At 42.4% G+C, this 288,358-nt stretch overlaps 1 protein-coding gene and 1 non-coding gene across 7 annotated transcripts; one reads left to right on the top strand and one right to left on the bottom strand.

Moving 5' to 3' along the window:
- The first annotated feature begins 47,358 nt into the window (after positions 1 to 47,358).
- Positions 47,359 to 154,748, top strand: LOC130358833 (fidgetin-like). 6 transcript variants are annotated; one of them, XM_056562686.1, is made up of 4 exons: positions 47,359 to 47,438; positions 130,957 to 131,086; positions 149,028 to 149,129; positions 149,673 to 154,748. In XM_056562686.1, exons 3-4 carry the CDS (start codon positions 149,126 to 149,128, stop codon positions 151,856 to 151,858), a joined length of 2,190 nt encoding a protein of 729 aa, XP_056418661.1. In that variant the 5' UTR covers positions 47,359 to 47,438; positions 130,957 to 131,086; positions 149,028 to 149,125; the 3' UTR covers positions 151,859 to 154,748. The 6 variants fall into 6 exon arrangements, with proteins under 6 accessions (XP_056418661.1, XP_056418666.1, XP_056418663.1 ...); XM_056562688.1 differs by lacking the exon at positions 47,359 to 47,438 and adding an exon at positions 116,208 to 116,294; XM_056562687.1 differs by lacking the exon at positions 47,359 to 47,438 and adding an exon at positions 126,889 to 127,014.
- A 113,456-nt stretch (positions 154,749 to 268,204) lies between these two features.
- On the bottom strand, positions 268,205 to 268,307 carry LOC130359724 (U6 spliceosomal RNA). Its single transcript, XR_008890415.1, has one exon. It is a non-coding gene; the product is annotated as a U6 spliceosomal RNA (small nuclear RNA).
- Between the last annotated feature and the right edge of the window lie 20,051 nt (positions 268,308 to 288,358).

The raw sequence follows: 288,358 nt of genomic DNA, 5'->3' as shown, positions 1-288,358 counted from the left end.
TTAATAGAAGCAGCAGAAGGGAGGGATTAATATTCGCAAATATTTGCATATGCGAATATTCGCCCGGCGGTCTCACACAGTAGTATTACAGCCTTCTTTACACCACACAAGCTGGAAGCAGAGAGGGATGATCACTGTGATGTGTACTGTGAAAAAAAAAAAAAAAAAGCGAATATTCGTAATTTCGAATATATAGTGCTATATTCGCGAATATTCGCTAATTTGTGAATATGCGATATTCGTGAATAAAATTTGAATTGCGAATATTCGCGAGCAACACTAGTACTGAATACTGATACCAAATATTGATCATTTTTGTCCACAGCCAGTTTTGCTACCCAGGTCTGGGCTGGTGTAGATTTGCAACAAATTAAAATAGTTTAATTAACTTTCTGGCACCAGTTGATTGGAAAAAAATAAAATTCCACTGGAGTACCCCTTTAAAGGATAGCATTGTGTTTTATCACCTTGATTTATAAAATAAAAAATAAAAAAAAATTAAATACATGTAGAAGCTATAATTGTTTGGCTCTCTACACTTGTTCTAGGGATTATCCCAATAGATATTATTTAGTGATATATTGTATTATTATAGAAAGGTCATCTGTCTATATGTGTATGGAAAAAACTTTCCAATTGAAACTTACTGTATGATTGCATTTTATACAGTATCGTATATCAGCTAGCTCTCAGCAGTGTTCTTCATCCTGAGCTTGCCCTTATGCTGTTCATGCCTATCAGCACTTTGTGAAGGATATATTGCTCTTCATCCACTATGCAGTTTTATTAGTGTGCCAAGCTCACAGTGATATAAATAGGAATAACCTTTTCCAAATATAGTGCCTGTATTGTGTGACCTGTATTGTGTGAACACTAGCTTCCCTTTACTTCTAAGGGAGATTCTGCAACAAGTTTTCCTTGTTTACTGCTACAATGTGAAAGCTGGCCTCATACGCAGCCTTATTCAGTATAAAACCTCTTGGTTTATAAGGTTAAAGGGTTATCTATTTTATATATTTTTTTTATAATTTGCTGGATGTGTAAAAATAAAAATTAATTATACTCACCTACCCTGGTCCCCAGTAGCTCTTCTTCCAGTTCGCTTGTCACTGCTTGTTACTAATTCCCAGATAAGTCATCACAGCAGGACCCGCTGCTGAGGTGTCCCATCTTTGTCAGCAATTGGCTGATCAGGCAGGTCCTGCTAAGATGACTCACCTCAGGAGCAGGAACAAGCTGCTGAGAACCAGGGAAGGTATCACTTACGTTTTATTTAAACCATACCGCCAACAAAATAAGAAAAATATATTATAGCGGAAAAGCTCTTTCAGTATGGAAATATGTATCAATTGCCTGAAAGAAATCAGTTACAAGCAATAGTACAATGGGCTGAAGCAGTCATGGGTAATTCAGATTTCTGTAAACATGATCAGTTTTGGACTGGGGTTTCTTGGGCCCATCATTCCTCTATCTATAAAGAGCATGTTCATGTCAACAGTTCAATATAATCTTTGTTATTGCACACACAGGATATAACAAGAGGTTATCTGTGAACAAACCAACAAGAAGTCTAAAGAGGGTTGTCTTCTGCTCGACCTTCAGGTCTCATCATCGTATCAGAGTTGAATCCGCTGCAAGATTTTCATGTACTCTGGTGATGAATTTCCCCAATTTCCAGTTGTACAATTGGGCAATATCTCTGATTATTATATTCTATTACAGGTGATATAAAACCATGAATGTTTTGATAATTGGGAAAGCAACTATGGGAAAATGTTATTTTCTTTAGTCTTTTTGCCTAGCTATGGCCAGTTTCAAAGGAATGTAATATAGGTGTGAATCCATGCCCTGCTATGGGTCTGATCACCTCTCTTGCTTAAATTTTTTTTTCCATTATGTACATCATGTAGTTTAATGTGTAGAAATGAAAAAGTGTAAATCTTGATTCTTTAAGGTGATACCGGATATACTCGAGTATCAGCCGACCCGAATATAAGCCGAGGCCCCTAATTTCACCCCAAAAACCCAGGAAAAGTTATTGACTCGACTATAAGCCTAGGGTGGGAAATACATCATCCCCCCATGTCATCATCCAGACCTCCGTCATCATCCAGACCCCCATCATTAAAACCCCCATCATCATCACCCCCGTCATCATCCCCCTGTCATTATCACCCCCCCCGTCATCATCACCCTGACATTTTCACCCCCGTCATCATCACCCCATCATCATCCAGACCCCCGTCATCATCACCCCCGTCATCAACGCCTGTCAATCCCTTCATCAGTGGTCTTCAACCTGCGGACCACCAGATGTTGCAAAGCTACAACTCCCAGCATGCCCGGACAGCCGATGGCTGGGAGTTGTAGTTTTGAAACATCTGGAGGTCCGCAGGTTGAAGACCACTGTGGCCTTCGTCATCATTAAGACCCCCCCTTTAGTTTTCTACTCACCTTCCCTCGGTGGGAAGGAAGGGTGAGCTGGTCCGGGCCATCTATGCTGCAGGGACCGTCCAATGGGAGGGTTAGTTGTTCCGGGCTGTCCATTTTCACCAGGAGGACCTCTTCTCTACTCCGGGCCGGCCCCGGACTAGTGACGTTGCCTTGACAACGACGCACAGGGACGTTCATGCGCAGGTACGCCTGCTCCACACGGACATCCCTGTGCATCGTCGTCAAGGCAACGTCACTAGGCCGGGGCCTGCCCGGAGCGGAGAAGAGGGCCTCCCGGTGAAAATGGACAGTCCGGAACAACTAACCCTTCCCACCGGACGGTCCCTGCAGCATAGATGGCCCGGACCAGCTCACCCTTCCTTCCCACCGAGAGGAGGTGACTAGAAAACTAAAGGGGGGTCTGGATGATGATGAAGGCCACAGTAGTCTTCAACCTGCGGACCTCCAGATGTTTCAAAACTACAACTCCCAGCATGCCTGGACAGCCGTTGGCTGTCCGGGCATGCTGGGAGTTGTAATTTTGCAACATCTGGAGGTCCGCAGGTTGAAGACCACTGAGAAGGGTTTGATAGGCGGAGAGTTCACTCGATTATAAGCCGAGTGGGGGCGTTTTCAGCACGAAAAATTTATGCTGAAAAACTCGGCTTATACTCGAGTATATACGATAGATATGTCTTTTTACCTGTGGTCCAGAGGCTACACATCAGATTCCAGCATTATCCAGGGCTGTAACAGGAAGCTGATCACTGATAGTTCTGCTTCCTGTTCTGTCCATGTACTGATCATAAAAGTAAGAACAAGGATAAGACTGTGAAGCTGTAGAGTTTTCTAGGTACGCTGCTCGGCCTGATCTCTAAAGCAGGAAGGGTGTCAAAACTACATGGCCACACTAGCATTCTATTATGCAAGTTAAAGGGTACAGTGGTTATATGTGGAAAATAGTTTCCCTACAAAGGATACATCTAGAGTAGAAAGTCTTAATAATACAGCAAGTGATGGAATAATTTTTGTCGGATTTACGTGGTATCAAACAGGCAAATCTGTGTCTCTGTACACAATCAAAGGCATTCAGAGGTACAGTAAGGCCCCATGAACATATATGGGTGTGTAATTATTGCATCATACTGCACAACATAAAGCTATAATATGGCTGTGTGCATGAGGCATTATTGAAATGTTTAGTTCCAAATTAAAGGGATACTCCGGTGGAAATTTTTTTTTTTTTTAAATCAACTGGTGCCAGAAAGTTAAACAGATTTGTAAATTACTTCTATTAAAAAATCTTAATCCTTCCAGTACTTATTAGCTGCTGAATACTACAGAGGAAATTATTTTCTTTTTGGAACACAGAGCTCTCTGCTGACATCATGGCCACAGTGCTCTCTGCTGACATCTCTGTCCATTTTAAGAACTGTCCAGAGTAGGAGAAAAACCCCATAGCAAACATATGCCGCCCTGGACAGTTCCTAAAATGGACAGAGATGTCAGCAGAGAGCACTGTGGTCGTGATGTCAGCAGATAGCTCTGTGTTCCAAAAAGAAAATAATTTCCTCTGTAGTATTCAGCAGCTAATAAGTACTGGAGGGATTAAGATTTTTTAACAGAAGTAATTTACAAATGTGTTTAACTTCCTGGCACCAGCTGATTACCCCTTTAAGGACTATGGTTTAAAAACAAGCTAATGTAAGGATTCAGGCTAAGGAAGAAAAGTTCTGATGACAGAAAATGGCTCACATCTCCACTGACTTATTCCTATCTATTTTGTATCACTCTTCAGCAGCCACATTTCAAGTTATCCACCTGATAAGCTTGAGCAACTTATGACTGCAGACATATGCCAGACAGTAGTATCTTCCCAGGGTACAGGGAGGTCACATAAGTGGTGTGAGGATGACCGGATATTCTCTGGTAATCCATTCAAATACTAATATTTCTGTTATGCAAATGCTGAGTTTTTAGTTTTGGCTAAATAAATCATAGTTACCCAAATTCTTATTATGATGGGCATAATATAAGCTATATATATATATATATATATATATATATATATATATATATATATTCAATGTACTCTATGGAATAAAGATATGTAAAGTAATGGAGTAAAGATCATAGTGCTCCACAATAGAGTCGGTGAAGAGGATGTCCAGAGTATGCCGATGCTTTGCCAAGAAGGACAGCCATGTTATAAATCATCTACTGGAGCTGGGGATATGTGTGCAGCAGAATCAAGTCTGAAGCCACAAGCTTTATTTTACTCTGTGTTGTCTTAAAGGGGTACTCCGCTGCTCAGCGTTTGGAACAAACTGTTCCGAAACGCTGGAGCCGGCGCCAGGAGCTTGTGACGTCAGAGCCCCGCGCCCTCATGGCATCACGCCCCACCCCCTCAATGCAAGTCTATGGGAGGGGGTGTGGCAGCCTCTGTAGGAAGGCAAAGCCTTCCTCTGTAGTTTACAGCAGCTAAGTACTGTAAGGATTAAGATTTTAAAAAATAAGTCATTTACAAATCTATTTAACTTTCTGGCACCAGTTTATTTTATAAATTTTTTTTTTTTCCAGTGGAGTACCCCTTTAAGTTACTGTTTATATACAATTTTGTAAGCTAAACATGCATGTTATTTCAATAGAGTATTGGGCAATGGGGATAAGCGGCTGCCAGAAATGAATTTACTTGCAAAGCACACAAAACAGTATAAATGTATGTGCACACAATTATTTTAGTTCACATAGAGTCCAGCCTGGTTTCTGTGTTGTAATCCATGTTCAATTGTTGCATTGGATAGCCTGGCAAAATCCATAGTATGGAAACTGAAAATCTAGGACAGAAATCCAAGGCCAAATTTTTATTGAAAAAATGAAACACTGTGAACATGTTACTAAGGGTTAATCCTGGCAAAAATCCTAGGTTCCCATTATAACTTGTGATAAGGTATGTGCAGCATGGCTGTAATTCATGAGGCATGTTAATATTATGTCGTATGAGTGTCATATAATTAACATGCAGCAGAAGCCAAGATTTATGACTTTTACCTCCATGGGTATCATGCCCTTGTTAACACAAAGGAAGCCACAAAACAGTCTATTTTAAGAAGGATGCAAACTTAATCACTAGAAGACACGAGCCTTGTAAAACACAGCCAGGAAAGTCCATGGATCCCAGCCAAATGTGTTTTTAACAGAGGTAATGGTTATCTTGGACACAAGTAGGTGCCTGACCCCATTAGTGTTCAGGACGGTCTCACTTCCTACTGTAACATAACTGGCAGGATCATTTTTGTGTCTCCTAAGATAAGTTATTAGAATTCTTTACTGGTAAAGGAAACCTTAAATATTCACATTTAAAGCCGATCTGACCCTGGAGGATTTTAGATATGTAATCGTTGTAAGATCATCCATTGTTAGCAGTGTCCTAAGATGAATGCAAAGCTGAGTAATAGAATTCAGAGCAATGCATTGATCAGCTTAACATTAATGCCTTGTTCACACACTGGAAAATCAGCCATTTTTTTTTCTAGCCACATATGGCTAATGAACAACATTTTTTTTTACTGTGTGTAAAAATAGGCCTAAAGTCACATGCCTTGAATAGTGTAGCCTCACCTTATAAACAGCTCTGCCAATGAAGACCTCTCTGGTGCCCTGTTCTGTCTGGCACCAAGATATGAAAACAGATAAGAAAGGGGTACTCTGCCCCAAGACATCTTATCTAACCCCTCCCCCCCCCATAATCTCCAGCCCTGGCACCCTAATAATCCATCCCATGCTGGATTACGAGTGACCACAGCCATCACACCCCTCCATATATCTCCCATAGACATTAATGGAGGGGGCAGAGCATGACGACCACGGTTGCAAAAGCCTAGCACAGCCACTGGAGTTCAAGGCCGGAGATCATGGGGGGTCCCAGCCCAGCACCCGGCCTCCCCCCCCCCCCCCTCCCCTGGGACCAGACATCTTATCCCCTATCCTTTGGATGGAGGATAAGATATCTAAGGGTGAAGTACCCCTTTAAGGGTGGCTGGGCACATAATGAAGGTATACAATTGTTTCGGTAGGTTGTATATATCCAAATGAATTCCAGGACCCAAGATTTCCTGAAACAACATTGCCCAGAGCATCACACTGTCTCCACTGGCTTGTCTTCTTCTCATACAGCATCCTGGTGCCATGTCTTCCCCAGGTAAGTGATGCACACACCCCGATTGGTGTTAAAATGTGATTCAGTAAATCATGCCTCCTTTTTCCCTTTCTCTATGGTCCAGTTCTGATGCTCACATGCCCAATGTGAAGTTTGTGAACACTTTAACAAAAATAGAAAACTTGAAAAAAAAATCTGTTCATTGCTGTGTTCTGAGCCATTTAAAGTGTACCTGTCAGATCCCACAAATAAACATTATGTAACTAAGAACCTTATCCTGACCATGTATATCTCCTTTCTATGCCTCTATCACCTATATTTATTATAAGAATACCTCTTTTCATTAGCTCACATTGTTAGAAAGGGTGTGTCCCTCCCTTGTGGAGGTGGGAGGTGATTGGTGTCTGTTCATGCAGCCTTGTCCATCAGTCATCTCTTGTCCATGACTTATGGACAAGCCTGATGCTGCTGCAGGACTAGTTATTGTCCCAGTAGGTATGGGGACACCTAGTGGTGGAATTTTCAGGTGCCGTTTTCTTTATTAAATATAAAAAAAAATTAAAAACAATATTACTAAATGTTTTTCATTTTCATCAGTAATAACATGTGGTGAGATGCAGGGCAGATGGAATTACCCTAGGGGCAGATGGCATTAACCTCTTGTTTCCATGACACCAGGACGTGGTTTATCCTCTATACCACCCAAAGGTATACTGCTGGATCATAGGCTAGGCACGGGGGGGCAATAATGACTCTGACGCCAAGTTACGGACAACGGTAGCTTTACTGAGTGACAGATGGAACAGTCTATACAGCTTAGCCAGGCCCACGGAGGGGACCAGTGACTTCAGAGACCTCAGGGCTTGCTGGGACTTGAAGTGGACTGGGACAATATTGATGCAGTCCACCTGACTGAAGATAGATTACTTTGACTTGACTGACTTGAATGGGACTGAGTATACGCAATTGTAGCTTACTTGAAGACTTGTAGCTGCTGGACTGACTTGAGGCCTCCTATGGACTCCAGACACACTCTTGGACTTGACCTTTCTGCAACTCAGCATAAGCAGAAAGAGTGAGAGCAGAGGCTCCACCCAGGTCTTATATGGGGGAGACTCTGAGGGGTCCCATAGGTCACCCTAAGGTCACATGGTCACTGATACCTCACTGGGTTACACTCACATGACAACTGGCAATCACATGTTAACAATTCTTAAAGCTATAACACCTTTTATAAACATTATACAATATAATACAGGCAATAGATATATATACAAGGGGACAGGTGTAGACGGGGGCCCAGGGGTCACTGTAGGGAGGCTGCTGGACAGGGCAGCAGGGGTACGGGGGTACAACTCCCATACTGGGCCACCGCAAACATGTAAAAAAATTTTGGATCTGACAATTAAATATCTTTATTTTTCCACCTACAGAGCTGTGTTTGGGTTTAGTTTTTGCACCATGAGCTGTAGTTTTTAATGGTACCACTTTATGTAGTTTTGTCTTTTTTATTACTTGTTATTACATTTATTTTCCTGGAATGTGATGTGACCAGAAATTTGGAGTTTAAATTCGTTTGCGTTTACACCATTGACTAGGCAGGAACAGGAATGTCGTAATTCAATAGTTCAGATAACTGTGCATGTGGTGATTCCAAATGTGCAAATTTTTTTTTTACAGTGTTTTATTTAGAAAATGGGAAACGGTGGGGGGGGGGGGTGGGGGGGTGGCGATGTCAAATTTTACTTTAAAGGCAAACTCCGGTGGAAACAAGTGGAAAACAAATGTTTTCAAATCAATTGGTGCCAAAAAGTTAAAGAGGTATTCCAGGCCAAAACTTTTTTTTTATATATCAACTGGCTCCGGAAAGTTAAACAGATTTGTAAATTACTTCTATTAAAAAATCTTAATCCTTCCAATAGTTATTAGCTTCTGAAGTTGAGTTGTTTTCTGTCTAACTGCTCTCTGATTACTCACGTTCCGGGAGCTGTGCAGTTCCTATGGGGATATTCTCCCATCATGCACAGCTCCCGGGACGTGACATCATCATTGAGCAGTTAGACAGAAAACTTCAGAAGCTAATAACTATTGAAAGGATTAAGATTTTTTTTAATAGAAGTAATTTACAAATCTGTTTAACTTTCCGGAGCCAGTTGATATATATAAAAAAAAGGTTTTGCCTGGAATACCCCTTTAAACAGATTTGTAAATTACTTCTATTTCAAAATCTGAAGCCTTCCAGTACTTAGCAGCTGCTGTATACTACAGAGAAAATTGTGTTGTTTTTTTCAGTCTGACCGCAGTGCTCTCTGCTGACACCTCTGTCCGTGTCAGGAACTGTCCAGATTAGAAGCAAATCTCCATAGCAAACGGACAGAGGTGTCAGCAGAGAGCACTGTGGTCAGACTGGAAAGAACTTCACAAATGTATCTGTAGTATATCTGTAGTTTACAGCAGCTGAAAAGCACTGGAAGGGTTAAGATTTTTAAATGGAAGTAATTTACAAATCTGTTTAACTTTCTGGCACCAGTTGATTTGAAAACATATTTTTTCTACCAGAGTTCTCCTTTAACAATTGTCCAGCCATGGAAAGTGCCAAGGAACAGGTAAGGCCTTGGGCATTCTTAGCAACCTATTGCCACCATGTAATTACATCTCAGGGGGTTAGGTCGATGAAGCCACAAGACATGAGGGATTCCCGCAACTCATATTGATCGCAGTGTTAAAACAGTTAAATAATGGTCATCAGAGAGATCTCCAATGTCCGTCATTACTGCCAAATGTCAGCTGCTGATAGTAGGGGGCATCTGCTTGGTAATGGCACGGACCGGGAACCCACGCCGTATGCCCTCATACAGGTACGTCAAGGGTCGGGAAGAGGTTAATATCTTTTTAAATACTTGCCCTGACTAGTCTAGTACAGATAATTAGGTCTGTTTCAAGATCACTCAAATCACTTTATTTCTCTATTCTAAAATAGGTTTACATTGAAAATACAAGAAAACTTGCTTAGTTTATTTTATGCTGCACTCTGGGGTCATGGATCTAATGCCCTCCCTAATAGGGTGCCATCACATATGTTCGATAATCACCAGCCACAACTAATGGTGGGGTGTCCTAGTACCAGAGTGCGTCCTGTCAGGTAAACATTGCTTCCAGTGTCTGATGTAGGCCAGCTGCTCAGGTGATGCTGGGATATTTATTATAATGTTTGTTCTGTTAATTTATATTATGGGGTACTTCAGTGGAAAACAACTTTTTTTTAATCAACTGGTGCCAGAAACTTAAACAGATTTGTAAATTACTTCTATTTAAGAATCTTAATTCTTCCAGTACTTATCAGCTGCCGAATACTACAGAGAAAGTTCTTTTTGTTTTGAATTTCTCTGCAGAGGTGTCAGCAGAGAGCACTGTGGTCAGATAGAAAAGAAATTTAAAAAGAAAACAACTTCCTCTGGAGCATACAGCAGCTGATAAGTACTGGAAGGATTAAGGTTTTTAAATAGAAGTAATTTAAAAATCTGTTTAACTTCCTGGCACCAGTTGATTTAAAAAACCAGAATACCCCTTTAAGAAATGTTCCAGATATCTGTAAGGAGGTATGATGAGTACCCATGTGACCCTGATTGCCAAATTGCCCTATTTTTCCAAGGGAAGCCTAAAGAAAATCTCTTATCAAATCAACCCCGCCATTCTGCAAGTGTTCCCCACACAGGAAATAGTGAGTTCATACCCTTGCGGTGTCAGTAAATTGGACCTTAGCAGAACCCTAGTCAGCATGGGACATCTCCAAGTCTCAAGTCTGTCATTTCTAATAGCAAGTGAATTCAAGTGGGTGAAAAGCACCATAAGTCCCAGTAAGGCCACAGGGCTCCCAAGGTTACACTCCCTCCTACTCTGCTCTGTACTGGAAGTATTGTACCATTTGCTCTTGCCTCAGTAAAAAGACAGTTATCCATAACCTGGCATCGGTGTGCTTATTGCCCCGCACCTAACCCAGGAGATGTTGTCTCAACCTCGGACCTTTTGGTTAACGGTACTCTGGCGTCACAATTTGACAAGTACATATTGCACCCCCTTGTTGCCACAATGGCAAAGTGCATCAGTTTTGTAAGGTCCAGCTTTTCCTTCCAGCCCAGATGGGGGAAGGCTTTATGACTTGTTCCCCTGTTCGGCCTGTCCGATGATCTGGTGTTCTAATTGAGGCAACAGATAAATCCGAACCGTCCCGTTCAAATTAACAGGATCACTTTGATCATCAGTTTCCCTCTGATACTACAATGCCAGAGGGAAACGGAGCTGGATCGCCAGACAAATGTGACAGCACCTTGCTACATCTCATCACTGAATTGTTTATTCTAATAACGTCAGAGTTCATATATGAGGTTAAGATGCATTTACTGTAAAAATTGCAGAAAACCGATGCTGCTTAGGATAATAAGGCTGTTGCAAGAAAATGGGGCCCGGAGCATGGGAATGGTGTAAGGTAAAGCTCCTGGGCCAAACATAAAATCTGTAACAGGGCCCTCCTACTATAATTTAGAAGACATGTTTTTATGTGGCGGAGGGAAACTTTGGTCCCCTCCTGCACCAATGTCAGAAAACACAGGTATGCCCAAAGCAGGGGCCAAGACATGGATTCAGTTGAATACCACACCAGAGCAGTGTGCCATCTATTACCTGAACCACCATACTCTGATATGGGCCCCAGGCACTTTAGGCCTGCAGCCTACAAGGCACCAGAAACACAACACAGGCCAACAGAATTCAATGACATTATCACACCTGGCTGCATTGTGCGCTGACAGCGCAAACTATATGCTTGAAGAGACCCTGAGCCTGAGCTGCTCTGTCCATCAATGGAGTATGAGGGGAGTGTTCATTTTATCTTATGGAGATACTAGCAGGAATATATAACTTTGTGTAGGGCACTTTAACTGTGCAAGGGTACTGTATCTGTGTAGGTGTATTAAGGAGACACTATTACAGTGAAGATGGCACTGAAGGGACACTATTGATATGAAGTACCATTTTTGTGGCTCCCTTAGAGTAATTCTGATTTGGGTATAGACCTTATTTCTGGTGAAATCATTCCATTAGCCTTAGTTGCCCCAGTCTTCAGTAAAAGAAAGTAGTGCAGGCTAAGTAAACACAATTGGCATGAGTTGTTAGTTGTTATCCTAGATTGCTTACATCTTCAAGGCTTGGGGATTACTTAATAATAAAGATACCCAACAAGCCCTCCCTTAGCTACAAGCTTAACATAACCTTATAACGTATAGAAAAAAAGGAATTTGTAGTCCAATTTTTTTTTATTTGTTGTATCTCTATAGTGTCAGCTGAAGTGGAATATGTAATCTGTGTTTGTTTTTGTATATGTTATATAACCTACTGAAAAGAAATTTCAGTATCTTCCTACAGTTTTCCCTGTACTTACCTTGCCCCCAAACCTCCCCCTAGAGGACTCTCTTCAACTCTTTCTATTAAGCTGATTTAGATTAATTGCTGATCCATCCATATTTGTCCATGCCCCTTCTCCTTTTGATTACACTATGACAGAGATTAATTGAAGTTGCTGTAGTCAGGGGGTGGGGGGCCACATTACACAGGAAAAAGTGGGAGTGAAGAAATAAATACACAAATTAGCTTTTTTTTTTTTTCTTTTAAAGCCCTCTTCATTTTCTTTTAGCTATTGGCCTGGGAATTGAAGCATGTTACAGCCCTTTTTGCAGTTTCTTCATAGAAAGGAGGCTGTTTGTGCTCTGTCCTTTTGTCCTCTATTCAAACACTTAAATTATCAGAGCTGCTTGGATCTGTAGCACAAAGGCCAGATAATTAAGTAAATGTCTGAAATAAGCAAAGTAACTAATGAATAGATATAAAACAATGTAATAGAGAGATAGAAAGACAAATAGAGATGGAGAGATAGAAAGATATAATTAGATAGTCAGGTAGATAGATAGATAGATAGATAGGACAACATAAGTAGAACACCATCTACAGATCACACATTTTTTTTATTAATAGCGGGTAGACCCCCTTTTGCACACAATACAGTCAATATACATGGAATAGATTAATTTATATCACCAATAACATGCATGTCAATTTTGCTCTTCAAGTAATATAGATGCTAATGCCTTGTGGAAAGCAGCCAGTGAGAGTCTACTCCTAACCTTGTTTTCAAAAATGCACCATGCAGACTCGATAATATTTGAAGAGGTACTCTGCCCCTAGCCATGGAGTGACCACAGCCGCCATGCCCCCTCCAATAGATATGAATAAAGGGGGCATGGCGTGACGTCATGAACACGGCTGCCCGAAGCCGTCATTCTAAACCTAAATGTTGACAATGCTGGGTTCCTGCCCAGAGATCCGCGATCAGATAGGGTATAAGATGTCTAGGGGTGGAGTACCCTTTAAGTCTGGTGACTGGGCTAACCAGGGTGGATGCTTGACTTTATCCAATGTGGATAGGAGAATTGTCATTCAATGCATCACCATATAAAAACAAAGTCTGGACCATGGAATGGAGTCACTTAGAAATTACACATACCTTTGGGCTGTTACTTTACTTTTAGGGGTAACTTTCAAACCCAAAAAGTGCCATGCACACAGTTGCTCAGTGGTTAACTTTGTTGCCTAGCAGGGCGTGATTCCTCAGTTCAAATCCCAACAAATAGTAATATGTGTAAGAAGTTTGTTTGTTCCTGTGTGTTTCTGTGGGTAAGGGATCTATACAAGGGAATTTGCCAAATATTTACGATAAAATGGTTTTACTGTAGAGTTTCACTTTCAAAAATCAAAAATCACATATTGGTTTTTCACAAAAATAAAACAAAACTAAAAAATCCCCGAAATTGAAAAATAATAACTCCCAACTTTCTGCCCCGACTTGTCCTCACCACTCTGCTAGTTAGATCTGGTATAATAGCATGGTTGCTTTGACCAATTTTGTACATAGTGATGGGCCTCCTGTAGCAGCAAACCCCACGGTTTTATGCCATTATGGCTAATGTCATTGTGCAACAATCTAAAAAACAAATTGTAGCAAGCAGCAGACGTTGGAGGATTGGGACTGCGACAAAACTTAAAAGGTAAGCACATTACCAAATGTATTATATTATAAGTTATTATCTAAAAATCCCTTATATAGAATTATTTGTCATTAATATTAGAACACAAATGTAAGGTTAAAGGAGAAGTATCGTGGACAAAAACATATCCCCTATCTGCAGGATAGGGGATAAGTTTTAGATAGCGGGGGTCTGAGCGCTGGGGCCCCCCTGCGATCTCCTGTATGGAGCCCCGACTCTCTTCCACAGCGGTGCGTCACGACTCCTGCCCAAAGTGGGGGCCGCCACGCCCCCTTCATATAGCTCTATAGGAGAGCCATTCGGCAATCTTCAGCTCTCCCAAAGAGCTATATGAGGGGGCTTGGGGGCCCCCGCTTTGGACAGGGGTCGTGACGCGCCACTATGGAAGAGAACCGGGGCTCCAAACAGGAGATTGCGGGATGGGAGGCCCCAGCGCTCGGACCCCCACGGAATCCAATACTTATCCCCTAACCTGCGGATAGGAGATAAGTTTTTGTCCATGATACTTCTTCTTTAAAGTCTATGTTCACACACAGTTTTCCCCTTTTGTTGAGCTATTTGTACATACAAACATTAATTTTATGGCTGTAATTTTTACAACAGTAAAATTCAGTGCATGTCGACTTAATATTTCTGGTCAGTATTTGCAAACTTTAAAATAACGGGGGGGGGGAGGGGGGGGAAGCGCCCTGGAAATATGTCTGAAAAAAATAATTTTAGCTGTTTTTGCATGAAAATACAATATAAAAAAAAGACATGTGAGCATGGCTAAAGGCTTGTACAGTTACAATACCATACTGAACCCATGTACAAGCGTGGCTTCATATTAGGAAGGCATCCCTTAAAATATTCTTCAGAACCAGGTTGTGAAGCATCCAGGACCAAATGGGCACTTGTGGATTCCAGAAACTCTGATAAATGTCCCATATGTAGGAAAATACCACCAGTCTCTTGTGCCCAGTTTAAAGAGTATTTATTGTAAACATAAAACATGTAACGCATTTCGGTCTGTATAGCATGGACCTTCCCCAGGCATCTCTAGAAGGTTAGTACATATCTGGTTTGTGCGTACTTAGCCAGCCAGTCTATAGAATAATAAACCAGGGAGCGCTGTCACTTTCTTTTATTGTTGTAGATGTTTAACATCCATGGAAGTCCTAATATCATCCTATTACTGATCATTGTTTTATATTGTACTCTTTTGTTAAAAATAACAGAACTTTGAATTAATACATTACACTAATGTTAGCTTCCTTTCGTAGTTACCTCTAATATATTTCTAATTTACAGTTGGAAGAAAGTAACAGCCATTTCCTATTCAGTTTGTCTTAAAAATGTTACTTCCCACCTAATAACGGGTCATGTACAACCTTCATCACTTCAACTACACTTCTAGAAATGACTTCTATCTACTAATTTACATCTGTAGCATAAGAGCCTTTTCATGGATGAATGTACAGGATACATCTTTGCGGTTATTTTAATATATATCTATATTTTTAATTGGGTAAGTCAGCTCGGAGAAGCTCATTGAACTCTATATGACCTCCTAAATTGCAGGTCAAGGATTTAGCAGTGCAGCCTTTTCTCTTCCTTATCTAGTAAAATGGTGCATCTGAATAACCCTCTTGGAGAAGATTTGGCTCCCCTGAACTGTGCAGATGTCTGAATGATTTTCTATTACTTGAAGCTGGTAAAATATGATGGTTATTTCAGGGCCTGCACAGAAACAGAGACAATTTATGGGGTTTGTTGTCCGGACTGTATGTTCACAGGCTCTTTCTTTCATCGAGGCTCCGCTCTGCGTTTATTACATATTCTCTTCTATCAGTCTCCGGAGACAATTACATTAATGCTCCTTCTGCTAACCCCCAGGACTAGAGGTTTAAGGTTTTTTTCAAGATGCAATAAAGAAAACATAAAAAAGAACATAAATGCACACAAAAGGTTGGGTGTGAGGGAAACTTACAAATTTGGCCTTCTTGTATATTTATGGGGAGTTTATTGCACTGGAGATAAAAATTTTGAGCATTATCAAGAACCGACCAAATTATATTAAATACGTTTTAGTGAAATTGTGGTAACCATAGTGAATTATTCTATTAATACAACAGAGAACTATAAAATGCTACAATAAAGGAGCATTGTTTTAAATGTTTTGATCTGCATCTCCCATTTCTTACAGAAAATGTTAACATGTTTGAACTTACAATGAGATTTGGAAATGTTGGTGTTTGATTTTAAGATCTGTCAATTTCCTGCTAACTACACTATGGGCACTGTCACATTCAAAAATGTTTTATATGTTATACATCTTGGCAAAACATTACCCTTTCTAATATTCTTCAAGGCATTTTTTTTAATAGAAATCATAGCTTATAAAAAAAAATAAAAATAAAAAAAAGACATCTAGAACATAATACCGCCTAGCTGCAACAACATCTTTGTCCAAGCAGTAAGTGAGGGTGGGACTAGCACTCCTCTGTGCTCACTCTTGTCCTATCAGACTCATGTCTGAAAACAGAGAGGAAGGGGTTACAGAGCAGCCTGCAGTGATTGGATGAAAAGATTTAGGGAGAAAGATGAGTCATGCAGAGTGAAAAGTACACCCCCCTCTATAGCATAGGATCACAAACCAAGTGAGCAACAGTTAGAAGGTATTTCTCAGAGAAATATTGGTGCTAGACACATTGGCCCAGATTTATCCATCTGTGTGAGAGAAAAAATGGAGTGATTTTCCCACAGCAACCAATCACAGCTCAGCTTTCACTTTACCGTAGCTCGTTAGCTGAGCTGCGATTGGGAAAATCTCTCTACTTTTTCTCTCACACAGTTTGATAAATCTGGGCCATTAATATATTTACATGATCAGGATTAGGTACAAAGTAACATATAACATTTTGTGTGGGATATGACAGGTAATGTTACGGTATGTATAAGACTAGATTCTTACCACATTTGGAGGTGATTCAACAGTACTGAAAATTTTAGTGTGCTATGCTTGTGAATACAACTGTGTGCTCAAATAACCAAACTGCATAATGTGCATTTTCAAGTTCGAGTCAATGGCACATATTTAACTATACAGGAATACAGTAGAATATAGGTGGGGCATGTGTCAAATAGTACTATCTAAGGTAGGGCCAAAATATGGAGCTATTGGTCACAGACGAACCCACTAAATATCCAGATGTGTCAACGTAGAATTATTTAGAATGGGTAACCATTATATTTCTAGGGAATCTTACCAGTGTCTCAGTATAAAAAGATCTATCACGTTTGTACTTTTTTTTTTAATACTATTGCCTTCTTGACATTAGAAAAAATAAGATACTTTATACTATAACCTAAGTTATGGACAAAGAGGGGGATTATTTCACTTGTCTCTTAGAGGTTAGGTGTCTGCAAGGCTGAGACTGATAACATTTTGGTTTGGAAATTTTTGATTGATGTTTTTCCATCTTCTTTTTAACCTAAAAATCTGATCCAAACAGATGAAGGTATAAACATCTTTATTACAACAAAATATAGTTTTACTTACTTTGTTCTATATTTATCCATCCCCCAAATTTCTCAGTTTATTAAAAAAAATTAAATAAAAAAAAAACACCAGCCTTTGCTAAAGTGTGGAACTAAAGGGGCTAATCTGGAGAAAGATTGCAAATTACTCCTATTTAAACAAATCTTCCAATAGAAGAGGTGGACAGAGGGTGTAGCAGAAAGCAAACCCTCCATATTCTTAAAAGAATATAGGTACAAAAGTGGGTTACAATGATAGTAAATAGGAGAAAACTGATCAGCTGATCAGAATTGTTTACTTTGAAAAAAAGAAACCTTAGAGGATTCATTTGCATGTATTCTGATAAGGAATGCAGGAATAAAAAACTGAGCAGGAAGCGCTCCCTAGTGTGATACCGCAAGGTGTACAGGTAACGCAGAATGTGAATATGCGCTTACCAAGTGGGGTTGTACTGCGCCCAAGTACAACCATGGATAAGAATGCATACAGTGTAGAGTTCCAGCAGCCGCTCCACCTTTCACAGATACAGATCCAATCCAATTTCCTCCAATAAAGGCAGAGTCAAAGAGGCGCTTGAAACCAAGGTGAGAGTAAAACTTCTACTTTATTCCCATAATGCAACGCGTTTCGTGGAGGTTCCGCTTCATCAGGCCTGATGAAGCGGAATCTCTGCGAAACACGTTGCATTATGGGAATAAAGTAGAAGTTTTACTCTCACCTTGGTTTCAAGCGCCTCTTTGACTCTGCCTATATTGGAGGAAATTGGATTGGATCGATAAGGATGCAGGGCATACATTTATACCCTTGACGTCCGGGACTTAAGACACCAAGGTGTAAATGTACACCCTGGAGCTGTGCTCGCTCCATAGCGGTAAGTGTCGGCCACTATCAGTAGATGGACACTTACCACTAATGGCAAAAAAACATGTTTTCCACTAGAGTACCCCTTTAAGGAAGTGCCTAAAAAGTGGAACTACAGGGACACTATGGACCTCCATGTAGCTTCTGCATATATCTCTGCTGTGTGCTTGACGCTTCGGAGTTCTTGGACACATTCATATTATGTCACTGTTCATACACATCAATAAAGGGGTTTCCATGGAGGTGCCTGACTTCCTACTATACACCTGTATGTCTTTGTTTTCATATATGTGTATGGCTCTATATCAAGATGGGGAAGTAGAATTATTATAGGTTTGTTTTAAAGAAATAATCTGTGTGGACAATGAATATGTAACAAACTTATTCAGGAACTTCCATAAAAAGGACAACCTTCATATATATATGGCAGACATTCTTTTGTAGATCCTAGGTGTACATGTATTTATGTTCACTGACTATATAACTGTTCTACCTTGCATAATATTAACATATAAAAAATGGGCTTATAAAATACCTGATTTTATAAGTATCTTTTTTTTCTTTTCTTTTTTAATTAAGTCAAATATTTCAGAACTTTATTTCCCTGCTTAGTGATCAATGCCTGCTTTACGTGATGCAATAGTCAATAGCATTGATTCCTTTTTCAATTGCCTTGATTATATGCCCAGAATCCACCATAAATATATTGTATGGCAATTGTCAATTAACTAGAGTGTCAGAGTTTTAGTGTCTTTGGAGGGAACAATTCAGGTATTTAATGCAGTTTTTAAGCCAAAGCCAGAAGTGAAAATGAAAAGAATGTGATATATAATGAATGACTATACTCCCTTTATATGACTTGTGGTGGGGGTCATATATTCCTGAAATCAATAAACATTTATGTACACATTTACATTGAATTCTCTAGAAACTGTCTCTAAACATACTTGAGACCTGGTACTGAAGTTGAGAAGAAAGAGGAATGATTGTTTGAGAATTAGAGCCTCCCGGGGCCTTCAGGAAATGCCCAAACCGAGAGATTCCAAAATGCCTGTAGCAGATGACTAGTTTAGTCTGCAGACCTCTGAAAGACTAAGAGCTGGAAGTACCAGGGGTGCCTAAATATAGTAAAGGTTGGTAAGACTAGGAAGTTAGTATCTTGAAACTGGATGTATGATGTCATTCCCTCCTTGGCTTAACAGGTTGTGTGTTCTAACAGGTCCCTACTAGAGATGACCGAACTGAACGTGTAGAACCTTAGTTTGGTCAAAACATTACTAAAATAACATCAGTCACACAGCAAAAAGGAAAAAAAATAAGGATAACATGACGTCAGGGAGTCCCATAATGCCTTTCAAACAGTCCCCCCAACCAATCAGGAGGCAGTATATGGGTGAAAGTCACTATAAAAGCCTATGCACAAAGCTTCAGCAGCCATTTTAGGGGCAGAAGTTGTTAGGTGAAGATCTCTGTGAGGGACACTAAGCAGTTGGCTGTCTGGGCATGCTGGGTGTTGTAGTTTTGCAACATCTTGAGGTCCACAGGTTGTAGACCACTATCCTATACTTTACATTGCACGGATCCCTCAACATATGATGGTTTCAACAAACGATGGTCCATTTGGAACGGATTACCATCGTATGTTGTGGGACCACTGTATATGATTCTCTTACTAGTCACTGTGGCTATGGATTTTGGTTTTATGAGCATATTGCGTTAGTACCTCCAAATTACGTGTGCAGATACGGCATGAAATCCTCTACCGGACATGTTGATGTGAGGAATAGCTGTCCGGGCCTGCTGAGAGTTGTAGTTTTGCAACAGCTGGAGGTCCACAGATTGAAGATCAGTGAACTAAATGTACACTTCAAATCAACCTTCCTCAAGATTGCTTAAATAAAGTGATTGAAATTCAGGAGCTATGTCCTGCGTGGTGTCAGGGTCTACACTTATTACAGATACACCAACATACACACCTTATTCCATATAGGGTAACACAAAATCAATTAGAGAGTCAAAAGAGGTGGTCGGAATGCTGAATTCCAAAGTATAAATATCAAGCATTGTATTGCACAGGAATGCAGCATCTTGGAGTCTAAAATTAAAGTTAGGAACAGATTCTCAGATTACCAGAAACAAGACGCCATTGTGACTCCCATTGGGCATTGGAGTAATGGAAAGAAATGTTACTTTTTGGGATGGTAGATGTTGTGGACAGATGAATTTACTAAAGGCACATTTAATCTCTGTAATCTTTAGGCTAAGTTTCCACTTGGATTTTTTTTGGCTGTTTTTGGATATCTTCCACTGCAGTTTTTGAGCCAAAGCCAGGAGTGTATTAAAAAGGAATAGGACTTCTAAAGGAAGGATTTACACTTCTCCTCCCTTATGGATCCACTTCTGACTTTGGCTCAAAAACTGCAGTGGCAGATCTCCAAAAACTGCCAGAAAAAACCAAGTGGAAACTTAGCCTCAGTGATGTCTGTGGCTTACCATAATATCTCTGTAGATGTTCACACTACGTTTTATACAGTAACCACATAGAAGAGAGCTATCCTGTTATAAATAAATAAACACAAAAGTCATTATAACAGCACTGGGAAACAATGGGGGCATTTCACTTCATAGGGTACATTGGAGGCATTATGACTACATGGGGGCTCAGTGAGGGTATTATTACTGCATAGTGGGACATATTAATGTATGGGGGAAAGTCTGGGCATTATTACTGATTGGGGGCACAGGGAGGCAGTATTAATGTATGAGGCAAAGTGAAGACTTTAGTCATTTACGGGCAAAGTGGGGGCATAATCTGTAAAGAAGAGGCAGAAGGGGGGCCTTTGTTAGAGAGTGGGGGTATAATTGGGGTACTATTAGTGAATGGGGGCACATTGGGGCATTAATATAACTGGTGGACAAGTTAAGGCATTTTTGAGCGGGGGCACATTTGAAGACTAGCTTTCAGGACTCCTCCCTTTATCGAATCAAAAGCATTTCTGACCTCATACACAGAAAACACAGGTGCAAGGGTTAAAACAACAGATGTGGAGAATTCACACAAAGTTGGGCCATAAATGATCAAGCCATAGGACCATAGACTACATAGTAAGGATATGAAGGCCAAGAGGGTTGAGCGTATGGAGCTAAGGGGGAGGGGGGGGAGGATTCAAAGGCTAAGATGATGAGATCATACAGGTGAAGGGGTGTGAGAGCATAGATGCTGATGATGAGAGAGGATATGGAGACTTAGGCTAAGGCTGCATTCACATCACGATTTCTCCATCCGACCTAAGTACACGATTTTTATAACTTAAAATTGTATGAAATCATATATAAAGTCGGATCCATTGACCTCCATGAAAAAATTGGATCCATTACACACATCCGATTTGATCCGCATCCGATTTCCCATGATTTTTGTTCGGATCTGAAATCAGGGTTGACCACGATTTCAGACTTGAACAAAAATCGCTACGCTACACCCCCCCCCTCTTTCCCATAGGTATAGGCAGAGTTACACCCCCCCTCTTTCCCATAGGTATATGCAGAGCTACCCCCTCTTTCCCATAGGTATAGGTGTAAAGCAGACAATATATGTGGACACGCCCACTTTTACAAAACTGATGTGAACATTGTAAACCACGGCACAAAGCTGTTTGAAAATGTGGTTGATACCTTTTGCGACAAAATTTTGACATGAAATTGATTTTTAATGGCTCAAAATTCTTTGAGAATCTCCTCCAGTGTACATGAAATGGTGCGGAAGGATTTTTAGGACCTATAAGTCTATGAGAAAGTGAATTACTTTATTATGTAGAGATGTGGAAACTACAGATGTGGTACATGTAACTGGTGTTCTCTCCTTAGTATTAACAGAGATGTAACTGTTGGAGGGACCAGAATTACGTTTAGAGACACCATGTGCTGTAGAACGAACTACGTTGTTTATGCAGTAGTACATAACAACGTGCATTGAATATTAGATTCCGTGAACATGCCCATTCTATTAGAATTCGCTTAGACATGAGCATTAACTTTAAATTCCGTTTTCCTTTACTATAAAGAATCACATAAACTAGGGTAGTGTTAAAGTTGTATTTCGGGTATTTTTCTTGTTTTTAATGCTTTTAATTCACTTGTAGTTGTTAACCCCCACACCCAGTCACGTCAGGTGTCAGGAAGTATATACCTGACCCCTGCGTTTGGATAGGACGGATCTGGAGAAGAACTCTGTATAGTACAAAATAGCTGTTACCATGCCTACCTGAGTACGCTCGGGCGTCCTGCGTGTTTCTGAACCTAAGCACAGTGAATAAAGAAATCCTGGATTATTTCTACAGTCCCGAGAGTGCCTCTCATTTTCTTTTCTTTTTATCTGTTTGGTGGACATTATACAGAGATATACTGTTTTACAGTATTATAGTAAGTTATTCAGGCACAGGGCCGATGTATCTGTGGATACAGGTTTCATAATAAAGACCATGGGACAGTGTACTGAAAAGGGAGTGTATCTATTGCTTCGAACTACAACCTTACTCTATAATTTGTTACTGGTCCTCCTCTGGACTAGTGCACTATTAGGGGGCACCTTGCTCTGCGCATCGGCAACTCATCCCATGCCAATGCACTGTGCCGTGCCCAATAAAGTGCAGATCCATGACACAGGAATTATATTGTTGATGTTACTCTAAACCCTGTGTCATGCACAGCCCCCTTAGGCCATACATTAGGTATAACACGATTTAGGGAAGAATGCTTCCCATTAAAAGATTTTAAAAATGGAGCACTCCATTAACAAATTTTCAGCAGCAGAATTTATATTGTAGAATATCTGCCACTGCCAGGGAGCAGTTCTGAGCTTGTCTGTGTCCAGGCTGCAGTCTATGATTTAGGACTCCAGCATGAGTCTGAAATCTATTTAAAAAAAAGGCTTGCGGCCAGGACTGGTAGGGAGACCCCCTAGTGGTCATGTTTTCAAAGTGGAAAATTAAATAGAAAGAAGCATATTTTTTAATAACATGCTATTGGAAATTTATTCTGCATACATTAATCTATAATATATCAAAAGTTTTTTTTTTATGAAAGGTACCCTTTAAGTAAAAAATACATCAATATTTCATATATCTGATGCTCCAGATATGTGAAATCCCAGCCAAACTTGTATTTACCAAAGTCTTACTGATCCCCCACCACTGCAATGCAGACAGGGCATAGGTCCCTACTGGTCTTCACTTTCTGGTCCCAGAAAGTTAAAGGGGTATTCCAGGCCAAAACTTTTTTTTATATATCAACTGGCTCCGGAAAGTTAAACAGATTTGTAAATTACTTCTATTAAAAAATCTTAATCCTTCCAATAGTTATTAGCTTCTGAAGTTGAGTTGTTTTCTGTCTAACTGCTCTCTGATGACTCACGTCCCGGGAGCTGTGCAGTTCCTATGGGGATATTCTCCCATCATGCACAGCTCCCGGGACGTGACATCATCATTGAGCAGATAGACAGAAAACTTCAGAAGCTAATAACTATTGGAAGGATTAAGATTTTTTAATAGAAGTCATTTACAAATCTGTTTAACTTTCCGGAGCCAGTTGATATATATATATATATAAAAAAGTTTTTGCCTGGAATACCCCTTTAACGTAAGAAAATGGTCACTTGATGTAACCTGCCTTAACCCCTTATTGACTGAGGGGACATTTGCCTATATGAAGACAGGGAGTAGGAAATGGAGATGAAGAAGCTGCACACTGTCGGCCCAGCAATTATGGGGACTGGTGAGGTGAGTAGTGATTTTTTTCCCTTCAGCTCAGACTTCTTTTATTTGCATTTCATCCTACTAAAAAAATAACCTTTAAATGGGCACTGTGAGATCCAAAAACATTTTATATGTTGTTACTGATGGGAATTAAAATCCTTTTGTAATATGGTTGTTTAATTTGTTTTTTTTTTTATATTTAATGGGTTAAGGCAGGCTTTTTAAAATTTAATAAAGAAAACAGCTCCTGAAAAACCCACCACTAGGGGTCCCCATATCTACTGGGACACTAACCAGTCCTAAAGCAGCATCAGCTTGTCCATGAGTCATAGACAAGAGATGACTCATGGACAAGGCTACATGAGCAGACACAACAATCACCTCCCACCACCACAAGGGAGGGTCACGTCCCCTTCCCATAAGATGATTTATAACACTGTGAGCTAATGAAAAGAGGGAATTTATAGTAATTATAGGTAATAGAGGCATAAAGAATTACATGTACATGGTCAAGATTGAGTACTGAGTAATATATTCATTCTTTTTTTTCTATTTTTGTGGAATCTGACAGGTACGCCGCTTTAAGACTAAAAGTGCATTATTCCCCAGGTTTAAAAAGGACAGTTTTAATTAGTCAATTCATTTTCACCAATAAATATTAACTATAAAACTATTTTTTTAAATTGAAGAACAATAAAAATACTTAAAGGGTTTTTGCCACAAATTCTTACAGTTTTCATAGCTTTTTTGTATTTTTGTATTGCTAACTACAAATGATGTTTATGCATAATTTGAAAAGCTTTCTGTATATTTAGTATGTATGGTTATATACGTACATTACTGACCCGTAAATCACACAAGCTCCCTTTGTTATCTGTCTGCTTACCCCAGCATTATACTCCCTACATAAACAATGCTTCAATAAATGGAAAGCAATCGATAAAGCCTCAGAAACATAATACTTCTCAGTAGTTCCTCTGTAGTTAATTAGTACATAATAAAGTCCAGGAAAACGACAGGAAGCAGCTAAAATATCCTGTTGTGTGACACTCGATCATGCATCTTTATTATTATTTTTTTGAGTGTGTGGAGTGTGCGGGACTGATATTAAGTGATGATGTATTTGTGTAGAGGAACTGTGCATTGTTAAAGTGTGCCTTGTATTTCCATGCTGTTAGACTCCTTTCCTTTTCCTGTCTGCCTCAGTACAACTGTTTGAAATCTTTCCTTGTATCGTATGACAAGAGCTGGAAATATGACAGAGGTTGGACACTGGGCTTCAGATGGAAAGACACATTGTACTTAGAGGTTTTATATTCCTGCCACAACATTTTACATAGTACATTTTATTTCCTGTTATTTTTATAGCATCAATAAAATTCCACAATGTTGTACATAGATTGCATTTATTCCTATTAGTCCTTCTCAACAAGAGAAATAATAGGCAAATCCCTACCAAGACCCAAATCACATCATTAAATATACAGTAGTCCCTCAACTTACAATTGCCTCAGATTACAATATTTTCAACCTATAAGGTCTTTTCTGGACCATTGTAACTTGAAACCAGACTCAACATACAATACTACAGACAGTCCAGATCTGTGAAACGTGTCAATGGCTGGAAGATCTGACCAATCAGAATGGACATTTCACTGGTAAAACCCCTGTATTAGGGTGCTTTCACACTATGTTTGTAGTGTACGGTTGCTGGATCCGGTTGGGAGGGGCGAAAACCAGTCGCTCCCGTATCCCAGCCGGATCCAGCCCGAACCCCATTCATTTCAATGAGCTGACCGGAGCCAAACGCTGACTCCGGTTGTCCCATTTTTGCCCCGTATACGGTTTTCTGACCGGACCTAAAACCGCGGTATACCACGGTTCTAGGTCCGGTAAGAAAATTGTATACGGGGAAAAATGAGACAACCGGAGTCAGCATTTGACTCCGGTCGGCTCATTGAAATGAATGGGGTTTGGGCCGGATCCGGCTGGGATTCGGTTTTCGCCCCTCCCAACCGGATCTACCAATCGTACACTACAAACGTAGTGTGAAAGCACCCTTACTGAAGTGCATGCACTGATTGGTTGTCTGGTAGTGTCTCCCTACAGTACAGGGAGGTATTACATGTTCTGTACTCTTTACCTGTGCCAGGGTTAGCTGCTCCTTTGGACATCAGATGGGATCAGCTCCATTTTCTTTTTTTTGGGACATTGTGTGACTTGCTTTATCTATATTAGCTATCTATAAAGTGGGGGTACACTTACCTCAAGTCTGGGCTCAATTATCACCAATAAATGGGTGTATATAAAATATATGTAAAAAATGATGTAGATCCAGTGAATTAATTTAAAACAATGTATTATTACAATGATAGTGCTTGTGGTGTCCTTTGTAGGGCCCTTACATCGGACTCACCACGATAAGCAACTCACCAGGATTTGCTTATCGTGGTGAGTCTGATGTAAGGGCCCTACAAAGGATACCACAAGCACTATCATTGTAATAATACATTCTTTTAAATTAATTCACTGGATCTACATCATTTTTTACATATATTTTATATACACCCATTTATTGGTGATAATCAAGCCCAGACTTGAGGAAAGTGTACCCCCACGTTATAGATTGTTCGCAGGTTGTTTAGGCTACACAACCTTTTTCACATTAGTACTCATCTGGCAGTAATACTAATGTTCCTATTGTCGGGTTGCAGCTACCTTCAATTTTAACCCAGAAATCTCTTTTTTGGGCTTTGCCATAGCTTTTTTTGGTTGAATAAGTGATGTCATAGGTAAGTTAAAAAAAACACAAGAAAGAAATAAAATATTTAGAAAAATAAAAAATCGTTGCGTCCTTAACCTGTCCAGGACCAAGGGTGTACAGGTACACCCTTGGACCCTGGTACTTAAGGACCAAGGCGTACATGTACACCTTGGTCCTGTTAACGGGGTGCAAACTATTCTCACCAACAGATAATGGGTTAAAACCGGTGGGTCCCGGTTGCTACGGGCAGCCAGGACCCACGGCTAATGCCAGGCACCGCTGATCGGGCCGATGCCCCGCATTAACCCCTAAGACACCTTGATCAAAGTTGATCGCGGCATAAAATGAAAGCGAAACTATCCCGGCAGCTCAGTGGAGCTAATAGGGACTATCGCGGCTGATCGCAATGTCCCGATCAGCTTACTGGACGACAAGAGGGTCCTCACCTGCCTCTTCTTCGTTCCATTTAGTGATCTGCTGCACAGCAGGCTAGAGCAGCAGAGCGCCGAGAACACTGATCAATGCTATGCTATGGCATAGCATTGATCAGTATATGCAATCAGAAGATTGCATGTTACATGTGTAGGGGATAAAAAAAAATAAAAAAAAATGGTAATAAAAGTGAATTTACCCCTTCCTATTAAAAGTTTAAATCACCCCCCTTTTCCAATAAAAATAAATAAATAATGTAATAAAAAATAAAAATAATCATAGGTGGTAACGCTGCGTGCATAAATGTCCAAACTATTACAATATAAGGTTATCTAAACCGCATGGTCAATAGGTACATGTAAAAAAAATACCAAAGTCCAAAATTGTGCATTTTTGGTCACTTCATATACCATTAAAAACTAATAAAAAGCGATCAAAAAGTCCCATCAAAACAAAAAAGGTACCAATAAAAACTGCAGGCCACAGCACAAAAAATGGGCCCTCATATAGCACCATAAAAAAAAAAGTTATAGGGGTCAGAATATCACAATTTTAAACATACTAATTTTGGTGCATATAGTTAGGATTTTTTTTAAGTAGTAAAATAAAATAAAACCTACATAAATTGTAGGTAAATGTTTGTAACCGCATGGAAATGGAAGCCCCCAAAAGTTATAAAATGGCATTTTTTTCTAATATAAATTATTTGGTTTTGCGGTAGATTTTGTTATGAAATGATTGATGTCATTACAAAGTACAATTGGTGGCCCTTTTATGCATCTGTAGGTGCAAAATTGAAAGCGGTATTATTTTTAGAAGGAGAGGAGGAAAAAAATGAAAGTGCAAAAACTAAAATTGGCCTGGTCCTTAAGGTGAAAATGGGCTTGGTCCTTAACCCCTTAACAACGCAGGACGTATATTTACGTCCTGCGCCGGCTCCCGCCATATGAAGCCATACATCACATCGCGTCGGTCCCGGCGCTCATCAACGGCCGGGACCCGCGGCTAATACCACACATTGCCGATCGAGGGAATGTGCGGTATTAACCCTTTAGAAGCGGCGGTCAAAGCTGACCGCCGCTTCTAAAGCGAAAGTGAAAGTATCCCGGCTAGTCGGGCTGTTCGGGACCGCCGCGGTGAAATCGCGGAGTCCCGAACAGCTTGCAGGACACCGGGAGGGCCCTTACCTGCCTCCTCGTGTTCGATCGACGAATGACTGCTCCGTGTCTGAGATCCAGGCAAGAGCAGTCAAGCGCCGATAACACTGATCACAGGCGTGTTAATACACGCCAATGATCAGCATAGGAGATCAGTGTGTGCAGTGTTATAGGTCCCTATGGGACCAATAACACTGCAAAAAACATTTTTTTAAAAGTGTTAATAAAGGTCATTTAACCCCTTCCCTAATAAAAGTTTGAATCACCCCCCTTTTCCCATATAAAAAAATAAAAAAAATAAAACAGTGTAAATAAAAAAAAATATAAACATATGTGGTATCGCCGCGTGCATAAATGTCCAAACTATAAAAATATATCATTAATTAAACCGCACGGTCAATGGCGTACGCGCCAAAAAATTCCAAAGTCCAAAAAAAGCGTATTTTGGTCACTTTTTATACCATTAAAAAATGAATATAAAGTGATCAAAAAGTCCGATGAAAATAAAAATCATACCGTTAAAAACGTCAGATCACGGCGCAAAAAATGAGCCCTCATACCGCCCTGTATGTGGAAAAATAAAAAAGTTATAGGGGTCAGAAGATGAAATTTTTAAACATATAAATTTTCCTGCATGTAGTTATGATTTTTTCCAGAAGTACGACAATATCCAACCTATATAAGTAGGGTATCATTTTAACCGTATGGACCTACAGAATAATGATAAGGTGTCATTTTTACCGAAATATGCACTGCGTAGAAACGGAAGCCCCTAAAATTAACAAAATGGTGTTTTTTCTTCAATTTTGTCGCACAATTATTTTTTTTCCCGTTTCGCCATGAATTTTTGGGTAAAATTACTAATGTCACTAGAAATAGAATTGGTGACGCAAAAAATAAGCCATAATATGGATTTTTAGGTGGAAAATTGAGAGGGTTATGATTTTTAAAAGGTAAGGAGGAAAAAACGAAAGTGCAAAAACGGAAAAACCCTGAGCCCTTAAGGGGTTAAAGAGTTAAGGGGTAATGATTGCACAATAAAAAAAAATTATATTGGGATGATTTATTAAAGATCAGTATTTTACATGTTGGTCTTGAGGCTAAAGTGAGATGCCCAAATTTATTAGGAGGTACTATCTTGACTGTCTGTCTTCAAGAGTCCATGCCAATCCCCCCCACTTTTCTATTTTATGGGAGGCCACATCACTCCTCTAAGCCTTGTCCACTTTTTTTTTTAAATGTCATGATTGGTGCAAAATAAAAAATAAAAATAATGCAAATTGTTGCGCAAAATGAAGCTTGTTTTTTGATGTACAGGGCTTCTTAATTTCCCATGGTTGTGTTAAACTAAGTCAAGTGGTGGTTGAAGAGGGGCCAATGACCATTATACCCTAAAGCCCAGGTCACTATCAGTCCTCTCCTGTGTTAAAGAAATTAAAATCTGCCTCGACATTAATATAAATGATCAGGCATTTTTAATCCTTTGCCTTTTTCTGTGCATCTTGCTATTAGCGAAGGATTTCATTCTGATCTCGTGTCGCTCAGAAGCTCTTCCTATATTTCTTTCTGCTCTATGACATATAATGTTGAGTCCAGGCATAGAGAATATTTATGCCTCCTGAGATTTCTGCTGGGAAAAATAACTTTTTTCCCTCTTGCCCACAATGACAGTAGAGGTTGTATGATTTAGGGAACAGGCTAAATGACAAGGTGACCTCATCCTTGTTGCTCTCATCTTAATCAGGCTTGAACATTTTATCCATTGGAATTCTTTGCTCAGAGCTTCATTCCCATCAGATTGTTTCTACCTCTGCTCGCACACGCAGCACATTTCTCTATAGTCATACACATATTGTTGACAACGTTTAACTTAAATCACAATAGGAATATTTTTTTTCACTTCTGTATTTTGCGATGTATATTGGACCTGTATTCTGTCTGGTTGCCATATGGTATACATCTCTAATAAAGGGAAGAAATTCTGCTAGAAAAAAACTGGTTTTTTTTGTTTTCGTTTTTTGTTCTGTTATTTTTTTTTAATATATATATATATATATATATATATATATATATATATATATATTAGCTGTGTTATGAATCCATTATTATATGGCACTCAAGCCCATTCTAAGTTTTTATGGTTAAAAATGTCAATCTGGCATATTGGTAAATGGTGTCATCTTTCACCATAACTAACAATGAGAATAGGAGTTTTCACAACAATTGGCTGTCAACTATGTTCAAATAAACCCGAAATAGAGCATACCGATACAATTCGTATTATACACCTATAATAAGGGTATGTTTCCACTGTACAATTTTTTTTCTTGTATACATGGAAATGGCCTGTGGTGCCTTATGTAACTCTAATCACTGCCATCGCCATTGAAATTCATCTGTCATGATAAAAGTTTGGTCATTAGACAGCCTCTATTGGTGCACGTGAAAAGAGTTGTTTTAGGCTATCTGCATAACAATGAATGGCCTCTCTTTGACAAAACGTGATCAGTGCTTTAATGAAATCATTTGCATCAGAAAGAGGACATTTAGAGGTTTACTTCTAGTTGCACACTGACCAAATGGTGCAATAGTCCATCACATTAGTGTAGCAAGTGTCCTTATTCTTAGTATGGTGGATGCCTTGCTAAAAAAAATAATGGGGAAGGCCTAAAAGAATAACAGGCCCAATGAATGTTTATACGTGGTGCAATCTGAAGCCTCCCCTACTTTATGTAACACAGAAGGGCTTCATAATTCTAAGATAGTTTGATCCCCCCCTGATGAAGCGTGGGTGACAAATCTGTTGGGGCTTCCATTGGGTTGGTTGGTAATATGCCTGCTGTTACTTATAGTACCATACCTGTGATGTGCCTTAGGGCCCATTCCTCAGGAATTCGAGTCTGCTGCGGAAAATGCGCAACATTCACTATAAATTTGAAGTAATTTTATTCTATTTGTCAGGTAATTAGAAATATTCTTCACAAGTATGTTACTTGATACAGTATTCATTTTTATAATATAACGTATATGTTTTATGTGCATAAAATAAAGTCAGATGTCACATGTACAGTAGCTGCAGATTTGATGCTGCAGAGATCAGTGTAAACTAAATGATTGTGCACAGCTTCAAATAAGACCAGAAAGCCCTATGAATGTAAATGCTAGTGTTCTTTTAGTCTCTAGAGCAGGGTTCTCCAAACAGTGACCCTCAAGATGTTGCAGAACTATAACTCCCAGCCAGGCATGCTGGAAGTTGTATTTTTTGCAACATCTGCAGGGCCACTGTTTGGAGAACCCTGCTCTAGAGCATAGGTGTTCTCCCTCTATAATCTCTTAGTAATGTTCAGTAATATTTATGAGTCTTTTGTTACATGTATTGCTTCAATATATTTTCTTTTATCATAACCCTAAGCCCATACAGTGGGACAAAAAGTAGTCAGCCACCAATTGTGCAAGTTCTCCCACTTAAAAAGATAAGAGAGGCCTGTAATTTTCATCAAAGGTATACCTCAACTATGAGAAACATTATGAGAAAACAAAATCCATAAAATCCCATTGTCTGATTTTTAAAGAATTTTTTTGCAATTTATGATGGAAAATAAGTATTTGGTAAATAACAAAAGTTCATCTCAATACTTTGTTACATACCCTTTGTTGGTTTTCTGCAAGTCTTCAATCGGTTTTCACACACTGTTGCTGGTATTTTGGCACATTCCTCTATGCAGATCTCCTCTAGAGCAGTGATGTTTTGGGCCTGTCACTGGGCAACACGGACTTTCAACTCGCTCCAAAAGTTTTCTATGGGGTTGAGATCTGGAGACTGGCTGGCCACTCCAGGACCTTGAAATGCTTCTTACAAAGCCAATCCTTCGTTGCACGGGCGGTGTGTTTGGGATCATTGTCATGCTGAAAGACCCAGCCATGTTTAATCTTCTATTCCCTTGCTGATGGAAGGAGGTTTTCACTCAAAATCTCATGATACATGGCCCCATTCATTCTTTCCTTTACATGGATCAGTCATCCTGGTTCCTTGGTAGAAAAACAATCCCAAAGCATGATGTTTCCACCCCCGTGCTTCACAGTAGGTATGGTGTTCTTTGGATGCAACTCAGCATTCATTCTCCTCCAAACACGAGTTGAGTTTTTACCAAAAAGTTCTACCTTGGCTTCATCTGACCATATGACATTCTCCCAATACTCTTCTGGATCATCCAAATGTTCTCTAGGAAACTTCAGATGGACCCGGAAATGTACTGGCTTAAGCAGGGGGACACGTCTGGCACTGCATGATTTGAGTCCCTTGCGGCGTAGTGTGTTGCTGATGGTAGCCTTTGTTATTTTGGTCCCAGCTCTCTGCAAGTCATTCACTAGGTCCCCCCGTGTGGTTCTGGGATTTTTGCTCACCGTTTTTATGATAATTTTGACACCACAGGGTGAGATCTTGTGTAGAGCCCCAGATCGAGGGAGATTATCAGTGGTCTTGTATGTCTTCCATTTTCTAATAATTGTTCCCACAGTTGATTTCTTCACACTAAGCTGCTTGCCTATTGCAGATTCAGTCTTCTCAGCCTGGTGCAGGTCTACAATTTTGTTTCTGGTGTCCTTTGACAACTCTTTGGTCTTGGCCATAGTGGAGTTTAGAGTGTGACTGTTTGAGGTTGTTGACACACGTCTTTTATACTGATAACAAGTTCAAACAGGTGCCATTAACCCCTTAAGGACCAGGCCATTTTACACCTTAGGACCAGAGCGTTTTTTGCACATCTGACCACTGTCACTTTAAACATTAATAACTCTGGAATGCTTTTAGTTATCAATCTGATTCCGAGATTGTTTTTTCGTGACATATTCTACTTTAACATAGTGGTAAAATTTTGTGGTAACTTGCATCCTTTCTTGGTGAAAAATCCCCAAATTTGATGAAAAATTTGAAAATTTAGCATTTTTCTAACTTTGAAGCTCTCTGCTTGTAAGGAAAATGGATATTCAAAATATTTTTTTATTTTATTCACATTTCCAATATGTCTACTTTATGTTTGCATCATAAAATTGACGTGTTTTTACTTTTGGAAGACACCAGAGGGCTTCAAAGTTCAGCAGCAATTTTCCAATTTTTCACAAAATTTTGAACCTCGCTTTTTTTCAGAGACCAGTTCAGGTTTGAAGTGGATTTGAAGGGTCTCACCATTAGAAATACCCCACAAATGACCCCATTATAAAAACTACACCCCCCAAAGTATTCAAAATGACAATCAGTAAGTGTTTTAACCCTTTAGGTGTTTCACAGGAATAGCAGCAAAGTGAAGGAGAAAATTCACAATCTTTATTTTTTACACTCACATGTTCTTGTAAACCCAATTTTTGAATTTTTACAAGGGGTAAAAGGAGAAAATGTATACTTATATTTGTAGCCCAATTTCTCTCGAGTAAGCACATACCTCATATGTCTATGTAAATTGTTCGGCGGGCGCAGTAGAGGGTCAGAAGCGAAGGAGCGACAAGGGGATTTTGGAGAGTACGTTTTTCAGAAATGGTTTTTGGGGGGCATGTTGCATTTAGGAAGCCCCTATGGTGCCAGAACAGCAAAAATAACCCACATGGCATACCATTTTGGAAACTAGACCCCTTGGGGAACGTAACAAGGAATAAAGTGAGCCTTAATACCCCACAGGTGTTTCACGACTTTTGCATATGTAAAAAAAATATTTTTTTTTTCCACTAAAATGTGTGTTTCCCCCCAAATTTCACATTTTTGCAAGGGTTAATAGCAGAAAATACCCCCCAAAATTTGTAACCCCATCTCTTCTGAGTATGGAGGTACCCCATAAGTTGTCATGAAGTGCATTACGGGCAAACTACAATGCTCCGAAGAGAAGGAGTGATATTTGACTTTTTGAGAGCAAATTTTGCTCAAGGGGCATGTCGCATTTAGGAAGCCCCTATGGTGCCAGAACAGCAAAAAAAAAACACATGGCATACCATTTTGGAAACTAGACCCCTTGAGGAACGTAACAAGGAATAAAGTGAGCCTTAATACCCCACACGGGTTTCACGACTTTTGCATATGTAAAAAAATATATATATTTTTTTCACTAAAATATGTGTTTCCCCCAAATTTCAAATTTTTGCAAGGGTTAATAGCAGAAAATACCCCCCAAAATTTGTAACCCCATCTCTTCTGAGTATGGAGGTACCCCATAAGTGGACCTGAAGTGCACTACGTGCGAACTACAATGCTCAGAAGAGGAGGAGCACCATTGAGCTTTTGGAAAGAGAATTCGTTTGGAATGGTAGTCAGGGGCCATGTGCATTTACAAAGCCCCCCATGGTGCCAGAACAGTGGACCCCCCCCCACATGTGACCCCATTTTGGAAACTACACCCCTCACAGAATTTAATAAGTGGTGCAGTGAGCATTTACACCCCACTGGCGTTTGACAGATCTTTGGGACAGTGGGCTGTGCAAATGGAAAATTACATTTTTCATTTTCACGGATCACTGTTCCAAAAATCTGTCAGACACCTGTGGGGCGTAAATGCTCACTGCACCCCTTATTACATTACATGAGGGGTGTAGTTTCCAAAATGGGGTCACATATGGGGGGGTCCATTGTTCTGGTACCATGGGGGCTTTGTAAACACAAGTGGCCTTCAATTCCGGACAAATTTTCTCTTCAAAATCCCAATGGCGCTCCTTCTCTTCTGAGCATTGTAGTGCACCCGCAGAGCACTTTACATCCACATATGGGGTATGCTCTTACTCAGAAGAAATTGGGTTACAAATTTTGGGGGGCTTTTTTTTATTTTCCCTTGTGAAAATGAAAATTTTAGGGTGACACCAGCATTTTAGTGAAAAAAAAATTTTTTTCACTTTCCCATCCAACTTTAATGAAAATTTGTGGGGTGTTCAGGCTCACTATACCCCTTGTTACGTTCCGTGAGGGGTGTCGTTTCCAAAATGGGGTCACATGTCTGTATTTATTGTTTTGTGTTTATGTCAGAACCACTGTAAAATCAGCCACCCCTGTGCAAATCACCAATTTAGGCCTCAAATGTACATGGTGCGCTCTCACTCCTGAGCCTTGTTGTGCGTCCGCAGAGCATTTTACACCCACATATGGGGTATCTCCGTACTCAGGAGAAATTGCGTTACAAATTTTGGTGGTCTTTTTTTCCTTTTACCTCCCGTGAAAATAAAAAGTAAAGGACAACACCAGCATGTTAGTGTAAAAAAAAATTTTTTTTTACACTAACAGGCTGGTGTAGACCCCAACTTTTCTTTTTCATAAGGGGTAAAAGGAAAAAAAGCCCCCAAAATTAGTAACGCAATTTCTCCCGAGTACGGAGATACCCCATATGTGGCACTAAACTGTTTCCTTGAAATACGACAGGGCTCCAAAGTGAGAGAGCGCCATGCGCATTTGAGGACTAAATTAGGGATTGCACAGGGGTGGACATAGGGGTATTCTACGCCAGTGATTCCCAAACAGGGTGCCTCCAGCTGTTGCTAAACTCCCAGCATGCCTGGACAGTCAGTGGCTGTCCGGAAATGCTGGGAGTTGTTGTTTTGCAACAGCTGGAGGCTCTGTTTTGGAAACACTGCCGTACAATATGTTTTTTAGTTTTTATTAGGGGGACAGTGTAAGGGGGTGTATGTGTAGTGTTTTACCCTTTATTATGTGTAAGTGTAGTGTTTTTAGGGTACATTCACACTGGCGGGCGTTTACAGTGAATTTACGGCTAGGAGTTTGCGCTGCGGTGAAAAATTTGCCACAGCCCAAACTTGAAGCAGAAAACTTACTGTAAACCCGCCAGTGTGAATGTACCCTGTACGTTCACATGGGGGGGGGGGGGGGGGCAAACCTCCAGCTGTTTCAAAACTACAACTCCCAGCATGTACTGACAGACCGTGCATGCTGGGAGTTGTACTTTTGCAACAGCTGGAGGTACACTGGTTGGAAAACCTTCAGTTAGGTTCTGTTACCTAACTCAGTATTTTCCAACCAGTGTGCCTCCAGCTGTTGCAAAACTTCAACTCCCAGCATGTACTGATCGCCGAAAGGCATGCTGGGAGATGTAGTTAGGCAACAGCTGGAGGGATCGCAACTACAACTCCCAGCATGCAGAGACAGCTGTTTGCTGTTTAGGCTTGCTGGGAGTTGCAGTTTTGCAACATCTGTAGAGCTATAGTTTAGAGACCACTGCATAGTGGTCTCCAAACTGTGGACCTCCAGATGTTGCAAAACTACAACTCCCAGCATGCCCAGACAGCAAACTGCTGTCTGGGCATGCTGGGAGTTGTAGTTTTGCAAGATCTGGAGGTGCACAGTATAGAGATCACTTTGCAGTGGTCTCAGACTGTAGACCTCCAGCTGTTGCAAAACTGCAACTCCCAGCAAGCCTAAACAGCTCTCTGGGCATGCTGGGAGTTGTAGTTTTGCCACATCTGGAGGGTTACAGTTTAGAGACCACTATAGTGGTCTCAGACTGTAGCCCTCCAGATGTTGCTAAGTAACTCACCGGCTTCCGTTGGATCCAGGGAGCTGCGTCGCGGTCCTCTTCTTCCGCCGATCGTCGCCCGCTGCCGCCGCTGATCGTCGCCGCTGCCGTCGCCGATGGGTAAGTGGATCTTCGGCGCCGGTCCCTGTCGGTTTCCCCGTTCTGCCCCGCCTATTGTGGGTGGGCAGGACGGGGAAACCGAAAGTAAACCCCTCCGCCCCCGATCTGCTATTGGTGGTCGCGTCTAGACCACCAATAGCAGAGATAGGAGAGGTGGCAACCCTGCCACCTCACTCCTATCGCTACAGGGGGATCGTGGGTGTCTAGGACACCCGCGATCCCCCTTCTATTCCGGGTCACCGGGTCACCATAGACCCGTATGACCCGGAATCGGCGCAGATCGCAAGTGTGAATTCACTTGCGATTTGCGCCGATCGCCGACATGAGGGGGTCTAATGACCCCCCTGGGCATTTGCGCGGGGTGCCTGCTGATAGATATCAGCAGTCACCCCGGCGCGATCCCCGCCCGGCGCGCGGCGGGGACCGAAATTCCCACGGGCGTACAGGTACGCCCTTGGTCCTTAAGTACCAGGGAGCAAAGGCGTACCTGTACGCCCTTGGTCCTTAAGGGGTTAATACAGGTAACAAGTGGAGGACAGAGGAAACTCATAAAGAAGAAGTTACAGGTCTGTGAGAGTCAGAAATCTTTCTTGTTTGTAGATGACCAAATACTTATTTTCCACCATAATTTGCAAATACATTCTTTAAAAATGAGACCTTTTGATTTTATGGATTTTTTTCTCATTATGTCTCTCATAGTTGAGGTATACCTATGATGAAAATTACAGGCCTCTCTTAAGTGAGAGAACTTGCACAATTGGTGGCTGACTAAATACTGTTTTGCCCCACTGTGTGTATATATATATATATATATATATATATATATATATATATATATATATATATATATATATATATATAGGCTAAAGTAACTTTCCGCAGTCATTTCCAAATTTATGTCAAATTTCTTTCTACAAGAAGTTAAAGGCTAAGAATCCTTATCAAGCCCTGGAATTTGTGAAGAGAGAGAATTCTATCTATTTTAATGTTAGTCTAGACTGGACAATCCTGTTATACAGCCTGGACACTGAACAAGATCCATGCAAAGTTTATTTACTCACATACTTGTCCAAATAAGATCCTTTATAAGACGCTAGTCTTCTGTCAAGGTGACAACATTCAGGGGCCATGCAGCATAATCCAGATAAATATTATGGTCAGGTCGGGGGTATTCTTTTTTCATTGTCTATATTGAGGCTAAATTCTTTTCATTGATCTTTATCGCTGTTTATTTGGGAATTGCATGATCTGCATTTTCTTAATAGATTCTCAATAGCAATGTTACATAAAGCATGAACACTCTATGGGGAGATTTATCAAAACCTATTCAAAGGAAAAGTTGCCCAGTTGCCCATAGCAACCAATCAGATGGCTTCTTTCATTTTGCAGAGGCCTTGTTAAAATTAAAAGCAGTGATCTGATTGGCTGCTATGGGCAACTGGGCAACTTTTCCTCTGCACAGGTTTTGATAAATCTCCCTCACAGTATAAGTTGTAAAATGTTAGTTGTGTGTGTCGGGGGGGGGGGGGGGGGGGGGGGGATGCTTGGCCCTGAAGCCCCTTACAAGTTATAGTGACTGCACACCACATCTGTTGTCGCTGTTGGCAAATATACTGAGAAAATCTCCCAAATGTTTACACTGACGTGCACATAGACGTCAATAGCCAAATGTATGCCAAAAGAGTATCCTTTTGGCATACATTGGACTGATATACATTAAGCTTAGGTAGCCTCTTTTCAATATATATATATATATATATATATATATATATATAATAGAAAAGAGTCCAAGTTGAGCAGCACCTCAGTGTAAACGTGTAGTTTGGTGCAAAGCAGCAAAAAAAAAAAAATAACAAAGTCAAGGGCCCACAGCTATCCACAAAAAAGAAGGTTGGCTGAAGCACACAAAAAAATAAAGTTTCAAGTGGTTTTATTCCATTCCAAAGCTACATTTCAGCTGCCCATGCAGCGTTTTTCAAGCACGCTATAAACATATATATATATATATATATATATATATATATATATATATACATACACACACAACCTTCTTTATATATATATATATATATATATATATATATGTATATATATATATATATATATATATATATTTCCACACTGCATATATTTCTTTTTAATGGCAGTCAATGGTTATACAAATTATTTAGATGATTTACTCACATAAAGCTGACATATTCCACAGTGCTGTATACAGATTGTCTTTAAGTGCTCACTGTCAGATTTTAAAACATTTTATATGTTGTACATCTTGAGGAAACATTAACCTTTCTAATAAACTTCATGAGAATATTTGACCTCCTTTTTATAGAAACCATGGCTTATAAAAAATAAAAAAAGACCATCAGGGGTCCCAATACCGTCCAGAACATAATCTTGTCCAGCATCATCTTTGTCTCAGCTGAAGCACGGGCTAGGACAATGTTCACACTATGTTTGTAGTGTACAGTTGCTGTATCCGGTTGAGAGGGGCAAAAAACGGCCGCTCCTGTATCCCAGCGGATCTGGCCCTTACCCCATTCATTTCAATGAGCCGACCGGAGTCAAACGCTGACTCCGGTTGTCTCCTTTTTCCCCATATAGGGCTTTCTGACCGGACCAAAAACATACAATGGTTTTAGGTCCGGTCAGAAAACCGTATACGGGGCAAAAATGAGACAACTGGAGTCTGCACTTGATTCCGGTCGGCTCTTTGAAATGAATGGGGTAAGGGCCAGATCCGGTTGGGATACAGGAGCTCATCTGTGCTCACTCCTGTCCTATCAGACTGCAGCATGAAAACAGAGGGGAGAGGGTTACAGGGCAGGCTGCAGTGATTGGGTGAAGAGACCCAGTACTCATGAAGGAAGAGGACTAATACAGAGTGAGGACATAATGAGCTATGATTGGCTAAGGCTGCACACACACCCTCAGCACTCCAGACTGCATTTCCTGCTTTTGGACTTCTGCCAGGCCAGCAGGAGTCCAAAGTCTGTGCCAGAGATAGGGAGAAATGTGCTCTGGGCAAGTAGGGAGACACCTAGTGGCAGTTTTTTTTTTAAACACAAAACATAGAAAACTTCATTTTATTTTAACAAAGTACATTAGAAATTTTTTTTATTTACCATAAGGAGTGCAGTAGCAAAAAATTTTTTAATAACAGTGCCCATTTAAGACACTACTACTATAAAGCAGCCTGAGGTTTGCCGATGGGTGACAAAGATGTCAACAAGAATTCAATTTTCCCCACAACTTCCAGGATCTAGCTGTAGATCCCACCTGTCTACGGATCTACAGAAAATTGCAGATAATGCGATTACTTAATATAATATTCCGTCTTCCTCCATCTTGGAAAACACTACAAGAATTTCTCTTCTGGCTTTTCATCCATTATTCTGCCTGAACTAGGCACCACTGTAACCTCATTCACAATTCAGGACACGTGTTCTTTCCTTCAATACTGTGTACTACAATGTAGGAACCAGTCAGCTAGGAGGATAGTACCATAAGAACACAGTTCATTTCTAGTAATATTTTATCATTGTCGTTCCGAGATTTTGGCCAGTAGTAATCGCATGTATTTATTTTAGGGAAATTATGTGATAGATGTGTGCGGAAAAGAGAGAAATTCAAGCAAAAACCAATGTATTTAAATATAGTATTTATTCTAGTAAAAAACAATGGAATTACGTATTAGGGAATCTGTTTGAAATCATTATTTTTAATAAATTATTTTCTTAATATATCCTGGCTTGACCAGTTAGTAAGGCAGTGTTTCCCAACCAGTGTGCCTCTAGCTGTTGCAAACCTACAACACCCAGCATGCCCAGACAGCCTTTGGCTGTCTGGGCATGCTGGGTGTTGTAGGTTTGCAACAGCTGGAGGCACACCGGTTGGGAAACACTGCAGTAAGGCCTTCTACACCTTACTGTATTTGGGGCGTGTTTCACACATATACTGAATATGATGTTAATGCATTTAAATGGGTCCATGCATCCCACTGTATCAATGCACCATTACAATCCATATGTCAGTACATGTTAATCATTGATGCTATGGGAAAAACTCAGCCTATTATAAGGAATCTCACACAGGACTATGCAGCCCTCAATGTGTAGTATGGAAAAAATATTCCTAGTCGTCTGAATGAGTCCTAATGTATAGAGATCTCCAACGCTTCCTATGTAAAACCAGTGAGAGGGAGCCATATGGGAACATTTCTCCAGCTGCTATATAGGAAGAACCCCAACTTCGAAATTCCACTGCAGCAGAATCCCATTGCTGTCAATGGCGAAGAGAAAAAAGTTGACCCTTGCGATAGCACTGCTAGTTCCAAAATAACTTGGATGCCAAACCAGAGGTATTTGTAAAAACACCGGAGTGGTTTATTTAGACATAAAAAACAATAAAGTACAGGGATGACGCGTTTCGGGGGAGCCACCCCCTTCCTCACATCAGTGATCACACTGATGTGAGGAAGGGGGTGGCTCCCCCGAAACGCATCATCCCTGTATATATGTATATATATACCTCTTGAGAAAGGGATCCCACATGGGTAAGGTTACGCTAGTATTTTGATGTTACTGCTTATCGTCCTTGCAGAAAGTGCAGACTATGTCTGCATTTACCTGATACTTGCTACGTATGAGTAATGCACTAGCACTTTATGTTACATTTATATGATCCAGCTATTTGTGGGGTTAACCAATTGTTACCCTGACAGGCACTACGCATCGGTATATGATATAATTAGTTTATAGCACAACATTGTACTTTTTGGACAACATTATTCTGATGTAAACTATGTATACTATTATTGCTATTTGTGCATGTGTGAATCTATTATTTGTGCTTGGATGATTTGCTTCTTTTCATAAATTCTTAGCAACCATTTTAGCCCCTTTCTTTGTATTGGATGCCCATTTTGTCACTTCTCCATTGCTGCATAATACATGTTTTTAACCCAATATGTGTTCAACAAAAGATGTATACTTTTTCAATTTAGGTGTTGTTTGAACTCTTACTTTTTATGTTTCAAATCTATCTATCATCTATCTATCTATCTATCTATCTATATATATACAAACAAGAAAGTTGCAACAGCACTCTAGGTAAAAAAAATGGAGGCTCTTAGCGCACTTTTTGATCAAAATGTGTCCCCCCCAATCCACCACGCGGAGGTGGCCTCATATCGGATGTGACCCTAACATGATAACTCACCTCTGCTGTGCATATAGCCTCTGACTGTGTGACATGTTGGATCAGCCATTGACTAAACCACCTCCAGTCTGAGAGGGGTGGGGTGCACGGCTAAAGAGGGTGCCACCCCCCCTAATTTACAAAGTAAAAACAAAAGGAAAAATAGCCAGCACAACAACCTAATACACAGGTGCCCGCTGCTGTGGCAAATACAAAATGTACAAACAAGAAAGTTGCAACAGCACTCTAGGTCAAAAAATATATATCATGGTTTGTATATAAAACTATCCCATGTTTCGCATTTTCACTTTATGTTATCTAATATTACAATGGCCTAGAGCTTTTAAATACTGAATATGTTTTATATAACATAAAATCTTTGTATTCTCCACAGTCTGGTCCATCATTTAACTACCTCTCCAAATGGTTAAGTGTTCCTCCTATAATGCTCTTTCCTAAAACAGCACCTCAATCTGGTCTATTGTCCCACAATTCTCAGAGGCATCATTGAGTGCTAGGGCCCTGTTGGTAACCAAATTAGAAAGCCAAGGAGCTCATTTTGCCTACAGCATAAGGCAGCTCTTGGACAGTGGTGTAGGGTTACTCTCATTTTTGCAGCTTTGCCTCTTGCTGCCACCCCTCCTCCATTGCTATTTCACCCAGCTCGCGGCACAGCCCCTCCTAACAAAACATGTCCAGTTTTGGAAAATAGTTGCAGGAGGACAGTCCACTGGATTCCTGAATAGGCAGAATACATTAGGGCTCTGCTAATGCAGGAGAGCTGAACAATGTGCTTCATGTGCCTCCATCCATGAAGGTAAAACCACTGCAGGCCAACAATGGCTAAAATTACCAGGGATCTAAGGGTAATATTAAAATCACTGCTGTCCTTCAGATCCATTCCTTACCAGAGAAATTACTATAAATATATGGAGATATAGTAAGAGATACACTTAAGATTGTTACTCTGAATAAATGCATTTTGGGTCCATTCCATTCTTTCTTCCCATATTAATTTCCTTTTGCTTATCATTATTAGGATTATTTTCGTCGTACTTGGGTGGGATTTTTGTTACCTCTTCGGATAATATCAATATTGATTAGTCTACAACCAATAGTTTATGCTAATTAATCACTACAATTACCAATCTTTAAGGCTGTATTCACACATTTAGGTTTTTACTTGCAATTACTGAATACAAAGCCTGGAACAGACACAAATGTAAGACCTGTATAAATCCATTCCTGGCTTTGTATTTATTAATTGATACTAAAAACCTGAATATGCTCCAATATACAGTAGAATATCAGTAATACTAATATGTAGAACGATTGTATATTTTTTAATACACATAATGACATATTGTATATTTCTATGCATGCTCAGATGTCCACTATAACAAGTAGCCCCTAAAATTGAGCACAATAGTGAATCCCTGGTAAATTTCTAGGCTGGGTTCCCACTACGGAATTTCCGCCTGCAATTCCGCTTTGAAATTGCAGGCAGAAATTCCGCTTACTAAAATGTATAGCGTAGTGAATGGGTTTCCCGTTCAAAAATTCACACTTCAGAATTTGTGGTGGAATTTGTGAACGGAAAATCCGCTTGAAAATTTCCGCCTGAAGAATGGCGTTGCTCTTTCTTCAGGCGGAAATAGTCGTGGAACACATTGCAGTCTATTGGAGACTGCAGTGTCCTCTCGGTCCTGACGTCGGCACTGGCCGCACTCTGAATCTCCGGGGCGGAAATTTTCTGCCCAGAGATTCCGCAGTGTGAACCTAGCATTAGGTTTTAGGACAGGGTCTATTCACACGGCAGAATTTCTGCTTGCGGAATTCATCCTCAAATTAAAGCCCATTGATTTCTATGAAATTCCGCACTCCCATTCACACTTCTGAATTTCCGCTTGCGGAATTTCGCAAGCGGAAATTAAGAAGTGTGAATGGGAGTGCGGAATCCCATAAAAGTCTATGGGCTTTAATTTGAGGCGGAATTCCCCAAGCGGAAATTCTGCCGTGTGAGTAGTCCCGAAAGTGGTAATAGAACTGCATCAGGACAAAATATCCCTAATTTAATACATGGTAAATTAATTTGTGTCAGAATACCTGGCAAGCAGATCATTTCTATTCTTTTCTGTAGTTCTCTCTTTTAGGGTGGGTTCACACCACGATTTTGCTATATGGTTTCGGCATACGGTTTCATAAAAAAACGTATGCAACTGTACAGAAAAGCATGCCCATAGACTTCCCATTCAAAACTGTATGCACCATAGTGTATACGGTTGTCTCTGTTTTTCAAACCATACGGTTTTTAACTTTTTTTTTCCAGACAGAAAACCATGGCCTACCACAGTTTTTGGTCCTGAGGAAAAACAGAATTAAACCGTATACTTTTTTTTTTTTTTTTTTACATGGGAGTCAATGGGAGCCATACAGACACTGTACAGTTTTTTACTTTGCACAGTTTTTCTTGGAATTTCAATCAAACAAGTGAAACTTTATTCATAATGGAGTGAAAAGTTCAAAACGTATCCTTTTTTTTCTTAAAAAACGGATGCAACCGGACATAATTTTTAAAACCGTAAACGGTTTTTAACCGTATACAGATAAAAATTTGTACACACGTTTTGATACAGTTTAGTCAGGTTTGAGGGATCCATTTTTGTTGTTGTTTTTTTTTTTATCAAAAACCTGATCTGGGAACTGTATTGCAAAAACGTGGTGTGAACCCAGCCTTACTGTCATATTTTGAGAATATGTGTCAGTATTTTATGAGAGAGAGACTGAGAGAGAGAGAGAGAGAGACTGAGAGAGAGAGATAGAGAGACTGAAAGAGAGAGAGACTGAGAGAGAGAGAGAGAGAGAGAGAGAGACTGAGGGAGAGAGAGACTGAGGGAGAGAGAGAGACTGATGGAGAGAGAGAGACTGAAAGAGAGAGAGACTGAAAGAGAGAGACTGAGAGAGAGAGAGAGAGAGAGACTGAGAGAGAGAGAGAGACTGAAAGAGAGAGACAGAGAGAGAGAGAGAGAGAGAGAGAGACTGAGAGAGAGAGACTGAGGGAGAGAGAGAGAGACTGAGGGAGAGAGATAGAGAGACTGAGAGAGAGACTGAGAGACTAAGTGCCAGTTTAAAGCTAAGTTTCCAGCTAAGTTTCCACTTGGGTTTTTTCTAGGAGTTTTTGGATTTCTGCCACTGGAGTTTTTGAGCCAATGCCAGAAGAGCATTCAAAAGTAATAGGACATATAAAGTTAGGAATTCGGAATTTGTGAAGTGGAATTTGTGAACGGAAAATCTACTTAGAAGTTTCCGCCTGAAGAATGGCGTTGCTCATTCTTCCAGCCGAAATACTCGCGGAACACATTGCAGTCTATTGGAGACTGATTAAGTCGGCGCTGGCCACACTCAGACTCCATTTCCGACTCTGGCTCAAAAACTGCAGTGGTAGTTTTCCAAAAACTGCCAGAAAAAAAAAACAAGTGGAAACTTAGCCTAAAACTTGTGTAGTTGCAGCCAACCAAATATAATATATACTCCCGACTGCCATGACCTAGAATGTTTGTTATTAACACCCATGAGCGATGAAATACAAATATGACAATAAGGAAAACTTTCTCTGTAAATATTTTAATAACCGTGTTTTCCCTGCACCTATACTTGAAACACCAAATGTAATTAGACAATGCCCTGTGTGTGTAAGCAGTTAATACACTTAAGAAGAGAGGACATATTATCCACCTATATTCTCAGTGCTTAGCAACCCTAACAACTGTGCCCTGTGATCGATCACATAGTGTAGCTGGTCCCATAGAGGCCATCAGTTACACAAGAATGAGACTACCGGTCGTATCCCTCCTTCCATGGGTCACAATGGAACCCAAATTATATTTAGCTTTGACTTAATATGACACCTACACCATGCATGTGTTTTTAATGGTTTTACGCTACTTCTCCTTTTATTCTTCCATCCATTTTTATACTGGGCACCGTGAAAACGGCAGGAAAGAAATCCAAAAAATAAATAAATAAATAAAAACACAATGCCCTTTTTTTATTTTTTATTTTTTTGCTACTTAAGCCAGCCTAAATATTTCCTATATATAAAATTCATGAATTCGTAATTGGATGCAGTTTGCGATAAAAATAAAATCTCTGTACTGTTTAGGTGCTGTAGCCCTTTGGGGTCCATGCAGGGGAACATAACTATAGGGGGTGCAGAGGTCTAATGGGGCAGGCACATCTGCTCCATAATAAACCAGTATCATAAATGGCACGTGGGGCCCTGTCCTGTTGCAGATTTTGCATCCGGGTGCCCAGAAGCTGCTGCAAGTTAGGCATCTGCGTCCATGCAATGCTTTTTTTTTGGGATTGAAACAGTGTCTAGAATAAAGTTTTATCTATCATGGTGAACTTCATGGACCAAGGATAGGGGCTCATATTTTAGAACCTCGATTCAGTCGTGTGAATCCAACCTCACCGTGTCGATTTTCCAAAGCAATTCCCAGTTATGTACATTGCAAATGGGAAAAAATGAAATAATCAATTTACAGATGTATTATCCGATAGGCATTATGGCTTCTTAGCGTCAATGAAGCATGATCATGATCCGTGTCTATATATTGTTTATGCCAGTGTTTCCCTACCGGGGTGCCTCCGGCTGTTGCAAAACGACAACACCCAGCATGCCCGGACAGCCGGAGGCTGTCTGGGCATGCTGGGAGTTGTCGTTTTGCAATAGCTGTAGGTACCCTGGTTGGGAAACACTGGTTTATCCTGTATACACTTACAGTTAAGGAGCTTCACAAACATTTGAACCTTATGTGGACCTATCTTATTGAACTCCATGAAGTTTGGCGCAGGAAATGTTTTCTGAATGTTACTTCGACTTTAACAGCCAGTGAAACCCCCCCATTGATTCCTAGTGTTTAAGTAAAGCAGTTAAAAAAGAAAAAAAACACACACACACACACACAACTGACCACTGCAACTTGGGCATGCTCCAAGAGGCGGATTTCGCCTCCCTCCCATTCTTTTCACAACACTCTCCCCTCTAAGCTCTGCTATTCCTTTCCCAGTGCTCAATAGGACCCTCCAGATACATTCTTCTCCTCATGTGCTGCCTTTTCGGAGACCAAGAGGGAGGAAGATAACAGTGCTGTAGGGGGACAGGAGCCCTGAATGCATGATTGGTCACTTTTTCTCCCCTGCTGGCTAATATAGTTTTGGAAGGAGTCAAAAGCTGGAGGGATGTGGTAGGGGGAGGGGAGGCAGGGGGATGCCCTAGTGATTGCAGTCCAAGCAGCCTGCTGTCACACTCTCTCTCTGCACACACATTGTCACAGTAAGAATGGTGAGTCCCACACACGGCTTCGCTTTGGTCCTCTTGGCTTTGCACAGTGTGGATTACTAAGCAGCACATTTGAAGGAGCATGTTCTCAGAACCAGGAGGTAAGGAGAAGCTTCTATCTGGATACATAAATGGTCTATTTTTTTTAAAGTACTGGATGTTCCCTGTTGCTTTAATGTGGAAGAAGCAGCTGTCCTGCATCAGCATGATCCGCTTTCAAACCTTTTGTTGCCAATGGGGCAAGCAATGCTTTTGCCACACAATCCTACCACAGAGGTCAATAGGCATGATGGCAATTGTGCAAGCTCTGGGATTTATACGAATTAACAAAAGACTGGATTTCCAGCCATTAGTTTTCCATGCGTCGTGTACCAATATGGGACTGGGACTATCCTGCGTATTGGCTTTAAAAAAAAATTATTATTTATCACTAGTCTGTATGTTTGCGTTCATTTTGCACTTGAAAGTATATAAAGTTTCTTCAAGGAAGTCATTGTGGTGAGGTTTTCAATTTTTATGTCTACAACGTGAACATGTAAAACCTCCTCTTTGCATTATGTGTCCAATGGAAATGTAGCACTTTGTTGCAATTATATGGTAGGCTGGACTGTGATCATATATGTATGATTTTTGTGAATGAGGGGATGGCAGTGGTTTAGAGGAGTGGCATTGTGGGGCACATTGTAGCTGCAGTTCTTATCAACAGAATTCACTTTTCAGATGTCTACTAAGTTATATACATATATATGTGTGTGTGTATTAATACATATATATATATATATATATATATATATATATATATCAAGTGTGCATTAATATAAATATATATATATTTATTAATACAATATATATATATATATATCGTGTATATATATATATATATATATATATGTATATATGTGTGTGTATTAAGAAATATAAATATATATATTAATACACATATATTAATAAATATAAGTATATATATTAATACATATATATTTATATTAATAAATAAGTATATTATATATTAATACACACACACATATATTATATATATATATATATATATATATATGTGTGTGTGTGTGTATATTAATATATAATATATTAATACATATATATACATTTATATATACACACATCATATATATGTATATTAATACACATATATATGTGTGTGTATTAATAAATATATATATATATATATATATATATATATTAATACACACACATATAATATATATATATATATATATATATATATATATATATATTATATGTGTGTGTATTAATAAAAAAAATACATATCTATATATATAATATATATACAGATATATATGTATATTAACACAGACTTTCACATATGTATACACACACACACACACACAGATATATATGTATATAAACACACACACATACATTCATATATGTATATAAACACACATTCATATATGTATATAAACACACATTCATATATGTATATAAACACACTTTCATATATGTACACACATATATACACGTTGGTCATGTACCGCACCCCCTTTTGTGTCTGTACCTATTTTTTATATTGGTTTATCCAATTATTCAAGTATTTCTTCTGCGTTTGCAACTTATTTTACTTTGGTCATTGTGATCCCTTTTTTGGGTTGTATTATTCAGCCCTGGCCTCTCCACACTTCTTTATTTTGCCGGCCTGTTTTTCTATCATTCTCATTTATTTAGTGTATGAATTAGGGAAAGCTGACTGTGTGGTTTGCTTATAGAGGGACAATGCTTTCTGCCATGTCTGCAGGCTAGTGACTAGTGGCTACTCCGGGGCTGGACGGGGAATGAAACCCCCAGCAGGCTCATGCATACACAGTGGGAAAAGTTGTCATTCATATTCTCACATCATAATAGGCGTGAACGCAGGTTGTGCTTATTTCTGCTGTTACCTTCTACAAAAAGACATTCACACATTGCGGGATATATTTATACTTCTGTCATACAAACAATTTCGCACCATCTCAGACTGAGCCATACCATGTAATCTCCATCATAACATGGCTTTTCCCCCCTGAAGGAGAATTAGAAATGGTCCAATAGTATTTTTTTTCTACTTTATTTAGTAGATTTAGATGTTTAAATGTGCCATATGTAGTATATGTTATGAGAATTTAGCATTTTCAGACATTACAGATTTCTAAAGGTGTCTTAGGCCCATGTGTCCAGTAAAGTTTAAGACAAGGTTTTCCAAACAGTGTGTCTCCAGCTGTTGCAAAACTACAACTTCCAGCATGCCCGGACAGCCATTGGCTGTCCGGGCATGCTGGGAGTTGTAGTTTTGCAACAGCTGGAGACACACTGTTGGGAAAAACACTGATTTAAGAAGCTGGAATGGATATAGAAAGTACTATCTAAATCCTTCCATTTACTGGAATCCTACCGATGGGTGATTTTAATGATAGTAAGCAGTGTTGGGGTGAGCAGGGGCATAGGCATAGGCATATGTGAACGGCTGTCCGGGCATGATGGGAGTTGTAGTTTTGCAACAGCTGGAGACACACTGGTTGACAAAAAAAGGCGCACGCAGGGTTTATTTGCGCCTTTTGGGTTATACATTTCTGCTGATTTTGAGTTGCAATCCACTGATTTTGGCAATACACATGATATGGAAGGATTTTATCAACTGCGCCTTTTTGTGAAAAAGCGCAAAAAAGGCGCAAAGCCACTGAAAAGTCTCTAAAACTGCACCAGCCCAGACTCAGCTTAGCTTTTTGGTGTATGTGAAGAGAGAAATTTCAGAAAATGTGATCTGCACAAAATTTATGAAATGCTCTACGACCTTTTAATAAATTTGGTGCTCCTACACATTACCAGCACATACAAAATAAAGGTGTAAAAAAAATGCTTCACTTATACCTACAATGATGAATGCCCCCCCACTGTTTGGAAAAACCCTGGTTTAGGGTACGTTCACACATACGCAGATTTGATGCGCAGGATTTTCTGCTGCAGATTTCAATGTAAACTTAAATGAATGAGCACAGATTTCCTGCACATCAAATCTGCGCAGGATCCTGTACGTGTGAACGTTCCCTTAAGAAGTTTATATGGCTATAGGATAATACTGACTAAATCCTTCAATTCTCTTGAATGATAGTACGCAGTGTTGGGGTGAGCAGGGGCTTTGTTTTAGTGGGCATATATGAACGGCTATCCCGGCATATTGGGAGTTGTAGTTTTGCAACAGCTGGAGACACACTGTTTGAAAAAACACTGGTTTATAAAAGCTTGTGTGGATATAGGATAACACTGACTAAATCCTTCAATTCTCTGGAATGATAGTAAGCAGTGCTGGAGATAGCAGGGGCTTTGTTTTAGGCTAGGATTCTACTTGGTTTTTTTTTCCCGTGTTTCTTTTTTTCACTGAAAAAAACGCCAGAAAAAACGCCAGTTGAAATTGCATTTTTGGCTCCTTTGGCATTTTTTTTTTCAAAATGTGTTTGGTACCAAAAAAATGCAGTAGGGATGGGAAAATATTTATTTAAGGAATGTTTTATTTTTCATAATGAACTATGAATACATTTTTAATAAAGTTTGTGTTTTTTTTTACATTTTTTTAGGTAGTACTACTCCCAGCATGGAACAGACTGTTCCATGATGGGAGTAGTAGGACCTGTACAAATAGACATATCGCAATGGTTGTCAATCCTGACACCCGATGCGACCGTCCATAATATAGCAGAGATGCGGAGCGTCTCTATACAGCGCTCGCATATCTGCTCTGTACTCCGGCCAGTGATGTGAATAGAACACATTTTCCGCCCAGAGTGGGGATTGGCCGGATGGTTGTAGCCAATGACAGCTCTCAGTGGGAAATATGAATGAGTGATGTTATATTCACATTACTGGCCGGAGTATATTGCAGAGATGCGGAGTGCAGGAGAAAGCGGCTCCGCATCTCTGCAATAGATAGGACAATCACAGCGGGTGTCAGGAGGGACACTTGATGTGATCTTTCCTTAACTGCAGGTACTACTACTCCCATCATGGAGCACACTCTGCTCCATGCTGGGAGTTGTAGTACCTGCAGTTAAGGAAAGATCACAACAAGTGTCATTTCTCCTGACACCCGCTGTGATCCTCCTGTATAATGTATAGATGCAGACGGCTGCTCTTCTATGGTCCCCTGCACTGACGTATATATACACCTATTCATATTTACCACAGAGAGTTGTGATTGGCTGTAACCATCGTGCCAATCACAGCTCTCTGCAGGAAATATGAATAGGTTTATATATACGGCAGTGCAGGAGACCATAGAAGAGCGGCCAGCCGCATCTATACATTATGCAGGAGGATCAAAACGGACCTGGGTGATCTGTCAATTAGTACAGGTACTACTACTCCCATCATGGAACAGTGTGTGTTCCATGCTGGGAGTAGTAGTACCACCTAAAAAATAAAGAAAAAGTGAAAAACACACACACACTACATTTTTGGTATTGTCGGCTATATTTTTAGTGCCCTGCCCGCCCATATATAAATTGATCCCTGTTTAAAAATTAATATAAATTTTGTTATAAAAAAGATACATTTTGATAAATACTATTTTTTTCCATCACTACTGTATCTTTTTTATTATTTTTCTTTAATAGTACTCTATGAAATTTTATTAAAAAAGGTATCTCCATCACTTTTCTGGATCGCTAAAGACCAAAAAAAGAATTAAAACCACCTGCAAAAAGTGCCAAAGTTAAAACCCACTTGGCATTTTCTTGGCGTTTTTCTCTACTCCCATAGACTTCTATGGGAGAAAAACGCCACGATTTCAGGGGAAAAAAACGCCATAGGCTCAACATGCTGCTATTTTGCAAAACTGCAGAGGAGCTGAAAAACACCAAAAAGGAGTGAAAAATACACCAATAGGATTAAAAAACGCTAAACTGAAAAACACCAAGTGGAAAAAGAATTTTGCGATATCTCATTGATTTACAGCTAACATCTGGCCGCAGCTTTTTTGGCCGAAAAAGCGCTGTGCGGCAGAATTGGCGTTTTTCTTGCCGTTTTCCCCCCCCCCAAAAAAAACAAGTGGAATTCCAGCCTTAGTGGGCATATGTGAATGGTGCTCATGTACCCTCTTACCCATTCTTGGGCAACCACATCAGCTCCACATATCTAAGTGTCCACATGGTGCCTCCTAAACGCTTTGGCTGGCATACATCATGGCATGATACCGCAGAACAAGTTCACATTAAACAGTAGGAAACCCGATCCCTTTCATTTACGTTCTGCCAATGTCATTCACGACCCCATGAGCAAATGGCTTATATGATGTATATACACCATGTGCTGTGGCGTTACAGTACACACTCAGAAGTTAAAGTTTCAGCCTTGGCCATGGTGATGTTTGAGTGTGTGGTGTTACGTGAAGAAAACAAATATAACTTCATCCCTTTGGACATCGGGATCTGGAAGAAATCTCTTTATTCCCCCTGGGGGGATCTTGTGTTTCATATTAAGTCTCCAATTATTGCACACATGGTAAAATCTATTTATATCAACTCCTGTTAGTAAAGTCCTGCTGGAATTCTGAGACCCTGTGTCACTGAGATTACGCAGATTCCTCACCTCCTGCTGGATTATTTGATGTGGGAAAAGGCTCAGGGTGATCGTTTCCATTTCCATTACAGCCTGAGACTGCACAGCTTGCTGTCCCCCCATCTATGTTACCGCAAACCCTCTTGTTCACATTGATTTGTACTGTTCAACCCATGTAACTTAAACTATGATGGAGGGAGATAAGATTGTCCAGTGGGTGAAGTTGTGGAGTGGAGAAACCCTGTAAGACAGTGTTTTCTAACAGGGTGTCTCCAGCTGTTGCAAAACTACAACTCCCAGCATGCCCAGACAGCCGGAAGCTGGGCGTTGTAGTTTTGCAACAGCTAGAGACACTCCGTTTGGAAAACACTGCTGCAGGACAATTTTATTAAAGGGGTACTCCGGTGGAAAACTTTTTTTTTTTTTTTTTTAAATCAACTGGTGCAAGAAAGTTTTTAACTGATTTGTATATTACTTCTATTAAAAAATCTTTACCCTTCCAGTACTTATTAGCTGCTGAATACTACAGAGGAAATTCTTTTCTTTTTGGAACACAGAGCTCTCTGCTGACATCATGATCACAGTGCTCTCTGCTGACACCTCTGTCCATTTTAGGAACTGTCCAGAGCAGCATATGTTTGCTATGGGGATTTTCTCCTACTCTGGACAGTTCTTAAAATGGACAGAGATGTCAGTGGAGAGCACTGTGGTCATGATGTCAGCAGAGAGACTGTGTTCCAAAAAGAAAAGAATTTCCTCTGTAGTATTCAGCAGCTAATAAGTACTAGAAGGATTTAGATTTTTTAATAGAAGTAATTTACAAATCTGTTTAATTTTCAGGCACCAGTTGATTTAAAAAAAATAAGTTTTCCACCGGAGAGCTCTGCTAGAGGAACTCTGCCCCTGAATACAGAGTCAATGGCATGTAAGGCTGGGTTCACACTACGATTTGAACTACGGTTCCCGTATACGGCTGGGAGGAGGAGTGGGCGGGGCTTAATCGCGGCACCCTCACTCAGCCTCCGGTTGGCTGCATTTTCGGCCGTATGCAGTTTCCCGACCGCAGGCAAAAACGTGGTCAACCACGTTTTTGCCTGCGGTCGGGAAACCGCATACGGACGAAAAAGCAGCCGACCGGAGGCTGCGGTTCACTCAGGTCGGCTCATAGACATACATTAACTACGGTTCCCGAATACGGCTGAGTGCGGGTGCCACGATTAAGCCCCGCCCACCCCTCCTCCCAGCTGTATACGGGAACCGTAGTTACAAACCGTAGTGTGAACCCAGCCTAACATTTAAAGGTGTACTCCGGTGGAAACATTTTTTTTAAATCTACTGCTGCCAGAGAGTTAAAGGAGTAATCCAGGAAAAAACTTTTTTTTATATATCAACTGGCTCCAGAAAGTTGAACAGATTTGTAAATTACTTCTTTTAAAAAAACTTTATCCTTCCAGTACTTTTATTAATCAGACTTGCAACAGACTTTAGAGATTTGACTTCAGGCTTGACTATAGGCTGAACTTGGCTATTTGTAGTGACAGCAGACACAGACTTTTGACTTACTGGAATGACTGTAGCTTTGCGGCCTTCCAGATGCCGGTCACTAGCACTGAGATCTCTGGTGTTTGCTGTTCCTCAGCACGGAGCATAAGAGAGTGAATTGTAATGGTCGCCCCTTTTTCTAGTGGGGGGTTGGACTAAGGTCCATTGGTCAAGCTGTGCGTCATAGGTTAAGCTGGTGCTCTCTGGGTAACATCATGTGACAATATAACATGTGACATTCCACAGGTCCTTCAGACCTCTCACAGGTCCTTTAGACTATCTATACATTAGGACACAGACTATTATCCTATGACCGTAAAGGACACTTATAATAACAGCAGGGGAGACACTGCAGGAGAGCCCCCAGGTCACTGAGGGACTCAACCTGACGGGGCCTAAGTGTAGTACAGGACCATGTCCTGTACTGGGACATTACAACTGTAGCTTGCTTGCATTTGATGGTGGCTGCAGGACTTGACTTTGAGGCCTCCAAAACTCTGGACACACACACACTAGGCACGACTGAAGTGAGCAAAGACTTATCTCCAAAGAGAGCGAGATGGCTCCACCAAGGGCTTATATGGGGGAGACTAGAAGGGAGCCCATAGGGCACTCTTGGGGCCACCTGGTCACTGATACCTCCTTGGTAACAATCACATGGTACAACTCTTAAAGCAACATTACATTTTATAATACATTACAATGCAGAACTTATGTACGGGGGGGGGGGGGCCCAGGGGACACTGAAGGGAGGCTGTCGGACAGGGCAACAAGGGTACGGGGTAACACCTCCCGTACTGGGCCACCACAAATGCAGAGCATAGTCTACTAAGACTAAAGATGTAAAGCTATAAACTGACAATTTGTCCTTTCTGACTTTTCAGTAGAAGATGTTTTGCATGTCTGTCATCAATATCTTGTACAGAGTTTCAGAATAGACTGCGCGTTCTTTGGGGGGATTTATCATTCACTGTCAGTGTAAATCAAATCCCCCCCCTCGAACCCCAACCACCCCTCCCCCCATTTTCTTGGACGAATGTCGCAGGTACTTTCCCCACATTTATCACAGATGTACACGTTCATCATAAATAGCAAAGTAGCTGAGATATAAATGAATGCGTTTGGGCTAAAATGTTGCGACCATTAAAATAAAAGAAATGTTAAAAAGTGCCCCATTAAAGGAGTACTATAGGCAGCCATAGAACACTTATTCCCTATCTACAGGATAGGGGATAAGTGTCTGATCGCGCTCTCCTGTACGCCGCGGCTGACACCCCTTCCATGTATCTCTGTGGGAGAGGGAGATGCAGCGTTTTTGAATCCCCGCCTCTCCCATAGAGCTGATTGGAGGGGGGCATCGTGTCTATCGACCTTAGTGAGGTCGACGACATGAGCATTAGCCGCGCAAAGTCGCGGCAATGCCGGGTACAAGCGGTCGGCGCCCCACGATCAGACATTTATCCCCTATCCTGCTAATAGGGGATAAGTGTTCTATCTCTGCAGGTCTACTTTAATAAAACATCGGCCACTGCAGAAAGCTAACCATGACATACTATGTTCAAGTTGTGTTCTTGAATGTGTGTAAATGAATGTTGCGTCTTATTTACCCATTGCACAAATATAGTGACCATTTACCCCCCCCCCCCCCCAAAAAAAAAAAACTAGGTAAAACCAATGTTAAATCCCCCTCTATATACTTTAAATCACTGTGGAAAAGAAAAAACTAATTACTGTCAAAAATATATAATACTGGAGAAAGTTTTCTTTGGCCTGTTTTTTGCAAAACGTCCATAAACCTTAGGTAGTCAGGACTTTAACATTGTATACAGAAAATGGTTCATATGGTAGCTAATTTATTAGAGGGTTAATATAACTGCACTTACAGGTCTGTATCAGGGCCACACTAACCCCTCTTTGGCTTTACTTTACTGAACGTAGATCACCACAATGTTAAAGTCCTGGCTACCTCAGGTTTAAAGACCCCAGATTTGTTTAGTAGATCCACAGGGAGTCCTGTTCTTGCAGCTATACAATAGTTTATAAGAAGAAGTCTCGGGCACTCCAAAATGTATCATAGTTCCATACATATGCAACATGTTGGCATGGATACCCCCGGGATGTACTGGTTTCTTTCCAGCCCGTTATGGCGACCAGTGTTGGAGAGCGACCATGATGTCTATAATTGTTAACCACATAACCCATAGAACAGTGTTTCTCAACCAGGGTGCCTCTAGCTGTTGCAAAACTATGTGGTAGAGGGTGTGATGCAAAGGGCAGATGAATTACCCTAGGGGCGGATGGGATTAACCCTTGTATTCGTGACGCCAGGGCATGGTTTATCCTCAATGCCACCTGAAGGTATATAGCTGGATCCTGGGCTAGGCACGGAGGCAATAATGACTCCAACGACAAGTTACGGACAACGGTAGCTTTAGTGAGGTTAGACAGGTGGAAAAGTCTATACAGTTCAGCCAGGGCCCACAGAGGTGACCAGTGACTCAGAAACTTGCTGGGACTTGTAGTAGATGGTGTCAATTTATTGCAGGCCACATTGACTTGACAAATGATGACTGTGACTGACTTGACTGATGACTGACAATACTGAGACTGTGGCTTACTTGTAGCTGCTTGTGGCTACAGACTGGACTTGAGGCCTCCTATGTCCTCCTATGGACACTCACTTAGGCTCGACTGCACTGGACCTCAGCAAAGACTAAGAGAGTAAGGAAAGAGTGAGATAGCTCCACCCAGGGCTTATATGGGGGAGACCAGCAGGGAGCCCATAGGTCACCCCTGGGATCACCTGGTCACTGGTACCTCCTGGGTAACAATCACATGACAAGTCACCTGGTAAATAGTCTTAAAAAGACCACGCTTTCTGAACACATTACATGGTATAATACATTAGAAACATATTTACATGGGGGACAGATGCAAGAAGGTCCAGGGGACACTGTAGGGAGGCTGCCTGACACTGCAGCAAGGGTACGGGGTAACACCTCTGGGCCACCACAACTACAACTCTCAGCATGGCCGGACAGCCTTAGGCTGTATATTGTGTAACCTGTAGGCTGGTGTTTCCCAACCAGAGTGCCTCTAGCTGTTGCAAAACAACAACTTCTACAGCCTTTGGCTGTCTGGGCATGCTGGGAGTTGTAGTTTTGCAACAGCTGCAGAGCAGTGTTGATGACATGATGCATATATTTCTATACCTTGTAACCTGTAGACCACATATGAGTTGTAAACCCCATAACCCATAGGCCAGTGTTTCCCAACCAGGGTGCCTCTAGTTGTTGCAAAACCGCCTTAGGCTGTCCCGGCATGCTGGGAGTTGTAGTTTTGCAACAGCTGGAGAACAGTGTTGAGGACAAGATGCATATATCTGTTTATTGTGTAACCTGTAGACCAGTGTTTCCCAACCAGAGTGCCTACAGCTGTTGCAAAACTACAACTTCCAGCATGCCTGGATAGCCAAAGGCTGTCTGGGCATGCTGGGAGTTGTAGTTTTGCAACAGCTGGAGAGCAGTGTTCATGACATGATGCATATATTTGTATAGCATGTAACCTGTAGACCAGTCAAAGGCTTTGCTGGCATGCTGGGGGGTTGTAGTTTTGCAACAGCTGGAGGCACCCCGGTTGTGAAACACTGCTATAGAGAAAAGGACTAATAACGAGAATGTAAGTGGGGGGTCTGAATGCAACAGGTCTATGTATGTTGAGCACTTCAGGGGAGAGGCGCCACATGCTTTCTACCTCTTACAGCTTCACCCCATTTGTCAAGTGTTTCATAAACAGCAATTGCGCTATGGGAAACCAATGGGAAGCATGGTAGATTTAATATGCAGAGAGTTGAAGTGGAATTAACCTGCCCTAGACTACTGAGGGCATCTGATCTCTCAATTGCTTTGCTTATTGGTGTGTGTGCTCTATGATTACTATATCCTTTACATGCCATCCCCTGTGTTATGGCTAATTCATACATTGCTGTCATCGGGCTTGTGCACTAAGAGATTGTTAAGTAACATCTGCAGCCACGCTCTGCTATATATATTACATAGTGATGCCATAGGATTGATTGAATTTGGGCGTGAGCTTCCTAAATCCTCATGGACATCAATAGGAGTACTGATGTAGCAGAGCTGTATTTGTCAGATGATGATATGCAGATGTCTTATTTTTGGTTTAATAAGGGACTGTGGAAAAGCTGCCATGAAGCACATATAATACACCCTCAAAGAGTTTAGATACACATTTGGCTCTGTTGTATCTGTATGTAGCAAGAGGATCTCATCATTTACCAGGCTGATGGAAAAATAGTAGTATTAATTCACATCAGGTCATGACTGCCGTGACACAATTTGGGAAGGGGAACAGGGAAAAACATGAAGGAAAAACACTTGCATGACATTAAAGGGGTATTCCAGAAAAAAACTTTTATATATATGTCAACTGGCTCCAGAAAGTTAAACAGATTTGTAAATGACTTCTATTAAAAAATCTTAATCCTTTCAGTACTTATGAGCTTCTGAAGTTAAGGTTGTTCTTTTCTGTCTAAGTGCTCTCTGATGACACGTGTCTCGAGAAGCGCCAAGTTTAGAAGCAAATTCCCATAGCAAACCTCTTCTAAACTGGGCGGTTCCCGAGACACGTGTCATCAAAGATTACTTAGACAGAAAAGAACAACCTAAACTTCAAAAGCTCATAAGTACTGAAAGGATTAAGATTTTTTTAATAGAAGTCATTTACAAATCTGTTTTACTTTCTGGAGCCAGTTGATATATATATAAAAAGGTTTTTCCTGGATAACCCCTTTAAACTAATAAAAAACAACCAACAACAGTAATTCTTTTGTGGGTGGGGTAGGCTACGGTTTTATTTTAAATCACAAGAATAATTGTTACATCACAGCAGGACATGCATCATTATGTGACCCCAAGCCCGGGGTAAAAGTCAGCCTACGTGTCGGCGACAAATAATGTACAATATTTTCGCTGTTGCTCAACAGAAAACGGCCTTAAAACAGGGAGGGAGGGAAAACGATCTGAGAAGATGAAAAACCCGGGAAAAAGCAGGGATATATAATTTGGGGTGATTCCTTATTGGTTTAGAATCTCTATATTTTATAGGTTGAGGAACTTTCAAACTATAATTGGTAGGGATGTCTGTCACTTGAACTTGTGAACTGGTCATGCAAAATAGGTGATACCAAAAAATCCCAGAACACAGGGGGGCGGGGGGAAGAGTCAACATAGCAGTCAGAGGCACCTTCCCTATACAGTATGGTGCCTGCCAGTACTGTTAAAGGACTGGTTTCGACACCCATCTAGGTAGACAGCTGAGTAAGGCCGTGGTGCCAAAACCCGTCCTGTAACTGTACATGACCTGACATGAAAAATACTACGATTATTGCTTAAACCTGGTAAGTGATGAGAGCCTCTTGCTACATGCAGATACAACAGGGCCAAATGTGTATCTGTATGTAGTAAGAGGATATCATCACTTGCCGTGTTAATGAATAATTGTAGTTTTTATTTCAACATCAGGTCGTGTACAGTTACAGGACGGGTTTCAGCACCACGGCCTTACTCAGCGGTCTACCTAGATGGGTGCCGAAACCTTTAACTGTACATGAGCTGATGTGAATAAATACTATGATTATTGCATCAACCTGGTGAGTGATGGGATGTTATTAGTTTTGATACCATCTCCATTGCAGTTGTGCTGCTATTTATTTACCACTGTTGCATCTGCAGGCATATCTTCCAGTATAAAATTATCTTATTCATATCGATACAACCACGTGTTAATATTCATATTTTATTACTTTCTGCACTATGAAACCATTTTATAGCTAAATGTTCATTTATCAGAAAAATATGTCATGCACAAACCGATATATATAACAGCGCACTAGCTGGGAAACGTGAAAGAGTTGTTGCTCTGCCTCATGTTATTTATACGTACTGCATGTGAATTAGAACCTGGTTGCCTCAGTTCATTCCCAAATATTACATTTAGGTGTAACATTAGCACTAAACAGAGCAAGCAGTCAGATGTCGCTCTCATTGTGTACTGAATACTAAACACATTAGCTGGAATTGCAGATTGGTTACTGTAGTTAAGTGTAAACTTTGCATCTAAATGCAACTTTTCATAATGGAAAAGTATTTAGCTGCGAAAGTACTTTGTCAGTTTGTGCATTTGTGAGTGGGGGAAATGATGTCTTTTTACTGACGTGAATTGCCATGTTATAGAATTTTGAGTAAAATTTAGAGAGGTACATTAGTAACAAGTGCAACAGGAGGGGTAAGCTTAATGGTTTTTTTTACCACCATGAACACTCTCTTAAGGATAGGACATAGGTGGTGTATGATCACAGGGGACCTGGCGACTAGGACCTTCCACAGTTTTGAGAACAGGAATCATGAAGCTGCTGAATGGAGCAGAGGTGAAATATATGCACTGCCCCACCATTCATTGTCAAAGGACCATAACAGACTGCCACTGTATTCAGATGGTATCTTTGGGACTTCTGTTCTTAAGATGAAGAGGGTTCACAGTACTTGAACACCCTACAGCCATACACTTATTCCCTAAACAATGGATAGGAAATACTTTTCCATGGTGGCACAACCCCTTTAAGGTTTCATAAATTGTGCAATATATATAATATATATATATATATATATATATATGTAAACATTGTAGAATAAACAGCCCCCAAATAACTGTCTTGAGAAACTGTCTTGTTCCCAGATTAACACACCACACATATTATACATCATGTGACAAGTGAATCATAGCACTGGTACCAGGGTTGCACCAGCCACTCCTTATTAGTAGGTCTTGTGTCTTTGGAGGTCCTTCTGACTGCAAGGACAGCACTTGCTTTGGGATTTCTCCTATTTACTATTGGCTGTCTATTCTAATTCAAAACAAAAGTAACTCAGAACAATTAACTTCTTCAAGTCAATATCCACTACCCTCACAACATACCACAGATTTCACCTACCTTGGTACTGTAGTGTGCTAGTTGTACACTTACAGTACGCAGAAAGAGTTTTTCTTCTGTAACCCCAACTTTCTTGCCACAGACTACCATTTAGCTAGTCCCATACTGCATCACACTCAGGCCAATATACAAACACGGACTTTCCATAGTCCCTTGACTCGCGTCTTTTTGGACTTTCACAATCCACAAAGTTTATCCCAGAACCAGTTACCCCTAGAAATAATGTCTCTCCAAATCTATCTATCCCCAACTAGATCACTGACCAACTTTCCATGACTTTCCATGACTACTTGGCCTTGCTACACAGGACCACTTTGGCACATCCTAAATTCAGGGTGTCTGACAGGATCTTAGGCAGCTACTTGGGCACTTGTCACTTGCTACAACTTCTATTTCTCTGACCGTCCTTGATGGAAAAACTTAGAACATCTCTCAGGCCACAGCGGGGTCCTGAGAGACCTCATGTGGTTCCACCACACCCACTCCCCGTCCACTGCCAAAACACTATATAGTCTACCTTTAGCCGCTGCCTACACTTACACTTATGTCATGTAAGGCTCTTAGTTGGCCTAGCACCTCCTCCAAGCTGGCAACAAGGGAAACTACCATCTCTGCTGCCCAATGACTCTGCCAGGGAACCGCAGTTCACCAACCCACTGTTACTCTGTACTCAAGGTACTCAGGCAGTAGATACTTCAAGCCACAGCATATACACATTTAAATAACATACAAAAACAAAACATACTTAAAATGTCTTTACACAGTTCTCTTACACGGGACATCACCAGTCTTAAAGGGGTTATCCAGGAAAAAACTTTTTTATATATATCAACTGGCTCCAGAAAGTTAAACAGATTTGTAAATTACTTCTATAAAAAAAATCTTAATCCTTTCCGTACTTATGAGCTTCTGAAGTTAAGGTTGTTCTTTTGTCCAAGTGCTCTCTAATGACACCTGTCTCAGGTACCGCCCAGTTTAGAAGCAAATCCCCATAGAAAACCTCTTCTAAACTGGGTGTTTCCCGAGACAGGTGTCATCAGAGAACACTTAGACAGAAAAGATCAACCTTAACTTCAGAAGCTCATAAGTACTGAAAGGATTAAGATTTTTTTAATAGAAGTAATTTACAAGTCTGTTTAACTTTCTGGAGCCAGTTGATATATAAAAAAAAAATTTTTTTTCCTGGATAACCCCTTTAAGGGGGAGGAATAAGGTTTACCTTCCTTACACATCCACATTTTATCTCTATCTTAATTGGAGAGCAGTTTGTGTTCATCAGAATGTAGAGTCTTTATTGACTCCTGTCCAGTCCTGTATCTCCCATTACTTGTATAATCTTGTAGTAATGAAGTGGCAGGCACTGTGGTGACTAATGTAACTTATTTAACCTAGACATACAGAATCACTTTAATTTACCCTGGAAAAAAAGCTTCTAGCGGCTGATGGGTTGTTTGGGCTTTTCTCAGAGGAGCTACATGTTATGAGAACACACTGCAAGCTGCTGGTCCCGAGGGACAAACACAGAAAGCGAAATGACTGGTAAAGCCGAGTGTTCATTCTTTATACCTCAGTCATTCCTTAGAAAATCGAATGAATAGGATTTGTGGTCCTTCTCCAGATGAACAAGCAAAGATATTAATTAAAGAGAAATAAAAGAACATGATATGAATGTGTGAGGGAACATGGGGTTTCTTCGGATTTGATAAGGAGAAAGTTAGAAGTCTTGGATCCTTAAAGGGGGTTGTCCCTCGAGCAGAAGCTGATGAGAAAGTGTCCCCCTGCTGGGACCCACAACTATAAGCTGTATATGGGGAAACAAGTGTGGTGGCCCAGTACGGGAGGTGTTGCCCCATACCCTTGCTGCCCTGTCAGGCAGCCTCCTGCAGTTTTCCCTGCCCCCCACCCCCACCCCCCTGCATTTTGTTTATTGAAATTGTATATAATCCCTATGTTATATATGTAAGAGTGTTATACCTTTTAAGACTGTTTACCATGGGATTTGTCATGAGATTGTTACCCAGGAGGTATCAGTGACCAGGTTATCTAGGGTTTACCAATGGGACCCAACCAGAACCTCCCCCATATAAGCCTCGGGTGGAGCCTCTGCACACTCTCTTTGTCTTTGCTGAGGTCCAGTCAAGTCGTGCCTAAGTGTGTGTCCAAAGTCATAGGAGGCCTCAAGTCCAGTCTGCAGCCACAAGCTAGAAACCTTCAAGTAAGCCCCAGTCACAGCCTTGTCAGTCACAATTCAGTCAAGTCAAAGTCATCTGTCTAGTCAACGTGGCCTGCACTATATTGACCCCATCTACTACCAGTCCCAGCAAGCCATTAATGTCTCTGAAGTCACTGGTCACCTCCGTGGGTCCTGGCTGAACTGTATAGACTTTTCCACCTGTCTAACCTCAGTAAAGCTACCGTTGTCCGTAACTTGGTGTCTGAGTCATTATTGCCCCCCGTGCCTAGCCCAGGATCCAGCGGTATAGCTTCAGGTGGTATTGAGGATAAAACATGCCCTGGCATCACGAATACAAGGGGTGAATGCCATCTGCCCCTAGGGTAATTCCATCTGCCCTTTGCATCACAGATATAATCACGCCTGTGTACTATACGAATTTCATTAGGATTTTCGCATGGAAAAAAAAAGTGAACAAACATAGCGAATATGCGAATTTCGCAAACATAGGACCCATAGTTTACCCATAGTGTCTCATTCAGTTTAATTCACCAAACCAAGTTTACTAGCTCATACATTCAGCCCATTCAGTCATTAGTAGGCCCACCATGGATACGCAGCACTATGGGGGAGCTTTATGAAAACCTGTCCAGAGGAAAAGTTCAGATCGCTTCTTTCATTTTCCAGAGGACTTTTCAAATATGAGAGACTTGATTTGATTTGTTGCCATTTACAGTGTTTGATAAATCTCCCATGTCTACATAAGTTTGATGAAGGATATCAGCCCAAAACATTGCTAGAGAGACATGTACATTTCATAGCGGTGGTCCTTACCCCACCTATCAGGTAGTGATGGCCTCTCCAGAGGAAAACCACCAACAGTTATTGGCTGAAATCTGCACCTGGATTGTTGAGTTATTATTGAGGCTAGCATCATGTACTCCATTAACAAAACCAGAATATATCATAGTATTTTCTCATATCACATATAGCAAAAAGAGTTTATAAAACCATAGTCCCATTACCGCAACCTGTGTCTAGCCTATGTTTAGCTCCTTTTTAGGTTGTGTTCCGGGGTTTTATATTGCACTTAGACAAACTTCCCAGCTCTTAATGCGTCATTCCTGTCTTCCTGTTCCACGTGGCCTTTTATCTTTAAATCTGTTTCAGTTGTCCCTGGAGCTGGGAATGTGGGAGATTACAGAAATCCTCCTGTATTTTCTGGTTTGTTTGTGTGCCACATACCAGAAAAATAACAACGTGAAGGGTAATCTAGACGTGAGCCGCTCACTCTGCGCCAAATTAGATTATCCAGATCTCCAGCGCTGAAGTATTTAATACTGTAGTCGTATAGATTGAATTAAAGAGCCTTTTCCTCCATACATAAATAAGAAATGAATAGTTGTATCGGCTTTCGAGAGACATGGTGGATATCCAATATGGCTACCACTACAGTTAGCAACTTTCTCAGACTCCTCTATGACAAATCTGCCTAGACAGTGATACATCCCTTGTTCTAGTAACATTCTATACGTCTAAATATAAAAAAAAAAAATTTATGATGGAAAATATACATGAGGAAAATCTCCTGATGCATTCACTGAAGTGTCATACACTGTACAGGGCAAAAAGATGCCGAGAGGAATTCTGCTGCCCCAACTGAAAGTGAAGTCAACCCCATAGTTTTTTTACTCAATACAACCGGATAAAATTATTGTCTGCGCAGATTACCTTTGATCCATGGGGTTTTCTCATTTCTATATTTGGAGTCGGAAAATTGGTATCTACCTCCAGCTGTTGCAAAAGTACAACTCCCAGCATGTACGGTCTGTCAGTGCATGCTAGGAGTTGTAGTTTTGCAACAGCTGGAGGTATGCCCCCCAATGTGAATGTACAGGGACTAATTTAGTCCTCAAATGCGCATTGGTGCTCTCTCACTTTGGAGCCCTGTCGTATTTCAAGGAAACAGTTTAGGGCCACATATGGGGTATCTCCGTACTCAGTAGAAATCGCATTACAAATTTTTGGGGGCTTTTCTCCTTTTACCCCTTATGAAAAGGAAAAGTTGGGGTCTACACCAGCCTGTTAGTGTTAAAAAGAAAATTTTTTACACTAACATGCTGGTGTTGCCCCATACTTTTTATTTTCACAAGAGGTAAAAGGAGAAATTGCATTACAAATTTTGGGGGTCTTTTTTTCCTGAGTACGGAAATACCCCATATGTGGACATAAAATGCTCTGCGGATGCACAACAAGGCTCAGGAGTGAGAGCGCACTACGTACATTTGAGGCCAAAATTGGTGATTTGCACAGGGGTGGCTGATTTTACAGCCATTCTAACATAAACGCAAAAAATACCCACGTGTGACCCCATTTTGGAAACTACAACCCTCATGGAACCTAACAAGGTTAGCCTTAACACCCCACAGGTGTTTGACAAATTTTCGTTAAAGTTGGATGGGAAAATGAGATAATTTTTTTTTTTTTTTTACTAAAATGCTGGTGTTACCCTAAATTTTCCATTTTCACAAGGGAAAATAGGGGGGGAAAAAAGCCACTCAAAATTTCTAACCCCATTTCTTCTGAGTAAGAACATACCCCATATGTGGATGTAAAGTGCTCTGCGGGCGAACTACAATGCTCAGAAGAGAAGGAGCGGCATTGGGCTTTTGGAGAGAAAATTTGGCTGGAATTGAAGGCCATGTGCGTTTACAAAGCCCCCATGGTGCCAGAACAATGGATCCCCCCCCCCACATGTGACCCCATTTTGGAAACTACACCTCTCACGTCATGTAATAAGGGGTACAGTGAGCATTTACGCCCCACAGGTGTCTGACAGATTTTTGGAACAGTAGTCCGTGAAAATGAAAAATGGAATTTTTCATTTGCACAGCCCACTGTTCCAAAGATCTGTCAAACGCCAGTGGGGTGTAAATGCTCACTGCACCCCTTATTACATTCTTTGAGGGGTGTAGTTTCCAAAATGGGGTCACATATGGGGGGGTCCATTGTTTTGGCACCACAGGGGGCTTTGTAAACGCACATGACCCCGACTTTTATTCCAACCAAATTCTCTCTCCAAAAGCTCAATGGCGCTCCTCCTCTTCTGAGCATTGTAGTGTGCCATCAGAGCACTTGATGTCCACACATGGGGTATTTCCATACTCAGAAGAAATAGGGTTACAAATTTTAAGGGGCATTTTCTCCTATTACCCCTTGTAAAAATGTAAAATTTGGGGAAAAACTAGTATTTTAGTGAAAAAGTTTTTTGTGTTTTTTTTTCATTTTACACAACTGACTTTAACGAAAAGTCGTCAAACATCTGTGGGGTGTTAAGGCTCACTGTACCCCTTGTGACGTTCCTTAAGGGGTGTAGAAACCATTTCAGCAAAATTTGCTTTCCAAAAGCCAAATTTGACTCCTTCTCCTCTGAGCATTATAGTACGCATTGTAGTGTAGTAAGCATTGATGTCCACACATGGGGTATTTCCATACTCAGAAGAGATGGGGTTACACATTTAGGCGTAGATTTTATCCTATTACCCCTTGTAAAAATGTAAAATTTAGGGAAAAACCAGCATTTTAGTGAGAAATTTACACATCCAACTTTAACAAAAAGTCGTCAAATACCTGTGGGGGGTTAAGGCTCACTGGATCCCTTGTTATGTTCCTTGAGGACTGTAGTTTCCAAAATATTATGCCGTGTTTTTTTTTTTTTTTTTTTTTTTTGCTGTTCTGGCACCATAGGGGCTTCCTAATTGTGACATGCCCCCCAAACACCATTTCAGAAAAACTCACTCTTCAAAATCCCATTGTCGCTCCTTCCCTTCTTAGACCTCTACTGCACCCACAGAGCACTTGACATACACATTACTCAAGAGAAATTGTGTTAAAAATTTTTGGGTGAATTCTCTCTTTTACCCCTTGTAAAAATTCAAAAACTGGGTCTACAGGAACATGTGAGTGTAAAAAATGAAGATTCCAATTTTCTCCTTTACTTGGCTGCTATTCCTGTGAAACATCTAAAGGGTTACCACACACTTACTGAATGGCATTTTTGAATACATTGAGGGGTGCAGTTTTTTATAATGGGGTGATTTACTGGATGTTTCTAATATAAAGACTCAAATCCACTTCAATACTGAACTGAATTCTAATTTTGAAAATGTTGTAAAAAATTTGAAAATTGCTGCTGAACTTTGAAGCCCTCTGATGTCTTCCAAAAGTAAAAACATATCAACTTTATGATGCAAACATAAAGTAGACATATTGTATATGTGATTCAATATATCATTTATTTGGAATGTCTATTTTCCTTATAAGTGGAGAGTATCAAAGTAAAAAAAAAAAGTGACATTTTCAAATTTTTCATCACATTTTTGAATTTTTTACCAACAAAAATTTACCACTAACATAAAGTAGAATATGTCACGAAAAAACTTTCTCGGAATCAGAATGCAAAGTAAAAGCATCCCAGAGTTATTTAATGCTTAAAGTGACAGTGGTCAGATGTGCAAAAAATGCCTGGGTCCTTAGGGTGAAATTGGGCTGGGTCCTTAAAGGGAACCAATCATCAGATTTTACCCTATATAACGCTTGGCAAAGCGTTATATAGGGTAAAATCTTTATTTTCACCATTCCCGGGGGATGCTCCTGCCCCAGGGATGGTGAAGATATGAAGTTATAAACTAGTCACCGCTGCCGCTGTAAGTAGTCATCTGGGCGGGGAGCTCTTCTCCCCTACTCCCGTTCTTCGGCCGGCAGCGACACCCCCTCCGCTTGATTGATGGGCCGCGTCATCACTCTGCTCCGTCTGTTCAGTGCGCGGAACAATGACGTGGCCCATCAATCAAGCGGAGGGGGCGTCGCTCCCGGCCGAAGAACGGGAGTAGGTGAGAAGAGCTCCCCGCCCAGGTGACTACTTACAGCGGCGGCGGTGACTAGTTTATAACTTCATATCTTCACCATCCCTGGGGGCAGGAGCGTCCCCCGGGAATGGTGAAAATAAAGATTTTACCCTATATAACGCTTTGTCAAGCGTGATATAGGGTAAAATCTGATGATTGGTTCCCTTTAAGGGGTTAAGAAGTCCACTCAGTCAATCACATTGAAGAAAAAAAAAATTTAATAGTAACAAAAAAACACTCACTCTGCCTATAATGATAGCTTAAAAATCTCTCCCGCCAAATCCTGGTCTGGATATGGGGTTGGTCTTCTTAAAGAGGTGGACTTTAGGAGAGACGCTCTTTAACTTAGTGCTAGTCCAATAGTTAAGCTTTGAGGGTGCACCCTTCCACATCTCCGAGCTTTGGGTAATGAGGGTTAATGAGGCTTTATTGTTTTGTGGGCTGTAATTGTAAATCCACGCAGTCACCCCAGCGTTAAAAATAACCTGAGACAGCATCTGAAAGCAGCAGTCCAGCCTCATTTTCTTTTCATTTTTCCACATCAGCGGGTAAAAACTCTTCATCTAACCTCCCCCCGGGAACCGAGAGCAGAGTATACAGTTAATGCCATGTTTCTCAGCTTTGTATTACATGAGGTTGCGGAGTGCTGTCTCGGGGGTATGGCACCTCTCAGTGTCAGCATGTGACACAAAGTTCAGCTTTCAGTGACATGCTCGTGCTTGACATAGGCATCAGAGGGATTTCTGTAGCTGCTGTGCTGCAAATCCCCTAAATAGTGTGAAGCTTTCTATCAATTGTTCTGCCAGGCATTGCTTGGCTCTGTCCCCCGCATTGTTTGCCAGTGTGTGCAGTAGAGGCGCATTGTGAAATATTCGTCGAAGAAATTTTAAGTCCATAGAGCAACCAGTTGAAAGGACCAGAATCTGTTTTATTCAAGCCTTAAATTACATTGACAGTCTGTTTATGTGTCTGTGGCTTTGAGAATCTATTTGATGTCTTGTTTATTGTTTTAAGTGTCACTGGTGATAAAATAAGGCTTGTGCCAAGTCAATCCTCATTCCATGAACAGAAAAGCTGACACTACTGTCAGGAGGGATTTGGCAGATATTTACTATATATGTATATTTAGCACCCTAACATGTGCACTTTATCACTTAGACCCTCTATGGCGGCATACAGAATCCATATGATGAAGCAGACAAAGAAGACATGAAAGACGGCACTCACCATCCAAGAAGATGCTTTATACACAAACATGTGCAGGCGGGCAAGACTGTGTGAGGATGGGGGCAACCAAAACAGGCCATTTCGTGAGTATGATGAAACGGCCTGTTCCGGTTGCCCCCGTCCTCACACCATCTTGTTCGCCTTTACTTGCCCGGGGGCCAACTGGAACAGGCCGTTTTGTGCGTATGACACACTTCCTCAAGCCGGAACGGCTTGAGGAAGTGCGTCATATGCACAAAACGGCCTGTTCTGGTTGCCCCTGTCCTCACACCATCTTGCTCGCCTTTACTTGCCCGGGGGCATTCTGGAACAGGCCGTTTTGTGCGTATGACACACTTCCTCAAGCCGGAATGGCCTGAGGAAGTGAGTCATATGCACGAAACGGCCTGTTCCGGTTGCCCCTGTCCTCACACCGTCTTGCCTGCCTCTACAAATAAAGCATCTTCCTGGATGGTGAGTGCCATCTTTCATGTCTTCTTTGTCTACTTCATGTCACTGCTTCCCGAGGATGAGCACCACCACTACCAGTTAGCTACAGGTCAGTCTGGACCGTACCCAGAACTATGACAATTATACACTTAGTGACATCAGTGCCGGACTTATTGTTCTCTGCGGTCTAGAGTCCATATGATGTGTATTCTTCCCTAGAAAAGAGATACCGCATTCTGTAATACAGGATGTGATGCTGCATAACATGTATACAGTCAGAGATAAAAAAAATTTACCTGCGCTAAGCTATGTTTACCATTATGGATCCATACATCATGGATGGATTTCTGACTATAGTCTCTGTTTGGGGAATCACAAAGAAATCAGAATTCCTCTAGAACTACATGATATTATTGTATGGTCTTTTTCACACTTACTTATGCCAAGTACTAGGTAGGCGTACTCAGCTTCTTCAAGTTTACATGCAAATCGACTCCTGACTTGCTGCCCGGAAAACTGAAACATTGAGTTGGGACAACCCCTTTAAATGGAACCAGTCATGTTCATAGTATAATCCAATCTGCATCCTGCATGTTATAGAGAAGGAGGAGCTGAGTAGATTGATATATAATTTTGATAGAAAAATTCCAACATAACTTTGTCATTTATTCATTTAAGTTCGCCTCCTGGAATTAAGAGTCCAGTGGGTGGTCCCATTTAGTTATGTATGTGTATACTGTGTATGAGTGCTTATACAGGGAACACTGTCAATCAATAAATAACCCCTCCCACTAACCCCAAAATAAGCAGAGTTTAGGTAGGCAATTTCGCCTTGGTATTTTATTTTACAAGCACCTTTTTTATGGGTGTAATCAGGAAAAAAGCAGCTGTTAAAAAAAAAGCCCTTTTTTTCAATGGATGGATGGAAAAGCATGCGTTAAATTAAATACATTGGCAAATTTTACGCTTTGTGAAACCAACCTCATACTTTGCAAACAAAATTCAATCTGCTCAGCTCCTATTTAACATTTTGACTGTATTTAGAAATGAGTACGCCAGAAAAAAAAAAGAATGGAAAGAAAGAACAAAAAATGTTTCTCAAATCAACTGGTGCCAAAAAGTTAAACCGATTTGTAAATTACTTCTATTTAAAAATCCTAATCCTTCCTGTACTTATCAGCTGCTGTATGCTACAGATGAAGTTGTGTAGTTCTTTCCAGTCTGACCACAGTGCTCTCTGCTGACACCTCTGTCCATGTCAGGAAGTGTCTGAAGCAGAATAGGTTTGCTATGAGGATTCCTTCTGTTCTGGACAGTTCCTGACATGGACAGAGGTGTCAGCAGAGAGCACTGTGGTCAGACTGGAAAGAACTATACAACTTCCCTTTAGTATACAGCAGCTGATAAGTACTGGAAGGATTAGGAGTTTTAAATTGAAGTCATTTACAAATCTATTTAACTTTCTGGCATGAGTTGATCTGACCTCCACTCTGGAGTTCCCCTTTAACATTACTTATTCCCTTTAAGCAGGCAACTGCTACATTATAATAAAAAAGAAATACGCATCTGCCTAATTTTGAAAATAGTTGGCTGTCACTTTCTTCCATTATAAGAGCTGACATGCTTGTTACTTTATCGCCCTTGCCGTAAAAGCGTGCAGTGGTTTTTACGCGATTTCAGTGATGACAGACATTTGGTGGAAAAACAAACACAAGGTAAAGACTTCATTCTGAAAACCGCTGTAATAGGCGCTTGACCTGGTGATTGTCAGGACGACTTTTCAATCTCTTCTTCTTGGGCTGCCTGTTACGCAGGGTTAAAAGTGGACTTGTCCGACTGGGTGCTGAGTTGCCAGTCCTGGTTCTACTCACATACAGCCTATGAGCACTGACAAGAGACAGGGGAGGAGGTCGGCCCTATCATAGGGAGCGGAGACGCTGCTCCATGGGTGGATCCTATACCGCTCTTCACTTTCAGAAGAATGTTTGCCAAAAAAGAGTCAGATAATAGACGATTGACATAAGTAGGAAGTGTGTCATCATTTTGTAACAAAACAGTTACTGGTTTAGTTTCTATATTCGTAGCTCATTTCCTTTCACAGTTTCATAAATTGTTTTGCCAGCTTTTTAGGGGCGAGTTTCCTGTGTACAGTGATCCCTCAACTTACAATGGCCTCAACATACAATAGTTTCAACATGGTATTTTCTGGACCATTGGAAGTTGAAACCCGACTCAACATACAATGCTACGGACAGTCCAGATCTGTGATACCTGTCAGAACTGGAGGAACTGACCAATCAGAATGGGCCTTTTACTGGTTAATCACCTGTATTACTGAAGTGCATGCACTGACTGGTGTCTGGTAGCGCCCCCTACAGTACAGGGAGGAACTACAAGTTCTGTACTACTCCTTACCTGTGCCAGGGTTAGCTGCTCCTTTGGACACCAAGTAAGGGCGGCTCCATTTGGGACACTGTGTGTACTGTATAGGACCCTGAAGAAGCTCCTGTCCTCTACTTAAATCTTTGTTTCCCAACCAGGGTGCCTCCAGCTGTTGCAAAACTACAACTCCCAGCATGCCCGGACAGCCAACGGCTGTCCGGGCATGCTGGGAGTTGTAGTTTTGCAACAGCTGGAGGCACCCTGGTTGGGAAACACTGACATAGACAGTTATTTACAGCTCCCAGCAGATCTTTCTTACTTTTATATGTAAGGATTTGCTTTATCTGTATTAGTTATCTACTTATTTTTCTTTAAAGGGGTTATCCAGGAAAAAAACTTTTTTTTATATACTAACTGGCTCCAGAAAGTTAAACAGATTTGTAAATTACTTCTATAAAAAAATCTTAATCCTTTCAGTACTTATGAGCTTCTGAAGTTAAGGTTGTTCTTTTCTGTCTAAGTGCTCTCTGATGACACCTGTCTCGGGAACCGCCCAGTTAATAAGCAAATCCCCATAGCAAACCTCTTCTAAACTGGGCGTTTCCCAAGACAGGTGTCATCAGAGAGCACTTAGACAGAAAAGAACAACCTTAACTTCAGAAGCTCATAAGTACAGAAAGGATTAAGATTTTTTAATAGAAGTAATTTACAAATCTATTTAACTTTCTGGAGCAAGTTGATATATATAAAAAAGTTTTTCTTGGAATACCCCTTTAATCCTCGCTTTTTCCAATTTTTTGGATGACATTTTGGGGCTTCAGAACCAATTACCAGGTTTCCATAGAGTTATGGTCTCAACATACAATGGTTTCAACATACAATGGTTGTCCTGGAACCAATTAATATTGTAACTTGAGGGACACCTGTACATAAAAGGAATAATGAAAAATCCTCCCACGCCCCCCCCCCCCCCCCCCCCCCCCAATGATTTTTTCTCTATACTTGGCGGAAGGAAGTTGAGAATCATTTTAGATTACAGAAATATAATGTTTAGTTCCAAGCAGAAATGAATGTATATAATGGTCCCATGTACATATGTTGCACAATCTATTGCAGTTCTATGGACTGTGACCATTGGGTCACAGTTGATATTGAAGCGTGAAACTGATGTAACTTCAGATGTACTATTTGGGGAAGGGGGAACATAACGTTTCGCCATATAAATATTTGCTGAGTAATGCAATATGTTAAAGGGGTTACACCTAGGAATAGAAAAATGGAGCTAATTTCTTACGTCTATGGAAAACCGTCTACAAAGCTTGGTGTGTATTCTAAATACTGTGAAATCTCTTTGTGAAGACCATGCAAAACTTCATTGAAAAGTCGTCTTCCTAAAGAAAATGGCCACTATGCATTATAATGGCTTGAAAATCACGTACATTCTGTTCCTGGAAAAGGGGGTGGTCTTCTCAAAGGAGTGGTCTTTACTGTATATGACTGCTACACAGGGCCATATCTAACAGTATATGCAGTGATATACTATTTAGAGCTGGGCGGTATGACCAAATATGTGTATCACTGTATTTTTTTTAACTTACGGCGGTTCCACGGTATATAACGGCATTTTCACCCCCCCCCCAAAATCATGTGACCCGGGCGCGGTGTTCGGCTTCCCGCCCCCCCCCAAATCATGTTACCCGCCAGCACTGTTCTTCTCCCCCCAATTAATGATCAGCCCAGCGGGGTACTACTCACATATGTCACCTTCAAGCACAGCCCTCCTCCTCCTTGTTGGGGGCCGCCGGCGATGGAACTCACTGTAGGCCAGTGGTCTCCAACCTGCGGACCTCCAGTTGTTGCAAAACTACAACTCCCAGCATGCTGGGAGTTGTAGTTTTGCAACAGCTGGAAGTCCGCAGGTTGGAGACCACTTCTGTATGCTGTGTACCTATGCCCGGGCTGCAAAAGATACAGAAAATAAACTTTAACTTACCTACATCGGCCTCACGCTGTTCCTTGGGACTGGAACGTCGGACAGCTGTCAACCTATCACCGGCTGCAGCGATGTCCCGCCCCGGCCAGTGATAGGCTAAGCCCACTGTCATGTAAGAAGCCGGCCAGAGCTCCTTACATGACAGTGGGCTCTGCCTATCACTGGCCGGGGCGGGACATTGCTCCGGCCGGTGATAGGCTGACGGCTGTCCGACGTTCCAGTCCCCAGCGTGTGGCCGACGTAGGTAAGTTACAGTGTATTTTCTTTATCTTTTGCAACCCGGGCATAGGGATACAGCGTACAGCAGTGGTCTCAAACCTGTGGACATCCAGCTGTTGCAAAACTACAACTCCCAGCATGCCCGGACAGCCGTTGGCTGTCCGGGTATGCTGGGAGTTTTAGTTTTGAAACATCTGGAGGTCTGCATGTTGGAGACCACTGGCGTTCAGTATAGAGTTCCAGCGCCCGGCGGCCCCCAACAAAGAAGAGGAGGGCAGTGCTTGACATTTGTGGGTAGTACCCCGCTGGGCTGATCATTATTTGGGGGGTGGGGGGGGGCAGAACAGCGCTGGCGGGCAACATATGATTATTTCCCCGATGTGGGGACAGCGCTGCGCTGATAATACATTCCCGAGGGGGAGGGGCCCAACCGGTATTGCGGTATGGGGAAACATATCGTGCAGCCCAAAAAATTCGGTATTCGGTATGAACCGGTATACCGCCCAGCCCAGGGTTATCAAAGACAAATAACCCTTATTATTATTTTTATTTTTTTTATTTTGGAACTCTATTAGTGGAAGAACTGGTGTCAGGACGATTGGCTCTTCTAAATCGTAATAGTCTGTTCTTTATAGGATCTTGCGTACCAGAAAAGATGAATTTTATCTACACTGCATTCACAGAACATAACGTGCAGTGTAGAATGGTATTACATAATGCACGTATAATGTAGATGAGATGGATCGATGATGTATCTGGAAGCCTACTGGCGCACTCTGAAGCCAAGCTGGAACTGTTCCAGATGCATCTGGTGCTTGAGTGTATATTAAAGGCTCATTCATCACTGGTATCCATGATCTCTATGATAATGGGGCTTTAGCCGTGTTTACTGGGCAATGAGCATGACTCATTGAAGCACATGAAAAATGCTTCCGATGCAGCAGGGCTTAGGCTGGTATATAAGGGGGCTCTGCACTACAATATGCTTCTATATCACTACACACCAGCTGTAGAGAGCCTAATGTAATATATATTGAATGATGAAAAGGAGTCCTGGATGGTGGACACCAGCAAAGGCTATTGAAGGGAGAGTGGTGGGAGAGGGGTAAGGGGGAGTAATGTTTGTTTATTACATTCCATATACAGTCTGTATGGAAGTGGTATTTCATTGTTATTTATGTATGCACTGATTCTGCATACTGTGTATTTTGGTATACCAAAAAATTAGCATTGCCTACAGTTGCAGTCCCTGACATCCTTGCTCAAGGACCATACTACACATAAATGTGGTATCCCGGTACTGGACTTGGTCCCGTACCTTTGGTTTTAAGTCCCCATAGTCAGAGTTCCTCATGCTGATAGGGCTCTCCTGGTGGGATAACCCCTAGTCCTCTCCTAGTATTCTTAAAATTGTATATATTTAATGTATTATAATGTAGTGTAAGTAATGTACAGGACCTTAGGTCACGTAATCAATGATCTTTGTGTTATATTAGAGGTTAAGGACCTTCGGGTCATGTGATTAGGTCATGTGTTATATCCATAATCTTTTGTGCTAAGACTGACAGACTGACAGGTTTGGGGAACCAATAAGCTTTGAACCTGCCCCTTCAGATATAAGGGCGCTGTATCCAATGATCGCTCTCTTTCCTCCGGGATATGACAGCATGTATAATTGTAGCATGCGTAATTATACAAGCAAATTAGGCCTGAAGCCCACCTATTTCAGCTGCTTACTGAACCGTGAGTTTATCCAACTCCATCCTAAAATCCTACGTGACTTCTGAACCTAAAACATACCCCTAAATTCAGTGGAACAGCGTAAAGCAAGGATTCAAAGCTTATTCCCTACAAGGTCCCAGCCAACCTGTGAGGAGCCTAAATTCCGGTCCTCTTGTAAAGACATTTGTTAATTGCATCCTGCATAAAATCTGCAGTAAAGTTATTTCAAGTTCAATACAATTTCAGCTGTGGACAATCCTTTATTACTCCCTATCGTTCTTGGGACGGGTGGCGGTAGGACATATATATACATTGAGGAAGCCCGCACCATGGCATCACGACAATTACAGGTTAATCCTATACCCTGCAACACCATCCTGCAACACCCCTGTTCACCCCTCTTCCCAAGTTACCACATAAAGTATGTACATGATACAGGCAGGCATTATGATACAGTATAAAGAGTACACAGTCCCTTTAACATAGGACAAACTCATGTCAGCTACATCTTTATTGTTGCCATGCATTTGAAAGGCTAAAAAAAAAAGATACAAGGCTCTATATATGTAGGGAAAGAGATATGGTAGTGGGATCATCCATTATTCACAATCGCAGATCTATAGCATACAATGCTCATTGTACAATCACGGCCATAACTGACATATCTGGTCACAACACAGCAAAGAAATGAAGAACCCTGCAGATCTGCCACGCTGATATTCCACCATCTCTCTCCTGCAGGGACGGTTTCAATGTTATTGGGGGCAGCTTGGCTGGGTCAGCAGCTGCAATTACCCCAGAGCTCCACTAATGCAGATGAGTTATTGTTCATTAAGTAGATGAATTGGAATAACAAATGTATTCAGTTATATGGATGTCATCCAGCCCGGCTTGAAAGCATGCCTTACATTATTGTTTACGCTGGAAACTAGAGAGATCACAGTGTTGTGTGTTCATGTGTGTGTATATATATATATATATATATATATATATATATATATATATATATATATATATATATATATATATATATATATATGTATATGTAGCTGCTTATATGTGGTGACTAGGCAATGTGATATAGAATTACTTCAATGCATTTTGGAGTATTAAATAAAAGATGGTTTTTAATATGCAATTGAATTGGATGTGATCGAGAGCCAGGTGATGACAAGTAATAAGAATCCCGATAGAAACGGATATAAGGTTTTAAGAGATTAAACTGAGCTGACTACATCCTAAGGGTATGTTCACACTGAGGAATTGGAGAGGAATTTCCACGAGTAATTCTGCTCGCTTTTCTCTCTTCAAATCATTCAGCAGTGAAAACCCCCATAGAGTTGTACAGAATTTCTGCCCCTCAGTTCACACTGAGGAATTTCCTCAAGCAGAATTCTGACGAGGAATTATGTTCCACTTGAAGAAAGAACATGTTCTTTCTTTCAGGCGGAATCAGCGTCGTTCTCCCATAGAGATCAATGTTAATTTATTTTTTATTTTTTTCAGTCACAAGCATTTCTGCGCGGAATCCGAGCGGAATTTCCGCATGAAAAAATAAAAATTAAATACTTGATACTCCTCCTCTTCGCCTCCTCCACATGAAACCTTGATTTTCCGAGCGGAATTCCGCGCGATTTCCACGCGAAATCGCTGCTACTTCTGAGCGGGAAAAAAAACCTGTATTTTGGGGAGGAAATCTTCAGCGTGATTTCCCACCCAATTCCTCAGTGTGAACATACCCTAAGGCTTTGTTGATATCTGCATTATTTGCATTGTTAGATTTTGCATTCGTATATATAGGTAAGGCTGGGTTCACACTACGTTTTTGCCATACTGTTTTCAATCCGTTTTTCTAAAGAAAACCGTATGGCAAAAAAATGGATGGAACAGTATAGAAAAAAGTAAACCGTATGCGTTTTTAAACAGTATACTGTTTTTAAAAGTGCATACAGTTCCGTCATTTTTTATAGAAAAAAAACCCATAAGTTTTTGAAAATTTTGTCAATTTTTAATGGGAGGGGTCTTGGGTGGGGACTTTAGCATCCAAATGCGCATGTGCAAAGTAAAAATGTATAAGTTTTTCCCGTATAGAACCCTATACATGTGCGTTTCCCATTGACGTCCATGTTAAAAAAAAAACGTATGCGGTTGCAGTACGGTTTTTAAACCGGAGACAAAATTGTGGTCAACCACGGTTTTGACTCCGGTTTAAAACCGTACTGCAACCGCATACGTTTTTTTTTAACATGGACGTCAATGGAAATGCACATGTATACGGTTCCATACGGGAAAAACTTATACATTTTTACTTTGCACATGCGCATTTGAATCCTAAAGTTTTTTTTCTATAAAAAATGACGGAACTGTATGCACTTTTAAAAACAGTATACTGTTTAAAAACGCATACGGTTTACTTTTTTCCATACTGTTCCATCCGTTTTTTTGCCATACAGTTTTCTTTAGAAAAACGGATTGAAAACAGTATGGCAAAAACGTAGTGTGAACCCAGCCTTAGGCTGCTTTTTAATGTGTAGGTTAGAAAATAGCAGTGATATGACTGGTTGCTTTGGACCGTACCTCCATTTTTTGATTGAACAGTTTTTAAAGGGATTATCCAGGAAAAAAGATGTTTTTATAGATCAACTGGCTCCAGAAAGTTAAACAGATTTGTAAATTATTTCTATTAAAAAAAATCTTAATCCTTTCAATAATTATCAGCTGCTGAAGTTGGGTTTTTGTTTTCAGTCTGGCAACAGTGCTCTCTGCTGACATCTCTGCTTGTCTCGGGAACTGCACAGAGTAGAATAGGTTTGTTATGGGGATTTGCTTCAACTCTGGACAGTTCCCGAGACACGTGTCATCAGAGAGCACTTAGACAGAAAAGAACAGCTCAACTTCAGCAGCTCATAAGTACTGAAAGGATTAAGATTTTTTTAATAGAAGTAATTTACAAATCTGTTTAACTTTCTGAATCCAGTTCTTTCCTGAATAACCCCTTTAATGTGTAGGTTAGAAAAACGCAGTGATATGACTGGTTGCTTTGGTCCGCACCTCCATTTTTTGATTGAACAGTTTTTAATACATAAGGGCCACTGTACAGGATATTATTAAAGGGGTATTCCGGTGTTTTGCAAAAGATAATATAACAGTGATCGGCACTGACTTGACGGTAATAAACACTATATTGCCACAAAAGCCAACCTTCACGTGGAGGTGAGGAAACACAGGTGTATGCACTATATGGTGGTGCTCATTCTCTATAGCAGTGGTCTTCAACCTGCGGACCTCCAGATGTTGCAAAACTACAACTCCCAACATGCCCGGACAGCCAACGGCTGTCCGGGCATGCTGGGAGTTGTAGTTTTGCAACATCTGGAGGTCCGCAGGTTGAAGACCACTGCTCTATAGCATAGAGTACAATCCAATAGCAAGAAGGAGTAATAGAAGGCACTCATGGTTCAAATGGCGTGCAAGTTTCTTTATTCGAGGGTGCATAAAATCTCAAAAAGCAAAAGATAATGGCTCTCATTTACTATTGCAAACCCGACATGTTTTGTTGGGTTGTGCACCAGATTCTGTCACATTGCGACAGAAATTCTGTCTGCGCCAGATTGTGCGCCAGAATTGAGAAAACCCCGACTAACTCTCCATTTTGCTAAGAAAACCTGGAAAGGGGCGTGGTCGGCCTGGAAAGGGGGCGTGGTCTCAGAAAAGGGCCGTGTTCCCAACATTTTCACAAAAAAACAATATATTTACTAAGGTTTCCACATAAAATGTGGTGGATTTCAGCTGAGGAAAACCAGACAGATCAGAGCATGTGTAAAAAAAAAAAAAAAAAAAAAAAAAAAAAAAACAAAGTGTAGGGAAAGTGGAAAATGTAGGGAAACCTTAGTAAATACCGTGGAAAATAAATTGTAGGGAATTAAAACCCACAAAGAAACCTACACAACACTCTTAGTAAATGAGGGCCAATATGTTGTTGGGGCCATGACAAAAACTATACTTACCTACCCCAGATCCCCCCAGGTCTTGTTCTGCTCCTTCCAGCCCTTCAATCCTCTGTCTTCTGCTCTGCTTCTGAGATGAAAGCTCGGTACAGAATTTGCCCACTCAGCCAAGTGTCCTTTCTCAGGAGACCAGCAGTCCTGCTCCGAATGCACGAACAACATAGGCAGGCCGGGGGTAGGTTAGTGCAGATTCTTTATTCTCAATCAGGATTTGTCAGTGTCTGTTTGCCAATGGATCTGTCATAACAATCATAACTCCTTAATAAAAAAGATGTGAACAGAGACTAATGCCCAAAGCCATACAACTTCAGTAGCTGTGGGCTGAACATTTAGTGACCTCCCCGTTCACATGAATTTTTAGAACAGCTTAACTTAGCTGTGTTCTCAGTGGAGCAAGAAGGAGTAAGCCGCTGCCAGATTCCTTAGGGTTAGGTAGTTGAAATCCAGCATGTCCATCCTTTCTCTACCTTGACCTTAAAGGGGTGATCCAGGAAAAATGCTTTTATATATATATATATATGTCAGCATCGACATACAATGCTTTTATATGTCGGGGCCATCGCATTAACTGCTATCTGACAGCGCAAAATGCTTAAGCTGCTGTCGGATAGCAGTGTAATGTGCCCCAGCAGGTTCACTTACCTATTCCCGATGCTCCGGGTCCACTTCGCGATCCTCCGGTGTCTTGCGCATCTTCTCCAGGGTCCGGGCCTTGCTTTCTGGCATCGTTATTACGTCACTACGCACGCCGCGCCGGCGCAGCAGCGTAATAACGTCACCAGAAAGCGAGGCCCGGACCCTGCAGAAGATGCGCAAGACACCGGAGGATCGCGAAGAAGACACCGGAGCAGCGGGACAGCATCGGGAGCCCCTGGAACAGCAGCGGGAGCGGTGAGGACCTGGTGCAGAGCGGCGGGGACAGGTAAGTACAGCTTCCTATACTTTACAATGCAGGGATCCCTCAACATACGATGGATTCGACAAACGATGGGTCGTTTGGAACGAATTACCATCGTATGTTGAGGGACCACTGTATATATATCAACTGACTCCAGAAAGTTAAACAGATTTGTAAATTACTTCTATTAAAAAATCTTAATCCTTTCAGTACTTATTTGCTGCTGAAGTTGAGTTGCTCTTTTCTGTCTAAGTGCTCACTGATGACACGTGTCTCGGGAGCTGTCCAGAGTAGAATCAAATTCCCATAGCAAACCTATTCTGCTCTGTGCAGTTCCTGAGACAAGCAGAGATGTCAGCAGAGAGCACTGTTTCCAGACAGATAAGAACAACTCCACTTCAGCAGCTGATAATTATTGGAAGGATTAAGATTTTTTAATAGAAGTAATTTACAAATCCCAGTTGATCTAAAAAAAATAAAGTTTTTCCTGGAATACCCCTTTTAAAGTTTATTTTTTATTACTCATAATTTATCTGTGCAATGCACTACTCATAGGAAATGATTGCTATGATATGTAGTAAGTTATTTGTTTACAGCACTGTGACCTGTTCACATTTATATGCCAGCGTTCTCCAATAAATAGAGGCTGCTGTGATTCAGAGGAGTTGGCACAGAGCTGCAGGTTACAGGGCAGCATACAGGCTTCCTTCTGCAGCACTTAAGTATTGTGCAGCTCATGAACAATTTATGGTGGTAATATGTTATGGAGTGATGGGGTACGAATGAGCAACCCCCGTAATGAGCGCACACCAGCGGAAGGGAAGATGATGGGTTCATATCCTCCTTTTTGGTTCATTACGAGAAGTCATTTATCAGTTCCCATATAGTCCGTGACCGGTGATGTTCTGGCTGTGGACATATAGACCAGCACTGATAATTAAAGGAGTATTTTTGTTCCTTTATTTGTAATTACAGTGATCATTCTTGATTATGAAAACGCATGTTACTAAGTTCTAGAATCCCATCTATCTTCAGAATATGGGGGGAGATTTATCAAAACCTGTCCAGAGGAAAAGTTGCTGAGTTGTCCATAGCAACCAATCAGCTTGCTTCTTTCATTTTGCAGAGGCCTTGTTAAAAATGAAAGAAGCGACCTGATTGGTTGCTATGGGCAACTCAGCAACTTTTCCTCTAGACAGGTTTTGATAAATCTCCCTCATGGAGTAGTTTCTGTGTTGTTACTCAACACATTGTATTGCCATTAGTTTTAGGCTTGGGCTACATGGCGACTTGTGTCATTCAAAAATTGCAGTGTCGCACTGCAATGTCTCACGCAATGCCATTCGGCGGTGTCGCAATGCCACCGTAACTTAGTGTGACCATCTTTGGTGGCAAATAGGTCGCACCCAACTTTGCCACCATTGACCTCAATGCAAGTCGCGTACCACTGCAACTTGCTTGCAAGTCCTATGATTTTGTAAACCATCAATAAAGTCCTAATAAAGTCGGGTGACAACAAGTCACACACAATATTTTGGTCTTGTGACTTGGAGGAGACTTGCTGGCACTTGATCAAATTCGTCGTGTAGCCCCAGCCTTATGCGGAAATGCAAAAAATTCTACATTGTCCCAGATTTGGTTAAACTGCTTTATTTTTTAGACAGTGGGAACTTATACAATCTGAGACTTAAAGGATTAAAGGACTTTTCCTCCCACCCTCATATCTAGTGATTTTGGGGGAGATTTATCAAAACCTGTGCAGAGGAAAAGTTGCCCAGTTGCCCATAGCAACCAATCAGATCTCTTCTTTCATTTTTCACAAGGCCTCTGCAAAATGAAAGAAGCCATCTGATTGGTTGCTATGGGCAACTGGACAACTTTTCCTCTGCACAGGTTTTGATTAATCTCCCCCATACTGTATGGACCAGTGGTCTTCAACCTTCGGACCTCCAGATGTTGCAAAACTACAACTCCCAGCATGCCCGGACAGCCGTTGGCTGTCCGGGCATGCTGGGAGTTGTAGTTTTGCAACATCTGGAGGTCCGCAGGTTGAAGACCACTGGTATAGACTGTGCTGCATCCACTCGTTTCTTACTTCACGCTATCGTCAGAATACAACTTTTTACATGGCCGTGAATGAATTCAGTGAGAAGAATGTGACTCGGGGGTCTATCTATTAACCACATGTGCTGTTGCCTCTGTTTTATTGCTGTTTATTTTCTTACAGTGACAGTAAAGCTGACAAATAGCAGGCATCGGGCTGTGAGAAAGTGGAGGAGAATACCTTTAGACAGTGTGCAGCCATGTGGAAAGCAACTTTTGCTGTGTTTTTTCTTTTTTTTTTAGCCTTCTTCCTCCATCCCCCAGCTTGCCCTTCCCCCTATTTTAGTGCCCCCTCCCTCCCTCTCTCTTTCCCCCCATCTTTTTCTGCAGCTTCAGGGCATGCCTTTGCCACAAGGCTTTGTCCTTCCCTCCTGCGCAGAACACTCCCCGCTTTGTTTTATTTTTTTTTTCTCTGTATCATTGGAGCTAAATGGCAATTCAAGTGGCACGCCATATGGATCAACTTAGCATTTGCTTATCTTGTAGTATTTTTTTCCTTTTATGTGAAACATCTGAACTCATAAACAGGCAGGCAGCAGAGTGGGGGAGGGGTATTAGCTGTGGACATAATTGTGTACACAAGAAAATGCTTCCCTCAGGGTTACTACAGCCATACACACTACGGGGGCAGCGACTACTCATGAATGATGCAACAATGGAACCATATTAGTGTATCAAAATAGGAAATATTATTATTAGGAGATTTACACTATTATCGATTGTTATCATATGACTGTGATATGGATTCCCCAGTCAGCTGTCGATCTTTAGGTTGGTGCAATAAGGTCACTTTCACATGACAGTGTTTTGGTCAGTATTTGACATAGTGGGGGGGAATTTATCAAGGGTGGTGTAAGTGAACGATTTTTCTACAACTTTAGTTTGTATGGTGGAAACTGTGTACGTGCTCCAAATTTGTTAGATGGTCATATGGCATGTGATAAATTTGGGTAAAGTAGACATTTTACTAATGGAGAAGAGAGATGTAGTAAAGCACTCACCCGGTATAGATGCAACAAGGTCCTTTTATTTCATGTTCTTCAGGTAGAAGTACAAAGCGGAGAGGGGAGGTGGAAACCGCAGCTCTGGAGAGCTCGTGGGTGACAGTCCCGTTTTGCGGGTATTCCTGCTTGATCACGCCCTCTCGGTGTGCCCAAGTGCTTCACTACATCTTTACTACATCTCTCTTTTCTATGGTCCCCGAGAGGGCATGACCAAGCAGGTATACCCGCGAAACGGGACCATCACCCACTAGCTCTCCAGAGCTGCGGTTTCCTCCTCCCCTCTCTGCTTTGTGCTTTCCCTCAAGAACATGGATTAAAAGGACCTTCTTGCATCTTTTCCGGGTGAGTGCTTTACTACATCTCTCTTCTCCATTGTATTTACTGCTATTTGTCTAAGTAAGTGCCCCCTCCCCGAGACGCCAACTACACCTGCATCAGCACATCACCCCAACAGGCCCCCAGACGCAGTCCAGTTACTGTGCAGTGCCGAGACTGTATTTCTCTCTGTGTACACATTTTATTAAAATTACACTTCAGTGCACCACTTTTAACTCATTGGCCCAGATTTATCAAAGAATGTCTACAGTAGAGCTATTTTCTCACGTTTTTATGGGTGGTGGGTTTGACTAGCGCACATCTTATTTATCAAGAAGGTGAAGCAGGATGATGAATTTTGCGCAGCTCTGCTGTGGTGGGAAAAGCTCTACCACATACACTTTTTCTAGACGTTTTTGAGGGAGGGAAGTAGACAATTTCCTGAGTCCTGAATTTGGCAGGTTAGGTGTTTTTACTTACTTTCACAGAGCTGCCGGGACATTTTTACTTGCATGTTAGACGCTACAATCAAATTTGATTGCGGTGTCTAAGGGGTTAAAGCCAGGCATCACCGTGATCAGTGAGGTCTGGCATTAGAGATGGGGCCTGGTGGCAGATAGCCGCCCGGCCCACCCAGCTATGACCCGTGCTCAGCTCCTGAGCATGTGTCATAGAAGGGGAGTGGGACGCTGTCGTCCACGAGAGGTTAAAAGTTAAATTGTGGAAGGTAGAAGTGATTATCACGCCTACTGGTAGGTGGTGTAGCTTTGTGCCTGAAAAAGTACCTTTGCGCAGAAAATAGCAACTTTTGATAAAAGTCGCAAATGCTAAATACGTGACCACTGCATGGTCAAAAAGAAAAAGTTCTACCGGTAGGCAAAAAGTCTGTCTATACCTAAAGATGCATAAAAGTTGCTAAATATGCTGCCATGATGGCCGGAAGAAGCACTTTATTTAGTGCGAAACGGAGCTTGTTGCCGCTTGTACCCCACCGCTCCTTCCCTCTCCCCTATGTCTCTATGTGAGTATTTTATGCAATAAAGCAAGTAGATGAATACGGTGAGTGGCCGGTTTTTCTTTTCTTCATACAAATGTACCTTGCGTCTTTTTTGAAACCCGAGCACCACCATCATCACACCTGCAAAGCACTTTCCTAATCCAGGGACCGTTGTTCCAATCACTCGCAGTGCCATAGGAATATCTTTTCTATTTGGCCATAGGAATATCTTTTCTATCTTTTCTATCACTTAAAGGGGTTTTCACGAACTTTTAAATTGATAGTCTATTTACAGGATAGGCCACGATCAATAAATGATCACAGTGTGCAACACCCGGCACTCCTACGATCAGTTGTTCTAGTGTCATGTACTACATATATTGAATTGGGTCAGAAACCCTGCATTGTTCCTTGTATGGTGATGGTGCTGGGTAGCTGCAGCTGAGCCTTCATTTACTACTATACAATGAATGGCACAGGGCTTCGGCAGGGGATGCTGGGTGTTGGCACCCTGCCGGTTAATGATTGATGGCCTATCCTGTGAATAAGTCCTCAATCCAAAAGTCTAGGAAAACCCCTATAAATGGAAGTAAATTTAAGTAGCATAGATAACCCATAGACAACCGTAATACAGCTGTATAAAACTTCCAAGCTGTACAGAGCTGTAATAGTAGAGACAGGAAAAAAGAGAAAACCACCCAGGCGCCTAGTGCATTATCTCAGGGTAACAATCAAGTTAAAATACGGGATTATATTGTGCTCACCTTGAGCGCAATAAATATGCGCATATCACCCCAATAAATGGGGTACAGAAGAGTGATGGTATCCGGAGGGTGCTGCGAAGCCGTAGGGAGCTGGAAGCCAATGCAGGGCTATCCACAATGCATACAGGAGAATAGGTAGAAAATCCCTCTTTAGGCGCTGCTTCTCCCAATGGATACGCTTAAGTCTGTATTCAAATAACAGTAATTTTTATTTTGACCAATGACGCGTTTCGGGTATTAACCCTTCCTCAGATTGCCATGAGCTGTAATAGGGCACCCCCGATCTTCAATGAGGCTCTACAGGGACTCTGTATGCCTCTTATTTTATATGGAAATAATGTGGAGAAAAATCGTAGTGTACCAATCAGATGTTGTATTATGGAATTACTCTTCCCTAAATATAATGCTTCTAGTGGGGAATTTCTCTGACTGCATGAAGCACAATATAATGCTTGTAAATCGTTACCTCATTATAATGTAATTGAAATAATGAAAAAAATCAGTTGAGACTTTGAAAATATTCCTGTACCAAGAAACAAGTGATTATATGTCAAATATCTATATCTCTCCCCTTTTAATGCTTGTATAATACATATTATCTATTTGGCTGATGGTGAATATTATTATTATTATTATTGTGTTCAATTTACTTTAACTCTTACATCTTGCTGAAACTCTGACATACCTTCTCTTATTTGCACAGTTTTTGTGAACTCTTGCTTTGTGTTCTGCATTGCTTAGTCAAGTATTACTAACACGTGATTATTATGGCTACACTTGGAATGGCATTAGTGGGTCCAGTTCAGAGTCTTTCGTCTACTCCAAGGATTTAAAGGGGCACTCCGGTGGAAAAGTTTTTGTTTTTTTTTTCAAATCAACTGGTGTCAAAAAGTTAAACAGATTTGTAATTTTTTTCTATTTAAAAAATCTTAATCCTTCAGTACTTATCAGCTGCTGTATACTACAGAGGAAGTTGAGTTGTTCTTTTCTGTCTGACCACGGTGCTCTCTGCTGACACCTCTGTCCATGTCAGGAAGTGTCCAGAGAAGGAGCAAATCCCCATAGCTAACCTCTACTTCTCTACAGTTCATGACATGGACAGAGGTGTCAGCAGAGAGCACTGTGGTCAGACTGAAAGGAACTACACAACTTCCTCTAGAGCAGTGGTTTCCAACCTGTGGACATCCAGATGTTGCAAAACTACAACTCCCAGCATGCCCGGACAGCCGTCGGCTGTCCGGGCATGCTGGGAGTTGTAGTTTTGCAACATCTGGAGGTCCGCAGGTTGAAGACCACTGCTCTAGAGCAAACAGCAGCTGGTAAGTACAGGAAGAATTAAAGGGGTATTCCAGTCCAAAACTTTTTTTTTTTTTTATATATATATCAACTGGCTCCGGAAAGTTAAACAGATTTGTAAATTACTTCTATTAAAAAATCTTAATCCTTCCAATAGTTATTAGCTTCTGAAGTTGAGTTGTTGCTTTCTGTCTAACTGCTCTCTGATGACTCACGTCCCGGGAGCTGTGCAGTTCCTATGGGGATATTCTCCCATCATGCACAGCTCCCGGGACTTGACATCATCATTGAGCAGTTAGACAGAAAACTTCAGAAACTCATAACTATTGGAAGGATTAAGATTTTTTAATAGAAGTAATTTACAAATCTGTTTAACTTTCCGGAGCCATTTGAGATATATAATATATATATATATATATATATATATATATATATATGTATATATATATATGTGTGTATGTATATATATATATATATATATATATATATGTATATATATATATATGTGTGTATATATATATATATATATATATATATATATATATGTATATATGTATATATATATATATATATATATATATATATATATATATATATATATATATATATGTTTTGCCTGGAATACCCCTTTAAGATTGTTAAATAGAAAAAAAATACAAATCAGTTTAACTTTCTAGCACCAGTTAATTAAAATAAAAAAATGTGTTTATCACTTTAAGGTTTTAGGCATATTTTATAACTCACTTGAGGAATCAATTTAGATTCAGCAATAAATTATCTAAAGAGCTGAATGTGTCAGCAGCTTGGGTATCTCTGCTGTTACAGCCTAACAGTACTTCTCTTACACGCGATAACAGGTACTGGATCGGCCCCCTGCACTATTCTGGTGCACAAATCTAATCATGTTGTTGAGAGGTTTTCTGTTGTCCATCTGTTGACACATGTGTCAGATGTCATAACATGAATTCATATATGAAATGAAAGGAGTATTGGTCTGTACAAATTGAAAATACGTCCATGTATTTCTTTATTTCTTTATCGCTTTGCTTTTATAGCGCAAACATATTTCATAATGCAGTCCAAGGACTTTCATCATTTGCATTTGTCTCTGTTTCCAATATGGCTCATAATCTAATTTAGATCAGTTTAAGAGTTCTCCAATTTAGTGAAAAAAATTAATAAATAAAGAACATTCACCTTACCTGGTTGTCCCCCGACACCCTAGTCTTCCTTGGTGCCCCCCTGATGAAGCACTGTCCCAGCTTTCTCGCTTATGTTCCAGACATTCTGCAGCCAATCAAAGGGCGATCACTGGGGCAGGTTCGGAACACCACCAGCAGAACAGGGAGAGCACATTATTAAAGGAAACACAGACACCAGGGTGGATCAGAGCGCTACCACATTTTTTTTGTGTGTGGGAACAAACTGGAGTTAACAGCACACAGATGTTGTCATTGGTCTGATTCGAACCCAAACCCACTGATGCTCTCCGTATTTTGGTGTGGTCGACATGCTCAGGCTTTGCGATATACAGAGATTGCCCATCGATTGGCACAGAAGTGGACACATAAAGCCAAGAGGGCTCCTATTTATGACAGTATACAGTGATCCCTCAACATACGATGGTAATCCGTTCCAAATGGACCATTGTTTGTTGAAACCATCGCATGTTGAGGGATCCGTGCAATGTAAAGTATAGGACAGTGGTCTACAACCTGCGGACCTCCAGATATTGCAAAACCACAACACCCAGCATGCCCGGACAGCCAACGGCTGTCCGGGCATGCTGGGAGTGGTAGTTTTGCAACATCTGGAGGTCCACAGCTTGAAGACCACTGGTAGAGGCCCCGCCGCTCCGGACCGTCACCACTCGTCACCGCTGACCTGGATGTCGCCCTCCATCGCTGTCGCCTCGTCCCCGGGGTGTCCCCGGCGCTCCGGCAAGGCCTCTGCTTCCCCGGCATCTTCGCTCTCCATCGCCGACATCACGTCGTTACGCACGCCACTCCTATTGGATGACAGGACGGCGTGCGCAGCGACGTGATGACGATGATGGAGAGCGCCGACGATGCAGGGGATCCCGAAGAGGACGCACCGGAGCCCCGAAGAGAGGTAAGTGATCCGGTGGCAGCTGCAGCAGTCTGCGCTGCCGGATAGCCGTTTATGCGATGGCCCCGACATACAAAAGCATCGTATGTTGATGCTGCCTTCAACATGCATGTTGAAATTATCGTATGTAGGGGCCATCGTAGGTCGGGGGGTTACTGTATAGGCCCCTTGCTCTCCAATAGCTCATCATAGAACACCCCACATATGTCCCCCTAACAGTCCACCAGTAGGTCACAACAGGACAGACTGTTACCTTAGAACAGCTTCCAACAGAGTGACTGTGGTCGACTGCTTTTAAAGGAGTACTCCACTGGGCAGTTTAATTCAGAACGATGTTTTCGCGCTGGGGGGGGGGTCGACCACACCCCCCGTAATGTCATGGGCATGCCCCCTCAGTGCAAGTCTATGGGGCGGGGCTCCCTCCCGGGCGGGGCTCCCTCCCATAGACTTGCATTGAGGGGGCATGGTCGTGACATCAGGATGGCGTGGCTCTCCCCTGCAGCACGAAAACAGCGTTCAGAACACTTAGCTCTGAACGCTGGCCAGTGGAGTACCCCTTTAAAAAGCAGTCGAACACAGTCACTCTTTTGGAAGCTGTTCTAAGGTAACAGCGTGTCCTGTGGTTCTCAGGTCCTGTGCTGTTGCACAAGTGTTACATAAAATATATATACCCCATGCTTTAATCCTCCTCTACCCAGCACAGTTTTTTCTTTACTCATTTTCCAGATCAGTGTTAAACGGAGGTTATTTTACAATCTTGGTCTACAATAGGTTTTAAAAGCTGACAGGCAATGGAACGTAGTGTGGCGCAGTCATGATTTATAGATGTAATCAAGCACTTAAAAACCCTATTACTGTTGTGTTGCGCTTATCATGATAATAAGAAGCTGCAGCTAAGGCACTGACCTATGAAACAGTAGACCCAGCGTTACCATCAGCCCAAATCTGTGTAACCTGTTTTATCTGATGACCTAGCAACATGACATGGTGTCTTGTTTGCATTAGCAGCCACATTCCTACACAAAAGACACATAGAGAAGTAAGGACACTTACTGCCAAAACATTGAGATGAAAGTTGGCATATACACTAGATCAATGTTGGCCAAAACCCCTGATTTCAGCTGACCATCTAATATATATGGAGTTTCCTTACTCGGACACAATGAAATGTTCTCAGGGGAGATAAAACACCATCAGAAGTGTCTGGCAGCAGTTTACTTCCCTCTCCCCATTTAGAACATGAATATGTTGTAAATGGAGGGTTCATGAGAGATAACTGTTGGCTAAACAAGTTCAGGTCACAACTGTCTGAATTGTATGGCTACACTAGAATGTCCAAAAATTCTGCTGGTCAAGTTGCGTTAAAATGTAAATCATTTTTTTTTTTTTGCAAATTTAAATAGTCACTGTAATTTTAAACAACTTCCCTCTGTCAGCCAATGTGATTTACAACATATTTGTGAATTTGCCAAACATTACTCCTTAATCCAAAGAAAAAAGGCCCTAATGTCTAATGTCCACGAAGTGTCTTCTTTCTCTGCAATTTACTGTTCACTCCCCGTTGTTAAGCTCAGTCTGTCTCTAGTAACAGAGACAGAACTTAGGAAATGAGGGCATAGAATAGTGCTGTGTAACGGTGGGTTCACACCACTTTTTTGCAATACAGTTCCTGTATCAGGTTTTTGATGAAAAAAACGGATTCCTCAAAACCTGACTAAACTGTATCAAAATGAGTGTACAAAATTTTTACCTGTATACGGTTGAGAACCGTATATGGTTTGAAAAATGATGTCCGGTTGCATCTGTTTTTTAATTTAAAAAAATGTATACGTTTTGAACTTTTCACACATTATGAATAAAGTTTCACTTGTTTGATTGAAATTCCAAGAAAAAAAAACTGTGGAAAGTCAAAAACCGTATGGGGAAAACTGGATGGAACTGTACGCACATACGGTTCTGTATGGTTCCCATTGACTCCCATGTTAAAAAAAAAAAAAAAAGGTATACGGTTTAATACGGTTTTTCACCCGAACCAAAAAACGTGGTAGGCCCGGGTTTTCTGTCCGGAAAAAAATAAAGTTAAAAACCGTATGGCTTGAAAAACGGAGACAACCATATGCAATATGGTGCATACGGTTTTGAATGGGAAGTCTATGGGCACAGCTTTCTGTACAGTTGCATAAAATTTTTTTTATGAAACCGTATGCCGAAACCGTATAGAAAAAGTAAGCAAGCCTGTTCTGTGTGCATGCATGCTGTGCTCCAGGGGCTCCCCGTTGTGCCAGAAAGGAATATCAAGGCTTCCCTCCCATTTCTCACCACCCATAAAATTCTGACTTGTGCCTTGACTTTGTATACTGATATATGATCAACAAAATGCTAGACCTTGACACCTTCTTCAGCTTAGTAACTGGGGTTCTAGACACCACTACCAGGGATGTGATCAAGAAAACACTAGACCTTGACACCTCCCTCAATTTAGTAACTGGGATTATAGACCCCCCTACCAGGTTCTTGCCAACAATCCTCATTCCCCTCTGGACTGACCTACCACACCCCTAAAACAAATAAACAGATTTCTAGAACGGCACAAGTGCTAAAGTTTATCACCAGCGATATAGGTTGTTGTGATGACAGGGGTGTAAGGAAGAGGACATCTTTACTATGTAAATATAAGGGTGTTCTAGTTGTTTTGTCCAACCCTGTATATGGAATGGAGTTTAAACAAGTTCACACCAGCTTCTGTAGAGAGATTTTCTATTGACACTTATGTCATACGTCAAAAACACACAAGTATGTACACGCACTGGAAACCCTGAGATGCACAGACTAATCTATGTCAGGGATGTCGTGCACTATGCTATTGAACTTTCGTCAGAAAAGGGTTGTTCCGAGCCCAGGTGCACAAACCTGTTTGAAGCATTTCTAAAGTCATCAAGAAAGTGAGGAAAGTCCCAGAGGTCGTCATATCCATGTTCAGATGTCAACTGAGCACTACAGACCCAAACAACACATTAAAGGTGTACTCCGCTACTCAGCGTTTGGAACAAACTGTTCCGAATGCTGGAGCCGGCACCGGGAGCTCATGATGTCATAGCCCCGCCCCTCATGATGTGACTCCCCACCACCTCAATGCAAGTCTATGGGAGGGGGCGAGACAGCCGTCTCGCCCCCTCCCATAGACTTGCATTGAGGTGGTGGGGAGTGATGTCATGAGGGGGCGGGGCTATGACATCACAAGCTCCCAGCTCCAGCATTCGGAACAGTTTATTTCAAACGCTGAGCAGCAGAGTACCCCTTTAAATCCTTATATAAATGTCCAAGTTACATTCCAATGCATTCTATGTTCCTGCTGCGGTAATTTATTGCTAATACAATAATGACGCCAGGAAATATAGACAACTGTGTTCCAGATTGCATTGGCTGCTGTGCTAGGACTTGTGGAGGTTTCACGTTGGCATGCAGTTACTGCAGGTAACAATGAGGGAGCTGTAGGCACAGTAGGTGCCAATGAATGATGCCTCCACACAGTACCCACCCATAGAATGTTCTAGGGGACACTTCTTCTATAATATGGCAGGTTCATATACTTAAAAATCAGACACATGCACATATATATTATTATTATTTTATTTTTTATTTATTTATAAAAACAATTTTTAACATTTAACCTGGAATTTCTTCTTATAGGGTTGCTTATGCTAATAAAAGCGCATTGTTTCTAAGGACAGACAAAGGAATTCTTTACTCCGTTCACTAGTTGGTGACCTACAACACAAATCCTCATTGTTATCCAGGGTGGAAAGTGAAATGTATAGAGGCTATTTGAAAATGGCTGCTAAAAAAGGATTGTCAAGGGAGGTTATCAACAAGCAAGTTATAAAGTGGTTGTGGGAGACAAAAAAAAATAAAAAATTTAAAAAAGCATGGCCGCTTTCATCCAGCTTATCATCATTTTATTTTATTTTTCCATTGGGAAAGGGGGTGATTTTCATTTTTATTGTGGGAGGGGCTTATTCACATTTGTAAAAATATATGTTTTAACAGACTTTACATATTTTATATTCCTATAGGGGACTATTTATTTCAATCACTTAATTGCTAATACTGTTTAGTGCTATGCATTGGTATAGCACTGATCAGTACTATCTGCAGACTATTTGTATGGTCTGCCGGAAAGTAGATTATACCAATGGATCACAGTAGAGTGGAAGGAGGCAGGTGAGAAGACCTCCGGAGACCATCTTGACTCATCGGACCCCCATGCTCGCACTACTAGTGGTCCGATGTGTCTCACATAGCCCCAATAATGCTTTAGATGCCGTGATCAGTATTGATCACACTCATCTGAATGGTTAATGGGGGACATCAGCGTGATCACTGATGTCCTCCATTACTGTCGGTCCACAGCTACTGACAGCATGTAGTGACCACCCCCTATGTAGCAACCAAAGCTCCTGTGCCGCTTCATGTACAGGATGTGAATGTGCAGGATGTTAATTAAGTGCCAGGGCAACAGGATATACATTTATGTCCAATGTCGTAAATGGGTTAAAAAGACATATTTCATAAAGCCCTATTGTTCAGCTATTAGATAAACCTTGTTTAGTACGATATTATATTTGTATATTTGCTACAAAGTAAAATAGTTGGATGACCATCTTCTATGTTAGGAGACACCATCATTTTTGCCAAGGGTTGTAGGTCAGAATATACAATAAAGATTTGAGTCACTTAACTTTAGAGTCAAGTTGTGCTATAATGTGTGTCTTTTATTCTGCAGTTTATCCTGAACACGTAATTCAAGGAGAGAAGTTTGTACGCTTTTTTCAGAATGACGTCATTCTTCTTCATTTTAGGTATATCACAACATTTTTTTGAGCTTACATGGCACGCACCTTATCTCCATTCTGCACAACACATTTACATTAAGATGTTTACATTGAAAGCAATTGAGCCGCTTGATGCTTACGCATTATTGCTGACTTCATTTCTGGAAAAATTGGCTTATTTGAGTGTTTTCTGCTCCACTGCTGCCAATTTTGCTCAGCGCTCTGTCTTGGTCTCTGGAGCAGTGACAGGGTTGGACTGGTCAGACTTGTAGGCTGATTGAAATCTTTCCCTAGACTGCCTACATTCTTTCCCTCACCTGCATTACCTCTTACTTTTTTCTTTATACTTTAACCAGTTGTAGAATGATGGTGACTCGGAATTGGCTCGGAATGCACACCTATAACAGTGATTGAAGAGTAAGGGTCTATTCATACGGCAGAATTTCCGCATGCAGATTCTGCCTCAAATTAAAGGGGTACTCCGGTAAACATTTTTTTTTTAAATCCACTAATGCCAGAATGTTAAACAGGTTTGTAAATTACTTCTATTTAGAAATCTTAACCCTTCCCGTACTTCTTAGCTGCTGTATGCTCCACAGGAAGTTCTTTTCTTTTTAAGTTTCTTTTCTGTCTGACCACAGTACTCTCTGCTGACACCTTCAGGAACTGTAAAGAACAGGAGCAAATCACCATAGCAATCCTATCCTGCTCTGGACAGTTCCTGACATGGACAGCGGTGTCAGCAGAGAGCATTTGTGGTCAGACAGAAAAGAAATATATAAAGAAAAGAACCTCCTGTGGATCATACAGCAACTGATAAGTACTGAAAGAGTTAAGATTTTAAATAGAAGTAATTTACAAATCTGTTTAACTTTCTGGCACCAGTTGATTTAAAAAAAAATAATTCACTGGAATACCCCTTTAAGTCCAATAGACTTCTATGGGATTCTGCACTCCCATTCACACTTCTGAATTTCAGCTTGCGGATTCCGCATCAATTCTGCACAAAATCCGTACAAGCAAGAAACCACCCAAATGAATGCGGAAGCGGAATTGGTGTTGATGTGCAGAAATTCTGCCATGTGAATAGACCCTTAGGCTTGTTGTTGTCATGCTCACATTTTTCCTTACTATAAAATGTTTTCCTTTTTAGTGCTTTTTTGTTACACCATTATTTACGTTAGAACTATGCTTTTTATTTTTTTCTATTTTTTATTCTTTTTTCAAATTACAAAAAAAAGGACATAATATTACATCCAGCTTTAGCAATATATTTTTACCCTTACCCTCCACCCTACCCTCCCCAGTCCTAAATTTCTTAATCTCTTAGATGGTGGGGAGCCAGAAGGCCAAAAGGCAATTATATAACCTCACCTTTTCCTTAATTTACCCACCCTATACAAATTTTATTTATAAATATTAAAAATACTTCAGCATTTAATTATTTAATAATTACCCTTGCAGTTTTAAATTCTATTTAATCTCCTGTCCTCCTGATTCCCCGCCCCTTCACAATCATAACATCTCCCACAACAAGAAGAGAGAAAAAAAATTATAATTTTCAGAAAAATTTAACTAAACCTCTCTACCTCTCCTCTCTTTCCCCCTCCACAATATAACTTTCTATCTTCTGCATGCTGTTATACCATTCAATAGTACTAGGGCTCATATGGGATATCCAGTTTTTAATAATCAACAAGCGAGCATAAAAGAGCATTCTCAGACATTTTTTTTTGTTTGTTTTTTTATTAGCTTTTATATCTGAATCATCTTCCAAGACCACCAATAGAGGGGAAAATTCTATACGTTGTAAGAATTTCTCCCTGGGGATAGCTCTGGGATCGTCCTTGACACAGCCACAGGACACATTTCCACTTCAATCAGCAGGCAAATAACAGTACTTTATGTAAGTCCAGCCCATTGCCAGTTTATTAGGTTGCAGGATAAATAAAAACATAAGACAGGAACCCACAAAACCCTAGACAGTCTAGCCACTAACTAAACAATCCAGCGTGACCTGATAAACTGGTGGGCTTTTCCCGGCCACTTAAACTAATGCCTCCTGCAACCTTCTACTCATGGTTCACACACAGCGTTTGCAACGTTTGCAACCTCTTGCTGTGTATCCCGTCCACATCATTCTTGGGGCCACTCCCACTTTATTACTCCTATAGGACCAATCTCATCTTGCCATTGCTGAAAACTCCTGTGCGTTAATTTATTTTTAGGTAGTCTTACCAGTGCCATATATACACATGAAATATGTTTTTTTGTTATTTTGCCCATTATTTTTCCCATTTATATTGTTTACTATTTCAGGATACCTACATTGAATATTACCCCCTCTACCAATAAATTCACGCTTTTTTAAACTGATATATTCTAACCATCCACCCTCCTTTAAATTAAATTCTTCTTTCAATTCTAACCAATCCTTGAGGTTAGAACTATGCTTTGTTATGCACTGTGCTTTAGTGAAAACAAAGAAAAAGTGGTCGGCACTACTACTCTAACTGTGTCGGTGAACAGTCCCGCTATGGAGCATAAATCAGCAACAACAAAAAATGTTTATGGTGGTGCTCTGCTACTAGAAAACAGTCCTATAATTCCACAATAAAGAAATGATGTGCAGCAAATCACCATTTGGTAGAAAAACGTCTTTATTCTTTAAAATGCAGACGGTTTCACCGTCTGCATTTTTACGAATAAAGACGTTTTTCTACCGAATGGTGAGTTGCCGCACATCCTTTCTTTATTGTGGTATTGTGCTTGAGTACATGGCAGATGATGATCCTTGTGTCCACATATCAATGCATTGAATCTATATGATTCAATACTACTAGAAAAGGAAAAAGTGATCACAACAGTCCATTGAAATAACTGAAAATTGGTAGGTATACAAGTAAAGTAACTTCCGTCATCTTCCACGGTAGAAAATCAAAAGTTGGATACCTTGAATAACTTGTTTGACGCTTCTCAAATCCTCACTTATGTGTCCTTTAGGGTGCGTTCACACATCCAGAATTTGCTGCAGATTTAATGCTGCATTTAGTTACATTGATATCTACAGCATAAAATCGGCAGGAGATCTTGTATGAGTGTAGCCTGTGTTATAGAACTTTATTGCAATTATTGCAGTTGTTCTACCTACTACACATATTTTATATCATTAGTATTATGTTCTGTGGATTGCACAAAGAGTTTATAATTTCTGTGCAATACTTAAAGGGGTACTCCGCTGCCTCAGCGTTCAGAACATTTTGTTTCGAATGCTTGGAGCGGGCATGCGGGGGTCGTGATGCCAAGGCCATGCAAGTCTATGGGAGGGGGCATGATGGCCCCCTCTCACATGGACTTGCATTGAGGGGACGTGACATGACATCACGAGGGGGCGTGACTGTAACGTCACGACCTCCACTGCCCGAAACCAGCATTCTAAACAGATCGCAGGGATCCCAGCGGCGGGACACCCGCGATCAGACATCTTATCTGCTATCCTTTTAGGAGATGTCTAGGGGTGGAGTACCCCTTTAAAGGCGTACTTCGGTGGAAAACTTTTTTTTTTTAATCAACTGGTGCCAGAAAGTTAAACAGATTTGTAAATTACTTCTATATAAAAATTTTAATCCTTCTAGTACTAATCAGCTGCTGTATACTACAGAGGAAATTCTTTTCTTTTTGGATTTCTTTTCTGTCTGTCCACAGTGCTCTCTGCTGACACCTCTGTCCATGTCAGGAACTCCAGAGCTGCATTGGTTTGCTGATGGGATTTTCTCCTGCTCTGGACAGTTCCTGACATGGACAGAGGTGTCAACAGAGAGCAATGTGGTCAAACAGAAAAGAAATCCAAAAAGAAAAGAATGTCCTCTGAAGTATATTATAATATATACTACAGTATATCTGTAGCTAATAAGTACTGGAAGGATTAAGATGTTTAAATAGAAGTAATTTACACATTTGTTTGACTTTCTGGCACCAGTTCATGAAAAAAAAAAAATATGTTTTCCACCGGAGTACCCCTTTAACCCCTTAAGGAACCAGGGCGTATGGGTACTCCCTGGCTTCCTGGCAAGCCCTTTCCTGGCGCGTCGGGCGGGGACCGGACCAGGATGCCTGGCGGGGACCAGACCGGGGTGCCTGCTGAAATCATTCAGCAGTCATCCTGTGCAAATGCCCAAGGGGGTCCTGAGACTCCCCCATGTTGATGATCGCCGCAAATCGCTGGTCAATTCAAACCCCCGATTTGCGGTGATTCCAGGTCAATCGGGTCTCTGGTGACCCAGAAAAAAAGGGTGAATGGGGCTGTCAAAGACAGCCCCATTCACCTTTACCCAGCAGGAGTGGGGTGGCACGGGTGGCAGCTCACGATTATGTGATTGATTGGTCGGAACGCCCAATCAATTGCTGTCCTGCTGGGCAGCGATCAGGGCAGAGATCGGGGCCGGCGGGGGTCTCCTACCTTTCCCTGGTCCGGTGGCAGTCCCCTCAGGGGCGGCGGTCCCGGTAGCAGGAGCAGTGGCCGCAGCGGCGATGGTCCCGGCGGTGCAGGTGGCAGAAAACAGCAGGAGGCCTGTTCACTTCCTGCTGTTGCTTAGCATCAACTCTCAGCATGCACAGCCAAATTGCATGCTGGGAGTTTTAGTTTTGCAACAGCTGGAGTTACAACTACAACTCCTAGCATGACCTTTGGTAGCCTGTGCATGCTGGGGGTTGTAGTTATGCAACAGCTGGAGGCACACATTTTTTCAATGAAAAAGTGTGCATCCAGCTGTTGCATAACTACAACTCCCAGCGTGCACAGACTACCAAAGGGCATGATGGGAGTCGTAGCAGTGTACCTCCAGCTATTGCAAAACTACAACTCTCAGCATACCCTTCGACTGTCAATGCATGCTGAGTGCTGCAGTTTTGCAACAGCTGGAGGCACACTGGTTAGGAAACAGAGTTTGTGTCCTAACTCAGTGTTTCACAACCAGTATGCCTCCAGCTGTGTTAAAAATGCAACTCCCAGCATGCACTGAGAGACTGTACATGCTCGGAGTTCTAGTTTTGCAACAGCTGGAGGCACACTGGTTGCAAAACACTGAGTTAAGTAACAAACTCTCAGTGTTGCGCAACCAATGTGCCTCCAGCTGTTGCATAACTACAACTCCCAGCATGTATGGTCTGTCAGTGCATGCTGGGAGTTGTACTTTTGCAACAGCTGGAGGTTTGCCCCCCATGTCAATGTTCAGGGTACATTCACATGGGTGGGTTTACAGCAAGCTTTCTGTTGCAAGTTTGGGATTCGGCAGATTTTCCAACGCAGCTCAAACTCCCAACGAGAAACTCACTGTAAACCCGACTGTGTGAATGTACCCTAAAGACACTACACTACACAAAATAAAAAGTTAAAACACTACATATACATATACCCCTACACAGTTACCCCCTCCCCCCCAATAAAAAAAACGTCTTGTACGGCACTGTTTCCAAAACGGAGCCTCCAGCTGTTAAAAAACAACAACTCCCAGTATTGCGGGACAGCCACTGACTGTCATGGCATGCTGGGAGTTTTGCAACAGCTGGAGACACCCTCTTTGGGAAACCCTGCGGTTGGGTATTTTGGTGGCGGATGCAAATCCCCAAAATAGGCCTCAAATGCACAGGGTGCTCTCTTGCTTTGGAGCCCTGTCGTATTTCAAGGAAATAGTTTGGGTATTTCCATACTCAGGAGAAATTGCGTTACAAATTTTGGGGGCTTTTTTTCCTTCTACCCCTTATGAAAAGATAAAGTTGGGGTCTACACCAGCATGTTAGTGTAAAAAAATTCTATTTTTTACACTAACATGTTGGTGTTGCCCCATACTTTTAATTTTCACAAGCGGTAAAAGGAAAAAAAAAAAGACCCCCAAAATTTGTAACGCAATTTCTCCTGAGTACGGAAATACCCCGTTTGTGTGTGTAAAGTGATCTGCGGGTGCACAACAAGGCTCAGGAGTGAGAGCGCACCATGCATATTTGAGGTCTAAATTGGTGATTTGCACAGGGGTGGCTGATTTTACAGTGGTTTTGACATAAATGCAAAACAATAAATATCTACATGTGCCCCATTTTGGAAACTACACCCCACACGGAACGTGACAAGGGGCATAATGAGCCTTAACACCCCACAGGTGTTTGATGAATTTTTCCACTAAAATGCTGGTGTTACCCTAAATTTTTCATTTTCACAAGGGAGAATAGGAAAAAAGCCCCCCAAAATTTGTAACCCCATTTGTTCTGAGTAAGAACATACCCCATATAAGGATGTAAAGTGCTCTGTGGGTGCACTACAATGTTCAGAAGAGAAGGAGGGCCATTGGGATTTTGGAGAGAGAATGTGTCTGAACTTGAAGGCCACGTGTGTTTACAAAGCCCCCATAGTGCCAGAACAGTGCCCCCCCCCCAACGTGACCCCCCATTTTGGAAACGACACCCCTCACAGAATGTAATAAGGGGTACAGTGAGCATTTACACCCCACTGGTGTCTGACAGATTTTTGGAACAGTGGTCCGTGAAAATGAAAAATGTAATTTTTCATTTGCACAGCCCACTGCTCCAATGATCTATCAAACGCCAGTGGGGTGTAAATACTCACTGCACCCCTTATTACATTCTGTGTCTTCCAAAAGTAAAAGCATGTCAACTTTATGATGCAAACATAAAGTAGACATATTGTATATGTGAATCAATATATAATTTATTTGGAATATCCATTTTCCTTATAAGCAGAGAGTTTCAAAGATAAAAAAAATGCTAAATTTGAAATTTTTTCATCACATTTTTGAATTTTTCACCAAGAAATGATGCAAGTATCGTCAACAGTTTTACCACTAACATAAAGTAGAATATTTCAAGAAAAAACGATCTCGGAATCAGAATGAAAAAGCATCCCAGAGTTATTAATGCTTAAAGTGACAGTGGTCATATGTGCAAAAAATGGCCGGGTCCTTAAGGGGTTAAATGCAACAAAAAATGTATATCGCCTACCCTAAGGCTTGGGGATAAGTGCCAGCAGTTAGAATCCCCCCCGCGATCTCCTTTATGGTGCCCCAGGTCTCCTTCTAAATGGAGTGTGTTGGCCATTGCTTCATGCGCCCCCTCCATGCAGCTCTATGGGAGCGCGGGAGATTCCCCGAGTGCAGCGCTTCGGCTCTCCCATAGAGATGCATTGAGGGGGCCGGTCAGCCATCGGTTTGTGCATTGGTTGACACCCCATTCAGGAGGAGATGCGGGCCACTGGGCAGGAGATTGTGGGGCATCCCAGTGGTCGGATTCCTCATGATCTGACACTTATCCCCTAGATTTAGGATAGGGGATAAGTTTTTCAATCCCGGAGATCTTCTTTAATAAAAATGTAAATAGCATGCAGTATGATACGAATCTTCAGCCTTCCTGTTTTTCATGCTTTAGGGTGAGTGAGTATGTTATGACATGCTAGAGAATTGTGGCCGGCATTTACTATTCTGTTTGCGACTAGGCATTTCCTTAATCTTCATGGTGCAAATTGGCGCATTTTGTCTTATTCCAAATTCGCCATTGTTCTTTACATTTCTTATTTTTATCTTACTCAATTTGACTTCCATATTAAGATAACAGTGGGTGTGTGTTATGCTGATAAACTTTTTAGACAGGTTTATTATCATGTTTAGTTTGTTTTTCTCAGATTAAAGACAAATTAAAGACAAAGATAAAGTTGCCCTTTAAAAATAGGAATTTGGTCTTATTTTATAAATTATAAACTACTTATGCTAGTAACATTTTCTATTAATCTAAACAGTGTTTCTCATTTTCACAAGCACAATCTTCAATTGACATAACTTTATCAAATACTTTGCCGTGTTCTATTTAGCTAAAACATATATTTTTTTTTACCAAAAAGTGAAAGTGAAAGAGTGAAATTTTGTAGCAGAACGTGCTTTTATAAGGCCCTGTGTCATATACAGCAATTAGGGAGCCATATGACCTGATATAGGCTTTAAACAAATGAAAAACGATTGAGTTTAAAGTGTACCCGTCAGATGCAAGAAAAAAACATTTTTTTATATATATCACTCAGTACCTAATTCTGACCATATACATCTAATTTTTTATGTGTCTAGCACCTTTATTTTTTTTTTTTATTACACTTTTAATTTACCTCACTAGTCTGAATTCCTCTCAAAGGGAGGGGGGGTGGCCTCACTGTGCAGGTCTCCGCCCCCTCCCTCAGTATTCTGTCTGCTCACATCTCTCCTAGCATTAGCAAAACTACAACTCCCAGCTTGTCCTCACTGACAGTAGCGGGACACAAGCTGACAGTGGGAAGATTTTTCCTCCAGCTGTCAGTCAAGGAAGTGTGTCCATGATTTAGGTGATGACTCATGGACACAGCAGGACTAGTATGTGTCCAAGCAGACAGGGGGGCAGTTGTTTGACTGGCTTTTTCAGTATGAAATACTGGAAATTTTCTAATGAAAGCAATTGCAAAACCTGGTTTTGCATGCTTTACAACATATCAAAAGGTTTTGCATCTGACAGTGCTCATTTAAAGTCGATCCGTCAGCTGGGAGTTGTAGTTTTGCCTCATTAGGATCTATTGTGTATGAAAGCGAGGGGGGATTGTGGGAATGTGTGGTCAGCAGGGTCACAGTTTAGAGAGGAAACAAGGGAGTGATCAGATCCATCGGGAAGAAGAACAATACAGGGATGTAGGACTCCTTTCCATGTATGGATGTGGTTCATATCATCTAATTGTCCAAACTTTCCTTTGTGGCAATGAAGGCTACTTTGGGGCAACATTTCCATTTTTCATGGCAATTTTATAGAAGGTCTATTGTGTTCAGACATACTTGGTTATGCACAAATAGTTTTTAGATCAGTGTTTCCCAACCAGGATGCCCCCAGCTTTTGTAAAACTACATCTCCCAGCATGCCCGGACAGCCTTCGGCTGTCCGGGCATGCTGGGAGATGTAGTTTTGCAACAGCTGGAAGCACCCGGTTGGGAAGCACTGCTTTAGATAAACAGGAGCAGCCATTGCTTGCTTCAGGCTGAGTAAGAAAAGAGCATATAAAGAACGCATCTTATTAGGTATGATGGAGATTACGTGGATGAACTAGCCTCAGGCGGCATATAAGTGAAGATCTGATGGCTGGGAAGGAGAAGCTGGAGAAAGTCACTGTAAAAGTGTGATTAGGTCATTGTACCTGGAGTATAATAGACTGTACGGATACGGTATAGAAGAGTATGTTCTCTGTTTATTGAGTGCCTTTTGTATGTACTGACATAGATTATATTTGGAAGGATACATACTGTATATCTATATTATTTCCATTGTTACAAAAATTGAAAGTTGCAGTTTATTGAGGCATTGTACGTGACAGCTCTACAGCCCTACAATTAACCCTTCACTCCTCCTAGAAGGTAGACCTGTGCCGACATAATTACCCTCTTTCTCCCTTTGAAGGAGACGAGAGCACTTACAGCAGTTATGTGTTGGCGTACTGTCCGTTGCCGAAACAAAATGTTTTCTGCTTCATGATCGACAGTTCTTAAATCGTTTTTGTCAGGAACATCAGAACAGCATGAAAAACTTGAAAAACCTCTCAAAGTTGGCTAATACATAGGACACAAATACAATACTCATTCTGCAAGACTAAATTATGAGATTTGCCCAGAAACCCATTTTCAGCAGCCTGGTCTGCGTCTCACACAGAATGTTTTTGTTCTTATCAAGGTAAAAGTTTTATAAACACTTTCTAAAATATTTGGCCCAAGCTTCTGCCTTACCAAACCTGCTTGAGAGGGTTATGTGACTCAAGTTTCATGGTTTAATAGCGGAGAGTCTCTCATTTTTTGGCAGCCCTGAATTACCTGTGGCAGTCTTTGTCTTTTTTTTTATTTTTGTTTCTGTCTTGGTATTTTTGTGTTTTTGTTTTGTTGAGTAAGGTTTGTTATAAAGATAATTTTTTTAATAATAAAATGTAATAAATACATGATAACAAACTCTGTGAGGAGCCTCTTGTAGTCATGCAACATTGGGTTTCTAGGTTTAAATCCCACCAAAGACAACATCTACAAGGAGTTTGTATGTTCTCCCCATGTTTGCGGGGGTTTCCTCCAGGTTCTCCGGTTCCTTCCCAAACTCCAAAAGGCAATTTAGATTGTGAAAGCCAATGAGGACAGTGCCAATTTGAGTCTGCAGTGCTGCGGAATCTGTGTACACTACATAAAAAAATTATTATTAATATTTTTGTTATCATTTTTATATGAACACTGTCGAAAGTTTTGATCAGTCAGGGTCTGTGCCTCGTTACATCCTTACAGTCCAAGTCTATAAGATTGTCTCAGCTGCGGGCAGACAAGCACTCCACTGTACACTTCTGTCTGAACACCCAGACCCCTGACCTATCAAAACATTCAGCATTTTTTTAGGACATGTAAAAACTTTTTATTTATTTATTTGTTTAAGCGATGGGTACAGTTGAACTGATTTATAGTGAAACTCTTTAACATTATCCATTGACCTCCCAAGCTTTTAACCATATTGATAATATACAATGTACATGGAAGTAGGACACCTAGCACATGCATGGTCAAAATTAAAATCTGAGAATGGGGGGGGGGGGGGGGGTGTCACCTGTAGTCACCTGTATCCCCTGCTGCTGAGACACTTGTGCTTATAGGAGAAAAGTGGTTAAAGTAGACAGTACATACATCTAAAGAGGTGATCCCTTCATAACACCATCATAAAAATATGATTTTTGTCTTGTATTGTACATTTATCTATGTATTGTATTATTACATTCTTTTATTCAATCTGTTGCTGTCTGAGTATAACATTTTGCAGGTTCTAAAAGGCCGTACCTGCATTTGTTCCAGTGTTTCCATTGTTCGCAAGATTCAAGATGTTTTATTGTTGACAAGATGCACAATAAAAGTAATGCAGGTTGGCCTGTTTTGTCAGTGCCAGAGGCATAAACACGGATGGGTATAGTTACGTTTTAGATAATTGGCATTTTTGACATTCCACATAGAGTCTGAGCATGTGTCCTTCTTGTGTCTGGTGGTGGTTTGCATTTTTTCAGGTTTAGGGATTTTCACATATGGTCAGTTGTGTGCTGGTTGGTGCATTAATATTTGACTTTGTGCCCTTTCATTGCCATCTACCAGTCAATGTCTGGCAGTGATTCATTTGACCACCTCATAACCATTGGTGACTTAGTGTCCAGATGAAGAGTAAATTGCAACAGAGAAAAAATTTTTGTCTCCGCAGTTATTTCACTTTGTATATTTAGATTAATTACAAATATGTATTAAAGGAAATCTGTCATCAGTATCACCCGCACTAACCTGATATACAGGCTTGTAGTGCAGGTGATACTGATCAAAATGATACTTACAATGTCCTGAATGGCCCAGCCATTGCGCAGTTATCACTGTTTTTCTTTTTATGTAAACGAGGTCCCTCGGGCACAGGCAGAGTGATTTTCTGCCGGGCAGGCGCTCCACCTGGCTCATCAATATGCATTGCCTCCCTCCTCTTGCAGCAGATTTTCGCCACGGCGCATGCGCCGCTTCCAGAGTACACCCGGAAGTGGTGTCAGTTTGAGTCTTATTCACCCTCATGCCTTCGTGCATCCTCACACTTCACTGCTGGCCGCGGGAATGAGGCTGAAACTGACACCGCTTCCGGGTGTACTCTGGAAGCGGCGCATGCGCTGTGGCGAAAACTTGCTGCGAGAGCAGGGAGGGAGTCCAGGCACATTGATGAGCTGGGCGGAGCGCCCGCCTGGCAGAAGATCACGTGGGGTGCCCTGAGCTCTGGTCCTATCTCCGCCCATGCTATAACGGCGCAACGGCTGGGCCATTCAGGACATTGTAAGTATCATTTTGATCAGTATCACCCGCACTACAAGCCTGTATGACAGGTTAGTGCAGGTGATACTGATGACAGATTTCCTTTAACAAACATCGAATGTAGCTTCAGTAGCGGAGATCAGTTTTCTGTTTTGCTGCATCTTTCTCTCTCTAAAGTTGGCAATACATGTTAGATCGGCATTTCCCCCCCCCCCCCCCCCCCCCCAAAAAAAAATGATTTTCCAGCTGTTGGGAAACTACAACTTCTAGGGGGGGGGGGGGGGGAGGTTCCAAGCTCTGGGACCCCCCAAGTCTCCTGCCTGGAGCCCTAGCTCTCCCCTTGCATGGAGTGGCCAGCACTTCGTGGACGGAGATGTGTTGAGCACCAGTGACTGACACACTACCTCCATGCATCTCTACAAGATAGCAGGTGATACTTGAGCACGGTATCTTCGGCATGTAAGAGGCGGTATCGATGCATGGAGGAGGTGTATCTACCACCACTTTGTGTGGTGGTTGGCACAGCTCCGTTTACTACGCAGTGCCCACTCCTTGCATGGGGAGAGCTGGGGCGCCAGCCAGGAATCGCAGGTACAATATGAAATCATCATAAACTCTGCTGTTATTTCTACACAGATCATGTGAACAAAACAAGTTTTGTTAATTTACTGCCCCCCTCCCCTCAAAAAAAAAAAAAAAAAAATGTAAAAAAAAAATATTCTGTTTCGAATCCCAGTAGTCAGTAACCAAGTTTTCGGTTTGTTTTTGGGAGCAGGACTTTGATGTTTGGCCTATTATGACACACAGGACCATTTCAGAGATTTGCCTTTGTCTTCTCTGCATTTCTTTGTATACAGATGAAGTGACAATCCCGCAATCTCATGGGTACTGACCATTGTTATCAGAAATTTTCTTCACCCTGTAATCATCCTGCCCAACTGTGATGCAGGAAAATATATGATATTGTATGACATAACCTCCTGAATACTGAGGAGTCGACTTCCACATCTGAGAACACATCAGTCAAACTGAGCGCAGCGCATGGTGATTTTGGTGACAAGGAACTGATTACTTCACCTCCCTGTCTCATTACAAGGTTTAAGCCTCCACTGTTCCTCTGTGACAGCCTAACCCAGGGATGGCAGAGATATATAGTGTATGTGTTTTAAATGCCTCATCACATATTACAGCAAGAGATCAGGACTTACTGACCAAAGGGAATGGGTTGCATTTACATAAGAAGGTTGGGCAATAAACTGAAATTTTGCCCCAAGGTGAAAGAAAGTGAAGCCATGACCATTATTATAGAGAGGTTCTCATCCCAAGATGTGATATATATACTAGCTGAGTACCCGGCACTGCCTGGGGGATTAGGTAGGTAGGAAATATCCCGTCCTCAAATCCTGACCCCCATATCCCCTCCTCATGTCCCAACCTCATATCCCCTCTTCATATCCCAACCTCATATCCCCTCCTCATAGCCCAACCTCATATCTCATCCTAATATCCCGACCTCATATGCCCTCCTCATAGCCCCTACACACATCTCGTCCCCATATTCCGTCCTCCTATCCCATCCTTTATCCCGTCCTCATATCCCATCCCCATATCCGACCTTATATGCAGACCTCATATCCCACCCTATATCCCATCCCCATATCCCGTAACCATATTAGACCTTATATCCAGACCTCATATCCCCTCCCAAAATCCTGTCACCATATCCGGTTCCCATATCCCGTCGCCATATCCCATCCCAATATCCCAACTTCATATCCCGTCCTCATTTCTAAGCCTCATATACTGTCCTCAGGTGGGGCGGGGTTGTGATGAAGATATTGTAAAATGACAATAAAAGGGGTGTGGCTTAAAGGGTGGGCATGTATTTGCAAGATGGGGCATGGAATGTGGGGAGGGTGTGGCTTTCGATAATACTCGGTCACATGTTACTTACTTATATGTCCATAGAACCAAAAAAAGGAAAAACCACTTGAAAACGGACCATATGTAAAGTAAAATAAATTTTATTTAGGGTAATTCAAAAACATATAAAATACACACACAGCGTGGACAAACAAAGGTGGGAACCAGGGAGCAGGGGGAGACAAGGAAGGGGTAAAGAAATGGTTCAGGTGTGCTAAGCAATGGTGCAAAGAGACAAGTATATCAAAGTGAAATTGAAGAAATCATATACACATAAGGCACATATAAGGGCCACATTGCCTCATTAATAAATAAATGTGCACTTGTCAGTTGCAGTACAAATCACATGAATAAAGTGCCAAAAGCGTATAAGATAGATGGATAAGACCAATATATTTAAAAAGCACACAAAAGCGGATCGCAATTAAAACCACATGTAATGGTGGCGTGAATCAATGGAACTCCCTCCGCTCCCCAGTTACCCACCAGACCTCCAACGCGTTTCACCCAGCGGGGCTCCTGGACAAAGCCCCGCTCGGTGAAACGCGTTGGAGGTCTGGTGGGTAACTGGGGAGCGGAGGGAGTTCCATTGATTCACGCCACCATTACATGTGGTTTTAATTGCGATCCGCTTTTGTGTGCTTTTTAAATATATTGGTCTTATCCATCTATCTTATACGCTTTTGGCACTTTATTCATGTGATTTGTACTGCAACTGACAAGTGCACATTTATTTATTAATGAGGCAATGTGGCCCTTATATGTGCCTTATGTGTTTATGATTTCTTCAATTTCACTTTGATATACTTGTCTTTTTGCACCATTGCTTAGCACACCTGGACTATTTCTTTACCCCCTTCCTTGTCTCCCCCTACTCCCTGGTTCCCACCTTTGTTTTTCCACGCTGTGTGTGTATTTTATATGTTTTTGAATTATCCTAAATAAAATTTATTTTATTTTACATATGGTCCGTTTTCAAGTGGTTTTTCCTTTTTTTGGTTCTATAGTTAGAGTGTTTACCACAGGACCCTATACATTCATGAGCATATCTCCTTTCTTTTTGGCGGTTTTACTTATATGTCCAATAAAAAATACAGGACAGTTAATTTCACCCTAACCTACCCCTGAGGGTCGGGGTTTTTGTTTAAAGTCCAGTGCAAATCTGTGGGAAATGTATGTTCCAGCATAACTTCCATATGTCATGTCCATACTGATATGTCAAATAAAAATATATGATAGTTAAATTAACCCCTAACTTACCTCCATATGTGAAGGATGGGGTTTTTGTTTCAAGTCCCATAAAAGTATATGGAACTTTGGGTACCTTACTCCACAAGCTCCGCTCTGCATCTCCTGGTGAATGTGTCAGAATGCGACCCTCACAAATGGGGGTAGTTAAGGGTTAAATTAACTATCCTATATTTTAAGTGGACATAAAAGTAACATGTGAGCAAGTATTATCGAAATATCTCCAGCCGTTTGGAAGTTAAGCATTAACATATATTTCCCATTGACTTGTATGGGACTTTAAACATAAACCCCGCCCCTGGCAAATGGGGGTGAGTAAGGGTTAAATCACCTATCCTATGTTTGTTGTTGACATATAAGTAACATGTGTGCCAAGTTTCATGTTAATATATTTAGCCGTTTGGACGTGATGCTGGAGCATACATACATACACACACAAACATTGAGATATATATAGAATGAATAAAATGGCTGCAGCACACCGGAGTATCCAAAAGTGCAAAAAAGTGTTTTATTCCTTGGACTTGAGAAAGGTGGTGTGAGACCACAGAAACGTTGTCTTATGTTTAGCTGGAATAAAACACTTTTTTGCACTTTTGGATACTCCGGTGTGCTGCAGCCATTTTATTCGTTCTGCAAATTTTTGGGCCCAGGACCAACACCCACCCACAGATTTACTTGCTCTTTTTTGAGAGTGCTGCTTCAGCCTTCTTTTTTTCTATCTATCCATCTATATATATATATACCACTAGGAGAACGCCATCACTTATTGATCCTTGGGGGTGTGACTGCGGCTCCCCACTAATCCTGTGATAGAACGGCTACAGTGTTGGTTTGCTGCTGCTGTCCGTTCTCCCTTCTGCACACTAGACATTCTGGCCATTGGCTGTGCAGAGGCCTGCCCCACAGTCCCATTCTTTTTAGGTTGGACTTATAATGCCATTTGTCATGAATACTTTATAGAAAGCAGAAGTACATTGAAGATGTAGTTATAGTGAGAGGCTGTGTATACCATTGAATGTCTGTAGAAAGCTGGATAGTGTTTTCTTACCTAACAAAAGTCAGGAGTGGATTCTCAATTGAGAGTAGGTATAAAGTAAGGTATTCTACTTCCCTTCTTTATTTTTTATTTCTTTTTGTCCAGATCTATTTTTGATTGACACTGTGCTTAAAAACAGCACCAATATACACAGGCCTAACATTCCTATGGATACTCTTATCAGTATATGAAAACTCCATCAAAATGACTATCCTGTGTATCTATCCCATGTCTAGTCTGTAGCTAATGATTAGGTAATGTAAAGTAAACCTTAGCAGCCAATGATCACAGATGTGATATACCATAGATAAAGCTGAACAAGGTGAATAGAGTGACTTCTAATAGATATATCCATTTAAGCACTGGATGAAAGGTGAAGTCACAAGCTATATTTGCCTTTCAGCATTTCCATCCTCTATTTAGATCAAGGATTGACTGTAAATTCCAGAATTCTTAAAACATCCTAATTTAGGGCATGCTGGACGTGTACTATAACAACATAATAATATATGATGTGACGTGTCATGTCAAGTATAATAATATATTATTATGATGGCATATTGATGGAGAATTACATTAATTACAAACCTATGTATATATTTATGTGTCATTTTAAAGCTTTTGTCAGAATTATAATAAAGATTATGGGATGATTTATTATTGTCTGTGTAAATCGTTATTTCTCGCCCTTTGCCTGCGCATGCATCATGTGTACTTTTGCCAATTTTATCCAAAAAGTGCTAGTACTTCATTATAAGCAGGTTATAAGCAGAGAGGGAGGTTAGACACAGCCGGACACCTCTAGGGCCGGTTATCTCCCACAGAACAAAGCGATCAGGCATGTTTAAATGGGTACTCCGGTGGAATTTTTTTTTTTTTAATCAACTGGTGCCAAAAAGTTGAACAGATATGTAAATTACTTCTATTAAACAATCTTTACCATTCCAGTAGTTTTTAGCACCTGTATGATACAGAGGAAGTTCTTTTCTTTTTGAATTAATTTTTTGTCTTGTCCACAGTGCTCTCTGCTGACACTTGATGCCCGTATCAGGAACTGTCCAGAGCAGGAGAAAATCCCCATAGCAAACCTATGCTGCTCTTGACAGTTCCTGATACGGGCATCAGGTGTCAGCAGAGAGCCCTGTGGACAAGATAAAAAAGAAATTCAAAAAGAAAAGAATTTCCTCTGTGGCATACAGCTACTTAAAAGTACTGGAAGGGTAAAGATTTTTTAATAGAAGTAAATTACTAATCTGTTTACCTTTCTGGCATCAGTTGATTTTAAAGAAAAAAGTTTTCCACCGGAGTACCCCTTTAAGTAATACATTCCCAAACATTTTCCCTTGCCCATTATCTGATGTCAAAGGTGAGTTGGAAGACCAAATACACATCAGCAGAACCTGCCAAAATTAGCGGATTGGTTGGGCAGACTTGAAAGGGGTATGTGGGCGCAATAAACTTGTATGAAAATAGATTTAGAGTGCATTACAAATAAACCAACAAACCTTACTCAAGTGTCCTGATCCCCCACAGCTTCTGGTCCCTGCTGCTTTCTTCTTCCTGTGGTACAGACGGGTCAGCAGCCAGTTATTGGTAGAGCAGGCATTTACAACAGAGACAATGTGTCACAGGAAGAAGGAAGCAGTGGGGACCTGGAGCTGTCAGACCAGATGACGCAAGAGATTGGGACATGTGAGTATGGTTTGTTTGTTCTTCTTAGTGCACAATTTTCTAGTTCTGGAATACACCCTTAACATGTACGGCCAGATGTAGATATCAGCAGAATCTTGTTGTTCCCTGCCATGAGAATATCACTGTTTTAACTTTTAATATTTCCACTGTGTGTAATCCTCTTGTACACTGATGAAAGAATGAATTGAATGTCTTCATCAGTGTTGTGTTCCCCTCTTCAAGGTCAGTTTCATTCCAGCATATTATCAAGAAGACCTAGCACAATGATGCATGGATATAATAGAAGAACTGTTTATTACTCCCCTTAATTCCTTCTGGGCCAGTTTTCTGGGGGGAGAATATTATGCTCTGGTAAGACAGATGATACAATATAGGTGGCACATGTGTCCCTTAGATTACTGCACAAAATAGAACTTTCCTTGTCCTCGCTGCTAATAAAATGGTTTTCCTCTTTCAATTTTCCATAGAACATGTTATCAGGCCTATGCTGATTTAGTAACAATAAGTGAAAGAATTGCCATATCCAAATTGCCAGGATATTAGATGCTGGATGAAAGGTTTGGAATACACAATGTAGGGTCTGAAGATGTGACTAGTATTTTACATTTCTTACTTAAAAAGGTCCTAGATGGATTTGGTTTATATTTATTCTCCTGGAAAGGAAGGAAATAAAACATTCATGATAATGAGAGCCTTAAATAACATTTTAGGGGAGAAAAGCAAATAGGAGTAATTTTTTTTTTAAATCTGGAATTAATTACAGACAGAGTCACCCCATACTTTTACACTCAATTCCCTGATGGAATTCTGAAATATTTCCTCCAATTGAATGGAAAAGTGTGTTTAATCTTATTATTACTTCTAGCTACTAAACCAGGAAGGTAGGTAGGTAGGTAGGCAGATAGATTTGCACCAATCATCTTAGACTTCTTCATACAGAGTAGTTAAAAGAATAAAAGAACATTCTTGGCTGAGTGGAATGAGAAGGGCATAGGAGGAATACAATTTTAATTTTTGACTTGGAAGATATCATCTAGGTTTGACCCATATAGTGAGGTCTTCAATTGAAAGCTGCTTAGAATGCAAAATACAATAGGTCAGATTTACTCATGTGTTTGTGCCTAGACATTGTTGCGAAATGAGACCAGATTTAGAGCATTGTGGTGCAGTTTGGCACTTCTCATTTTACATGCATATTTGCCGCATTTATTATGTGGTTTAGACGCTTTTTGCACCTCAAGAGGACATAGCTTAACTGCAAGGAAGCATTGCTTGAATGCAAAAAGTACACCAAAATTGTGCCAAAATTTTGGTGTAGAATAATTTTGCAAATAATGCCAACCAATAATTGTTCTAAAAGGCCAGACAAGTCTAAAGATGTGCGAAATGTGTCATAGGCAGCGCTGGGGTCCTAGGTTCGAATCCCCCCAGGGACACCTGTGGTTTCCTCCGGGTTTTGTGGTTTTCTCCCACACTCCAAAATAAACTGATAGGTGAATTTACAATGTGAGCCACAATGGGGACAGGGATCAATTTAAGTGAACAGTGTACAGCACTGCGGAATCTGTGTGCGCTGAAAAAATAAAGAATTATTATTATCATATAGCATGAGCCACTGTGAGCAATCTTGAGTAGCCTTAGGCTAGCCAAACAAACATGGCCTATGAAAGTCCTATTGGATCAGAAAAAGTTCAAAAGATCAGGAGAAAAACATGACAGACTAAACCAGATCACTGTTGTTTAAAAAAAAAATATATATAATAATAATAATAATAAAAAAACATTTAAAAAAAAAGTGATCTTGTACACAGTGTCAAATGATAGGCCAAATATGAGCTAATGCCAAACACTTATTCCTTCAGCTGCAATTGACCACAAAAATCCAAAATTTTTGCTGCTGTTGGCCATAGCAAATGTAGTAGTAGTAGATGAATATGGCGGTGCAAGTGGTGTAAGAAAAACTGCATAGGAGAAGAATGGCAGTCAGCACTCACCAATGATTCTTAAAGTTGTGGGTTTAATGGTCCATATCACAGATAGGGGTACAGGATGCGTTTCGGCATGTCTGCCTTCCTCAGCTGCCTGCCTTCCTCAGCTGCCTGCCTTCCTCAGCTGCCTGCCTTCCTCAGCTGTCAGCCTCAGGAAGGCAGACATGTCGAAACGCATCCTGTACCCCTATCTGTGATATGGGCCATAGCAAATGATCATTCATGCATAATTTACAGACAATGGTCAGCCTAGTCAATGTTTATGTTTTCTAAGTATTACACTGGAAAAATAATCATGGGCCACTGCATTTTGCGGTTTGGAATATCAATAAAATAATTTGCTTTGGGACCGATGGTTACTGTCTCCTTTTTGCTCCATTATTACACTATTTCTTTGTTAGTTACTATACCTCATTCTAATACAAAAAAAATTGGGTCCTGACCATCCAAGATAGCATAATTTGAAGTGATTACATGGTTAATCTTCTGCGTATTGTTCTAGCTCAGTCCAGATGTACCCTTTTATAGTTAGAATGAATATTACATTTACAAACAGAGGCAAGCCGAGCTGTCCGAAATGTGTAAGGTCATTGATAGTTGCAGACTCTCTCCTTTCCAGATCGTAAACTAGATGAGAACATGAAGCCATCACTCTGGGCAGATCTTTCCATTTGTTGTTATAATAGGGGCCTGTAGGGGTCACCAGGCAGATAGCGTAGAAGCGGCTATGTGGAAGTAGTAAAGGAATTTACCATATGTTATGTACATATTCTGCATTCCAGCTATACTAGTTTCTTAAATGTAGGACATTCCTCATCTCCTTCACTCTGACTTTTACAGCCATGTCCCAGTGTAGCTGCAAAGTTACAACCAGCTAATCCCTTGATGGGGTCCATAAGGCCCCCATTGACACAAAACTTCTCTTCCAGGGAGAATCATTGGAATACCACTTGACGTTAGACTGGGAAACCTTGGAAACCTCGACCAATTTCAGAGCATGACCAAAATAGTAAAGGATCAATGATTGCTACTCCTAGTCTCCATCTATCCGTGTACTCCAGGCTCATACATCCATAGACTTTAGAAAACAAAACTGATTTCATACATTATTTACTGTCTAATATATCAAAAGCTAATATTTGCGCCTTTTATGTTTAGTAAATTTTCTAGATTTGTATTTCACTTTATTAAACAGAACCTTACAAGCTGTTATGATGAATAATTAGGTTTGAGAATCGCGTGCAGCAGCTTGCCACCCCTGTGATGTCACAGCCCTATATTATCGGCAGCCATCTTGCGGCCAGTCACTTCAGCCTTTTATTGGAGATCGACAGACAGCAGTGTGTGTCGCACAGAATTTTTTTTTTTACAGCAGCGATTCACCTCCCAGTCACATCAGCATTCTGTTGCAGAGAGAGAGGGACAGAGAGCAGGGTGTGTTGCACAGAAAAGCACTCTTACTGCAGAGCGATTCACCTCCCAGTCACATGAACATTCTATTGCAGAGAGGGACAGAGAGCAGTGTGTTGCACAGAAAACTTTTTTACAGCAGCGATTCACCTCAAGCCCAAATCTATGCTAGAAGCACTGATAGGGAAGGGAGCGAGATTGAGAGAGTGAGTGCAATTTTTGGTGTGGTACACAGCGACTGTATGCTGCAGCACTGGTGTGTACAACAACTGAAGAGCTAATAGTAGCCAGCCAGTTAGGGTAAGCAGAGCACTAAAAGCATATTGTCCTCTATTAAGTGTAACCTGTGCATACATCTATCATGTATCATTTTGTTCCTGTTGAAGTCTTAAGGGCCTAGATACTGTGAAAGGCCAGCCAAAAGTACACACCTGCTGGTGTTGTAGACAAATACTGTTTCAAACGTAGTGGAGCGTATTATATTCCTCTCATATATGCACAAAGTACGTCAGGCAGAGAAGTGCCAGGACATGCACAGAGGAGTGACAGAGGCCTAAATTCATCAGGCAGAGGTTGCAGCACAATAGGGGCGAGTGGCAGCAGGAGTCGCAGCGAGAGGCCTGAGCTCCCGGTATCATCTAGCAGTCATGTCTAGACCAGCAACCCATCTGCCGTCATCGATTGGTTAACACGGTCATCCACTTCATCACAAGTGACATCTGACACCACTAGTCAACAGTCGGTGGGTTCCTCAGACACAACCCTCATTTGGCATGGCCCGGGAGCAGTCCCTGTCCTCCCATTGCCTCTGTCCTATGCTGTTCCCTCCCCCACAGAAGTATCTTATTATGTTGGTTCAGCTCCACTATTTAGTGAGGACGATCTACAAGAGAACAGTCAGCAGCTACTGCCCAGCCAAGAAGTGGAGGAGACATCTGCCGCTTCTTCCGCTAGGTGGGCAAGTAGTGATGAGGATGTGGTGTTGCGAGCGTTCAGGCTCCTGAAGCAGACACTGTTGAGGAACCTGAGGAGGAGATCAGTGACATGCAGACACAATGCGATGATGAAGCCGATCGCACTTGGGAGCCGGGTGCAGAAGGGTCTTCATCATTATCAGGAGAAGAGGGTAGCAGGTTTGCATGCACTCGTACACCGCAAAGCACACCCTCCTTGAGCTGCAGCATCAGAACGGTATACCCCAACATAGTCTAATTTGCGAAGTTTTCACATGTTGGAATTCCACCCTACATATGTTGGGCCGCCTATACGAACAGAGAAAAGCCATCTCCGATTTCTTGATGATCCAAGAAGATAGGGGGACTCCCCTGTGTAACTTTAATGTCAACCAGTGGCAGCTCAAACGTGACACCTGCCGTTTGCTCAGGCCCTTTTAGGAAGCTACATTATTAGTCAGTTGCCAGGATTACGGAATGAATTACGTCATTCCACTGCTTCAGCTACTACAACACGTGTTGGAAACGATGGCTGATCAGGGCACTGGAGACGTGGAGCCTACACCTCACAGCCACAGGAGCCCTGTGAGGGCAGAACTGGAGGAGGAGGGGGAGGGGTACAGTGGAGCACAGTTTAGGTTTCGCGAGATGGGCAGTTTTTCTAGTCATCTGACAAGAGGAGCAAGAGGTAGCTAGAGGAGCTAGTGGGTTACGAGGAAGTCGAGACAGAGGACCCAGACACACCGTGGCAGTACGCAGTGGAGATGGAGGCAGGGTGTCACTCTGAGTCACTTGCACAAAGGGCATGATGCATGCTCATTTGCTTGTGTAGTGACCACCATTCGACTTCTGGCTCTCCACCTTATTGGACCCTCGCTACCGACACAAAATGGGGGCCTTTTTCACACCCACTGAAAGGGAGGACAATTTGACCTACTACAGAGACATCATACGAAGTCAGTGGGCCGATGCCTATCTGTGCCATCGTCCATCCTCTCACAGGTCTGACTCAAGGGGCCCTCCACTGCCATGGCTACGTTGACATGACCATGCCAACACACCTTGAAGTTCTGCTGGACTTCTGGGCGGCCAAACTTCATTTGTGGCCGCAACTAGCAGAGTTTGCCCCAGAAAAGCTGTCCTGCCCGGCCAGTAGTGTGACATCAGAGCGGGTGTCGAGTGCGGCGGGGGACAAAGTAACCCCAAGGAGAACTCGTCTGTCAACAAAAAATGTGGAGAGACTGATCTTTAGTGACGATGTATCGAGCATGGATCAGCCAGGATTTCCACCCACCAATGCCTGATGTATCAGAGTAGATTGACTATGGTGCCACACCAACACTTCACAAATATGAATAGTGTTTAATATATTTATGGCTCTGCTCCCCAGTTACAAACATTCCTCGCCATCAGACCACAAGTAAGTATTGAGGATATTCATGACGTAAAACATAACTTTTAATAATATTTTTTAGACTTGCATATGTACCAAATTTTTGGGGAAATAAAACAAAAGGAAAGGTGTGCAAAAAACACCATGTGCCACCTACACCACCAAGTAATGATGTGATGCAAAGACCTCTAAAAGGTGGAAGGGAACAACATATGGCAGTGTTTGTAGGGGGAAATAGGGTTCCTGTGTGGGACCACCCTTTTTAATGCGAGTAACACTTGCCAAGATGGGAATTAATAATGCGAGAGTAGGGCCTTACAGGGGAAGTTTTTACCCCCATCGGTTACAATGGACCATACGTTGTTCGACCTACAAACACTGCCATTTTTCTCTTTAGAGGTCTTTGCATCACATCATTTCTTGGTGGTGTAGGTGGCACATTGTGTTTTTTGCTCACCTTTCCTTTTGTTTGATAAAAAAAAAATTTGAGGTCCATATATTTTATCCTAAGCATATTATTCAAAGTTAAGTTTTACGTAATGCATATCCTCAATACGTGCACACTAACACTTTTACAAAAGAGACCATTTTCTTCTGCCTACCTGCCTCAGCTACTATTCTGATCCTGCCAACCGCCTGATGCCACACATCTGATGCCAAGTTCTCCTTTTTTCACCAACCTTCGTCATCAGGTACTGGTATTGCACCAACTGCACCACTCAACGGGACACTTTCAGGACTCCTGATGCTGCTGCCACCTCCAGGCTGTCTCATTCTGCCACCATATGTTTTCCTTGTGCTGATGCCACCTCCAGGCTGTGTCATTAAGCCACTATATGGTCTCTTCATGCTTCTGCCACCTCCAGGCTGTGTCATTCAGCCACTATTTGTGCTCCTCATGCTGCCGCCAACTCCAGGCTGTGTCCTTCAGCCACTATATGGTCTCCTCATGCTGCCACCACCTCCACGCTGGGTCATTCAGCCACTATATGGTCTCCTTATGCTGCCGCCAATTCCAGGCTTTGTCATTCAGCTACTATATGGTCTCCTCATTCTGCCTCCACCTCGACGCTGTGTCATTCAGGCACTATAGGGCCTCCTCATGCTGCCGTCACCTCCATGCTGGGTCATTCAGCCACTATATGGTCTCCTCATGCTGCTGCCACCTTCACGTTGGGTCATTCAGCCACTATATGGTCTCCTCATGCTGCCGCCATCTCCACGTTGGGTCATTCAGCCACTATATGGTCTCCTCATGCTGCCGCCAACAGGCTTTGTCATTCAGCCACTATATGGTCTCATACTGATGCCATCTCCAGGCTCTGTCATTGTGCTGCTCTGCGACAATGGTTCTAAGGCTAAGTTTCCACTTGTTTTTTTCTCTGGCAGTTTTTGAAAAACTGCCACTGCAGTTTTTGAGCCAAAGCCAGAAATGTATTCAAAAGGAATAGAACATATAAAGGAAGGACTTACACTTCTCCTCCCTTATGGACCCACTTCTGACTTTGGCTCAAAATCTGCAGTTGCAGTATGATCTGCATGTCATACTGAATAACAATATTATTTAACTTACTCAGCACACACCCTTAGCATGTTACAGCAAGGCAAAGTGTTCTATGCCCCTATTGAGGCTCTCCTTAGGCCAGAAATAACCATTTTAATAGCGATTCGCCACAAATAAATTTGTACTGAAATTCATTTTTTAGGAAACTTTGGCGAATCATCCTAATCTAATTTTTCAAAACTTCGCTCATCTCTTATTCCATCCATGCCCAATCCTAGGCACATTGCTGCAACATGGAATTGGTGGAATCACTTCCTACTTTCTATGCTCCCTGCAGTCTTATAACCCTCCTATTGTATTGTACAGCAATTCTTTTCTACTGTCTTTTACTTGCATTCAGCAAATTGGTCAAAATTTATGATTTTGTTGACTCCAAAACTCTAGAAGTTGGTAGCATGGTAAAGGCTATGGGGTTCCTCTAGGCAGATAGATAGACAGCAAACTGATATTTTCCATAGTACATGCACCGCTTGTGGATGTCTAATGGTTACAGTAACTTGGCCTTCTGGGACACCAGACAGTTGCCTTGATTTATAATGGCATCAGGTATTATTTCATTATATATTTCCAGTGAATCTTCTTCCTTTTAGGTGGTTAAAATAGGGCGATTTTAAACATACTGATTTTGTAGAAAAAGTTTGAGATATTTTTTAAACGATACAATAATAAAGTGTGTAGCCATGGGTATCATTTTAATCATATTGACCCTCAGAATAAAGAAAACGTCATTTTTACCGTAAACTGTACAGTGTGAAAACGAAACCCCTCCAAAATTAGCAAAGTTGTGGTTTTCATTTAAATTTCCTTCTTAAAAAAATTGTTTTTATGGGTTTGCTGTACATTTTATGGTAAAATGAGAGGTGTCATTACAAAGTACAATTGGCCATGCAAAAAACAAGCCCTTATATGGGTCTGTAGATGGAAATATAAAAGAGTTATGGATTTTAGAAGGTGAGGAGGAAAAAACGAAAATGCAAAAATAAAATTGGCCTGGTCTTTAAGGTCAAAATGGGCTTGGTCTTTAAGGGGTTAAACACGGGACCCCAGCATGACAAGGCAACAGTGCTAACCACTGAGCCACCGTGCTGCCCCATAGTTTGTAATAACTCTGTGTGAAAGACTTTGTCACCTTTACACCAAGCCCAGCAGTTTTTAAGTGGTGCCACTTTTTTTATGCCAAATGCAGATGTAGCTGCTTCATAAAATTTCCCCATAGTATTTTAGTCAGTATTTGGTCTTCTTTTTGGAGTTCATATTTTTGGCCAAAATACACATAACTTTGCAAATCTTTTCCATTATAGTTTACCATGTGTCGGTTTCACTCCTGGTTTGGGCTGTTCAAAAGGAGGACCAAATACTGATCTGATTGTGAAGTCAGCCTTAAAGGGGTACTCCGGTGGGAAACTTTTTTTTTTATCAACTGGTGTCAGAAAGTTAAGCAGATTTGTAAATTACTTCTATTAAAAAAATCTTAATCCTTCCAGTACTTATTAGCTGCTGAATACTACAGCGGAAATAATTTTCTTTTTGGAACACAGAGCTCCCTGATGACATCATGACCACAGTGCTCTCTGCTGACACCTCTGTCCATTTTAAGAACTGTCCAGAGTAGGAGAAAATCTCCATAGAAAACATATGCTGCTCTGGACAGTTCCCAAAATGGACAGAGCTTTCAGCAGAGAGCACTGTGGTCATGATGTCAGCAGAGAGTTCTGTGTTCCAAAAATAAAAGAACTTCCTCTGTAGTATTTAGCAGCTAATAAGTACTGGAACGATTAAGATTTTTAAATAGAAGTAATTTACAAATCTGTTTAACTTTCTGGCATCAGTTGATTTTAAAAAAGTTCATTTACGGTAACCATGGAAAAATGTTACCTTTCTATTGGAATGTAAAAGAAGAACTTTATTGATATATTTTCTGCTTTGCTACTTTTCATTTCTGCCTTTTGTTTATAGTGTTACTAATGTTTGTTAAAAGTTTTCGATTCTTTAAGTTCATTTAGTGGTTTTGTGACTGTTTCACTTTTTATGACAGTGATTTAAGTTTTTATAACATTTTTAGGGTTATAAACCACTAGATATAGAAGATGATGTGCTAACAATGTGATTCTTTCTCCCAAATGCTGACACAGTTACTTTCATCAATGCTCCGTATGAGTCTCCCAGTATCTCTTCTGTCACAGTGAACAGATGGATAATACTCAGCTGTCCTCCATCAGCTCTGATACATATTCATTTTCCCATCCCTAAACTGTGGTCCTGAAATGGCACAGATGGAGAATGGCCTGTTGGCTGGTCTCTATCTCCTAGTGATGTCCAGCTGCTCTGTATTTGATATATGAGTGGACAGAGTGGACATGGATTGCACTCAGTTCAGTTTAAGGTCCTGCTATGGGAATAAGGAGAGGGCTTTGCAGTGTGGATAGTGGCTATTCTTACAACTTGGGGGATGGTAAAGGGCATTTTTCCAATCGGGTGCTGGATTACATGAACAACATTGCTAAATGCATACACACATGACCGCTAAACACCCTTATTCTATAGAAATGGAGGCCCATGAAATGTCTTTTTACTGACAGGTCATTCCCAGAGTAGTTAATGAAATTAACAGATGTCTAAACAAGTTGCTGAGCGGTTGTGCCGTCTGGAATACCAGATTGGAAACAGTAATGGGTCATTTATGACTTTGGCTTCAGTTTGGTGTCTTTAGGTCAAAAAAAGTAGATTTTGTTTTTCCAGTAATGTAATTTTTATATATAGATTTAAAAAAAAGCAAAAACTGAACACTGTACCCTATGAGAAATAAACATACAGCAAAGTAATAATTCTATCCAATTAGGCTAATAGTTGGTTTCTACCAAAACATAACTGTATTACACTAACTCCAGCAAGACCCATTTAAGAAAGACCTTTCAGCTTTATGATATACAGTAGAAGTATTGCCAAAAATAACTAGGGAACCATAGAATGAACAAATAGAGAACAAGAAATAGAGAAGATGATATAGAAAGCAAAGAAAGGAGGAGAGGGTTGGGGGGAAATGATTAATATATAGTGTACTCACGTTAAACACAAATCTTTGCTATTCAGGTTAGGAAGAGGGGGTCTGTTTTAAAAGAGGTCCAAAACCGTCATGTATACATGACCTGACCTGAATTATTATGGTCTTCACCGGTAGTGATTTCATACACCATAGTAGGTCTAACTCCGCTTCCCATTCTGTAACCGAAGGGGCAAAAAGTAGATATATTTTAAAAATAAAAATTTTGATAATAAAAAATAAAAAGAAGAATTGCAACAATAACAATCCTAATGTGAACCTCTTTGAGTTGACAATCCAAGATTGCATTGAAAAGTGGTCTTCTCAGAAGATGATCATTATATACTATAAATAGATAGATAGATAGATAGATAGATAGATAGATAGATAGATAGATAGATAGAGGAACCGAAAATCTGGTGCAGGGAATCTGGACTGAACAACTCATATTTAAGAAAGATGAGTTTTTTTTCATTTTAGCTTCATTGTATTCAGTGCATTTCACATGTTAGTATATTTTATACTCTTACAAGTCTGCTGTACCCCCCCCCCCCCCTTGTTTGCTTACTAGTCTTTAGAACATTTTAAATAACATAGACTGTATATAGTGCCATCCTCTTACAGTTAGTTTTGCATAGGTTGCTTAATGTATGCCTTGTCCTTCAGTTTTATAGGGGTAATAAACCAAGCATTGACTATCAAAAATGATGTAAAAAATATGGCAGACAGTGCTTTAAGTGTACTTATTAACATTACCCGATTGTACTTATCTCACACCACAGATACCAACAGCCCCAACAGTTGCAAAACTAATCTTAAAGGGGTTCTCCACCATAAGGTCATTTTAGTACATACCTGGCAGACAGTAATGGACATGCTTAGGAAGGATCTGCGCTTGTCTTGGAGCTAAATGGCTATGTTGTGAGATTACCATAACACTGTGGCTAGCTTTTTGTGAACTAGTATTTCCTGTTTGACTTTTCTTTTTTTGCCTACAAATCCCACAATTCCATTTTCCTCCCTCCCACACATCAGCCACCCCACCCATTGAAACATAAATGAGCTGCATCCATTCAAAGACCTGTAGTTATCAATCAGGGTGCCTACAGCTGTTGCATTAGTTGCAGATTGATCTCTCTCCCACCAAGCAATCGCTCCACCCATTGAAGCAGACAGGCTCCCTGTCATCAGCAGACTAGTGAGCCAGGTCTTGGCCGCATTGCAACCTGGGAAAAATCTGAGACAACTGTCATTTTGTATGCTGGTAAAAAAAAAAAAAATGATTGTATATTTTTGCATGAAATAAAATATTATTCTATAATTTCTAATATAATATATTTATGTACAGTATTCTTGTGATTATAATATATATATATATTATTATTATTATTATTATTTTTAATTATTATTTTTATTTTATTTTTTTAAAGGTTGTGGCAATCCAGTTTTTGTATCTGAACAGAAAGGGATATTAGTCTCTGTGCTATAGGAGACCTACTGAATATCAAGTATTATATGAGAAAAAGGATATATAGACATCAGAGTACAGATCCTATGTAATAGCACTAGTGTTATTGGATAGCAGTATCCCCTACAGTTGTAGTTAGGCAGTCACTAAGATGTCAACTGTATGTTGAGTTGTTCTTTTCTGTCTGGAAACAGTGCTCTCTGCTGACATCTCGGCTTGTCTCTGGAACTGTACAGAGTAGAAGAGGTTTTCTATGGGGATTTGCTTCTACTCCGGCCCCAGTTCCCGGGACACGTGTCAAAAGAGAGCACTTAGACAGAAAAGAACATCTCAACTTCAGCTGCTCATAAGTACTGAAAGGATTAAGATGTTTTAAATAGAAGTAATTTACAAATCTGTTTAACTTTCTGCAGACAGTTGATATATAAAAAAAAGTTTTTTTCTAGGATAACCCCTTTAACAATAATAATAATAACAATAAAAAATAACAGCTATTATTATTATTATTAATAATAATAATAATACAAATAATAATACGATTATAACAGTAATAATAATAGTAATAATAATTAAGAATAATATTTATTTAATAAAATATGATTATTGAACAAAGTCTTAATAAACTTTTAATTAAAAAATATATATGATTATTGATATAACTAAATGTATAAAATGATTGTGCAATAGGACTGTGTAGATGAAGAATAATAGGAGAGTGAGCCTTGCCCATATGAGCTTACAATCTATAAACTGATTGGTTTATAACACGGAGACTGATCTTTTATTCATGACTATCCTTAATTCGGGATCTCTGGTTACAGTACTGGTGTGTTCAGTGCAAAAGAGCTGCATGCGGGAGTCTTCAGACATACTGCCATATAACAAAGTGAGCTTACTATGACACCCAAGGGGAAACATGAATTCAGGCCTGACACAAGATTGAAATGTTTTTCTGCCTCACTGAGCCGGCCGCACGCTTTTCTTCCTAATGAAATTTAGTTATGTTTGCTGGTCTTTGTTTTCACCATTTAAGAAGAGGCGCAGCCCAAATAACGTTAGTTATAGCACAGTAATGGACTATGAGGGCTACGCACAGAGTACACAGTTAGTAGGCCTATTCCTTATTCAGGTCCTATGCCAGTGTTACCCAACCAGGGTGCCTCCAGCTGTTGCAAAACTACAACTTCCCGCATGCCCGGACAGCCAATGGCTGTCCGGACATGCTGGAAGTTGTAGTTTTGCAATGGCTTGAGACACACCGTTTGAAATAAAAACTGGTTTAAAGGGGTACTCCGGTGGAAATGTTTTTTTTTTTTTATGAACTGGTGCCAGAAAGTTAAACAGATTTGTAAATGACTTCTATTAAAAAAAATCTTAATCCTTCCAGTAATTATTAGCTGCTGAATACTACAGAGGAAATCCTTTTCTTTTTGGAACACAGAGCTCTCTGCTGACATCTCTGTTCATTTTAAGAACTGTCCAGAGTAGGAGAAAATCCCCATAGCAAACACATGCTGCCCTGGACAGTTCCTAAAATGGACAGAGATGTCAGCAGAGAGCACTGTGCTTGTGATGTCAGCAGAGAGCACTGTGTTCCAAAAAGAAAATAATTTTCTCTGTAGTATTCAGCAGCTAATAAGTACTGGAAGGATTAGGATTTTTTTTAATAGACGTAATTTACTAATCTTACAAAAGGTGGAGATGCTCTTGTGGAAACTTTCACCAATGACCTGGGCAGCTCAGACTGCCACCTGTACCTAAGGTGTCTGCAAAAGGCTACTAAATGAAAAAGATAATTGAGGCTCAAGGTCTATAGATAAAGTACACACTTGTTTATCGATCATAAAATATTAATTATTAATTATTAAATATCAAACTGACAATCCGGGATCACAGGGCCCTCGTGTATCCTCAGAGTCAGAGAGATTTCAGATTAATAAAGTATATATCATATAAATGCCGGCAATTGATTTAAACTATGCGCATAGAAAAATATTGGAATTCTCTCACCAATCTGGATGTGGGATGAAGATGTTGTAGTAACCGCTCAGTGCTTGCTGGTAGCGATGTGTAGTAGCCGTCTGTACCCGCTCTCTGGCCGGAGAGCGCACCGCTGGAGTCTCTGCCAACTCCCAATTCTGCGGATCTTTCGGATGGTGGGCAATGTTCTCAGGGGCTGCAGCGCTTCCACAAGCAGATGCTCCTGAGTGGCGTCCTCGTGGAGATAGCGCGCGTTCCTAGTCTCGGACGGTGCGTTCAGGAGGCAAGTCTCTGTATGTGATTTCTATAGACTGCAAATAGTAATAGGCATATAGGTGGTCTTAAAAGTCTCTAAGGGGGGTCGCTGGACGCTTTTCAGCACCCACTAGGTGCTTTCTTCAGCAGCTTAAGTATATAGCCTATATAGGACGCATCTGCTTGTGGAAGCGCTGCAGCCCCTGAGAACATTGCCCACCATCCGAAAGCTCCGCAGAATTGGGAGTTGGCCGAGACTCCAGCGGTGCGCTCTCCGGCCAGAGAGCGGGGTACAGACGGCTGCTACACATCGCTGCCAGCAAGCACTGAGCGGTTACTACAACATCTTCATCCCACATCCAGATTGGTGAGAGAATTCCAATATTTTTCTATGCGCATAGTTTAAATCAATTGCCGGCATTTACTATTTTAACCAGCACTATTTGACTGAGCAAATACAGTATTCCGATATTGTTTCCAGATTGCTACATTGGGGGAGATTTATCAAAACCTGTGCAAAGGCAAAGTTGCCCAGTTGCCCATAGCAACCAATCAGATCCCTTCTTTCATTTTGCAGAGGCCTTATTAAAAATGAAAGAAGCAAGCTGATTGGTTGCTATGGGCAACTGGACAACTTTTCCTTTGCACAGGTTTTGATAAATCTCCCCTATTGAGGAACATTGTTGCACTGGCGATCTTTGATTGACACATAACTGTTACATAATTGTTACAGTGCAAAGGACACACAATAAGTGTGAGGAATTGTGATTTTTCTATGACTGCAACTGCACTTTAATGGACATTGATTAACAGCTCTATGGCACATAAATTGATATTTGGAGTGCCTATCTGAAGAAGCTGCTATATATAATATAATATATTGTTTATTATCAATTATATATTATTTATTATATTTAGAGTGGTCTTATATATTTTATAATTTTATATGATATATACTTTATTAATCTGAAATGTCTCTGTGGATACACGAGGGCCCTGTGATCCCGGATTGTCAGTTTGATATTTAATAATTAATATTTTATGATCAATAAACAAGTGTGTACTTTATCTATAGACCTTGAGCCTCAATTATCTTTTTCATTTAGTAATTTACAAATCTGTTTAACTTTCTGGCACCAGTTGATTTAAAAAAAAAAGTTTTCCAGATATAGTGTAGATATAGGATAATATCTGACTAAATCCTTTAATTCTCTGGAATGATGGTAAGCAGTGCTGGAGGGAGCAGGGGCTTTGTTTGAGTAAATTTGAATAAATAAATTAATAAAACAAATCAATAAAAAATAATACTTTTTTTTTTAAACAAAACACAAATATTTTTCTGAATAAAGTTATTTTTCTATTGACTGTTGATGCCTCTTTTGCTATCAGGATTTTTTTAATTATTATTTTTTTCCGTTTTCACGAGGCTAAAATGCTGAATTAGCCTCCTACTTCTCATTACCATAACAGCAACCATTGACGGTGGGCATAAAATGACAGCTGGGAAGGGTGCGCATAGATTACATTGTGCTACGTGGCCAAACAATGCTGGAGCTACAGGCAGCGGGCAGGAAACGGAGCAAGAAAAAGGAGGCGATAGATTAAATAACCGCAGATAACCTGAGAAATAAGCAGTTCTACTTTGACATCCAGTGACTTGCAAATGACATCTACTTCATGCTGTCAGCTAAATTTGACTTGGGATATCCCCTGCGAGATAATGTATCCGTACAGAAAGAGCTGTTTCTATAATTATCCGCGGACAGCACCGGAACATTGCAGTGATTTACAGTGGAATCCTGTGACATGTTAGTCAACCTTTGCCTGCTAGGACACATGTAAAAATGAAATAAAAGGTATAATGCTGTAAAGTTATAATTTTCATTAAAAATAAAACAAATAGTGCAACTTAAAGGGGTACTCCCGTGGAAAACTTTTTTTTTTTTTATAAATCAACTAGTGCCAGAAAGTTAAACAGATTTGTAAATTACTTGTAAAAAAAAAAATCTTAATCCTTCCAGTACTTTTTATGGGCTGTATATTTTAGAGGAAAATGCTTTTCTTTTTTGATTTCTTTTCTGTCATGACCACAGTGCTCTCTGCTGACCTCTGCTGTCCATTTTAGGAACTGTCCAGAGCAGGAGAAAATCCCCATAGCAAACATATGCTGCTCTGGACAGTTCCTAAAAGGGACAGCAGAGGTCAGCAGAGAGGACTGTGGTCGTGACATCAGAGAAATCCAAAAAGAAAAGCATTTCCTCTGTAGTATGCAACCCCTAAAAAGTACTGGAAGGATTAAGATTTTTTAATAGAAGTAATTTACAAATCTGTTTAACTTTCTGGCACCAATTGATTTAAAAAAAAAAAAAAAAAAAAGTTTTCCACGGGAGTACCCCTTTAAAGATGATGGACACTTGTGAATTTGGAGCTACTCTTTAGAAAACCCTTTTGCCGCGTATGTCCGCTTTTACATGGTATTAGCAGGCTAATAATCTGGCTATGTGGCCTCTTTGGCACTGAAACATTGGGGCATTCACAATGACAAGGTTTAGTTCTCTTTGCATCGTATTGTGCTGTGATCTATTGAGATATATATATATATATATATATATATATATATATATATAGATATATATATATATATATATTATTGGTTTATTTATGTGGTTTTGGCATATGCTGCAGTGTTGTATAGAGATTATTGCATGTCTCTGTTAGGAATAATCTCAGTAGGTTTTTTAGACTGTGGACAGGAGAACCAGAAGGAAACCCACATTAACAGGCAGTGAACATAAAAATTGCATGGTGATGTCGCCATTGGCTGGATTTGAACCCAGGTCCCCCTTTATTAGACATCCATAAATACTGACAGTGCAGGGAGGCAACAAGGAGGGGAGGTGAGCTTGGGCTACGGACCCATCTCGCGCTACAAGCGCTTCATGAGGCCGCTCATAGCGGCCTCATGAATCGCTTGTAGCGCAAGATGGGTCCGTAGCCCAAGCTCACCTCCCCTCCTTGTTGCCTCCCTGCACTGTTCGTATTTATGGATGTCTAATAAAGCATACAGATGAAGCATTGGTTGCAGTGAGTGCACTTATGTTGTTCTTCTCTTGACTGGACATTTATATCTGAGTATATGTCTATTTAGATTTTTGTTGCTGTCCCTTTACAGTTCTAGAAGTGTAATATAGTTTTGCAGCTGTGGTTTGGCAATCCCTGCTTCCCTGGTGGCTCCCCCCCGTGTTCTCATGGTACAAGTACCCCCAGTAGAGGTGATCTCATATCCCAGGCGTCCGTGACTCTCTCGCCTTATTGCGGAGACAAATTGTCAAGAAATCGGATGGTTGTGCATGACTCCACGGATGCATGCTATCAAGAAGATTAAGTATGTGGGTTAAGGATGCGATTTCCCTCTTCCCTATTCCTCCTGGGAAACAGGATTTAATCAGTCTAGATCCTGTGGCTGTATAACCAAGCACTTAGCATTTCTACCTTTTAATCTTTTGACCGTAGTGTCTGGGTGTTCTCCAAATATGACTGATATAATAAGGGGGCATTACTGTGTGGTACAGTGTCCCTTGTTAAAAATGTCAGTCCTTAGTCATCAAAATGACTGGCCTTTTATTTCCCGTGGTCATTAGGCCTTAGCTGTCCCTGTCAGAAGCCTGACGTTCGGGGACTGTCACCTGTTCAGAAATGCATCTTCTTGGCAAGTTGTGTCCTGACGACCCATATATTTTTGACCATGTATACGTCAACCAGCTGCCATATGGATAATCATTTTGTGCTTTATATTAACCCATTCATCTCTACAAAGAGGTCTCCACTCTGCACAGACCACTTGATTCCATGACAAATTGTGAGAGTAATGCGAAGAAAAACTACTTTTTAACTTATCAAGAATAATTACATAAAAAATGTTAAAAATATATGTTATATTTTTAATTACGACACCAGATATGGAGAGATTTAACCTGTAATTGCCATTTAGCACCTATGTTATTCAGTGCTTATAAGATTATCTCAGCCATGTTAAGCAGTAAATGGTCCAAGCAGTCACACATGATGTGGTTCTCATGAGCCCGTGGTAAAATATCAATCATCTCTAGATGGAGACTGCTGGGTTTTTGCTATATAGTCACACTGGAGACTCAACAGGTTCTATGTGCTTTGTTATTAATCCTTTTACACTTAATTTTTGCAGTTTAGTACTCCAACTCTTTATGTTTGACATTTATCCTTATTTAACCATCATTATATTTTCCACATAATTCATCATATCAATTTTTTTTCACTTTTCTTTTCTTAGTCACATTTTGCCAGAAAGGACAATCCATCAATCGTGCCCCCATAACTGTGAATCCATATGTTTGAATGTAACAGTGACTCCACCTACTTGAACATCATTCGTTTGGAGTATGGTTCACGGTGGATTACATGTGAGTATTTTGCACTAATGCCCATCTACCTGTTTATTTAGATGTCTACTGTATTTGTTTGCGGGTATTATAGATTTGTAATATTTGTAGAAAACATTCAATATACTACTTGTTGTTATCACCAAGAAATTTTAACTACATATTGGCCCAGATTTATCAAACTGTGTGAGAGAAAAAGTAGAAGGATTTTCCCACAACGACCAATCACAGCTCAGATAACGAGCTCTGGTAAAGTGTAATCCCTCTATTTTTACTCTCACACAGCTTGATAAATCTGGGCCATTATGTGGTATGTATCTGTAATATTGATACTAAAATGCCCATGTAATACGCTTGCGTAAAATAGGCCTTAACCCCTTAAGGACGCAGGACGTAAATGTGCGTCCTGGTGCGGTGGTACTTAACGCACCAGGACGTACATTTACGTCCTGTGCATAACCGCGGGCATCGGAGCGATGCCCATGTCATGCGCGGCTGATCCCGGCTGCTGATCGCAGCCAGGGACCCGCCGGCAATGGCCGACGCCCGCGATCTCGCGGGCGTCCGCCATTAACCCCTCAGGTGCCGGGATCAATACAGATCCCTGGCATCTGCCGCAGTGCGCGATTTGAATGAATGATCGGATCGCCCGCATCGCTGCTGCGAGGATCCGATCATTCAGAACGCCGCACGGAGGTCCCCTCTCCTTCCTCCGTCCGGCTCCCGGCATCTCCTGCTCTGGTCTGAGATCGAGCAGACCAGAGCAGAAGATCGCCGATAACACTGATCTGTTCTATGTCCTATACATAGAACAGATCAGTATTAGCAATCATGGTATTGCTATGAATAGTCCCCTATGGGGACTATTCAAGTGTAAAAAAAAATTTAAAAAAATGTAAAAGTAAAAGAAAAGTGAAAAATCCCCTCCCCCAATAAAAAAGTACCGTATTTATCGGCGTATAACACGCACTTTTTAGGCAAAAATTTTTAGCCTAAAGTCTATGTGCGTGTTATACGCCGATACACCCCCAGGAAAGGCAGGGGGAGAGAGGCCGTCGCTGCCTGCTTCTCTCCCCCTGCCTTTCCTGGGGTCTAGAGCGCTGCTGCCGGCCCTTCTCTCCCCCTAGCTATCGGCGCCGCTGCCAGTTCTGTCCCCCTTTCTCAGCCAGGGGGAGAGAAAGGGCAGCGGCACCCATTGCCGGCGCCGCTGCCCCGTTGCCTCCCCCCATCCTCGGTGGCATAATTACCTGGGTCGGGTCTGCGCTGTTGCAGGCCTCCGGCGTGCATCCCCGGCGTCGTTGCTATGCGCTGCACGGCGCGGCGCATGACGCCAGTGCGCCACGCCGTGCATAGCAACGACGCAGGGGACGCGCGCCGGAGGCCCGCAGCAGCGCGGACCCGACCCAGGTAATTATGCCACCGGGGATGGGGGGAGGCAACGGGGCAGCGGCGCCGGCGGCAATGTGTGCCGCTGCCCCTTCTCTCCCCCTGGCTGTCGGCGCCGCTTCTCTCCCCCTGGCTATCGGCGCCAGCACCGATAGTCAGGGGGACAGAACAGGCAGCGGCGCCGATAGCCAGGGGGAGAGAAGGGCAGGCAGCAGGGCTCTAGACCCCAGGAAAGGCAGGGGGAGAGAAGCGGGCAGCGACGGCCTCTCTCCCCCTGCCTTTCCTGGGGGTGTATCGAGGTATACACGCGCACACACGCACCCTCATTTTACCATGGATATTTGGGTAAAAAACTTTTTTTACCCAAATATCCTTGGTAAAATGAGGGTGCGTGTTAAAGGCTGGTGCGTGGTATACCCCCATAAATACGGTAAAACGTCCGTTTTTTCCTATTTTACCCCCAAAAAGCGTAAAAAATTCATTTAATAGACATATTTGGTATCGCCGTGTGCGTAAATGTCCGAACTATTAAAATAAAATGTTAATGATCCCGTACGGTGAACGGCGTGAACGAAAAAAAAAATTGCTACTTTTTAAATACATTTTATTAAAAAAAATATATAAAAAAATGTATTAAAAGTTTTTTATATGCAAATGTGGTATCAAAAAAAAAGAACAGATCATAGCGCAAAAAATTTGCCCCCATACCGCCGCTTATACGGAAAAATAAAAAAGTTAGAGGTCATCAAAATAAAGGGATTATAACCGTACTAATTTGGTTAAAAAGTGTGTGATTTTTTTTTTAAGCACAACAATAATAGAAAAGTATGTAATAATGGGTATCATTTTAATCGTATTGACCCTCAGAATAAAGAACACATGTCATTATTACCATAAATTGTACGGCGTGAAAACGAAACTACCAAAATTAGCAAAATTAGCAAAATTGCGTTTTTCTTTTTAATTTCCCCACAAAAATAGTGTTTTTTGGTTGCGCCATACATTTTATGATATGAGTTATGTCATTACAAAGGACAACTGGTCGCGCAAAAAACAAGCCCTCATACTAGTCTGTGGATGAAAATATAAAAAAGAGTTATGATTTTTAGAAGGCGAGGAGGAAAAAATGAAAACGTAAAAATTAAATTGTCTGAGTCCTTAAGGCCAAAATGGGCTGAGTCCTTAAGGGGTTAAAGAGGTACTCCGGTGGAAAACTTTTTTTTTTTTTAAACGACTGGTGCCAGAAAGTTAAACAGATTTGAAAATTACTTCTATTAAAAAAATCTTAATCCTTCCAGTACTTATTAGCTGCTGAATACTACAGAGGAAATTCTTTTCTTTTTGGAACACAGAACTGTCTGCTGACATCATGAACACAGTGCTCTCTGCTGACATCTCTGTCCATTTTAGGAACTGTCCAGAGCAGCATATGATTTCTGTGGGCATTTTCTCCTACTTTGGACAGTTCTTAAAATGGATAGAGGTGTCAGCAGAGAGCACTGTGGTCATGATGTCAGCAGAGATCTCTGTGTGGCACCAGTTGGTAAAAAAAAAAGTTTTCCACCAAAGTACCCCTTTAAGGTGTTGATTTTGCATGAATTAAACTTGCTCTTAATTTCTACAAAAATTTGTTTGCTTTTTTGGCAAATCTAAAACTTTTAAGATTTATTTTAGACAAATCTTCCAAAATGGTGGTTGCTAGCACTTATCCTACACAGCCGCATATCTTTAGCCTTGTCCATCATGTTCCATACTGTATTGCTGCTGCTGAGAACCCTTCCCTAATATCATGGAGAACTGAGTGTCATGCCTGACTTTTAAAGGGGTACTCCGCCCCTAGACATCTTATCCCCTATCCAAAGGATAGGGGATAAGATGTCAGATCGCCGCGGTCCCGCTGCTGGGGATCCCTGGGATCCCCACTGCGGCACCCTGCTCTCATTACAGCACAGAGCGAGTTCGCTCTGCACGTAATGACGGGCAGTACAGGGGACGGAGCAGCGTGACATCATGGCTCCGCCCCTAGTGACATCACGGCCCCTCCCCTTAATGCAAGTCTATGGGAGGGGGCGTGAAGACCGCCACGCCCCCTCCCATAGACTTGTATTGAAAGGGGCGGGCCGTGACGTCACGAGGGGTGGAGCCGTGACGTAACGATGCTCCGGCCCCTGTACTGCCCATCATTACGTGCAGAGCGAACTCAGTCTGTGCTGTAATGAGAGCGGGGTGCCGCAGCGGGGATCCCAGGGCTCCCCAGCAGTGGGACCGCGGCGATCTGACATCTTATCCCCTATCCTTTGGATAGGGGATAAGATGTCTAGGGGCGGAGTACCCCTTTATGGGCAATTGTGATACATTCGATATATAACAAATGTATTCAAATCAAATGTGCCAACTTGCAGAAAAAAGACTGGAGTCATTTACACCATAGTTGTTAGTGATGAGCGGCAGGGGCCATATTCAAATTCGTGATATTTTGCGAATATATGGACGAATATTCATCCTATGGTTGCGAAATTCGCATATTCGCTATGTTCCTTCTTTTTTTTTTTTTTTTTAAACGAAACGCCACGTTGGGTTGGTGTCGTTCCGGTGTTCCTCTGCCCACCAACAATATTGGTATGGTGAAGTATTATACTTTCATGCATTAATGATTAATCAGTGTTTTTTATTTCTCTTTGAATTATAACTGTTTTTGTTGGACCATATATGGAAGTCACCTTTTGGCAGTATTGATGTAACATGAGTAGTGATTGTGACACCTTTTTTGTTTTATCCCCCCTTAGGTGGAATCCCTCCAATTTAATGTGCTATACATTAATAAAGATTTATATACTTTGTAATAACTATGGTGTAAACGACTCCAGTCTTTTTTCTGCAAGTTTGTATGTATTCAGGAGGTCATATAGCAGTATTTGATTGAGGGTAGATACTTTGCACAATATGCTTTAATGATTGAGTAGTATTTATCTAGATATATACGTATCTGAAATATACGTTTTGCAGGTGTCAAATCAAATGTCACAGACAATTCTAATGAATTCAAAAATGTGCTAGACTCCAGTGTGTTCACATCACATTTTCTACCCAACCAGCACAAACATGAAACATTATGGACATTTTTTTTTAACTTTAAAGGGGAACTCTGCTGCTCAGAATTTGGAGCGTTCCGAATGCTTAGAGCCAGCGCAGGGAGCTTATGACGTTGTAGCCCCGCCCCTCATCATGCCACGCCCCCTCAATGCAAGTCTATGGGAGGGGGCGTTGTCACTCCCCCTCCCATAGACTTGCATTGAAGGGGCGGGACGTGACATCATGAGGGGCAGGGCTATGACATCACAAGCTCCCAGAGCCGGCTCTAAGCGTTCGGAACATTTTGTTCCAAACACTGAGCAGCGGAGTACCACTTTAATATCTTTATATTTATATATATAAGTATGCAAACCTTTCCATATACATATGTTACTTGTGTCAACTGTATTAAAATTTTTCAGTGAAAGCATATAGAAAAAAAAAAGACTAAGACCCTCTTTAAAAATGTGACGCCAACATTCCCTTACAAAAATTATAGGTATAGAATTACTGTACTAGGCATAGATTTTCATACACTGTCCTATAAAGTTGTTAGTATAATAGTACACCTTCTCTTAGCAATAGAATGCACAACATTTTTTTTATTTCATTATTTAATTTTGGAAAAACATTTTGGCCTGATAGACAATTAGACGTCAATGGTTTGTGTCATGTCTGTTAACCTTATTACCCATAAAATGTACCCTGTCCAGTAATCCCATTTCACAGATTGTATTGTCATTTAAACATGGCTGTCAAACAGCAGACCTACTGCTAACATGGGTACAGCTGCCTCCGATGGAGAAATGGAGTCTAGGGTGGTGTCTATTGCTCGACAGACCTGAGCAAATATTTGCGCCTTGAATTTTGTTTTGCACGATAGATGGAGATAGAAGATGTTGATGGGCTCTAACAAGTCCTTCTGTCTCACATACTGGTGATTTGCTGGGATTCTCCTTATATATATATATATAGCTTTTAGGAGAACTTGGAACAAAAGACCAGTTTAGGACGCTGCTGAATAGATTAACAAGATTTCCATAATTAGGGGCCGCTTGGAACAATGGTCTCCACCCCTCCCCATCTTCTATCACTCCTTTGTCTTCAGCAGTGGATAATGGACGAGCAGCCAGGGTGGGAATCTTAGATGCCATTTGGTCACTGGGAAGGCATTTTCTCACATTGCCAAGAACGTTCATTCAAACATCTGGCCTATTCCAAAACTCATTCACTTTTCTTTTCATCTTGGGCCTTGCAAACTCCTCGTCCACCTGTCAGGCTGCTGTTCTGTTGTATTTCATTTTCCCCTTTTAGCTTATGTGCGTGAAATACTCCTAATGACTGTAAACAGGGCAACGACCATGGACATTACTAAGCTTGTCATGTTCTAGGACTGAACATGAGTTGTCCCCTTTGTTGCCCTATTCCATTCTTAGCTTCTGCCTCATCCTATTACTTATGCACCAATGGCTGCTTGGTGACCTGGTTAGACCATCTATAACCACTACTTGATATTACAATTTATCATTGAAAAACTACATGTTTTTATATTACAAGTTCCAATAAAAAAAAGTAAAAGTTCAGGTAAATGGGAAGCATAGGGAACCACATACGAAGTTCTTTAACGTTTCTGTGCAGGTCGTGACCCTTTTAAGATTTCAGTAATGATTCCAGGATTTAGGATTAGATCTGAGGCCTTCGAAATGCTACAAGGAACCTGGCTGCAGTAGATGACTCTTAGGTTTTTCTTGTTTCCCTTTGAATCTGTTTGCCAAATTAAAAACCAAAAAGGGGTTGTACATTATAGGAAAAACATAACTGCCACAAAATCCTGCCACATCTGTCTGTAGTTTGTGTACGATATTGTAGCTCATGGGCGGATCTAGAGTCTCGGAAGGGGCACTATTAGAGTATTTTGTGTTGTCGTATAGAAAATAGGGTGTAGCTTATGGATCTTCCCATGCTAGAGTACGGATCCCCCCTGTATCCGCCACTGTTGTAGCTCAGCCCCATTCACTTCAATAAATTATGTTCCTGTACATATACAGATGTAGCCATTTTTTGTGTGAAACAAATGCCAGAAAAAAGCCAGTGCAATTTCCTGCGTCTGACGTTTTTTTTCGAAAATTTTTCAGGCATTTTTGCATTTGAGTGGAAATTGCATTTTTGGCCCCTTTGGTGTTTTTTTCAAAATGTGTTGGGTACCAAAAAAAAAAAAAAGGATACATTAGGGATGGGAAAAAATGTAACAAAATTTTTATAACGAAATTTTAAGTGTGTGCGTGTTTCACTTTTTTTTCTCTGTTTTTCTTTTTTTCTTTTTTAGATAGTACTGTTACTCCCAGCATGGAACAGACTGTTCCATGATGGGATTAGTAGTACCAGTACTAATAGATGTATCCCCCCGGGTGTCACTCCTAACACCTGATGCGATCGTCCTATCTATTGCAGAGATGCGGAGCGGCTCTATACTGTACAGCGCTCACATCTCTGCTCTGTACTCCAGCCTACCAGTGATATTATTAGAAATTCACCTCACTCATTCATATTTTCCACCCAGAGTGGGGTTTGGCCGGATGGTGGCAGCCAATCCCCGCTCTCAGAGGGAAATATGAATGAGTGATGCTCTATTCATATCACTGGCCGGAGTATATAGTGCAGAGATGCTAGCGCTATAGAGAGCCGCTCCGCATCTCTGCAATAGATAGGACGATCGCATCGGGTGTTGGGAGTGACACCTGCTGTGATCTGTCCTTAACTGCAGGTACTACTACTCCCAACATGGAGCACACTCTGCTCCATGCTGGGAGCTGTAGTATCTGCATTTCAAGACAAATCACAGCGATTGTAACTTCTGACACTCCCAGCATTGAGCAGAGTGTGCTTCATGTTGGGAGCAGTAGTACCTGCAGTTAAGGAAAGATCACAGCGGATGTCACTCCTGACACCCGCTGTGATCCTCCTGTATAATGTAAAGATGCGGCCGGCCGCTCTCCTGTGGTCCCCTGCACTGACATATATATATACACCGATTCAAATTTCCCACAGAGAGCTGTTATTGGCTGGAGCCATATAGCTTATCACAGCTCTGCGGGAAATACGAATAGGTGTATATATACGTCAGTGCAGAGGACCAGAGAAGAGCGGCCGGCCGCATCTATACATTTTACAGAAGGATCGCCTGCAAAAAAGTCAAAGTTAAAACACACATGGCGTTTTTCTTGGCGTTTTTTTACTCCTTAAGACTTCTATGGGAGAAAAACGCGATGATTTCACGGAAAAAAAAAACATAGGCTCAACATGCTGCGACTTTGCAAAACCTCCAAGGAGCTGAAAAAGAGTGAAAAAACTAAGGATTAAAATGACGCCAAACTGAAAAACTCAAAGTGGAAAAAGAATTTAGCGTTTTTTCATAGATTTACAGCTAACATCTGGCCACAGCATTTTTTCATTGAAAAAACGTCATGGGGGCCTTTTTGACGTTTTTTTGGGCAAAACACCAGAGAAAAACCCAAGTGGAAACGTAGCTTAAGTCCTCCCTTTCATGCCTTTATTATGAATGCATAGTTATTAGGCTGTTGGTTGCTGTACTACATGTACTGGCTTATTTACTAAGCGGGTCTATGGTATTTACAAGAATTTTACTGATTATGGATGTGCCAATGATACAGAGGTATACTAGTATAATATATATTTACCCTCTTTTCATATAATAATAATTTTGTTTCCTGAATTCCTTAAAGGGTACCTTTCATCAAAAAAACTTTTGATATATCATAGATTAATGTATGCAGAATAACTTTCCAATAGCATGTTATTAAAAAATATGCTTCTTTCTATTTAATTTTCCACTTTGAAAAAATGTCCACCAGGGGTCTCCCTACCAGTCCTTTTTTTTTTTTATAGATTTCTGACTCATGCTGGAGTCCTAAATCTCAGACTGCAGCCGGGACACAGACAAACTCACCACTGCTCCCTGGCAGCGAGCAGTGGTGAGTTTGTCTGTGTTCCAGCTGCAGTCGGGGGTTTATCATAGATTAATGTATGCAGAATAACTTTCCAATAGCATGTTATTAAAAAATATGCTTCTTTCTATTTAATTTTCCACTTTGAAAAAATGTCCACCAGGGGTCTCCCTACCAGTCCTTTTTTATAGATTTCTGACTCATGCTGGAGTCCTAAATCTCAGACTGCAGCCGGGACACAGACAAACTCACCACTGCTCCCTGGCAGCGAGCAGTGGTGAGTTTGTCTGTGTTCCGGCTGCAGTCGGGGGTTTAGGACTCCAGCATGAGTCAGAAATCTATAAAAAAGGACTGGTAGGGAGACCCCTGGTGGACATTTTTTCTGCATACATTAATCTATAATATATCAAAAGTTTTTTTGATGAAAGGTACCCTTTAAGCAACAAGCCTGTTGAGAGGATACATGCTGGTACTACTCAGTGGCTTGCTTCAGCCATCCTTATACTGTACTTATAAATCCTTGACAGTACAGACTTTAGTGCAGAGGGACGTGCAGAGTGTAACCTGGGGGGCCTGTCTCCTTGTTGAGACTTGTAGTAGGTGAAGCTGCAGATTAGTGATTATAGCAGTCCATGCTGGATTTAGAGACTTTGGGGGGGGGGGGGGGGGTTATGAAAACCTGTTCAGAGGAAGAGTGGTGCAGTTGCCCATAGCAACCAATCAGATCACTTCTTTCATTTCTCACAGGCCTCTCTGAAAATGAAAAAAGTGATCTGATTAGTTGCTATGGGCAACTGCACCACTCTTCCTCTGCACAGGTTTTGAAAAATCTCTGCCTTTGTGCTGACTGACTGAAGACTATGTGTGGTACGCCTCGGGGGTATGTAGGGTAGTTGGGGTGTTGCTGTTCTGGATTATAAAGAGCGCTGTTAAATACTGTAATGGTGCTGGGCCTATCGCCACCCTTCCCAAGAGTGATAGGTGAATGCATAATAAATGGATTGTCCACAACCACTGTTGAACTGAAAACTTGCAGGAACTTTTACTGAAGATTTTCTGTAGCAGGCAATATCAATAACAGTTCTGATAACAAAGTCTATTAGTAGTTGAGCAGTGATTGACAGTTGGTTAAGATCACATAATCTCAATTTAGCTTTAGGAAGATTCTGTTGCATAGATCCGCTGGATTTAGGGGTGCGTTTAGATCCAGTGATCTTGTGGAGAGTAGCGGGGAATTATATATATATATAACCGCTGTGGTGTAGGCCGAGGCTGCAAGACTTTGGCCTGGTAAACGTACTTGAAAGTTGCGGAGGTCCTACCTCATTCAGAGTCAGCAACCCAAGAGAGCGATCAATGGCCGTAGCTCCCTTATTTGGGCAGGGGCGGGCCGTTTTGGATTGGTCCAAAACAACTTCCACTCACCGTTACACGGCATTATGGGTGAACATGTGACTTAAGAACCACCTAAGGTCCTTCAACATACCATAGAGTTCTGAACCAAGTCACATGACCCGCAGGTCCTGCGACGCTAAACAAGTGAGTAACACAATATACATATTTACAATGATAATATTTATAAATATCAAGTTACTAAGGGGTGACTAGGGGCTAACTAGGGAAGCGGACCCCCACAGTCCTAGGGACATGTGCTCAGGAGCTGAGCGCGGGTCATAGCTGGGTGGGCCAGGCGGCTATCTACCACCAGGACCCATCTCTAATGCCAGACATCACCCATCACAGTGATGCCCGGCTTTAACCCCTTAGACACCGCAATCAAATTTGATTGTAGCGTCTAAAATGCAAGTAAAAATGTTCCGGCAGCTCTGTGAAAGTAAGTAAAAACCCCTAACCTGCCAAATTCAGGACCCGGGAAAATGTCTACTTCCCTCCCTCACAAGCATCTAGAAAAAGTGTATGTGGTAGAGCTTTTCCCACCACAGCAGAGCTGCGCAAAATTCATCATCCTGCTTCACCTTCTTGATAAATAAGAGGCAGCATATCTCTGAGTAACTGAAAAGACTGAACAATAAGAGGATATTAGTGGACAATAAATGGTTAGGAAATGTACATGCCCCCCTTTTATTGAAATAGAAAGTAATCTAGAGTAGGACTGATGACAATAAGGGATGTCAGGCACACAGGCTTATTATTCCATAGACCACCTCTTTGAGAAGACCATCCCATTAATCAGACTAGATTTTCTGTGATGGATTTTTAGTCTGCCATATGTTATGCATAGTGGTCATTTTCTTTTAGAAGACAACCCCCCGTCCCCCATAGAAAATGTTTTGGTCCTCTCAAAGAAGTTTCACTCTATATAAGCCCCAAAGGGGACTTCACACCATGTGGCACTATATGCATAAAATTATACAATGGTACACATGGAGGAAAACACAATGCCAGCATAGTTTATATTGTCTGGTTAGTAGTACAATATACAGGTATGAACAGGCTGGAAGGAAGATGAGAGGAAGATGCTCGATTCTCCTAAAAGGTACAGCAGTATGCAAGAGGTAAAATCAGAGGTTGCTCCTCACATGATCTCAATCTCTGTGAAGAGGAGAAGTCATAGACACATGGTTGTCTGGTATAAGTAAAGCCTTTTGTTCGGTTAAATTACTTTACTTTTCCTCCTTCGCGTCTACACGGAAAGATTGTACCAATTTTCTGGAGTACAATCAATGGAGACTCTTGGGCTGCGGAGCCTGGATTCTGCTTTCTACTCTTGTTGAAAGCTCCTTTCATCTCCAACTCTTGTGATGCCTTATGTTTTTAGAAAAAAAATGTCTTGTAGTATAAAAATTAAAGCCAAACCAAAAGATTAAAGGTGGGTGACTTTGATGAGGAATGGATGTTATCAGCAACAACATGTTGAGATGTCTTCAGAAATTCTCACATAGCGTAGTCATGTCACTTAGAGAAAACAAGGAACATATCTTATCTCCCAGGCCTCACAACATTTAATTACTGGATGTCTACATTACTAGAGAGGCTCTGATAACCGTATGGAAAATGAATATTGACAACACAAGAAAGAAGCAAGGGGGGGGGGGGGGGCTGCGAACGTTCTTTCAGAAGACGTCACTGGGCTAAGACATTTATCCAGAAGTAATTACAATTCAGGATGATGATGGTTTCCATGTCATCTATATTCAGGGTTATGGTCACCTTTGTATGAAATCACAATATATTGACTACCTTATTTAGGCAGTGAGTGACATACCAGCATATTGTTTATATGGACATTTACAGCACACTGTGTATATTAAATAGGCATGCAGTAAAAAAAAACAAAAAACCTGCATTGGCTTTGTGAGGTACCGTACTTAATATCAAGATGTATGTATGTATGGGCCTGGATTACAATATACAGATAAACTACAGTTGAAATAAAATTTTGTTTTAGAGTAAAAAAAAAACTGCGTTCATCCAGAAACAATGCCACTCTTCTTTGATATTTGCCATGTTTTTTTTAAATCTACCGTACATAATCCACTTAAATGAACAAGCAGTGTGCCAGCAGAGCGGGAAGAGCTGAGCAGATTGATATAAAGTTTTCTGGGGAAAGCCTCAGCAGAACTTGTAACTTATTGGTTACCCTCTTTGCTCACTCTGGGCTTAAAGGGGTAGTCCACTGGCCAGCATTCGGAACTAAATGGGGGTCAGCCATGCCCCTTGTGACATCATGGTCATGCTCCCTCAATGGAAGTCAATGGGAGGGGGCATGACGGCAGTCACACGCCCTCCCATAGACTTTCATTGAGGGGATACTGCACCCCTAAAGGGGTACTCCGCCCCTACACCCCTAGACATCTTATCCCCAATCCAAAGGACCCCAGCAGCGGAACCCCCGCAATCTTGGCTGTGGCACCCCAGACATCCGATGCACAGAGCGAACTTCGCTCCGTGCTGGATGACTGGTAATGCAGGAGGGGGGGGGGGGGCTTGTGATGTCACGGTCATTTTTTTTTTTTTGCTAGCCCGTTCCCCCCCCCCCCCCCCCCGCTACGGCACTAGCCCGTTCCCTCCTCCCCCCCCCCCCCCCCGCCCCACATACCCCGTTCCCTCATTACACTTGCAGTTACTGCAGAGTCCGGCAGCGGGCGTGCAGGGACAGCGGCGGCAACGAGGCGGCAGCGGTGATGTGCGGGAGGAGTGGCCTCCCAGCCAGTGGCCAGTGAGCCAATGCGCTCGCTCCCGCCTGTCTGATTGACAGGCAGGGAGCGAGTGCAGCCTAACTGAAAAAGGACTGATTGCCACTCCAAAATCAGTCCTTTTTCAGTGGCCGGTTTTTAAATGTAAATTTTACCTTTTTAATGAAAAAAAATTAAATAAAAGTATATTAGAGATATGTTGTAGTACATAAGTACTACAACATATCAAAAAATAAAGTTGGTGACAGTGCCCATTTAATTATATTAATGGGAGTGACTCCTGATGGGCAGGAACATATAGTCAAGGGGTTGTGTATTAAGCATACACCCCCCTCAGTGCACAACTTTCACTCCCCCTGACTGAATAATTCAACCCATCACCTGATATTTACTCCGAATTTTCACACCCATCTTCAATGAATTATCAAAGTATTACCCCTCATAGAAACAGGAGAGTGTATCAAGAATGTGGAAAAAGATGTGTGACCAGAGCACCCCGAGCTATTTAATGAAAACTTAATTTTGTGGGGTCTGCTGGTTTAAAAGGGGTTATCCAGGAATAGAAAAACAGAGCTAATTTCTTTCAAAACTGCTCCCCAGGTTGGGTGTGGCTCTGCAACTCAGTTCCATTGAAATGAATGGAGCCCAGTTGTAATACCACCCACAACCTGAGGACAGGAGTGGAGCTGTTTTTAAAGAAATTAACTCTGTTTTTGTATTCCTGGGTAACCCCTTTAATGTTATGTTTTATGTCAGGCTATGTAAGATTTATGTGAGCTATGGTAATAAAATATTCTGATGTACTGTAAAAAAATAAAGCCAAAATGTATTGTATTACAGGTATACTTTTACAATAGCTGTATTGTGAGAAAGCTGTCATCCAGAATAATTACATTGTTTTCCACTTGTAACATATCTGTATATAAAGTTGATGAAACATTCATGGTTCTAATGTTTAACATAGGACAATCTGCAAAATAGTTTTGGATAATTACCCCCCCCCCCCTCCTGTATTTTGGGACATTGCCCCCAATCCATTCTGTCCCTGAAAGAGTTCCTCTTGTGTGTGCAGTCCTGTTCTCAGAACCATTGAGGACACTTTCTAAAAGATTTAACTCTCCCTTAAATCATCCCATATCTGGAGAGGAACTTTGAATGGGAAAACCTGGCCTCATTTTCATGAAAAAGGATCTATTGGGATAAAACTCTTTGCCATCACTAATGACCGTTTACCTATCTGTGGCACTTTCAATAATGGCGAGTAAACGGTGGCAGTGCTGGATAAAGCTTTGCAGAGCTGCTGGTTAAATCCTTTTGTGCAGTTTTGATATCCAAAATGGAAGCTGTGATGCTATATAAGTCAATTAAAGCATTAGGTAATCTAATTGTGCTGCAGCCACAAAGTAGCTTAAAAGCTGCGCAGCCAGTGAATAGTACACGGGCGCTTCCCAACCCCCTTTAGTTGGGCTATCCCCCATGGTCTTTATGAAAAAAGCGAATGGAGAAAATACACAGAAGGACAACAATAGGCCCAGAGGGAATTGCTCATGCAGATGTTGGGAAAGCCAGTATTCCTAGCCAGAGGGCAAGAAAATACTTTGTGCATAGGGACAGATCTGCACGTCTGTAATATAATCAACAAAGTGAACGGGGATGGGGGGGGGGAGGGTCTTGCCAGGAATGAAATTTTGGAATTTGTTTTGCCCTCAGCAAGTCTCTCAATCTTGTCTCTGTTCATTAGTCGTAGGGGGGAAAACTGATCAGCAGAAAAATTGTGCAATTAAAGTGACTTATCCTGCAGACATTGATGTGTGATTAACATTCTTCCATATTGTTTTCATTAGCTACATTGTTGAGTGTGAATGTGAATAGAAAGCCAACGGGCACACGGCAACACTTTCTACCTGAAAAGAATTGTTTTCAATTCATAATACAATTCATAATAGAGTGAAAAATACATGATGTGCTCTAGAGATATTTATATGTAATATTCTTCTTGTACCTCCTGCATCACTTTTGAAAATTGTAGAGAAAAAAGAGAGATGGCAAAGAGTGGTCAAATGTACCATATTTATTAGAAGCATGTGCCATTTTTCTGTGGCAAAATCCTGGTGTTGGTATAACAGTGGATTAGTCTCTGTGCTTTTTCTGCCAATATAAAAATCTTAAAGGGGTACTCCACTGGAAAACATTTTTTTTTTTTTTTTAAATCAATAATTTATAAATTACTTCTATTAAAAAATCTTAATCCTTCCAGTACTTATTAGCTGCTGAATGCTACAGAGGAAATTCCTTTCTTTTTGGAACACTGATGACATCACGAGCACGGTGCTCTTTGCTGACATCTCTGTCCATTTTAGCAACCATGCATAGCAGATGCATAGCAGATGCATAGCAGATGTATGCTAAGGGCAGCATGGTGGCTCAGTGGTTAGCACTGCTGCCTTACATTGCTGATATGATTTCCCTGAAGACATTGCTATTTTGATACTTTATATTAATGTGGACAGAAACACATAGGAAATGTATGTTTTTTCTTGTATAATGTTTATTGTGACCTATCTCTATAAATTATTTCACTGTCATTAGTTAGACCATCCTTAGTATATTTGATCACCCATTTTTGTGGTACTTTATGGCTTTTTAATCTGCTATTGGGATTACACTTGTTTCTTATTGGTGGATTTTAGGAGTAATTTCATTACATAAAAGTTATGTTTTACGGCACATGTATTTTTTTATTTTTTTGTATATGATTTCCATGAGGGCTTATGCGTGGCCCTCATCTATTCTTATATTATCTTAGGGTTCAAAGGGCATTCTGGAGATTTCATTTTACACTTAAAAAGCTAAGGACGGGATGATAAAAAAATATAAAAACCTGTACTGTACCACCGATGCCATTCTGACCCTACCAAATCCTGCTGCCAGCTCTTTCTGGTCTTTAAAGGGGTACTCCGGTGAAAACCTTTTTTCTTTTAAATCAACTGGTGGCAGAAAGTTAAACATATTTGTAAATTACTTCTATTAAAAAAATCTTAATCCTTCCTGTACTTATTAGCTGCTGAATACTACAGAGGAAATTCTTTTCTTTTTGGAATGCTCTCTGATGACATCACGAGCACAGTTCTCTCTGCTGACGTTATAATAATAATGCTTTATTTATTTATTGTTGTCCTTAGTTGAATTTGAACCCAAGTCCTCAGCACTGTAAGGCAGCAGTGCTAACCACTGAGCCACCATGCTGCCCTTAGCATACATCTGCTATACATCTGCTATGCATCTGCTATACATCTGCTATGCATCTGCTATGCATGGTTGCTAAAGTGGACAGAGATGTCAGCAGAGAGCACCGTGCTCGTGATGTCATCAGTATTCCAAAATGAAAGGAATTTCCTCTGTAGCATTCAACAGCTAATGAGTACTGGAAGGATTAAGATTTTTTCATAGAAGTAATTTGCAAATATGTTTAACTTTCTGCCACCAGTTGATTTAAAAGAAAAAAGGTTTTCACTGGAGTACCCCTTTAAAGAAAAGATGGCCCACTGTATGTGAATAATTTATTTTTAAATGCTGTCAATCTTATTGTTATCCATATGGAGTAAAATAACACTGTTGTAGAAAAATGCAATGTTTCGGTTAGAGATGCGCGAAGTTACAGCAATTTGATTCATCATGAACCTCGCGGCTCAGCAGTTGTTGACTTTAGCCTGCATAAATTAATTCAACTTTCAGGTGCTTTGGTGGGCTGGAAAAGGTGGATACAATCCAAGGAGAGAGTTTCCTAGAACTGTATCCACCTTTTCCAGCCCCCCGGAGCACCTGAAAGCTGAACTAATTTATGCAGGATAAAGTCAGCAACTGCCGAGTTGTGAGGGTTGGTGACGAATCGAATTACTGTAACTTCGCACATTTCATGTTTCAGGCTTCCAAAAGCCCTTATTCAGGCTAGAAAATCAAGATCTCTGGAAGGAGGGCCACAACAATTCTATAGGGTGTTAGAGTCTATTAAAACAATTCACTCAGGTAGAATGTATTGTGGCTACAGCACCTTTCCAACCGCTTGCATAGGACGAAGTATTAAACACAATCCTGTGCAGTTAAATCTCCAATATAGCAGTCCCGAAGTGAACAGTCTAGGTAGTGCTGCAACGCAGTGGCAGTATTATCAAACAGCAGTAAGAAAGAAATGGAAACAGAGCACTGACCGGTAGTTCTTGATGTAAAGGTATCTTTAGTCTTTGTTGCGGAAACACTATACATGGGGGAGTGGAAAGCCGGGGTGGACTTGAGGCAACGAACTTATCACGAGTGAGTGCTTCCTCTGGCCCCGTAGGGCTGTGTAGCTTAAAGGGGTACTCCGGTGAAATCCTTTTTTCTTTTAAATCAACTGGTGGCAGAAAGTTAAACATATTTGTTAATTACTTCTATTAAAAAATCTTAATCCTTCCAGTACTTATTAGCTGCTGAATGCTACAGAGGAAATTCCTTTCTCTTTGGAACACTGATGACATCACAAGCAAAGTGCTCTCTGCTGACATATCTGTCCATTTTGGCAACCATGCATAGCAGATGTATGTTAAGGGCAGCATGGTGGCTCAGTGGTTAGCACTGCTGCCTTGCAGTGCTGAGGACTTGGGTTCAAATCCCACTAAGGACAACAATAAATAAAGCGTTATTTTTATTATAATAACATCAGCAGAGAGAACTGTGCTCGTGATGTCATCAGAGAGCATTCCAAAAAGAAAAGAATTTCCTCTGTAGTATTCAGCAGCTAATACGTACAGGAAGGATTAAGATTTTTTAATAGAAGTAATTTACAAATATGTTTAACTTTCTGCCACCAGTTCATTTAAAAGAAAAAAGGTTTTCACCGGAGTACCCCTTTAAGAGAAAAGAGCACTGTGTGCACTGGAACCTGGCCGAGCCGTGTCTGAGCCCTACTGCCTGGCTCTTTCTGGTCTTTTCTAGACATGTAGAAAATGTTCACTCTGCCAGTCACTGGCTGAGGTCTGTTACCTGTATGGCAAGAGTTTGACTGACTGAGCTGGCATTTCCTGTTTATTGAGAAAAGACTAGCAATCTTTTTGTTTTTTTTTCTTTATAATCCCACCTTGGGCTCTTTTAAGTGTAAAATTGGGTCTCCAAAATACAAATTGACATCTCAGTTGCTGTGTTTACCATATTTGACTTTATTAATTTCTGCATGTTATATAAGGGGCTTGAAGAGGAAAAGAAAGGAATTAGCATAGTTTTCCTGGACGCTTTATATACAAGTATTATTGATGTGTTTTTTTTTAATATGAGAAATTGAGTGCTTGTACTTTTGGTTGATGGTTAAAATGATAAAAATCCATCTATACATCTCTTCTCCTTTTTCAGATCTGTGGTTTGCAGCTGACGCCAAAGTATATGTGATTTAGAAGCAGATCGTTTTTCTCAGGAAATGCACTTCAACCAGATAAATAAATATTGATTTAATGGGTAAGTATACGTTTTCAATGCCATTAAGACATGTTAATTATGCATTTTGAAGGGTTTTTCTATGACAGTGATGCCTGAGTTTACTCAGCAGAAACCTCTAAAAATGTTTTATCATTAAAACTTTTTCCCTCTTCGAATATCTTTTCTAATGTGAATTGGAATATTCTATAGCCTTTGTTCTGCAGACAATAGTTTAGGTACATTTTGCAGAGATGTCAAACTATGTAATACAATTGAATGTGTGGTCAAAATTTCTACAGAAAACTAAAGATTCAAAAAAATGTACATGGCTTTATGTGTGGTTATGAGCATGTGCAATCTCAATCCTATCGGTTTGTTGGCTATCTTGAGTTTTGAGCTGCAGGAAATAGCCCACTACAACTAAACAGCCACTTTGGACTTTAACATGGCTATGGCTTGGAAGGTGGTCAGTAATGTTTTACTATGTATTGTCCTTTAGCTTAGACAATTATCATTGTTCTCCTTTTCGGCATTGGTTACTCTGATTGTAAATGCTTTTTTTTTTTTTTACCTCTGTTTCAGCTCTCTTGAAGATGCACTGGACACCAGAGCATGCCCAGCCCCTGAATCAGTGGCCAGAGCAGCACCTTGATGTCTCCTCAACTACTTCATCTCCAGCACATAAATCTGATGTGTATCAAAGTAGTCGACAAAGGCTGAATTATGCCTGGGCAAATGATGACATATCTGCACTGACCGCTTCTAACCTCCTAAAGAGATATGCCGAAAAGTACTCTGGGGTGTTAGATTCACCATATGAGAGAGCACCACTAAGTACCTACACAGATGGAGCATTTGGACCTGTTAATGGACAGAAGGGTGACCTTGAGTCTTGGCAAATGTCACATGGGTCTGATAGTTCCTATACAGTAAACTCTATACATGATAGTTTGGCTGGCTCCAAATCCGGCAATGGACATATTGGCTTAGGTAGTCCAACAGTTGCACCAGGCAACTTGCCTGATCCTCTTTATCCTGGTAGTACATGTGGAGCAGCCAATTCTGCGAGTGGTCTTGGTACACCTCAGGATTATACCTCATCTTATAGTGGCACATACCTTCCATCTGGATATTGTAGTCAACCCACTGCAGCACTTCCAGCAAGCCACCCATCATCTCTCCACAGCTCAGGACTTCAGCCAACACATGCATCACCGGCTTTAGTTCATGGATACAGTTCATCTGGCACAATATACAACTATAGCTCAAGCAGCTATCCAACCCAACCTGGATATGGAGGGATGCATCCAGCACATCCCTCTGGTTATCTGCCTTCAGGTATTGCTGCCCCCACACCACTTCCACCTCATACAGCATCATCAAGACCTACTGTGGTCCCTGGTTACACCTACCAAAGTTCTAACCTTGCGCCAATCTCAGTCACCCCTTTGAGCACAGAGTCAAGCAGCTCCTTAAAACGGAAAGCTTTTGATATGACAGCAGAGGAAACTGAGGGAAAATATAGAAAATACAGCTATGAACAACCAAAGACTACCTCAGATTCATCATTTCCGATGTCTGACAATGTACCAAATGAATGCAGAGGCAATGGCTTCAATCGCAATGGGGAAACCCCTCAGATGCTCTTTAAACCTAGTAAGAATCCAGCAGAAGAAGAACAAATAGGAAAGTACAGCAGCCAGTCGATGAAGGCAATGATTTCACCTACATACAATGAAGAGGTCCCTTTAAGATCTGGTGAGGCATTTGGTAAGTTTACGCCACCCGTAATTAATGGTGAACGGAGGGGGAATGAACAAGGACATGTCTTTACACAGAGAATGCAGATTTCAGGGATTAAACCACCAGGATTTTGTAACCCGTCAGATGATCAGTTAAAAAATGTGGATCCTCTTATTTTAGAACTTGTCAATGATGAAATTGTGGACTGTGGGCCACCAGTGCAGTGGACTGATATAGCTGGCCATGTATCCATAAAGGCTGCAATTGAAGAAGAATTAATGTGGCCTATTTTAAGACCTGGTGCATACACTGGAGCCAACAGACCTCCAAAAAGTATTTTACTGTTCGGCCCTTCAGGTTCAGGAAAAAGCCTTTTGAGCAGGTGCATTGCCACCCAGTTGGGGTCAACATTTCTGAAAATTAACAGCGCTGTGCTGGTCTCTAAATGGAAGAACAAGAGTGAAAAAGTCTTGCAGACTGTGTTTTACATGGCAAGCTGTCATCAGCCTTCTGTGGTTTTTATTAGTGAAATTGATCTGCTACTCTCTGCCCATATCAGTGAGGAAAATGCTCACCTTCGTAATCTGAAGTCCCAGTTGCTGTCCTTTTTGGATAGCATAGCTACCTCAACTGATGATAGCATTATCTTTATTGGAACTTCGCAGAGGCCGAACGATATTGATGAAGCTGCTCACCATAGGTTTGCCAAGCGGTTTTACATAGCTCCCCCTGATAATCTAGCGAGAAGGCAAATCCTACACCACACTTTGGCTCAACAAAACTACTGCCTTAGTGAAAGGGAAATGGCCCTTCTTGTTCAGCACACAGAGGGCTACTCTGGCAATGAGCTAATTCAACTTTGCCAGCAGGCCGGAGCCAATCATCTTCATGGTATTTCAGGTCAACTTCAACCCACATCTTACAAAGACTTTGAGGGGGCGTTCTGTAAACTGCGAGCTGGCACTTCCCAAAAGCAATTAGACTTATTTGTGGAATGGAATAAAATGTACGGCTCGAGACATTAACTGTGGAAGGAAATCAGTTTAATACTTTGGCATAACACTGGCATTGTTTTTTTTTTTTTTTTTCTTAGGGTGCGTGTGTTAAGTCCTTAACATGAGTGAAGACCTCGAAGAAGTATTTCTTTGCTGTAAACTTAATTGTGACAATTTGATAGCATCCTTTTTTACATGGGCGTGTGTATATTCTACACATTGACATATTTGTATAGAAATGTTCATAACATTGAATGTTTTTGAGGAAAACAAAATTCACATTTTTTGTTATTGTTTTCACGTACGGAAACCTGTAAGAAAAAAAAAAGTAGCTCTTCACTGTACTCAGGATATCTTCTATTTATTGCCAAATGATGGCAGTGCCACTGTAGTTTGGTGATTCAGATGTTCTGCAAGTATAACATGATCTCAAGGACTTGTTTCCACTGGTTCATCAAAGCCAGTCTGTTCACATGTTAATGTTTTTATCAGCAGAAAATAAGAACCCCTTCATGGCACTTTGGGGAGCCAAGTTCACACTTGTAGATTAGGTGACCAGGAACAACAATCAGTTGCGTTGTACAAGGCTCAAGAACCAACAACTAAGAAGGGATGGAAAGAAAAGTACAGAACACTGCTAGCTAAGTATAGGAACCATTTTTGTATTTTTTTTTTACTTGTTTTTATGTTCTTCATGTTTATTTTGAAATACTCAGGAAAAGTTTACTTCCAAAAAGAATGTTTATAGGACTCATTTTCAAGATCATTTGAATTAGAGACCATAAAAGTACTTGAAGTTATTACCAGGATTGAATGTATTGCCAGTTCTTTCACTCCAGTTATCAGGAACAAAATGTCCTACAAATGTTATGACCCGGTTCTAATGTTTTTTTCCTTAATTATTATTATTTCATTGTTACTGTAGTGTTTATGGAGTAATGTGATTTCAAAATGTGTCAGTAGCACGGTAGATTGGAACACATTGTCAGTACCACTTTTTGGATAATGTTTGCTGTGTTTTGAAAGGTTTATGTCTAAGTTTCACATACATCTTTCTGTTTTGAGAATGTTTACAATTTTGATATAGCTTAATTTGGTAACTAAAAGAGAAATGCATAGTATACCCCAACATAATTCTATCCATATGAAAGAAATAAGACCTTTTGAAAAAGTTGGTTAGGTTTTTGGGAGCCTATTGAATGTTTACCAATAAAAAGGCTTTAAAAAGGAGCTGCCCAACGTACAGACCATGTATTAATTGGCATTCATGAAAAGAAAAATGGAGTTAATAAAAAAAAAAAAAAAAAAAGTTTGCCCAAATATTATTTCCTTTTGTTCACAGCTCAAGTGAAATATAAAAAGAGCAAGTGTTTACACAGGCCATGTATACTTTCCTACAGGTCAATTGCGACCATGGTATGAAGTATTTAAGATTCAGATAAATCACAGTATATCAAGTGTGTCATCTACAACACTATTGATACATGACCACGATTACATGAAGGTGATAGGTGATATGGGCCCCAGATTCATTACAAGTAAATAATTTTATTGGTCTATGTATATGGGGCACCCACAATAGCCACACTGCCCTCCCGGTGATAAACATGAACATAAACATATCTTGTCTAGATTATGCACAAAATACAGGTTAGATACTTTAATTTATTTATAACATGTTATAATTCATTAGTTTACTTGATGAAAATATTTAAAAGCATCATTTTGTAAAATGACCAAAGAACTCGTAGTTTTTAAGTAAAGATGAATGTAAAATACCAAAGTGTTTAGGGATAGAGATTATTGTTCTTTACACTGAATGCCAAATCGCAGTACTGTCCACCCACATCTCCCATAGGCAGTGTTCATACAGATTGTTTACTGATCACTGGTGGTCTTGTTTGTCTCTTTATGTATGCCTCTTTTTCATATGAAAATATGTTCTCGTTAAACCAAAGTTTGTTAGTGAATAATATTTTGAAATATTGTAATAGAAAGTTCTATTAGTTTTATAGTACATATTTAATCGGTTGCCTCCCGCCTTCTCTGTAACTCAGTCCGGAGTCAAAAATTATTAAAATTATACTTTGTTTTCATTTTGATTTAAACCAAAGATGCTGAGAATTTCATTTTGTACAGTTCAACTATGATGGGTTGCGATGTAATATACTGTATGTATAATATTCAGACTAATGTGGTTAAAATGTTGCAATGTATGCTGTTCATTAACGGAATGTTCTGGCATATTAAAGGACTGAGCACAGCTCTTGAGGATCAAATGTTTTATGTTAGTAAGCCTATGGCTGGCCCCATTGTAATGTGTAGTATGTATCTAGTATACCAGTTGTTTGTTAGCTGGTCCTTTTAAAAGTAGTCTTGTGATATTTACATATATCATCATGACTGGATCTCAATAATATTGTGTAACGTCATTCTTAAAAATGTCAATGCTGTTTTTTTTGTATGAAAAGCCTTGTCCATGCCGGTATTCAAGATAATGTACATATTAGGATGGAAACCATACAGATCACAAATCTTTATTTGTCCTACTAAATCCTACTGTATTATTTGCCAAGTGAAGTCGTTTTTAACTTATGGTGGCCATATGGATATCATTTCTCTGGCATGTCCTGTCTCCTGTTTGCGTCTTCTCAAGGTCAGCTTCATGATTTCTATCTCACCATCCATCTTGTTGCTAGTTGTCCTCTCTCTTCTTTCTTCCTTCAATCATTATTTTCTTTTCCATTAAGCTAGCTCTATAAAGAATCTGCATCTGGTCATATTCAAACATACATATGTAATAACCAATTGTCTACATGTCCCTATATGTACAACTATGACTTTTCAAGGGGGAGATGTATCCAAAATGATGGCCTTAGATAAACTTACTGCTTGTTTAAAGGGGTACTCCGCTGCCCTGCTTCCAGAGCTCTACTCCCCAGCGTCCAGAAGTTTATTGTTTCGAACATTGTGTGCGGGCTTCCGTGTTCAGGGCCACCCCACGTGACATCACGCCCGCCCCTCATGATGTCACGCCCGCCCCCTCAACGAAAGTCTATGGGAAGGGGGCGCGACGGCCGTCACGAGGGGGCAGGCGTGATGTCATGAGGGGCGGCCCTGACAAGGAAGCCCACACATAGCGTTCGGAACAATAAACTTCTGGACGCTGGGGAGTAGAGCTCTGGAAGCAGGGCAGCGGAGTACCCCTTTAAAGAGAAGTTTAGTCAAAATCATGTTTGTATCCTTTGTGATATGACAAGATCACATTGCTGTACCCTATGATCTCTGGTAAATTCTGATTTCTATAATAAAAAAAATCTGGCACTGCTTAGAGCAAGGGTCTACATATCATAGAGGGTGCTTAGCCCAGGTTACTTTTTCTACCGGTAGGAAATTGTGCAAGACTCCTTACCGTACTGAACTGCACTGTTGTCACATTAAGTGATGGGAGGATTGACCTGAGGGGTGTGGAAATGCAGAGGGAAATAAACACCAGACTTTTCTACCCTTAGGGGTACAAGGCAAAATCTGTGGTTGTAATAGGAAGCCCATTTCAATCGTTTCTTCCATTATTCCACTGGCTAAAAGATTTAAAGAAGCACTATGGGTTAAAAAGGATTTCCTATCAGGACAAGTGATATTATGACATGGATGTTCTAGAAGCAGAACAAAGAGACCCCAAATTTGTTTTATCCATCAGACTGGCTGCCATGTAATACAGCATTTCCACTACAGTGGCCGTGGCATGTAAAACCCCTAGCTGGTCGCTTTGCTTGTCAAAGCAGCGGTTTCCTTAGATCTCCAGATCTGGATCAAGAGTGATTAGCTGATCATACTGGAGACTTCCATATTAATAAGTGTAATGAGGATACAGTAAGAAAAGCTTTTTTCTGGTGCAGTGCTTACCATGTATTTATGCAATGTTTGTATGAATAGACATTTAGTGTTTCATACATTAGTTGGCACACAAAATAAAACAATAATCTAGAAAACAATAACCACATACACATTCACGTTCATAAGGAATAGGAAACTAAACTAAGTATTGGAGTATTTTCTTAACTCTTACTGTCCCCCTTGTAAATATGATAGTTGTGTCCACTGATATTGCAGTGCAAGACTAGTCAGAAGTCTAATAATTCTAATTTAGTGGTTAACCACAGTAAACCAAACCATCTATAAATCCATTATTACTTCACTGTCAGTTCCCGCCTTATCATACATTCACATGGATTAATTCCAGATGTTCACAATTCTTGTACAATCACATTTAGGATTGCTTTGTACTAAAGAATTGCACCCTTCATAACAAAATTAATCGAGCACTCCTATTTTCTCTTTGTGCTGCAACACAACTAGGGCCTGTTCGATATCAAACCCATCACTTGCATTGGTGCTAAAATCATTTCCCCCTAACTACCTCAAGTAAAGGAATGTTCCCATAGACTCCCTAATTGTTAATAATGTATCATTGATCCCTGATAAAGACGTTGCCTCTTCTCACACCCATTGGACAACTGTTGTGGTTAATCATTTAGGACTTTATGACTTAATGGTATCTTTTAGAGCCGGCACAAAGTAAAATACACACAACCTATTTATACTGGTTTGTAAAAAAGCCATTCACAAACTCTTGAACAGGAATGCCATGGGGTTCTGATACCACAAAGAGGGCATTATTAATTGTAAAAAGTCAAGTATCACAATGATATTCCCATGTAGTAAGTCAACAGGATAGGTGAAGATTTTTGTCGATATGTACAATTTTTTTGAGCAGATAACGGTCGAAAAGAACAAACAGACAGAGATACAGATGATTGTAAGACCAAAAAGGAACTACTTTATACAGTATATAGCTACAAGTCTCGAGGGTAATAATGTTTTGTTTTTTTTCAGAATATTTTTGCACCGTTTCAATTGTCTGCAGATTGATACAAACACTCCATTGTGTTTTTTTTTTTTTTTTTTGAGACTTAATATAAATATTTACTTCTACCATTAAATTTGGCTCATCTTTTCGAAACCTTTACAATGTATTGAAACACCAAGTGTTAAAATATTAATAGCTTAGCAAATGATTGCTATTGATTTTAGAGCAGTCTTTTATTAGAACAATTACACATGACTACTGTAAATCCAAATAAATAATAAGTATAGAATTTCATCTCCTGCATTAAGCACGGGTACATACTGGACGTAATCACTATGATGGTGTGAACTTGGACAACAGAATTACATCTCATGCTATAAATTCCATCCTCCCACTACAATAAAATCTAATGAATGAGCAATACACAGCCAGTAAATTCCACTTAATTCTGTAACAGAGTGATCCCAGCCTTGGATTTGACTCAGGAAATGAATGCATCAAAATAAAGAATTCTTTACCGGCATAAAAAGGCTTATCGTGCACTGAAATACAAGCTTGCAGTGTTACTCATAGGGTTGGTGTGTGAAGCACACCACTCACAAACAATACTCTCTTTGTGCATGTAATTATTTCCAACTGTTTTAGGCTGAAGCTTCTAAATCTGTTCTAGAGACCCCCCTCTTCCTTCGGACAATATCACCTTGTTGGTTCTCACATTGGTTTGCATTTTACAATTTTTTGGGGAATTTGACTTCCACATTTCTTACAGGAATGTCATTCTTCTGATGGGACTTTCAATCCTGACAAGTTGTGACACTGTCTCAGGCATTAGACATGCACACTGCAATTTCAATATAAATTATTCTTCTTCCCATGTAGTAACTGATTGTGAAATATTACCACTGTTAAGGGTATGTTCACATGACGGAATGACCGTGCGGAATTCTGTCGGAATATTTTACTTAGACATTCCGAGGCAGACAGTCCTATTGATTTAAAGGGGTACTCCGGCACTTAGACATCTTATCCCCTATCCAAAGGATAGGGGATAAAATGCCTTATCGCGGGGGTTCTGCCGCTGGGGACCCCCGTGAACTTGCACGCAGCACCCTGTTAAAATCAGTCCCCGGAGCACGTTCGCTCCGGGTCTGATTACTGACGACCACAGGGCCGGAGCATTGTAATGTCACGGCTCCAGCCCCGTGTCACATCACACTCCGCCTCCTCAATGCAAGCCTATGGGAGGGGGCGTGACCACGCCCCCTCCCATAGGCTTGCATTGAGGGGGCGGGGAGTGACATCACACGGGGACAGAGCCTTGATGTCACAATGCTCAGGCCCCGGGATTGCCAGTAATCAGACCCGGAGCAGGGTGCTGCGTGCAAGATCGCGGGGGTCCCCAGCGGCGGGACCCCCGCGATCAGGCATCTTATCCCCTATCCTTTGGATAGGACATAAAATGTCTAAGCGCCGGAGTACCCCTTTAAATGGGATTCTGCTGCACTGTGCACACGGTGGAATTTCTGTGGGGTTTCTGACTTGGAAATCTCGATTCCGGCATCCGCAGAAAAATATGAATGTCAAGTCTTTCTGCAGATTTCGCTCGGAAATGCATTGCCGTCTATAAGACTATAACACCCAACATCAACTGTAAAAATTTAACACAGCAGACCAATGTATTGACAGATAAATGTGATGGCATCTATCATGCTTATTCATGTCACATGATTGGCAGAAATGGTCTACATTGGTCTTATTGGCCATCTAAAATCTCTAGTGCATGGTCACCTTTACTTTAAAACCACAATGTCATGTACTGTAATATTTAGTGCTTAGTCCTTTACCACAAACTTCTAATGGTAAAGCAATACTGTAGAAATGGGTTTTTAAAATAGCTTTTAAGGTTAGCAAAGGAATGCTTCATAAAATAGATGACATTTCTATAATGGCTTATCACTGTTGTCCAAACGATGACATGCAGAAAGATGGCAGGATAAAAGTGTCTATACTCATCCATTTCGGAAAATCATTGCAGTACATTGTCGTCTTTCCTTGATAATAATCTAACCCTGGAATCCTAAAAGGGGTATTCCGCCCCTACACATCTTATCCACTATCCAAAGGATAGGGGATAAGATGTCAGATCGCCGGGGCCCCCCTGCTGGGGACCCCGGGGATCGCTGCTGCAGCACCCCGCTATCATTACTGCACAGAGCGAGATCGCTCTGCACGTAATGACGGGCAATACAGGGGCCAGAGCATCGTTACGTCACGGCTCCGCCCCTCGTGACATCACAGCCCGCCCCCGTCAATACAAGTCTATGGGAAGGGGGTGTGGCGGCCGTCACGCCCCCTGCCATAGACTTGCATTAAGGGGACGGGCCGTGATGTCATGAGTGGCGGAGCCATGACGTCACGCTGCTCCGGCCCCTGTATCGCCCGTCATTACGCACAGAGCGAACTCGCTCTGTGCAGTAATGATGGCGGGGTGCCGCAACGGCGATCCCCGGGGTTCCCAGCAGCGGGACCACGACGATCTAACAACTTATCCTCTATCCTTTGGATAGGGGATAAGATGCCAGGGGCGGATTACCCCTTTAAGGGTCACTCGAGCAACATTTAAGCATGGAATTCTTATGGCATAAAGACTGTAGACTAATGCTGACTAGTATAACCTAAATTGATACAAAACAAGAAATAAGAGACAGCATGGATTTGACCGAGAAATAGTGTAAAGATGTTGGGGTGAAACAATAGATTTGAACATCAGAGTGATGGTAAATGATTGGTGGATACTGGCTAGATACCAACATATTGTTTATTGTGAATACATAGAGACTGTAACTCCCATAATACTTAGGAAGGTGTTTATAGTGTATCTCCACATTTATTGTGCGTAACATAACATATGAGGGGATAATTAACCAGCAATTCTTTAATCCATTGTTACTCATGTACTCCTAGATAGCATTCTAAAAACAGGGCTGGACCATTTGAGGAATTTTATTTCTATTTCATTACAGCAGATCTGTGACCAAGCTAGAGATTGTTTTATGGCCGTCTATATGAGTGGTCTCCTACCTGTGGCTCTCTATCTGTTGGCACTGGCATGGTGTATAGTTTGCATCTATTCTATGTAATACAGTGATCTCTCAACTTACAATGGCCTAAACATACAATAGTTTCAACATACAATGGTCTTTTCTGGACCATTGTAACTTGAAACCAGACTCAACATACAATGCTATGGAATCTGTGAAACGTGTCAATGGCTGGAAGAACCGACCAATCAGAATGGATATTTCATTGGTAAAACCTGTGTTTTCCTAAAGTGTATGCACTGACTGGTGTCTGGTAGCGCCCCCTACAGTACAGTGAGGTATTACATGTTCTGTACTCTTTACCTGTGTCAGGGTTAGCTTCTCCTTTTCTCCCTTCTCCATTTTCCTTTTTTTAGGACATTGCGTGTTCTGTACTGGACCCTGAAGAAGCTCCTGTCCTCTACATAGACCAGTGTTTCCCAAAGAGGTTGCCTCCAGCTGTTGAAAAACTACAACTCCCAGCATGCCTTTGGCTGTCCGGGCATGCTGGGAGTTGTAGTTTTGCAACAGCTGGAGGCACCCTGGTTGGGAAACACTGAAATAGACAGTGATTTACAGCTCCCAGCAGATCTTTCTTACTTTTATATGTAAGGATTTGCTTTATCTATATTAGTTATCTACTTATTTATCTTTAATCCTCACTTTTTCCTATTTTTGGAGGACATTTTGATGGCTTCAGAACCAATTACCAGGTTTCCATAGAGTTACAACATACAATGGTTTCAACATACAATGGTCGTCCTGGAACCAATTAATATTGTAACTTGAGGGACCACTGTAGACTAGTAATAGCTAGTAATAACTAGAAAGATGGTACCACAAAGTCACTCTAGAAGCCTCTAGGACCCTAAATATGAAGCCACATCTCCAGGCTGTTACTTCAGGCTGTCCAAATGTATCATCATTTAATAAGGCCGTAAAAAAAATTAGTTTCTTATCTTGTTAGCCTAGTTTAAAGGTTTTGGGGACCAAATCATCAATGATCTATTACTAGGATAGGCTATTAATGTATGATCAGTCTGGTCTGGCCCTGGGACCCCATGGATCAGCAGAATAAAAAGGCTTTGGCTCCTCTGGGTTCACTGTAGCTCATTTGTTCTGATGACAGGAGCCAAGGTATCTGAACCCCCTCTGATCACTCATCGATGCCTTATTATAAGAACAGACCTTCAATGTTTTGTCATTACAAACCCCTTTCAGATGACATCCAAATAAAAGCTACAACTGTTGGAATTGTTATGTGAATCATAAGAAAAGTTCATACATAGTCATTTAACTCTCCCTTGCCCTTTACCTGATATGTTAGATATTTTCTTGTTCTTGCCAGATGTAGCGATAGATGCTAGTGACCTTGTTTTAGAACATCTGTAAGAATTCACCACAATACAAACCAAAGGAACCCGGAATAATTCATTGTTTGCTGAATGTAACAACCCAACCTGTCCTCAATGTGTTTTATGGTAACAATCCATCTTTGCAGAAATTGCAGGCCTCTCCAGCTACTGAAGGAGTGCATTTTCCAAAAAGTGGTACTGTGTTTAATGGAAAAGGTTTTCATCTGCCCGTGTCACATCTTCTGTAACCATTTCTACCTCATTTTGCAAAGTATTGTACATGAAGTATTTATTTCATGTCCTTTTAATGTTGGGATACTCTTGAGCTGTGATGGTCTACCTCAAAAATACTGTATTTTAAAAGGAAAAAGTATTACGCAGTATTAAAGAGATTATGTGAACTTTCGACATGTCTGTTGTTTTTATTGCTTTTTTTAATGCAAATTTTTAAATACCTAAATCATACCTGCTGTTTGTCTGTTTAACAAAATATTCAAGTCAAAAAGGATACACTAGGGGTATATATCAGTGTATTAAAGGAGTACACTGGATAGAAAAACTTATAGGTGTCAGATCATGGAAGGTCTGACTGCTGGGACCCCCACAATCTCCTGTACCGGGCCCCGGCTCTTCTACTAAATGGGACGCGTCTACCACAGCATGAAGCGATGGCTGATATGCTCCATGGGAGAGCAGAAGATTTGAGTTTAATGCTCCGGCTCTACCATAGAGATGCATTGAGGGGGCCTTTCAGCCTTCACTTCGTGCCGTGGTTGACATGTCCCATTCAGTAGGAGAGCCGGGGGTCCCAGCAGTCGGATCCCCCACCATCTGACACTTATTTCCTATCCTTAGATCTCTTTTAACAAACTCTGGTAAATAAAATCTGAGCTGTGACTGATTTTTTTTTAAAGCACATTTGGGGAGATTTATCAAAACCTGTCCAGAGGAAAAGTTGCCCAGTGGCCCATAGCAACCAATCAGATCACTTCTTTAATTTTTAACAAGGTTTCAACAAAATTAAAGAAGCAATTGGATTTGTTGCTATGAGCAACTGGGCAATTTTTCCTCTGTAAAGGTTTTGATTAATCTCCCCGGTTATGTTTAATGGAGATTCCGCAGTCCCATTCACATGGTGGAATTTCTGCTGCATAAATTCCGCATTTCACAAAAATATAAGACCTTTATTTAAATTTTACAGAACTCCAAGCAGAGTCCCATTGAACTCCGGTTGAATTTTGAATTTTGGCAGAGTTTGTTGTTTTGAGCACACAAATTCCGCAAAACTGCAAAAATGTCACAACAAGCTGGAGTTTGACAGGGATAGCAGAATATCCATTGCGTGAACATAGCCTTAAGCTGGGTACACGAAGATCTGTCCTACACAACCTGTGTTTCCCAACCAGGGTGCCTCCAGGCATGCTGGGAGCTGGGAGCTGCAGCTGGAGGCACTCTGGTTGGGAAAAACTTCTGTAGACAGGCATGGAAAGAAGGCAGCCAAACTTTTTCAGTCCTGAACAACTCTCATTTAAGACACTAGTAAAAGATTGTGAATGTTATGTGTGAATGACAATTGTCAGTAAGACAACACAGCACAAAACACCAATGTGGATGCATGTGAGCTTACTGAGGTGGTTTCTTCAATTTTACGAATATTGTGCAGAATCTGTCAGCACATCGGTCATTAGGGTATATTCACACGCAGCAGACGTGTTTCATAAAGCCATATTTGTCCCATCCAACTTAATGGAGCTTAAAGGGTACCTTTCATCAAAAAAACTTTTGATATATTATAGATTAATGTATGCAGAATAACTTTCCAATAGCATGTTATTAAAAAATATGCTTCTTTCCATTTAATTTTCCACTTTGAAAAAATGACCACTAGGGGTCTCCCTACCAGTCCTTTTTTATAGATTTCAGACTCATGCAGGAGCCCTAAAACTCAGACTGCATCCGGGACACAGACAAGTGCAACATTGCTCCCTGGCAGTGAGCAGTGGTGAGTTTGTGTATGTTCCGGATACAGTCTGAGATTTAGGACTCCAGCATGAGTCTGAAATCTATAAAAAAGGACTGGTAGGGAGACCCCTAGTGGTCACTTTTTCAAAGTGGAAAATTAAATAGAAAAAAGCACATTTTCTAATAACATGCTATTGGAAAGTTATTCTGCATACATTAATCTATAATATATCAAAAGTTTTTTTGATGAAAGGTACCCTTTAAAGGAGATTATGAACATCCTGTTATGTGATTATTTGCCACGTTCACCACAGCTTGCACGAAAGGTGGGGCCTAGGAGGGAAGAGGCTTAGGCCCTGACTGCTGTTACTGACTGGTATAAGTGGGGGTGGGGGGTGTTGGGATGTACCACACTGCCCAATGTCCCCATCAAGTGGTGCACTAATGCTACTGTGTTACATGTGCTGCCTGCGGTGAGGCATCGGGCAGCACATTATGTTATGGGATGAAGCAGTCATATCCAGCAGATCATACCTACATATTCTACAAAGCACTCCATACCTGCAAGTGCGGGACTGCTGGGCAGCGCTTCTAGATGTTGGAAAGAACAGTGAGCCAATGAGGAGCAGGTTTATCACGTGTACTGCTGATGTCTATTGATGCTGCCCAATGGTAACATGCCTGCAGTTACAGAGCAGAGCCCGCATGGGAAGATGCTGCACCCCTCCCCCAGCACCGTACAGAGCCCCCTCCCCCAGCACCGTACAGAGCCCCCTCCTCCAGCACCATACAGAGCCCCCAGCACTGTACAGAGCCACCTCCCCAGCACCGTAGAGTCCCCAGCACCGTACAGAGCCCCCTTCCCAGCACTGAACAGAGCCCCCAGCACTGTACAGAGCCCCCTCCCCCAGCACCGTACACAGCCCCCTCCTCCCTGCACCGTACAGAGCCCCCTCCCCCAGCACCGTACAGAGCCCCCTCCCCAGCACCATACAGAGCCCCCAGCGCTGTACAGAGCCCCCTCCCCCAGCACCGTACAGAGCCCCCTCCTCCCTGCACCATACAGAGCCCCCAGCGCTGTACAGAGCCCCCTCCCCCTTCACTGTACAGAGCCCCCTCCCCCAGCACCGTACAGAGCCCCCTCCCCCCTTCACTGTACAGAGCCCCCTCCCCCAGCACCATACAGAGCCCCCTCCCCCAGCACCGTACAGAGCCCCTTCCCCAGAACCCCTTTAACAATTTCCACAGCACAGATCTACAGATATACTATATGCACTGACAATATACATTTATTTTTCTTATTTAAAAAAAGTTTCCTCCAGATTCCATGAATATAAACATATTTAACTGGCTAGTCGACATGACTGCCCTTCATTTAGAACACAAGATTTAAATACAGCAGATGGTGTATATACATTCATGTGTCACTGTATATCGATTCTAAGTGAGAAGGACACAAAATGTTTTCTTGTCAGACTGCGACAAACAAGAAGACGACATCGGTGATAACATATCCTTGTGGAACATAAGCCATTGTCTTCCATGTATTAATGCTGAGCCTCAGGGATATCTCTTATCTGAGAGTGGAGGTGTCTTGTGACCAGGCCAGATGCACAACCAAAAAGCAGAATGTTTTTGACTCTCATAGCCATGAGCAAAGCATTGCTCCTAGAAGATAACAGATTGCCCCAGGGCTTGGAAAAGCCCATTAATATAAAGCTAACCACATAGGAGAGTCATCTGCATGTGAACATTTCTCATCATTGCTTCCTAAAGAAATACATTTTCTAAAATTCTAAGAATTCATGTAAATATAAGGTAAGAAGGGGTTAACAGACCTGCTTAATATACAGACATTGCCTATTTGTTGTGAAGCAATTGCTTTATTATTACAGTTCTGGACTTATAAGTGTAGGTTACCTGAACATCGAGGGGATTTTTAGTAATACCCAACATAAGGGCTATTACCAGAGCCTCCTTAATAATACCCATTCAGGGTTAGGTTTAGATAGACCCCATTGACCTGGCATTGTTAGTAGACACCCTATATTAGAATCACCAGTATTTGACAAATCTATTACCAGACTATAGGCTGAGATAAGCTTTATATAGTTTAGCATTATATGCTGCAATGGTATAACTTTAAGCAGAGGGATAGCTTAGCATCCTCACTCAGATTTGACACGGCTGCCCAGAGCCCTAACAGCTCGCCGGACTGGACAGATGCTGAGGCAACTATACAACAACCACTGAGTATTGTGCATGGATCCTATTCCTATCAATGAGACTCCTGCACAATACTTGCTGGGTATCAGATGATTGTCTATGCAAATGACCTTCCCAGCGTGCTGTTGCATCCTTCCTCAGGACATTATACTTCACAACCCTGTTTTGTTTTAAAACTTTATTTATAATTTCAGTAAAGAAGATAGGAACATGGAGATGAGGCTTATAAACTTTATAGAGATAATACTTTAAAGAATACCTGTAACCAAACTAAACTTTTCATATATTGTTCCTTATGTCATTATAAGACACTTTGTAATTTACTTGCTGTTAAAATTCTCAACCTTTATATGTTTTTTATGTGATTGAAAAGAATGGCCACTAGGTGGCTCCTTGCAGCAAGTCAAACAGTTAGTTTGGTCTCCTTCCGACCTGGCAGGAGACCAAACTCAGGAAGTGTGTGTGTGGCATGGCGAGGCACAGCTCTTGCAGGCTTTAGTGACATCGCACCTGCTGGGGAATGCCCACTTTCTCCTGCCGGGAGCTCACACAATGTGACCGAGGGGAAAGATATGATACAGAGATTTTAAAGCTCAGAAATTTTTAAAAAAGATCGAGGAGTGTTAGGAGTAGTTAGGGGGAAAAATCTGAGTTAGTTTCGAAAATATGGTTTGATGGCAGGTACTCTTTAAAGGGTCACTGACATGCTGGTTCCCCCGTACTAAACCAAATACACTTGGTTATAGTGGGGGTGAACACTATAGATTGGTCCCAGGGTTTTTAAAATATGACCCCCATTGCTAGAATGTTAATTAGGTTTAGTGCGTAAGACAGCTTGCCAAGTTTCCCTGCCTCTGTCCTGTATGCTGCTATATGCCTGACTATCTTATGCATTTCCATTATTCTGCACTCTTACTCCCTAGTCATTACGAAGGCGCATGTGTTCTGCACCAGAGCTCTCACGTGGCCACAGGCTCTAAAGTCACTAGGATGTGAGAGTGAAGAATAATGAATATGTATGAGATGAGCAGGCATAGCACAGCACACAGGACGGAGGCTGGGAAGTGATGCCCCCTGAATGTAATACTGCCACACACTGCACCCCCTAAATATGGTACTGCCACATACTGTGCCCCCTACATACAATACTGCCACACACTGTACTCTCAAAATGAAAAACTGCCACACACTGCTGTCTTTTGAATATAATGCCAATAACTGTCCCCTCTGAATATATATTGCAATACACTGTTCATCTGAATATACTGCCACACACTGTCCCCTCTGAATATATTGCCACACACTGTTCATCTGAATATACTGCCACACACTGCCCCTTCTGAATATACAATGCCAAACACTGTTCATCTGGATATACTGCCACACACTGGCCCCTCTGAATATACAATGCCAAACACTGTTCATCTGGATATACTGCCACACACTGTCCTTCTGAATATACAATGCCATACACTGTTCATCTGGATATACTGCCACACACTGGCCCCTCTGAATATATTGCCATACACTGTTCATCTGAATGTACTGCCACACACTGTCCCCTCTGAATAAATTGCCATACACTGTTCATCTGAATATACTGCCACACACTGTCCCCTCTGAATATATTGCCATACACTGTTCATCTGAATGTACTGCCACACACTGTCCCCTCTGAATAAATTGCCATACACTGTTCATCTGAATATACTGCCATACACTGCCCCTTCTGAATATACAATGCCAAACACTGTTCATCTGGATATACTGCCACACACTGGCCCCTCTGAATATATTGCCACACACTGTGCATCTGAATATAATACTGTTGGACACTACACCCTTGAAATATACTGATATGCATGTGTTCCCTGATATTTGTTTAGTGTTGAGCGGCATAGGCCATATTCGAATTCGCGAATATTCGCGAATATATGAACGAATATTCGTCATATATTCGCGAATATTCGCATATTCGTTATATTCTCGTTTTATTTTCGGCGACAATTCGTGTATGCGAAAATTAACATATGTGAATATTAGCATATGCAAAATTAGCATTCGCGAAAATTCGCATATGCGAAAACTAGCATATGCACATTTTCACATATGCGAATTTTCGCGCGCCAGTCTCACACAGTAGTATTACAGCCTTCTTTACACCACACAAGCTGGAAGCAGAGAGGGGTGATCACTGTGATGTGTACTGTGAAAAAAAACAAAAAAAAAAAAACGAATATTCGTAATTACGAATATATAGCGCTATATTCGCGAAATTCGCGAATTCGCGAATATGCGATATTCGCGAATAATATTCGAATTGCGAATATTCGTGAGCAACACTATATTTGTTATAATACATACTGACATCAAATTATAATAAACACTATACCCTCCAATATAGATAATAATAACATTATTATTAATGATAATACATACTTTTCCCCTTAAATTGTATTTTAATAACCACTATGCTCCCTGATCTTAAAAATAAAACACCCCATGCCCCTGAAGTGAATTATAATACACACCATACCCCCTGAAATTATGTAGAATACACACCATTTCCTCTAAAATTCATTATAATAAACACTACGCCCCCAAATACTTATAATACATACATTTTTAACCCTTTTTTATATTCTATATTGAACTATATTCTTGACTTGTATAGACATTTTTAATGAATTTTCAGTAATATAATCTATTTTGTAACCTTTCTTTCAAGTTCTTAGATTTTGGATGTAATGTAAAAACTCCTTCAAATTGACATCACATATTCTGAGGGGTAAGGATAACATACTGTACTAAACTGCAGACTGTTAATATATCTTGGTAGTTATGCATTAGAGATGATTTGTTTCTCTGGCAGGGGGATTATTTAGGAAATGAATAGATAAGCAGATATAAGGCCAATTCTTCATCCTAAAGATATGCAATTATTCTGTTGCACAAAGAAACTGGAGTCTTATTGATGACTTCATTTTGGTCCATATCTACTATAGATCACAATGTAAGATAATATTAATGACCTTCTGATCTGCAAAGTTCATTATATAAACAGCAAAATAAAATGGATTAGACCCAAAAGAAAGGTAGGTTAGAACCCTGTGCAGGACTGTTTTTTTTCTTTTTTTTAATCCCGCTCTCGTAAGGTCTGTGTCTCACTCCCAGAACATATGTGTGTCCAGTCCCACCTATTCCTGCAAAGATTTTGACACAGCTTTTAAAGATAGTCCACTCTGGCATTTTATCACCCCCTTAGGCCATTTCAGAGGCTTCCGGTACTGTGTGTGATCTTGCAGGACCTGCTGTATGTTTGTTGACTGCTTGCAAAAACCTCATCAGCACCAGCACCAGCAAGTTAATGATTGGATTCTGCTGGACCTGCAGTATCCCAATTCTGATGCAGGGCTCTAATGTATGTCTAAAATTAAAACATCTTAAAAAGAAAAGATATTTTGAGACTAATCTTGGTGGTGTTGCCAACTAAGAAATTACAAATGTTTGACCCAGGGGAAGGAAAGTTTAGCTTGGACTCGAAGGTTGGAGAATCTCACTTCTTCCTGCAGCCCATTCTGTTCGTGAGCTTGTACAGGGCACAGTCTGCTGGTTTGCATAGTGGAGGGGGGGGGGGTTAGGTTACTGTAGAAAAAGCACATATTTCTTTTTAAATAACTGCTTATTTTTATTTTTTCCACAAAGGTTTTGATAAATGTTACATATAACATGTAAAAAAAAAACTATAAAAAACAGGAAAAAGGAAAAAGAGCAAATACAGAAATGCCTCCAATATAAAGTTAAACATATCAAGGGAAGAGATAGTTACATAGTTAGTATGGTTGAAAAAAGACATACGTCCATCAAGTTCAACCAGGGAATTGAAGGGAAGGGTGTAAGGGGATAAGGGAAAGGGATGTAGTTTTATAATTCTGCATAAACATTAATGTTATTTTGTTCCAGGAATGTATCTAACCCTGTTTTAAAGCTATTAATTGTTCCTGCTGTGACCAGCTCCTGAGGTAGACTGTTCCCCATATTAGTTTAGTCGCACGTCTCTGCACCCTTTCCAGCTCCGCAGTGTCCCTTTTATGGACAGGCGACCAAAACTGAACAGCATATTCCAGGTGAGGCCGTACCAATGCTTTATAAAGGGGGAGTATTATGTCCCTGTCCCTTGAGTCCATGCCTCTTTTGATACATGACAATATCCTGCCGGCCTTTGAAGTAGCAGCCTGACATTGCATGTTATTCTGTAGTCTGTGATCTACAAGTACACCCAGATCCTTCTCTACCAGTGACTCTGCCAGTTTAATCCCCCCTAAGACATACGATGCATGCAGGTTATTAGTACCCAGATGCATAACTTTACATTTATCCACATTGAACCTCATTTGCCAAGTGGATGCCCAGACACTTAGTCTATCCAAGTCATCCTGTAACTTATGCACATCCTCTATAGACTGTACCGTGCTACAAAGCTTGGTGTCATCTGCAAAGATAGAAACAGAGCTGTTAATACCATCCTCTATATCATTGATAAATAAATTAAACAACAGCGGTCCCAGTACAGAACCTTGGGGTACACCACTAATTACCAGGAACCAATCAGAGTACGAATTATTGACCACCACTCTCTGGGTACGATCCATGAGCCAGTGTTCAATCCAGTCACACACTAAAGTTTGCAAACCCAAAGACCTTAACTTACCTGTCAGACGTCTATGAGGGACAGCATCAAATGCTTTAGCAAAATCCAGAAACACTATATCCACAGCCATTCCTCTGTCAAGGCTTCTACTCACCTCTTCATAAAAGCAAATTAGATTGGTTTGACAACTTCTATCCTTAGTAAACCCATGCTGGCTATGACTTATAATACTATTATCCCCTATGTATTCCTGTATGTAATCCCTTATAAGTCCTTCAAACAATTTACCCACAATGCACGTTAACCCCTTAACGACGCAGGACGTATATTTACGTCCTGCGCCGGCTCCCGCGATATGAAGCGGGATCGCGCCGTGATCCTGCATCATATCGCGTCAGTCCCGGCGCTCATCAACGGCCGGGACCCGCGGCTAATACCACACATCACCGATCGCGCCGATGTGCGGTATTAACCCTTTAGAAGCGGCGGTCAAAGCTGACCGCCGCTTCTAAAGTGAAACTGAAAGTGACCCGGCTGCTCAGTCGGGCTGTTCGGGACCGCCGCGGCGTCCCGAACAGCTGACCGGACACCGGGAGGGCCCTTAACTGCCTCCTCGGTGTCCGATCGACGAATGACTGCTCCGTGCCTGAGATCCAGGCAGGAGCAGTCAAGCGCCGATAATGCTGATCACAGGCGTGTTAATACACGCCAGTGATCAGCATAGGAGATCAGTGTGTGCAGTGTTATAGGTCCCTATGGGACCTATAACACTGCAAAAAAAATGTCAAAAAAAAGTGTTAATAAAGGTCATTTAACCCCTTCCCTAATAAAAGTTTGAATCACCCCCCTTTTCCCATAAAAAAAATAAAACAGTGTAAAAAAATTAAATAAATAAACATATGTGGTATCGCCGCGTGCGTAAATGTCCGAACTATAAAAATATATCATTAATTAAACCGCACGGTCAATGGCGTACGCGCAAAAAAATTACAAAGTCCAAAAAAGCGTATTTTGGTCACTTTTTATACCATTAAAAAAATGAATAAAAAGTGATCAAAAAGTCCGATCAAAACAAAAATCATACCGATAAAAACTTCAGATCCCGGCACAAAAAATGAGTCCTCATACCGCCCTGTATGTGGAAAAATAAAAAAGTTATAGGGGTCAGAAGATGACATTTTTAAACGTATAAATTTTCCTGCATGTAGTTATGATTTTTTCCAGAAGTGCGACAAAATCAAACCTATATAAGTAGGGTATCATTTTAACCGTATGGACCTACAGAATAATGAAAAGGTGTAATTTTTACCGAAATATGCACTGCGTAGAAACGGAAGCCCCCAAAAGTTACAAAATGTTTTTTTTTTTTTTCGATTTTGTCGCACAATGATTTTTTTCCGTTTCGCCGTGCATTTTTGGGTAAAATGACTAATGTCACTGCAAAGTAGAATTGGCGACGCAAAATATAAGCCATAATATGGATTTTTAGGTGGAAAATTGAAAGGGTTATGATTTTTAAAAGGTAAGGAGGAAAAAACGAAAGTGCAAAAACGGAAAAACCCTGAGTCCTTAAGGGGTTAAACTTACCGGTCTATAGTTTCCTGGGGAAGACCTAGAGCCCTTCCTGAAGATTGGTACCACATTCGCCTTGCGCCAGTCCCTTGGCACAATACCAGACACCAGTGAATCTCAAAATATCATGAACAGGGGTACAGATATTACTGAACTTACCTCTCTAAGAACTCTTGGGTGCAATCCATCCGGTCCTGGAGATTTGCTTACATTTAATATTACTTAACTTACCTTGTACCATTTCTACATTAAGCCAGTTCAGTACATTATATGATGTGCTACTAGCACTGACCTGGCCAATGTCAGCTCCTTCTTCCTTAGTATATACAGAACTAATCCTTTAAAACAGGATTAGATACATTCCTGGAACAAAATAAGATTAATGCTTATGAAGAAATATAAAATCTCATCCCTTCCCCAATATCGCGCCACACCCCTACCCCTTAATTCCCTGGTTGAACTTGATGGACATATGTCTTTTTTCGACCGTACTAACTATGTAACTATGTAACTATGTAAAGAACCCATTCAGTAGCTCCGCCTTCTCTTTATCGCCTGTGACAACCTTCCCATTATCTTTATTAAGGGGTCCTACATGCTCTGTCCTTGTTTTTTTTTTTTTTTTATATATCTAAGAAAATATTTAGGATTAGTTTTGCTTTCTTTGGCCACTTGTCTTTCATTTTGAATTTTTGCAGTTTTATTACATTTTTACAGATTTTATTAAGCTCTTTTAAATGTTATAGCTGACCCATCAGATTTGTATTTTTTGAAGGCTATTTTTTTTTTTTGTTTTTTGCTCTTTTAACATCATTTGTCAGCCATGTAGGATTTAGTTTTAATCGTTTATATTTGTTCCCCTTTGGTATATATTTAGCTGTATAGTTATTTAGAGTTGATTTAAAGATGTCCCATTTACCTTCTGTATCAGTATTTGAGAACACCTCCCCCCAGTCTATGTCCTGTAGTGCAGATCTCAGCCCAGTGAAATTTGCCTTTTTAAAGTTATATGTTTTTGCCTTCCTCGTCTGTCTTTGTTTTCTACCTTTTAAGTCAAAAGTAACTATATTGTGGTCGCTATTACCAAGGTTTTCCCGCACAGTTACATTACCAACCAGCTCTGCGTTGTTGGAAATCATCAGATCCAACAAGGCATCACTTCTTGTTGGGTCCTCCACAAACTGGCCCATAAAATTATGCTGCAATAAATTTAGGAATTGTCGCCCCTTTGGAGTTTTAGCCGACCCCAATCTATATCTGGATAGTTAAAATCTCCCATTATTACCACTGCACCTGCCCGGGCGGGTCTCAGTGACCCCAACTATATCAATATGTTCCTCCAGTATCAAGGCCTCAAGCTCCCCCATTTTATTTGTTAGGCTTCTGGCATTTGTGAACATACACTTTACATTTCCATTAAGTTTTACACATATAGTCTCACTAATGGGATTTTCTGAGTTATTGGGGTTAATGTTATTATTTGAGTTAAAAGGGCTAATTGTACTATTTAAGTTATTGGGGCTAATGGGATTTTTTGAGTTATTAGGTCTAACATTATTATTTAAGTTATTGGGGCTAATGGAATTTTTTGCGTTATTGGGTCTAACGTTATTATTTAAGTTATTGGGGCTAATGGTATTTTTGAGTTAATGTGGCTTATTGTAGTTATTTAGTTATTGGGGCTAATGGAATTTTTTTTATTATTGGGGTTACAATTTTTTGGGCTACATTTATTTTTACGGCTGGTTTGTAACCCATGGATCTCCTTATCCACTGCTCTTAACCTCCCCCCACAGGACTCCTCTCCACCCACCATTATGTCCTGACCCCTCTCTAACCTATCCATCCCACTGTCTGATTTCTTTGCTTTATTATCCTCCCCCCACTCACCTAGTTTAAATACTCTGCCACCCCTTCCAGGATTCTCTCCCCCAGCACAGCGGACCCCCTTCCATTCAGGTGCAAATTATCTGTAGAATAGAGTTTGTACCCCAATGAAAAGTCAGCCCAGTGCTCTAAAAACCCAAACCCTTCCCCCTTACACCACGACTTAAGCCATGCATTTAACTCCCTAAGCTCCCGCTTAGTCGTCATGCTATCAGTCTGACAGTTGTTATCAAATGCAAGTATGGTTATCCAGAGACCACATATTTCAATGCAATGCACCATAATGTAATATAAGTAGATCAACAGGTCTTGCAATGTGCACCAAATCTATCTCACAGCAAGCATCACTGTGATAAAGTTACCATATCTTGCCTAGTTTAGCATTCCAAATTTAAGACCGTAATAATAGATTTCTCCCAATGTCTTATTAGACAACACAAATTTCACAAAGGGGTATATATTATAGTTGACTGTGCTCAGAGTGCAGTTAAATAGAAAAAAAACTACATTTACCCTCCTTCCTTCCCTGTGCCCTGCACTTTCTTGTGTCTGTGTTGTACATGACCTTCCTGCTAAGCCAATCAGTTGCCACAGTGGGGTCCTGCCTTAACCACTGATTGGCTGAGCAGTAAGGTCTTTGTGCGACACTGATATAAGAAAGTTCAGCACAGCAGAGAAACAGAACAAAAGGAGAGACGGCAATGGTGAGTGAGGAGGGTCAGCATAGTTTTTTTTATTTATTTTATTTAACAGCACCCTAAACACAGTTAGCTAGAAAAAAAATTCTACAAAATACTCTTTTGATTAAATTTGCCAATGTTGGGGTCTCATTTAACATACATGTTTTTTAACTAATTGCTTGAAAAATAGAGAGATACCTTCTGTACCTGTTACTCCTCTCTGTAATAAGCAAACTTGAGACTATGGCTTATTACTTGCCAATAAAGAGCAACAGCGTACAATGCACCATCAATGTAGAGTGATCAAAATCAAAGCTTTCTCATTGGGCACAAAAACATAAAAACAGCACAAAAAAGAAAAAGCTTTGCACACTGTCACATTGGATACCTATTTAAACCGTACCCGTCAGATCTAACATTTTTTTTTCTTTTTAATATATCACTCAGTACCTAATCCTGACCATGTACATCTAATTTTTATGTGTTTAGCACCTTTATTTATTTTTTTTTACATTTTTAGTTTAGCTCACTAGTCTGAATTTCTCTTGAAGGGAGGGGGTGTGGCCTCATTGTGCAGGTCTCCGCCCCCTCCCTAAGTATGCTGTCTGCTCACATCTCCCCTAGCATTAGCAAAACTACAACTCCCAGCTTGTCCTCACTGACAGTAGCGGGACACAAGCTGACAGTGGGAGGATTTTTCCTCCAGCTGTCAATCAAGGAAGTGTGTCCATGACACATGATGATGCATGGACACAGCAGGACTAGTATGTGTCCAAGCAGGCAGAGGGGGTAGTTGTTTGACTGGCTTTTTCATTATGAAATAATGAAAATTTTCTACTGAAAGCAATTGCAAAACCTATTGGTTTTGCGTGCTTTACAACATATCAAAAGTTTTTGTATCTGACAGTGCCCATTTAAGTAACCCCCTAACTCATCCCCATGGAAGTACATCATGTCTTGAATTTGAGCACATTTAACTCTTTCTGGATACAGCATAGGGAAAAAACTGGAACAAGGATTAAACTAATTCCCAACCTTTTACCCCATACACTGTATCCAATGATGTGTACTTGGAGTCACCAGTACCCTCAGTACCACGGTGAAATTTCCACTTAAGGAATTCCGCTTACAGAATTCCGCCTCAGATTAATGCTCATAGATTTCTATGGAATTCCGCACTCCCATTCAAACTTTTAATCTTCAAAGGTTGAATGGGAGGGCAGAATCCCACAGAAGTCTATGGGCTTTAATTTGAGGCGGTATTCCGCAAGTCAAAATTCCGCCATGTGAATAGACCCTCAGAGTACTCTCTATTAGTACACTGTAAATTTTTTCAAAGAACAGTAACAAGCAGAAAACCATAAGCTTAGTCAGACTGGATGAAGAGGCATAAATTACCCCTGAAGAAGCATGCATGTGCGCTAGAGGCAACAGTGGCCCCTGCTTGTGGAGAGGGGTAGTGGGCAGATGGTCAAACAGGGATGGTGGAGGATCAGGCACTCGGGAGGTTAACAGAAGTGACTACATTGGCAAGTAAGCATGACAAAAATATATATACCTAGCATGGAGAATCTATTCTATTATGTTGATAGAAAACTAAACAGACTTTTAATGGTTAAACTTTTCTAAAGCAACTGATGTTGAAATAAGAAAATAGCTGCAAATTCAGGAGAACATTTCTCTCAATAATCAGTTCTCTACATGACAGGGCCCTTTTATTAGAACAATATATCCAATGCTTCACGTGTCACAAGTGAGTAGATCTGCTCGTGGTTACAGGCACCAAAACATTACTATATTGTAGAACACACAGCTAAAGAGGTAAAAAGTTCACAAGCGCACTGTGCTACGGGGAGTCGGTTAATTGCAGGATTTATGGGTACAAAAAACAAAGGTAACCCATTTCTGGGAAAATCGAGAAATTTGGTAGCAGGAACTGTTTTCTTGCAGTCAATGTTGTGGGGAAATGAAATCAATATGTGCTTTACAATCTGCTTCAAAGCCAACGATTTGCTAGACAGATTAATACAGTGAAGAGAGATGTTACACTTCTCACAGAAAACAATCAAACAGCATTGCAAATACCCCTGAGTGTACTTTGGGCATTCCTTTCAAAATGGCAGACCAAGGGGCACCAACTAGAGAGAGAACTAAGACATCAACTCTTTAAAACTCAGAACTACTTAAGGACCATCTCAGTTCTATGTTCCTACCAGAACAAAACAGGTTAGAAATTTTGACCAATTTAGCAGAAGTGGTTAACAGAGGTTAAGAGAAGTGTCTAAGAAGTGACTAAGACCCACTAAGACTAAGAAGTGACATAGGCTGGGCTCACACCATGTTTATGCAATACAGTTCCCATATGCGTTTTCAATTTGAAAATCGTACCGAAAGTATTGAAAACCGTATGCATTGACTCTCCATTGAAAACTGTATGTCAAAAGATGCATCCAGTTGTGTTCGTTTTGCATCCTGTAGTTTTTTTCCCGTACCCAAAACTGTAGCCTACCATGGTTTTTGGTCCGGATGAAAAACCGTATTGAAACTTGAATGTTTTTCATTAACATGGGAGTCAATGGGAACCGTACAGAACTGTATGTGCGTATGGTTCCATCCGGTTTTCACCATATGGTTTTTGACTTTGCACAGTTTTTTTCTTGGAATTTCAATCAATCGAGTGAAACTTTATTCATAATGGAATGAAAAGTTAAAAACGTATACGTTTTTCTCTTAAAAACGGATGCAACCGGACATCATTTTTTCAAAACGTATATGGGTTAAAATTTGTACACATGTTTTGATACAGTTTAGTCAGGTTTTGAGGAATACGTTTTTTTTTAATCAAAAACCTGATATGGGAACTGTATTGCAAAAATGTGGTGTGAACCCAGCCTAAGACCCACTACTATTTCATCTGTCCCTGCTGTTTAAATCAGGCTTGGTTCACTTCACGTTTTCAGCCATACGGGGAGTTAAAACCGGGTGATCCCGTATATCCCTGCCGTATGCCGCCTGTATGTAATTTATTTCAATGAGCCGACCGGAGTGAAATGCTGACTCCAGTCGGCTTATTTTTGCCCCGTATGCGGTATTCCATACGGCAGTGGAAAAACCACATAAGGGGCAAAAATGAGCCAACTGGAGTAAGCTTTCACTCCGGTCGGCTCATTGAAATGAATTACATACGGGCAGCATATGGCAGGGATACGGGAGCGCCCGTTTTTAGCTCCCCCCCAGCCGTATGCGGTCCCGTATGGCTGAAAACGTGATGTGAACCCAGCCTCATCTGGTTATTTGCATATTGCAAAAGTCATGAGAAATATTGCCAGGCCTACAGTATGTGAAGGAAAATTCCTTTGAAATAGATGTTGTTACCCATTAGAAAAAAAATATTATTCTGTATTTTTCTGGTACCAAATGGAAAAATAAACTTCCATATTTTTCATAGAATATTCTTCACCACCTGCTATTTCCTCAACTACTATCCCTGCAACATGCCGCATTTTCTTGGAGGCTTGTTACAGGTGCCACCTCTATTATAACAAGTTTATTGCAAGTACTTGGTAGGTTGGTTGTCTAATTTATTTGGGTATTAGTGATGCTTAAAGCACACCTATCGTCACAGTTATTTACAGCTCATGCTGCCCTAGGCACTCGGACCGCATACCCCTATTAGGGTGATTCCAAAAACATCAGAATATTTTCATGTAGAGCTGTCACATATACGCAGCAAAAAAAATCCCCCCCCCCCCCCAGAATACAGCATGGCGGCAGCAGCTACATTGAAAATATTTGCCATTTTTTTTGACTCATTGAGGTTCTGCACCCCTCAACACTGCCCAAGGCACAGGCCCACAGGTGCCTAATGGCAAATGCAGTCCAGCCTACTCCTCTGGAAATATTGCAAACCTCTTATATAAAGAGGGAAATATTTGACAGAAAAGAAGGCTGGAAAATGGTATGTAGCTACACCAAGACCATCCCACTGGCAAGGTGAGAGAAAATGTGTGCTGCTGCATTCTTCTGTTGCTATATATATATATATATATATATATATATATATATATATATGTATATATATATATAGTGGAGCATGGAACACATTACAGTGTACAGTAGGCACAGGCGCTCATGTCACCAGTGCCCATGAATATTCAAATCCAGCTGGCGGGCCCGTCTCCAGCGTGCAATTCACCAAAGACAGAAGAGGATATTCAGAGAGACCGGGCGCCGGACTACAGGTACGTAGATGAGTCAGAGACCCCGCATCGGTCTCCCGTTTACCCAAACTATAACCCAGTGTATTGGGTTTAGTGTGGGTGAATGGGTGATCATTTTCCTTTAACCCCTTAAGGACCAAGCCCATTTTAACCTTAAGGACCGGGCCAATTTTATTTTTGCGTTTTCGTTTTTTCCTCCTCACCTTCTAAAATCCATAACTCTTTTATATTTCCATCTACAGACCCATATAAGGTCTTGTTTTTTGCGTGACCAATTGTGCTTTGTAATGAAACCTCTCATTTTACCCTAAAATGTATGGCGAACTCCCCAAATGTTTTTTTTAGGGAGGAAATTTTAATAAAAACCACAATTTCACACATTTTGGAGGGTTTCGTTTTCACACTGTACACTTAACGGTAAAAATGACATGTGTTCTTTATTCTGTGGGTCAATATGATTAAAATTATACCCATGGTTTGATACTTTTATATTTTTGTACCACTTTTTGTACAAAATCACCCTATTTTGACCACCTATAACTTTTTCATTTTTTCATATATAGGGCGGTATGAGGGCTCATTTTTTGCGCTGTCATCTGTAATATTTATCAATACCAAATTAACATATATAAAACTTTTAGATAAATTTTTATAAATTTTTTTTTTTAACAAAATGTGACAAAAAAAGCTGCATTTCCGGACTTTATTTTAAATTTTTTACGTTTACGCCATTCACCATACGGGATCATTAACATTATATTTTGATAGTTCAGACATTTACGCACGTGGCGATACCAAATATGTTTTTTAAAAAAATACGCTTTTTGGGGGTGAAATGGGAAAAACTGTCAACACGGAACCTGCCGTGTATGATGCGAGCACCATTCAAAATGCTCGCATTCATACACAGGACGTAAATGTACGACCTGGTGCGCGAAGTACAGCCAAACCAGGACGTACATTTATGTCCGTGGTCGTTAAGGGCTTAAAATGATAGAATCAGTCAGACCTGGAAAAAAACCATACTTGAGTATTAAAAAATAATAATAATCTTTTGCCAAAATGCCACATCCAGTTGTTAGCTGAGAGTCAATAAGGAAATTTTTTTTTTGCTTTTTTTCACCCTATAGTGGCATGTCCCTGGCAGCTAAAAAAATATTTCAGCATGCTCTGGTTCTAGCCTGATTTCTCAATTTTGTGGCACATTTTCTCTAGTAGATCTCTATAGGTTTAAAGAAACACCGTTTTGTTTTTTCTGACACTCTTCAATATAAATCCCTGAATTACATGATAACAGAATCACAGAAAACTGTGAACAAAACATCACATAAAAATGCTTCTACTAATACACTCTTTTGGGCAAAAAAAATCCACAAAAACTGCATCATGAAGTAGATGGGGTGGGGGCTTGTGTAGTTCTTTTCAGGCCCAAAAAACTCCAAACAAACTGTAGTTACAGGGGTGGCTTTAGGATATGTCCAAAAATAATGTATAAAATATTAAACTGTTTTAAAATATGTAATTTTCCGTGTTTTTTATGTGTTCGGCTTCTATGTTATAATGATTAACTAGTAGAGCACAAGGACATTTTACTGTGTAAATATATCTAGCAGCGAGGAGTTAATCTGCCAACACATCAGGCTCAGCGAGAGACCCTCAGTGCTGTTGATAATCAAAACCATTTTAGGGCTGGATATTCAATCCCTCTGGGAGCAGGCCTTTAATAGCCTGCAGTAGACCCAGTCATTTGCATTAATACCATATGTTGAATCCTGATTTAGACAGAAAGGAAGGGGTGAAAGGGCTTAAAAACGCATTGGAACAATTCCCCGTCATGAAGCTCAAAGCTGTAAAGTATATCAGTGTAACTTTTAAGATAGGCATATGGGTATACTCTTAGGCATTGCATAAACAAAGATTTAGGCAGCATGTATACAGTGAGGGATTATTTTGTTACTTTTCTGGGTGTAATGTTTGAGTTCTTACATTTGAAAATGTGTTTTGTTTTCTAATTGTATTTTAATTCTATATACAGTAGCAGTAAAACCACATTCAGGCAAGGAAAGTGGGCACAGTCAGGCTGTGAACGTAAATTTAGAATAATATCTCAAAGACAAATGTAAAAGAAACAACTGCATAAATTAGCAGCAGAAACCAGAAGCTGCTCTGGTTTATTAATAGGCATGGGAGAATTAAACATACATCCCGGTATCAAAAAAAACCACCCCAAGACATATAACCTTTTTATATCATAGTAAAAATGTAGTACTGGCTTCAGCATGTTTTTGCTTGAAATAACCCTGACAGGAGGTTGTGAAGTCCTTTTTAATTATGTGTGGTGTTGTCTCCTTGGCCCCTCCCTCTTTACCCAAGATGATAATCTACTGCCCCACAACTGAGTTTTGTCATCACCTTTGACCAGCCCTTCTAGCCCATCACTATCCCTGTCATATACATATCTTTATTTCTTTATTGAGATACTTAACCCCTTAAGGAGATTTTCAGCTTAAAGGGGTACTCCAGCGCTAAGACATCTTATCCCCTATCCAAAGGATAGGGGATAAGATGCCCGATCACGGGTGTCCCGCCACTGGGGACCCCCGTGATCTTGCACGCAGCACCCCGTTATAATCAGTCCCCGGAGCATGTTCTCTCTGGGTCTGATTACTGGCGATCACAGGTGCAGGAGCATTGTGACGTCACGCCCCCTTCCATAGGCTTGCATTGAGGGGGCGGAGCATGATGTCACACGGGGCCGTGACGTCACAATGCTCCGGCCTCTGTGATCGCCAGTAATCAGACCCGGAGCGGATATGCTCCGGGGACTGATCATAATGGGGTGCTGCGTGCAAGATCACGGGGGTCCCCAGCGGCGGGACCCCCACGATCAGGCATCTTATCCCCTATCCTTTGGATAGGGGATAAGATGTCTTAGCGCCGGAGTACCCCTTTAAGGACTCAAAACAATCTTCGTTTTTTGCATTTTCGTTTTTTCCTCCTCATAACACATCATAACACATTAAATTTTGTACCTACAGACCCATATAAGGGCTTAGTTTTTGTTGTCACCAATTGTACTTTGTAATGACATTACTTATTTTATAACATAATCTGCGGCAACACAAAAAAAAAAATATTTGTGGGATGAACTGAAGAACAAAAAATCTCGCAATTTTTAGGGCTTCTGGTTCTACACAGTGCACTTTTCGTAAAAATGACACATTATCTTTATTCTGTAGGTCCATGAGGTTACAATGATACCCAATTAATGTAGGTTTTATTTATTTTACTACTTTAAAAAAAATTATAACTACATACACCAAAATTAGAATGCTTAAAATTGTCATCTTCTGACCCCCAAAACTTTTTTATTTTTGTGCATATGGGGCTGTATGAGGGCTTATTTTTTGCATTGTGGTCTGTAGTTTTTATCGGTACCATGTTTGTTTTGATGGGACTTTTTGATCGCTTTCAATTTATATTTTTATGGAATATAAAGTGACCAAAAATTCACTATTTTGGATGTTGGTATTTTTTTACGTGTACACCATCAACTGTGTGGTTTAGCTAACCTTATATTTTAATAGTTCGGACATTTACACACGCGGTAGTATCACATATCATTTTTTTATTACATTATTTTATTTAAAAAAAGGGGGGTGATATAAACTTGTATTGGGGGGGGGGCTTATTCACATGTATTCTCTTTTTTTCCCCACTTTTTCCTTTTTTATTTTTGCCCCCTTAGGGGGCTATTCTATGCAATCTTCTGATTGAATACACTGCAATTGAACAGCATTGATCAGTTGTTACGATTCGGCAGGCTGGATGTGGATCCTCCGTGTCAGCGAGGGATTGGCATGGACCGTGTTGGTGGACCAGTTCTAGGTTGCTACTGGTATTCACCAGAGCCCGCCGCAAAGCGGGATGGTCTTGCTGCGGCGGTAGCAACCAGGTCGTATCCACCGTCAACGGCTCAACCTCGCTGACTGCTGAGAAGGCGTGGGACAGAAGGACTAGACAGAGGCAAGGTCAGACGTAGCAGAAGGTCGGGGCAGGCGGCAAGGTTCGTAGTCAATGGAGATAGCAAGAGGTCAGGAACACAGTTATGGCAAACACAGTAAACGCTTTCTCAAGGCACAATGGCAACAAGATCCGATCAGGAAGGGAGGGGGAAGTGAGGTTATATAGACAGGTGCACAGGTGGAAGCTAATCAGACTGATTGGGCCAGGCACCAATCATTGGTGCACTGGCCCTTTAAATCTTAGAGAGCTGGCGCGCACGCGCCCTAAGGAGCGGAGCCGCGTGCGCCAGGACATGACAGCCGGGGAACGGGACAGGTGAGTGACTTGGGATTCGATTCGCGAGTGGGCGCGTCCCGCTATGCGAATCGCATCCCCGCCGGCAGTGTCAGTGCAGCGCTCCCGGTCAGCGGGTCTGACCGGGGCGCTGCAGAGAGAGGAATGCTGCGAGTGCTCCGGGGAGGAGCAGGGACCCAGAGCGCTCGGCGTAACAGTACCCCCCCCTTAGGTCTCCCCCTCTTTTTGTCCGGTTGTTGCTTCACATGGGACGAGGACATTGGGAGCGATTGTAGAGTTTCCTTCTGGAAGACAGAGAAGTCCTGGGTATACTCATCAACGGCAGGCAGTTCAGAAGGAGTGGGAATGGGGAGGGGGGGCAGAGGGTGAAGCTTGGCACGGGGCAGAGTGTTACCAGGACGGGGGCTATGAGGAGGCACGGCATAGTCCTGATAGGCCTTGGGGAGACCAGGTATAGGAGGAGACACTGAGGTTTGACTGACGGGACTGGGAGCAGACGTGAGGCATTTTTTGTGGCAAGAAGCACCCCAGCTCTTGATCTCCCCGGCGGTCCAGTCAAGGGTAGGAGAGTGGCGTTGGAGCCATGGCAGACCGAGAAGGACTTCAGAGGTGCAGTTGGGCAAAACAAAAAGTTAAATTTTTTCGTGATGCAGACCAATGCTCATGAGCAGGGGTTCTGTGCGGTAACGCACAGTGCAGTCCAATTTTACTCCGTTGACCGAGGAAATGTAGAGCGGCTTGGCGAGACGGGTCACAGGGATGTTGAACTTATTAACAAAAGAGGCCAAAATGAAATTTCCCGCAGAACCAGAGTCCAAGAAGGCCATAGCTGAGAAGGAAGAGTTGGCAGAAGAAGAAATCCGCACGGGCACAGTGAGACGTGGAGAAGCAGACTTCATACCAAGAGACACCACACCCACGTGAGCTGGGTGCGTGTGTTTCCCAGATGTGGAGGACGAATAGGGCAATCCACTAGGAAATGTTCGGTGCTAGCGCAGTACAGACATAAATTTTTATCCCTGCGGCGAGTCCTCTCTTCATGGGTCAGGCGAGACCGATCCACTTGCATAGCCTCCTCGGCGGGAGGCACAGGGGTAGTTTGCAAAGGATATTGGGAGAGAGGTGCCCAGAGATCAAGGTCTTTTTCCTGGCGGAGCTCCTGGTGTCTTTCAGAAAAACGCATGTCAATGCGGGTGGCCAAATGGATAAGTTCATGCAGGTTGGCAGGAATTTCTCATGCGGCCAGCACATCCTTGATGTTACTGGATAGGCCTTTTTTAAAGGTCGCGCAGAGAGCCTCGTTGTTCCAAGATAATTCAGAGGCGAGGGTACAAAATTGGATGGCGTATTCGCTTACAGAAGAATTTCCCTGGACCAGGTTCAGCAAGGCAGTTTTGGCAGAAGAAGCTCGGGCTGGTTCCTCGAAGACACTACGAACCTCAGCGAAGAAGGACTGTACAGTGTCAGTGACAGGATCATTGCGGTCCCATAGCGGTGTGGCCCAAGACAGGGCCTTCCCAGACAGGAGACTAACCACGAAAGCCACCTTCGACCGTTCTGTAGGAAATTGGTCCGACAACATCTCCAAATGTAGGGAACATTGAGACAGGAAACCACGGCAGAGTCTAGAGTCCCCATCATATTTGTCCGGCAGGGACAAGCGGAGGTTAGGAGTGGCCACTCGCTGTGGAGGAGGTGCAGGAGCCAACGGAGGAGATGGTTGCTGCTGTTGCTGCTGTAGCTGTGACTGAAGTTGCCGTAGCATGGCGGTCAACTGCGACAGCTGGTGACCTTGTTGGGCGATCAGTCGGGATTGCTGGGCGACCACCGTGGATATGTCAGCAAGACTTGGCAGCGGCACCTCAGCGGGATCCATGGCCGTATCTACTGTTACGATTCGGCAGGCTGGATGTGGATCCTCCGTGTCAGCGAGGGATTGGCGTGGACCGTGTCGGTGGACCGGTTCTAGGTTGCTACTGGTATTCACCAGAGCCCGCCGCAAAGCGGGATGGTCTTGCTGCGGCGGTAGCAACCAGGTCGTATCCACCGGCAACGGCTCAACCTCGCTGACTGCTGAGAAGGCGTGGGACGGAAGGACTAGACAGAGGCAAGGTCAGACTTAGCAGAAGGTCAGGGCAGGCGGCAAGGTTCGTAGTCAATGGAGATAGCAAGAGGTCAGGAACACAGTTTTGGCAAACACAGTAAACGCTTTCTCAAGGCACAATGGCAACAAGATCCGGCCAGGAAGGGAGGGGGAAGTGAGGTTATATAGACAGGTGCACAGGTGGAAGCTAATCAGACTGATTGGGCCAGGAACCAATCATTGGTGCAGTGGCCCTTTAAATCTTAGAGAGCTGGCGCACGCGCCCTAAGGAGAGGAGCCGCGCGCGCCAGGACCGTGACAGACGGGGACCGGGACAGGTGAGTGACTTGGGATGCGATTCGCGAGCGGGCGCGTCCCGCTATGCGAATCGCATCCCCGCTGGCAGTGTCAGTGCAGCGCTCCCGGTCAGCGGGTCTGACCGGGGCACTGCAGAGAGAGGAACGCCGCGAGCGCTCTGGGGAGGAGCAGGGACCCGGAGCGCTCGGCGTAACATCAGTGTTACCGGCGTTCTGCTGCTCTAGCCTTCTGCGCAGGCATGGAGCAGCAGATCGCTGATCGGACAACGAGGAGGCAGGTGAGGACCCTCCTGTCGTCCAGTAAGTGGACCGGGACAGCGCAATTCTGTCACAATAGTCCATATCAGCTCCGCTGAACTGCCGGGGTTGTTTCACTTTCAGTTTAGATGCCACGATCAACTTTGATCACAGCGTCTAAAGGGTTAATCCAGGGCATCGGCCCGATCGGCGGTGCTAGGCATTAGCCGTGGGTCCTGGCTGCCCGTAGAAACCGGGACCCACGGGGTTTAACCCATTCTCCGCTTGTGAGAACGGTTTAAACCTTGTTAGCAGGACACAGGACATACAGGTATGCCCTGATTCTTTAAGGGAACGGGGGAGTACCCATATGCCCTGCATCCTTAAGGAATTAAGGAAGGTGTGTTTATAGCATGCTGCTATACAGGAGTGCTGTGGAAGGAGGGGGGGTAAACAGAGTTGGAGGGCTGTGATGAAGAGCTGAGGGAAAGCAGTGCATTCTGGGAATTGTAACACTGAGCAAGAGTTCAGCCAGGAAGTAGTAAGACAACATGATAGGGAAGAGGATTACATGCCCATAGAACAAATGGATTTTTGGTGATTTTAAGACAGGTAAGCAACGCTTTATGCTTCTGCAGTATTTTTTACTACTTTCGAACTGGCATCAGAATACCCCTTTAACCACTTAGGGACCAAGGGCGTACCTGTATGCCTGTGGGAATGCCGGTCCCCGACGCTCATTCCAGCGTGGTCTCATACAGTGGTCTCTAGAATGTAGCCCTCCAGATGTTGCAAAACTACAACTCCTAGCATGCCCGGACAGCTGTTTGCTGTCTGGGCATGCCGGGATTTGCAGTTTTGCAACAGCTGCAGGGCTACAGTTTGGAGATCACTGTGCAGTGGCCTCTAAACTGTGGCCCTCTAGATCTTGAAAAACGACAACTGCCAGCATGCCCACACAGCAGTTTGCTCTCTGGGCATGCTGGGATTTGTAGTTTTGCAAGATCACTGTGGCCCTTCAGATCTTGCAAAACTACAACTCCCAGCATGCACGAACAGCGAACGGCTGTATCGCCATGCTGGGAGTTGTAGTTGCTTACCTCCAACTGTTAAATAACTACATCTCCCAGCATGCCCTTCGGTGATCAGTACATGCTGAGAGTTGTAGTTTTGCAACCGCTGGAGGCACACTGGTTGGAAAATACTGAGTTAGGTAACAGAACCTAACTGAAGGTTTTCCATCCAGTGTGCCTCCAGCTGTTGCAAAAGTACAACTCCCAGCATGCACGGTCTGTCAGTGCATGCTGGGAGTTGTAGTTTTGAAACATCTGTAGGTTTGCATTACAGGGTACATTCTCATGGGCGGGTTTACAGTGAGTTTCCTGCTTCAGGTTTGAGCTTCGGCAAATTTTCCGCCACAGCGCAAACTTTTAGCGGGAAACTGTAAACCCCCGCCTGTGTGAATATACTCTAAAAAACACTACACTACACTAACACATAATAAAGGGTAAAACACAACATATGCACCCCCTTACACAATCCCCCCCCCCCCCCCCCAATTTTTTACTAAAATGCTGGTTACCCAAAAAAATTTTCACAAGGGAAAATAGGAAAATAAGCCCCCCAACACTTGTAACCGCATTTCATCTGAGTAAGAACATACCCCATACGTGGATGTAAAGTGCTCTGCTGGTGCACGACAATGCTCAGAAGAGAAGGAGCGACATTGGGCTTTTGGAGAGAAAATTTGTCCGGAATTGAAGGCCACGTGTGTTTACAAAGTCCCCATAGTGCCATAATAGTGGACCCCCCCACATGTGGCCCTATTTTGGAAACTACAACCCTCAAGTAATGTAATAAGGGGTGCAGTGAGCATTTACACTCCACAGGTGTCTGACAGAATTTTGGAACAGTGGTCCATGAAAATGAAAAATTTAATTTTAAATTTGCACAGCCTACTGTTCCAAGCATCTGTCAAATGCCACTGGGGTGTAAATGCTCACTGCACCCCTTATTACATTCTGTGAGGGGTTTAGTTTCCAAAATGGGGTCACATTTGCGGGGTCCACTGTTCTGGCACCACAGGGGGCTTTGTAAACGCACATGGCCCCTAACTTCCATTCCAAACAAATTCTCTCTCCAAAGCTCAATGGCGCTCCTTCTCTTCTGAGCATTGTAGTTCGCCTGCAGAGCACTTGACGTCCATATTTCCATACTCAGGAAAAAGTGCCCCCCAAAATTTGTAACCCCATTTCTTCTATGACCCCTTGTAAAAATGTACCATTTTAGTTTTTTAATTTACACATCCGACTTTAACAGAAAGTCGGCAAACACCTGTGGGGTGTTAAAGGGGTACCCCGCCCCTAGCATCTTATCCCCTATCCAAAGGATAGGGGATAAGATGTCAGATCGTGGGAGTCCCGCCTCTGGGGACCCCGAGATCTCCACTGCGGCCGGCCCCCCGCTATCATTACTGCACAGAGCAAACTCGCTCTGTGCATAATGATGGGCAATACAGCTGCCGTCCACAGCAAAATTCAGGAGGGTCACAGAAAGTTAACTTTTCATACCACAGTTTATTCTAATAAAGTATCAAACATTCTATCATTCATGGTTTTCTGTAGGATGTATAGACTTACAAATCTATAAAAAATGCAGGATAAAGTATGTTGCACTATTTTGCTATATTTTTACTGGTATGCAACTTTTCATTAGCATAAAATATATACGTTTGGTATCTCTGTAATTGTATTGATAATTGTCATTTATACTGCAAATTGAAAAACCATAAAAACAAAAGCTCTGAATCGTTTGTTTTCAAATTTACATCACAAATATTTTTTTATCTGCTAGAATAAAGGATGCCATTGAAAAATACAACTTGTCTTGCAAGAAATAAACCCTCATAACTGTTAATATTTGTGGTGTTTTTGTCAGTCCCCCCATTCCCTACATACTCTCTTCTCTCTGCATCTTTCTAGGTATAATTGCTTGTGATTACTGGTCCAGTTTGCTTAGTAAATATTCCCCATTTAACATAACGATCTATAAAAAGAAGAATTTGGGGGTGCAGGAACCAATATATGGATTTAGAAAGAGAGCCCTATAGTCATCGTCTCACTTCCATGCAGTCTTGCTAACTGCCCTTCTCTGCTGCCTGCTTCCTTTGTATTGTTTGTGAAAGCAATCAGGGCTGGTGTTAGGGCAGGGCAATCCGGGCAATTGCCCAGGACCCCCGGGGGGGGGGGGGGGATCCACCACTGAGCAGCCCGCAGGGGGCCCTGTCACATTTGGGACATCCATGTGTCTTGAAAGATTTTTTCGGGACACATGGATGTCCAGGTTACCTTTCTGCGGCCCCGCGTTAACTTTAAAAATGCAGGGGCCGCCGGGAGGTAGTGCACGCAGGGACGTCACTGACATCCCGTGCATGCGCCCATAAGAACGGAGGAGCTGAGCATCGAGGAGGAGGAAGCGCACATGGTAAGTTACCTGCACGTCATTTTCATTCCATAGCAGCAGATTGTGACCCCTGACCGGAGGAGCAGTGTACGGAGCACTGAAGTGGGGCAGTACACAGACATACAACCTCCAGCCATACACTGTATATGGCTGAAGGCTGTATGTCTGTGGGGGAGCTATGCTGCACCTAATGTGGGGAACTATACTGCACCTAATGTGAGGGAAATATACTGCACCTAATGTGGGGGAACTATACTGCACCTAATGTGGGGGAACTATACTGAACCTAATGGGGGGGGGACTATACTGCACATAATGTGGGGGAACTATACTGCACCTAATGTGGGGGAACTATACTGCCAACCTAATGTGGGGGAACTATACTGACAACCTAATGCGGGGGAACTATACTGCCAGCCTAATGTGGGGGAACTACAACTTAATGTGGGGGAACTACAACCTAATGTGGGGGAACTATACTGACAACCTAATGTGGGGGAACTATACTGTCAACCTAATGTGGGGGAATTATACTGCCAACCTAATGTGGGGGGGGGGGGTATTCTGCCAACCAAATGTGGAGGAACTACAACTTAATGTGGGGGATCATACTGTCAACCTAATGTGGGGGGAACTATATAAAAATATAAAATATAAAATTGTACTATTCTGATCCCTATAACTCGATACCATTTATCGATACCATTTTTGTTTTGATGGGACTTTTCTATTGCTTTTTAGATATTTTTTTATGGTATTTGAAGAGACCAAAAATGTGCAAATCTGCTTAGTGCACTATTATGACTTTTGGGGCCCCTCTTTCGATTTTGCCCAGGGCCATACTAAGCCTAAAACCGGCCCTGAAAGCAACGATTCCCTTTCTGTGTTGGCACAATTGTCTCATTATTACAAATGTAGCAGATGTAAAGATGCGGGTGTGTGTGCCAAACGAATAAAGCCTCATATTTCCTTGTATTGGGTTAGCTCATCGTGTGTGTCCTCCAAGGTAAGTAGCAAGTGACATTAATTGCCTCTTTCTAATTGTCAGGGCAGGCAACATCAACACGTGTGGACTCAACATCCTGGGCTCACAATGCTGTGGATTATGATAATGGGCGACACATGCTACATCTATGGTAATGTGCACCAGCAACATCTGTGATAAGCCAGAAACTCTTCTCTAAAGCAGATTTACCACCCGATTGCAGATTAAGAATTAGAGCTTCTACTGCTGAGAAAACTAAAGCTGTCAATTGTACTCCGAAAATTCTGCGGAGCGACGTGTCCTGCATTTTCTCTAGACATATGTTGACATAGAGGAGAGAGAAGTTTATTCCCCTCTCTGCTCCAAAGGTTTCTTCTTCCTGTCAAAATAAAAGCTGTTATCTTAACTTGTATAGACTAATGTAGACTCTAATATCCAATAAACTTTACCTAGAGGATTCATATAATGAATAGGAACCTTATTATGCTTCAACATAAGTGAGCTCTACCTACAAAATTTTTTATGTCACATTAGCCTGAAAATGCTCTTCTTAGCTTTAGTTTGGCACTATACCACTCTGTTAGCCTGAGCAAGAATGAGTTTGTCCCATGAACTGCATTTAGGGACGTATTCCGCAATAAATAAATAATTATATTAGCTGGGGCTGGTTAAAAAAATGAAAAAAGTGATACTTATCCACGCTGGTCCCCCACAGTTGCAGCTTCTTCCTGTACCCTGCTGCCTGTCATTTCTCAGAGATCTTATCAGATCTGGCCACTCCTCTGCCAATCACTGGTTACAGTGGGCACCATAAACTAGAGGTTACAGTTACATTTGGGTTACGGTGTCTGGGGACACCCATACTATAAATAGTGGAAAAAGTATATTGCATTATATATATATATATATATAATGTTTATCATGGAAAATTTATTAAAACAAAACAAAATTTAAGAAAACTTTAGGAACAATCAATAAAGATGCTGCAATTGGCAATAAATAATCCTATGAACTTGTAAATATTGACAATTTAAACAATTGGGTAATCTAATGCTACAATTGTATGTTATGAATGCATGGAAACGGACAGGTATAAAGGATGCCACAAGCTGGTTCTTTGGCTTCCAATGACCCATCCTTTGACCCATAAGATGAAATGGGACATGACTTGAGACCTAGGACCTATTGGGTATATTGGCCATCTAGTATGGATTTGCCAGATCAACAAAATCCTATATAAAGCGTTCTTTTATTATTCTGGCACTGTATGGCAGATAGGTTACAATCGAACCTGAGAGTCAGGGCTCCACTCTATCAACTAGAGTAGACTGGGTGGGTGGGGTAGGGGGGGGGGGTACTAATAGAGTTCCCTGCCCTGGGGGTCTCATACAACTCCCCCCCAGAAATAATAACTGACTGGAATGGTTTTTGAATCTAGACCCTCAGTGATCAGCAGTGGTCATCAGGAAAATATCTACATGGAGCTTTCCTTATGTCTGCATTGTTTCTCTCCAAGCACTCTGATTTTAAATGGGTACTCCGCCCCTAGGCATCTTATCAGACATCTTAGGGGATAAGATGTCTGATCAAGGGGGTTACTCCATTTGTTTAGAGCGTTGGGTGCAGTACTGAAAGCTTGTGATGTCATGGTCACATTCCGCTCGTGACATCACGGTCACACTCCCTCAATACAAGTCTACAGGAGGGGCCATCATGCTCCCTCCCATATACTTGTATTGAGAGGGCGTGGCCATGACATCAAAAGCCTCCACCCTGCATCGCCAGTCATCCAGCACAGAGCGAGCTTAGCTCCGTGCACCGGAAGTCTGGGGTGCCGCAGCAGCGATCGCAGGGGGTCCCCAGCGACGAGACCCCCGCGATCAGACGTCTTATGCCCTATCCTTTGGATAGGGAATAAGCTGTCTAGGGGTGGAGTACACCTTTAAGCTGTAAAGTATACTGGTCCCATGATATCAGTGATAGAAGGTATAACTAATATCATGGCACTGATGTGAGTGAAACAGATATACCAGCACTATATAAATGATGGATCATAAACACGTGACAGGTTCCTTCCCCAGTCTTCACTGTAAAGAATGTATATTGTGGTCTATCTGTAGGTCATGCGGCACATCCTCCTGTGTTCAGTGATATTCAGTGTGGCCCCTTCCATGTTTGAGCTCTAGACATCCATAATATACAAATTTCCCAGAGCTAAAGAAAGAGTTAATCATTTAATTTCTGTGCGGCTCAGCTTCTCACGGATTCTGAATGTCTGCTCTGAATAGAGACTTCAATTTTTTTTAAAGCCATTTTCTGCTGTACCTGCATCTCCACGGAAATGTGCTGATTCAAATAATTTGATGCATTGGTCACAGCTGGCCGCATGTAAAATCCTCTCTCACAAAGCAACTATTAATGTTTCACCGGCCACTGTAATTCATACCAGCTAAGCGACAAAACCCTTTCAGCCCTATACTACAGAAGACAAACATTATGGGGGAATGTATCATTGTATTAGACTATATTTTTGCTCTAAAATTCTCTCTTAATATGTCATACTTCCATTTTTGCTACTGTTTTTTTTAAATACATTTTCTCATGACTTTGTAGGCATGTCAAAATCAATTTGTATTTATGCAGTGTTCATGAATTTGTCATATGCATTTTGTGAAAAGACACAAAAAGAAAAAAAAATCACAAAGCCCCTGATTTGTCTCAAATCTACCTTAGCCCAGACCTGGCTAAGTAATAGAGAAAGAAGAGACCACTGGAACCAGGCGCTGCTTAATCCAAGATATTCAAAGTCGCAAACAGGATTTTATCCAAAGGCTTTTATTCTAGTTACAGGAATACAGGGTTATGATGCGTTTCGGGGCATGTTACCCCTTCCTCAGGCCCCCTCCTGTGACCATCAGGCTGAGCAGCTGATCCCACAATTTGATTACCCTTAAGGGGTGATATGCGCATTATTTATGCAGTAAGGTGAGCGGCCACCCAGACCACAACTCCGGGTGTTATATTCCACATATATTGTTGGACTTCCTACCTTCTGAGGGTAATACACGAGGCGCTGCCCTTCGGTTCTTTTTTGTCTTTCTACTTCTATATCTTCTATACCAGACCTGGCTTAGGCTGCATTCACAACTCGTTTTTGCAATACGGTTGCCGTATCCGGTTTCAGCAAAAAAACTTATTGAACCGTATTCCAAACCGTATGCATAGACATTACATTGACCACCGTATGACAACCGTAGCATCCGATTGCATACGTTTTGCTTCATTTACGGTTGTATGCATTTTTTTTCCGCACACAAAACCGTAGTCTACTACGGTTTGAAGTCCGGTTGAAAAACCGTATCCAACCTGTATACGGTTATTTTAAAATGGAGTTCTATGGGAACCGTATTGAACCGTATGTGCGTATGGTTACATCCGGTTTGCACAAAACTGTTTTTCTTTTTTCTTTTTTAATTTTTTGGGGAAATTCAATAAAAAAAGAAGAACTTTATTTAAAATGTTGACAAAAATCAAACTGTATCCGGTTTTTTTTTTCATTGAAAACGTATTAAAACGTATGCAAATGGACATCCGTTTTCAAACCGTATACGGTTTAAAAACGTGAGGAGGCATATACGGTTGCATACGTTTCGGTCTGGTTTGGAGACATACGTTTTTTGTACAGAAACTGGATACGGGACCCCTATTGCAAAAACGAGATGTAAATGCAGCCTTACAAAACTAGACAGCATTTGTAAAAAGTCATCCATATTGTTACATCAAGAGGAAAAGTCACACTAGAGCAGTGGTCTTCAACCTGCGGACCTCCAGATGTTGCAAAACTACAACTCCCAGCATGCCCAGACAGCCAACGGCTGTCCGGGCATGCTGGGAGTTGTAGTTTTGCAACATCTGGAGGTCCGCAGGTTGAAGACCACTGCACTAGAGGAACAATACATAGTGGTGTACTGAAGGGAAATTTTCATAAATTGTGTATTAGGACCATATTAATCACTACTTTATATTACACTATATTATAGATAATGAATGTAGCTATCTGTATAGTGTAAATCAAGACGGTCATTGCAATGATAACCTGAATATCCAGATTGAATCTGAAACTCTCTAGTATATAATGTCATCAATAAAGCCTGTCCGCCATTTATACGATACCGTGCCCATCAGATGGGCTTTGCAGTAATGGCAATGGATTTGGCAACCAAAGGCTGTAGTTATTATTGTGAATGGTTGAAGGAAGTATACACAGGGATGGCCTGACAGTATGGGCATTAAAGGGGCTATCCAGGAATAGGATAAACAGCTTATTTCATCCAAAAACAGCACCACATGTGTCCTTAGGCCGTGTGTGGTATTGTAACTTTTCTCTATTCTCTTCAATAGGACATACAACCTGAGGACAGGTTTTGTGCTGTTTTGGAACAAAGTAGCTGTATTTTTCTAATCCTGGATAACCCCTTTAAGACAGTGAATTTTCCGATCTCCTAAATGACAATTTATTTAATAGATAATGCACACACAAGCAATTTTGCAAGTATATGTTATTAGCAAAATTGAGTAGTTTTTATGCTCTGTCTATGTTCCCATTATGTGAGGCTCATTGCTTAGGATACGGACGGTCAGGCTACAGACATCACATGCTCTCTGCATTGCAGCAGGGGCTAGGTGGTCTGGATTAGTGTTGAGCGGCATAGGCCATATTCGAATTCGCGAATATTCGCGAATATATGGACGAATATTCGTCATATATTCGCGAATATTCGCATATTTGTTATATGCCCGTTTTATTTTCGCATATACGAAAATTCGCATACGCGAAATTTCGCGTATGCGAAAATTAGCATATGCGAATTTTCGCACGCCAGTCTCACACAGTTACAGCCTTCTTTACACCACACAAGCTGGAAGCAGAGAGGGGTGATCACTGTGATGTGTACTGTGAAAAAAAAAAAAAAAAAAAAAACGAATATTCGTAATTACGAATATATAGCGCTATATTCGCGAAATTCGCGAATTCGCGAATATGCGATATTCGCGAATAATATTCGAATTGCGAATATTCGCGAGCAACACTAGTCTGGATTTCAGGTGCGCTCTACCCCGCCGAGCCACCTTCTGTGTGTGACAAATGGCTCAAGGGGGTTCCAGGGAAAGAACACCAGCCCTGAAGCCATCCGTATATTTTGGTGTTTGACAGCTGTCATTTTGATGGGGTGCAACAGGCAACAGCGGGTCCTCATGGACCCCATTATAGTCAACAGGGTCCGTTGGATGCCGCTGTGTTTCAGCGGGAGTAGCAGGAGAAAAAGACAGAGCAAACAGAATTTTTTTCTCCCGCTATTCTCCCCGACAGCCGTTACGCTACCATGTGACAAGGGTAATGTGAAAGTAGCCTAAAGGAAACCTGTCAGGCGATTTTTGCTGATCCATCTGAGAGCAGCATATGATAAAGGAAGACAAGCTTAGCTCTTTGTTATAAAGACTTACATGATTTGGAGGAGGATTTTAGTAAAAAGTTAAGTAAACTCCTGATTCCTAGGCGATAGTAAGAGTCCTGCTTACCCCACCCACACAGAATGATTTGCAGACTTCTTTATACACTGATACAGGGAAGCTGTCAATCACTAGCTGTGGGTGGAGTAACCTGGACTCTTGCTGTCTCTTCTAGGAGTCCGGTCAAGATTTTCCCTGCTTTTCACTAAAAAATTCTGCTTCACATTGTCTATATCGCAGAGCTCTGCATTTCCCCTCTATCATGCCCTGCTCTCAGGTTCTCTTAGAAGGGTTTTTTCATGAATAGAAAAACAGAACTAATTTCTTCCAAAAAACAGCACCAAACTTGTCTTCAGGATGTATGTCATATTTCAACTTGACTCCATTCACTTCAATGAAACTGAGCTGTAATACCACTATTGTACTAATACCAAGTATATGTGTAAAGGGACAATGCTCTTTAACACATGGGGTCCAGGGCCATTATGCATGCAACCACTATACAATCCATTCCATGGTCAGAACATAATGTTGATTGTTTGAACCTCGACAGATACCATACCAATTGTATTTCACCTGGTAGAAATATTTCATTCTAGGGTCTTGCTATTCTGTGTGGTCAGAGCATAAGACAAAGTCATGTCCTTCAAATGACCTTGGAGTCTTCACTGTACGAGCCCTTTCAAATCCCAAGATTTGTGCAGGATGTGTAACTAGATAGATCTTGTTAAACTGTGGGTAATTCCCGTGAATAGTGACATCTGCACTATTTACGATATCTATTAAACGTCCATAACCAGAATTAAAACCAGGGAAAGGGAGAACATTCCTCAGAGACATTTATGATCTCCTTTAATCAAATTTGCATTACTAAGTTTAGAAGATAAGCCACTTAAATGGTGGTATCAGGGTGCTTCAGTAATGAAAATCGGGGCTAAACTCTCTGAATCAGCTGCATATATATCTAGAGCTTGATGGGTTTGTGAAAGCTTGGTGGGTCCTGAATCAAAGTTTCCAGCTTAGATCAGCTTAACTCCTTCACCCCTGAGAGGTTTGGGATTTGCACATTATCTGCTATTATAACTTTGGCCTTTGGTTAGTTACACAGGACTCTTCCTCTTTCTATCTGTTCAGCTTTACTGCCTTGGAAAGGTTTTCTACCCAGATGCTACAGATTGTTGTTTCCTTATTGTTTTCTATTCAACACGTCCTACAGCTCAACTCAGGTTGGGTAGAAGAGAGTGTACAAAGCAAATGGCGCGTAACGTGTGAGTTGTCCTATATATCAATAGTATGGATACAACTTTTTTCCTACAGTATTTAACACTAAGCAAAAAAATACTCACCTGTTAATGGGGTTATTCAGGAATAGAAAAACAGAGCTCATTTCTTCCAGCGCTGAGCTGCAGAACCACACAACCTGAGGACAGGGGTTGTGCTGTTTTTTTTTTTTGTTTGTTTGTGTGTTTGTTTTTTTAAAGAAATAAGTTCTGTTTATTTATTTATTTATTTATTTTTTTATCCTGGAAAACCCTTTTAAACTCTTCCGAAACCAATTTCAGACCAATTTTCCTTTTTTTTTTGTATTGCCTTGTGACTTATTCTGACTGAAGAAACTAGGTGAAATTCTGTTTCCATTGATGAAGTTCTTTTTTGCACACACCGGCAACCTGACCTAAGAATTTCCTCCAGGTAAGGATCCTGTTTGAGAATAGGCAAATTCGTAATGACAATATTTTTGATAAGATTAAACTGATTTGAAAAAAAGACCAGGTTGTTTTTAGTAGAGTCCTTACCCCTAGATATTTAGCCTTCTTGCCCCCTAGGTACAAATATTCTGACCTAGGTTTAGCCCCTACAATATTTTCTGCCCTGGAGATATTATTATTTGTACCCCCTATTCTCAAGAATCTCTCTAATGACTTTACACTCCTGATGAAAAAACTCTTCAGTAGAACAAGGTCAACGTGCTCTAATATACTCTCCAACAGGGAGATTTTTAATAGTATGCGTTCCATGGCTACTTGCAGCATGTAGTAAAGAATTGCCAGAAATGGGCTTTCTGTACATCTTGGTTTGTACATCCTTACTTGTTTCATCAATCAGAAAATGAATATCCAGAAAGACCATTTCTGTACTGCTGCAATTTAAAGTAAACCGGAGGTTGTCATTATTGTTGTTGAGATAATGCTGGAATTGGGACATGACATGTGGTTCTGTAGACCCCCGCAACACAACCAGAATGTTGTCTATGTAACGACCATACCAAGTGATGTGGCGGAGGAAGGGGTTATCAGAAGTGTTGATGGATCTCTCCTCCCACCATGACATGTACAGGTTAGCCAATGAGGGCAAGATTTTAGCCATCTCATGACTAAAACTCAACAAGTGGTGTCAGCAACGAATAATTCTGTTTTTCCCATCAAAACTTACATTTCTTGTTATATATTGCAGTATATAGGTTCAATGGAACGTAGACTGAAGCAGAGAATTTCAGAGCACATTACGGGTGCGCGTATGGAGGGCAGTGTTCACACATGCACTGTCAGGTGCGTCCTGGCATTTCAGGGATGTACACGACGGCAAAGTCACACAAATGAAAGTAACACCGATAGAGCATGTTACTAAATCCCTGAAAGGTGGGGAAAGAACACGCAAGTTATGCACCAGAGAAGTGTATTGGACTATGAAGATGGCCGAACGGGTACCTGATGGACTTAACCAGAGGTCAGATATAATGTTATTTTATTAATTGTGGTTCACTAACCAGCTTTTGTAGTTTCATCTAAGTTATGCCGTTCCATACTCATAAGTATTTTTATGGTCCTTTAATTTGTGACATTATGTGTAGTGTTGAGCAGCATAGGCCATATTTGAATTCGTGAATATTCGCGAATATATGGACGAATATTCGCCATATATTCGCGAATATTCGCATATTCGTAATACCCTCGTTGTATTTTCACATACGCGAAAAATCGCGTATGCAAAAATTATCATAAACAAAAATGCGCATATGCGAACATTTGCACGCCAGTCTCACACAGTAGTATTAGAGCCTTCTTTACACCACACAAGCTGGAAGCAGAGAGGGATGATCACTGTGATGTGTACTGTGAAAAAAAATAACAAATAAAAAAAAACGAATATTCGTAATTACGAATATATAGTGCTATATTCGCGAATTTGCGAATATGCGATATTCGCGAATAAAATTCGCTTTGCGAATATTCGCGAGCAACACTAATTATGTGCCGGCTAGGTGTGAGTTTAGAGTTAATTTCAGGAATCATACAGGAAGTGATATGCACAAGAGGGAGGAGTTTTCAGTGGCGTTGCTAGGGTTGGTGTCACCCGTGCGGTAGAAAATGGTGTCACCCCCATACCTACCCCCTCCCCCCAGTAGGTTTTTAGCCTGTTGTGACAGACACCACTGTTGTAACGCATTGTGAGAAATTGCAATATAAGAATCAGATATACCAGTTGCCACAGAATAGGAAAGTGTTAAAGAAGTTTTCACCATTTAAATATACAGCTCCCAGAATTACTTAAAGGGGTACTCCACTGGAAAACATTTTCTTTTATATCAACTGGTGCCAGAAAGTTAAACAGATTTTTTAATTACTTCTATTTAAAATCTTAATCCTTACAGTACTTACAAGCTGGTGTATGCTCCAGAGGAAGTTGTGTAGTTCAGTGCTATTTGCTGACACCTCTGTCCATGTCAGGAACTGTCCAGAGCAGAATAAGTTTGCTATGGGGATTTGCTCCTACTATGGACAGTTCTTGACATGGACAGAGGTGTCAGCACAGAGCACTGTGGTCAGACAGAAAATAAATTAAAAAATAAAAGAACTTCCTGGGAATCGCTTGTACAGCAGCTAATAAGTACTGGAAGGATTAAGATTTTTAAATAGAAGTAATTTACAAATCTATTTAACTTTGTAGCACCAGTTGATTACAAATTTTTTTTCCAGTAGAGTACCCCTTTGAGCAGTGGTGAGGTTATGCTGGGAGTTGTAGTTTCACTCACCATAACTGTAGAACTGACAAGCGACTACAGCTCTGATAAGACATAGTGAGGAGAATGTACAATGATATCAGTGACTACAGGTGACGTCTTCTCTATAGTGAGGAGAATACACAATGATATCAGTGACTACAGGTGACGTCTTCTCTATAGTGAGGAGAATACACAATGATATCAGTGACTACAGGTGACGTCTTCTCTATAGTCTTCCCTTATCTAATTCAGATGGTACATACCGCCAGGACTTGTTCCAGCTAAAACTTCTGTCTGCAGAATGTGACGCCCAGACGTCTCCTCACTATGTCAGCGCATTCTCATCCTCTATATGAAAACAAGTATTATTATAAACCTGCCAGACACTGTATCCTCTAAATATAATACTACTATACACTATACTCTTTGATTATAAACCTTCCATACACCGTACCCAGTGGCGTACTAAGGGGAGGGGGCGGCCCGCCCCGGGTGCCGCTCACAAGGGGGATGCCAGTGTGGTGACCACGGGTTTTATTCGCGACCGCCACTATGCTGGGGTTAGTTACTTGGTTCTTGGGGGTATAAACCCAGGGTCGGATGGTATTAACCCTTAGGCTAGGTTCACACTGTGGAATTTCTGGGCAGAATTTCTGCCGGAGATCAAGCCGGCGGCACTAGGACCGCACGGACTGCATTGCCGTCCCCACAGATGTCAATGCATTTCTGAGCAGATCTCCAAAAGATCCACCCAGAAATGCATTGCAGTCTATGGGGACGGCAATGCAGTCTGCTCGGTCCTAGCGCCGCCGGCTCGATCTCTGGCAGAAATTCTGCCCAGAAATTCAGCAGTGTGAACCCAGTCTTAATGTCTCGTGACGCCACTGTAGTCTTTGTAGCTCCCGGGTTACTACAGGTCCAGGGAACTCCGTCTCCCCACAGGCTAGCAAGGAAAGAATGGACTCCACACTAGGTTACAGTTTAACGGAGGCTTTACTAGCTTGAAGAAAGGTGGTACAATCTTCACAGCGCTCAACCAAAGTCTCCCAAAAGATTAACAGACAGTCATTAGAGGACCACACAGCTTGCAGGGCCGGTCTAGGAATTTTAGGTCTGCGCTATATTAGGCTTGCGATTAAAGTGTTTTGTAGTCTTGAGATTAAAGTCACTTACTGAAGTGTCGGTAGATTGTGGCTTTTCACCGGAATTCAATGGATTCTCCTTTAGAAGTCCTCTGATTAAGGCTGAAGTAAAGACTTGGTATTATTTGGGGTTACTTCATGCTCTTTCTTATCTCTCCTCGGTGGATACCCTCTGCGGGCTATCCTACTCTGCGGATTCTCTCCATCTCTGCATCTGCACCAACTCTGTCTCTACGTCAGAACACTACCACACTCTCTCTCTCTCTCTCTGCGTCAGAACACTCACTACAGGAAATGCCACCCCTTATAAGGGACGGCTAAACTACAGCCCATTGGCCAGGCAGCTGTGGATCATAGAGTTGTCTGCATCCCCTTTAGGAGTTACAATAAAGTTACATATAAATAACAGCATAACATAACATTCTGCACAAAAGTCTAGTCTAGCCCTCAGTCCTCCACTCTCGTATACCCTGACTAGACATGAGGTTGCTAGGAAACATACTTAAAGCTACAGATACCCAATAACAGATTACTAAGTTATAACAGTGCAAAATATACATTAGAAATGGTTGAGTCCCTGCAGGGGAGCCCCCAGGAAACTGGAGGTCTCAATCTGACAGGGCCTACAATACCTTGACATAATATACCTGTACTGGGACACCACACCAGGGGCGGACTGACCCGCTGCTGCCACCACTACTGAGGATCCGGGACACTCGTCCCAGATCCCCAGCAGACAGCAGTGCCTTCTCCTGTATGTGCGTGTATCGCGTGAGCCGCATCTGCATCTGCACAGAGGAGACGTGACCTCTGCCCCCACGCAGCACGCAGTACAGGCGCCGATGACGTCACTCATCGGCGCCTGTACTGTGGAATAGAGAAGACACGGGCCCTGCAGCTGAGGAGATCGCTGCGTGGGATATCAGGTGAGCATCCTTTTTTTTATTTATTTTTATCAACTCTGCCTATACCTAGGGGAAGGGAAGGGGGGGGGGTTACTCTACTTATACCTATGGGGAAGAGGGGGGGGGTGTTACTCTACATATACCTATGGGGAAGAGGGGGGTTACTCTACATATACCTATGGGGAAGGGGAGGGGGGGGTTACTCTACATATACCTATGGGGAAGGGGAGGGGGGTTACTCTACATATACCTATGGGGAAGAGGGGGGGTTACACTACATATACCTATGGGGAAGGGGAGGGGGGTTACTCTACATATAACTATGGGGAAGAGGGGGGGGGTGTAGCTGCATATACATATGGGATAGAGGGGGTGTAACTGCATATACCTATGGGGAAGGGGGGGGTTACTCTGCATATACCTATGTGGAAGGGGAGGGGGGGTTACTCTACATATACCTAGGGGGAAGAGGGGGGGTGTAGCTGCATATACATATGGGAAAGAGGGGGGTGTAACTGCATATACCTATGGGAAAGGGGGGGTGTAACTGCATATACCTATGAGGAAGAGGTGTAGCTGCATATACATATGGGAAAGAGGGGGGTGTAACTGCATATACCTATGGGAAGGGGGGAGGGTGTATCTGCATATACCTACGGGAAAGGGGGGTGTAACTGCACATACCTATGGGAATGAGGGGGGTGTAACTGCATATACCTATGGGAATGATGGGGGGAGTAACTGCATATACCTATGGGAAAGAGGGGGTGGGGTGTAACTGCATATACCTATGGGAAAGAGGGGGGTGTACCTGCTTATACCTATGGGAAAGAGGGGGGGGGTGTACCTGCTTATACCTATGGGAAAGAGGGGGAGGTAAGTCTGCCTATACCTATGGGGAGAGGGGAGGAAGCTGCCTATACCAATGGGGAAGAGGGGGGTAACTCTGCCTATACCAATGGGGAAGAGGGGGGTAACTCTGCCTATACCAAGAGGGGGGTAACTCTGCCTATACCAATTGGGAAGGGGGGGGGGATCTGCCTATGCCTATGGGAAAAAAGGGGTTTAACTATGTCTATACTTATGGGAAACAGGGGGAGGTTTTTTTTTAACTCTGCTGCCTATACCTAAGGAGAAAGGGGGGTTAACTCTGTTCCTATTCCTATTGGGAAGGGGATTTAACTCTGCTGTCTATACCTACAGGGAAGGGGGGCTACCTAACTTTATACATGGATGCCTAACTACTTACCTACATACCCAGCTACCTAACTATGTACATACCTGGCCTTCATACATGGCTGCCTAACTACCTAGCTAGCCCCCTACCTACCTAACTTGTCACCTACCTACATGTCTGGCTTCCTGATCTACCTACCTAGTTACCTATTTACCTACCTACCTGCCTGTTTACTGTGCAGGACACCAAGGAGAGCATTATTACAGTTTGTGGGCCTATAGATGGAAAGATTGTAGAGGAGGGGAGAGTACTGGAAAAATGCAGAGTCTGACATGTTTTTTCTGCAGATGTTAAGAGATCCACATGGCGGTCTTATCCGGATGGAGAAGAAAAGGAAAGAGGACGCCGCTGATCAGAAAATACGTAATTGTGAGTCCCAAAATGTAACTGTAATCACTTATATGGTATATACATCCTGTGTACAGCTGATATCTACCACCATATGGTCCTGTATATAATCACTTATACAGATCCTTTATAGTATACTGGTCTGTGTATAGTGGTTTAATTCAGTACAGTATGGCGGTATTATCCAGTTATTGTGTAGTGGTATATATTTACTCCTTGTATACCAGTATTATTGGTCATGGAAATTTACCCATGTTAAAGTGTTTCTTATATATATGGATTTAGGTGGAATGGGGCAGGGCAGAAGATTGACGAGCTGCAGAGGCTAGTAGGGGCCCTTGCTTTTTTTTGGTCCGTGGGCCCTGAGTGTTGTCAGTCTCCTCCTGGGAGGGGGTGTAATTAAGGGGGGTGGGGGGGGAGGGAGGGATGTGTAATTAAGGGGGGGATGTGGGTGGGGGGGGGGTGCCAAACAAAGAGTCCGTCCGGGTGCCAAATGCTCTAGGTACGCCCCTGACCGTACCCACGGAATATAATACTACCACACACTGTACATTCTGAATATAATACCAACACATACTGTACACTCTGAATATAAATCTGCCACATACTGTACCCCTGAATATAATACCGCCACACACTGTACCCTCTGAATATAATACTACCACAAACTGCGACCTCTGAATATAACATTGCCATACAGTGCACCCTCTGATTATAATACCACAACCGCAGTAACACCCTTCAACATCCGTTAGCTGATGCTATTACCACGGGAGGGGGGTATTGGTGGTGTTGCTAGTGGATGATGGGGGTGCTACTACTGGGGGGGTGTTACTGGAGGATGATGAGGGTGGCAGTATCACCCCCATCATCCATCCGCAGGATCATCCTCCTGGTAGGAGCACCGCCATCATCCACCATCATGATCTGCTGATGGAGGTGCTACTGCTGGGGGGGGGGGGTGTTGCTGGTGGATGATGAGGGTGCTACTGCCAGGGGGGGAGCATTAGGTAGGCAGCAGTTCCCCCACTTTAGGTAGGCAGCAGTTCCCCCACATAAGGTAGGTAGCAGTTTCCCCCCATTAGGTAGCATATTTCCCCCACATTAGGCAGCATAGATTCTCCACATTTGGTACCTGTTCCCCCACATTAGGTAGGTACCAGTTACGCCACATTAGATAGCAATTTCCCCACATTAGGTAGCACAGATTCCCCACATTAGGTAGCAATTTCCCCAAATTGGGTAGCAGTTTCCCTACATTAAGTAGCATAGATTCCCCACATTCGAAAGCACAGATTCCCCATATTAGGTAGCATAGACTCCCCACATTTGGTAGCACAGATTCCCCACATTAGGTAGCCGTTTCCCCACATTAGGTAGCATAGTCTCCCCACATTAGGTAGCATAGACTCCGCACATTTGGTGGTAGTTTCCCCACATTAGGCCGCAGGTTCCATTGCAGGATCCCCACAATGGGTCAAAGTCTCCCCACATTAGATCGCTGGTTCAAATACATACAACACAGAGAGACACACACACAAACACACACATAGTCAGAGAGACACACACTCACAGACACACACAGAGTCACACAGTCACACACACACACGCAGAGTCACACAGTCACACAAAGTCGCACAAACACACACAGAGTCGCACAAACACACACACACAGTCACACACACACAGAGTCACACACACACACACAGTCACACACACACACAGAGTCACACAGTCTCACACACACACACAGAGTCACACAAACACACACACAGAGTCACACAGTCACACACACACAGTCACATACACACACACAAACACACACACACACACACACAGTCACACACAGACAGTCATACACAGACAGAGATAGAGACAGACAGAGAGAGACACACACACACACCCATCCAGCGCAGTGATCCTTCTCTCTGGGCACCCTGCGAGTGACGTCACTGACGTCCTCCTACGCGGCCATGCGGTGGGACGTAAGGCCAGCAGAACCAAAGACGTGGGAGAGGAGGCCGGGAACAGTGCTGGTGAAGGCGAGGGGGGGGGGGTGATGACGGACGGGCGCACAGTGCAGGTGAAGGCCAGGGGGGTGGTGGTGACGGACGGGCGCACAGCGCAGGTGAAGGCCGGGGGGGTTGCTGACGGACGGGAGGCCGGTCGGGCACAGATGGGGTGTGTCGGTGTAGCTGGGGAGGGGGGGTGGGTGCTGCGGAGCGTCTTGGTTTCACCCCATTAGGTTGGTGTCACCCGGTGCAGCAACCCCCTCACCCGGGTCACAACGCCGCTGGGAGTTTTATACTTACTAGCATATTTATTTGGCATCATGTATGTGTTTTAAGCAGATCTTGAAAAAGGCTACATAGCTGAAACGAGTAGGTCCTTGATCTTATTCCTTTTTGTTAGGCTGTGTTCACACTATGTTTTTCAACTACGGTTCCCGCATACTTTTTCTATCAAAAACCGTATGGGAAAAAAACGGATGGAACAGTATGGGAAAAAGTAAACCGTATGCGTTTTTAAACAGTATACTGTTTTTAAAAGTACATACTGTTCCGTCCGTTTTTATAGAAAGAAAAACATACGTTTTTGAAAATTTTGTCCATTTTTAATGGGAGGGGTCTTGGGTGGGGACTTTAGGATGTAAATGGGCATGTGCAAAGTAAAAACGTATACGTTTTTCCCGTATGGAACGTATACATGTGTGTTTCCCATTGACGTCCATGATAAAAAAAATGTATGCAGTTGCAGTACGGTTTTTAAACCGTAGACAAAATCGTGGTCAACCACGGTTTTGACTCCGGTTTAAAAACCGTACTGCAACCGCATACATTTTTTTTTAACATGGACGTCAATGGGAAATGCACATGTATACGGTTCCATACGGGAAAAACTTATACGTTTTTACTTTGCACATGTGCATTTGAATCCTAAAGTCCCCACCCAAGACCCCTCCCATTAAAAATGGACAAAATTTTCAAAAACGTATGGGTTTTTTTTCTATAAAAACTGAGGGAACTGTATGCACTTTTAAAAACAGTATACTGTTTAAAAACGCATACGGTTTACTTTTTCCCATACTGTTCCATACGGTTTTTCCCCATACGGTTTTTGATAGAAAAAGTATGTGGGAACCGTAGTTGAAAAACGTAGTGTGAACCCAGCCTTAGGGTGGGTTCACACTACGTTTTCTCCCATACGGGAGCGCATACGGCAGGGGGGAGCTAAAACCTCGCGCTCCCGTATGCCTTCGTATGCGCTCCCGTATGTAATTCATTTCAATGAGCCGGCCGGAGTGAAACGTTCTGTCCGGTCGGCTCATTTTTGCACCGTGTGCGCTTTTACGACCGGACCTCAAACCGTGGTTGACCACAGTTTTAGGTCCGGTTGTAAAAGCGCATACGGCGCAAAAATGAGCCGACCGGACCGAACGTTTCCTTAGACTGGGTTCACACTACGTTTTTGCAATACTGTTTTCAATCCGTTTTTCTAAAGAAAACCGTATGGCAAAAAAACTGATGGAACAGTATGGAAAAAAGTAAACCGTATGCGTTTTTAAACAGTATACTGTTTTTAAAAGTGCATACAGTTCCGTCAGTTTTTATAGAAAAAAAAAACCATACGTTTTTGAAAATTTTGTCCATTTTTAATGGGAGGGGTCTTGGGTGGGGACTTTAGGATTCAAAAGCGCATGTGCAAAGTAAAAACGTATACATTTTTCCCGTATGGAACAGTATACATGTGCATTTCCCATTGACGTCCATGTTAAAAAAAAAACGTATGTGGTTACAGTACGGTTTTTAAACCGGAGACAAAGTCGCGGTCAACAAAATCTGACGGAACTGTATGCACTTTTAAAAACAGTATACTGTTTAAAAACGCATACAGTTTACATTTTTCCATACTGTTCCATCCGTTTTTTTGCCATACGTCTTTTTTTTTTTTTAGAAAAACGGATTGAAAACAGTATGGCAAAAACGTAGTGTGAACCCAGCCTTACCCTGATGTTTTTAGTGAGGAAGAAATAAAAGTTTGTGTTTGGAAGTGCTGGGGGATCATTGTTCTCAGAGAGCAGTCTTTACTTTTGTCTCAACTCCATCCTCATAGTCTGTAAGCTTTCAGGAGAAGTGCTTTCATATTAAGGTAGCACCTGGCAGGGATTGGAGGATGACAGGAATCAGAAGTGCACACTGGCTTCATAAGAGAAGGATGCACGTGCACAGCCCCTATGGGATGCAACAGTGCAGAAGAGAAGGATGTCCAGAGCACAGTGAGACAGGACGAGCTGCACACAGAGCCGCGGTACAGACTGTGCACCTGCAAACTCCAACCATCAGCATAACACACCCACAGGCATTGTTATTGGACAGCCCAGCAAAACGCAATAAAAAAAACTCTGTCTACAAACATAAAAGGTGATTTAAAATAATCCATATATGACATTTTAGTCCTGTCAAAACTTTTGTCATATAGCAGTGGCTGCAAGTGAGGACGTCATATGTACAAGAGATGAAGTGTTATTTTAATTCATTGATAGAATCTATATGTCATGTGCAAACAGATCCAAAATCTGGATAACACATGACAGATAGGATTGTAAACTGGTTATACAGTGCTTGGTTTCACTCGGCAAGATGGTGGGTGCTGGGGAGGGCTGCCATCAGAAATTTTGGGGCCCCTTACACAACTCAAGGCCTGGGCCCCCCCCCCCCCCCCCAAACCCCCGTGGCCTGCCCCCAATTTTATTTTATCTTCTAGATATATATTCCTAATTAGATTAGCGCATTCATGGAAGGGGTGTGCCGGCTGCGGCTTCCTGCGGGGTACAAACATCAGCTTCCGGCAAACTGCCGGGGCCCCGTGCAGGAGATCACAAGGGGCCCAATGCTCAGACCCCCCGCGATCTATAACTTATCCCCTATCCTTGGATAGAGGATAAGTTATTTTTCACCAGACTACTCCTTTAATGGCTCCCCCCCCCTTCCAAGGCCCGGGCATTTTAGTATAAGCAGCTAATTTTTTTTGGTGGGGGTCTGACTGCTGAGACCCCCACCGATCACCTCGGTTGAAGTGGTTCTCCAGCTGTTGGAAAGCTAAAACTCCCATCATTTTGGAGAGCCTCTGGCAATGGGAGTTGTAGTTTTGTAACAGCTGGAGACACACAGATTGCACACAGTTTTACCCATCATCACTGCAGAACTTACAAGTGACTACAGCTCTGATGGGACAGTCAGGAGAATACACAATGATATCAGTGACCTGAGTGACGTCTTCTGACTTGAGTGATATCTTCTCTGTTATCTTTTCTTCTTTATCTGGTCCTGAGACCAGGTCTTCCTCCAGCTCCATCTTCTCTGCAGAGTCTGACATCCAGACATCATTGGCTCCTCACTTTGTCAGCAGATCCTCATCCTCTGCATGAAGACAGCAATCATTATAACCTTGCCAGAAAGTGTACCCTAAATATAATCCTGCCACACACTGTACCCTGAATATAATACTGCCATACACTATACCCTGAGTATAATCCGGCCACACACTGTACCCTGAATATAATACTGCCCCACACTGCACCCTGAATATTATACTGCTATACACTGTACCCTGAATATAATACTGCCCCACACTGTACCCTGAATATAATATTGCCCCATACTGTACCCTGAATATAATACTGCCCCACACTGTACCCTGAGCATAATACTGCTATACACTGTACCCACTAAATATAATCCTGCCACACACTGTACCCCAAATAAAATACTGCCCCACACTGTACCCTGAATATAATACTGCTATACACTGTACCCACTAAATATAATACTGCCCACACTGTACCCTGAATATAATACTGCCAGACACTGTAACCTGAATATAATACTGCCACACACTGTACCCTGAATATAATACTGCTATACACTGTATCCACTAAATATAATACTGCTATACACTGTACCCACTAAATATAATCCTGCCACACACTGTACCCTGAATATAATACTGCTGTACACTGTACCCACTAAATATAATACTGCCCCACACTGTAACCTGAATATAATACTGCTATACACTCTATCCACTAAATATAATCCTGCCACACACTGTACCCTGAATATAATACTGCTGTACACTGTACCCACTAAATATAATACTGCTATACACTGTATCCACTAAATATAATCCTGTCACACACTGTACCCTGAATATAATGTTGCCACACACTGTACCCTGAATATAATACTGCCACACACTGTACCCTGAATATAATACTACCACACACTGTACCCACTAAATATAATACTGCCACACACTGTACCCTGAATATAATACTGCTATACACTGTACCCTGAATATAATAGTGCTATACACTGTGCCCACTAAATATAATCCTGCCACACACCGTACCCTGAATATAATACTGCTATGCACTGTACCCTGAATATAATACTGCTATACACTGTGCCCACTAAATACAATCCTGCCGCACACTGTACCCTGAATATAATACTGCTATACACTGTACCCTGAATATAATAGTGCTATACACTGTACCCACTAAATATAATCATGCCACACACTATACCCACTAAATATAATACCTCTTATCCTCTGTGTCCTCATCATTCCTCATCACCCCCAGAACCCCCGCCAAACCTCTCCTCATCACTACTATAACCCCCCCCCCCCCCCGCAGCTCTCCTCATCACTACTTTAACCCCCGCAGCTCTCCTCATCACTACTATAACCCCCCGCACCTCTCATCACTACTATAACCCCCCCCCCCACAACTCTCATTACTACAACCCCCTGCACCTCTCCTCATCACTACTATAACCATCCCCGCACCTCTCCTCATCACTACTATAACCCCCCCACACCTCTCCTCATCACTACTATAACCCCCCGCACCTCTCCTCATCACTACTATAACCCCACCAGCACCTCTCATCACTACAACCCCCCGCACCTCTCCTCATCACTACTATAACCCTCCACACCTCTCCTCATCACTACTATAACCCCTACACCTCTCCTCATCACTACTATAACCCTCCACACCTCTCCTCATCACTACTATAACCCCCCGCACCTCTCCTCATCACTACTATAACCCACCAGCACCTCTCATCACTACAACCCCCCGCACCTCTCCTCATCACTACTATAACCCTCCACACCTCTCCTCATCACTACTATAACCCCCCACACCTCTCCTCATCACTACTATAAACCCCCCCACACCTCTCCTCATCATTACTATAACCCCCCGCACCTCTTCTCATCACTACTATAACCCCCCCCCGCACCTCTTCTCATCACTACTATAACCCCCCGCACCTCTCATCACTACTATAACCCCCCCCCCACAACTCTCATTACTACAACCCCCTCCACCTCTCCTCATCACTACTATAACCATCCCGCACCTCTCCTCATCACTACTATAACCCCCCCACACCTCTCCTCATCACTACTATAACCCCCCGCACCTCTCCTCATCACTACTATAACCCCCCGCACCTCTCCTCATCACTACTATAACCCTCCACACCTCTCCTCATCACTACTATAACCCCCCGCACCTCTCCTCATCACTACTATAACCCACCAGCACCTCTCATCACTACAACCCCCCGCACCTCTCCTCATCACTACTATAACCCTCCACACCTCTCCTCATCACTACTATAACCCCCCCACACCTCTCCTCATCACTACTATAAACCCCCCCGCACCTCTCCTCATCATTACTATAACCCCCCCGCACCTCTCCTCATCACTACTATAACCCCCCCACACCTCTCCTCATCACTACTATAACCCCCCGCACCTCTCCTCATCACTACTATAACCCACCAGCACCTCTCATCACTACAACCCCCCGCACCTCTCCTCATCACTACTATAACCCTCCACACCTCTCCTCATCACTACTATAACCCCTACACCTCTCCTCATCACTACTATAACCCTCCACACCTCTCCTCATCACTACTATAACCCCCCGCACCTCTCCTCATCACTACTATAACCCACCAGCACCTCTCATCACTACAACCCCCCGCACCTCTCCTCATCACTACTATAACCCTCCACACCTCTCCTCATCACTACTATAACCCCCCACACCTCTCCTCATCACTACTATAAACCCCCCCACACCTCTCCTCATCATTACTATAACCCCCCGCACCTCTTCTCATCACTACTATAACCCCCCCCCGCACCTCTTCTCATCACTACTATAACCCCCCGCACCTCTCATCACTACTATAACCCCCCCCCCACAACTCTCATTACTACAACCCCCTCCACCTCTCCTCATCACTACTATAACCATCCCGCACCTCTCCTCATCACTACTATAACCCCCCCACACCTCTCCTCATCACTACTATAACCCCCCGCACCTCTCCTCATCACTACTATAACCCCCCGCACCTCTCCTCATCACTACTATAACCCTCCACACCTCTCCTCATCACTACTATAACCCCCCGCACCTCTCCTCATCACTACTATAACCCACCAGCACCTCTCATCACTACAACCCCCCGCACCTCTCCTCATCACTACTATAACCCTCCACACCTCTCCTCATCACTACTATAACCCCCCCACACCTCTCCTCATCACTACTATAAACCCCCCCGCACCTCTCTTCATCATTACTATAACCCCCCCGCACCTCTCCTCATCACTACTATAACCCCCCCGCAACTCTCCTCATCACTACTATAACCCCCCGCACCTCTCATCACTACTATAACCCCCCCCACAACTCTCATTACTACAACCCCCTGCACCTCTCCTCATCACTACTATAACCATCCCCGCACCTCTCCTCATCACTACTATAACCCCCCCACACCTCTCCTCATCACTACTATAACCCCCCGCACCTCTCCTCATCACTACTATAACCCCCCGCACCTCTCCTCATCACTACTATAACCCACCAGCACCTCTCATCACTACAACCCCCCGCACCTCTTCTCATCACTACTATAACCCTCCACACCTCTCCTCATCACTACTATAACCCCCCCACACCTCTCCTCATCACTACTATAACCCCCCGCACCTCTCCTCATCACTACTATAACCCACCAGCACCTCTCATCACTACAACCCCCCGCACCTCTCCTTATCACTACTATAACCCTCCACACCTCTCCTCATCACTACTATAACCCCCCACTCCTCTCCTCATCACTACTATAAACCCCCCGCACCTCTTCTCATCATTACTATAACCCCCCCGCACCTCTCTTCATCACTACTATAACCCCCCCGCACCTCTCCTCATCACTACTATAACCACCCCGCACCTCTCCTCATCACTACTATAAACCCCCCCGCATCTCTCCTCATCACTACTATAACCCCCCGCACATCACCTCATCACTACTATAACCCCCCGCATCTCTTCTCATCACTACTATAACCCCCCCTGCATCTCTCACCACCCACATAACACCCCCTGCACCTCTCATCACCCCCATAACCCCCCCTGCACCTCTCATCACCCCCATAACCCCCCCTGCACCTCTCTTCACCCCCATAACCCCCTCTCTCATCACCCCCATAACCCCCCTTCATCTCTCATCACCCCCATAGCCCCCCTGCATCTCTCATCATCCCCGTAACCCCCCTCACATCACCCCAAAACCCCCCCTGCATCTTTCATCATCCCCATAACCCCCGTGCATCTCTCATCCCCCCCATAACCCCCTGCATCTCTCATCACTCCCATAACCCCCGTCTCATCACCCCCATAACACCCCCCTGCATCTCTCATCACTACTATAACCCCCCGCAACTCTCATTACTACAACCCCCTGCACCTCTCCTCATCACTACTATAACCATCCCCGCACCTCTCCTCATCACTACTATAACCCCCCACACCTCTCCTCATCACTATTATAACCCCCCGCACTTCTCATCACAACTATAACCCCCCGCACCTCTTCTCATCACTACTATAACCCATAACCCACCAGCACCTCTCCTCATCACTACTATAACCCTCCACACCTCTCCTCATCACTACTATAACCCCCCCACACCTCTCCTCATCACTACTATAACCCTCCACACCTCTCCTCATCACTACTATAACCCCCCACCCCTCTCCTCATCACTACTATAACCCCCCCCCACACCTCTCCTCATCACTACTATAACCCCCCGCACCTCTCCTCATCACTACTATAACCCACCATCACCTCTCATCACTACAACCCCCGCACCTCTCCTCATCACTACTATAACCCTCCACACCTCTCCTCATCAGTACTATAACCCCCCCACACCTCTCCTCATCACTACTATAACCCCCCCGCACCTCTCCTCATCACTACTATAAACCCCCCCGGCACCTCTCCTCATCACTACTATAACCCCCCCCGCATCTCTCCTCATCACTACTATAACCCCCCCTGCACCTCTCCTCATCATTACTATAACCCCCCGCACCTCTCCTCATCACTACTATAACCCCCCCGCACCTCTCCTCATCACTTCATCACTACTATAACCTCCCGCATCTCTCTTCATCACTACTATAACCCCCCTCCCGCATCTCTCACCACCCACATTACACCCCCCTGCACCTCTCATCACCCCCATAACCCCCCTGCATCTCTCATCACCCCCATAACCCCCTGCATCTCTCATCACCCCCCTCTCATTACCCCCAAACCCCCCCTGCATCTCTCATCACCCCCCTTTCATCACCCCCATAACCCCCCTGCATCTCTCATCACCCCCATAACCCCCCTGCATCTCTCATCACCCCCATAACCCCCCTGCATCTCTCATCACCCCCATAGCCCCCCTCTCATCACCCCCATAACACCCCCCTGCATCTCTCATCACCCCATAACACCCCCTGCACCTCTCATCACCCCCATAACACCCCCTGCACCTCTCATCACCCCCATCCTCCCCATGCACCTCATCACCCCCATAACATCCCCCTGCACCTCTCATTACCCCATAACCCCCCTCTCATCACCCCCATAACCTCCCCATGCACCTCATCACCCCCATAACCTCCCCATGCACCTCTCATCACCCCTATAACACCCAAGCACCTCCTTCCCCTGCACCTCTCATCACCATTGTAGTCTGCAAACAACACAACCACCCCCCCACCCCACCCCTTCACTTACCCTGCAGCGGGGTTCAGTGCAGCTGCTGCTCCTGTCACAGTGTTCCACTGCACGGGGAGGATCCATCGGGAGGATGCTGAACTGGAGATCGTGCCGGGACAGGTGACTGGAGTAGACGTGAGTGCCTGCGCGGGGCACGTCGACTCCCATCAGCCCCTGGCCTGTCCGGCCCTGCCGTACTTCTTAAGGGGCCCGCGCCCTAGAAAGAGCGGGCCTCATAGTCCTGTGGGCCCCCCGAACTGTGAGGCCCAGGCATAGTTCTGACGGGGACCCAGCCAGGAGTCAGTGAGTGACAGTCCCAGTCACTCACTGACAAGCCGGGAAAAAAAAGGTACAGGGAAGTCCAGGCCCCATACAAGTGTCTGGGTTGTACCCCCCTGATGGCGGCCCTGGTGCTGGGATTCATCTGTAACTTGGTAAAGTCCTTCACTGTTCATCCCTTACAAAGGATTTAAAAAGTTAATAACCTGATCCAATGCTTTTTTTATAAAATACAAACAAAAATCCCTCTGCCCCTCTGTAAATGTAAGTGATAAGTAGAAGCTTCATGTGACCTGAGAATTCGTGCTGGGGGTGATAACACTTGGGCACATTCTCATAAAATTGAATAACTTGTTCAAAATTCATGGTTATTCCTAAATGTTCTTAGTTATACAATACTATGGCAGAAACCCTCATGATGTTAATGGTGTAGTATGCACTACTGATATATCTATATATAGAAAACTCAATGGCCCCGATTTACTAAGAGTGGAGTGTTTATTCTGGAGTGATTTCAATATCACTCGTGTTTTTTTCTGCCTTATTTACTATTCTGTCGCACATTTGTTTTTTTTCTTCTGTTGCACAGTTTCTTTGTGGCGCACTAGTCAATTGTGTCGCACAAACTCCGAGCTAAAGAAATGAGTTGTGTGAGTCAAAATGGTTTAGACATGTTTGTTTAAAAATGTTCCCATATAATTTTTCAAACACTACAACAATTATCCTTGTTTGTCAGCTTGGGTGTTAAATTGATTTAAACCTAATATTGCAAATGTGTTAAAAAGAAAAAAATATATAAACATTAACTATCACAAAAGCATTCAATATTTTATTCATAAAAGTGTTTAACTGTACAAAGTGCTTAACTGTATCATTGCTTTTAGAGCATTTTTTTCATGTTTTGGCGCAGTTCAGCCGCAAGCAGCATATTTTGAGACTTTTCTGCGCCTTTTGATATAGACAGTTTTACTCTTTTTACCTACCCGTAGAACTTTTTCTTTTTGACCATGCAGTGATCACGTATTTATTATTTGCAACATTTGTCAAAAGTTGCTATTTTGTGTGCAAAGGTACTTTTTTAGGCCCAAAGCTACACCACCTACCAGTAGGCGTGAGAATAATTTCTACCTTCCACAATTCAACCTTTAAAGGGGTACTCCGGCGCTAAGACATCTTATCCCCTATCCAAAGGATAGGATGCCTGATCGCGGGGGTCCCGTCGCTTGGGACCCCTGTGATCTTCTACGCCGCACCCCTTTAGAACCCCAGCGGCGGGACCCCTGCGATCAGGCATCTTATCCCCTATCCTTTGGATAGGGGAAAAGATGTCTTAGCGCCGGAGTACCCCTTTAGCCTGTTGTGGACGACAGCACCCCACTCCCCTTCTATGACACGAGCTCAGGAGCTGAGTGCAGGTCATAGCTGGGTGGTCCTGGCAGCTATCTGCCACCAGGACCCATCTCTAATGCCAGACATCACAGATCACAGTGAGGCCCAGCTTTAACCCCTTAGACACCGCAATCAAATTTGATTGTAGCATCTAAAATGCAAGTAAAAATGTCCAGGCAGCTCTGTGAAATTAAGTAATAACACCTAACCTGCCAAATTCAGGACCCGGGATATTGTCTACTTCCCTCCCTCACAGGCATCTAAAAAAAAGTGTATGTGGTAGAGCTTTTCCCACCACAGCAGAGCTGCGCAAAATTCATCATCTTGCTGCACCTTCTTGATAAATAAAATGCACGCTAGTCAAACCCAACACCCAAATAAACGTGGGAAAATAGCTCCACTGTAGACATGCTTTGATAAATCTGGGCCAAAATGTTTTAAGGTTATAAAACAAGTGACTTTCACACAAAACACAATGGCAGACAGTCCCTTGTTAGAAATCACTAAATTTTTTGAATTTCACTTGGCCTCTTGGCTGTTGGTTTTTGTGTGAGGCAAACTCACACTTTTTCTCGAGTGATTTTGGAAGTACTCCGAGTATTTTTTGTTGGTAAAACACCCATTTTTGCATAAAACACGCCCATTTCAGAGAGAGAAAAAAAACACTCCTAGTGGTTTCTAAAGTGTCGGTTGTGCAGAGTAAAATTTGGTCGCATTAATAGTCACACAGACATTGCGACTAAAATTTAGGCACTAGAACCGAGAAAAAGAGACGATTGGAAATGAGGGCCAATGTGTGTGTGTGTGTGTGTGTATGTTCCAGCATCATGTCCAAACTGCTGAAGATATTGACATGAACCTTGGTACACATGTTAGTAATATGTCAACAAAAAACATAGGATAGGTGATTTAACCCTTATTCACCCCTATTTGCCAGGGTTGTGGTTTTCGTTTAAAGTCCCATACAAGTCTATGGGAAATATATGTTACTGCATAACTTCCAAACCGCTGGAGATATTTTGATAATACTTGGTCACATGTCACTTATACGTCCACTTACAATATATATGACAGTTAATTTAACCTTTAACTACCCCCATTTGTGAAGGTCAGGGTTTGTTCCATGTATGTTCCAGCATCACGTCCAAATGGCTAAAAATATTAACATGAAACTTGGCACACATGTTACTTATATGTCAACAACAACCATAGGATAGATAATTTAACCCTTACTCACCCCCATTTGCCAGGGTCGGGGTTTTTGTTTAAAGTCCCATACAAGTCTATGGGAAATACATGTTACTGCATAACGTCCAAACGGCTAGAGATATTTCGATAATACTTGGTCACATGTTACTTATATGTCCACTTAAAATATAGGATAGTTAATTTAACCCTTAACTACCCCCATTTGTGAGGGTTGGGGTTTTTGTTTAAAGGGGTACTCAATGTGGTCAATGTGTTTTTCAGTTTTTGACTTACCCTGTTTGTTTTGTTTCATTTCTATTCTTGTTGTTTAGCCTACTCTATTTCAGATTTTTTGTTGTCTTTTTATCCCCCACTTTGTTTTCCTATCTTTGCTTCTATTTCCTGTTTCTTGCTGTGCTGAAAACTACAAATCCAAGCATGCCACATGGGGCTGCTCCTTTTTTTTGTTTGTTTGTTCCGCCCTTTACCCACCCTACTATTTTTCCCAGGTTAGCCCCCTTATACATAGCACACTAATACAATCAGCCCTGGTTGGGATACACTGGCATACACACACAAAAGGGACTACAACTCCCAGCATGTGTCATTCATGAGTCTTCAATCTGTGGTATAACACCAGCATGCTGCCTCTGTAGTCTCCTGGGGGTTGTAGTTCACCACACCTCTGTAGGGCATACACCAGTGTTTCCCAACCAGGGTGCCTCCAGGTGTTGCAAAACTACAACTCTCAGCATGCCCTGACAGCCTTTGGGCATGCTAGGAGTTGTAGTTTTGCAATAGCTGGAGGCACACTGGTTGGGAAACACTGGTGTAACATGATGTGTATGCTGAATAGGCTAGAACAGTGTTTCCCAACCAGTGTGCCTCCAGCTGTTGCAAATCTACAACTCCCAGCATGCCCAAAGTCTGTCAGGGCATGCTGGGAGTTGTAGTTTTGCAACAGCTGGAGGCACGCTGGTTTGTAAACACTAGCATACACACACACAACAGGGACTACAACTCCCAGCATGTGTCATTCAGGAGTTCACACATGTACACTATATATATATTTGTGATAAACAGAGAGGCTTGATCGAGGCCCATGCTCCAGATCTGCGTGAAAAAGATGACAGGGTAAGTATATAGTATGTACATAGTCACTTATAGCATTCCTTAGGATAACAATTTATCTCGACAGTGCATAGATACCTGGTGTGACAGTAAAGTCCACATTTAAACCAGAGGGGCAAAGGGAGCCTAATTTGTGTATCCACTTTAGTTCACACCATTTCTATTTACTTACTGAATCACCACCTCTTCTGCACATAGGTACATGGTCCACAAGGGTAAATCTTAGGTTATTCTCATTATGACCTGCCTCCGTGAAATGTTTAGCCACAGGTGAATCCATCTGCTTCTTGCGGATGAAGTTCCTGTGTTGATTGAATCTTGTCTTAAATTCAAGATTCAAGTCTCTCCCACGTAGAGGAGGCTACACAGACATGGCAAAACATAGACTTTGTATTCTCATGTGCATGTGGGGTACCATCTAATTTTGTACTCTTTGTTTTTAGTTGGATGTCTAAATATGGGTCCAATGTCCATGTATACACAGTTTATGCAATTCCTACAAGGAAAACTTTCCTTGTTTTGTACAGTGATGTACCTTTGTTGCTGACCCATCCCTCCCGTGGCCACATCTGTTTTTACCAGTCTGTCTCACAAATTCGGAGCAGGGCGGTAGGACATTTTGGGTTCTGTTGAAATTCGTAACTGTTGGGAAAGCTACTTTTAAGAATGTGCCAGTGCCAATTGATGGCACAGGCAATAGAATTGGCCTTGCTATTGTAGGTGAATACAAAGCTGACCCGATTTTTGGTCATTGCTATAACTTCTTCTTTGTGTCTCATGACCAGAAGTTTGGGGTATCCCCAATGAACAAAATTGCGGACCATAAGGTCCAGTTAGGGTTCCATTCTGTGTTCTAAGCTCAAAATACGGCGAGCTCTTAACATTTGGCTCTTTGGGAGGGACTTCAAATAGGGCGTGGGTGGTGACTATTGTACCATAAAACTGAATTCCTATCCGTAGGTTTTATGTACAGGTCAGTGTTTAGTTTCCCATCCTGTGCAATGACTAAAATCAGAGGAGATGGCTGTATGTACGGTATGTAGTCTCAACCAATGAGGAATGTATGTGTACAAACTGGTGATGTCTAGGGAAGCAAGTATTGTATTGTCCAGTAATGAGATGTTTTCTATTCTGGTAAAAAAGCTAGAGGTGTCCTTGATGTATGAGTGAGCCCTGTATACATATGGGTGGAGCAATTGGTCCAAGAAAATGGAAATGTGACTGGTCATGGAACCCCCCCCCAGAGAAAATTGGTCTTCTGAAGAGTGTACTTTCTATGATGTCCAAACTCTGGGCTTCTACCAGAACGCCTGTGATTTTTCTCTGTATGTCAAATTTCAGATCTTTCTGTACTTGTGAGTATGTCGACCTCTTCTCAAGCTGTCTTAAGGCTTCTGTCATGTATTTTGTCATGTATGTATGACCTAAGATTAACCCTTGTGGACCATGTACCTATGTCCAGAAGAGGTGGTGATTAAATTGAAACGGTGTGAACTAAGGTGTATACACGAATAAGGCTCCCTTTGCCCCTCTGGTTTAAATGTGGACTTTACTGTCACACCAGGTATCTATGCACTGTCGAGATAAATTGTTATCCTAAGATCTCATATTTAGGAATGCTATAAGTAACTATGTACATACCGTATACTTACTCAGTCCTCTTTTTCACGCAGATCTGGAGCAGGGGCCTCGATCAAGCCTCACTATATCCTACAAATTTATTTGTTCTTTTGAACAAGAAAGATTCCCCCAATTTTTTTTTTTTTAAGTTTTTGCATACACACCCTTTGGGGTTGAAATGTGGTCAATCTGTAATACATCACTCATACATATTCAGAAACCTTAATAGCTTGTAGTCTGATTAATTCTTCCCATTTTCCCAATCTTGGACCTCCTTCTCAATCTGTCACTATATACATTTAGCCATTTATTACATTTATATTCATTTATGATAGTTATTTTCCTCTCTCACACTCTGATAGAAAATGTTGTTTCACATTTTCATGCATCTTTACTTTAATGCACCTTTCTTTTTAACATGCATCTTTATGCAAATTTCTCTCATGCACCTTCTCACATTCTCATAGGTTACACATACTTCTCCCCATTCACATCACTCTTTTCACTGTTAGGCTGGGTTCACATCCCGTTTTTACCAATACGGGACCGCAGACGGCTGGGGGGGGGGGGAGGGGGGAGCTAAAACCTTGCGCTCCTGTATCCCTGCAGTATGCCGCCCATATGTAATAAATTTCAATGAGCTGGCCAGAGTATGGGAGCGCAAGGTTTTAGCTCCCCCCAGCCGTATGCGGTCCCGTTTTGGTAAAAACATCATGTGAACCCAGCCTCACTAGTATTTTATTGTCTGGTTGATGAAAGGTGTCAACGCAGGATAGTCCAGATGGTGGATAAGTAGCCCCAAACAAATTCCAAAGATATTCAAGCTGTCCTGCAGGTTCAGGGAGCATCAGTGTCAGCGCAAACTATCCGTCGACATTTAAATGAAATGAAATGCTATGGCAGGAGACCCAGGAGGACCCCCACTGCTGACACAGAGACATAAAAAAGCAAGACTACATTTTGCAAAAATGAACTTGAGTAAGCCAAAATCCTTCTGGGAAAACGTCTTGTGGACAGATGAGACCAAGATAGAGCTTTTTGGGAAAGCACATTCTTGTGTTTACCGAAAACGGAATGAGGCCTACAAGGAAAAGAACACAGTGCCTACAGTGAAATATGGTGGAGGTTCAATTATGTTTTGGGGTTGTTTTAATTCCTCTGGCACTGGGTGCCTGAATGTGTTCATGGCATCATGAAATCTGAGGATTACCAACAGATTTTGGGTCGTGCTGTACAGCCCAGTGTCAGAAAGCTGGGTTTGCGTCCAAGATCTTGGGTATTTAAGCAGGACAGTGACCCTAAACATATGTTAAAAAGGCACCCAGAAATGGATGGCAACAAAAAGCTGCAGAGTTCTGAAGTGGCCAGCAATGAGTCCAGATATAAATCCCATTGAACACCTGTGGAGAGATCTTAAAATTGCTGTTGGGAAAAGGCGCCCTTTCAATAAGAGTGACCTGGAGCAGTTTGCAAAAGGAAGAGTGGTCCAACATCCCGGCTGAGAGGTGTAAGAAGCTTATTGATGGTTATAGAAAGCCACTGATTTCAGTTATTTTTTCCAAAGGGTGTGCAACCAAACATCAAGTTAAGCGTGCCAATAAGTTTGTCCAGCCCATTTTTGGAGTTTTATGTGACATTATGTCCAATTTGCTGTTTTCCCTCCCTTTTTTGGTTTAGTTCCAATACACACAAAGGGAATAAACATGTGTATAGCAAAACATGTGTTCCTGCAATCCTTTTCTGTGAGAAATACTTCATTTTCTAGAAAACTGTCAATGGTGCCAACATTTATGGCCATGACTGTATATATATATATATATATATATATATATATATATATATATATATATATAAATTGTTTGGGCATTTAGCCCAAAAGGTATGCCAGGCAAAGAGGTTAATAATATAGCATGAATTACTAATGATAAAGTATTGGTTATTGATTGTATAATATGGATTGTTGATAATATAACATGGACAATTGATCGTATAATATAATATCAAATGGACTTTTTATAGTAAAGACTGTTGCAGGAATACATTTGGGCCCTGATCTACTTTTGTAAACCAGACCTGTTTTATCGGGTTGTGCACCAGAATTTCCATCTGCTCCAGCATTTGCGCTTAAAAAATAAAAAACCTGACCAACTCTCCATTTTACTGTGAAAACCCGAAAAAAAAGGCATGGCCACCGGGAAAAGAGCATGGTCGCCGAAAAGAGAGTGTGTCCCCGAAATTAAAAAAAAAAAAATCAAAACATATTTACCAAGGTTTCCACAGAAAATGTGGGGGATTAGAGCTCTGAAAAACCCCACAGCTCAAAGCATGGATTAAAAAAAAAAAAAAGAAAAAAGAGCAAAATGTAGGAAAACCTTAGTAAATACTGTGGAAAATATCTGTTGGGAAAAAACTAAACAAACAGAAAACTACTCTCTACTCTTTGTAAATCAGATCCATAATTTCCTTAAAATGTGCTTTGCTTTCATATGGTTTCTGCAGATATTGTAACCTGCATATTGTATTTGTTTGTAAAGACCTGAAGAGAGAGAATACAACAAATGGGTTTCTATACCGTGAAATAACCTACTAGATTTATACCATATATAAAAACTGTATTTTTGGGGGGAAATTGGTTGGGATTTCCCCTAAAGGCAATGACTAGAGGAATGATGTATTTAGTAGTGAAAAATATGTTAGAGCTGTATACATATTTAATAGAAAATGAAAAAAAACAACAACCATAATTTAATTAAAAGTAAATTATAGTGTACAATAAATGATGGACATACAGCATTAAAGCATTACTATACTACATTCTACTCAACTGCAGTATTCCCGGACCACCCTATGCTTACTTATAGTGACGTTTCTTGTTCTAAATATGAACTAGTTTTTCATGAATATGTATTATTTGTGATATCACTTCACTAAAATGGACTAAAAAAAATCTATAATCCAGATACTGAGATGTAGATTACATAACTCCAAATAATAGTCATATGGATGATGCTCTGAAATATCAAGAGGGAAGGCAACAAGATGGTCATAAGGCTGGGATAACAGTTCTTCAGATTCCACAAATTCCTCTTAAAGCTGTGTCAGGGACTTCAAAGCACAATGAATAAACCAGAACAACATTGGTTCTATGAGCAGAGATAAGGGAATGTTGTTGTATGTGTCCAAACATGATTTGTGCCCTACACATACCAGGCATTTGTAGCAACAAATATCACTAGAGTATAAGGGTCAACAACTGGATTACATCTCCCCAAATTTATATTGTGCGACAAATGTTTGTGGTTCATAAAGTTACATCTTTATTTGTACAGTCTGACAACCCAGGCACCATAGGCTCCAAAAATTACCTTTAAACTAGTGTACACTGTGTGCACAAATATTAGATAAGTTGTATTTTGGAGGATTCATTTTATTTTTGAACATAAACAACTACAGTGCTCTGTCAATCCAAAATGTTAACAAACCGTAAACCTGAATATTTAAGAAAGTAAAAGTGAGGTTTTGGCTTTCTTAGGAGAGTATGTATATATGTGTACAATTATAAGGCAGATATTAGTGTACAGAATTATTATCCAACTAAATGAAAAACTAAATGTTTCTCATCTCACTTGTTTATTTTCATATCTTAAAGTGAAAACAATAAACAAACAGTTTACAAAATAAACATTTGTGATATTTAAAAAAAAGAAAGGGGGCTGTGTTATTGTTTTTTCATCTTTACAAGAGGAACCCCGAGTAAATAAAACGTATCCCCATCCACAGGATAGGGTACAAGTGTCTGATTGTGGAGAGGCCAAGTGAGATCTCCAGAACGGGGCTTGGCTATTTACCCGTCCTCGGAGCAGAGCGGGCCCCACCCTTGTCGTGGGAGCGACGGCCTGTCGCAGCCAGTGATTGGTTCTGTGATCATGTCCCAATTTGTGATGCCAGGATAATGTTAAACTCCACACTCCAAAGATAGCAGCTTCCTGGGCCAAGTGCTGGGGCAATAATTAACACAGATGCAGGATTACGGAAATTACTTTTACCGAAAAGGTCTTGCAGGCAGATATTACAGTCCATGCAATGTACCAGGAAACTTTGGTAGTGCAATAATTGGGGTAAAGTTGCATAGGATGTCACTTTAAATCACTGGGCACTCTGGGATTTGTAGTTGTGATGCAGTTGTGATGACTTAACTTGGCTTAGCTTGGCTTTAGACTGACTTGGGAGACTGCCAGAGGCTTGCTACTCTCATTCTTTGACTTGCGCTTCTGGGCCCTTTCCGTGCTATGGCTACTAGATATGTGCTAAATTTTTAAGCATTCGATTTGGCTGATTCACCAAATTTTCAGAAAAAATTTGTTTTGATCTGAATTTATTCGCAGTGAATAGCTATTAAAAACGGCTATTCCCGGGCTACTGGGAGCCTCAATAGGGGTGTAGAACACTTTGCCTTGCCGTAACACGCATAGGCAGTGTGCTGGGGTAGTAAAATAATACTGTTTTTCAGTATGACATGCAGATTACATGGGTCGCTATTAGAATCACTGCCGCAGAGCGGCACAATGACAGAGTCTGGATTTTGCAGCAGGGTCGGGAGACCATATGACATCACATTTGAAGAGATTAAAGAGATTGAGATGTCAGGTCAAGACTTTAACCCCTTAACGACCATGGACATGTATAAACGTCCATGTGCTGTTAAGCAGGTATGGCGCGGGCTCCGCAGAGCGGAACAATGACAGAGCCTGGAGATGGCAGCAGCATGACTAGACCATAGGGTGGCACATTGACAGAGCTTGGAGTTGGCAACAGCATGAGGAGACCATATGGTAGCAGAATGACACAGCCTGGAGGTGGCGGCAGCATGAAGGGACCATATAGTGGCAGAATGACACAGCCTAGAGGTGGCGGCAGCATGAGGAACCCATGTAGTGACAGAATGACACAGCCTGCAGGTGGCAGCAGCATGGGGGACCCACGTAGTGGCAGAATGACACAGCCTGCAGGTGGCATCAGCATGAGGAGACCATATGGTGGCAGAATGACACAGCCTGGAAGTGGCATCAGAATGAAGAGACCATATGGTGGCAGAATGAAACAGGCTGGAGGTGGCGGAAGCATGAGGAGACCATATAATGGCAGAATGACACAGCCTGGAGGTGGCATCAGCATGAGGAGACCATATAGTAGCAGAATGACACAGCCTGGAGGTGGTGACAGCATGAGGAGACCATATAGTGGCAGAATGACACAGCCTGTAGGTGGCGGCAGCATAAGGAGACCATATAGTGGCAGAATGACACACCCTGGAGGTGGCATCAGAATGAGGAGACCATATGGTGGCAGAATGACACAGGCTGGAGGTGGCGGAAGCATGAGGTGACCATATATTGGCAGAATGACACAGCCTAGAGGTGGCGGAAGCATGAGGAGACCATATAGTGGCAGAATGACACAGCGTGGAGGTGGCATCAGCATGAGGAGACAATATGGTGGCAGAATGACACAGCCTGGAGGTGGTGACAGCATGCGGAGACCATATAGTGGCAGAATGATACAGCCTGGAGGTGGCGGCAGCATGAGGAGGCTATATAGTGGCAGAATGACACAGCGTGGAGGTGGCATCAGCCTGAGGAGACCATATGATGGCAGAATGACACAGCCTGGAGGTGGCGGCAGCATGAGGAGACCATATAATGGCAGAATGGCACAGCGTGGAGGTGGCATCAGCATGAGGAGACCATATGATGGCAGAATGACACAGCCTGGAGGTGGCCGCAGCATAAGGAGACCATATAGTGGCAGAATGACACAGCCTGGAGGTGGCATCAGCATGAGGAGGCAATATGGTGGCAGAATGACACAGCCTGGAGGTGGCGGCAGCATGAGGAGACCATATAGTGGCAGAATGGCACAGCCTGGAGGTGGCATCAGCATGAGGAGACCATATGGTGGCAGAATGACACAGCCTGGAGGTGGCGGCAGCATGAGAAGACCATATAGTGGCAGAATTACACAGCCTGGAGGTGGCGGAAGCATGCAGAGACCATATAGTGGCAGAATGATACAGCCTGGAGGTGGCGGCAGCATGAGGAGGCTATATAGTGGCAGAATGACACAGCCTGGAGGTGGCGGCAGCATGAGAAGACCATATAATGGCAGAATGACACAGGCTGGAGGTGGCGGAAGCATGCAGAGACCATATAGTGGCAGAATGATACAGCCTGGAGGTGGCGGCAGCATGAGGAGGCTATATAGTGGCAGAATGACACAGCGTGGAGGTGGCATCAGCATGAGGAAACCATATGGTGGCAGAATGACACAGCCTGGAGGTGGCGGCAGCATGAGGAGACCATATAGTGGCAGAATGGCACAGCCTGGAGGTGGCATCAGCATGAGGAGACCATATGGTGGCAGAATGACACAGCCTGGAGGTGGCGGCAGCATGAGAAGACCATATAGTGGCAGAATTACACAGCCTGGAGGTGGCATCAGCATGAGGAGACAATATGGTGGCAGAATGACACAGCCTGGAGGTGGTATCAGCATGAGGAGACCATATAAATGGCAGAATGACACAGGCTGGAGGTGGCGGAAGCATGCGGAGACCATATAGTGGCAGAATGATACAGCCTGGAAGTGGCGGCAGCATGAGGAGGCTATATAGTGGCAGAATGACACAGCGTGGAGGTGGCATCAGCATGAGGAGACCATATGATGGCAGAATGACACAGCCTGGAGGTGGCGGCAGCATGAGGAGACCATATAATGGCAGAATGGCACAGCCTGGAGGTGGCATCAGCATGAGGAAACCATATGGTGGCAGAATGACACAGCCTGGAGGTAGCCACAGCATAAGGAGACCATATAGTGGCAGAATGACACAGCCTGGAGGTAGCATCAGCATGAGGAGGCAATATGGTGGCAGAATTACACAGCCTGGAGGTGGCATCAGCATGAGGAGACCATATGGTGGCAGAATGACACAGCCTGGAAGTGGCGGCAGCATGAGGAGACCATATAATGGCAGAATTAAACAGCCTGGAGGTGGCATCAGCATGAGGAGACCATATAATGGCAGAATGACACAGGCTGGAGGTGGCGGAAGCATGCAGAGACCATATAGTGGCAGAATGATACAGCCTGGAGGTGGCGGCAGCATGAGGAGGCTATATAGTGGCAGAATGACACACCGTGGAGGTGGCATCAGCATGAGGAGACCATATGATGGCAGAATGACACAGCCTGGAGGTGGCGGCAGCATGAGGAGACCATATAATGGCAGAATGGCACAGCCTGGAGGTGGCATCAGCATGAGGAAACCATATGGTGGCAGAATGACACAGCCTGGAGGTGGCGGCAGCATGAGGAGACCATATAGTGGCAGAATGGCACAGCCTGGAGGTGGCATCAGCATGAGGAGACCATATGGTGGCAGAATGACACAGCCTGGATGTGGCGGCAGCATGAGAAGACCATATAGTGGCAGAATTACACAGCCTGGAGGTGGCATCAGCATGAGGAGACCATATACCAGTACCCGCTGATGAAGGTAGGTAAAAGAAGGAGCACTTGGCATGAGATGTGTTGCATCAGGCGGGTGGCAGGATCAAAATGGTAGCTGAGGCACGTAGGCAGAAGAAACCGGTCTCTTCTCAAAGTGTTTGTGTGCACAATAAGTATTGAGGATATGCATTAGCTAAAACGTAACTTTTTATAATATTCTTAGTATGAGATATAATGGACCCAAACATTTTTTTAAATCAAACAAAAGGAAAGGTGGGCAAAAAACACCATGTGCCACCTACACCACCAAGTATTGATGTGATGCAAAACCTCTAAAAGGTGGAAGGGAACAACGTATGGTCCAATGTAACAGGTGGAGGTAAAAACTGACCCTGTAAGGCCCTACTCTTGTCCTATTAATTCCCTTTTTGGTAAGAGTTACTTGCCCTAAAAAGGGCGGGCCCACACAGGAACCTCTTCCTATTTCCACCTATAAACTCTGCCATTTCCGAGGGTTTTTAGGTGAAAATAGGAAGAGGTTCGTGTGTAGGGCTGCCCTTTTTAGGGCAAGTAACACTTGCCTCTAAAAGGTGGAAGGGAACAACGTATGGTTCATTGTAAAAGGTGGGGGTAAAAACTGACCTTGTGAGGCTCTACTCTCGCCCTATTAATTCCCTTCTTGGCAAGTGTTATTTGACCTAAAAAGGTTTACACAGGGGAGGGTGGAATTGCATTGTGTGGAAATGTCGCAAATCAGTCTATGTTGGGGGATACCATTCGGGTGCTGCAGCTCAAGGAGGGTGTGCGTTTTCCGGTGTACGAGTGACTGAAGTGCATGCAAAGTTTCCTTCCCATTGTTAGGATGTCTTGCAGATGGGGGGAACAATTCAGGAACCGCTTGACAACCAAATTGAACACATGTGCCATGCAGGGCGCATGGCTCAGGTTTCCTTCATACAGTGCAGACAAGATGTTCTTCCCGTTGTCGGTCACCATGGTTCCCATTTCCAGTTTTCGTGGAGTAAGCCATGATTCGATTTCTTTATGAATGACTTTTAGCAGTTCCTCCCCTGTGTGGCTCTGTTTGCCAAGGCAAACCATGTGAAGAACAGCGTGACACCGACGTGCCCTGCACACATGGTATGCTGGAGGGGCACTGAGACTTGTCCCTGCAGTGAAGGCTGAGGACATGGTGGAGGATGAGGAGGCAGAGTCGGATATTGTCTCAGGACCAACGGCATGAGAGCATGGAGGCCGAAGTGGCGTGACCTGGCCAATTTGCTGGTGTGGCTGTGCAGGAACCACATTCCCCCAGCTCCACACGTCAGTGCTGCCGTGCACTTTGGTAAACACCGACAGGCTCAAGGACTGGCCCACCTTCTGTTCTACATGTTTATGCAGGGCTGGTACTGCCTTTTTTCAAAAAGAAATGATGGCTTGGGACTCTCCATCTCGGCTCGGCACAAGTCATCAGTTCTCTGAAAGGTGCAGAGTCCACCACTTGAAAAGGGAGGGACTGCAGCACCAGCAACTTGGATAGGAGCACATTTAGCTTCTGCGCCGTTGGATGAGTGGGCGCATACTGTTGTCTCTTGGACATGGCTTCGTCGATGGATTGCTGCCGGAATGACTGACGAGAAGTAGGAGGAGCAGGATCATCTGGACCAAAAGAGGATGAAAATGACAGACAGCTCCCTCCCGAACTTTTATCGCGAATATCGAATTCGTGATTTCGTCGCTCTTTAGAATATAGCAAAATATATTCGTACACATCACAATGATGATTCCTCCCTGCTTCCAGCTTGTGGTCCAAAGAAGGCGAACTTGAGAATATCGGCACTTCCAGAGGAAACTGATCCCTCCCTTCTTTTAGCTTGTGGGCCAATGAGAAGGATGCAAATACAGTTGTTAGAGGTTAGCAACATCCCTAGCAACCAATAGGAAAGTAGTTAGTTGAAAGATATAATCGCGCATGCGCATTTTGAGAATTTCATTCCGAATTTTGCATAGAAAAATAAGTTATGCGGATATGCTAAATTCTTGAATATAGGACAAATATTCGTCCATATATTCAAGAAATAGCGCAAATTCGAATATGGCCTATGCCGCTCATCACTAGTGGTGGAGCCTTGGCTGGCTGAAACAGGAAGTGGTGTGCCACTGGGTGATGCAGCGGTTGCTGCAGCAGGCTGGACCACTGAATCGGAGCGACAATTTTCCCAGGCCGCTTGATGGTGTCACTGCATATGTTGACGCAGGGCCGTGGTGCCAACATTGGGACCCTGGCCACACTTCACCTTCTGCCGACACATCTTGCATGTGGCCATGTTTACATACTCCGGATGCTTGATAAAAAAAAACTGCCACACCGCTGAGAAGCTGAATTCCCCCCCCCCCCCCCCCCCCCCCCAACTGTCCGCACTGACTGACTGCTAGTGCCGCCATATCTGGGAACCCCTGCTCCACTACCTCCTGGGGAGGTAGGCTGCCGCAAAGCAGGGGGTCTACCCGGGCACGTTTGGCTCCAGACTTTCCACTACTGCCACCATGTTGACTCAGCTGCTGCCTCACGGGCAACCTGCCACCCTCTTTTCCTGATGATGATGAAGCCCCTTCTGCACCCGGCTACCAAGTGCGATTGGCTTCTTTATCATCGAGTTGTGTCTGCACATCACTGAAGTCATCCTCAAGTTCCTGAATGGTGTCTGTTTCAGGAGCCTGAACGCTCGCAACACCACCTCCCACGCCACACTCCTCATCACTACTTGCCCGCCTAGCAGAGAAAGTGGCGGATGTCTCCTCCAATTCTTGGCTGGGCAACAGCTGCTGACTGTCCTCTAGTTGATCATCCTCACTGTGTAGTGGACCTGAGCCCACAGCATACAATACTTCTCTGTGTGAGGGAAAAGCATAGGACAGAGGCAGTTGGAGGACAGGGACTGCTCCCGGGCCATGCCAACTGAGGGTTGAGTCCGAGGAACCCACCGACTGTTGACTGGTTGTGTCAGTTGTCACTTGGGGTTAAGTGTATGCAGGGGTCGAGTCCTGGGGAAAAAAGTGTGGGAACTCACCCAAGATTTACATTTAAAGGAGTACTAGACATCTTATACCCTATCCAAAGGATAGGGGATAAGATGTCTGATCCCGGGGATCCCGCCGCTGGGAACCCCCATGTTCTCCCATCTGCTCCAGGCGTTCCTTTAGAGTATTGGGTGCAGCGACTGAGGCTCGTGAAGTCACGGTCACGGCCCCTCAATGCAAGTCTATGGGAGGGGGCGTGAAGGCCGTCACGCCCCCTCCCATAGACTTGCATTGAGGGGGCATTACTGTGACTTCACGAGCCTCTGCCCTGCATCACCAGTCATCCGGCACAGAGCGAAGTTCACTCTGTGCAGCGGATGTCTAGGGTGCTGCAGCCGAGATCATGGGGGTCCCCAGCAGCGGGACCCCTGCGATCAGACATCTTATCCTTTGGGTAGGGGATAAGATGTCTAGGGGGCGGAGTACCCCTTTAAGAGCTGGTCCTGCAGGACTCCTGCTAATGGGAACTGCGTTCCTGCTGTGGAAAAAGTGCAGGAACTCCGTTCCCATTAGTTCCTACAGGACTTGAGCCCTGAGTGTATAGCCGAATTAACCAATCAATAACGGCTGCTGCTCCTCAGATGTCACAGATTCCCTGACTTGGACACTGCACTGACTTTCCTCGGACATGAACACTGCGCTGACCACTTTCTCCTCCTTGCCCAGGACCTGACTTTCTCTACTCACCAGACTCTGAACTTTCCCCATTAGAGTATGTTCACACTGATGGTTTGGAGAGGAATTTCCGCAAGTAATTCTGCTCGCTTATTTCTCTTCAAATCATTCAGCAGTGAAAAACCCATAGCATGTAATGAAAATTCTGCTCCTCAGTTCACACTGAGGAATTTCCGCTAGCGGAATTCCGTCACTGAATTCCGTTCCGCATGAAGAATGAACATGTTTGTCGTAACTCCAGAGAAGTCAATGTAAAAAATTTTTTCAGGCCACCACACTTCCGCGTGGAATTCCCATGGAATTCGCGCAAAAAAAATACATTTACAATGTCTTCTATGCTGCCCTGAACTCCACACTGATTTCTGTGAGGAATCAGTGCGGAATCAGTGCGGAATTCCGCACAGTTTGCTTGCAGATTCCCCGTCGAGTCCGAGCGGAAAGAAACTGTCATTTTTGAGCGTATTTGTTCAGCGCAAATTCCGCTCAGATATTTGTCAGTGTGAACGTACCATTAGAGGTATGCTTACATTGTCCTGACTGAATTCACACTGGCTCCTCTCTGTCTAGCCAGACCAAGGGGATTAGGGCTTGACTCTGATTGGCTACAGTGATCACATTACTCTTCTGCAACCTTTCCCTTAAAGGCACAGTACACTTTATACAGGATAGACAGCATATATTGGAATAAAACATAGAACAATATATACAAAATTAAATAACAATTTCCCTGAAGTTGTGGGCCAAAACAGACACCCAAGTCAAAATCTGAGAGGACAGGCAGAGTAATGTGTTCTGTAGCCGGTCCCCACATTTCTAGATGCTGTATCCTAAAGACTTTTTTTTTTATAATTTTTTACTTTTTAGAGTCAGTTAAATCTCTTTTTCGGTTCATTTTGCCTGAGGAAAAAAAGCTGTGTAATAATTCTGCACACCTTGATATTGGGTGTTCAATCCTCTGGCCACACCCTCCAGGGCGGCCATTCAAAATATTTGCCTTCTGGTATATTCATATAGTAGTAAAATGTGCAGAATGTCCGCCAGGAAAACACAGATAGACATTCTGCACTTTAAAAAAAATTCAGGCAGGCACTAGGATCACTTGAAAATGCGCCATAGAATCTCATAGGAGGCAATGCATTTCTAATTGAAATCAGTAGAAAGAACAGGCATGTGTATTCTTTCTGCAATCGCTGGATTTGGGATTTCCGTGGCAGACGTTTTCCACTGTGTGCATAGTGCAGCGGAATCCCAGAGAAATCAATAGGACTCTGTTGCAGCGGAATGTCCGTACGGAATATTCCGCCGGTATTCCACAGGGACTTTCTGCTGTGTGAACACACCCTAAGGGTCTATTCACACGGCAGAATTTCCAATTGGGGATCTTTGCCTCAAGTTAAAGCCCATAGACTTCTATGGGATTCCGCACTTCCAGTCACACTTCTGAATTTCCACTTGCGGAAATTCAGAAGTGTGAATGGGAGTGCGGAATATCATAGAAGTCCATGGGCTTTAATTTGAGGCGGAATTCCGCAAGCAGAAATTCTGCTGTGTGAATAGACCCTTAGGCTAGGTTCACACTGTGGAATTTCTGCCGGAGATTGAGCCGATGGCACTAGGACCGAGCGGACTACATTGCCATCCCCATAGATGGCAATGCATTTCTGAGCAGATCTCCCAGAAATGCATTGCAGTCTATGGGGGAAGCAATGCAGTCTGCTTGGTCCTAGCGCTGCCTGCTCGATCTCTGGCAGAAATTCTGCCCAGAAATTCTGCAGTGTGAACCTAGCCTTAGAGTGGATTTCCACTTCTTGTAAAATTGCCACTGGAGCACTTCCTTTATATTTTCCATTCCTTTTAAATACACAAATGGCAAATACTCAAATGGCTTTGACTCAAAAACGAGAGAAGTAGTTTTCCAAAAAACTGCAAAGTGTAAACACAGCCTAAGGGCAGCCCTGGCCAAATTACATTAGTGTCAATTATTACAGACAATTAAATAGAAGCCATTAATTTAGTACAGGTGTAATTAGGTGAATCCCATATAGGGACACTATGGGGTGGTAAGTGATTGCCACCTGGTGAGCGTGGGCCACTTACCTGTGAGTCTACTCTTCAGCCTACTCTCTTGTCTACAATATCATCAGTACTGCACTGTATGGTGACTCTGACCATGGCAGATATCGAAAGCCTCACACCTTGCAGTATCATTGTACTTTGCTCCAGATTGTGAACCTAATATATGCAGACTTTGTAGTCTTCAAAGCATGGATTATACACATTGCAGGAATGGCTTAGTCAGTGTTACAGATATTTCAGAAGTAGCTATCTCAGTATGAACAAGTAAATCCACCCAAGGGGACAGAAAGTACAGTTCAATCCTGAAAGTTCATCCAAAAAATGACAGATCCACTTGAAAACATCAGGTAAAGAGGTCAATGGATGAACCGAGCTAAAAGCAGAATAATTGTAATTATGTCTTATCTCCTTAATCATCCGAGCAGCCAGACATTGGTATTGTGTACAACCAGTGATATATACAGTATACCAAACAAATGTTAAAATAAAATCAAACTTATTGGGAGATTTTCTACATGTAATTAATTGCTGCAGTTGTTATGGACCTGAATGGGAGTTAGGCTATGTTCAGACTTTGGAATGTCCACTCATAAAATCTCTGTGCACACATTAAGAAGACTGTGATATTCTGCCGGCGCTAGGAACGCACAGGAATGTGCTGTTTCATAGAGGGCTATGAATTCCGTGCGGAATCTGCAGAAAGAATAAACAGGTTCATTCTTTCTGCGGACACGGAAAACGGAATTTCCGTGCTGGAAACATCTAGAACATAAATTCCACCCTGTACAAAGCGCAGCAGAATATCGCTGAATTCAACGGGACTCTGATGCAGCAGAATCTCTGTACTGAATTCCAATGCGGAATCTGTCACGGAAATTCCGTAGTGTGAGCATAGCCTCGAATTCTTTAGGGCGCTATTGCAAGGTAATGTCTACCACATTAGCAGCCATACCATGCTCCTCAATCTCAATAGACATGGCAGAGGAGCAAATTGTATGCACTGAAATACAATACAACCAACTTACTAGACACCTGTATTATCTGAGGCCTATATCCATAGTTTATATAGTTAAGTTCTGAATATGTGATCATTAAATGAAAACATGTTTGTAGACCAAAGCCACCTTTGGTTGTTATCCTGCCTGTGATGCAAATAATTAAAGGGGTACTCCGGTGAAAAAAAAAATTTTTTTTAATTAACTGGTGCCAGAAAGTTAAACAGATTTGTAAATTACTTCTATAAAAAAATCCTGTACTTATTAGCTGCTGAATACTACAGAGGAAATTCTTTTCTTTTTGAAACACAGAGCTGTCTGCTGACATCATGACCACAGTGCTCTCTGCTGACATCTCTGTCCATTTTAGGAACTGTCCAGAACAGCATATGTTTGCTATGGGGATTTCCTTTTACTCTGGACAGAGATGTCAGCAGAGAGCACTGTGCTCATGATGTCAGCAGACATCTCTGTGTTTCAAACGGAAAAGAATTTCCACAGTAGTATTCAGCAGCTATTAAGTACAGGAAGGATTAAAAATTTTTAATAGAAGTAATTTACATTTGCTTAACTTTCTGGCACCAGTTGATTAAAAAAAAATAAATAAATATATATATATATATATATATATATATATATATATATATATATATATAAGTTTTTCACCGGAGTGCCCCTTTAAGACTGCTGAGGAGTTCAGAATTGGCTAAAAATATTGATAGCAAAATGAAAAATGAAAAAACTAAAATCACCAGAAATTACAAAAAAAAGTTTAACAAAGAACCTTGTTTAAAAAATAGGTTACTTTGTAATGAGGCATTCCCTTTTAACCCCTTAAGTATACAGCCCATTTTGGCCTTAAGGACAAAGCCAATTTAATTTTTGTGTTTTCGTTTTTTCCTCCTCAACTTCTAAAATCCATAATTCTTTTATATTTCCATTCACAGACCCATATCAGGGCTTATTTTTTGCGTGATCAGTTGTACTTTGTAATGACCACAACCATTTTTCCCTAAAATGTATGGTAAACCTAAAAAAAAAAATTGTGAAAAGAAATTTTAATGAAAATCACAACGTTGCAAATTTGGAGGGGTTAGTTTTCACGCTGTATACTTTACGGTAAAAATGACATGTTTTCTTTATTTTGTGAGACAATACAATTAAAATGATACCCATTGTTACATGCTTTTCTATTACTGTGCTGCGTTTAAAAAATTTCAAACTTTTTTTTTACAAAATCAGTACTGTTAGGGTCACGGCAGGTGGTGGATCCTCTAGGCATGTGTGGATGATGACGTGAGCCGTGCCAGGGAGCGAAGTCTAAGGTGCTGCTGGTCTTCACCAGAGCCCGCCACAAAGCGGGATGGTCTTGTTGCGGCAGGCAGCACCCAGGTTGCTACCCCTGCCATGACTCGTCCACACAGGTAGCTGGGAGGTGGCGTGGCACAGAAGGAGACTGGCAGTACATGGCAAGCTGGCAGTAGGTCAGGGCAGGAACACAGGTGCAGGGTAGGAAGGTAGAAAGGAACAGGTACAAAGTAACAGAGACACAGAACTTTCACTAAGGCAAAAGACAACCAAAGATCTGGCAGGGAACCAAGGGAGGAGCTGATGCTTGAGGACCTGGGTGCAGGTGTAGTCACTTGATTAAACAAGCACTGGCCCTTTAAGAGTGAGAGCTCTGGCGCGCACGTGCCCTAAGAGGCTGGGGCACGCGGGCTGGGGCTTCGAGGATACGGAGAGGCGGAAGGTGAGTGACATCCTGCTATGCGAATCCCAGCCCCACCGGCAGCAAAGAGCGCTCATGGCCGACATTTCCGTTCAGAGCCCAGGCGTTACAGTACCCCCTCCCTTTAGTCTCCCCCTCTTCTTTTCAGAGAGTTCCCCACTACATGAGAGCAGGGGGTTTCTGAAATGGGCAAAGGCTGTAAGGAACTTGCAGGCAGCAAGTCTCCCATCTTCTAAGGTGACCAACTGGCAAAGAAGAATGTCCCCAATTTAAGAGTTTACATCTGAGTTTAACAGGCACAGAAGATATCACAGGGGCCATATTGTCTCCAACAAGTGATTTCACCAGTTTTCCAGTCAAGATGTGGAGAATGACGTTGAAGCCAAGGAAGACCAAGAAGAAGTTCCGAAGTACAATGTGATAGCACATAGAACTAAATGTTTTCCTTATGCAAATTTTCTACTTGCTTGTCCAGGGGTTCTGTGTGAAATTGCACCTTACAGTTCAGAATTTGTCCATTAACAGAAGATATGTAGAAGGGCTTGGCAAGACGAGACACTGAAAGATGGTGTTTATGGACCTGGGAGGCACCAATGAAGTTACCTGCGGGATCGGAGTTCGAAAGAGCAGAAGCGATGAAAGAAGTCTTGGCAGAGGTAAACACTTGAATCGGGGTGGTCAAGCGAGGAGAGGAAATATTCACACCAAGGGATGCCACTCCTACTTGTCCAAGATGAGAGCGTTCTCCCGGACGTGGAGTATGTACAGAACAGTCTTTGAGAAAGTACTCCGGACTGGCACAATATAGGCACAAATTCTTATTGCGTCAACGGGATCTTTCCTGCTGCGTTAAGTGAAAATGGTCCACTTCCATAGCCTCTTCAGCAGGAGGCAAAGTAGACAGTAGAGGGGAATGTTGGAATACAGGTGCCAGATGAGGTAATCGCCGTGTTCGGGCAGGTTCTTTTTCCAAAGGAAGTTCTTCCTGCCTCTTGGCAAAACGCACATCTGTTCGGCTAAATGGATACGTTTGCTCAGGTCAGTCGGAGAATCTTGTGCATCGAGAGCATCCTTGATTCGAGAGATAAGTCCTCTTTTAAAGGTAGCACACAAGGCCTTGTCATTCCAAGACAGTTCAGAGGCAAGAGTACGGAACTGAACCGTGTAGTCGCCAACGGAGGAGTTCTCTTGGCAAAGGTTCAATAGAGCCATATCGGCAGAGGAGGCTCGCGCGGGTTCTTCAAATTCATTGCGGAATTCTGCAAGGAAGGCTGATAGGTTCAAGGAGACTGGTTCTCTATGATCCCAGAGAGTAGTAGCCCAGGCCAAAGCTTTTCCAGACAGTAGACTGAACCCAGATGCCACATTAGCATGCTCCATCAGGAAGAGATCCACCATGCATTCAAGATGGATAGAACACTGTGTCACAAAGCCTCAACACAGCTTAGGATCTCCGTCATACTTTGAAGGCAAGGACAAATGAAGCTTGGTCCCGTGAGAAGCTGCAGACTCAGGAGGAGGCTCAGGAACAGTTGGCTGCTGCTGTTGTTGCTACTGCTGAGCGGCAAGAAGCTGTTGCATCATGGCTGAGAGTTGATTCAGTTGTTGTGCCTAAAGGACTAACTGCTGCAACTGTTGAGCCACGACGTGGGAAGATCCGAGATATCTGGCAAAGGCACCCCAGCGGGATCCATGGCTGGATCTTACTGTTATGGTCACGGCAGGGTGTGCATCCTCTGGGCCTGTGTGGATGATGACGTGAGCCGTGCCAGGGATCGAGTCTAAGGTGCCGCTGGTCTTCACCAGAGCCCGCCGCATAGCGGGATGGTCTTGTTGCGGCAGGCGGCACCCAGGTCGCTACCCTGGCACGACTCGTCCACACAGGTAGCTGGGAGGTGGCGTGGCACAGAAGGAGACTGGCAGGACTTGGCAACATGGCAGTAGGTCAGGGCAGGAACACAGGTGCAGGGTAGGAAGGTAGCAAGGAACAGGTACACAGTAACAGAGACAACTTTCACTATGGCAATAGACAACCAAAGATCTGGCAGGGAACCAAGGAAAGAGCTCATATTTAAGGACCAGGGTGCAGGTGTAGTCACTTGATTAAACGAGCACTGGCCCTTTAAGAGTGAGAGCTCCGGCATGCACACGCCCTAGGAGGCGGGGGCATGCGTGCCGGGGCTGCAAGGACACGGAAAGGTGGAAGGTGAGTGTCGGGCTGGGATTCGCATGCGGGCACATCCCTCTATGTGAATCCCAGCCCTGCAAGCAGCGGGGACATGAGCAAAGAGCGCTCACGGCCGGCTCATTTTTTGCGCCATGATCTGCAGGTTTATTTAATACCACTTTTGCGTATGTGACTTTTGCAGCGCATGTCCTTAAGAAACCCGGAGATAATTATTGCACAAGAAATGATCCAAAGGTCTTTACCCATTATGTTTTTCTTAATCCTTCCAGTACTTATCAGCTGCTGTATGTTCCAGAGGAAGTCAAGTTGTTCTTTCCAGTCTGACCACAATGCTCTCTGCTGAAACCTCTGTCCATGTCAGGAACTGTGCAGAGTAGAAGCAAATCCCCATAGCGGAACTCTCCTGCTTCAGACAGTTCCTGACATGGACAGAGGTGTCAGCAGAGAGCACTGCAAGTTGATTTGAAAAATATTGTTATCCACTGGAGAACCCCTTAAACTGAATAAAATAGTTTTTTTTCCTGTCACAGATTCAGATCTTGGCTCTGATCAAGGTTTAGCTATAGAGGGCACAGATGAACCAGTCGCATTTTGGCCTAAATACCACATAAGACGACTCCTGGAATATATATGGTATGTGGGCGGGGAGAACTGAACTTTCATTGCGGTCCGGGAGCTTCAGTTTGTGCCTGGGGGCCTGATATTGCAAATTTAGAATTTGAAACATTCAAAGCAGACGCAAATTCATTTTGAATAAATTGCCTTTATTGAAGATAGATGTAGTGAATTTTATAACAATATTTAGATAAAGAAAGACATTTTATGTCAAAATGTCACAATATTTGGTGAAATAAAACTTTAGCTTCCAGAATGTCCAGGCCTCTCCGCTGTGACTGGGTTTTGTAGTTTAGATATAATAGATGCAGGATTCAAATAGATTCCTATTACACTCTTGTTTATTAAACACATCCAAATTGCCTATGAACAGGGTACATATTGAATAAATACAGATTGACAGAGGGATTAGTCAGCCTCAATAGGTGGTTTGGCCCTTGCTTCTAGCATACATGTCAGCATCCTGCTGCTTTAATATGTATTCATTTTATATTCCATATACTTTCTATGTTAACCCACCTCATCACCCGCCGCTTTATTCTCAATCCAAGGTAATGAGCAGTAAAACCAGTCACAATAATAATTGGAAGGCTAGGTTTCCACTTCATTTTTTGGGGGGGGGGGGGGGGGGGGCAAAAACGCCCAATAAAAACGCCCATTCTGCTGCATGGTGTTTTTTTGTGAAAAAACGCTGCGGCCAAATGTTAGCTGCAAGTCAATAAAGAATTGCAAAATGCCATATCCACTTGGCATTTTTCATTTTGGCGTTTTTTTTTTATCCTTTTTGCGTTTCCAGCTATTTTTGGCTCCTTGGCAGTTTTTCAAAAACTACCTCTTGTTGAGACTTTGGCTTTTTTTTTTTTTTTTTTTTTAGGAAAATCTTTGCCTTTTCCTCCCATAGAAGTCTATGGGAGTGAAAAAAAAGCCAAGTAAAATGCCATGTGGGTTTTGGTGTTTTTGACAGCAATTTTTATTCTTTTTTTGGACTTAAGGGATCCAAAAAAGTGATGAAGATACTTTTTTAAATAAAATTTCGTAGGGTATCATTAAAAAAAGTAATAAAAAAAGATACAGTAGTGATGGAAAAAATAGTATTTAATGAAATTTATCTTTTTTTATAACAAAATTCGGATTAATTTTTAAACAGGGATTCATTTACGGGGGCGGGCAGGCAACTAAAAATGTAGCTGACAATAATACAAATTTAGAAAGGGGCCATTTAAATGTAAAAATATTATATTTGACATTATTAAAATACATTATTATTTAAAAGTTTAACAAAATTAATTATGTGTTAAATAAAGTGCGTGTGTGTTAAACTTTTTTCTTTTTTTGCATTTTTTAGATAGTACTACTACTCCCAGCATGTAACACACTGTTCCAAGATGGGTGTAGTACATGTACTCATTGACAGATCGCCCCGGGTGTCACTTCTGTCACCCGTTGCGATCCTCCTATTTAATGTATAGATGCGGCCAGATGCTCTTGTATGGTCCCCTGCACTGCTATATATATACACCTATTCATATTTCTCGCAGAGAGCTATGATTGGCCAGATGGTTCCAGCCAATCACAACCAGGTGTATATATACACGTCAGTGCAGGGGACCATAGAAGAGCAGCCGCCCGCCCATATCTATACATTATGCAGGAAGATTGCAGCGGATGTCAGAAGTGACACCTGCTGTGATCTTTCCTTAACTACAGGTACTACTGTTTCCAACATGGAGCACACTCTGCACCATGCTGGGAGCTGTAGTACCTGCATTAATAGACAGATCGCAACAGGTGCGGAGCTGCTTTTTCCTGCGCTCCGCATCTCTGCTCGCCTCTGTACTCCTGCCAGCCAGTGATGTGAATATAAATTCAAATCTCTGCAATAGATAGAACGATCACATCGGGTGTCAGGAGTGACACCCAGGGCGATCCGTCTATTAGTACAGGAACTACTTACTCACATCATGGAACAGTGTGTTCCATGCTGGGAGTAGTAGTACTACCTAATAGAAAATGTAAAAAAAAAAAAAAGAAAAAAGTTAAACACACACACTTTATTAATCTCATTATTAAAATAAATTACTAATAAAAAATTTACAAAATGAATTATAAAAAATATTTTATTTTTACATTTAAATGGCCCCTTACTTTATTTTTATTATTGTCGGCTACATTTTTAGGTCCCTCTGTCGGGTACATCTTATTCCATCCATTCTGCATTTTTTTTTTTGGGTACCCAACAAATAAAAAAATAAAAAAACACCAAAGAGGCCAAAAATGCAATTTTTACTCAAAGGCAAAAACGCCAGAAAAACTGGCAAAATGTAGGAAAAAGCTGCGGCGATTTTCTGGCGTTTTTGCTGGCATTTTATTAGTTGCAAAAAAAGAACCAAGTGGAAACCTAGCTTAAGTGAAACATCCTGTGTATCCCGAGCATATGGATTTCATTTTTGAACAAATACATGACGCAGCGCTGACTGTTCTCCGATCAATAGCATGTTTTACAAGTAATCCAGTCATACCAGTAAACTGTATTAACATCAACATCTAACATCAAAGCAATTATGAAACCTTCTGAAAGCATGGCTCAGAGAGCGCCTCTAGCAAGCCGCAAGCCATAATCCCTTTGCCTCACAGTGCACGGTTTTAAGCACTCTTTTAATCCACCAGAAACAATGACTGCTTCATACTTGGACAGGCAGCACAAAAGGAACCTAGCGATCCGTCAAACAAAGCAGCTGGGCTGGCAGGTAAGAATAGACTGCGGTTTGTGCACCCAGGCAGGCAGGAGAGCAGGAGTCAGGCAATGTCTTTCATTTGACACTCATGTTTCAGTGTCTCACATAAGCACCATACTGCAACACTGTATCACCGCGCTGTCAATTACAATAAGATATTATATCATGGGCTTTAGTTTGATGGGTCACAGCCTTTCAAACATAAAGGGGAACATGTATCATTGTTTGCTTTGGTAAGCAAGTTTTGAAGGCATTTTTTTTTTTTGCTTTAGTTTTGCTTTATGTGCTACATATTTATCATTACTATCACAGGGGTGGATAAATCTGGAGAACATAAGCAAAACAAAAAAGTCGCAGCTGAGACTTTTGTGAGACTTTTTTTTTTGTGACTTTTTAAGTTTGCTCATATACACGAGTTTTGTACTCCAGGTCAGACCTGGAGCAGATTTGCGACTTTTTCTAAGGGGTTTGCGTCCTTTTTTTTTTGCCCACGTGCGACTTTCGCACATCATAAATACGTGACCACTGCAAAGCAAAAACAAAATTTTGCTTAGGTAAGACTGTTTTGTAACTTTTTGCTTACCCACAAAAGTCACGCAAAAAAATGCTTAGGCACACGTGTGACTTTATGTGTGACTTTATGTGTGACTTTATGTGTGACTTTATGTGCGCCCAGAGTAAGCAAAAAAAAAAGAAAAGGCTCTAAATACCTTGATAAATGTCCCCCAAATAGTGCAAATATTGTAAAAATAGTTATCATTGTGATGTGATATTACTGTGTCACCCCCTGTGTTGCCTTTTTTTTATCTGTATGAAAAAACTCACTTTATTTACCTGAAGCCTCACAATGCAGAGACCCCAAAGTTAACCTGGTTTATTTCCGTACACTCATGAAACTACCTTTTTCCTATTCCATTTGTTGTTACAATCCGAGAAGAAATTCATTTTGGCAGATAACAGAGAATTCTGTAGGGGAACTATGGGCTATTTGGGGGAGCTTTATCTAAACCTGTTCAGATAAAAAGTTGTTGAGTTGCCCATAGCAACCAATCAGATCGCTACTTTCATTTTTACCAAGGCCTCTGCAAAATGAAAGAAGTGATCTGATTGGTTGCTATGGGCAACTCAGCAACTTTTCCTGTGGACAGGTTTTGATAAATCTCCCCATTTATTTATATAAAGAATGGGGCAGAACATGACTCCCTGCAGGCCAAAAGGAAATTGTCATTTGTAGGAAGAAGCAAAAAATCTTCAAAACTTTTCAAAAGTTTTTTCATAAAGGGGTATTCCAGGAAAAAACTTTTTTTTTTTATCAACTGGCTCCAGAAAGTTAAACAGATTTTTGTAGATTACTTTTATTAAAAAATCTTAATCCTTCCAGTAGTTATCAGCTGCTGAAGTTGAGCTGTGCTTTGCTGTCTGGCAACAGTGCTCTCTGCTGACATCTCTGCTTGCCTCGGGAACTGCACAGAGTAGAAGAGGTTTGCTATGGGGATTTGCTTCTACTCTGGACAGTTCCCGAGACAGGTGTCATCAGAGAGCACTTAGACAGAAAAGAATAACTCAACTTCAGCAGCTCATAAGTAATGAAAGGATTAAGATTTTTTAATAGAAGTAATTAAAAAATTTGTTTCACTTTCTGGAGCCAGTTGAAATATATATATATATGTTCTTTCCTGATAACCCCTTTTAATTCCACAATATTGGATAAAAGATAAAAAGTCATGTCAGGCGAGGCCTCCAGTGTATCTAGGACCTTTTGCAAGTAGGTCACCTCACCGCTTATATAATCTGGCACGTCTATACATGGGTCAATGTGTTCCTGCAATCAGTAGTGGATACACATACACTTGTACTATATGCGCAAATCCAGCACTCAGGCTCAGGTGCCACAATGAAACAAAGAAACAGAGGATGATCCAGCAATTCAAAGGAACATATGGCTTCATTAGAAATCTTCAGCTAAAAATGTGCATCCACTTCACATAACATATGCCAACTTGACGCGTTTCGAGCGCATGCGCTCGAAACGCGTCAAAATGGCATATGTAATGTGGAGTGGATGGACATTTTATCTGAAGATTTGTAATAAAGCTGTGTGTTCCTTTGAATTGCTGGATCATCCTCTGTTTCTTCAAGTCAGTAGTGGATACATGTACAAAGTGAATATCCAGCATTGGAAGATGTAACTTAAAAGTTCATAACTTTATTTTAGTCCATGGTAAAAACAAATAATCCCAGAAATTGCATAGACGTGTCTTGGACATATAGGGGGAGATTTACCAAAACCTGTCCAGAGGAAAAGTTGCTGAGTTGCCCATAGGAACCAATCAGATCGCTTCTTTCATTTTGCAAAGGCCTTTTCAAAAATGAAAGAAGCGATCTGATTGGTTGCTATCGACAACTCAAAAAAGTTCCAAAAGTCCAAAATTGCATATTTTTGGTCACTTTTTGTATACTCAAATTTTTTTTAATAAAAAACGATCAAAAAGTCCTATCAAAACAAACTTGGTACCAATGAAAACTTCAGATCATGGCGCACAAGTTATAGGGGTCAGAAAAGGACATTTTAAACCTACAAATTTTTGTGCATAAAGTTATAATTTTTAACAGAAGTAACACAAAATCAAACCTATATAAGTAGGGTATCATTTTAATCATATGGACCTACATAATAAAGATAAGGTTTCATTTTTACCGAAAAGTGCTCTGCGTAGAAACGGAAGCCCCCAAAAGTTACAAAAAGCAGTTTGTTTATTTTTTTCAATTTAGCCCCACAAATATTTTTTTTCTGCTTTCACCTTAGATTTTGTGGTAAAATGTAATTACAAAGTAAAATTGGTGGTGCAAAAAACAAGCCCTCATATGGGTCTGTAGGTGAATAATTGAAAGCGTTATGTTTTTGAAGAGGAGGAGGCAAAAAACGAAAGTGCAAAAAAAAAAAAAAACTGTGGTCCTTAAGCGGTTAGACTACACATCCCATAGTTCCATGCTTGTAAGTGTGAAGTTACTTTCCTCCCTCCCAAACATCAGCCACCCCACCCATTGCAGCACAAATGAGCTACATCCATTCAAAAGACCAGTGTTTGCTAATCGAGGTGCCTACAGCGGTTGCAAAATAATCTCTCCCACCCAGCCATCGCTCTGCCCATTGAAGCAGGACAGGCTAGCTTTGCACAACTGACTAGTGAGGTCATGACTCGATGCACTGCAACCTGGGAAATCCTGAGACCTGAGTAATTTTGTATGCTGTTAAAAATAAATATTAGGGCGTAAATCACATAAGAATTGTGAGAACACAGTCACACACAGGTGCAGACACTATATTACGAACTACACTAACTTTACAGCCACTGTTGCATAGTCAAATAAAATAGAATACCCCTTTAACCCTTCCAGTACTTATCAGCTGCTGTATGCTCCAGAGGAAGTTGAATTTCTTTTCTGTCTGCATTTCATACTTTGTTAAACATTTATTGACATATACATCAAGTTTATACTAATACTGACAGTGTAGACCCTTCTTTTCCATGACTTCTGCAATGCTCCCTGGCCTGCTGGATATCAGCTTTTGGGCCAAATCCTGACTGGTGACAACCCATTCTTGCCTGATCAGTATTTAGGGTTTATCACTATTTCTGTGTTTGTTTGTCCACAAACTTTGAGTTTTGACCACAATTTTTCAATGGGATTGAGCACTGAGAATCAAGCTTGTGATCACATTAGCACTGCCGTTGTATACAATAAATATAAATACAGTTATATTAGAATTCATTATAACAATGTACAGCATAACAATGAACAGGAACACCAAATGGAGAATTGCTTTTATCTCCATTTAAATAAAAAATGAATACATTCTGTTTTCAAATAAAAATGGATGTAAATAAAACTGGCACTGAAAAAAATATACAACTGGTCATGCAAAATATGAAACTACATCTACGTAAAAATAAAAATGCATTCCTAAGTGAGGCAGCTCTCAACAATAAGATTGTTATATCTTCTTTCTGTCCTTTAGAAAGCAGACTAATAAATTAACCTAGGCTAAAGGCTAAAGGATGAAGGGTTTGTAGGTTACACCAGTCAGTCAATGATATATTTAAAATTAAAGGGGTTTTCTGGCCAAAAACAATTGACCAGCAGGGTACGGACACCAAGCAGCCCCACCAACAGAGGCGTAATTTGTTGTTTCTGGGCCCCAATGCAAACTCTGCAAAAGGGCCCCATGTGCCATTTATAATACTGGTCTCTTAAGGGACAGAGGTGGCTTGTGGCCCCCTTGGGCAAACAGGACCACATTGTGACTGCTACCTTTCCTGTGGATAGGCCATCAGTAGATTTTGGCTGGGAAAGACCCCTTTAAAAGGGTACTTTGCCCCTAGACATCTTATCCCCTATCCAAAGGATAAGGGATAAGATGCCTGATCGTGGAGTCCCGCTGCTGGGACCCCCTGCGATCTCTGCTGCGGCACCCCAGTCTTCCAGTGCATGGAGCGAAGCCAGATGACTAGCGATGTGGCGCCAGAGGCTAGTGAAGTCACGGCCACGCCCCCCTCGTGACGTCACGCCTTCCCTCTCAATACAAGTCTATGGGAGGGGGCGTGATGGAAGCCACGCTCCCTCCCATAGACTTGCATTGAGGGGGCGTGACATGACGTCATGAGGGTGTATGGTCATAACGTCACAATCCTCCTGCGCCGCAGCCGGCATTCTAAACGAACGCCGGGTGATGCAGGGAGTTCGCGGGTAGGATCTCTGCAATCACTGCTGCGGCACCCCAGTAATAGGGGATAAGATGTTTAGAGGCGGAGTACCCCTTTAAGGCCCCATACACAAATACATATGTGGTCTCTGTTGTTGCACAGAGCTGCAGTAGATCACCTATAGATATGTGATAAGTTCTATCACATATTATATTATATTATGAAGAATTTTCAAAAAATCTATACAAACAACACCCATATGGTAGCAAACTATATCCCAGTGTCTCTGTTGTATGAAGGTTGTATACAGGGGGCTCTGTGTTCCACCTACAGTCTGCTGCACTTGTTTCTGTTATATGCATGAAGTCTTAACTTTGTACATGTCTTGTTTTTGTCACAAAATGTGGCTTTCCAGTAATATCAGGGTGGACTGATTCAAGATTTTCCTCCACTCCTATAATACAGCCCTTCTTGTAACATTTGTAATATTTCTTTTGAGTAATTCTTAAAAGGGGAATTAGACATCTTATCCCTGTATACCCCGCCACTGGGGACCCCCGTGATCTCGGCTGTGGCACCCCAGACATCCAGTGCACAGAGCAAACTTCGCTCTGTGCCAAATGATTGGCAATGCAGACGGAGACTCGTGATGTCACGGTCACACCCTGATCGTGACTTCACGCTATGCCCCTTCAATGCAAGTCTATGGGAGGTGGCGTGACAGCCCTCACGCACCCTCCCATAGACTTGCATTGAGGGGACTTGGCCGTGACGTCACAAGCGGGGCGTGACCGTGACATCACAAGTCTCTGGCGCTGCACCCGATATTCTAAACGAATGCCGAGTGCAGCAAGGGGATCACGGGGGTCCCCAGGTCTTTTGGATAGGGAATAAGATGTCTAGGGGCAGAGTACCACTTTAACACTGTGGCACTGTACTCAAGATGAGTTTTTCTCAGCTCTAGAAGTACCTCCAACAGGTAATGGTGTTAGGAGATCCCATTCCACCTCTGCCAGGAGTAGCATTCACCCTTCTCTTGTCTGGGTACAGAAAGTATGTTGAGATAGTGATGTTCTAAGTTTAGTTTGGTTGAATCCAGTTGAGCGGGTGGTGTGCAGAGTTTACTGGAGACTTCTGAAACAACAGTGATCTATCTGGAGTGAAAGTTGTGTAGCATACAAGATTGTGTGAAAGTTGTGTTCCAGAAAGTTTGTGTCCTCACCACTACCTGTGACCAGACATAGTGTGAATTGTGACCATCATGCTCATTGTGACTCTAAAAAGTGAACTGTAACCATTATTTGTGGTTGGGGCTCCAAGCGTGGTCAGGCTGCCTGACTAATAAAAAGCAACAATACATAGTAATGCTAACAACTATAATAGTAATAATGATAATAGAAATGACAATAATATAGATAACCATCAGTAACATACTTACAGCGGTCAGAAGTGTGCCCAAACCGCGACCATGGGCAAGCCTATACAGGGCCACAAAACCTGACAGTAATCAAGAACAAATTATCACGTACCTCATCCGAACACCAAACCTTAGTTGAAATTGGCCAAACCATTATCAAATACCAGGAACCATGCAATGAGAACCCCCCTACTTTGAGGTGCCGGGGCGTACCAATTCTCATGTCTCATCCGATCGATTGGCTGAAAATGTACCGTATTTTTCGCCCTAAAGGACGCACCAGCGTATAAGACGCAACCAATTTATAGGTGCCAAATCTAAAAAAATAAAGATTCTGAACCCAACAGTGGTCTTCAACCTGCGGACCTCCAGATGTTGCAAAACTACAACTCCCAGCATCACTACAACTCATCACGCCGCTACGCACGCTGCTCCTATTGGATGACGGCGTGCGCGACGACGTGATGACGTTGAAGGAGAGAACAGGGGATCCCGGCACGGAGAAGACACAGAGGAGGCAGGTAAGGTCCCTCTCGGTGTCCTGTAAGCTGTTCGGGACGCCGCGGTGGTCCCGAACAGCCCGACTGAGCAGCCGGTTTAGAGTTAATTTTGCTTCAGACGCGGCGGTCAGCTTTGATCGCCGCGTCTGAAGGGTTCATACAGGGCATCAGCGCGATCGGTGATGTCCTGTATTAGCGGCGGGTCCCGGCCATTGATGGCCGCAGGTATTTGCCGTATAAGACGCACCAACTTTTCCCCCCCAGTTTTGGGGAAGAAAAAGTGCGTCTTATACGACAGTGTTTGTACTCCCTTATGTGAGTTTTTCAATAAAAATTCTATGTCATTTATTATATCTATATAGTAGTTGGTGTGCATTCACTTAGGTTGTCAGCTTTTCTCTTTTCTTTTACAACAGTCAGTGAGTGGCACACCCGCTGACCCAGTGTCAGGCCGAGCTTCCGCCCCGAGGTGGCCAGCGGGCTGCGCCAGATAACTGACCATACAATACCCCGGACAGCGAGGCTCCAGTAGAGAGAGCGGGCCCCAGAGCTTGCCAATGGTCGGAAATTCCAACGCCTGCCCAACTTGCAGCTGCACAAACCAGCTGACATCGCCAAACGCCCAACACGCCCTGACCTGTATGTAAGGGGCGTTATATACCCCACGCCCCTCCCACAAATACAGCCTAACAGGCTTACACCAATGTCGTGCCTTCTTCATGTAGAAAAGTCAAAAGAAGTCTAGACAGCTGATAAAATGTTACTCTCTGTGATCCCTTCTGGGAAAATGATTAACCACTTGAACACCAAATTACAACCTGGTAATATTTTAACACTATATAACATTTGATGTGAGTAAAGTGAATCGTGTATTGTACACCATTTTATTTGGTTGTGATACACTACTGTATAACACTGGAAGCTTTTATTGTTACCTTTGACTAATACCCAATGTACAGTATACAATGCATGTACAGGTAAAGAAAAAAATATAACTCACCACTGCCTTTCTTAAGTAAATGTTACAAATCTGGTAACAACATGTGAAGTAGTAGTAGAGTTTTTCCTTTGTGTATTCATACGGAATATAGCATTGTGGAAATCCAAGTTTACTCAACACCAAATAAACAAAGATCAGAAAAAATACACAATACATTCCAAATCAACATTCTCCTGCATTAAGGAGGTTGAAATGAGATTGAAATGAAGAATTAAAAAACTGAATGTTGTTATTTCCCTTCCTATACTGCCCCCTAGTGGTTAGAAGTGATATTATTTTAAATGCTTACAATCTGGCAAATGAATGGTCACTTTTTATAGTTTTTCAGAATCCTTCATTAATACAGTAGTTTAAAATGTGTCACTGTTAAATAGAACAGGGGGAACAAATAACAATAGACATCCTTAATCCTGTGATCAGTGTTTCTCACTACCTATAGAAATGCTAGGGTAAGTAGCATAAGAGAGGGTCAATAGGATCAACATTGCTAGAGCATTAACTTTATATTTTAATACATATTTTACATTCATTATTTCAAATATTTGCTTAGGTTGCTTATCCTTAGGCCTCAAAGACCTTCATGTATAGAATACATAAAAAAAATATTCTACTCTGCATGCTATAAAATTTAATGATTTTCAATGGTAAGTGTACTAGAGACATACCATATTTTTCACCCTATAGGACGCACCGGCACCTATTTTAAAGGTGCAAAATCTAGAAAAAAAAGATTCTGCACCCAACAGTGATCTTCAACCTGCGGACCTCCAGATGTTGCAAAACCACAACTCCCAGCATGCCCGGACAGCCGTTGGATAGGAGGTAGTACTCACCTGTCCCCGCCGCTCTGGACCCGTCACCGCTGCCCTGGATGTCACTCCATTGCTGTCGCCGCGTCCCCATGGTGTCCCCGACGCTCCGGACATCTTCTTCCCCGGATCCACGCTCTCCCTCGCCGTCATCACGTCGCTACGCATGCCGCTCCTATTGGATGACGGGACGGCGTGCGCGACGATGTGATGACGTCGAAGGAGAGCGCCGGCCATGCAGGGGATCCCGGCACGGAGCAGACACCGAGGAGGCAGGTAAGGTCCCTCCCGGTGTCCTGGCTGTTCGGGACGCCGCGGCGGTCCGGAACAGCCAGACTGAACAGCCGGGTTAGTGTTATTTTTGCTTCAGACACGGCGGTCAGCTTTGATCGCCGCATCTGAAGGGTAAATACAGGGCATCACCGCGATCGGTGATGACCTGTGTTAGCCGCGGGTCCCGGCCGTTGATGGGCGCAGGTATTCGCCGTATAAGACGCACCAACTTTTCCCCCCAGTTTTGGGGAAGAAAAAGTGCATCTTATATGGCAAAAAATACGGTACTCAGACATACCTGGCGTGAAAGTTTCCTGCCTTAGGGTCTATTCACACAGCAGAATTTCCGTTTGCAGAATTCTGCCCTTAAATTAAAGCCCACAGACTTCTATGGGATCTTGCACTCCCGTTCACACTTCTGAATTTCCGCTTGCAGAATTCAGCAAGCGGAAATTCAGAAGTGTGAATGGATTGGGAGTGCGGAATCCCATAGAAGTCTATGGGCTTTAACCCCTTAAGGACCAATATAAGTAAACCTGTACTCCCCTGAAAGACCAGGCCTGTTTTTTCAAATCGGGGATGTCTGACTTTATTAGAGAATAACTCTGGTAACGTTTTGACAATCACGATAATTCTGACATTGTTTTTTTGTCACAAGTTGTCCTTCATGTACATAGTAAAAGTAAGCCGATATCATTTGTATTTTTTTTTTTTGTTACAATGCAAAAAATCATGACATTTTTTTTTTTTAAATTAAGATTTTTTGCTATTTTAACACTAATAGGTTGCAAATATTTATACTTTCTGACCAAATAGTTTATGAAACTTATACTTTCAGATGTCTGCTTTATGTTGAAAGCATTTCTTTTGTTTTAAATAACATTTTAAATGGATTAGAAGCCTAATAATTTAACTTGACATTTTGAAAAAAAATTTTTTTATGTGCTATGCAAGGTTTGCAGAAATCTGAAGGTGGAAAAACATAGGAACCCTCCCCCCCAAATGACCCCATTTTAAAAACTAACCCCCTGAAGGTATTCGCTAGGGGGTACAGTGAGTATTTTAACACCATAGTTTTTTGGCAGAAATCATTACAAAGTCAGTGTTAAAAATTCAAAATTAGCTTTTTTCTCAAATGCATCATTTGTGGGACATATTTTTTGTACATCACTTCTGATATAGAAAGAAATGCACCCTATATTTATTGAGCCGCTCAGCCCGTGTTTGGAAATACCCCCGCTTTGGCCATATTTGGTTCCTTGGCCGCATGGTAGGACCCAGAATGAGAGGAGCGACATTTGGCTTTCAGGGCATCATTTTAGGCCGAATGGATTATAGGCCGCTCTTCATGCCTGCAAAGGGTTTTAGCTGCCAGAACCATACAGAACCCCCACAAGTGACGCCATTTTGGTAACTACACCCCCTAAAGTATTCACCTGGTCCGAAAGTGAGTACTTTGAGTCCTTTTTGTGTGGCTGGAATGGATACAAAGTCAGTGGAAAAATTTAAATTTTCTTTTTTTTCCCCCACAAATGCATTATTTGTGGGACATATTTTTTGTACATTGCATCTGAAAAATAGAAAATGTTCCCCATATTTTATTACGCTGTTCGTCCCGTGTTCGGTAATATCCCCGCTTAGGCCATATTTGGTTGCATGGCCACACAGTGGGACCCAAAAGGAGAGAAGCGCCATTTGGCTTTCAGGATATCATTATACAAATTATAGGCCGCACTTCATCTTGCAAAGCATTCAGAACAATACTGTACCCCCAGAAGTGACCCCATTCTCTAAACTACACCCCCTTAAGTATTCACCTAGGGCAAAAGTGAGTACATACATTTATCATTGTAGTGTAAGTGAAGCATTTTTCTACACCTATTTTTTGTGTGCTTGTGATGTGTAGGAGCATCAAATGTATTAAATGGTCACAGAGCATTTGATAAATTTTGTGCAGGTCACATTTTCAGAAATTTCACTTTTCATTTACACCAAAAAGCTAAGCTAAGTCTTGGCTGGTGAAGTTTTAGAGACTTTGTAATGGCTTTGCGCCTTTTAACAAAAAGCCGCAGTTCATAAAACCTTTCCATATCATGTGTATTGCCAAAATCAGTGGATTGCAAATCAAAATTAGCAGAAATGTGTAAACCAAAAGGCGCAAAAAAGGCGCAAATAAACTCTGCTTGCGCCTTTTTTGCGCCTTTTGTAGACACAAAAACAGTCTAAAGACAATGATAAATGTCAGCCATTGAGCCCTTATTGTGTGGCTAGAATTATTTCAAAGTCAGTGGAAAAAAAATAGCAATTGGCTTTTTTCCCGACAAATTCTTTATTTGTGGGACATCATTTTGGTAAGTCGCTTTTGAAATGGAGGAAATACGCCCCATATTTTATCACCCTGTTCGTCCCGGGCTGGGCAGTACCCCTACTTAGGTCATATCTGGTTGCCTGACTGCCTGGTAGGACCAAGAAGGAGAGGAGCCCCCTTTGGCTTTCTGGGCATCATTATATGAATAGTCCCCATTCATACTCTGCATTTCTGCAGTATAGGTGTCCGATGTCATGTCAAAAAAGGGATGCCAGTGTATACTGTACCCGTCTCATTCAGAAATGGATACGGATATCTCTAACATACGGCTGAAACGCAGTATGAACAGGATGCAGTGTAGGGTCACATAGAGCGCATCCACAACATGTTTCACACCGCGATTGCCCCTCAGCAGTCACAAGGGCGAAATCACTGCTGTGGCTGGGTAGCTCAGTGTGTCCGCTCATGACTGGCGGCGGGAAATCCGCCGCTATGAGTGGACACACAAAGCTACCCAGCCATAGCAGGGAGCTCATTATTGTGACTGCTGGTGGGCATCCGCAGCATGTAATATGCTGCAGATGTGCACCATGTGATCCTACACATTATGCATTTTTATTTTTCGTTATATTTTTTTTCTTTTATACTTTTATTTTTTTTACACGGTTTAATGCTTTGGTATTCCAAAGCATTGCAGATATATGCTGCCTGCCAGTTTTAAACAGGCATGCAGCATATTAGGATGTGCCTCTAGCACGCCCTGACAGGCCATAGTCGGGGGTCCTTGTAAAGGGAGCCCCTTCCCTCTGTCAAAACTCCTTACAGCTAGCTGTTGCTTCCGACCGTGGCAGGGTTAAACTGCCGTGATCAAAATTTACTTTGGTCCCAGCAGTGTGGCAGGCCCCCGCCCTCTGGGGATCACACACAGCACCCCGCGATCATGCTGTGGGGCAGGGGCGTACCTAGAGCATTTGGCACCCGGGGCGGACCCTTTGTTTGGCACCCCCCCCCCCCCCCCCCCACACACACACACACACGCATCCCCCTTAATTACACCCCCTCCCTCCCCTCCCCCCCAGGAGCGGACTGACAACACTTGGGGCCCCCGGACCAAAAAAAGGCAAGGGCCCCTGCTAGGCTCTGCAGCTCGTCAATCTTCTGCCATGCTCCTATTCCACCCAAATCCCACACACAATACATTTAAATTTATATATATATAAGAAACACTTTAACGTAGGTAAGTTTCCATGACCAATAATACTGGTATACAAGGAGTAAATATATACCACCCACAATAACTGGATAATACCGCCATACTGTACTGAATAAAACCACTATACACAGACCAGTATACTATAAAGGATCTGTATACAATATAAGTGATTATATACAGGACCATATGGCAGTAGATATCAGCTGCACACAGGATGTATATACCATATAAGTGATTACAGTTACATTATGGGACTCACAATTACGTCTTTTCTGATCAGCGGCGTCCTCTTTCCTTTTCTTCTCTGTCCGGATAAGACCGCCATGTAGATCTCTTAACATCTGCAGGAAAAACATGTCAGACTCTGCATATATTCAGTTCCCTCCCCTCCTCTACACAATCTTCCCATTTATAGGCCCACAAACTGTAATAATGCCCTCCTTGGTGTCCTGCATAGTAAAAGGGCAGGTAGGTAGGTAGCCAGGTAACCCCCTCTTTCCCATAGGTATATGCAGAGTTACACCCCCCTCTTTCCCATAGGTATATGCAGAGTTACACCCCCCTCTCTTTCCCATAGGTGTATGCAGAGCTACGCTACACCCCCCCTCTTCCCCATAGGTATATGCAGAGCTAAACCCCCCACCCCCTCTTCCCCGTAGGTATATGCAGAGCTACACCCCCCCCCCCCTTTCCCATAGGTGTATCTCGGGCTGGGCGGTATACCGGTTCATACGAATACCAAATTTTTTGGGCTGCACGATATGAATTTTTCCCCATACCGCAATACTGGTTGGGCCCCTCCCCCTGGGGAATGTATTATCAGCCTAGCACAGGCTAGGGAACTAATCCACATCGGGGAACTAATCCCATGTTACCTGCCAGCACTGTTCTGCTCCCCCCAATTAATGATCAGCCCAGCTGGGTACTACTCACATATGTCAAGCACTGCCCTCCTCCTCTTTGTTGGGGGCCGCCGGGCGCTGGAACTCTATACTGTACGCCAGTGGTCTCCAACCTGCAGACCTCCAGATGTTGCAAAACTACAACTCCCAGCATTCCCGGACAGCCGACGATGGAACTCTTTGTACGCCAGTTGTCCCCAACCTCTGGACCTCCAGTTGTTGCAAAACTACAACTCCCATCATGCCCGTACAGCCAACGGCTGTCTGGGCATTGTAGTTTTGCAACAGCTGGAGGTCCGCAGGTTTGAGACCACTGCTGTACGCTGTGTATCTATGCCCGGGCTGCAAAAGATACAGAAAATAAACTTAACTCACCCACGTCGGCCGCACGCTGGGGACGGGAACGCCGGACAGCCGTCAGCCTATCACCGGCCAGAGCAATGCCACGCCCTGGCCAGTGATAGGCTGAGCCCACTGTCATGTATGAAGCCGGCTTCTTACATGACAGTGGGCTGAGCCTATCACTGGCAGGGGAGGGGCATCGCTCTGGCTGGTGAAAGGCTGACAGCTGTCCGGCGTTCCCGTCCCCAGCGTGCGGCCGACGTGGGTGAGTTAAGTTTATTTTCTGTATCTTTTGCAGCCCGGGCATAGGTATACAGCGTACAGCAGTGGTCTAAAACCTGCGGACCTCCAGCTGTTGCAAAACTACAACTCCCGGGCATGCTGGGAGTTGCAGTTTTGCAACAACTGGAGGTCCGCAGGTTGGAGACCACTGGCGTACAGAGAGTTCCATCGCCGGCTGTCCGGGAATGCTGGGAGTTGTAGTTTTGCAACATCTGGAGGTCTGCAGGTTGGAGACCACTGGCGTACAGTGAGTTCCATCGCCGGCGGCCCCCAACAAAGAAGAGGAGGGCAGTGCTTGACATACGTGAGTAGTACCCTGCTGGGCTGATCATTAATTGGGGGGAGCAGAACAGCGCTGGCAGGTCACATGATTTTGGGGGGGGGGGAATACCGTTATATACCGTGGAACTGCCGTAAGTTAAAAAAAAAATACCGTGATACACATATATGGTCATACCGCCCAGCCCCCCCCTTTCCCTATAGGTATATGCAGAGCACCCCCCCCCCATAGGTATATGCAGAGCACCCCCCTCTCTATAGGTATATGCAGAGCACCCCCCCTCCCTATAGGTACATGCAGAGCACCCCCCCTCTCCCCTATAGGTAAATGCAGAGCACCCCCCCTCTCCCCCCCTTCCCTTTAGGTAATTGCAGAGCACCCCCCCCTCTCCTATAGGTAAATGCAGAGCACCCCCCCTCCCTCTCCCCCCCTTCCCTATAGGTTAATGCAGAGCACCCCCCTCTCCCCCCTTCCCTATAGGTAAATGCAGAGCACCCCCCCTCTCGCCTATAGGTAAATGCAGAGCACCCCCCCCCTCCCTCTCCCTATAGGTAAATGCAGAGCACCCCCCCCCCCCGTAGGTATATGCAGAAAAAAAATAAAAAAAAAATAAAAAGATGCTCACCTGATATCCCACGCAGCGATCTGCTCAGCAGCAGGGGCCGCGTCTTCTTCCCTCCACAGTACAGGCGTTGATGAGTGACGTCATCGGCGTCTGTACTGCGTGCTGCGTGGGGGCGGAGGTCACGTCTCCTCGCTGCTGTAAGGGTTAAACCGCTGGGACCGAAGTTTACTTCGGTCCCGGCAGTACGGCAGGGTCCCGGCTGTGTGGTACAGCCAAGTCCCTGCCGTAATCGTGGGTGCACTGGGCAGCACCCATGAGAACCATGAACATGTATACTCTTCCTGGTACGGGAATGTGCATCCTGCCTGGACGTGTATACACGTCCATGGTCATTGAGGTGTTAATTTGAGGCGGAATTCCGCGAACGGAAATTCTGCCGTGTGAATAGATCCTTATGACATTGCACCCTGCAAGCTCTTACTAGGGGGAGCTCAAGGCACAGAGATGGTTCAGCTTCTGTTTCAATAGCTTTTATTGAAAGTATATGAACAAACAGTGCATGAAGATAGGAGCTGCAAGCTTCAGGCGTATACAAAGGATAAAATTAAGGAACACACTGTCATGAACACAAAGAGCAGGAACATAGAACTGAAGGGGTGGTTTTGATATCATATGGAAACAGTAGTAAAAGCAGGGTCAAAGTGTCCAATGAACCAAAAATTATTGAAAAGCACAAAGAAGAGATATACAGTACCAAAATATCTCTCAAACGGTAATATAACATAAAGGTATGACATTGCAAGGTAAAGTCCGCAAGAAAATAGAAAGGACTACATCTAAGGCATTGGGAGAGCAGGTGGGTTATGCATTATATTTGGTCTTTAGCTATTGACCCTTTAAGGACCAAGCCCATTTTGGCCTTAAAGGGGTATTCAGGAAAAAAAAAATGTTTTTCTCTCAACTGGCTCCAGAAAGTTAAACAGATTTGTAAATTAGTACAAAGAATAACAGAGTCCCAGTCCTATAATACTTCAAACAAAAACGGATGTACAATGGATATTTGTTAAAAATATAGTATTTAATAACACATATAAAATAGGTCACATATAAGCATTCAAATACACAATATTACAATCATAACATGTAAAAAGAAAATAAAATGGCCCAAACATATATAGATCCTAATGATGTAGAGAATAGATACTGCAGTGCAAGGAGATTCTGGAGAATATTATATTAGTTTGAATAGCCGACCCTAAATAAAAATAAAGTCTGGAGCGATCTGACACAGAGGAGAAATGATCACATGAGCACATGACACTTGATCCGACCTATGTATTGTTTGTCACACCCATATTGAAGTAGGTAGACTACACCTTTGGTGTTACATGTAATCAGATCTCTAATTTCCCAACCAAAATTATTAACTGTAGATTCCACCCTTTTTGTTTTCTTTGGACCATGTTAGCACAGGTACCACATTTGAAGAAACCTCTGGAATTGAGCCATGTCTGACATACTTCCATAATTGTCGGTTTTCTGACTGTAGGAGCAACTATTAATCCCAAATTTGGGGCCAGAGTATTAACTACTATGGGTTTAGTCAGCAACTTCCACCCTATTACTTTGTGCGATGCTGAGAAGAAAGAAGTTCTGCGGTGGCGCTGCCCTGGATGGCAAGCAAGGTCCGGATACGTAGTTTTTCAACGAAATAGCATTTAATAGAACATACATAAAGTAATAGACATGTGCAAGACGCGTTTCGAGAGGAGCCCCCTCTTTCTCAATTGCGCAATTGAGAAAGAGGGGGCTCCCCTCGAAACGCGTCTTGCACATGTCTATTACTTTATGTATGTTCTAATAAATGCTATTTTGTTGAAAAACTACGTATCCGGGCCTTGCTTGCCATCCAGGGCAGCGCCACCACAGAACTTCTTTCCTCTCAGCATCGCACTCTCTCCCTGCCGACTCCCGAGTGGTGACCGGCCGTTCCTGCAGGCTGCAGCCAAGGATTCCAGCAAAGACCTCCCTTACTAAGGGTGACACGCATAAAACCGAGATTTGCACAAGGTGAGCAAATCCACATATCAATTATTTGGGCCATCTGACCCCACGGAATTACGCGAGGCGCCGTCCTCCCCCTTTTTTTCTCTTTTTTCACCCTATTACTTTGTCTTGTTGTAAAATGTGCCAGTATTTACCCAAAATCTGTTCCACCATCTTGTATTGTGTATTAAACGGTAAAATAACTTTCAGTTGTTGTTCTGATGGTTTATCGAGAGTTCGAGAGTCTGAACTCCATCCTCTATTCTATCTCTACCTTATTTTTGTTTTGTTTTCTTTATTTCTATTTTTATCTTCATTCTTATTTATATTTTTATTTCTATGTTTATCATTTTATTTTACTTTCATTCTTTATTCATATATTAGTTTGGTCATGATATTTTTATTGTCAAGCATTGCACTTTATGGAAAAACGCATGATTAATGCAATTTAGGTATGAACTGTGTCCTGAGATTATATATATATATATATATATATATATATATAAATCCAGTCCTGTTGTTATAACCAGCTTTCTGAGCCTTCCTTCTCCCACAATTCTTTTCCACATTTTCCAATATGTCCAGCTGGATAATCAGTAACACCCCTATAGAAGCGATCTACTATGTCAAGCTATCATTGTAAGCCACTGAAGAAGGGGCTAGAACGCGTGTGTCCACACCCCAAAACGTGTTTGGATTTATTTTCATGTTTTAAGTGTGCTTTTATAGAGCACTTGAATTTACATAGCTGCTAAAGACTGTTATACAGCTTTTTATCCATACTTTGGACTGCTCTCCACATATTTGCATGGGACTGCCAACCCTACTGCTAACTAGGAGTGAGAATCTACTGGAGCCAATTCACACTGCATCCTGCAATCCACTCTGACTGCATCTTAATTCTTCCACCGGCGCTTTGATTATTCCAGCTGCGGACTGTGCAGTGGACCCGTGACGTCAGATGCTAACCTCAATCCCGCTATTGCTGTGTGCGCTCTGTGCTGAGCACTATACCGGAGAGGCCAGCCGTGGTCCGCACTGAGGCTCGATTGGGTCCGGCAACATTCAGTGCACGGAGCCACTTTAACTACAGCTGGACTGACGACCGGGACTTTCCAGCTACGAGCGCTATTATGTGCCATTAATGCAGATTGGCACCTTGGTGAGCGACTTACCATTGGCATGCATGTGATCATTTCTCCTCTGTGTGAGATCGCTTCAGACTTTATTTTTATTTAGGGTCGGCTATTCAAACTAATATATTCTCCAGCATCTCCTTGCACTGCAGTATATATTCTCTACATCATTAGGATCTCTACATGTTTGGGCCATTTTATTTTCATTGTACATGTCATGATTGTAATATTGGGTATTTGAATGCTTATAAGTGACTTATTTTACATGTTACCGAATATCCATTGTACATCAGTTTTTGGTTGAAGTATTTGAGGACTGGGACTCTTTTATTCTTTGTACTATTTTCCCTAAACCTGCGGGTAGAGTTGTACCCAGTTAACCCCCTTTGTGTTTGAGCTTTCCATTCCTTTTGGTATCCAGATTTGTAAATTATTTCTATAAAAAAAAAAAGTCTTAATCCTTCCAGTAGTTTTCTGTCTGACAACAGTGCTCTCTGCTGACACCTCTGCTTGTCTCAGGAACTGTCCCGAGTAGGAGAAAATCCCCATAGCAAACCTCTCCTGCTCTGGATAGTTTCCAAGACAAGCAGAGCTGTCGGCAAAGAGCACTGTTGTCAGACAGAAAACAACCACTCAATTTCAGCAGCTAAATTAACCCCTTAACCCCTTAAGGACCGGGGTTTTTTCCGTTTTTGCATTTTCGTTTTTTGCTCCTTGCCTTTAAAAAATCATAACTCTTTCAATTTTGCACCTAAAAATTCATATGATGGCTTATTTTTTGTGCCACCAATTCTACTTCGTAATGACATCAGTCATTTTGCCCAAAAATCTACGGTGAAACGGAAAAAAAATCATTGTGCGACAAAATTTTTCAAAAAAACGCTGTTTTGTAAATTTTGGGGGCTTCCGTTTCTAAGTAGTACATTTTTTGGTAAAAATGACACCTTATCTTTATTCTGTAGGTCCATACGATTAAAATGATACCCTACTTCTATAGGTTTGATATTGTCGGACTTCTGGAAAAAATCATCACATGCAGGAAAATTTATATGTTTAAAATTGTCATCTTCTGACCCCTATAACTTTTTTATTTTTACGTATATGGGGCGGTATGAGGGCTCATTTTTTGTGCCGTGATCTGAAGTTTTTAACGGTACCATTTTTGCATTGATAGGACTTATTGATCGCCTTTTTATTCATTTTTAAATGATATAAAAAGTGACCAAAAATGCACTATTTTGGAATTTGGAATTTTTTTGCGCGCACGCCGTTGACCGAGCGGTTTAATTAACGATATATTTTTATAATTCGGACATTTCCGCATGCGGTGATACCATATATGTTTATTTTTATTTACACTGTTTTTTTTTATTGGAAAAGGGGGGTGATTCAAACTTTTAATAGGGGAGGAGTTAAATGATTATTCACTTTTTTTTTTCACTTTTTTTTTTGCAGTGTTATAGGTCCCATAGGGACCTATAACACTGCACACACTGATCTTCATCATTGATCACTGGTTTCTCATAAGAAACCAGTGATCAATGATTCTGCCGCATGACTGCTCATGCCTGGATCTCAGGCACTGAGCAGTCATTCGGCGATCGGACAGCGAGGAGGCAGGTAGGGGCCCTCCCGCTGTCCTGTTAGCTGTTCGGGATGCCGCGATTAGCCGCGGCTATCCCGAACAGCCCGACTGAGCTAGCCGGCAACTTTCGGTTTCGCGTTTAGCCGCGCTGCTCAGCTCTGAGCGCGCGGCTAAAGGGTTAATAGCGTGCGGCGCCGCGATCGGCGCTGCGCGCTATTAGAGGCGGGTCCCGGCTTCACTATGACGCCGGGCCCGCCGTGATATGACGCGGGGTTACTGTGTAACCCCGTGTTATATCAGGAGAGCAGGACCAAGGGCGTACCTGTACGCCCTTGGTCCTTAAGGGGTTAAGGAGCGGGGTTTTTTCCATTTTTGCATTTTCGTTTTTTGCTCCTTGCCTTTAAAAAATCATAACTCTTTCAAATTTGCACCTAAAAATCCATATGATTGCTTATTTTTTGCGCCACCAATTCTACTTTGTTATCACTTCAGTCATTTTGCCCAAAAATCGACGGTGAAATGGAAAAAAAAAATCATTGTGAGACAATTGAAAAAAAAACGCCATTTTGTAAATTTTGGGGGCTTCCATTTCTACGTAGTACATTTTTCGGTAAAAATGACACCTTATCTTTATTCTGTAGGTTCATACGATTAAAATGATACCCTACTTATATAGGTTTCATTTTGTCATACTTCTGGAAAAAATCATAACTTCATGCAGGAAAATTAATACGTTTAAATAGTCATCTTCTGACCCCTATAACTTTTTTATTTTTCCGGGTATGGGTAGTATGAGGGCTCGTTTTTTGCGCCGTGATCTGAAGTTTTTAACGCAACCATTTTTGCAGTGATAGGACTTATTGATGCACTATTTTGGACTTTGGAATTTTTTTGCGCGTATGCCATTGACCGTGCGGTTTCATTAATTATATATTTTTATAATTCGGACATTTCCGCACACGGCGATACCATATATGTTTATTTTTATTTACACTGTTTTTTTTTATGGGGAAAGGGGGGTGATTCAAACTTTTATTAGGGGAGGGGTTAAATGATCTTTATTCACTTTTTTTTTTCCCTTTTTTTTTTGCAGTGTTATAGCTCCCATAGGGACCAATAACACTGCACACACTGATCTTTTACATTGATCACTGGTTTCTCATAGGAAACCAGTGATCGATGATTCTGCTGCTTGACTGCTCATGCCTGGATCTCAGGCACTGAGCAGTCATTCGGCGATTGGACAGCATGGATGCAGGTAGGGATCCTCCGGCTGTCCTGTAAGCTGTTCGGGATGCCCCGATTTCGCCGCGGCTATCCCGAACAGCTCCCTGAGCTAACCGGCATGCTTTCACTTTCACTTTAGACGCGGCGTTCAAAGTTGAAGGGTTAATAGCGCGCGACACCGCGATCAATGCCGCGCGCTATTAGCCACGGGTCCCGGTCGTTGGTAGAGCTGGAGCCCCGCGTTATAGATTGGGAGCGGACACATGACGTTCCAGTAAGTCATGTGTCCTTAAGGGGTTAAAAGGAAACCGGAATTTTGCTAATTTTGGAAGGTTTTGTTTTCACGCTGTACAATTTACATTAAAAATGACATGTTTTCTTTATTCTGTGTGTCAATACGAATAAAATGATACCCATGATTACATACCTTTCTGTTATTGTACCGCTTAAAAAAAAAAAATCGCTAACTTTTTAGCCAAGCGGCGGTATGAGGGCTCATTTTTTGTGCCGTGATCTGTACTTTTTATTGATACCACATTTGCGTTTAATAAATTTTTTATAAATTTTTTGAAAATATCATGTGACAAAAAAGCAGTAATTTATTTATTTATTTTTACGTTGACGCTGTTCTCCATAAGGGGTAATTAACACTATATTTTGATAGTTTGGATATTTAAGCATGCAGCAATACCGAATATGTTTATTAGTTCTTTTTTTACGCTTTTTGGGGGTAAAAGGGGATTTTTCACATTTCTTTTTACTTAAAATTTTTTTTTACACTTTTCATGTCCCCATAGGGGACTATTTATTGCAATAATTTGAATGCTAATACTGTTCAGTGCTATGCATAGGGTATAGCACTGATCAGTTTTATAGGTGATCTTCTGCTCTGGTCTTCTCGATCTCAGACCAGAGCAGAAAACTCTGGAGATGGACAGAGGCAAGTGAGGGGACCTCCAGCTGCCATGCTGGATGATCGGATCCCTGAGGCAGTGCTGCTGGTGATCTGATCATGCATTTTTCTGACCGCACTGCCACAGATGCAGTGATCTGTATTGCATCTGAGGGGTTAATGGCGGACATTGCGATCGCTGATGTCTGCAATTACCTGCTGTTTTCATATCCATGAGTATGTCATGGTGCGTTAAGTACCACCACACCATGACGTGCATTTACGTCCAATATCATTATTTAAGGACTTAAGGATTTAAGGAGCCAGGACGTCCCCAGACGTCCTGGCGTTTTCCGGTCCCTGCCGCGTGAAGTGCAGAGATCCGAACGGCATGCCTGCTGAAATCCTTCAGCAGGCATGCCGTGCAAATGCCGAGGGGGGTCCCGGGAAAGCTGCTATTGGCCGGCGATCGTCCGGCCAATAGTAGAGCGGCAGAGGAGGGGTTAACGGTCCCTTCCCGCTGCTGTACCCACTCGCTGCGTTCAGTCAGTGGGTGCAGCAGTGAGGAGAAGCCGTGGATCCCCCCTCGGAGCTCCGGAGCCCCCTTAGTAGCCTTAGAATAGGGAAAGCGGATTGCAGGGACAGGTAGGAGTTAATAAGTTAAAAAAAAAGTAAAATTAAAGCTAAAAAGTACCCCCCCCTCCGACCCCCTAATAGGTCCCTCAGGGTCCTATTAGGGTCTGATACCTTATCCCGGGTCCTATTAGGGGTTCAGGGAGCTGCGTTTGCCACCCCTTTTTTTTTTTTTTGGCCGCAGCTTTTTTTTTTTCTATTACTGTTATACACTTTTTACACCAAGCACCACACAGTACATACTTACCCGCAATTTTGGCTGCGGAGGCTTACGCTTTTTTAGCCTCCGATTCCAAATCTGCCAGTGAGGACGAGGAAGATCCTACTTTTTTGTGTTCTTCCTCGCCCTCCTCCTCATCTAGTAGTGATGATGAGTCCCCTGTACGGCGGCGGAGACGCCGCCAGGCGAGGCCACTCACCCCCCATGAGAGTGACCCAGTGGCTGACACTAGTACAAGTGGCAATGCCACTCGTAATAGGAGTCTGGCCCCCCAGACAAGTGCACGGGAGCCCCCTTCCGGTGACGCTGTCTGGAGCCCCCCAGAGGGTTATCAGCCACGGATTCATGAGTTTGTTGGCAACTCAGGAATCCGGATTGACCATGCTGGCTTCACTGATCTAGACTTTTTAAAGTTTTTTTTCAGTGACAGCCTGGTCAATCACATGGTGGAGCAAACAAACTTTTATGCCCAGCAGTTCATTGCCCCCCACCCCGATTCGTTTTTGCCCAGGTCCAATGAATGGCGCGCCATTGATGCAGCGGAAATGAGGACATTTTGGGGCCTCACGCTGCAAATGGGCCTGGTCAAAAAACCAAGTGCTTGTCGTAACTGGAGCGGGGACGTCCTTTACCAGACCCCGCTTTACAGTATGGCGATGACATGGAAGCGGTTCGAGGCCATTCGGAAATGCCTGCATTATGCAGATAATGCGGCATTTCCGCCCCGATGTGATCCCACCTATGACCGGCTTTACAAAGTGAGCCCGGTCATCGATCACTTTGGGGCCAAATTTTTGGAGGCCTACGTACCGCTCAGGGACCTCTCGGTAGATAGGTCTCTCATCAGTTTTAAGGGGAGACTCATCTTCCGCCAGTATATTCCCTTGAAGCGGGCGCGGTATGGCGTGAAACTCTACAAACTCTGCGAGAGTACCTCCGGGTACACTTGCAAGTTTAGAGTATATGAGGGACGAGATTCTCGTATTGAACCCCCAGAATGTCCCCCCACTCTGGGTGTTAGCGGGAAAGTCATTTGGGACCTTATGCACCCATTGCTGGATAAGGGTTTCCATGTGCACTTGGATAACTTTTATACCAGCATCCCTCTGTTCAAATCCCTTTCCGCCAGATCCATGTCCGCTTGTGGGACCGTGCGGAAGAACCAAAGATGCCTCCCTCTAAATTTGGTCTAGACGCCTATCCCCAAGGGTGAGTCCCGTGCCCTGACCCATGATAACCTGTTGTTGGTGAAGTATAAGGATAAGAGGGATGTCCTTATACTCACCACTATTCATGGGAATGGCAGCAACCCTGTCCCTGTGCGAGGTACCGTGGGACCTGTCCTCAAGCCCGATTGTATTCTGGAATACAATCGGTATATGGGGGGAGTTGATCTCTCAGATCAAGCCCTCAAGCCATATAACGCCATGCGGAAAACACGGGCATGGTACAAAAAAGTTGCGTTCTACTTGGACAGGTTGCCATGTACAATGCTTTTGTACTATCCCAGTATGCTGGCAACAGAGGGACATTCCTCCAGTACCAAGAAGAAGTCCTAAGGTTCCTGATCTTTGCTGACCGGGAAAGATCAGGCTGGACTTCCCAAGGGTCTGGAGTTATAGGCGCCAGGATCGTCCCAGGCCAACACTTTCCAGGTGAGATCCCCCCCAGTGGAAAGAAGGGACGATCCCAGAAAAAATGCAGAGTGTGTTACAGGAAGAGGATGCGGAAGGACACCAGGTATCAATGTGACACTTGCCCAGATAATCCGGGCCTCTGCATAGGCTGCTTCAGGGAGTCTCACACTTCCATGGAGCACTAAATTTTCCCTTTTCATTTGAATTGTCCATAATTTGACCAATGTACCAAGTCCAGAGTACATTCCAAAATATAATCCCCATAAATCACTAAATTGCCCAAAAAAACAAAAAAAAAAAAAAAAAACAGATAAGACCTCTGTTTTTTTTTTCAAAAATTGGTCATAGGTCACTGAGTCACTATCATCGGGGACTTTTTTTATGTTGCCTCAAATGCGCAGCGCTCTCTCTCCACCTGAGCGGGGTGCGCATTTGAGGCAACAGGTTAGGGACGGCCACACACATCACATTCCCAGAATGATGATCAGAGCATAGGGTTTGGGGCGGGCATATTTTTTTAGTTTTTGCTATGCTCTGGATCATCATTCTGGGAACATATCCTGTTTTATTATGTTTTATAATTTTCTGGCCCACTGTACCCCATATTACGGGCCTCTGTACCCCACCTGTCTACCCCAGTTACGGCCCGTTGTCCCCTACAGTGTCCCCCTATTTTAGGGCTCTGTGCTCCCCCCCATTAACGCTCCTTGAGGGGGGGTCCCACATCCTGGCTGCTATGAAAAGCTCAAGGCCCCTGACCTCCCACTCCAAGACCAGGTGTGCACTCGCAGAGCCAAAATCATCCAAAAATAAGGTATGTCCTTACTCCAAAGAAATGTATTTACAGATTGTTGTGGGGTGTCTTTTCTGCTATTAACCCTTGTAAAAATTTGACATTTTGGGGAAAACCCACATTTTAGTGAAAAATAAATATTTTGTTTTACCTATGCAAAAGTCGTGAAACCCCTGTGGGGTATTAATGCTTACTTACTTTACCCCTTGATATGTTCCTCAAGGGGTCTAGTTTCCAAAATGGTATGCCATGTGTTTTTTTTGCTGTCCTAGCACCATAGGGGCTTCCTAAATGCGACATGTCCCCCCCCCCCCCCCCCATTTCAGCAAAGTTTGCAAATGTGACTCCTTCTCTTCTGAGCATTGTGGCACTCCTGCAGTGCACTTGACGTCCACTTATGGGGTACCTCCATACTCAGAAGAGATGGGGTTACAAATTTTGGGGGGTATTTTCTGCTATTAACCATTGCAAAAATGTGAAATTTGGGGGGGGGGAAACACACATTTTAGTGAAAAACTAATTTTTTTTACATATGCAAGAGTCGTAAAACCCCTGTGGGGTATTAAGGCTCACTTTATTCCTTGTCACGCTCCTCAAGGGGTCTAGTTTCCAAAATGGTATGGCATGTGTTTTTTTTTTTGCTGTCCTGGCACCATTGGGGCTAAATGCGACATGCCCCCCGAGCAAAACTTGCTCTCAAAAAGCCAAATATGACTCCTTCTCTTCTGAGCATTGTAGTTTGCCCGTAGTGCACTTCAGGTCAACTTATGGGGTACCTCCATACTCAGAATAGATGGGGGTTGCAAATTTTTGGGGGTATTTTCTGCTCTTGACCCTTGCAAAAATGTGAAATTTGGGGGGAAACACACATTTTAGTGAAATTTTTTTTTTTTTTTTACATATGCAAAAGTCGTGAATCCCTGTGGGGTATTAAGGCTCACTTAATTCCTTGTTACGTTCCTCAAGGGGTCTAGTTTCGAAAATGGTATGCTATGTGTTTTTTTTTTTTTTTTTTGCTGTCCTGGCACCATAGGGGCTTCCTAAATGCGACATGTCCCCCAAAAACCATTTCAGAAAAACGTACTCTCCAAAATCCCCTTGTCGCTCCTTCGCTTCTGAGCCCTCTACTGCGCCCGCCGAACACTTTACATAGACATATGAGGTATGTCCTTACTCGAGAGAAATTGGGCTACAAATACAGGTAGAAATTTTCTACTTTTACCCCTTGTAAAAATTCAAAAATTGGGTCTACAAGAATATGCGAGTGTAAAAAGATTGTGAATTTTCTCCTTCACTTTGCTGCTATTCCTGTGAAACACCTAAAGGGTTAAAACACTGACTGAATGTCATTCTGAGTACTTTGGGGGGTGCAGTTTTTAAATGGGGTCATTTGTGGGGTATTTCTAAGATGAAGACCCTTCAAATCCACTTCAAACGTGAACTGGTCCCTGAAAAATTGTGAGTTTGAAAATTTTGTGAAAAATTGGAAAATTGCTGCTGAACTTTGAAGCCCTCTGGTGTCTTCCAAAAGTAAAAACACGTCAATTTTATGATGCAAACATAAAGTAGACATATTTTATATGTGAATAAAAAAAAATGTAATATCCATTTTCCTTACAAGCAGAGAGCTTCAAAGTTAGAAAAATGCAAAATTTTCAAATTTTTCATCAAATTTTGGGATTTTTCACCAAGAAAGGATTCAGGTTACCACAAAATTTTACCACTATGTTAAAGTAGAATATGTCACGAATAAACACTCAGAATCAGAATGATAACTAAAAGCATTCCAGAGTTATTAATGTTTAAAGTGACAGTGGTCAGATGTGCAAAAAACGCTCTGGTCCTAAGGTGTAAAATGGCTGGGTCCTTAAGGGGTTAAGGGGTTAAAGGAGATATGCAGCAGAACAAGATAGGGGATAGGGGATAAGTGTCTGATCGTACAGGGCCCCGGCTCTATCCTGGCTCTGCTCCTGTAGTAACGTGTTGCACTCTATATATCTCTATGGGAGAGGCAGACACACACACAAATACTGTGTCTCCACCTCTCCCATAGAGATTACACACATTAGGATCAGAGCTGGGGCTGAACCAGGGCCCATACAGGTGATCTCAGGTGGTCAGACCTGTTGCATATCACCGATGTGTGCAAGATCACAGCGTTTAGGAGTTCATTACCACAAAAAATATGGAACGCTTCACAAATTTGCATGTGATCTTTGCGCAGGAGCCATGCTAATCTTAATATCTGTTTCATTACAATTTTTTTATGCCAAAGTGAGCACGCTTCCCCCAATTTTCAAGGGGTACTCTGAAAATTAAATTATTTTAAAATCAACTGGTGCCAGAAAGACACAGATTTGTAAATGACTTATATTTAAAAGATTTAGGACTTCCAGTACTTCTCAGCTGCTGTATACTACATAGAAAGTTGTGTAGTTCTTTCCAGACACGGGTCTTCCTGCTGCCACCTCTGTCCATGTCAAGAACTGTCCAGAGTAGAAGTAAATCCCCATAGCAAACCTCTCCTGTTCTGGACAGTTCCTGACATGGACAGAGGTGGCCGCAGTGACTGTGGCCAGTTATATGGGTGCAATGTGGCAGACATTGGAGAAATATTGTAACTGACACTTTGGGAGCAATTTGGCGCAAACTATTGAGATGGTCAGGTTGGCAATGTGGGGCAATGTGGCAGACACTGCTGTAGTATTGTGGTTACCAACATTAGCATGTTGTGGCTGACAATGAGTGGATATGGTAATTAGAAATCAAATGAGGGAGCATTCCAAAATAGAGATTTATCATAATTTTCAAACGTATGGCTTTTATATGACAATTATTTTTACTTACTTTTGCTTACGTGCGACCTTGATAAATAAATCGCACGTAAGCAAAACCCGCTTACAAAGGCATTTTTTAAAGCAGATAAGTTTTCCCTTATTAGCGGAAGTTCTTTATCTATGCTTTACCAGTAGCATTGCTAGAGAGTGACGGTGTCACGTATGGGCAGGGAAGGAGTGCACACTAATCTCGCCCGCTCCCCTATCCCTGCCTCTCTAAACGAGAGGTCCGTAACCACGAAGATAGTCCCTTCCTGTATACATGAGGGGCGTAATTGTCAAAATAATAAACTACAATGACACTGACTAGGTCCGGGGACAGTGGGATAACAGACAGACTAAGAAAATACGACTACACACTCACACAATAGTCCAGAGTCAACTAACCATGTCAAAGCCAGGAGAAGTCAAAGTACCAAGTCGCTAATACCAGAGAGAAGTCGAGATGAAAGCCAAAAGTCAAAGATGCCGGGTAATACAGGAGAAACAGGGAATCCACGTTTGCTACTGGAGCAAAAAGACTCTTTCACAGGTGCTGACTGAGAGCCAACTGCCAGGTTAAATAGGCAAATCACATGTGTTCTCATCAAGCGGTCAGCTGACCAGCTAGACAGCTAGGTTTAATCTGGGAACAAAAGCAAACAAAGAACCTGTCAGAACCTTTTAACCCTATAGGTTCTGACAGACGGGGAAGGGGGGCGTACCACATTGGGTGACACCCTGACTGGCCTGCCTGGCACCTAAGAGCTGCACTCCAACTATCCTGCAACAACCCATCCACCCTCCTCAGAAATTAAAAAGTATTAAAAACATAATATGCTGCACAATGAATATCTGTACTCTGGAGGCTTTTGTGTTCAATTTTGAGGCCGCATTTTGTGTTGGGCGGAGTCTTGCGTCGCTGCGCTGAGGCCGGAGGTTATGTCAGGAAGGAAGACAGCGCAGCATCAAGAGGCTCATAAACAATAGTGAAGTCATAAAAAAAAATACGCTACCCACCCCAAAATGTGCATGAAGCTGTATTACTATGGATGTTTCTTTTTTTTAAGGAAAAATTTTAGTGCCACATATGGGTTATTTACGTAGTCTGTAAAAATTCTTACACAATTATTTTGTGCCTTATTCTATTTTAACACAACATTAATTAAAAAATGTACTGGGTACGCCAGCATGTACGTAAATTAACAAGGTGGGCAGTGTGTATTTTCAACCTTAAAATTAATAGAGTTATCAGTTATATAATACATTTTTTCTATAATTAACATTAACGTAGTAGTTTTGTTTCATGATGCAGAACAAGAACAGTTGTTAAAGTGGGTGTTAATTTCCTTTTCTGCAGACGGATGCACTTTATAAGCTAGGTTGGACCTGGAATACATATATCTCAATTTGATAAATACATGACCACTGCAAAGTAAAAAAAAAAAATTAAAAAAAAAATAAAATTACTACGTGAGCAGATTTCTGAAATGTGCTTTGGAATAAGCAAATTTTTTACGTTAAAAAAATCTTCTACGGAGCTTGATAAATCTCCTTCTATATGGTAATTGAGAATAAAGGGGCATTGTGGCTGACATTTGGGGTTATTGTGGGGGACTGTGAGGGCATTGTGGATGTCAGAATTATGAGATTGTGGAGGTATGGCTGATTACCAGAGGCAGTGGAGCAGCTGTATTGGGACTGCCCTGCTGCTCACATCATAGTCGTGGATGCGCTCTTCACCTCTTCACTACTTCTTAACAAGTCTGTAGAAGGTGGCCACCATCAGGACACAGTGAAGTCTCCATGAATAAAATAGGTACAGAGGGTGTAGTGAGGGGCCCAAAGTGTCAATATTTTGTGTGACGACCACTATTATTTTCCAGCACTGCCTTAAGCCTTCTAGGCATGGAGTTTACTAAAGCTTCACAGGAGTCCTCTTCCACTCCTCCATGACGACTTCAAAGAGCTGGTGAATGTTAGACACCTTGCGCTCCCCCACCTTCCATTTGATGTTGCCCCACAGATGCCCAGTAGGGTTTAAGTCTGGAGAAATGCTTGGCCAGTCCATCAACTTTACCCTCAGCTTCTTTAGCAAGGCAGGGGTCATCTAAGAGGTGTGCTTGGGGTTGTTTCCAAAGGGAGGGGATCATGTTCTGCTCCAGTATGTCACAGTACATGTTGGCATTCATGGGTTCCATATAAATGCTTATCTAGATTTGAATAAGGCTTTTGACACTGTCCACATAGAAGACTTATTAATAAATTGCAGTCTTTGAGCTTGGACTCCTACAGTATATTGTTGAATGGATTAGGCCGCTGGATCCTGGGCTAGGCACGGGGGCAAATAATGATTCTGACGCCTAGTTACGGAACAACGGCAGCTTAACTGATTCATACAGGTGTAACAGTCTATACAGCTTGGCTGAGCCCAAAGAGGTGACCAGTGACTTCAGAGACGACAGGGCTTGCTGGGACTTATAGTGGACTTGGACAATTTGATGCACGGCCATGCTGACTTGAGACAGATTGACTTGGACTGACTTGACTGAGACTGACTATACCCCATTTGTAGCTTACCAGGTTTTGACTTGGACCTGGGGGGTAGTGGACTTGTGGATCCGTGGCTGCGTGGTAGATTTTAGGCCTCCTCTGGACTCCAGACACACTCTCACAGGACTTGACCTTACTGCAACTCAGCTAGGCAGGAAGAGAGTGAGAAGAGGCTCCACCCAGGGCTTATATGGGGGAGACTCTGAGGGGTCCCATAGGTCACCCTGTAGGTCACATGGTCACTGGTACCTCACTGGGTTACAATCACATGACAACAAGTCTTAACCTCTTAAGGACCCATGACGTATGCGTACGTCATGAGTCCTGGTCCTGCGATATAACGCGGGGTCACACGGCGGGCCCGGCGTCATAGTGAAGCCGGGACCCGCCTCTAATAGTGCGCGGCACTGATCGCTGTGCCGCGCACTATTAACCCTTTACTTAAAAACGAAAGTAAAAGTGCCCGGCTAGCTCAGGGAGCTGTTCGGGATCGCCGCGGCATCCCGAACAGCTGTAGCACAGGAGGAGGTCTTCTTACCTTCTCCTGTGCTGTCCGATCGCCGAATGAATGCTTCAAGCCTGAGATCCAGGCTTGAGCATTCAATCGCCGAAAACACTGATCGATCCATTCCTATGGAGATGGATCAATCAGTGTAAAAGATCAGTACATGCAATGTTATAGCCCCCTATAGGAGCTATAATATTGCATAAGAAAAGTGTAAAAAAAAATCATTAACCCTTTCAATTATCCCTTCCCCATATAAAAGTTTGAATCACCCGGCATTTCCAAAAATAAAAAAACATTATGTAAATAATAATAAAAATAAACATATGTGGTATCGCCGCGTGCGGAAATGTCTGAATTATAAAAATATACCGCTTTTTAAACCGCTTGTTCAATGGCGTACGCGCAAAAAAATTCCAAAGTCCAAAATAGCGCATTTTTGATCACTTTTCATACCACAAAAAAGTGAATAAAAAGTGATCAAAAAGTCTGATCAGAACAAAAATGGTAACGCTAAAAACTTCAGATGACGGTGCAAAAAAATGAATCCTCAAAGCGCCCTGAAAATAGAAAAATAAAAAAGTTATAGGGGTCAAAAGATTACCATTTTAAACGTATAAATTTTCCTGCATGTATTCATGATTTTTTTCGGAAGTGATACAAATTCAAACCTATATAAGTAGTCATTTTAACTGTATGGACCTACAGAATAAAGATAAGGTATCATTTTTGACAAAAAATGTACTGCGTAAAAACAGAAGCCCCCAAAACTTACAAAATAGTGTTTTTTCATCAATTTTGTCGCACATTGATTTTTTTCCCGTTTCACCGTAGATTTTTGGGTAAAATGACTAATGTCATTACAAAGTAGAATTAGTGACGCAAAAATTAAGCCATTATATATAATTTTAGGTGAAACTTTTTAAGAGTTATGATTTTTTAAAGTTCAGGAGGAAAAATTGAAAATGAAAAAAACGGAAAAAGCCGGGTCCTTAAGGGGTTAAAGGCATAACACATTTTATATGCAATACATAGGGTACAGGTGCAGGGGGGGCCCAGGGGTCACTGTATGGAGGCTTCCTGAAAGGGCAACAAGGGTACAGGGGTGCAACTCCTGTGCTGGGCCACCTCAAACTCCCCCTCTTAACAACAGCCATCCTCGGCGCCCAGTCCTGGAGGGCGGATGACATTAAAGTGGCCACTGGGGCCTGGTGATACACATAGTTCCTGGGGCATTGATACCGAATGTCTTTCTCAGGTCTGAGGAATAAACAACAAATAACTGGGGACGAGTCCATGAAGCATTGGTGAGAATGTCCTTACAGGCTACTTTGTTATCAAGGGTATTGATAACTGGGATGGTTAGACATGTGAAGTTTTTGAGTCTTGCAACTGCATACATAAACACATTTGATTCGGATTGGGCTGCCGGAGGCTTTCTACCCGAATGCCTTAGCTGCTGGGGCCCTTCAGCTATTGCTACTTTTCCCCAGAACACTATACACTTAGATACACATTTTTAGACAACATAATAATAATACCTATATACATGGTAGCTCTGTCAATATACATGTTTATCTAGCTCCCAGGAGAACTCTCTGGCCAGTAGAGCACCCTGTAAATGTTGGACAGGAAAGTGGTTAGACATTTGACATTATTGACTATTATGGACTGGAATTATAGACTGATTAGCTACAGTCCTACCTAGCCATGACATTTGACTAGGTTATACACAAAGCAATATGTACATGACATTAGCATTATCTATGCTAGACTGACTAGATATCATGGTATTTTATACTGATAACTTTATAAAAAGGCACTATTACTATTCTCTGTACCTGGGTGGTAACTGTACCTGTGTTGACCTTTGGGATCTGCGCAGCACCACCTCTGGAAAATCAGGAACCTTTGGAACCTCTGGAGCTTCAGCCTATCCTTCTTCAATGAATTCAGGAGCTGGAATTGATCTAGGACTAGCTGGACTCAGGTTCGCTGACAGTTGCACTGGAGACATTGGAGATGTTGGAGACAATGGTGGCGCTTTGGAGACAGAGCATGGACTGGCGTGTTGACTAACGTTAGTTGGGTTAGTCCCTGGGTCGGAGGCCCACAAAAGAACGCTGGCTGACTAGGGGAGAACATAGGAAAATCCATGGACGGGTGAATTCCTTCACCAGGAACATACTCCTTCATTGGTCTGACATCCGAAGGAGGCGGTGCTGGTAAATCTTCTTTAAGACAGATCTTGAGGTGATTCTGGTGAACGACTTGGGGCTCGTACCCGAGTTTCTGTACTTCGTACACACCGGACTCAGGATAAGGTATGGCCGTCACCGTATGAGGTTCTGTCTCCATGAGGGAATCTAACTTGTTAGTTCTTGGGAACTTCCGCAGCCAGACTTTATCACAGTGACATAACGGTTGTAGTCTTCTTGTTTCCTTTGTTGGGCCTCGCCCATTTTCTTACTGACAATCTCCTTGGCCTCTTGAATCCTTCTCTGATGGTCAGAGACCCACTCCAGGGATGCTTGTGGAGAATTGTTAATCGGGGCCTACAATCCAAACATTGTCTTTTGGCAGCTGTCCGTGTCGACCCATAATCAAGAAGAAGGGGGTGTATCCGATGGAGCAGTGTACTGTATTATTGTAGACTACAATAAACTTGGGCAGTAACCGGGGCCATTCTTCTTGCCGTGACACAGAAGCTGCTCTCAGCATATGGATGAAGACTTGGCTGATACGTTCACAGAGTCCGTTCCCCTTAGGGTTATAGGTGGTGGTCCGGAGTTTCTTGCAGTCGTGGAATTGACACAGTTCTTGGAAGAGTTGGGCCTCGAAGGCCATTCCTCGGTCTTCTACCCAAGGGTTTGTATCCATTTGGAGTAGAATATCTGAGCTGCTGTCTTGGCTGTGAGATCTTTGATTGGTACTATGATAACCCACTTGGAGTAATGATCCACCATGGTGAGAGCACAGGTATACCCGGTCCGGGTAGGAGAAAATTTCACATGGTCTAGCATGACCAACTGGTTGGGTTTGTAACTCTGAATGGAATGGAGGGGTGCTCTTGCGTATTGCGCACATTCTTGGTGACGTTACAGACAGCACATTCACTGCAACATTTCTCAATGCCGCTCCGCATTCCAATACAATAGAATCTTTGCCTGACAGTGGCTCCAGTCTTGTGAACTCCAAATTGTCCTGACTGGTAATGGTATGCGTTGAGGACCATCGCCGCATCTCTTCGAGGAACCAGAATCTGAAGAAGTCAATCACCAGAGACCGGATCCAAAGAATTTTGGTTCCTTTGTGCACAAACAGTCACTTCCTTTGTTGCCACAGATGTTTCAACTCATAATCACACTGGGCCCAGTGTAGACGGGTTGGTACCTTTTTCGCCAGAAGGTAATCCAACAGATCCCCCATGACTCAACCTTTTCGGACCTGGGTTCACCGTCCATGAGGGCAGTCACAACATTCTGGCTCACAAAACATTGATAAAATGGGGGCATCTCCACGTCTTCCCACATGTCTTCGACAGGTGTTTCTTCGCCGGGGGTCATTCGAGACAGTACATTGGCATTGACATTTGACTTGCCGCTCCTGTACTTGATGGTGAAGCTGTAATTAGCTAATCTTGAAACCCAATTGTTACGCCGAGCGCTCCGGGTTCCCGCTCCTCCCCGGAGCGCTCGCTACACTCTCGCTCCCGCAGCGCCCCGGTCAGATCCACTGACCGGGTGCGCTGCAATACCGCCTCCAGCCGGGATGCGATTCGCGATGCGGGTGGCGCCCGCTCGCGATGCGCACCCCGGCTCCCGTACCTGACTCGCTCTCCGTCGGTCCTGTCCCGGCGCGCGCGGCCCCGCTCCCTAGGGCGCGCGCGCGCCGGGTCTCTGCGATTTAAAGGGCCACTGCGCCGCTGATTGGCGCAGTGGTTCTAATCAGTGTGTTCACCTGTGCACTCCCTATGTATACCTCACTTCCCCTGCACTCCCTCGCCGGATCTTGTTGCCATTGTGCCAGTGAAAGCGTTCCCTTGTGTGTTCCTAGCCTGTGTTCCAGACCTCCTGCCGTTGCCCCTGACTACGATCCTTGCTGCCTGCCCCGACCTTCTGCTACGTCCGACCTTGCTTCTGTCTACTCCCTTGTACCGCGCCTATCTTCAGCAGTCAGAGAGGTTGAGCCGTTGCTAGTGGATACGACCTGGTCACTACCGCCGCAGCAAGACCATCCCGCTTTGCGGCGGGCTCTGGTGAATACCAGTAGTGACTTAGAACCGGTCCACTAGCACGGTCCACGCCAATCCCTCTCTGGCACAGAGGATCCACCTCCTGCCAGCCGGCATCGTGACACCAATGCTGTTCGATGGCTCCCAACTTGGCAGTGTTCAGGTGGGCCAGCGGGTTATTATCCGGCCTTAAAGGCATAACACATTTTATATACAATACACTTTACAACACAGGCACTTAGGAACATACATAGGGTACAGGTGCAGGAGTTGCCCAGGGGTCACTGTATGGAGGTGGCCTGACAGGGCAGCAAGTATACAGGGCTGTCCTGTGCTGGGCCACCACACAAGGCTTGTTACCAGTGGGGTACCTCAGGGATCTGTACTGGGACCCATTTTGTTTTAATATCTTTATCAGTGATATTGCAGAAGGTCTCAATGGTAAGGTCTTAGTCTTTTTGTTGATGACAGAAATATTTGTAACAGGGTTGGTGTTCCTGGAGGGATACACCAAATGGAAAAGGATTTGGGTAAACAAGGATTTGGGTAAACAATGCACCTGGGATGTAAAAAACCCCGGGCAGAGTATAGAATATGTGATACAGTCCTAACCTCAGTATCTGAGGAACGGGATTTAGGAGTAATTATTTCAGAAGACTTAAATGTAGGCAGACAATGTCATAGAGCAGCAGGAAATGCTAGAAGAATGCTTGGGTGTATAGGGAGAGGTATTAGCAGTAGAGAGAGAAGTGCTCGTGCCGCTGTACTGAGCACACTTGGAGTATTATGCGCAGTACTGGAGGCCGTATCTCCAGAAGGATATAGGTATTTTGAGGAGAGTTCAGAGAAGATATTAAACTAGTACATGGATTGCAAAATAAAACTTACTAGTAAAGGTTAGAGGACTTTAACATGTATAGCTTGGAAGAAAGAAGAGACAGAGGAGATATGATAGAAACTTTGTATGCATAAAGGGAATCAATTCAAAAAAACAAGAGGATATTTAAAAGAAGAAAAACTACCACAAGAGGACATAGTGTAATATTAGAGGGGAAAGGTTTAAAAGTAATATCAGGAAGTAATACTTTACTGAGAGAGTAGTAGATGCCTGGAATAGCCTTCCTGCAGGAGTGGTTGCTGCAAATACAGTGAAGGAGTTTAAATGGGCACTGTCATTAAAATACATTTTTGCTATTGTACTTCTTATGGTTAATAAAAAATATTTCTAATATACTTGGTTTAAAAAAATAATAATAAAATAATAATAAAAAATACATTTTCTATGTTTTATTTGTGTTTAAAAAAGCTGCCACTAGGTGTCTCCCTACTTGTCCGGAGCACATTTCCCCCATCTCTTGCACAGATTTTGGACTCCTGCTGGCCTGGCAGAAGTCCAAAATCAGGAAATAGCAGTCTGGAGTGTGATGGGTGTTTGTGCAGCCTTAGCCAATCATAGCTCATCTCACACTGAACTGCTCTGGGCTATGTGTAGTAGAGTGAGGAAGTTCTCCCCTGTATGGTTTCAGATTATATCACAGCTGCTGGTTAATGCCCCTTCCCAGTCTGTGAATCTGACTGAGACTGAGCAGAAAATACAGAGCAATATCAAGGTAGAAAACTAAAAAATAATAAAAATAGAGGCAGGAGGTGGTTTATTATGATGGGGGCAGTGAAATGGGAGGATTATATAATTTAAAAAGATCGTGACAGGTACTCTTTAAAGAGGCACTGTCATTGTTGAAAACGTTTTATATGTTATAGAACTAATGATATGATGGCTTTTTGCATTATAAGTTTATTTAAAAAAATGTAAATTTTCCCCAGAAATTTAATCTAAAAATAGCCACCACTAGGGGTCGTCTGTCCTTAGCCAGACAGACTAGTGTTGATTTTGCAGCTTACCAAATACCGGCCATAAAGTGTGCCGGTATCCAGTATAGGAGATTTGTGCTGTAGGCATACAGTGTATGCGTGGGCACGCACTGACTGTGAACGAGCGAAGGGAGCACGCGCACACAGGCAGTGCTGAGTAATAGCCACCCCCGTCTTCAGCTGCGCCCGATCCTTCATGTGTCGTCCCCCCCCCCGGTCTTCAGCTGCACCCGCTCCTTCATGTTCCCTAACCCCCCCCCCCGGTCTTCAGCTGCGCCCACACCTTCATGTTCCCTAACCCCCCCCCCCATCTTCAGCTGCGCCCGCTCCTTCATGTGCACCCGCCCGGTCTTTAGCTGCGCCCCCTCCTTCATGTTCCCTAAACCCCCCCCGTCTTCAGCTGCACCCGCTCCTTCTTGTGCCCCCCCCCCCGGTCTTCAGCTGCGCCCACTGATGTGGGGGAACTGCTACCTAATGTGGGTAAACTGTGCTACTGTGGGGGAACTCCGATACCTTTAGCTTCTGTGGGGGAACTCGGGTGCCTGTAACTACTGTGGGGGAACGCGGGTGCCTGTAACTACTGTGGGGGAACTCAGGTGCTTGTAACTACTGTGGGGGAACTCCGATGCCTGTAGCTGCTGTGGGGGAACTCAGGTGCCTGTACCTACTGTGGGGGAACTCTGATGCCTGTAGCTGCTGTGGGAGAACTCAGGTGCCTGTGCCTATGGTGGGGGAACTCCGGTGCCTGTACCTACTGTGGGGTGAACTCTGATGCCTTTAGCTATTGTGGGGGAACTCTGATGCCTGTACCTATTGTGGGGGAACTCCGATGCCTGTACCTATTGTGGGGGAACTCCGATGCCTGTACTTATTGTGGGGGAACTCCGGTGCCAGCCAGTGACTGCTATGTTGATTAGCATCCAACTGTTACGCCGAGCGCTCCGGGTCCCTGCTCCTCCCCGAAGCGCTCGCGGCGTTTCTCTCCCTGCAGCGCCCCGGTCAGACCCGCTGACCGGGAGCGCTGCACTGACATGGCCTGCGGGGATGCGATTCGCATCGCGGGACGCGCCCGCCTGCGAATCGCACCCCAGGTCACTTACCAGTCCTGGTCCCCGGCTGTCATGCTCTGGCGTGCGCGGCTCCGCTCTATAGGGCGCGCACGCGCCAGCGCTCTAAGATTTAAAGGGCCAGTGCACCAATGATGGTGCCTGGCCCAATTACCCTGATTAGCTTGCACCTGTTCCTTGCCCTACTTATACCTCACTTCCCCTGCACTCCCTTGCCGGATCTTGTTGCCTTGTGCCTTGAGAAAGCTTTACTGTGTTACCCATACTGTGTTCCAGACCTCCTGCTATTCCACCATTGACTAAGAACCTTGCCGCCTGTCCCGACCTTCTGCTACGTCTGACCTTGCTCTTGTCTACTCCCTTGTACCGCGCTTATCTCAGCAGTCAGAGAGGTTGAGCCGTTGCCAGTGGATACGACCTGGTTGCTACTGCCGCTGCAAGACCATCCCGCTTTGCGGCGGGCTCTGGTGAATACCAGTAGCAACTTAGAACCGGTCCACTGACACGGTCCACGCCAATCCCTCTCTGGCACAGAGGATCCACCTCCAGCCTGCCGAATCGTGACAGTAGATCCGGCCATGGATCCCGCTGAGGTTCCCCTGCCAGTTGTCTCTGACCTCACCACGGTGGTCGCCCAGCAATCCCGACAGATCGTCCATCTAAGTCACCAGCTGTCGGAAGTGTCCACCATGGTACAGCAACTTCAGTCGCAGCTACAGCATCTGCAACAGCAGCTACCATCTCCTCCAACAGCTCCTGCACCTCCTCCGCAGCGAGTGGCCGCTCCTAACCTCCGCTTGTCCCTGCCGGACAAATTTGATGGGGACTCTGCTGTGGTTTTCTGTCACAATGTTCCCTTCATTTGGAGATGTTGTCGGACCAATTTCCTACAGAACGGTCGAAGGTGGCTTTCGTGGTCAGTCTCCTGTCTGGGAAGGCTTTGTCTTGGGCCACACCGCTCTGGGACTGCGATGACCCTGTCATCGCCTCTGTACACTCCTTCTTCTCTGAGGTGCGCAGTGTCTTCGAGGAACCAGCCCGAGCTTCTTCTGCCGAGACTGCCCTGATGAACCTGGTCCAGGGTAATTCTTCAGTAGGCGAGTACGCCATCCGATTTCGTACTCTCGCTTCCGAATTATCTTGGAACAACGAGGCTCTCTGCGCGACCTTTAAAAAAGGCCTATCCAGTAACATCAAAGATGTGCTGGCCGCACGAGAGATTCCTGCCAACCTGCATGAACTTATCCATTTGGCCACCCGCATTGACATGCGTTTTTCGGAAAGACACCAGGAACTCCGCCAGGAAAAAGACCTTAATCCCTGGGCACATCTCTCTCGGTATGCCTTGCAATCTACCCCTGTGCCTCCCGCCGAGGAGCCTATGCAAGTAGATCGGTCTCGCCTGACTATTGAAGAGAGGTCTCGCCGTAGGGATAAAAATCTGTGTCTGTACTGCGCTAGTACCGAACATTTCTTGGTGAATTGCCCTATTCGTCCTCCACGTCTGGAAAATGCACGCACGCAACCTGCTCATGTGGGCCTGGCGTCTCTGGGTACGGAGTCTGCTTCTCCATCTCTCTCTGTGCCCGTACGGATTTCTCCTTCTGCCAACTCCTCCTTCTCTGCTGTGGCCGTCTTGGACTCTGGTTCTTCTGGAAATTTTATTCTGGCCTCTTTGCTTGATACGTACTGCATCCCGGTGACCCGTCTCATCAAGCCGCTCTATATTTCTTCGGTCAACGGGGTCAAGCTGCACTGCACTGTGCGTTATCGCACAGTGCCCCTGCTTATGAACATTGGACCACATCTCGAGGAAATTGAATTTTTGGTTTTGCCCGGCTGTACCTCTGAAATCCTCCTCGGTCTGCCATGGCTCCAGCACCATTCTCCCACCCTTGACTGGACCACCGGGGAGATCAAGAATTGGGGCCCTGCTTGCCGCAAAGAGTGCCTCACGTCTGCTCCCAGCCCCGTCTGTCGGTCCTCAGTGTCTCCTCCTGTGCCTGGTCTCCCCAAGGCCTGTCAGGACTGTGGCGTGCCCCCTCATAGTCCCCGTCCTGGTGACACTCTGCCCCGTGCCAAGCCTCACCCTCTGCCCCCCCTCCCCATTTCCACTCCTTCTGACCGGTCTGCCATTCATGTTAAAACTTCACTGTCCCCCAGAAGGAGACTCTACAATCGCTCCCGATGTCCTCGTCCTCTGTGGAGCGACATCCTGACAAAAAGAGGGGGAGACCTAAGGGGGGGTACTGTTACGCCGAGCGCTCCGGGTCCCTGCTCCTCCCCGAAGCGCTCGCGGCATTTCTCTCCCTGCAGCGCCCCGGTCAGACCCGCTGACCGGGAGCGCTGCACTGACATGGCCTGCGGGGATGCGATTCGCATCGCGGGACGCGCCCGCCTGCGAATCGCACCCCAGGTCACTTACCTGTCCCGGTCCCCGGCTGTCATGCTCTGGCGCGCGCGGCTCCGCTCTCTAGGGCGCGCGCGCGCGCCAGCGCTCTAAGATTTAAAGGGCCAGTGCACCAATGATGGTGCCTGGCCCAATTACCCTGATTAGCTTGCACCTGTTCCTTGCCCTACTTATACCTCACTTCCCCTGCACTCCCTTGCCGGAACTTGTTGCCTTGTGCCTTGAGAAAGCTTTACTGTGTTACCCATACTGTGTTCCAGACCTCCTACTATTCCACCATTGACTACGAACCTTGCCGCCTGTCCCGACCTTCTGCTACGTCTGACCTTGCTCTTGTCTACTCCCTTGTACCGCGCTTATCTCAGCAGTCAGAGAGGTTGAGCCGTTGCCAGTGGATACGACCTGGTTGCTACTGCCGCTGCAAGACCATCCCGCTTTGTGGCGGGCTCTGGTGAATACCAGTAGCAACTTAGAACCGGTCCACTGACACGGTCCACGCCAATCCCTCTCTGGCATAGAGGATCCACCTCCAGCCTGCCGAATCGTGACACCAACTTTACTAGGAAAATATAAAACAGAAAACATATTCATAAAAATGCTGTACTTTTATCTATAAAATCCTTGCACTAATTTTATAAAGATCTATTCTTATATTTATACATTTTATCCTGTTATGAACTTGCCATAATGTCTTAGGAATACTGCAGGCAAGGTACAAGCATCTTCCTCTGTGTAACATGTACAGCATGAAACCAGAGAGGAAAGGGTTACAGAGTAGAGTGCGGTGATTGGCTGACAGCTCAGGCTCGCTCCTGAGACTCAGAGCAGATGAGTCATCATTGTGAGGGAGACAGACACGCCCCCTCCAGCCTGCAAGATGGAAAAGTAACTGAGCAGCAGATAAATGCTTATATCTCTGGATATAAAGACCCTAGAGACATAAAACATATATGTACACGACCAGGATTAGGTACTGAGTAACATATCATCACTTTTTTTTTTTTACTCTGACAGGTACGCTATAAGCATGCATTGGATAGGCATACGGCAATCCTTCATATAAGATAGGGACAAGGACTATTTATAGTGTGGTAGGCCTCAGGGGTAGGGATAGTACAGTCAGGGTATTGTCTCAGTATATCAGGGGTTAATGTTAACCCTATAGTTCGTGACGCCAGGCTGAGGGGTATTATGCTGAAATGATTCTCCGGCCTATCGCCGCCCTTCCCAGTAACGACAGGTGCATAAGAATAAAGATTGAAGGTCCACAAGGTAGTTGAATTTAAACTTGCATAAACTTTACTTAACGGCTTGCGGTACATCCACTGAGCAGTAACAGTCTCAATCAAACAGTCTCTTTATACTTCAGTGACTGACAGATGTTGCGGACCTTGACTTTAGATAATAGTCTCTGAATTTAGGGTATATTGCGAAGATCCGTCCGGATTTAGGGGATAGATAAGGTCCGGTGGTCTTGCAGAGGGTTTAGGGATTGATACACTCACAATTTAGAAGAGAACAGCCATCGCCGCGAGGCTTAGGCCTAGACTCACTGATGACAGCAGCGCAGATCCTCTCTCGTCAACAGCCAGGAACCAAGAGAGCGATTAATGGTCGTCGCGCCCTTATATGGGCAGGGGCGGGGCCGTTTTGATTGGTCCAATCATCTGTCACTCACCGTCACAAAGGATGGTGGGTGCATTACGTCACAAGGACCTCCAAAGGTCCTCAAGCAGAATACCATAGAGTTTACCTGATCACGTGACCCGCAGGTCCTGCTACACTCCGGACAGGTAATTAACTATTTCCAAACATTTATACACTTAGACTTTTATAAATAAGGAACATATGGGGAGGTTAACGACTATATGGGTGAGAGGTGACAAGGGGTAGACTATACACAAGGACCCCCAATATCCTAGGGACTCTGGCAATGGGGACCTATAAACAGGTACCGTATAGGATGCGGTACCGGGACACAACAATAGTATTCAGAAATTTTGGGCAGACTAGATGGGTCGAATGGTAGTATCTGCCGACACATTCTATGTTTTCTATGTTTTTATTAGAAAATGTGAGAGCCATAACACAAAATTTAAAACAGCATTCATACCTAAAAGCTTGTAATTTTAACAAGTCACAGTACACCGGGGAGAGATAATGGCTCATTGGGCCCAAATTGGACATTTCCACTTAGGGGTGTACTATCTTTTGTTGCCAGATATTAGACATTAATGGCTGTTAAGTTATTCTGAGGGGACACAACATTAAACACTGTTATACAGGCTGTGCACTCACTACTTTACATTGTAGCAGAGTGTCATTTCTTCATTGTTGTCATATGAAAAGATAGAATGAAATATTTAGAAAAATATGAGGGGTGGACTGATTTATGTCAGATACTATATATATTGTAAGGGGTGGACTGACTTATGTGAGATACTGTATATAATGTGAGGAGTGGACTGACTTATGTGAGATACTGTATATATATAATGTGAGGAGTGGACTGACTTGTGAGATACTGTATATATAATGTGAGGAGTTGACTGACTTATGTGAGATACTGTATATATAATGTGAGGAGTGGACTGACTTATGTGAGATACTGTATATATAATGTGAGGAGTGGACTGACTTATGTGAGATACTGTATATATAATGTGAGGGGTGGACTGACTTATGTGAGATACTGTATATGTAATGTGAGGGGTGGACTGATTTATGTGAGATACTGTATATATAATGTGAGGAGTGGACTGACTTATGTGAGATAATGTATATATAATGTGAGGGGTGGACTGACTTATGTGAGATACTGTATATGTAATGTGAGGGGTGGACTGACTTATGTGAGATAATGTATATATAATGTGAGGGGTGGACTGATTTATGTGATATACTGTATATAATGTGAGGAGTGGACTGACTTATGTGAGATACTGTATATATAATGTGAGGAGTGGACTGACTTATGTGAGATACTGTATATATAATGTGAGGGGTGGACTGACTTATGTGAGATACTGTATATGTAATGTGAGGGGTGGACTGATTTATGTGAGATACTGTATATATAATGTGAGGAGTGGACTGACTTATGTGAGATAATGTATATATAATGTGAGGGGTGGACTGACTTATGTGAGATACTGTATATGTAATGTGAGGGGTGGACTGACTTATGTGAGATAATGTATATATAATGTGAGGGGTGGACTGATTTATGTGATATACTGTATATAATGTGAGGAGTGGACTGACTTATGTGAGATACTGTATATATAATGTGAGGAGTGGATTGACTTATGTGAGATACTGTATATATAGTGTGATGAGTTGACTGACTTATGTGAGATACTGTATATATAATGTGAGGAGTGGACTGACTTATGTGAGATACTGTATATATAATGTGAGGAGTGGACTGACTTATGTGAGATACTGTATATATAATGTGAGGAGTGGACTGACTTATGTGAGATACTGTATATATAATGTGAGGAGTGGACTGACTTATGTGAGATACTGTATATATAATGTGAGGGGTGGACTGACTTATGTGAGATAATGTATATATAATGTGAGGAGTGGACTGACTTATGTGAGATACTATATATATAATGTGAGGAGTGGACTGACTTATGTGAGATACTGTATATATAATGTGAGGAGTGGACTGACTTATGTGAGATACTGTATATATAATGTGAGGAGTGGACTGACTTATGTGAGATACTGTACAATGCATAAATTAGTTATTTAGTGCCACAAAATCTTGAGTATAAGCTATAGCCAGCCATTTTCTTCCTTTTTCTCTTCTTAGGCAGAAGAAGGCATATTTATTTACCCAAACTAACTCCTAGCAAATCACTCAGCTGTAAGTGTTCCAGTACCTCAAAGATGGCACTGTCTGAAACTTGCAAGTGTGAGCAACAAGATACCAATGGTAGAAGAAGACCCAACTGGCATCCATTTCTGTTTCTGTGACTAAGTTGTAACTGGATTGGCAAAACTAGAAAGGACCACCCCTTATCCATAATCCCACCCCCGAATGAACCTAAGGGTCACCAAAAGTAGTCTTGAAACCAAAAAGTGTTGCTTAATAAGGAAAAAAAGGAAAAAAAAAGAAAAATGGAAAAATGTTTTTCCATAAAATAGACATACCTAGGAATTATAAAAACAAGACAAACAGTGTTTTAAAGGGGTACTCCGCCCCTAGACATCTTATCCCCTATTCAAAGGATAGGGGATAAGATGTCATATCGCCGGGGTCCCGCTGCTGGGGAGCCCCGGGATCGCAGCTGCGGCACAGCGCTATCATTACTGCACAGAGCGAGTTCGCTCTGCGCTTAATGACTGGCCATACAGGGGCCAGAGCATCATTACGTCACGGCTCCGCTCCTCATGACGTCACGGCCCACCCCCTCAATACAAGTCTATGGAAGGGGGCATGGCGGTCATCACGCTCCCTGCATAGACTTGCATTAAGGGGACGGGCCGTGATTTCACAAGGGGCGGAACCATGACGTCACGCTGCTCCGTCCCCTGTATTGCCCGTCATTACGCACAGAGCGAACTCGCTCTTTGCAGCAATGATAGCGGGGTGCCGCAGCGGCGATCCCGGGGGTCCCCAGCAGCGGGACCCCGGCGATCTGACATCTTATCCCCTATCCTTTGGATAGGGGATAAGATGTCTAGGGGCGGAGTACCCCTTTAAGAAAGGTTTATGTTCTGTGTGAGAGACCAATTTTTTCTACAGTGCAACCAAGCTCTATTAAAGGACTTAATAAGTCTTTTGTACTTGGTACTTAGAAAATGTTTAACTACATTACATTTATTATAAAACAGTGGCAGTGAATGTGAATCCTATTAGAAAATCTGTATACTATTTATATTCTCTAACTTCAGGCAATGTATTTTTTTACATACTTCTACATGTGACATTTATGAGATAAAGTACCGTCACCATCCTTCCAGTTAATGATCAATTATTACTGACACATGAACTAAATTTATTGCAACCTACACTAATATATGTGAAAAGTAACCGGTCCATGAATCCACTATATAAATATATGAAGGTTGTTTTACACTTCCCGTAGAGAACACAAGGTCATCATTTAAGACTGGAAGAACAGTGACTTAATCTTCCTTTAAAGAAAGAGTTCTATGCTAGGGCAGAAAATAAATATATACTTCTATACCATAGGATCTTTCAATTTTTATACGCTATAGCTAAAGAGATCAAAAATAGACGGTACAGAGTGGAGACTAATAAAATATTTAGTTCTGCCTTATAACGTATCTTGAGCTGCTAAGGGGTTTTATCATGGTTGGGGCACTAATTACTTACCTTTAATTTTATCAAAAAGAGATCAGGTGTAACTTTAAACTCTTTGGCAAAAATGCTAAATTTAACACAATGACCAATCTCCCATATTTAAAATGTTTTTTACCTTGTATTTAAAAAAAAAAAAAAAATTGTAGTCACCCCTTGAACTCCAGCATACCTACTGTTCCAGTGACCCTTGCTGAAAATCCTGTAATGAGGTCCAGACAAGTAAGTAAAAGGAAGTGCCTGTGAATGTACTGCTGGCAAACAGCCTAGCTCTCATCCTGCCCCCTGAAATGGAGAAAATAAGATATCATTATACACCATGGAGAAGACTCTCAGGGGCTCAGAAACGGCAGTGAGAGCACTACAGTTCTCTTATTACCACTCTAAAGGTTTAATCTATCAAAACCATGGAGGTTTTTAGAAATCTTTTCAGGGTCCCTCTGGTATCAAGGTTGCATTTGGCTGTTACCTCTGCTCCCATACAACACATACATAATACAAATGTATGCAAACAGGGTTGGACTAAGGAAACTCAGTAGTGGCAATTGACCCATAGACTCCACCGCTAGATCTCAATACTTACCAGAAGGTGGACATAGGAGTTTCAGCTGTCAATTTGTAAGATGTGAAGAAGCCCAGGAAGGCAGGATTGCCTTTCCTGCCAAATAATTGGTGCCATATTAAGTGTTTGCCTAGGGAAGATCATTTTAGTCAAGTCTGAAGTGACTGCTGTTGAATGGTACGGGAGGGAGTGTGGGTGCACATCAGATTCTTTCTTTGGAGGTCTCCACCAACCAGGTTGTGATCTTTTTTTTAAGGTGTTTATTAAAGATTTTGTCCAAAGTACTAGGAATCTTGAAAAAAAAAAAAACAGAAGAGGTCACTGGTATAATGGAGTAGTCTGCAAGAGACTGGGAGAGGGAAGCCTGAGATCTGGAGTATAGGCCATGGGTCCAGTAAGTGCTGATTCAATAACCGTCCCTTCTGTCCATAGTTATACAATGGCCTTTGAGAAGACTCCTGGAGAAATTGGCTAAGGTACGATATATAAATTGGCTAAGGTACGATATATGTTAAGCCTCATTTGGTCAAGAATGTGAATGATTACATATATAAGCGACATGCTATGTTGTAAGTATGTGATGATCATTCAATAGACAGCAGGCTATGATTTGGGTTTGACATTTTCTAACAAAGCTTCTAAACTTATTGAAAATTTTCTACAAAGACAAATATGAAGTTCAGATTGGTAAATACGGCAAAGCTGATACATTCTAAGTTGTTTTTACTTTATTGTTTACTGACTTTTTCAAATAATGTACTGCCCAGATATTCAGCATAACTCATGACATTTATCTATGGAATTATACTAATAATCTCTCAGAATTCCTCTAGGGTAATGAGCTTTAGGACATATGCGTCACTGGGACTAATTGGTTCAACCTTTCACAAAGGGCTTCAGGCTCCACCGGATGGATTAAAAAAGCGTAACGGTTGTTTGGTGGATTGATGTCACCTGTATTCACCTTGTTTTC

The sequence above is a fragment of the Hyla sarda genome, chromosome 2 (assembly GCF_029499605.1).
Source record: "Hyla sarda isolate aHylSar1 chromosome 2, aHylSar1.hap1, whole genome shotgun sequence".
NCBI lineage: Eukaryota > Metazoa > Chordata > Amphibia > Anura > Hylidae > Hyla > Hyla sarda.
Note: the sequence above shows the minus strand (reverse complement) of the source record. Positions and strands in the feature narration are given on the sequence as shown.